Source organism: Aquarana catesbeiana, linkage group LG05 (genome assembly GCF_042186555.1).
Source record: "Aquarana catesbeiana isolate 2022-GZ linkage group LG05, ASM4218655v1, whole genome shotgun sequence".
NCBI classification, from domain to species: Eukaryota; Metazoa; Chordata; class Amphibia; order Anura; family Ranidae; genus Aquarana; species Aquarana catesbeiana.
Genome location: NC_133328.1, coordinates 573,971,476 through 574,259,833, shown reverse-complemented (window position 1 = coordinate 574,259,833; position 288,358 = coordinate 573,971,476). Strand labels below are relative to the sequence as shown.

At 42.5% G+C, this 288,358-nt stretch overlaps 1 protein-coding gene and 1 long non-coding RNA gene across 4 annotated transcripts; one reads left to right on the top strand and one right to left on the bottom strand.

Annotated features, from left to right (window-relative positions):
• Positions 1 to 69,805: 69,805 nt before the first annotated feature.
• On the bottom strand, positions 69,806 to 257,766 carry LAPTM4B (lysosomal protein transmembrane 4 beta). Of its 2 annotated transcripts, XR_012244551.1 has the most exons (8): positions 257,410 to 257,766; positions 148,267 to 148,378; positions 140,465 to 140,538; positions 136,541 to 136,663; positions 102,175 to 102,273; positions 93,652 to 93,747; positions 73,459 to 74,936; positions 69,806 to 73,264 (listed from the first exon to the last, which is right to left on the bottom strand). XR_012244551.1 is itself a non-coding variant. In XM_073632017.1 (7 exons), exons 1-7 carry the CDS (start codon positions 257,506 to 257,508, stop codon positions 74,862 to 74,864), a joined length of 678 nt encoding a protein of 225 aa, XP_073488118.1. In that variant the 5' UTR covers positions 257,509 to 257,766; the 3' UTR covers positions 69,806 to 74,861. The 2 variants fall into 2 exon arrangements, 1 of the variants encoding a protein (XP_073488118.1); XM_073632017.1 differs by having other exon boundaries at positions 69,806 to 74,936.
• LOC141145390 (uncharacterized) lies at positions 234,351 to 257,942 on the top strand. 2 transcript variants are annotated; one of them, XR_012244553.1, is made up of 5 exons: positions 234,351 to 234,523; positions 243,317 to 243,479; positions 252,598 to 252,737; positions 253,091 to 253,150; positions 253,748 to 257,942. It is a non-coding gene; the product is annotated as an uncharacterized lncRNA (long non-coding RNA). The 2 variants fall into 2 exon arrangements; XR_012244552.1 differs by lacking the exon at positions 253,748 to 257,942 and having other exon boundaries at positions 253,091 to 253,706.
• Positions 257,943 to 288,358: the final 30,416 nt, after the last annotated feature.

Sequence of the window (288,358 nt, the reverse complement as noted above, 5' to 3'; positions counted from 1 at the left end):
TTTCAAACCGGAATGCAGTCCGACTTCGGGGGCGATTTGACAGGTATCTGTGCGGGTTCATGCACAGATGTCTATTCAAATTGCCCCGGAAGTCGCCAAAAGTAGTACAGGAACTAACTTTGGGAATCGGTGCAGTGCCGCACCGATTTGCATGGTGTTATTGCTGGCAATAGGCGCCGACATGTCAAATCGTATGCCAAATTGGCCTGATGTGAATGTGGGCTTAACCACTTTAGCCCCGGAAGGATTTACTCCCTTCCTGACCAGAGCACGTTTTGCGATTCGGCACTGCGTCGCTTTAACTGACAATTGCGCGGTCGTGCGGCGTTGCACCCAATCAAAATAGACGCCCTTTTTTCCCCACAAATAAAGCTTTCCTTTGGTGGCATTTGATCACCTCTGCGGTTTTTATTTTTTGCGCTATAAACAAAAAAAAAAGCGACAATTTTTTAAAAAACGCATTCTTTTTTACTTTTTGCTATAATAAATATCCCCAACAAAATATTTAAAAAAAACATTTTTTTTCCTCAGTTTAGGCTGATACGTATTCTTCTACATATTTTTGGTAAAAAAATCGCAATAAGCATTTATTGATTGGTTTGCGCAAAAGTTATAGTTACAAAATAGTTTTATGGCATTTTTATTGATATTTTTTTTTTACTAGTAATGGCGGCGATCAGAGATTTTTATCATGACTATGACATTGTGGCGGACACATCGGACACTTTTGGAGCGATTTTGGGACCATTCACATTTATACAGCGATCAGTGCAATTAGAAATGCACTGATTACTGTGTAAATGTGACTGGCAGTGAAGGGGTTAAACACTTGGTGGCGCTGTAGGGGTTAAGTGTGTCCTAGGGAGTGATTCCAACTGTGGGGGGGAGGGGCTGTGTGTGACACATCACTGATCACCGCTCCCCAATTACAGGGAGCTATGATCAGTGACAGTATCATTAGGCAGAACAGGGAGATGCTCACATTAACATCTCCCCGTTCTTCCTCACCGTGAGACGATCACGGGTATCTCCGCAGACATCGGGCCCGCAGGACCCGCGATCACGCTCACGGAGCTCCTGGCGGGCGCGTGCCCGCAAGCTGCCTCTTAAAGGGCAACGTACAGGTACGTTAATCTGCCTGTACATGCCCTTCTGCCGCAGTGTATCTGCGTGAGGCGGTCGGGAAGCGGTTATTGTAGTAAAAAGTAAGTACCAATCAAATTAGCATAAACATAAAGTTTATCAGAAAGCCACAACCTCTATACAGTATTTATATTATAAATCATAAAATAAAAAGAAAAAATATTGCATCCAGTAGAAAGCGCAATAAAGATATTTTAGTGCCTATACATATACTATATTGTCAAAAGTATTGGAACACCTGCCTTTACACACACATGAACTTTAATAGCATCCCAGTCTTAGTCTGTAGGGTTCAATATTGAGTTGGCCCTCCCTTCACAGCTATAAGAGCTTCAACTCTTCTGGGAAGGCTGTCCACAAGGTTTAGGAGTGTGTCTATGGGAATGTCTGAATGTCTAATGCCCCGTACACACGGTCGGACTTTGTTCGGACATTCCGACAACAAAATCCTAGGATTTTTTCCGACGGATTTGTGTACACACGATCGGAATTTCCGACAACGGATTTTGTTGTCGGAAAATTTTATCTCCTGCTCTCCAACTTTGTGTGTCGGAAAATCCGATGGAAAATGTCCGATGGAGCCCACACACAGTCGGAATTTCCGACAACATGCTCCGATCGGACATTTTCCATCGGAAAATCCGACCGTGTGTATGGGGCATAAGACTGGGATGCCATTAAAGTTCATGTGCGTGTAAAGGTAGGTGTCCCAATACTTTTGACAATGTAGTGTATATGTTCAGAAAAAAGGGTCTTAAAATTCACCCACATGCGTACAAAAAATGAATCCTCCACCAAAATCAAAACTGATACTGAATCTTCCAGTGTATGGGCATACACCCCACTCAGTGCATTGAACCCTTGCCACAAGTCAATGCTATAGCCAGCGTAGTAGCTTATAACGTCACACATGTAGACCACACCACCCCTCAGTTACCTCCTTTCCCCAGTTATGGATGCCAATATGGGCTGTAGCAACAAAGCTTGCAAAAGGAGTGGACTGGATGTAGCAATAATGTAGTATTTTATTTGGATAAATTGAATAAAATCCACTACATTAAGAATCTTCCATGTAACAAATGAAAAAGAGCCACTGAACACCTACATCTAAAGCCACTGCCGCCAGGGTTGTGCACATCAGCACATAGACTATGATCCAGCGTGTTTTGTCCAATGGGACGTCTTCAGGGGACTCTCGCAGTAATGAGTAAGCACGTATGTGTGAAACGCATCCACTGAGCACCTTTTTTGGATTGATGTTTGTCATGTTTGCTTGACTTTATGGACTTTCAATAAATTCTTTTGATTTTACTTCTGGATGTGCCGCCATTCTTCTTTGTTTCCACTAGTCTAGGGGATGTCCTAGTGCTGCACCCCCCAAAAGGTATAGTATGATAGTATGTAATGTGCCTACTATCATATACACATATATAAAATATCAGTTTTGGGTTGGGTTACCTAATAACGTAATTTTTTTTTGTGCCTACAGTGTACACATTACGGTTCAACACTCTAGGGAAAGATCCTGCACGAGGTGCTAGTCCTTGGACAAAGCAATTACAAATATGCACGCAGCTCGATAAAACCACACATAGCAATGTAAAAGTCCCACTAATGATTTTCAGCCATAACAGCCCATTACAGCTCTTTATATAGGACGTGATAAAGGGCATGCTTTTGTGTTGGAGTTTATCCAAGCAGAGAGGACAGATTGGAATCGGCATGATGACAGTAGAACTCTGCACCCAGTAAAGTGCCGGCAGGATAAACTCAGCACTGAAACAATTTGTTAAACAAAGTGAGCATTACAGATGAATGTGATAATTATATAGACAAGGACAACATATAGGTCTGGTGCTGAATATGCAACGTTTAAATGATGCAGATTTCATTAAAGATCTTTTTTTTTATTTTTCAATGTATTGCTTTTTGCACATGCAAGCTTAACCGCTTCCGGACCAGCCGCCGCAGTTTTACTGTGGCAGGTTGGCTCCCCCGCGCGAAACCACGTAACTATACGTTGGCTTGCAGGGTCCGGATAGCAGGTGCGCGCGCACCCGATGCACAGCCGATGTTCGTGGCATACGGTTGCGATGACCTCCGGCCAAACGATCGTGAGCTGGAGACACAGAACAGGGACAAGTGTGTGTAAACACACACTTCCCTGTTCTGTTCTGACAGGAGTGACAGATCGTGTGTTCCTATTAGCTAGGATCCACGATCTGTCACTTCCTCTAGTTAGTCCCCTCCCCCTTCAGATAGAATCACCTCCCAGGGAACGCAGTTAACCCCTTCACCACCCCCAAGTGTTAACCCCTTCACTACCAGTGACATTTTTACAGTAATCAGTGCATTTTTAATCGCACTGATCGCTGTATTCATGACAACGGTTCCAAAAATGTGTCAAAATTGTCCGATGTGTCCGCCATAATGTCGCAGTCACGGTAAAAATCGCAGATCGCCGCCATTACTAGTAATAAAAAAAAAAAAATAATAATAAAAATGCTATAAATCTATCCCCTATTTTGTAGACGGCATAACTTTTGTGCAAGCCAATCAATATACGCTTATAGCGATTTTTTTTTATCAAGAATATGTAGAAGAATACATATAGGTCTAAACTGTGGAAAAAAATTGTTTTTTTTATATATTTTTGGGGGATATTTATTATAGCAAAAAGTAAAAAATAATGTGTTTTTTTCAAAATTGTCGCCCTTTTTTGTTTATAGCACAAAAAATAAAAACCGCAAAGGGCGATCAAATACCACCAAATGAAAGCTCTACTTGTGGGAAAAAAAGGATGTCAATTTTGTTTGGGTACAACGTCGCACGACCGCGCAATTGTCAGTTAAATTGACGCAGTGCCGAATCGCAAAAAGTGCTCTGGTCAGGAAGGGGGTAAATTCTTCCAGGGCTGAAGTGGTTAAAGCATAGCTAAGGCAGACCATACATGATGCGAATTTCGAACGATCAATCGATCAATAAACAAAAGTTGCGATCACATACAGCATGCGAGTGTACCATCATTGGGGTTCGAAAATTGTATTTCCAAACACTTTTTTTTTATGCCATGGTAAATGACACAATGTTGTTTGACCTTTAACCACACCCCTACTGGACACACCCCTACTGTACAAATTCTGTTTGCGCCATTTCCGAACAGAGCATTCTTTATTCATTATTATCATTATCATTGAATGGCTTGCCTTTTTTTTCATGTTTTCCTTCCAGTTTGTACTTACCAGGAATCATGCAAAGTTGTGTTCATTATGTCAAATCATACAATTCCCCCATTACTGATACGAAATTTGGCTGGTTTACCCAAAAAAACAACATGTTGGATCAGTCAATTTCGACTGTCATATGAAAATGGTGTGTCGCACCTATCACAATACCGATACGAAAAACGAAGGATTTTACTCTTGATTTGTATTTTCGTTAAAAATTTGCATCGTGTATGGCCTGCCTAAGGCAAGGGAGGAAGGTGTTACATGCAAACAATACACTTCAGCTTTAAAGTGAATTCTAAACAGAAGCAGGTGAATCCTGAAAAACAAAGTGTGGCGTCCCAAGCTCCAATATATATTAACAAAGTAACTCAGGTGCTACAGGGTGCCGGCATCCAAGATATAGGGAGCCAACAAATACTCCAGCCATGATGTACAGAGATCAGCTTCAGCTTATCCTCTCCTAAAGCCACAACCACTGACGCGTTTCACCCTCCCACAGGTTTAGTCATAGAGATGGATACTTACCTTTCTTGCCTCCAGAATGCCGCTTTATTTACAAAAAATCCCCGGCTAAAGTGTGCTGGGAAACCAAGCACCATTCTGCAGGCTCCTAAGTGATTGGTGGTTCCTCCTGTTGACCTCCACACCATTACCTGGCACAACAATGTTGGTTTGCTAAAGGAGTGGGTTCGCTTTGCAAAGCAACTTTTCCCTGAGCTTAGTGATGGAGGCGAAGCTATGTGAAAATTCACTTTGAAAAGAATACCCAATCACGTGCAAGGAAATTAAAAAAAAAATAGGTTTTGTGCTCGCACATGATTGGGTGATTGAAGTCAGCACAGCTTCATTCCCCTCTTCAAGATGCTCTATTCCTTTAGTAAATCAATCCCAGTATGTCTTCAGTCTTCTATGCTGAATGATGCTGGGACTAAGGACAGCTTGTGGCTGAGAAAAGGACAACACCAGAGAGAAGGTAAGTATTGCAGCTGCTGTCAGCATGTATAAAATGTACGCAGCATCAGCTAAATACAGTATACAGAGTAGTGCTCTGGTAGCGTTACAGAAACTTCCTGTCCCATTCCTGGAACAAAATTGAGTCGGGCTGAGCACTCCTTAGCCATTTACCCCCCTTCCTGACCATGCCATTTTTTGCTATACAGCACTGTGTTACTTTAACTGACAATTGTGCAATCGTGCGATGCTGTACCCAAATAACATTTTTGTTCTTTTTGGTGGTATTTGATCACCTCTGCGTTTTTTTTTTTCATTTTTTTCCCCACTATAAACAAAAAAAAGACCATTTTGAAAAAAAAACAATATTTTTAACTTTCTGCTATAAAACATATCCATTAAAAAATTAAAAAATCAAATTTCTTCATCAATTTAGGCTAATATGTAGATATTTTTGGTGATAAAACCCCAAAAAGCGTATATTGGTTCGTTCGCGCAAAAGTTATAGCGTCTGCAAACTATGGGATATATTTATCGCATTTTTATTTATTTATTTATTTACTAGTAATGGTGACGATCACCGACTTATAGCGGGACTGCGATATTGCGGCAGAAAAATTGGACACTAAGGGTTTTTTACTATAGTTGGAGAGGGCAAAATTAGTCAAATTTCTGCATTCAAACCAATCCGCTTCTAACCTCAGCTTACATAGTTATATAGTTACATAATAGGTGCGGTTGAAAAAAGTCCATCAAGTCCAACCTATGTGTGTGATTATATGTCAGTATTACATTGTATATCCCTGTATGTTGTGGTCGTTCAGGTGCTTAGGTGCTCCCCGCTGATACCACCGCCTGTGGAATGGAATTCCAAATCCTTGCCACTCTTATGCCCCGTACACACGGTCGGACATTGATCGGACATTCTGACAACAAAATCCTGGGATTTTTTCCTACGGATGTTGGCTCAAACTTGTTTTGCCTACACACGGTCGCACAAAGTTGTCGGAATTTCCGATCGCCAAGAACGCGGTGACGTCAAGCACGTACGACGAGACTAGAAAAGGCCGGTTCAGAACCAAGCGCGGCACCCTTTGGGCTCCTTTTGCTAATCTCGTGTTAGTAAAAGTTTGGTGAGAGACGATTCGCGCTTTTTCAGACTCCTGGCTTTCAGATCGTTTTCTGCCGTTCAGTTTGTGCTTGTGGGTTTGTATCTGCTCTTCAGTGCGTGGCGTCAGTTCGTATCGGAGTTTTCTGTGCGATCTTGTCCGCTCGTTGCTGTTTTTCAGGTCGCTCTTCACAGGCCTTGCTGTTCTTCAGTGCGTTCTGTTACTTCGTTCTGAGCAGCCGACCGTTTTCTAGCCATGTTTCGTATGCGTACTCCTCGTAGAGTTCTTGCTGTGCGGGGGCTTGGTGTTGGGGTCCTGACCTTGACACAAGTCCAGTCCATGAACAGGGTGGGGAGGAGTTCATGGACCAAGAATTGGTTGCTTCAGCGTGACCAGTTCTGTCATATGCCTTTGCTCCGTGAGATCCGTGAGAATAATCCTGATGATTTCAGGAACTTTCTCAGGATGACGGACCCCGTATTTCACCGTTTGTTGGCTTCGCTAACCCCCTATATCAGCAGGCAGGATACCTGCATGAGGCAAGCCATCACTCCGGAGCAGAGGTTGGTCGCTACCTTGCGGTATTTGGCCACAGGGAGAAGCCTGCAGGACCTCAAGTTCTCGACAGGCATCTCCCCCCAGGCTCTTCTTTGTGGACATTTACTGCTTGTGTTTGTTTTAGCTGACCCTGACAGAAATGTGTTGAGTGCAGAAAATGGCGTGATTGTGTAACCTTATACAAAGCACTGTTGGCTGTTATTTACTAAATGCAAAGACACTTTTCACTACAAGTGCACTTGCAACTGCACTGAAACTGCACTTGTAGTGCAAAGAGGATTTGCCCTTAGGAAATTACCCCCATTTTCTCATAAAACAACAATTACATCACCCCAAAAGTGTTGTAGCGTTGAGACAATAATCCACACATTCTTGATGAACAATCTTTTTAATACCAGCACAATCACGTGTGCATTTACCAAAGGTTTTTCTGACAAACCGACATGTTTGTTGTATAACATATTTTGTGGTGTCATTATCCAAAATCAAAATGTGCATTTTATAGAAAACAGGCCCGTGTAAAACCCACAAGAAAGACACAAATCTTGATCTTACAAAGTTCACATTTGGTAGAACTGGAAGGCAATATCAGACATGAGAATTTAGGAACTGGGTTTGATATTGCGTTCAGATGGGGGGAAATCACCCCTGGAAAAGCCAAATTTGGAAGATGCACACCAATTTCACAATGTCAACATGTGCTATCTGCCATCAACTTTATAATTGAGGAAGGGGTTGCACCCCCAAAACGCGTCCATTGATCTCCCGTGATGGCAGATAGCACATGTTGGCACACTGTGTGCATCCTCCAAATTTGGCTTTGGGAAAAATCACAAAAACATTTCGCACATTGTAGCAGACAAAAGAAGAAAGTGATTTGGAGGGGCTTTAAACTCGCCCCAAAACATCAATGATGTTTTTATATTTTGGAATAACATCATTGATGTTTTGCTTGATGTTTTCCAATTGTAAATTACACCTCATGATCTCCCCGATCAGGATCTGGGCACTTTCGGATGTGAAAGGATCTTCATCCACAACCTCACGATCACCTAAAAAGAAAGGAAACCCCAAATAAATTAGGTCTAAAAAAAATGCCGCCATCCATCTCTTATCTGAGCCTGTGGTTGCAGACACTCACCTGTTGTGGTGACTAGTTCCACCACGTCTTCCTCCTCCTGCTCATCTTGTGTTGGTATTTCCCCTTCTTCCAGAGGGGGGGGGGGGCTCTGGTCTCCTTGGATGAGGGGTGTCCGTGTCCTCTGAGTCTTTTCTCCCCTATGTAAAACAAAAATGGTATAATTAGCACACAGATATTTGATGTCAGAACTATAAAGATGAAACATTGCTTGGAAGTGGGGTACAATGATCTATTTTAGCAGAGTTCCAAGATGTCGCTTTTTTAATGCCCTTTGTCAAGCTGCAATACTTTACTTGTTTTGTACAAGCTTCACAGATGGAGACCTCCCTATAGTATACACTGGAGCACCTGTGTGGCCCCCCTAATAAAAAGGGTGTTCTGGGGTCGCACACTAGTGCTCCAGTGTCCAGATGTGAAAACAGCTGCTGAGTGTCCTCTCCTTACACACAATCTAGTTTGCATTTCATTCTAGTAACAAAGCCATCTACACAACCCAATTCTTTGAAGACAAGTATAGGGCCTCAAAATGGTGGCCAAATGCATATGGGCTAAACAATGGTATTTTATAGTCCGAAAAAAAAAATGTGTGATCCGAACGAATAATGTGCCCATGAACATGAAAGTTGCCATTTTAAACTGTACAACAGTTCCTAAAAGCACATGGAGCAGCACGAACGTAATAAACATAAAGAATAGGAACACAGCACAACTACTTACTTTTTTGCAGCACTCTCCGGATCTTTCTGTACTGCTCATGTTCTCGTAATTTCAGGTCCGACCACCGCTTCCTGAGCTGATCTTTCGATCGTCGTACCCCGAATTTCCGGTGCAGACTCCTGACCACATTCGCCATGATCTTGGCCTTTCGGACATTGTGGTTGGGGTAAGGCCCATACTTTCCATCATAGTCGGCCTTCTTCAGGATGTCCACCATTTCCAACATCTCCCCAAAGGACATATTTGAGTCCTTCAATCTCCTTCTGGATCGGGACGTTTCAGGCTCCAGCCTTTCCTCCTCCTCCTCGTTGCTGTACTTAGCACTATCCTGCTGTCTCTCCGCCATGTGCTCTTCCTCCACTGCGCCGAACGAAAAGGGGTGGGGAATAGAATAGAAAGAATGTCAGGGGCGGGCGGAGTTATACGCATGCGCAGTGTGTATAAATCGTAACGCGCGCGTCTTACGTACGATCTGTGAGCGGAGGAAGGAGCATCGGAGACGCCGATCGTGCTAACGAAGGTAGGATCTAAACTTGGGCCTATACTGCTTCGAAATTGAAGCCTATATTGTAACAAGATTAGGGGAGTTTGGCCTGACCTTAGGGTTTGTCATGTGTTGTGTCTTGCAGAGAAAATGGATGGGTTCAACGACCACAATTTCCTGCCCCTGTTCATAGACAAGTACAGGGAGCTGCCCTGTCTGTGGCAGGTGAGACACCCCCACTATAATCACAAACAGAAGAGGCAGGCAGCGCTGGAGAAACTGCTGGAGTTGGTGAAGCCGGTGGTCCCCACAGCAACCATCCCTTATTTAAAAGCTAAAATTGGGGGCCTGAGGAGCACTTATCTTAGGGAGCGCAAGAAGGTCACAGATTCCCAGAGGTCCGGAGCTGCAGCAGATGACGTTTATGTCCCCAGGCTGTGGTACTATGAGAGACTGCGATTTCTGTCAGACCACACTGAAGTCAGGGAATCCCTCTCTACTCTTCCTTCCACGCTTCCTTCCATCCCAGCTGAGGCTTCCGATGTCCAACCTGGGCCTTCCAGCCAGGAAGAAGTGGAGGAGCCCAGCTGGAGTCAGGTATAGCATTCTTCTACAGATTTCTGGGCAATAAATAAATGATGTTTACTAGATGTTATTATTGATCACTAATTGCTGATTAAAAAAAGTGTTTTACATATCAATAGACAGTAGTGGGCAAAAATAATTGGGACAAGAATGAAAAATGCTGGGCTCAGAAGGATAGTCTGTTATATTTGTTAACATTGAATTTGCAGCAGTCAGGAGGTGAAAATTGTGTGTGATTGATGAAAACAATACTAAAACTATGTCCCTTTTTCATACACAGGAAGACCTCAGCCAGGAGGAGGCTGTGGAATGTGGCAGTCAGGAGGAGGCGGGGATTAGTGGCAGCCAGGAGGAGGCGGGGATTAGTGGCAGCCAGGAGGAGGCGGGGCTAAGTGTCAGCCAAGAGAAGCCTGGGACAAGTCGCAGCATGACTGAGTCTCAGGTCCCTCCCCTCCGCCTGCCATATAAAAGGGCCAGGAAGGCCACTCCCAGTCCTGTGCAGGATTCAGCATACAGGCTGATCCAGGAGGCTTCGGCGTCCCTCAGAGCCTTCCCCAGTCCTGCAGAGGCCTTTGCCTGCATGGCTGCCACCAAATTGCTGGGCATGCAGGAGGGCCAACGCAAGATCTCTGAGGACCTGATTTATAAAGTCCTTCGGAAGGGGGAGAGTGGGGAACTGACACACAAGACGGATGTCATGGAGAGGGACGATCCTCCTCCTCCTCCTCCTCCTGCTGCCACAACTCCACCACCACAGCCACAGCGTGGAAGGAAGCGTGGAAAGAAGACCACAGAGTGATGACCCTGGGTTCAGTCTGGTCTGACAGAAGCTGCAGTCTCTCGTATGACCACAGCCTGGGGACACAGATGTCATCTGCTGCTTTCCGGATCTCTGGGACTTCTGGACCAGACTGCCCTCCCTTAGATAAGGACTCCTCAGGCCACCAATTTTGCTTTTAAATAATTGATGTCTGCCCTGGGGGTCCAAGGCTTCGCCCACTTCTGCAGTTTCTCCAGCGTTGCCTCCCTCTTTGTTTATAGTTGTGACCCCTTAATAAAATATTTTTAGGTAAATTCTACTCTCCTGTGTGTGTTTTCATCCAAAAAGGACAGTTTGTTGGTGAGTATTCAGGTACATTTCTAAAGTACAATGTGAAATTAACAAGGGACAACAACACCAAACAATCTCCTCCTACAGATTAAATAGAACAACATATCAATGGTGTTGTGGGAACTTGTCACAAAAAACACACAAACATTTTCGGGAGTACAAATCAAAATCACCAAAAAAAAAAAAAAAGAGAAACACAAAAAAAGATTCTACATTAAAGTAAAAAAAAAAAAAAAAAACAAATATGTTGTCAGATGTGAGAAATCAAAATATATTGAGGGAATCCCGATAAATAGTAACGAAAGAAGTTTGTGAGAAGTGTGTGTGAATATGAGCATCAAAACGACTTAATTCTTGTCACATTATAAAGAAGAGAGTGCGCTGTATTAAACCATTTTGAACATTGCAGCGTGACGAAAGTGCTTTATCCATTACGAACGCTAAGTTTACCAGAACGAGCTGTCCCGTGTCGGAATTTCTTCTGAGCATGCGTGGCACTTTGTGCGTCGGAACAGGCCACACACGGTCGGAATTGACGCGATTGGATTTTGTTGTCGGAAAATTTTATCTCCTGCTGTCCAACTTTGTGTGTCGGAAAATCAGATGGAAAATGTCCGATGGCGCCCACACACGGTCGGAATTTCCGACAACACGCTCCGATCGGACATTTTCCATTGGAAAATCCGACCGTGTGTACGGGGCATTACAGTAAAGAACCCTCTACGTAGTTTAATGTTAAACCTCTTTTCTTCCAATTTTTACGTGTCTTGTTAAACTCCCTTCCACGAAAAAGTTTTATCCCTATTGTGGGGTCCCCAGTAAATTTGTAAATTGAAATCAATGCCCTTCTTTGTACTCGCTCCATTTCCAGTACATCCTTCCTGAGGACTGGTGTCCAGAACTGGACAGCATACTCCAGGTGCGGCCGGACCAGAGTCTTGTAGAGCAGGAGAATTATCGTTTTGTCTTTGGAGCTAATCCCTTTTTTAACGCATGCCAATATTCTGTTTGCTTTGTTAACAGCAGCTTGGCATTGCATGCCATTGCTGAGCCTATTATCTACTAGCATCCCCAGGTCATTTTCCATCCTTGATTCTCCTAGAGTTTCTCCCCCTAGTGTTACATAGTTACATAATTAGTCAGGTTGAAAAAAGACACAAGTCCATCTAGTTCAACCTTAAAAAATAAATAAATAAAAAATATCATACAATCCCATATACCGAATCCTATACCCACAGTTGATTCAGAGGAAGGCGAAAACCCCCCCAGAAAAGCAGGATGCACTTTGCTACAGCAGGGGAAAAAAAATCCTTCCTGATCCCAGAGAGGCAATCGGATTTTCCCTGGATCAACTTTATCTATAAATGTTAGTACCCAGTAATATTATGTACATTTAGGAAAGTATCCAGACCTTTCTTAAAGCAATCTACTGAGCTGGCCAGAACCACCTGTGGAGGGAGTCTATTCCACATTTTCACAGCTCTTACTGTGAAGAAACCTTTCCGTATTTGGAGATGAAATCTCTTTTCCTCTAGGCGTAAAGAGTGCCCCCTTGTCCTCTGTGTTTTGAGAACTGGTGCCTAAAACTGAACTGCATATTCCATATGAGGTCTTACTAATGATTTGTACAGGGGGGCATAATTATATATCTCTCTCTGGAGTCCACGTCTCTCTTAATACAAGAAAGGACTTTGCTTGCTTTGGAAACCGCAGCTTGGAATTGCATGTTATTAATAAGCTTATGATCTACCAAAACCCCCAGATCTTTCTCCACCATTGATTCCCCCAGTTGTACTCCCCCTAGTATGTATGATGCATGCATATTCTTAGCCCCCAAGTGCATAACTTTACATTCATCAACATTAAACCTCATCTGCCACATAGTCACCCAATTAGACTTAGTGCATTGACTTTGGCTTGTAAATTGGACATCCTGTAAGGATGTTATTCCACTGCATAGCTTGGTGTCATCTGCAAAGACAGAAATGTTACTTTTAATCCCAGACCCAATATCATTTATAAAGATATTAAAAGTAAGGGTCCCAACACTGAACCTTGGGGTACACCACTGATAACCTTAGACCATTCAGAATAAGAATCATTAACCACTACTCTCTGAATTCTGTCTTTTAGCCAGTTTTCTATCCATCTACAAACTGATATTTCCAAGCCTGTAGACTTTACCTTACACATGAGCCGTGTGTGGGGAACTGTGTCAAACGCTTTTGCGAAATCCAGGTATACCACGTCCACCGCCACCCCTCTGTCCAAGGTTTTACTTACTTCCTCATAAAAAGAAATCAGGTTTGTTTGACAACTTCTGTCTTTCATGAATCCATGAATTCTGTCTGTCACTTAAAATATTTTTTTCCAGCAAGAACTCATTTATGTGGTCTTTTATTAAACTTTCCAGTATCTTCCCAACTATAGAAGTTAAACAGGTCTTTAGTTACTTGGTAAAGACTTTGTTCCCTTTTTAAATATAGGCACCACATTGGCCCTACGCCAATCCAGTGGTATTATTCCCGTCATTAATGAGTCCCTAAAAATTTGATACAATGGCTTTGAATTACAGAGCTCAATTCTTTTAGGATCCGTGGGTGGATGCCATCTGGCCAGGTGCTTTATACACCTTTATTCTGTCTAAATATTTCTGGACCATATCCCTTTTGAGCCATGTGGATCATTTGGGGCTGTGTCACTACCACCCCCATTATGGACATGAGCTCCCCCATGCTCCTTTGTATACACAGAGCTAAAGAAAGTATTTAATAAATTTGCCTTCTCTTTGTCCCCAGTCACCCACTCAAGCTTATTTTGTAAAGGGCCTACATACTCAGATCTGACCTTTTTACTATTAATATATTTGAAGATTTTTTGGGGGTTTGTCCTACTATCTTTTGCAATCTGTCGTTCGTTTTGAGTTTTTGCATCCTTGATTTCCTTTTTACATATTCTGTTATATTCTTTGTAACATTTAAGTGTATAGATTGCATTCATATTTTTGCCACCCAAATGCATTATTTTGAATTGTTCTACATTAAACCTAATTTGCCATGTAGTTGCCCACCCCATTCATTTGTTCAGATCTTCTTGCAAGGTTTCCACATCCTGCGGAGAAGTTATTGCCCTGCTTAGCTTAGAATCGTCCACAAATACAGAGGTGGAACTGTTTAACCCATCCTCCATGTCGTTTATGAACAAATTAAATAGGATTGGTTCCAGCACAGAACCCTGTGGGACCCCACTACCCACCCCTCACCATTCCGAGTATTCCCCATTTATCGCCACCCTCTGATTTCACCCTTCTAGCCAGTTTTCAATCCATGTACTCACCCTATGGTCCGTGCCAATGGACCTTATTTTGTACAGTAAAATGTTTATGGGGAACTGTGTCAAATGCTTTTGCAAGCCAGATACACCACCGCTATGGGCCTTCCTTTATCTAGATGGCAACTCACCTCCTCATAGAAGGTTAATAGATTGGTTTGGCAAGAACGATTCTTCATGAATCCATGCTGATTACTGCTAATGATACCGTTTTCATTACTAAGATCTTGTATATAGTCCATTATCATCCCCTCCCTTGCACACTATTGATGCTAGGCTAACTGGTCTGTAATTCCCAGGGATGTATTTTGGGCCCTTTTAAAATATTGATGCTACAATGGCTTTTCTCCAATCAGCTGGTACCATTCCAGTCAGTAGACTGTCAGTAAAAATTAGGAACAATGGTCTGGCAATTACTCAACTGAGTTCCCTAAGTGCCCTTATGTGCAAGTCATCCGGTCCCGGTGATTTATTAATGTTAAGTTTCCAAAGTCTAATTCTAATTCTGACCTCTGTTAGCCATATATATAAGGCTTCCTCTGATTGGCTGAGGTGGAGAGGCAGTCAGATGGTATCATGATCTCCACCTCAGCCTGTCAGAGGAAGCTATGTATTCATTGACAAAATGTTGTTTTGATTTTTTTCTGGGAAAAGTACAGGAAGTTCCTGTGGCTTTGCCGGAACACAGTGCTGTATACTGTATGTAGCGGATGTTACATACATTTGATACAGCGCTGAAAGTAATCACATCTATTAGTAAAGGAAATAGTTTGTTCCCCAGTTTGGCCCAAACAAACTATTTAGTAACAGAAAACCTGGGGTTAGGCTTTAATTCTGTGTATATAATGTTACTTTTATAACAACATCCAATTAATCTGTGGATATCACAAAAGCTGCCTGGAGTTCGTCAGCTCCTCTGATGGCACATCTCCATGTTCAGTCTTCGCTTGAGGAATCTCCATGTTCAGTCTTATAGGACGTAAACTTCTGTGGTTTGGCTTCCTTTTTGTATTTTGCTGACTTTACACAACTCGTAAAATGTTCACGATAACGGAGTCCAGTTTTTAATGAACATTTGTCCTTATTTATGTTATGTGATTCAAAGAAAGCCGAGCAGATCTTTTGCAGGCCGCGCCAGGACCAAATATTCCCTGCTCGCTGTTCCAAAGTCCAGAATAATGCAGAGGATTCGCCATGACAACAAAACTGTTGATTTTAAATTTTCGAGGAAATCTAAACACTATGAGAAAAGTATTTGCTCATTAAATCAGCATAACCTAATGTGTAAATCCTAAGAGTCATTTACTAGCCTCAAAGTATTTGGAGGCTTATAGAAGGAAGGCTCTCTCATTAACAGGAATGTAGTGGTTTTATAAAAATAATATTTTCATTTTTTCGTTTCTTCTTTTTTTTAAGACTGCTAAATATGAAATCATATTTAATGATATATTTTTAGCCAGTAAGTTGAGCTTTTGGCTCCTATGCACATATTTTCTTTTATCTCTTTACAGTCTGTTGCAAAAAAAAAAATGCCTGTTGTTTACAGGCCACAATAATTCAAGCTGAAATTTACATGCACAAGTGAATGAGTCTTTTAAGTGACACACTCCCTATCAGAGGGTTGATTAAAGCTTGGTTCGCACTGATCCGACATAGGATCCGACTTGTGAGACCCCAAGTCGGATGACGTGTGAAATTCAATGTTTCCCTATTAGAGCCGACTTAACTGATACTCCACAAGTCTATCCGACTTATTGCTTCCCGACCTTTTGGCTGCGATCTTGAATCGGAGTTGAAGGATTGATGGAAGGCACCAGTCCCACTCGGCCTGTTTCGGTGTTTCCTTTATTCATGCACCCCCTGCTGCTATTGGGTGGGACACTGCTGAAAGTCTACGGGAAGGCAATTGTGGGTCGTGGTTTGCCGATCCATGCAGATGGCACGGCAGGAGATCCGGAACACATTGAGAATTCTGGTTGAGCCAGTATACCGACAAGAAGTTGTTTTAAGGACAATCGTTGTGGAAGTTTTAGACGAAATTCTGAATGTTCTGGTGAGTTTAATCTACTCTTTGCAGGATTTTCCAAATACTGGTACATATGATGTTTCTTTTGTTTTGGAGAGGGATTGTCTGGATGCGTATGAAAATGCCAGATTGAAGAGACTAAACAGGAATCCTTTATTGGAGAAGTTATCTTTTGAGTTACTTCTTGACCCTGAAAGTAAGTACGTGACTGTACATCTATTTAATCCCTTTCTGGAAACTAAGTTGGTATGCGCTATTGTTGGGAGGTAGATGCAGGGGAGAAGCTACGAAATCCTTTTGGCATATAACGTAGCAGGATTGAGTTTAAAGTTAAATTTAGAGCTGACCCAGGGGCTTATGGTGGAATGTCACATCCGCCCGCCTTTTTCACCATTGCCGCAACATTGGTATGTGCTATCTCTCAAATTCTCTCAAATTTATTTTGAAACTAACAGGGTTTATGGCAATAGAGACCAGTACTAGAATTAATTATGGTAGGGGCATTTAGAAACTGAATGTTAAGTTATTGGAAGAGGAGAGGGTGGTAAAGCAATTTGAGCCTTTTCTGACTCCTTGGTAAGGCAGGGGGAGATTTCCAGGATCATTTTGAATGGTGGGACTGGGTGAAATTCAGGATTAAAGAGTACTTCACTAAATGGGGGACCTGGCTGGCAAGGGAGGTGAGGAGGAAGAATGAAGAATTAGTTAAAAGGTTACATACCCTATACAAACTAAAAGCCGTGGGGGTGGAAGTATGTGCAAAAGTGGCTAAAGAAAAGGAGGAATGCAAGAAGTATTTCAGTGAGTGTGGTAGGAAAGTAATATATCAGTCCAGAGTGGAACATCTTGAAGAAAATGAAAAATGTACCTGCTTCTTTTTTAAAAAGGCCATAGGGTAAAAAGAGGTTTTGTTTTAGGTATGGCTGTAAATAAAACTCCAGGAAAGGACGATTTACCTGCCGAATTCTACACCAGAATGTGGCATGTAGTTGGTCAACATGTTTGCGCAATAGAAAGGCAGATGAGCAAGTCCATGAGGTAGGGGGTGATAACCCTCATCCCTAAAGCAGGTGACAAGAGGGACATGAAGAACTGGAGACCAATTTCACTTTTAAATGTGGATTATAAAATCTTGTCCAAACTGATAGCAAACCACATAAAGGAGGTAGCAAACAAAATGATTGGGGATTACAAATTGTAAAAGGGAGTCTGGTGGAGGAAGATAGGGATTTACTTGGAGCTAATGTGGAGGATGGGAAATTGTAAAGGGGAGTCTGGTGGAGGAAGATAGGGATTTACTTGGAGCTAATGTGGAGGACGGGAAATTGTAAAGGGGAGTCTGGTGGGATAGGGATTTACTTGGAGCTAATGTGGAGGACGGGAAAATCCTTTGTGCATTAAAAGGTATGGCTGTAAATAAAACTCCAGGAAAGGAGGATTTACCTGCCGAATTCTACACCAGAATGTGGCATGTAGTTGGCCAACATGTTTGCGCAATAGAAAGGCAGGCTTATATTGTAAATTGTAAAAGGGAGTCTGGTGGAGGAAGCTAAGGATTTATTTGGACCTAATGTGGAGGATGGGAAAATCCTTTGTGCATTAAAAGGTATGGCTGTAAATAAAACTCCAGGAAAGGACGATTTACCTGACGAATTCTACACCAGAATGTGGCATGTAGTTGGTCAACATGTTTACGCAATAGAAAGGCAGGCTTATACTGAAGGGAAGATGAGCAAGTCCATGAGGTAGGGGGTGATAATCCTCATCCCTAAAGCAGGTGACAAGAGGGACATGAAGAACTGGAGACCAATTTCACTTTTAAATGTGGATTATAAAATCTTGTCTAAACTGATAGCAAACCACATAAAGGAGGTAGCAAACAAAATGATTGGGGATTACCAGGTGTGCGCTGTCCCTGAAAGACGGATAGCGGACAACCTGGTTCTCCTAAGAGATATGATCTTTTACATGAACTCTCATAATAGTCCTCTCATAGTGGAGCGTATTGATTTAGAGAAGGCATTTGATAGAGTGTCACACGATTTCTTGTTCCCGGTTCTAGAAAGTATGGGTCTCCCGACCGGATTATTGAAGACAGTGAAGGGTCTGTACAGTGGAATTATGAGCCAAGTTCTAGTGAGTGGACACTTAAGCGAGACCTTTTTCATTAAATCTGCAGTGCGACAAGGTTGTCCGCTTTCTCCGTTGGCATTCATTTCGGTGGTCGAGCAACTACTGAGAAATATTCAGGGAGACAAGGTCTGTAAAGGCTTTGTTATCCCAGGTAGTAGTGAGCAAAGGGTTAAAACCCTAGATTATATGGATGATATAGCTATTGTAGCAACTTCTCAGCGGGATTTGGATCGAGCTGCCCTTCATTTAAAAATTTTCTGCAGTATGTCCAGCATGTCAATAAATTGGAAGAAAACTCAGCTTTGTCAACTAGGCCGGGAGATTCCTGTAAAAGTGGAAGCAATCCAGGTGGTGGAGGAGGTTAAAATCCTAGGAGTTTATTTTGAGGGTAAGCTGAACGGGTCAACTAGCCATGGGCAGTTATCAGAGAAGGTCATTAAAAAGTTGAACTTTTGGAGGTTACGGGACCTATCCTTAAGGGATAGGGTCCTAATTATTAAAGCTGTTATTTTGCCACTGCTGCTATATACCTGCATTATTCTGCCACCAGGTAAACAATGGGTGCAAAAAGTTACGAGGGAGCTTTTTGTTTTCTTTTGGGAAACAAGAGTGTAAAAAGTCTCACGGAAGGTGGTAATGAAAAAAGAAGTGAAAGGGGGCTTAGGCTTCCCTAATGTAGACCTCTTTGTAAAACTACATTACTTACTGCTTGTAAACAGAATCCTTCACAGTGGCAGTAAAGACGCTTTTTTGGCAAGATATCTAGGTGGGTGGAAATTTGTGAGGTGGAGATGGATAGAGAAGGATTTGACAAGACCATGGGAGTTGGTGGTGGCCCCCTTCTATTTGTTTCTGGAAGTAGTAAGGAAACAGCTGAAAGTGGAGGATTTAGATCCGGATGAATTAGTGAAAAAAAAGAATAGTAAATAGATTAAGAAATGAAGAGATAGTGAGTCTAATTACTTACCTGAGTTCGGTCCAAGACACGATAACATGGAAGAGGATGAGGATGACAGAAATCTGTAATAAACAAAGAGATGTTACATGGATGACTCTGTTGGGATGTCTACCAACTAGGGTATTCCAAAATAGAAGAGACTTATGTAACGCCGAGAGGTGCCCAGGAGAGGGATGTGGAAGTGCAGAGCATTTATGTCACCTGTTCTTTTATTGTCTTTTCGTAGTTCAGGTTCGAAGAATATTCCGCGGTTTCTTCCCGGCTGTTTTAGGGCAAACGCATCCTGACGTCCGACAATTCGTATCTGCATAGGTGGAAGGTGGGGGAAGTAAGAGTTAAATGGATATTTTTTGTGATTTTCAGAGATGCAATTTGGGATGCTAGGAGCCTCTTGATATACAAGAAGGAGGAGTTGACACCTGAGATGGTGGCAAAGTTGATTTTGGCTAGGTTATACACAGCCTACATGTTTGATGTCTATAAGATGGGGAGGAAGGAGGCTAATGATTTATGGAAAGTGGAGGAATAGAGTCGATTAGTTGTCCTGTCATGATATGATTTAATGAATGTTCAAAGTGGCATGATTTGCTTTCTATGTATGGTTTTACCTGTGATGCGATACTGCTATCCTGAGCCTTTGTTTGATGAAGGTACTTAAGTTGGATTTGTTGCATTAATAACTGAGGTAAAAAAAAATCTGTTCTTATCAGTGATTCAGTATGGGTGCTGTGCTGTCATTCTGGCCTGACCAAGGCTGGAGTGGTGGCTATGTACTTCTGATGGTGTGATGGGGGCTTGGAAGGTTAGTAGCGGCTGGGACAGAAATCAGGGTGCCCACAGGCAGTTGGGGCACGAGTGTAATCCCCCTGGGAAAACTGGATATACCTTGTCTGGCCATGAACTGGGAAGGCAGAGAGTCCGCCGTGTCTGTGTCCCCTGGAAGTGGTCGCCCTAGAGAGTGCGCTTAGCATCACTTGGGTGTGGGACCCTACAGTGTGAACCGGCGCTTGGTTACAGTCACCAAATGCTTATTTTCTGCACTTGCCTTTTGGCAAAGTCCGGGGCAGTTTTTGTCTTCCAGGCCTCAGGGCCCAGCCAGTGCACTATTGCATGGACACTATTTATTTTATTTATTTTTGTCCCACTGTTTTGTCACTTTCACTCTTGTGTGTGTTTTCTCACAGGATGAAGGGTGTGAGTCCTCGGGCTTGCCCTGATATCTAGGGGGAGGATGTGTGGCCCTCAGGTTCCTTCCTCCCCTGCCCCTGGGGGGGTCTCCCTTTGGGAGAGTCCCTCAACCAAGTATTCAATAGTTGGTTGCAGCTAACCTAGAAGGATGGGGTCTGCCAGGCCTTCTGGCTAGTCAGACCATGGAAACACTTTGTCCCTGTCAGGAGCCTTGCACCCCAGGGGATCAGGGTAAAGGTTTTACCCCTTTGGGGGATGAACTAAAGCACACCCTTAAGTGCACATTTTAGTGTGTGTTTCACATTGCCGTTTTCACGTTTCAGGTTTTTGCACCACCACGGACTTAAAGTGGAAGTAAACCCTCCTATCATTTTCAGCCAAGGATGCTGCCATCTTGGTGTCTGTTTGATCTTCAACTGCCATGATGCTGCACATGTGATCATTTATGACACCAGCCATTGGATGGTTTGACAGTTTGGTTGAGAGCACAACCAATAGGACAGTTACATTCCTGGCATGTGCCGGAAATGTAACTGTTTTTTGAAACTGGTAAATCGATGGGTTTACTTCTGCTTTAAAAAAACAAAAAGAAAAAAAACAAAAAAAACAACCAGGTCTGTCTGTCTTTAGATACTTTGATATGACTTCAATGCCACAGAGTGTAAAAAAGTATCATCAAGATCATATTGAAATTTGACTCCAAAGTTGCAGTGAAAGTCACGCAACTTTGCAGTCCGGCTAGTGTGAACCTAGCTTAAAGCAGAGTTCCACTTCCGCTTTAAGGGAAGGTGCCCCCCTTTTTTGGGAGGGGGGGGGAGCGGAAATCCTCTTTTTAGAGGCACTGGAAGGGAGATCACCTCTTCCCCCTCCCTCTCAGCAATCATCTGGGACACGTCACAGGTCCCAGATAATTGCCCGGCCAGTCACACCTCGCAGCACGGCTCATGCATGCGCAGTGCGTGCCCGGCTGTGAAGCCACAGCCAGTTGCCCACAGTGACAATGTCGGTGCTGCAGAGAGGAGGGGGAGACGAGCGGGGCTTTGTTCCCCCGCATCGCTGGACCCTGGACAGGTTAGTGTCCGATTATTAAAAGTCAGCAGCTGCAGTATTTGTAGCTGCTGACTTTTAATTTTTTTTTTTTTTTTTTTAATTGGAACTCCGCTTTAAGTGCACAGGTTTTTCTAACCCAAAGTGCTGTAGGAATCAGTTTCAAGTATTAAGGACATATTTACACTATAATGTAGTTAAAGTACAAGTAAAGACAAAACCTTTTTTTTCGTTTTGGATAGAGTGGAGAGGGATTAGAACACTTGTCAATTATTAATGCTGTCTGTGCCCCCGTTAGGGAGATTCACCTCTCTATTTGTCCTGTTTATCATTATCATTGAAAGTAAAAGAAAAATCCCAAATTTTTGGTTGTCCCCCAAAAAGTAATAGAGGGGAAATCTTCCAATAGGGACATTAGAGTCCCCAAGTCCTTTAATTTGCAGGGATTTCTTCTCACTTCCTGTTTGGCTATGGGGCAGGAAGTGAAGGGAAATCTATTGTTTTACTTTAAAGTGTCATGAAACCAATACTATGCAAAACTGTCATTACATGTTATATAACAGTGTGCACACTCATGAAGCCACTAAAGCATTCATTTTGTGTAGAGTGAAATATACCTGGTTGATCCTCCCTTCAGCTGTCCCTCCCATCTTCTCTGTGTCCCCATTGCAGCCTGACATTGTGGAGACCAGCTTTTGATATAGTATGTTGATTGCTGATTAATTACATTCATTAAGAAATCACAAAAAAGCTTAGTTTTAATATAAAATAGATTCAGTCATCGCAAAACCACAATGCAAATCCTAATCTAAGCAGCTGAACACTTAAGGCCAATATATTGCGATCCTAAAATAGACATAAAATACTAAAAATGTATAAAGATGATAAATAACTGCTACAAAAATGCATAAAAGTCCAAAATATGAGAAATGCTAAAAAAACCAAAGGATGATGAAAACACCAGCAGCCAAGAAGAGAACTCCTCAATGTTGACCAGGGTGCTCAAGACGATTGTAAACCGTGTATATTCTTAGCTGTGCTTCCACCACCATAAGTACAGGCTGCTCACCTTAGTCTATGGACCTCTGATTTAACAGAAAAGCAATACAAGCAGTCCCCTCTGGGGTAATCATAAGGTGCAAATCTGTTTAACGGCTGATCCAACGATCGAAATCCAGCTTCAGTAATGCAGCAGCAATATGGCAAACGAAAATGTTTAGAAACGTTATGCGTTTTAAGACCCTTTTTTACCTTGTGCACGTGTTCTCCAATCCTCGCGTGTAAGGGTCTAGAGGTCCTTCCTATGTAAAGTTACCAAATTAAAGAGTTAATAACATGCAATACGGTGAGGATCGTATACATGTTATGCCCTGTACACACGGTCAGACATTGATGGGACATTCCGACAACAAAATCCATGGATTTTTTCCGACGGATGTTGGCTCAAACTTGTCTTGCACACACAAACATCACACAAAGTTGTCGGAAAATCCGATCGTTCTGAATGCGGTGACGTAAAACTCGTATGTCGGGACTATAAACAGGGCAGTACCCAATTGCTTTAGTCTTTTAATTCATTCTGAGCATGCGTGGCACTTTGTGCGTCGGATTTGTGTACACACGATCGGAATTTCCAACAACGGATTTTGTTGTCGGAAAATTTTATAGCAAGCTGGATGGTGGGGCTTGAACCTGGACCCAGGGCGCAGGCGCCATGTACAGCTGATCGAAGGTTTTCAGCTTCGGCTATTTTTGGCGGCTCCTTAGTCGTTGGTACTGCGCAAGCGCTGCGCCTGTGCAGTACAGAGGGGTCCTTATCCGCCGGGGGAACTTTCTCGGCAAGACACCGGCCAAATCATTGTGGAAGGGGGATCTTCAGACGCTAGCCACGCCCCCCGCATGTCACCGTTGTTGCAGACATGGTGAGGAGTGGGTGTGTGTCCGGAAGTTAACCATGCCCCCTGAGCATCTGTAATACCCTTTCAATGTATACAGGGCGGGCGGGGGTATGGTTGTAGCCACGCCCCCCTGTACATCCTGATGTTGAGGTGGTGCACGCTGTAGGGGCTGGTTCATCAATTTTACACAGTAAGGTGGACTATATAAATGTAAGTAGAGTCATGAGCCCTCATAGTTCGCTGATGAAGTCCCACCCACAGGACGATACGCGTGCGACAAAGGGTACCGTGATGTCACTACAGCCACCTTCCTTGATTCATGCATGTTATGCTGTATGCCTCACATCCTAGCACTGGGTTTGCAGTGCTATGTTTGTAAGTAACATTTTTATCCTTATTAAAAGCTGGTTTTAGTTAGAACAGAGAGCATTGATTTTACATGAACCATGACTGTATAAGAGACTTGCCATATTGCTGCTGCATTACTGAAGCTGGATTTCGATTGTTGGATCAGCTGTTAAACAGATTTGCACCTTATGATTACCCCGGTGAGGACTGCTTGTATGACCTTTCTGTTAAATCAGAGGTCCATAGACTAAGGTGAGCAGCCTGTACTTATGGTGGTGGAAGCACAGATAAGAATATACACGGTTTACAATCGTCTTGAGCACCCTGGTCACCATTGAGGAGTTCTCTTCTTGGCTGCTTTGGCTTTTTAGCATTTCTCATATTTGGGACTTTTATGCGTTTTTGTAGCAGTTATTTATCATCTTTATGCATTTTTAGTAAATTTTTTAGTGCTGCACTATTTTTGTATTTTAGTTTTAATATAAATCAGTATTACATAAATAAAATGTAATTGCCAATACCTGTAAAGTAAAAAAAAGATACTTGGATGCAGATGCCATCTGAACAAAATGAAAGCTAGTGTCAATCATCTTTGACTCAATTTACACCATATTAATGCAGAAAACATACACATTTGATTTTGTATAAATATTTAATGGGAGCTATAAAACAGTTTTTAATAATTATACTTTTATTTGAGTTGCTCTTCTGAAAATGAAATTATTATTTTTTTTTTTAGTCATGTGACTGACAAAGCACCAATCAGGGCTGGCCAGACACAGACCCATACATCAGCAGAGTAATAGAAGCCCCTCCAAAGGAACTTTCCCTGCAGATTCCAAAGATCAGGGAAAGATCATGTGACCACAAAACAGCACTGCAGGAATAAATGGCATGATATATGTATGTGATTTATGTGAATGAATTGTACAAGAGGCCACCCTTGTCATCTTGGGCTCCATAGTTACATATGTGACATATATGCTGATGTCATTATATTGCTCCGCTGCAGAGACATGGATCAGGCGCCCAATGTGGGGATAAAAGGTGGTTCCAGGCTTCACCACACCCACTGTTTCATGGATGCATGAGGCTTGTAGGATGGCTGCTACTGAGTGACTTACTTACAAATTAAGGGTGAGCAACTTGCTTCCCTGTTCAAATATACAATTACTCCATACGCATTTTCAGTTATTTATCCATTGGCACATGTTTGTTTTCATAGAATATTCATGGGCTTCTAAACTTATATGACTTTATTATTGGCCCTTGATACATAACGTCTTGGTCAGATTCTGGGCACTGCCTTCTATCACATACTTTATCAACTCTAGATGGACTTTGTGACGGACCCATGTACTCAATAGGAATATGCCTGTCGTATACGCTTCCCTTGCACATAGGAGGATCCGGAGGAGCTGGACATGGAGTTTCCAGAGCTTTCTAAGGTAAGCTGAGTTCCATAAGCCCAAAGTAACTCCCGCTACAGACTTTTTTACTCACATAAAATTGTCTGTGGGTAAGTGGATATCAATTTATTCAACTTTTACTGTTATTTTTTTACCTTTGAACTACTATTGAATATTATTACAACTAAATTAGGATTCATTTTGTGACCACTTGCAGTCCCCTACCCGATGCTTGAGTGATATACTGTATGTTGTTATACTATTTTGTGTTATATTTACACACAGAAAATATGTTTCTTGTGGAAATAATAGAGATTAATACCTAAAGGCAATGTAAAATGTGGTATAAGCAAATTGTAATGCATATTTCAGATCTCTTTACCTCCCTTCCTCCTGATGAAGCAGACTTTTTGTCTGATGCAGCGCACACACGAGCAGACTTTTCGACCGGACTGGTCTGACGGACCGAGTCCGGTGGACAATCCGATCCTGTGTGGGCTTCATCGGACCTTCTGTGGACTTTTCCAGCTGAAAATCTGACAGACTTTAGATTTGAAACATGCTTCAAATCTTTCCGACGGACTCGAGTCCAGTCGAAAAATCAGCTCGTCTGTATGCTAGTCCGACGGACGAAAACCGACGCTAGGGCAGCTATTGGCTTCTGGCTATGAACTTCCTTATTCTAGTCCGGTCCTACGTCATCACGTACGAATCCGTCGGACTTTGGTGTGATCGTGTGTAGGCAAGTCCGTTCGTTTAAAAGTCCGTCGGAAAGTCTGTCGGACCAGTCCAGTTGAAAAGTCCGCCTGTGTGTACGCGGCCTGAGAAATACATATAAAATTGGATACCTTACCATTTGAACTTTGAATACACCATTATTGAATGTAGTACATATTTGCAAACATTATTGTGCATGTATTTGAAATTACCCTAATACTAGATATAACTTATATTAGGAGGTTGTTCAGATACTGTGATGTACATCATTCTTTCATAACTAACTTTAATTGATATTTTAAAATAAATTTTTTTGTTTTTTAATCAAAACCAATTACTGTAACTGATTTTCGATAATAGGTATTGCAAAAGTCCCATCATTCCTTATAAATGATTTATAGTCTCCTTGGGATGTTGGTACAATTAATATAGCGATTTGTTAATTCCATATACTATTACTTACATTTTAAAGGTAACAGAGAAGGCAAAAAATAAGCCATTCAGCTGTAAAGCCCACTCCAAGCAAGATAAAGGAGCCAAGGCCAGTGTTTAATCCCTTCCTAACCCCCTCAACCTTATTGTAAATGAACGTCCCCCTGGTCAGTACCCCACGATGGGAGGATGGTAACTTAATTTAAAGAAAAAATACATGCTGCGCTAGAGTAAACTATATCAAATGATATCTCTTGAGTATAAGATATGTGCAAATTATTAATTTGCACTTATCTTATACTCAAGAGATATAATTTGGTATAGTTTACTCTAGCGCAGCGTGTATTTTCTCTTTAAATTATTTTGCGCGATATATGAAATGTGATCTGCGCCTGCAGCTAAGTATTGTTACATATTTGGCATTGGATCGTTGTGGCTCGCAAGATTTTTTCCTCATTAGGATGGTAACTTAAGTCAGAAGATATTCAACTCAAGAGAATCAGTGTTAAAAAGGAAGAAAAAAATTCATAAATGAGTACCCACTTCCTCCTATCTCGGCGCTATAGAGTCCAAGTTTCAACAACACTCACAAATATAAATATAGATATAAAATCTTATGTGTACTATGTATTCGTCAGCTGCCACTTAAAAACTTTATAAAACTTCTCATAAAACAAATAATTCAAACTGGCCAACATTATAAAATATTCATTAAAGCGGCGCTCCTGTCACAAAATCAAATGACTGGCTAACATATGTAAATCCACATACCGTATATATGAAATAGCAATAGCAGATGGTGATGAGAGAAGTCTGTAGTAGACACAGTAGGTGGTCCTATTGCTGTCTGTGATAAGTTTACATTTCACCAGAATCCTCCAAACAGTGTCTCACACATCCTCCTGGGGTTTAAACTCACGAACACGAAGTAATAATCGGGCCTCAATCCGCCATGATATTGCTATCCACGATCCGATATCATTCAGAGCCACAAGCACAATCCACAGGGGTCCTGAGATATAGGAAGAAAAAACTCCACATAGTCTAGTTCCATTTCACCAATTATTGTGTTCCTCCAAACGTTTAAAAAATTATCGTTATATGACAATCTGACAAGCTCTGGTTCCCAATAGGTGGTTTAACGTAGTGTCAACGTTAAAACAATCTTAGTTTGGTAAATGGATTGTGCTAACTTCTGTAAAAAATATATTACCACTCTTAAAACACATATATAAAATATATATATATATATCTTATGCTTTTCTGTGCCAACTATTAATCTATATGAGTATCCAAGCTTCCTGATGACGCAAACTGTATTTCGAAATGCGTAGAGGCTGCTGGGAAATTTTCTCGTCTCTTCAGGCCTAATGAAAGTGAGGCTTGGAACGCACGCCGCTGTGAGGAGATACAGGGATAGAGTGGGAGATAGATCGAGACTCCCCTCCCCATATACACGGCTGGATCAGCTTGGTGCCGGCTTAGAGGCACTATAACATGCGGCTGCTGGATCCATCAAAAACTGAGTGGTTATCCTAAACAAATGAACCAAAGGCGCATATTTTGATATATCTGGTGAATGGCCATTGCACTAGGTGGTGGTGAAGTCACGTTAAGTGGTGGAAGTTGAAGCACTTATTATTGAGACGGAACATCATTATTGCATGTTGCCTATGGAGATTTATAAGGGTAAAAGTTTGTCACCATTCCACGAGTGGGCGCAAATTTGAAGCGTGACATGTTGGGTATCAATTTACTCGGCGTAACATTATCTTTCACAATATAAAAAAAAATTGGGCTAACTTCACTGTTGTCTTATTTTTTTAATTCAAAAATTGTATTTTTTCCAAAAAAAATGCGCTTGTAAGACCGCTGCGCAAATATGGTGTGACGGAAAGTATTGCAACGACCGCCATTTTATTCTCTAGGGTGTTAGAAAAAAAATGTATAATGTTTGGGGGTTCTAAGTAATTTTCTATAAAAAAAAAACACTGTTTTTAACTTGTAAACAACAAATCTAAGAGGCTCGGTCCTTAAGTGGTTAAATCCCCATAGTTTGGAGGCTTTCTAAAAAATACTTTTTAAATAAGAATTCAAATCCTGTGAGTGCAAGTAGTAATGCAACCATAGCAGTTGATAGCGGTTTAAAAAAACGGTCACTGTTCAATCCACCCAATGTAGCTACACAACACCTTGAAGTCTTTTAAAACCTTGTTTTGCGAGACTTGAACCAATTAGTGCCGAAAAAGAATGTAAATCCCAGATACATCAAAGAAGGCATTGAGTCACTAGAAACCAGGAAAGACATAATAATTAGGCCTGCAGATAAAGAAAGAAAAGAGTACTATAATAATCAACTAATAGAATTATTATCAGACACAGATACATATGGGAAATTGGACAGGGGTCCACCCCCCAATACAGATTAGAACTAGAGGCATTGGTTGAATTTGGATATTAGTCACATGTACTCAATGCAAAGGAAAAAAGATATCTTATACCTGGTAGTAGTCGTATCCCTACGATCTACACCCTCCCCAAAATGCTCAAGGATGCAGAAAACCCCCCACCGAGACCTATTGTAAATGGGATAGGTTCTGTGACATCAAGGTTGGGCCAATACCTGGACACGTTCTTACAGTAAAGTGTCGTTGTTATGAAAGCCTATCTCAGAGACACAAAGAACTTGTTGCAGGCATTACAAGAAGTCACTCTAACCGGGAGATATGAAGTCTTCCTGGTTACATCTGATGTAACATCTCTATATACTGTGATTCAACATGAGGATGCTCTGTTGGCCCTTAACTGGGCCCTCACTAAACGAAATGATTTACCACATACACAGAGGATCTTTTTACAAAATGTTTTAGATTTCTGCCTTTTCCATAATTATTTTTGGTTTGGTAACAATTTCTTTATCCAAAAGAGGGAAGTAGCTATGGGCGCAAAATTTGCACCCAGTTTAGCTAACCTCTTCATGGGGGAATGGGAAGATAAGGCCGTGTTTCATGAGAGGAGGGCGGAGTTTAGCTAACCTCTCCATGGGGGAATGGGAAGATAAGGCCGTGTTTCATGAGAGGAGGGCGGAGCTTCTATTTTATAGGCGTTATATAGAAGATCTCCTCCTGATATGGGCAGGACCAGAATCCTCCTTGAAAGCTTTTTTAGATCACTTAAATAACAATACAAACAATATAAAATTGACAAGCCAGTGGAGTAAAGAACAAATTAGTTTCCTTGACGTTAACATTTATCGTTTAAATGATAGCTTGCAGACTAAGGTCTTTTTTGAGCCAACGGACAAGAACAGCTTCTTGCCCACACATAGTGGTCATCACCCTCTATGGTTGAGGAATGTGCCAAAAAGCCAGATGATGAGGGTAAGGAGGAACTGTTCCACGTCTGAGGATTATAATGCACACTCTTTGGTGTTGAAAAATAGATTTTTGGAGAAAGGTTATAAAACTCAGCACCTTGATACTGTAGTGGAAGAGATTAGATCTATACCCCAAGAAGAATGTCTGAGGGATAAAGTCTTGGAGACAGAGAACAAAAGCCATGAATGGAGTTTCATATCATCTTTTCACTCACAGTTTAAAGAAGTGGAGAATATTTTTAATACCCACTGGCATGTGCTCTGTCTTGATAAAACTTTAAGTAAAGAACTACCAACTAAGCCTAAATTTATCTATAGAAAGGCCCCAAACTATGGTGATTTAATAGTAAAAAAGGTGGTTGATCTCCCAAGTCGAATTCCATCTTTCTGGGACAGAGATGTTTTTTTCCCTTGTAGAAAGTGTAAGGCATGTAAAGAAGTCTCTAGACCCATGAGAGGGGTAGATAAGTTTACATCAACCTGTAATAATAAGGAGTTTTCGATTAAGCAGTTTATCACTTGTAATACTACATATGTAGTTTAAGCCTTGGAGTGCCCCTGTGGGTTGATGTATATAGGGAGAACTAAGAGACTTCTGAGGGTTAGAATAATAGAGCATGTTCATAACATTGCAATTGGTTTTAAAGACCATAACGTGTCCCTCCATTTTAAACTTTATCATGGTCAGGACCCCTTTGGTCTAAAATTTTGGGGTATAGACCATATTAAACCTGCATGGAGGGGTTCAAATCTAGTCAGAGAGCTGTCCAAAAGAGAAACCCAATGGATTTTTTTGGTAGATACTCTCGCCCCAAAGGGGTCAAACATAGACCTGGACATAAACTGTTTTATAAGTGATTATTAAATATAGGAAGATACAGGTACCCAATTTTGGTAATATGGTTCTTGTGTAGTTTTAGCTATACTGGTTTGTTATATACCCTATATACATGCTTGTGATGACACAGAATAGGGACAAGAAGTCTTTCTGTTTTTTTAGAGTGACTGCCCTATTGGCCTTTTTTTTGGGTTGTTTATTGATATTTTTAATATTTTTATTAATGCTTGTGTAAAGATTTGTATATCTGTTTGAGATTATGCAGAATGGGGATTAGATGTCCACTTGTTTTTTCTAGAATGGCTTCCCGACTGATGTTTTGGGTTTTTTAGAATGACTGCCCTATTGACTTTTTGTTTTTTTTTTTAAATTATGATTGAGCTTCGCATCAATGTTTTTTAGCTTAAAATACATTTCTAGATTTTTAATTTTGATATTAGCTATGTTAGTTTAATGAATTATATAATTAAAATAGATTTAAGTATATTCCTAATTTGGATCATATCAGATATCCGTATATATTGTTTGCATGGGTAAAAATGATTTATTGTGAATAATAGATATTGATGAATTTATGTATACATGTTAAGTTATGATATAAACTGTGATTGTAAAGGTCTATAGTTTAGTGTCGGCAGTAACCAATTGGGCATTAAGAGATTGATATCCTATGGTTGGTAATTTAGTACCGCTATAGTGCACCTATTAATATAGTGGTGCAAGTATACAGAGAGTTAAATTCAATCAGTCAAATTCTAGATAATTTCCGAGTGCCGCTCGGCACCACGTCCTCAGACGAAGTCGTAATGACAAAACGTGTCAGGGCGTGATCTTACGGCGACCAGAAGTGACGTAGTGGAGCTTTGCATTCCACAGGCTGAGAGCGGAAACCGGAAGGAGTAAGTATAGGCTGACGAGCCTTTTGAGAACTTTTCCGCTGTACCTCCGGCCCCTCAGCAAGATTGTTTTAACATTGACACTAAGTTAAACGACCTATTGGGAACCAGAGCTTGTCAGAGTGTCATATAATGATCATTTTTTAAACGTTTGGAGGAACACAATACATGGTGAAATGGAACTAGACTATGTGGTTTTTTCTTCCTATATTTCCGGGCCCCTGTGGATTGTGCTTGTGGCTTTGAATGATATCGAATCGTGGATGGCAATATTATGGCGGATTGAGGCCCGATTATTACTTTGTGTTGGTGAGTTTAAACCCCAGCGGGGTGTGTGAGACACTGCTTGGAGGAATCTGGTGAAAGGTGCACTTATCACAGACAGCATTAGGACCACCTACTGTGTCTACTACGGACCTCTCTCATCACCATCTGCTATTGCTATTTCGTATAAGCGGATGTTCATATATTAGCCAGTCATTTGATTTTGGAGCGCCGCTTTAATGAATATATTATACCGTTGGCAAGTTTGATTTATTTGTTTTATGTCAAGAGAATCAGTGCAGATTGTCAAAAAACACACAGGGTGTCACGGACCCAAACCCTGCCTTCACAGTATAATTATGTTGAGATTGCCAATGCCACTCTCTGTATCATTGAGGAGGACCAACCTCTGGAATTAGATCCCAAGTGGATGCTTTGCTTCATGTAATAAGGCTGAAGATTTTAGAACAAGGTAAGTTTAAAAAAAAGAAGCAAAAAATACAGCAGGGGCTTCTAGGGGAAGCAGTGGGGGTGGGGCGGCTAAGTCCAGCCAGAATCCAGTCCAGATTCATAGTAAAATGGCAATAACTTTGCCATCCTTATTACCAGAAGCATTGTTTTAGTGTCAACATAAATGGTACAAATTACTGAATAAAATAAACACTTGAGATCTATGAGAAAAACAATCTGTATTCCCCCCTATTTTATACAATTATATGGAGGGTTGTGGTCAGATTTCTGAGCTCTCTACTTAATGACTTTTTGAGAGGTGCATACTAATTTAGATGACTCAAAGTTTACATTGGGCACTGGAAACTTTTTCCAGCTCTAATGAAATAATATGAGATACAGAGTAAAGAGAGTGCCAGCTTTTTCCCACATTAGCCTATTCTACTAACACTGCATTAAAACAAATATCAAAATGCATTTTTTAGAAATAGTTATTGTTTTGAGATACTTGCATGGAAAGAGTCTGTAGGTTGACACAAAATCAAGGATATATAACTCTTCTCATGTCACTTAGATCCACCTCCTCGTTCCCTCAGGGCCATCCATATTTGATGTAAACTTTGAGATTTCCATTGACGTCGGCCCCCTAAATATGTTTTAGATGAGGATGGTCATCGTATGTCCTCCCCACATCCACAAGCTAAGTACGGCATCCCATCCTCATCTAGTTCTAACACAGTTGGATTATGTCTGTGCAGAGGTTATGTATACATATGTGCCCTTCTTTAGTACTCATCGGTGTTTATATAGATTTTTATAATCATCTTTCTTTATTTTGTTTTGTTTCTTGCACATTTTATAATTTCATTATTTTTTTATTATTTTTTTGATGTTAGTCTGTCCTTTGTTGGTCTGGTCAAATTGTCAGTTTCAACTATGCATTAGTTAGTGATGTAAGTTTAGCATCCTTAGAAAGTTTTAAAAGAACATGGCTGAGACACAGAGATAGTTTCGCTGACCTCACTCACACCTGTGCTTTCCATAGTGGGAGGTCCTATTTAAGGAAGATCAGTGTTACATTTCTGGGTAATGATTAAGCACATGTAACCATGTGAAACGCGGTCTACCCTGATGCACCTTGATGCATTGCTTCTGTCCTGTGGTGTAATTTGCTTTTATGGAACAAGATTAAAGGACTTCTTTTTGCTACCTCGGTGTGCAGCCATTCCTTCTTTTTTGTGCCATTTTTGGAAAGCCTAGGTCTAGATTGGACTTCCAGATAGATTTTTGTGGCCATCTTTGGATGCAGAGATGATCTGCATCATAAGGGGCCCTGTAATGGGGAGCATAGTTAAGGACAGGATCCCATCTGGTCAGGGAGAGTTAATCTCTAAAGACATCCTTGCCCCTACATTGGGGATGGGCAAAGATAGAAAGGCTGTAGACCTGAGAAGAGAGCGACCCATTGGGAGTCCTGTTTTGTAGCAACCAGCCTGAGGAGAAGCGTCTGTTCGCCACTGTGGTCTCCTATCTTGGAAAACTGTGAGATAGATCAAGAGAAATTAATTAGCGGTGGAAGAATGTGGCCCTAAAAAGAGGGTTGTGGTAGTAGCAGAGGTGCCCATAAAGAAAGGGATGCCCAAGTTTTTCTTATATAAGAGTTAAGAAGAGAAATGACATGCAAAAAGAAAGTTAGGAGGATAGGAACATTGGTGCTTCACTGGAGTCTTCTCCATTCAGTGCTTGTAGGAAGATTATGGGTTTCTCTGAACCCATACTCGAAAACATTCTTCTTGTTGGTTAATCTGTTGGATCGTTAATTTATTTGAGACCCATAAAAAGGGACTGCACCAAAAAGGCAAAGTATTGTTTTTCACCTCTGGTGCCTACCTGTTAAACAGTCACCATAAAAAAAGAAGTAAAAAGGTCATGGTCACATTACTGAGGCACATATCACATTATGAAATCTATGGAAACTGTAATGGTTTGTTACAAAACAAACATGTAACAACAATAATGACATTGGGGTTTTTCAAAGTCTGGAAAAGAGTTGGGACCAATGAGAGCAAAGACGCAAACAGTCAGAACAATACAATACAGTCATGACATAAATGATTGTGAAAGGGAAAAGAATCAGGCTCACTCCAACAGCTGAAAAGGAACACGAATAGGTAATTTAGATTTATCCAAATCAAAGGAAAATATCTAATCTGTTCCTCTAATGTCCCAGTATGTTCCAGTGTTTTGTTTGCTTGGTGTCTGGAGACAGGACACAGGATACATATGTATTACATCAAACTGTATAATCAACATCTAACAAGATCTTAGAATGCTCCAGCCATATCCTTAAAGAGATTGTACAGATTTTTCAGTGTTTTACAAGATATACGGAGAGATAAAGTTGTGTAGTGCTTATGCCAGAAGGAGTTGCTGTTTTCTCGGTGCCCGCGACTCTCTAAGTAGTACCATGCTCTCTGACACACCAGTGCTAAAAGGTGGATATTATTGCAACAATGCACAATCATTCAACAACCAAAGAATAGAAAATTGCCATAAACACTTTACCAAGTATGTGAAACAGTTGCAAAATAACATATACAGTTGGAAAACAAGGGGACCAGTAGCTGACACTATCAGAGTGCTCAATCTTAAAGTGTTACTATACTTTTTTGGATAGCATAAAGGAGGATTATTCAGACAGCAATCAAAACTTGGCAGGGTTCTAATCCCTCTCCACTCTATCCAAAACTAAAAAAAAAAAATTTTTCCTATAGTTACACATTAAGTCCCTCCAAACTCAGGTCCAGGTGCCTGAACTGTGTCCCCAGTGAGCATTACTGCTCCTTTAAAAGGGTGTAGTAGGGTATGGCCAGTGTCGACCATGTTATCTGCACAAAAACTTCACAGATTTGAATGGGCCCAAGTGCTACATGTACTTTATCCACTGGCATATACATTTTTGGTAATACTTCTCCTTTAACTCCTTCCCATTCTTTTATCTGGGCCTTTATGCTGAGGGTGGGGGTGGGAAGGTCAGACTGGCTGTCACAGTAGTCTCTCCAGCTTCTGACCATTACTAGAGCTTGAAGCTGTCCATAACAGCTCGGTCAGTATGCTCTCAGGACAGAAGCCACAGCTCTCCATGGACGCATATGTGCGAGATCTGGATGTTTAACACCTGTCAAATTGTCAAACCTGACCGCGTCAATGGGTCTGTGCCACAACCCAAAGCAAAATACTGTAGTACTGTATAGTGCAGTCCGTGTAGTATATATAATACAGTTCAGAGTATATAGTGCAGTTCAGAGTATATAGTGCAGGCCGTGTAGTATATATAATACAGTTCAGAGTATATAGTGCGATCTGTGTAGTATATATAATACATTTCAGAGTATATAGTGCAGTCCGTGTAATATATATATATATATATATATATATATATATATATATATATATATATATATATATATATATATATATATATATATATATATATATATATATAATACATACGGGTCCCCATACACTTTTTATGGCAATAACTTGCATATAAGCCTTTAAAATTAGCACTTTTGATTTTTCATGTTCGTGTCCCATAGATTTTAATAGGGTTCGCTCAAACTTTTTGCCTGTTCGCATGTTCTGGTGGGAACTGAATCGGGGGATGTCCGACTCATCCCTAGTCAAGACTCATCAGTTTTCCTTCACCCTGGGGGAAAGGGACATTCTTTAAGTACCGTCAGGTGCAGATTTTGGACAGAAAGGACAACTGGTTTACAGAAGACGTGAAAGAGACCATCTACGTCAAACTGGAATAATCATCATTGAACAGGGATGGGGGCCTTTAACATCATCTGTTTTCACATATAATGTCATATTAACATCTTCAATGCAGTGTTAGTGTTTTGACATCATTTCACACCTTCAGCCATGTAAATCTAAGAATTAACACCTATTAAGTCTTCCTAACACCATTATCTAACTGGGACAGGTGGCTCCATAGTTTTTACAACTCCCATCCTGTTCTGGGACAATAACATCTACACATTCCATGGTGATTGGATTAAGGTGTCAAAAAACGGATACCTCACAAGAATACCTTGTGTGGTCAAAGGTGAATTTTAAAGGCAACAATCATTTTATATAAAAGATACATTTTAATTAACACATGTTAAAAACTAGTCTATTAAAAGGCTTAAAACATAGCCAGCAAAACAGGGAACATCCCCTGCATATTACTCTCTCAAAGAAAAAACGGGACATAAATGACCATAAACATCAGATAGTATATTGTTAGTTTGGATCATCCAAGTGCTCTTCTCCAGTTCTGAGCGGTCAACGCATTTCGCTTAATTTGTAGCTTCTTCAGGACTGTGTATTTTGAGGAAACAACACTATTATCATCAAACAAATAAACCAAAATTGAGTATGTCTTTTTCTTAACATTATCATCTATTGCTAAGTATAGGAAAACTGCACAGCTTACATTGATGGCGGTGGTTGGTAAAATTTGAAAAACCCAATGGGATAGTGTATTGGATGTGGCACTTTCTAGAAATCTAGAAAGCTTCATCAGTGCCCATTGGTGCCACCTATCAGTACCCATTAGTGCAGCCTATCAATGGTCATCAGTACAGCCTCATGAGCGCCCATCAGTGAAGGAGAAAAATTTCCTTTTTTGCAAAATTGCAATTTTTTGAAAAAATTGCAAAATTCCTTCTTTGCAAAAACAAACTATGAAATTTTATTTTTTTTTTCAAAATGTTTGGTCTTTTTTTGTTTGTTTAGCAAAAAAATAAAAAAAACAGTGGTGATCAACCACTTGCCGACCACGAACCACAGTTAAACTCATTGCCCAGTGAGCTCTTCCCCCATATGCCCCGTACACACGGTCGGATTTTCCGACGGAAAATGTGTGATAGGACCTTGTTGTCGGAAATTCCGACCGTGTGTAGGCTCCATCACACATTTTCCATCGGAATTTCCGACACACAAAGATTGAGAGCTTGCTATAAAATTTTCCGACAACAAAATCCGTTGTCGGAATTTCCGATCGTGTGTACACAAATCCGACGGACAAAGTGCCACGCATGCTCAGAATAAATTAAGTGATGAAAGCTATTGGCTACTGCCCCATTTATAGTCCCGACGTACGTGTTTTACGTCACCACGTTCAGAATGATCGGATTTTCCGACAACTTTGTGTGACCGTGTGTATGCAAGACAAGTTTGAACCAACATCCGTCGGAAAAAATCCATGGATTTTGTTGTCGGAATGTCCGTTCAATGTCCGACCGTGTGTACAGGGCATTACAGTTAGGACACACGGTGAGGGAACACAGTTAACCCCTTATTCGCCCCTGATGTTAACCCCTTCCCTGCCAGTGTCATAGTACAATAACAGTGCATATTTTTAGCATTGACTACTGTAGTAATGTCACTGGTTCCCAAAAAAGTGTCAAAAATGTCTGTAAGTTGTCCAAACTGTCCGCCACAATACCGCAATGTTGTGTGAAAAAAATATTTCATATGGGTACAGTGTTGCATGACCACGCAATTGTTATTCAAAGTGTGAAAGCGCTGAAAGCTGAAAATTGGCCTGATCAGGAAGGGGTTAAAAGTGCCCAGTATTGAAGTGGTTAGGTAACTTAAGACCAGGCATGGAAACATTTCAAAAACTTTACGGAAATGGTGCAGCATGATGAGAAACATAAGATAACAGTTCAACATTAAAGCGATTGTAAAGGTTTTTTTTTTTTTAAATAACAAACATGTCATACTTACCTCCTCTCTGCAAGGGTTTTGCACAGAGTCACCCCGGTCCTCCTCTTCTGGAGTCCCCCCATGGCTCTCCTGGCCCCTCCTGGCCCCTCCTCTTCTTGAGTGCCCCCACGGAGAGACGCTCTGGAGAGGCACTTGTGCGGGAGCACTCCAGAATCCTGCTACTGTGTCCATTGACACAGACAGCAGTACTTGGCTCCACCCCCCAGCTCTTGTGTCATTTGATTGACAGCAGCAGGAGCCAATGGCTCCTGCTGCTATCAATCTACCCAGTGAGGACCCGAGACAGCGGCTAGAGCTGCTGTGCTCACCCCCGTCGATGGAATGATCGGGTTCAGGTAAGTAAAAAGGGAGCTCTGGGGGGCTGCTGCACTACAGAAGGTTTTTTACCTTAATGCATAGGATGCATTATGGTGAAAAACCAAGAGGGTTTACAACCCCTTTACGTGCAGTGTTTTCCTAACATCCCTAACCACAGGCTTGTGTCTGCCCTCAGTATACCTGCTTAGGAAAGAGTCCATTGCTCACATCTTCTGGGAGGACTACAGGTCCCAGCAATCCCCCTATATGTGGAAGGCTCCAGGACACAGGTCTGTAGCTGCTTTGCTGGAATCAGAAGCTCTCTCCCACATCTCACTTTCCGTCCGTGTCTTTCCTTCTCATACAGCAGACGTGTGTATTGTGGGACTACAGGTCTCAGCAGCCCCAGGCATAGCAGGCTGCTCACAGTAGGCAGTGCTGACAGATAGAAAAGGTAGCTGAAGCCGAGCAGAGCCCCTCTGGGCAGATGGTGTGCTGTAGGATCGGGGGACATTGCAGCTGTCAGCCTCTCTTCTCCCATAAGGCTAGTCTCTGTCTGGGCAAAACTCCTTCCTAATTTATACGCACAGGACAGGGGTAGAACCCAGCAGAAGGACACCAAGAAAGACCTGGGAAATAGGTTAACCCTTTCCCTCCCTGCCAGGCAGCAGTTGTCTCACTAACCAGCATTTCAACCTGCTTAAAAGTGGTTTGGATAAGTTAAAAAACATCTTCAATATTACAGAATAGGTCCAGTTGAGTGTGACTACTACTAGATAATTCCATTGTCACTTAAAACATGTACAGTATTTGGCACAACACAGAGAGCTGAAAGATGATCTCCAACCCTGTGCCTATGACAGTGGCGGAACTTTCAGGGTCGCAGCAGTCACACTTGCGACTGGGCCCTGGCGTTCTGCTGCTATAGGGGGCCCCAAGATCCGGCATCTCCCTCTGCACCTCTGGCTGTCCGTTTTAGTATGCAGTGGGGGGAGGTGGGAGGCGGCGATTGGCAGCTGTATGGTGCCCGCGAGCCGCGAGATCTCCCTGGGGATTGTAGTTCTCTCTCCGAATGTATACAGTGGAGAGGGGTTTGGCCTCTGACCTGGGCATGTTTCGGCTTCACTCTTGAGTGAGTTGGCTCTGCTTCTACACTCTTGCTGATACATGCCTGGGTCAGAGGCCCCTCCCCTCTCCACTGTATACAATCAGGGAGAGAACTACAAGCCCCAGGGAGATCCCGCAGTCCGCGGACACCATACAGCTGTCGATCGCCACCTCCCACCTCCCCCCAGGTTGGGGGTACAGAAATGTGCTGGGGGTTGGAGGTGCACAGACAGTGGAGACCAGCTGTCACGTATCGGGTGTGACCAGAACTGTGTGGACTGCAACAGAGGAGACCCAAACGTGTATAAGTGAGATATAGGGATTTATTAAGATAAGTGAATAAATGCAACCACCTCCAATATAATACAATGTGCAACCAACCAACCACAAACAGAAACCCACAAACAATAATAAACAGACAGATATATACATATAATGGGGGATATCAGAATCATAAATGGAGCCAGGACAGGGTCGTCAACGCGAGGTCAGCAGCTGGGGTTGGGGAACAAACAGGACAAGGAGAGGAAGAATGGATCACAGGAGGGATGGGTACAGGTACAAGGCACAGGGTTCAGGTACAAGGCACAGGGTTCATGTACAGGAATCAGGTTCAGAGACGGGATCAGGATCAGGTTTTAGAGCTCTCAGGTTCAGGTCAGGGCACAAGAAAGATACCAAGGAAAAGTGTGTGTGTGCTTTGCCGGGTATTTATACACATCTCCTGCAATCAGGCTCAGGTGATGCCTGATCGCAGGAGATGATGTCGGCTCCACATTGGAACCACCCGCTGGTGGGCACCAGTACTGCGGCCCAAAGATCAAACAATATCACCAGCCGGAGAGACAGTTCCAGACTGTCAGGAGACACCCACTGGTGGACATCAGTACTGCATGCCAGATGTCTAACAATGCTACCAGCAGGTGGGACATTTCCTGACAGTACCCCCCATTAAAGGCTCAGCCTCTGAACGCCTCAACTAGCCGCTGCTGGGAAAAATCCAAGGCGTCAAGCCGGGTAATGGGCAGAGGCATGTTACACTGGGCAAGAAAAAAGTCCAAGGCATCAAGCCAGGCAGCGGGCAGAGTCACACCAAGTTGGGCATGAAGAAAGTTCAAAACATCAAGCCGGGCAGCGGGCATATGTAAGGTCCATGGCTTTAGCCTGGGCAACAGACAGAGGCACACCAGGCTGCGCAGCAGGCAGCGACACATCAAGCCTGGGCAGCAAGTAGTGGTACATCAGACTGGGCAGCAGGCACATCGAGCTGAGCAGCAGGCACGGGCACATCAAGCTGGGCAGCGGGCACATTGAGCTGGGCAGCAGGCACAGGCATTTCCAGCTGGGCAGCAGGCGCATCAAGGTGGGCAGCAGGCACATCAAGCTGGGCAGCAGGCACGGGCACATCAGGATGGGCAGCAGACAGGGAAACATCAGGCTGGGCAGCAGACAGGGGCACATCAGGCTGGGCAGCAGGCTCCGGGTCGTCTGGCAGGGCAGCAGGCTCCACAGACCAGGAAACGGCACCGGAACCTCAGACCAGGAAATGGTACCGGAACCTCAGACCGGGAAACGGGCACGGGAACCTCAGACCGGGAAACGGGCACCAGAACCTCAGACCAGGAAACAGGCACCGGAACCTCAGACCGGGACTTCAGGCTGGAAAACTGGCACCGGGACTTCAGGCTGTGATACTGACACCGTGACTTCAGGCTGGGACACTGGCACTGGGACTTCAGGCTGGGACACTGGCACCGGGGCTTCAGGCTGGGACACTGGCACCGGAACTTCAAGCTGGAGCAGGTTGGCTGGTATGGAGGGTTGGGTTACTGGCAGGATCAAATGGGTTGGAAAGAACTTCCGCCTCTTCTTTAATTTAGCTACTGAAGTCCTGTAGGTAACTGCAGGACTGTAGGTAAGGGATGAAGCAGACTGGAGAGGAGGGTTGGAATATGGCAGGGAAGAGGTAACAGTAGCTGGGGGAAGTTCTTGCGGAATTGTAGGCAGCCGAGAAGAGGCAGGTGGGTTAAAGGCAGGATAGGTGCAGGGAGTAGAAACTGGGTATTGGTATTTGGTGGGAAGCAGGGTATACTGAGCTGCGATTGGGGTTGCCATTGGTGATGGGGAAAAAGACATTTGGGCAGGCAGGTGTCTGATGGCAGAGGTGGTTTGTTGTGGGTTGGCTGGGGCTGACTGTAACATACCAGACCATGCTAAGAATAGTGGTTGCACAAACTGCAGTTTAATTTCTGCCTGTCTGACAAGGGCCTGTACAGAATCAACGCACTCTGTTATCACCTGTTGAGAACAGGCTGAGTAGTGTTCAAAAAAGTACGTGGGATCATCTTCCAAAAGCTATACTAGAGAAACAGCCTGATTAATATTGAAAGGGGGAGAAAAATCATCATGGCCCTTAGGAATATAGGGCAGGGCCAACTTTGAACATATTTGAACTAAAGGCTACACATCCCCAAACAGCACACAACCCTGATCAACCAGGGAGTGAGCCAAACGAATGATCTCTAGCAGCTGATCACTGGACCACTCTTTCAGTGTCTGGCGGAGATATTCACCGCTCTTTGATGCCAGCAGAGCATAGTAAACAATCACACCTGAATTCATCTAAAAAAAAGTGAACAGAACCGAGATGGTTCCTCTGTGCAGCCACTTCTGGTCAGGGATGGCCTTGGTATACTGTCACATATCTGGTGTGACCATAACTGTGTGGACAGCAACAGAGAAAATCCAAAATGTGTATAAGTGAGATATAGGGTTTTATTAGGATAAGTGAATAAACGCAACCACCTCCAATATACTGTAATACAATGTGCAACCAAAAACAGAAACCCACAAACAATAATAATAAACAGACAGATATATACATATAATGGGGGATACCGGAATCATAAACAGAGCCAGGCCAGGATTGTCAACAGGAGGTCAGCAGCTGGGGATAGGGAACAAACAGGACAAGGAGAGGAAGGATGGATCACAGGAGGGACGGGTTCAGGTACAAGGCACAGGGCTCAGGATCAGGTTTCACAGCTTTCAGGTCAGGGCACAAGGAAGATACCAAGGCAAAGTGTGTGTGTGCTTTGCCGGGTATTTATACACCTCTCCTGCAATCAGGCTCTGGTGATGCCTGATCACAGGAGATGACGTCGGCTCCACACTGGAACCACCCGCTGGTGGGTGCCAGTACTACGGCAGAAAGATCAAATAATATCACCAGCCGGGGAGAGCTCCCCTGACAGTTCCAGACTGTCAGGAGACACCCGCTGGTGGACATCAGTAGTGCACGCCAGATGTCTAACAATGCTACCAGCAGGTGGGACAATTCCTGACACCAGCCAGGTACACAGGGAACCTCTGGAAGGGGGGGGGGGGGGTGCGGCTGTCTGGGGACCCTGATATAAGGAAGGGGCTGTCTGGGGACCCTGAAGTAAGGGGGCCCTCTGGGGATCCTGATTTAAGGAGGAGGCTCTCTGGGGACCCTGATTTAAGGAAGGGGCTCTCTGGGGACCCTGATGTAAGGGGCTCTCTGGGGACCCTGATGTAAGGGGGGGCTCTCTAAGGACACTGATGTAAGGGGGGCTCTCTGTGGACACTGATGTAAGGAGGGGCTCTCTGGGGACCCTGATGTAAGGAGGGGCTCTCTGGGGACCCTGATGTAAGGGGGGGCTCTCTGGGGACACTGATGCAAGGGGAGCTCTCTGGGAACACTGATGTGAGGGGGGCTCTCTGGGGACACTGATGTAAGGGGGGGCTCTCTGGGGACCCTGATGTAAAGGGAAGGCTTTCTGGGGACCCTGATGTAAGGAGGGGCTCTCTGAGGACACTGATGTAAGGAAGGGGCTCTCTGGGGACCCTGATGTAAGGAAGGGGCTCTCTGGGGACCCAGATGTAAGGAAGGGGCTCTCGGGGGACCCTGATGTAAGGGGGAGGCTCTCTGGGGACCCTAAAGTAAGGGGGGCTCTTTTGGGACCCTGATGTAAGTGGGGGGTTCTCTGGTGACCCTGATGCAAGGGGGCCTCTCTGGGGACCCTGATGTAAGTGGGGGCTCTCTGGGGACCCTGATGCAAGGGGGCCTCTCTGGGGACTCTGATGTAAGGCGGGCCTCTCTGGGGACCCTGATATAAGGAAGGGGCTCTCTGGGGACTCTGATGCAAGGAGTGGCTCTCTGGGGACACTGATGTGAGGAGGGGCTCTCTGGGGACTCTGATGTAAGGGGGGCTGTCTGAGGACCCTGATGTAAAGGAGGGGCTCTCTGGGGACCCTGATGTAAGGAGGGGCTCTCTGGGGACCCTGATGTAAGGGGGACCTCTGGAGACCCTGATGTAAGGAAGGGGCTCTCTAGGGACCCTGATGTGAGGAGGGGCTCTTTGGGGACCCTTATGTGAGGAGGGGTTCTCTGGGGACTCTGATGTAAAGAGGGGCTGTCTGGGGACCCTGATGTAAAGGAGGGGCTCTCTGGGGACCCTGATGTAAGGAGGGGCTCTCTGGGGACCCTGATGTGAGGAGGGGCTCTCTGGGGAACCTGATGTGAGGAGGGACTCTCTGGGGACTCTGATATAAGGAGGGGCTCTCTGGGGACCCTGATATAAGGGGGGGCTTTCTGGGGACCTTGATGTAAGGAAGGGGCTCTCTGGGGACTATGATGTGAGGAGGGGCTCTCTGGGGACCCTGATGTAAGAAGGGGCTCTCTGGGGACCCTGATGTAAGGAGGGGCTCTCTGGGGACCCTGATGTGATGAGGGGCTCTTTGGGGACCCTGATGTAAGGGGGACTCTCTGAGGACCTTGATGTAAGGGGGGACTCTCTGGGGACCCTGATGTAATGAGGGGGGCTTTGGGGATTTTAATATAAGTAGGGAGGCTCTCTGAGGACCCTGATGTAATAAGGGGGCCCTGGGGACCCTGATGTAAGGGGGATCTGCACTCAGATATGTAACTATATATATATATATATATATATATATATATATATATTATAAATACATAAATACACACACATGTATATGTGTATGCCCGCCCAAGCGTATAACTTCCTTTACTTCGCTGCTATGGGCTCTAGCCCAAGATTTTTTGTAGACCTAGCAACGCCCCTGGTGGGGGCCCTTCATGGTTTCTTGCACCGGGGCCATGAAGATTCTAGTTACACCTCTGGCCTATGACTATGATAATATTAGTTCCTCATAGAGCAGAGATAGTAACAAAGTAGGATGATTCTTTGTTTTCAGTCCAGCATTCTGGGGTGATGACTTAAATCTGGGACAGAAAGAGAAATTCACTGAAAGTGTAATAATTCCGAAGTGAGCGCCAGCAGCCATTTTCTCCTTCAGGAAATTAAAAAGTCATATCGCCACATGTTTGATGGATACATTTCAGAGGAAGTTTTCTGGGTATAGCTAAAACTTGTCATCATCCTGCAAAAAAATATACTGTGTGCAAATGCCAACATAAATATGGACACACTTTTGAATGCTAAAATATTAGAAATATTGAAATCCTAAGTGAAAGCAGATCATATTGATGTGTAATGTGTATTAGTGATGCAGAAGTAACATAATAGTGAGAAGGGGGAAGGTGGAGAAGGTAGGTGTTGTATCTGGTTCGACTGCTAATGGCAATTTAAATATGTATGAGGGGTCATGTTTGCCTTTTAGAGCAAGGCGACCTAGTTTGCACAAAGCATTATCTAAACTGGACTGCATTGGTTCTTCCAAGTGAGATCTTTGCAAACTTTGACAGTTTGGATGACACAACCTAATTTTCTGTACCAGATGATCTTAGCTATTACTGTTTTGTATGGAGGGGCTGTGCCATAAGCCTTGCAAGAGAACAGTACATTCTGTCCCACTTACATATATCAGGTTATTATTGTTTTGTATTATGCAGCCATTTAGTGGTGATTTTGGGCCACTACAACTTTACTATGTGATTTGGTTTATCCCTCTGTCCTTCCCTCCTGTTTACTGCTAGTTAGTTCAGTCCTAGTCAGACCCTCCCTATTTCCTCCAGGTTCCTTCACTCAGTATTTGTACTTTGCAGAGACAGGGCTTAGGAAAGTAATTGTCTTCTTACACATCAAAGGATTGGTAAAACATCCTCTGTACTGAAATTAGCTGTATAAAAAAATTAAATTAGCGTATAAACGGTAAAGCTCCAATTCATCGAAGGCCGCCTTTGGAATCTACAACAAATAGCCACATCAATGTAAATATCCCTATGAACCAAGGAATAAACCAAGATGAATATTGCCCACAAGTTTGCTCAAATACCTGCCGTCAAAGGGTCACTATCCTCTCCCCCTCCTATGCTGAAACATGAATGCTGTTTGTGACTAAGCATCCTTTTATACCCCCCTCCGCCTTCAATGGTGCCAATTTGGTGTCGTATGGAGGTGTGGACGCCCATTAGAGCCAGTGCGCATGCGACGATAACGTCAGAAAACGCCGGACATCCAAGACGCCGGAAGTCCCGCGTAGGCCAAGGACGAAGGCGCCAATTGACATCCGATGTTCCACGCAAAGGGGGGATATCCGGCGCCAAGATAAGAACAATAGCCACAGGAAGGCTCAAAGACCTTAACCCTATGGCTACCCACACTGCGCTTTGATGGTAAGGTTCCAGAGTGTTAAGGGAGATCAAGGCACAAGCAAATGGGGAGTGGCGCCACCTAGTGTAGTCCAAGAAAGGGACTGACAACAAAGATGACGCCCTGGGCGTCCAGATGGTCACATAATCCAGGTTCTATCCCCCCCAATGTTAAATATGGCAACTAAACAACTGTGTGTAAAAACATCTTGAAAATGAGAAACATCCTAGGTAAATTTATACACAAGAGACTCTTAAGCCTAATAAAGTTGACCTTATTATAAACAATAACCAACATACAGAGGTATGATCCAAACAGGCATGGTGCTCAATCAAACTCTACCAACCCAGGTTACATATCAACTACAAACACACCTCTAAATTTAAAAAAATCCAACAAAATCAATTAACAAGAAGTTAATCTCAGAGATAATGGCTACGCTTAACCTATAGAAAAGGCTTAAAGCGGATTCATTCAAACCCGGATGGATGGTGGCAGCCAGGGAATGAATTCATTTGGTCTCACGTTGAAGGAGGATTTTGTCCATATCTTCCCCTCTTTCATGTGTGGCCACATGCTCAAGAGCAAAAAATGTCATCTTTGATACTTGAAAGGAGTGGTAGAGTCCCATATACCTACTTATTGGTGTCTCCATTTTTTTCTTCAAAACAAGCGACACATGGTCCCTTATTCAATGAAAATGGCGCCAAATTGGCGCCATTGAAGGCAGAGGGGGGTATAAAAGGATGCCTAGTCACAAACAGAATTCATGTTCCAGCATAGGAGGGGGAGAAGATACCTTGGTGACCCTTTGAAGGTAGGTATTTGAGCAACCTTGTAGGCAATATTCATCTCAGTTTATTCCTTGGTTCATAGAGATATTTTCATTGTTGTGGCTATTTCTTGTAGATTCCAAAGGCGGCCTTCGATGAGTTGGAACTTTACCGTTTATATGCCCCTTTTTTCCCTCCCCTACCCTTGGGGGTTTCTGTCATTCACCTGAGATGGATTTATAAACTGAGAGTCTGGTAGTTATACTATATCTGGAATTTGTCACCAAAGGTGCCAGCCTTAGGTAGGTATATCTGCCATATTGTTTTTAAGAGCTTGATCTGTATCCTACTGGTATTGATTATCCATTATCTTCCCCATAGATGGAACATTAACTGGCATTTATTCATATAAATCTCTCTCTATGGTATACCAATTTATCCAAATTGGTTCACCCCTATGTCTCTGGAGCCTTGGTAATCCTTTTAGTTTACTCATTGAACATACAGGTAATTAACTGACACAGGCTTGCTGTCCGATCTCTCTGCCTAATCCAGGAATTTACATTTTTTATGTATTTTTACATTTTATATTGCTGCTGTATGTAAAATCGTAGTGTTTCCTAAAAAATCTTTTCAATTTTTTGATTCTTTAGTGATCATATGTAGAGTGCCTGATAACAATTCTCCTGAAGAAGCCAATGGTTTGGCGAAACATGTAGAGATCTAATCAGTCTGCACCTGTCGATGTATTTTATGATCATATCGGACATGTTCTCATTGTCTTCAAATGTTTTTAATGTTTTTCAAATAAACTTGTATATTTTTCCTAGTTTTATTGTTGTACTTTTGCACCTTTAAAATCCCCCAAACTCCTGATCCTTATGCTATGTACAGGCATTTTTTCCCCCAAAGACTGCACCATTCACCAAGACCATAATCCTTTGATTCACACTGCCCGTGTTGTCAAATGTTGGTTTGACGAGCATGCATACGAAGTCTTGCTCCTTCCCTGGGCACTGCAGTCTCCGGACCTCAATATCATAGAGCCACTATGGTCAATTTTGGTTTGGAATAGTTTTTAGCCTCTGGCATCTCTGCGAGAACTGGAATGATGTGCATGAAGAGTGGTATCAGATTCCATTATCCACCATCCAAGACTTATATTTGTTATTTCCCAGGAGAATTCAAGCGTGGATGTTTGAATTAAAAGGGACCAAATCATGACTCAAATGCTCAGTAAACTTTAAATTCAAAATTGAAGGGGCGGAGACAATTCCCCAAATTAGTCTCCGCTAAGAAAGAAAGGACTATCTCGGTACCAATGGGACAATGTACACATTATAAGTAAAAATTGTATTTTATTATAGTTAAAAAAGAGACCAATCATCACTTTCTAATAATCAAGACAAAACAGTATATACAATCAAGGGGTGTCAATACAGTTGTGTAGATACTTAATGTACTCCAAAATTGCCAGTATAGTAGGTCCTCACGGGATATGTGGTCCTCTACATGTTTCACGGCCTATAACCGCTTCATCAGGAGGATGATATCTACAATACAAATATCAAATTATACAAAGCAATTCAAATTACAAAAAAGGAAAGTCATTCTATATACAGTATCTCACAAAAGTGAGTACCCCCTCACATTTTTGTAAATATTTTATTATATCTTTTCATGTGACAACACTGAAGAAATTACACTTTGAGTCCAATTTGGACATTTTCACTTATGCCGCGTACACACGATCGGACATTCCGACAACAAAATCCATGTTTTTTTTCCGACGGATGTTGGCTCAAACTTGTCTTGCATACACATGGTCACACAAATCTCATCGGAAATTCCGAACGTCAAGAACGCGGTGACGTACAACACGTACGACGAGTTGAGAAAAATTAAGTTCAATAGCCAGTGCGGCTCTTCTGCTTGATTTAGAGCATGTGTGGAACTTTGTGCATCGGAATTGTGTACACACAGTCGGAATTTAGGACAACGGATTTTGTTGCCGGAAAATTTGAGATCCAGATCTCAAATTTTGTGTGATGGAAATTCTGATGGAAAATGTCAGATGGAGCCTACACACGGTTGGAATTTCCAACAACTAGCTCCCATCAAACATTTTCCATTGGAAAATACGACCGTGTGTACAGGGCATTAGGGGTGTACTCACTTTTGTTGCCAGCGGTTTAGACATTATTGGCTGTGTGTTGAGTTATTTTGAGGGGACAGCAAATTGACACTATTATACAAGCTTTACACTCACTACTTTACATTGTAGAAAAGTGTAATTTCTTCAGTGTTGTCACATGAAAAGACATAATAAAATATATATAAAAATGTGAGGAATGTACTCAATTTTGTGAAATACTGTACATGTAGTCAACCACATACATATACATGTGGATGTGAAATACATTTAATACCATGGGGAGGGGAACAAGAGGGTGCATGCGCCACTGCTTACTCGGGGGTCCAATCTCAAACGCATAGCCAGAACACCACAGGGTAGGGGTAAAAGAATCTTGGGTTCAATGGTAGTCCAGTTATTACTATATAAAAAGGATAAACCCACCTGAAACGGCAGAACGAATAAAAATGTCCGAGGGGGGGGGGGGTAAGAGAGGCAGACTTATACAATTGGTTCAAGATATGAGCAGGCCCACTCAACATACCAAGGAGGAGAAATAGCTGGCTGAGATTGTCACTAGAAGGATACAAGGTGTGTAAGCATGGTTGCTGGACTGTCAATAGCGATCTAAAGATACAAATATAAAAGGGGTAAATGAGGATAGACAGGAATAATGTACTGTCATCCTTTTGTATGATAGCATATATGGTGCATTAAACCCTATGCAAATATGCAGACTCACCTAAAGTGACCGGGAGTCAAGTGTCCTTCCTCACAGCAAACACCCACTATATCTACAAGCAGGCAAATGCCTGCTTATATGCTTCCCAACCCGATGAATGTATCCCACGCCATGTGACGGCCGCATGTGATGTCATCGGGTCTGGCTCCCCACACTGCGCGAGGCATAGCACACACACACACGTGTGCAAAAATCATGCACGCGTGCGCGTGCCAGGCGCGGCCGAAGGGGGGGACAGCCCAATACGTGATCGGCGCAAGTGTTGGGCGGTCCCAAGCTTAGCTGTAAGGGTACGCCCACACCAGGAGAGTCACATATCTGCCGTAAAGGAACAAGACATCAATGGCTACGCAATCCACACATGGATGACCCCAGGGAGAGGAGCATGCATCCATCACTGTAAGAAATGTAAACATTGAAGAGTAATAGAGAAAACGTGATTTACAATTGAATCATTATAACATAAAAACGCAACATAACCATTATCAAGAATTGGTATCTCTAATGCAGTTATAATGGACAGGGTAACAGCACAAAGTTGGGCTGATAACATCTCATTGAGGCCCGGTGGGATGGTGGCATTAAGCCTCTCAATCCACATGGTCTCGAGCTGTAAAATAGCCCTATCCCAGTCCCCCCCTCTCAGGCTTTGAGGAACCACCTCCAAGACCAAAAGCTTCACTACATGTGGATCAAATTTGTGGTGTAGTCCAATATGGTGACCAATTGTGGTCAATTTACCATTTGTGGAATAGTAGAGATGATCACCTATCTGCTGGCGGAACTCCCGAATGGTTTTACCCACATAGAAGGTATTACAGTTAAAGATCATTAAGTATATAACTCCTGTCGTGCCACAATTGGCAGGGGTGTGAGGTGAAAATATTTCACCATTAGGTAGTTTATATGTAGTGCTTTTAAGCACCCCGGGAAGACCCGGATGAGGGTCGTGCTGTAGTATTGTAATGACTGCTGGTTAAGACCAGTTTCGGGGTGGTTCTAACATGTTTTCCAAGAATGTGATGATCAGTGAGCAGATGCCATTGGTCAGAAAGTATTTTCCGGAGTTGGTAATGATAAGCCGAATATTTGGTAATGACCCTAACCATATCAGTAGATTGTGGTTTAGATTGTGGTTTAGGGGGGTCATAGAGTAATGAGGTTCTCGTGCGAGACAAGGCTTGATTGAAAGCCTTCCTGAGATTGGTCCACGAATAGCCCCTAAGTAAGATGCGATCGAAAATCGTCCTCCATTGCACAGTTTTTGCGTAAACACGGGTACTGTGCATATGGATAATAATGGGCTTGGGGTGTGCGCTGGAGGTGTGCAGCAAGGTGTTACCAGCTGTAGGTTTATGGTACAGGTCTGTTCCGATAGTTCCATCCAGGTGTTTGATGATAGTTGAAGCTAATAATCTACCTTAATAGGGGATGTCCCACGCTGATGGTAAAAAAACATCTTCAATGATATTGGGTGCTGCCTCCACCGTGACACCTACCTGAATAGGGTCTAGATATAAATAAATGTTATGGGTGTGGTGGTAATAGCGCTGCTCTGTGGTATTGCAAAAATGAAATATTCCAACATGTAAAGTGACACGTGCTATTTACACTTGGTGAGTGGTATTTTCCAGTAATTAAAGTGCTTGGTGCTAATTGGATGTGAGATGAAAAATGTAATCATCATATGGGTGACTTATGTTATAGAACCTTAGTGATTGCTATTAAAAGCTTTAATAAACCATAAAGTGACTTGTGCTATTCAAAATCCGTGGTGTGATACCATAAACATTAATTGAGCTGTTAATCTAATCCATATACATTGCAAAATTGATAAATAAAAATGATTAAAAAAATGGTAAAGTATAAAATATAAAAATCATAAACCACAGAAGATGCTAAATACGGTAGATTAAATTGGATAAAATATAGTCCTTCAAAAACAAATCAAGTGACTGGTGACTTCTATTCCTCTCCGTGCCTGGTGAATTAATGAGCTTATAAGTGTAGGTTTTTTAATCCGTGCTCTTCTCATATATACTCTCACCAGAGAGCTCTCCCCACTAGGGGGTATTGTGCCTTTCACAGCCTCACTGCTGTATTACTGGAACAGACTTTCAATGTAATTACCTCTTTGCAGCACCTTCTCCTCGTTCAGTATATGTGGGAAGAAATGAAAACTTCCCTTCACTGGAACTAGAAGACCAAGCCCAACCCCTGAAAAACAACCCCACACCATAATCCCCCTCCACCAAATGATTTGGACCAGTGCACAAAGCAAGGTCCATAAAGACATGGATGAGCGAGTTTGGGGTGGAGGAACTTGGCTGGCCTGCACAGAGTCTTGACCTCAACCCGATAGAACATCTTTGGAATGAATTAGAGCGGATGTTGTGAGCCAGGCCTTTCCGTACAACATCAGCGCCTGACCTCACGAATGTGCTTCTGTAAGAAAGGTGATACACTCCTAAACCTTGTGGACAGCCTTCCCAGAAGAGTTGAAGCTGTTATAGCTGCAAAGGGTGGGCCAACTCAATATTGAACCCTACAGACTAAGACTGGGATGCCATTAAAGTTCATGTGCGTGTAAAGGCAGGAGTCCCAATACTTTTGGAAATATAGTGTATATGAATGTTTTACTTGATTGATTATTTATTTGCGTATGCGCACTGAAGAAAGGGCATGATCGTGCCGTTTCTAAAGGGCCCGTGCCGTGACCGTCGGCACATGTGCGAGTGACGTCAGGCAAGTCCATACAGTCACAGAGCCGAGGGTCCACGCCCCAGAAGAAAGAGGGGTGAAGATGGACGCGGCCACTAGCGGGGACATCGGGGACAGCGTGGGCTTCGTTTTCAGGTAAGTGCAACATTATGGGCTGGTATGCGATGCATACTAGCCCAATTAGGGTTTACTTCCTCTTTAAATACCCACTGGTTTAACCACTTCCAGACCGCCCACCGTCATTATACGTCAGTACTTTGAAGGAGGATATTGTTGTTATGGCAGCAGCTAGCTGCCATAACCCCGGTATCCTCCTCTTCAGCGGGCAGTCCGGTTTAAGATAAAAGTGGTCTCCGCGGCAGATTCTCCGTAAGGTCCCGCCGCGATCCGGTGCCCTCTGCCACTTACCGGAGCCGTCGGAGGCAATCGCGTATGTCCCCTGCCTGGGTATGGGGACGAGTGAGGGGAAGATGGCCCCCACCCATCTCCATATCACTGCAGGGCGGAAGCGACGTCAAAATGTCACTTTCGCCTATAGCTCTTAAAGGGCCATTTTTTTTTTCATTTTTTTACATGCCAATTTTTTTTTATTTATTTAAAAACAGTGGAAAAATGTAAAAAAAAAAGGGAAAAATAAATAAGGAAAAAAAAATTTTTTTAAATGCTCCCCGTCCCCACGAGCTTGCGTGCAGAAGCAAACACATATGTGACTTGCGCCTGCATATGAAAACGGTGTTCAAACCACACATGTGAGGTATCGCTGTGATTGGTAAAGCGAGAGCAATAATTCTAGCCCTAGACCTTCTCTGTAACTTAAAACATGCCACCTGTAGAATTTTTTAAACTTCGCCTATGGAGATTTTTAATTGTAAAATTTGTCGCCATTCCACGAGTGGGCGCAATTTTGAAGCGTGACATGTTGGGTATCAATTTACTCGGCGTAACATTATCTTTCACAATATAAAAAAATTGGGCTAACTTTACTGTTGTCTTATTTTTTAATTAAAAAAAGTGTATTTTTTCCAAAAAAAGTGTGCTTGTAAGACCGCTGCGCAAATACAGTGTGACAGAAAGTATTGCAATGACTGCCATTTTATTCTCTAGGGTGTTAGAAAAAAAAATGTATAATGTTTCGGGGTTCTAAGTAATTTTCTAGCAAAAAAAACTGTTTTTAACTTGTAAGCAACAAATCTCAGAAAAAGGCTTGGTCCTTAAGTGGTTAAGAAGGAAATGCTGTAAAATCGTATCCCTATTTTTGTAATGATGCTGTGTACAATATCTGTCCTCATTGCTTTAATGGTATTGTCTTAGATTAGATTGCCCCACACTTACCCTAATGCTGGGTGCCATGTTTCTCAAGCCCTTGTGCCATCTACAGGTATCTAAATCAGAGAATGGATATTAGTTGCAGATATCATTTCTACTTGAACCTGTGTACTTTCAGAAGTAGCCATTCAGTTTTATAATACTTCCCCATTAAAGGTTTTAATGCACTCTATGACCTTTGTTTGGATTGTGTGTATCATTTACCTGTATCTGTTACACGCCTCTGACTGGCTGGAGGTTGAGTTACATAAGACGCATGGTGCTATGTTTCATGGACCTCCACACTTTCACACTAAAACTAAACCTGAAACAGATGACACTGGCACATTGCAGTCAGATAAAGGATCCCTTAAATTTCATGTGTATATGGCATACCCTTCCTTTATTTTCCTACCACAAGTTCTCTTATTGGGTCTCTGGTCCTAAAGCAATTGACATCATCATAAAGGCTCTAACACATTCCTATCATACTATGTCATATTACTTGTTTTCAAACCCTCTGCATGTGATTTTCAAATGCCAAATAACCTCTGCTTATCGTAGGATCATTATACATGGCTACTTTATTGGGTACACCTGTTCAATTGTTTGGTAACACAAATTTCTAATCAGCCAATCACATGGCAGCAACTCAATGCATTTAGGCATCTAGACGTGGTGAAGGTGACTTGCTGAAGTTCAAACTGAGAATCAGAATGGGGAAGAAAGGGGATTTAAGTGACTTTGAACGTGGCATCGTCGTTGGTGCTGGAGGGGCCGGTCTGAGTATTTCAAAAATTGCTGATCTACTGGGATTTTCACACACAACCATCTCTCGGAGTTACAGAGAATGGTCAGAAAAAGAGAAAATATCCAGTAAGCGGAAGTTGTGTGGATGAAGATGCCTTATTGATGTCAGAAGTCAGAGGAGAATGGACAGACTGATTTGAGATGATAGAAAGGCAATAGTCACTCAAATAACCACTCGTTACAACCAAGGTATGCAGAAAACGTAAGGCCCCTTAGTACCAATTGAGCATCGTTTAAATGCCACAGCCTACCTGAGTATTGTTGCTGACCATGTCCATCCCTTTATGACAGTGTACCCATCTTCTGATGGCTCCTTCCAGCAGGATAATGCCCCATGTCACAAAGCTCAAATCATCTCACCACTGATTTCCTGAACATGACAATGAGGTCACTGTACTCCAATGGCCTCCACGGTCACCAGATCTCAGTCCAATAGAGCACCTTTGGGATGTGGTGGAACAAGAGATTCGCATCATGGATGTGCAGCCAACAAATCTGCAGCAACTGCGTGATGCTATCATGTCAATATGGACCAAAAACTCTGAGGAATGTTTCCAACACCTTGATGAATCTATGCCAAGAAGGATAAGGGCAGTTCTGAAGGCAAAAGGGGGCCAACCCGGTACTAACAAGGTGTACCTATTAAAGTGGAAAGTGTGTGTATATCTAAGTTTACTGCAGCCTTTTTCACCCAGGGAGCCCAGGCACCCTGGGGAGCCTCTAGGTTTCTTCAGAGGTGCCTTGGCAATATGCCTACAAATCGCCCAAATGTTGTATACAAGTCAGTAGGTGGATCACGCCTGCCTTTGAGTTACACAAAGCTACAGGTTTTCATTGTACATCATTACAATCTTTTAGCTGTCGTACTTCTAACAACAAACTACGTCATTGGTTGATGAGGAGGATGTTAGGTGCCTGCACAGCATCTTTGTTTGCCCCTCCCTTGCCCCTCTCCATCAGAACTGGGGTCATATTAGCTGATTAAGGGCTGTAAACTGGGGGAGAAGAGAAACACTGGAATACTAGTCAGTACCAGTGTGCAAAGGTGTATTTGCTTTGAAAGAATAAATCACCTCTAACTTTGAGTGTCCTAAGCATGTGAATGTTGCTACGTTATGCTAAACTATTATTTAAATGTTTTGAATTTTAGAATAGGATGCCTCGAGATTGTGCATAATTTTGTGCAAAAGGTTGCTTTGATGGAAAATGGTGGGAAACACTGGTTTACTGTACACATTAGTTGTCCAAAATTCCTACCATGGAAATAGTTGCCTGCTTGGATATAGGTGTATGCTTGGATGTCCCAAACACCACGTGATTAGTAACCTTTTTTTAAATCATGCTCTAGTTTTTACTATACCATGGGCAATGTCCTCTTATTTTGGGACACCAGCTGTCAATACTTTTTCTGCAAACTGCAGTATTTCATTGATCTTGGTAAGCCAGGTGCCAGTATTATGTCTTTGCATGTCAACCTGTTTATTTAAAATTCCCACAAAAGTTATCTCAGTATACCAGAACTGGCATAAATTTTAACTGAGACAAACAGACACATTACATCGTTACCAGCATAATCGCTCATTTTCACATTATTAACTTGCGCATCATAGCCATATCCATTTTCAAGGCACAAGAAAATACAGAAAAACTTGATCACATCAAATCTTAAATAGAAGAAATCCAGGACATGAGAAAACATGCCAGATTTTACTGTATAAAGAAGGCTTCAAGTAAAGGAAGCCATGAAAAGAAAAGGGGGAAAGGGGGGGGGGTGTACAGACGTTCCTTCTGAGATTTATCCTAGGGAAAAAGAATGAATCCACGGGTCTCAAGTTTTCCCAAATTTCTTTTGAATGTTTTGAAAGGTGAACGTGAGTTTGTCTTTAATCATTATCCAGTTTAATTTATGTTCCATCGTCGAACTGTGTTGTTGTTTTTTCCAACATTTTGCTATAGTTATTCTAGCTACCAGAAGAAGGTTCAAGATTAATTGTGTAGAGAATCTTGAAAGATCAGGGTTTTTTTTTGGAACAAGTCACTCTCTGGAGAGCTGGAAACACTTGTATGTGTAAATCATTTAAAAAATTCTGATCCAAAATGCCTTAACCTTGGGACATTGTCATCATACATGGCGCATATTTTGCAGCTGACCACAACCCCTGAAACGCAATGGAGAGGCATGTGGGGTCCACCTAAAAATTCAACTTGGGACCATGTACCATCTCACGAAAAAATCAGAGACTTACTGTATTTACAGAGGTCTTGGGCAAGTTATCTGCCATTCCCATCTGCCAAGACATTCCCATTGTAGCATATATTGACATTTGTGAGTTGGTGTGACTAATACCATAACAATAACAGATAACCAAGGTTTTACTGCCTTCTTGGAGCTACATATAGCTTCAAAGGAGGTCATAGAAACTGGGTGAGTGGTGGATGTGAGCTTGGTCCTCAGAAAAAGGCTATTTGCAAGTAAAAAAATATTGCCAAAAAGGGTATTTTATATTCTTTCTAAAGAAAGTTAAGTGTCAATATCTTGTCCCTCTTCTAAAAGGTCAACTATGCAAAGTAGACCTTTATTGGTTGCCAGTTTGTCTTAGATTTGAATTCCTAACTATAATGATGTCATCGTTATAACATTTTCCAATTGCTGTCATCGTTTTGCAAGTGCTAAAGATGCAATTCCCATTAGAGTGTATTCTGTATACAACAGCTAATGGATCCCATTACCAGATTCTGCAATGCTATGGATCCTGCAAACTTACAGCACAACTGACTGTTAAATGAATGAAGCATTCAGAACAACCTGATTCATAAAGCAGCTTGTAAAGTCATTCAAATGCTGTATGTGGGCGGAAGATAAGACCATCTTGGCTAAATAACAATTAGCACACAGTACACACAATATGAATACATCCATTGAGCCATGTTCTGAGTTCATTTTATTACCACTATGGAAAATATCCTCTTGGAAATAAAGATTTTCCCATCGTCTCAGTGCAGTGGAAGTTCACTATGATGCATTGCTGGACAACAGGCTTTCTGTGCTGAAGGTCTATATGCACTATGTTAATGCACATACATCTGTAAGTTTTTTTGTAAGGAATTTCCCAGAGGGCTTTATAACACAATTATTACTAGGCTTCTGGCTTGTCAACTTTAGTCTTAAATGCATTCCCACTACTTATACTTTTATATTATAATTTTATTATATTAATTTTATATTATAAAGTCCATATCCAGCCTGTACCTATTATAAAAATCCTTTATGCATACTTTGAAACTGAATTTTAATCTACTTAAATGTTCCTTTCCCTAAGGCTGCTTTCACACTGGGGCGGTAGGGGGCGTCGGCGGTAAAACAGCGCTATTTATAGCGTTGCTTTACCGTGGTATTCGGCCGCTAGCGGTGCAGTTTTAACCCCCCGCTGGCGGCCGAAAAAGGGTTAAAACCACTCGTATAGCGCGGCTATAGCCGCAGTATAGCCGCGCTGTCCTATTGATTTCAATGGGCAGGAGCGGTTTAGGAGCGGTGAATACACCGCTCCTTCACCGCTCCAAAGATGCGGCTGGCAGGAGTTTTTTACTTCTCCTGTCAGCGCACCGCTTCAGTGTGAAAGCCCTGGGGCAGCGGCTGTTTTGGGTCGGTTTGCAGGCGCTATTTTTAGCGCAATAACGCCTGCAAACCGCCCCAGTGTGAAAGGGGTCTAATGGTATTTTTTATTTTGCTGTGTTTCTCTAAGCAATGCAGGCAGATTGTGGCAGGTGGGAGGGGCCAGCAGCATGCTGTACATAGCTTCCTGTAAACATCACAGCATCCTGCCTCAGTACTCCTCTCAACAGTATACAAGAAAAAAGAACCGCTGCTCTAGGTATATGATGAGAGCCTGAAAGGGAGTATCTCATAGAGTGCCAGCCCTGGCCCGCCTCCATGGGAAACTTGTAAGAGAAGAAAGAAACCGCGGCACATCCATCCCGATTGCCTTTTATTGTTCACAGTGATAACACCAAAGACCCCAACATGAGATCACGTAGATGCGTTTCACACATACATCTTGTAAAAGGCAATCTGGATCTCTGGATGTGCAGCCATTTCTTTCTTCTATTACTCCTCTCAACAGCCCTTGGCCCTAATACAAGCAGTGGGCTGGTATTTGGGAGGAGGTACACAAATTTCAAAGTGCCTTAATGGGTGGATGTCAGTCTGGAGGAGTGAGAATTTCTAGGTAAACTGCCTTTGCTTGCAGACCTCTCCAGATAACGTTTACATGTGATGCTAAGCCTGAAATCAACTGAATGAAACAAGTTGGCCAGAGACAGTAAGGCTGGACAGAAAGGGTTGGATAATGCAGGGTGCCCTCCAGAAAGGCAATGAGGTGGGTGTACCTGACTTGTATTATAATTTTTTATTTTCAATAAGTTTTTCAACAAATATAAATCAGCATAACAAAAGGAATAAGGAAAAGTCATGACAGTTTACATAGAAACAATCAAAATAAAAGTAGTGCAAACATTGTAAAGAAGCATGGTGAGGATATCTGTATAGATAGAAGTCAGCTTCTTCCCGAATTGGGTCATATATTAAGAAAGAAATAATTCCATACAGTATCTATGTTGCTATCTCAATTACAAGTTCAAAACACAAGGATGCTCAAGAGAACATGTAAGTTGGAATCAAAAAGGAGCAGAAATGAAAGGTACAGAACAAAATTTTCAATCATCCCAAGGTTTCCAAATTTTTTCAAATTGGGGAATTTTACCTTCAATTTTTGCTGTTAAATGCTCCATTTTACGCATATCTGTAACAATAGAAAGGACGTGGTGTAAAGTGGGAGCGTTGGTAGAGAGCCAAAGTCTAGGGATGGCTCTTTTTGCTGCCAAAAGTACAAAAGACCCTAGTTTCTGTAGTGGTTTAGGGATACCCGGGAAGGGTAGATCTAACAGGAAATGTATGGGTTTTAATGGGATAGATGTGGCGAAAAGTGATTGCAATAGATTTTGTATCTCAATCCAATATGTACCTAAGACATGACAACCCCAGAAAATGTGAAGGTGTGTACCTACGGACCGTCCACATCTCCAGCACAAATCAGAAAGAGACGCATTTTGGGCATGTAGCAACTCAGGAGTTTTGTACCAAAGAAATATTATCTTAATAGCGGTCTCCTTTTGTGCCACGCATCTGGAAACTTTAAAAGCCGACTCCCAGATTTTACCCCAATCTATTAATGAAATTGATCTGTTTAGCATTTTGGACCATTTAGTCATGTATCTATGTATGGAGTCATTTAAAGGGGGTGTTGTCTGGAGTATTTTATATATGGATGAGATTAGGTTTGGTTCGTAAGGGCCATTTGTACATAATAATTCAAAAGCAGTGGGATTTTCTAAGGATAAGGAGGGGAAGCAGGTTTGGAAAAAATGTTTAATTTGTAGGTAGAAGTATTCTGTAGATTTCGGTAGGGTGTTTTTTTCTTTAAGGACTGAGAAAGGTAAAAGTTTGTGTGTTACTGGGTGAACTAAATGTCGCAGCTGAAACATCCCCGCGTGTGTCCACGAAATTGTTCGCAGGTATGATAATCCGTCCGGAATTTCTGGGTTGAAAAGGAAATTCTGGAGAGGGGAGCAAGGTAAGGAGAGATGAAATTTGTCTCTACACCTTTTCCAGATTGATAGCGTAAAAAGCATCGGGGAGAGACACAGAGACCGTAGTTGGGATATGAATTTCTGAGAGGAAGGCCATAATAGATAGCATGGATGTACAGGGGCAGTAATCCCCATTTCAATTTCGGCCCATCTATTTGCAGCCTTCCTTGAGGTCCATGTTGTCAATACTCTAAGATGAGAGGCATAGTAATATTTAATAAAGTCGGGGGAGGCTAGTCCACCTCTAGCTCTAGGAGAAAGGACTACCGATTGAGCAATTCTATGGGATGTATTGTTCCAAACAAAGTTAAGGCACTCTGGAGACTTTTCAACTGCGACATAGGGACCGGGACCGGAAGTGTTTCAAATAGGTACAGTAATTTGGGCAAAACCGACATTTTGAGAACGTTAATCCTACCAAGAAGGGAAATTGGGATGGAAGACCAATGTTGTAGGAGTTTAGCAATTTCTGCGAACATAGGAGGGAAATTGGCTTGATAAAGAGAGTGGTATGAAGGAGTAAGATGAATTCCTAAATATTTTAGTGAAGTCTGGCACCATCTGTATTTAAACCTGTTTTGTAAGGAGCTGAGTATATCTGAGGGTATATTGATGGGGAGAGCTTCTGTTTTAGTCTGATTAATACAAAATCCTGATAAGGACCCAAATGTGGAGAGGGTTTCGTGTAAGAAGGGTAATGAAATCTCGGGGTGTGTGATGGTTAGCAGAATGTCGTCTGCGAAAAGAGAGAGTTTGTAGTCCTGATGTCGTAGTGGGATTCCTCTGATATTAGGATGGGATCTGATAGCTGCTGCTAAAGGTTCTAGGCTTAATATAAATAATAGGGGCGACAAAGGGCAGCCTTGTCTCGTACCATTACTGAGAGTAAATCGTTGCAAGATATAGGAGGACAGCTGGACTTGAGACGTAGGGAGAGAGTATAGGGTATGTAGGGCTCGTGTAAAGGGGCCTGGGAATCCAAATCGGGTTAAGACTGCGAACATGAAGGGCCAGCTTAATCGATCGAAAGCTTTTTGAGCATCTAAGCTCAAGACTATGGTGGGACGTTTAGTTCTAGTTATTAGGTCTATCAGATCTATGGTTCTTCTTGTATTATCTCCAGCATGTCTCGAGGGAACAAATCCTACCTGGTCTCTGTGGATCAGGAACGTTAATAGTGGGGATAATCTATTGGCTAATATCTTAGTGAAAATTTTGTAGTCTGAGTTTAATAAAGCAATTGGGCGGTAGTTGTAGTGCAGGGTCCTTACCTGGCTTAGGGAGGTGTACCTGACTTGTGAAATCAAAGTAAGCCATTTCATTTCATGAGAGCAGCTTGTACAACTGTGCAAGACTGAAGGTAAGGCATGAGCTTAGCTTTAAATCCAGTTGTCTTCTGGGTGGTCACATGACAAGCAAGATCTCTATTCTTCAGCTTCGCTAATGAGCATTCCTAAATGCTGCAGAGATAGTTATGCGCAAAATTCAACTGTGAGCTCATGTAATGACACCCCCCACAAAGCCTGCCTAGGCTCACAGGAGGAACAGTGAATGAGGCTGGTGAGTATGCCGCATATTATATTTTAACAGAGGAAATACATTTTTTTTTATATCTCTTTTGTTATTTTTCAATTAAATTATATATTACAACATATACTTTTCACATCATCTATATTCCACTCTCGCAGGAGCTTCTACATAGGAGGAAATACATTTTTAAAAATATTTTAAAAAGCTGAGGTATAGAGATATATTAGAATATTAAAATTGTTGAAACATCCTACATGGAGATGACTTCCAGGATCGTAGACTATGGATTCACCCTCTTCCTTCTTTTTTTCCTTTTCCTACACTTTATTTTCTCACTCTTTCATTCTTCACTCTTCTTCCTTACCTTCCACTTTAGTCCTTTTTATGTGTCCCCCCCCCCCCCACCTCTTTTTCTCCCCCTCCTCATTTATGGTAATTTTGTGACCCCAACAAATGACTGAGAGGATGGTGGGTGTGATTTTGATATTTCGTATTTAAGTTAAATGTTTTATTATTCTACAGACCACCTTGTAGATGGTAAGTATTATTGGTGCCTTAGGCCTCATGGGCCTCATGCATTTAATTGGTGGACCTGTTAAGCTATCTTTCTGGATAACCCTCTTCTATTCATTACCATGGTATTGAACTATAATGTATAGTTTTCCATCATTTTTCTACATGTTTGGTCTTCCTGTTTGTATTCAGCCATACTGGACCTCCTGGATAGTTCATCCCTGTTGTTAGGATCCCTTTTATTCCCCTTTTGTGTGCCTACTTTATTGTGTATACAGAGCTATATACGAATTGTTTAATGCTCTGCTTTGTATTGTTCCTCCTTTTTCTCATTTGAACAAGAAAATTTTAATAAAAACGATAGAAACAGAAAAGTGTTGAAACAGCCTTCCTGGAGACTATGTTACTCCAAGCTCCCTCAACTGTTGGACCTGTGGAAAAAAGCGTTGGCATATTGTTCTGCAACTTTTGTTGAAGGTGAAGATCTCAAAACAGGTCTTATCTGGCAGGGCTTGGATACGTTTCAGGGCCACTTGACCACTGCTGAGTCCTGCATCTCTGGAGAACACTGCTTTCTCTCATACCCAGAGTAACGCTGATCTAAGCATTACTGTGAAGCTATTGATGACTAGATCCAAGGATGCTGAAAACAGACTCCATCATAACAATGTGAGCGTACTTGGCCTCCCGGAAGGGGCAGAGGGTTCCCATCATATCATCGTTGCGGAATCCATCTTTAGACAACTTCTGGATTTACAGCAGGTGTCTCCATCACCATGAACCTGGTTTCCCTTAGCTCCAGTTAATTTAAAAATTGTTTGAGACGTTTACATTTTGTTTCATTTTTTTCATGAGGGAGCTGGACACTGACTTACGGGCATACACACCAAGTGTATCCATTTTATTGCACAAAAAACTGCTATGTTCTGCTTGTCAGGCATTTTCTGATTATGAGGGGAAATACGTGGCAATTGAAACCAATTCACAGTTACTGGCTTTGCTTTATGTGTATTCCCCCACCCCACCCCTTTCATAATACCCTCCTATAAACTATTCTACGAAAGTTGGCTGCTCTTATGCCTACTTATGCCCAATCCCTTATTGCTGGGGACATTAATAATGTGTTAGACTGCTCTTTAGACACTTCTAGACCTTAAATCGTGGGTGGGCTCCACTATGCTTATGGAACTTTGAAGGTGAAAGCACCCCACTGCAAGAAGATATTCTTATCTGTCTCATGTCATTCTCTCCTCCTCTAGAATAGATATGGCGTTTGCTAATTCAGCCCTACTTCCTTTGGTAATGGACACCACATATCTCTCTGGGGGTATATCAGATCACACACCCCACCAAGTTATTCTGCAATTGACGAATACTAGGTGTCCCTGTCTTTGGCACCTAAATCCTGGCTTGGTGGCGGAGCCAACTATTAAACCTGTGGTGTTAACTCATTTCGACAACTTTTGGTCCTTTTTAACTCCTCTGCTCCCCAGGTTGTGTGGGATTCCTTTATGGAGGTTACAAGGGGAGAATATATTTCTGCCACTAAGGCAACACAATGGATTTGTGGGAGGGATTCCCCTATCAGCACAGTCAGTGTTGATAGGGGTAATGTAGTGATGCCCTTTCCTGCGACCCGTGGTTGCAGGAAAGAAAATCGCTCTGTCTATGGCTGCCTTAAGAGAGATCTCTCAATACAGTACCAAAACCTGATGCATTGTATTAGCAAATAAACTGCTGAGGACCTTTATGAAAAGAACGATAAGAATGGCAAGCTATTGGCTCTGTTAACAGCTGATTGTAGAACTCACACATCCCTTGTATTTACTCCTCTGATGGTACACTCCTGATCTCTAAAGAGGAGATTCACGAGACATTGTTTGGTTTTACAGTAAATTGTATTCTCCTATACCCCCATTTGCTGATTGCCACCTTCATTCCTTCTTAGACAGCCTTCCTATACCCACTTTGCCTGATAGTGCTAGGAGTCTTTTGAGGATCGATTACATAGATTACAGTTGCTCACTCTGGAGAAGAGGTGGTTAGGAGGGATATGATTACAATGTACAATTATATCAAATGTGACACCAATAACTGTAATAAAAGGGCCATGAAGAGGCCATGGTTTGGCCCCATTCACACATGCTGACTGTTCGTTTGATTAATTCAGTCACTTTTTTTCAAATCAAAAACAGATGACGTTTACATCAGTTTTTCACATCTGGTAGCTACTAGCTAAAGTCCCAGGACCTGCATTCACTATATCTGGTCTCCCACAGTACACAGAACATTGAAATGCAATTGTTTTAGTAAATATAAACTGCTAAATACCTTTTCTCGTCAGCAGTATATATCAGTGTCTGATTAAAGCTTGCAGGAAGCGTTTTCATTCTGCTCCGACTGTCCTATCAGGCTGCAGGACCCATGACCCTCAATCTGGACAATGCTGATTGGCCCTGTGCTGATCCACATGCAGTCTCCCAAGAAAAAAAAACCTCTCAAGCAATACACACCAAATTGTGCATGTGCAGCTTGTCCTCTAGCCTCTATTCTAGCAGCAGATGGTTTGGGGACCATGGAAGAAGGGGAGGAACAGAGAAGACGGGATCAAACGGTCTTTTAACACAATGCAGAGGATTAACCCCTTAGGTTCCACAGTGAGTATAACAAACATGCTTTACTGCATATACAGACTAATTTTAATGTTGTGGGTTTAGTAACACTTTAACCACTTGAGTCCTGGAGCCATTTTTTCATGCAAAAACAGACCGTTTGTCTGTTTACATCCGATTTTCATCCAATCTTTTCTTTTAACGGAAGAAAAATAGGGATTTGATCCATGTTGTGAGCAAGCACGATATACCCATGTGAAATGCGTCAACTGTGATTCCTGTACCTGTGTCTGGAATCCAACAATAAAGATTTTCCATCAAGCATTCGTTTGGCTCCAGTGTGCGACCATTTTGTTTTCTACTTCATATCTGCTGTGGATGGTGGTGAGCCAGCGTCTGCACCCGGGGCTTGTCTGCACCACCAGTTTGCCTGAAGCCGTGTGCTCTCTCCTTTTGGCTAGGGTTTTGATCCATTGCAAATAACGAATGTTGACGAATCAGATGTAAACGGATGTAAATAGATGATCATCCATTTACATCCGTTTTTCCATAGTGATGCAATGATGTCTGTTTTTCATCAGTCAACGAATGGATGAAAAACAGACAAAGGGACTTTTGAATTTAGGGGGTTTAACCTTAGATTGTGAAAACCTTTTATACTGATAGAGCAGAAAAATGTGGAGTTCATTTCCTCCAGGAAAAAATTACTAGATGAAAGTGTTGACAACTTCATAACCTCTTAGATGTCTCTCAGGAATTTAATATACAGGGCTATAGGGATTGTTAGAGAATAGAAATCACACACACATACAGTGCCTTGAAAAAGTATTCATACCCCTTGAAATGTTCCACATTTTGTCATGTAACAACCAAAAACCTAAATGTATTTTATTGGGATTTTATGTGATAGACCAACACAAAGTGCCACATAATTGTGAAGTTGAAGGAAAATGATAAATGGTTTTCAGCTAAAATCTAGCGGAACCAATTGCCTTCAGAAGTCACCTAATTAGTAAATAGAGTACACCTGTGTGTAATTCTATCTATAAAAAAAAATACTATAAATACAGCTGTTCTGTGAAGCCCTCAGAGGTTGGTTAGAAAGCCTTAGTGAACAAACAGCATTATGGAGGCCAAGGAACAAACCAAACAGGTCAAGGATAAAGTTGTGGAGAAGTTTAAAGCAGGGTTAGGTTATAAAAAAAAAATATCCCAAGCTTTGAACATCTCACGGAGCTCTGTTCAATCCATCATCCGAAAATGGAAAGAGTATGGCACAACTGCAAACCTACCAAGACATGGCCATCCACCTAAACTGACAGGCTGGGCAAGGAGAGCATTAATTAGCATTAATGAATTACCATTAATTAGAGACATAGCCAAGAGGTCCATGGTAACTCTGGAGGATCTGCAGAGATCCACGGCTCAGGTAGGAGAATCTGTCCACAGGATAACTATTAGTCATACACTCCACAAATCTGGCCTTTATGGAAGAGTGGCAAGAAGAAAACCATTGTTGAAAGAAAGCCATGTGGGGGACACAGCAAACATGTAGAAGAAGGTGCTCTGGTTAGATGAAATCAGAATTTAACTTTTTGGCCTAAAAGCAAAACGCTATGTGTGGCAGAAAACTAACACTGCACATCACCCTGAACACACCATCCCCACTGTGAAACATGGTGGTGGCAGCATCATGTTGTGGGGATGCTTTTCTTCAGCAGGGACAGGGAAGCTGGTCAGAGTTGATGAGAAGATGGATGCAGTCAAATACAGGACAATCTTAGAAGAAAACCTGTTAGAGTCTGCAAAAGACTTAAGACTGAGGTGGAGGGTCACGTTCCAGCAGGACAATCCCAAACATACAGCCAGAACTACAATGGAATGGTTTAGATCAAAGCATATTCATGTGTTAGAATGGCCCAGTCAAAGTCCAGACCTAAATCCAATTTAGAATCTGTGGCAAGACTGGAAAATTATTGTTCACAGATTCTCTCCATCAAACCTCTCAGAGCTTGAGCTATTTTTCAAGGAAGACTGGGCAAAAATGTCACTGTCTAGATGTGCAAAGCTGGTGGATACATACCCAAAAAGACTTGCAGCTGTAATTGCAGGGAAAGGTGGTTCTATAAAGTATTGACTCAGGGGGCTGAATACAAATTCACGCCACTTTGCATTTTCCTTCCACTTCACAATTATGTGCCACTTTGTGTTGGTCTATCACATAAAATCCCAATAAAATACATTTATGTTTTTGGTTGTAACATGACAAAATGTGGAATATGTCAAGGAGTATGAATACTTTTTCAAGGCACTGTACGCACATATGGTGAACTGGATGTACCTGTATCTTTTTTAACCTTATAAACTTTGTAACTACAGTAGCTCACAAAAGTGAGTGCACCCCTCTCATTTTTGGAAATATTTTATTTTATCTTTTCATGTGATAACTCTGAAGAAATTACACTTTGCTACAATGTAAAGTAGTGAGTGTACAGCTTGTATAATCGTGTAAATTTGCTGTCCACTCAAAATATCTCAACACTCAGCCATTAATGTTCAAACCGCTGGCAACAAAAGTGAGTACACCCGTAAGTGAAAATGTCCAAATTGGGCCCAATAAGCCCTTTTCCCTCCCCGGTGTCATGTGACTTGTTAGCATTACAAGGTCTCAGGTGTGAACGGGGAGCAGGTGTGTTAAATTTGGTGTTATTGCTCTCACTCTTTCATACTGGTCACTGGAAGTTCAACATGGCACCTCATGGCAAAGAACAACTCTCTGAGGATCTGAAAAAAAGAATTGTTTCTCTACATAAAAATGGCCTAGGCTATAAGAAGATTGCCAAGACCCTGAAACTGAGCTGCAGCACGGTGGCCAAGACCATACAGCTGTTTAACAGGACAGGTTCCACTCAGAACAGGCCTTGCCATGGTCGATCAAAGAAGTTGAGAACACATGCTCAGTAGTTGAGAGCACATGCTCATGCCTCATATCCAGAGGTTTTCTTTGGGAAAAAGACGTATGAGTGCTGCCAGCATTGCTGCAGAGATTGACAGGGTGGGGGAGTCAGCCTGTCAGTGCTCAGACCATCAAATTGATCAGCCATGCTTCAAATTGATCTGTATGGCTGACACCCCAGAAGGAAGTCTCTTCTAAAGATGATGCACAAGAAAGCCCGCAAACAGTTTGCTGAAGACAAGCAGACTAAAGACATGAATTACTGGAACCATGTCCTGTGGTCTGATGAGACCAAGATAAACGTATTTGGTTTAGATGGTGTCAAGCATGTGTGGTGGCAACCAGGTGAGGAGTACAAAGACAAGCGTGTCTTGCCTACAGTCAAGCATGGTGGTGTGAGTGTTGTGGTCTGGGGTTACATGAATGCTGCAGGCACTGGGGAGCTATAGTTCATTGAGGAAACCATGAATGCCAACATATGCTGTGCCATACTGAAGCAGAGCATGATCCCCTCCCTTTGGGGACTGGGCTGCAGGGCAGTATTCCAACATGATAACGACCCCAAACACACCTCCAAGATGATCACTGCCTTGCTAAAGAAGCTGAGGGTAAAGGTGATGGACTGGCCAAGCATGTCTCCAGACCTAAACCCTATTGAGCATCTGTGGGGCATCCTCAAACGGAAGGTGGAGGAGCGCAAGGTCTCTAACATCCACCAGCTTCGCGATGTCATCATGGAGGAGTGGAAGAGGACTCCAATGGCAACCTGTGAAGCTCTGGTTCACGAGGTTTAAGGCAGTGCTGGAAAAAAATGGTGGCCACACAAAATATTGACACTTTGGGCCCAATTTGGACATTTTCACAGGGGTGTACTCAATTTTGTAAGATACTGTATAATAATAGAGTTGTTAATGCTGCATACTGATGGCTCGTTGCTATAAAATTACAGGGTAAGTGCAGTTAATGTTTCCTATTTTTTCTTTTTCTCTTGATGCATGTTGTTTTTATTTGTCTACTTATAATATACAGCATACAGGTGTGTATTTGTAAGCTCTACCTGTGTTGGATATGGGAGTATTTAACTTCATTTAGATGGTCTGAAAGAAAGCTATGTTTCAGGCCTCACTGGCTGAAATGCGTCTTTGTCATGATTGGATTTTAGCCGTTTGATAATAAATTTTCGATGAAGGATCAGCTACCGGGTGCCAGCAGGAGTTAAGCTGTGCATCGGTGTTCTATCTCAGTTAGGTTGGGTGGAGGAGGGTTGGGCACTGTTCTGTGCTGTCTGCTTTAATGTTAACACAAGTAGAACATCATTCTTGTACACTGCATAGATGTTATGGCATCAGACAGGCAAAGTCAAGCACTTTCCAAGGTCACCCTAACTTCTGTCACCTGTAAATGTAAGCAGTTCAGATGCAAAAATAACTTATCAAGTTATACTGTGTGACTACAAATGCAAGAAGTGGCAGCACTTATACGAATGCAACAAAGCATATCAAGACCCGGAAAATTTCATAATGAGAAACCAGTGTCTACTTTATTAATATAGATTCGATGACAGATGCTTGAAATTACAAGAAACCTCAGTCACAACAGACAGCAACAATAGCAGGTACACAAGAAATGCTCAGATGTCTTGTTTTCATTACTATTAAAAGTTACGATTTTCGAGACATAAAGAATTTTGACTATCGGGTGTAAAACCCTTCCTCCCTTTCCCCTGCCTTTTTCTGTTTTAATCATTTTTTCTGTTATAAAATAATAGCTAGATCAAGCGAAAAAGTTATGTTTAACCAAGACTCCAGCCAATCATTCTTTGTGGAATAGTGAAAATGTCAGGTTGGGAATATGTGCTATGAAAAGTATTTTCTCCTACGATGAGACTGGTATCTGGTTATCTGCTCATGTTGACAATATAAGCAAGTTCAGGTGGTCTCTTGAAAGTGTGATCTAACAACAGTTGGACTATTCCTGGCTGTGGTAGAGCTAAGTGAGATCTGCCTCCACTTACAGGTCCACCACAGCCGGAGAGTCTAAAGTTACCAACCTTTGTAAAATACTTTTCCATCAAGATCAATGATGCAACTATCAATCCCTCCCCTCACGCCAGGGTACTAGGTGTAATCCTAGACTCTGACCTGTCTTTTCAGCCCCAAATCCAATTGCTATCAAAAGCTTGTAGACTTTACCTCTGTAACATCTCTAAAATGTTCCCCTTTTTACCTAATGAAACCACCAAGCTATTCATTCACTTTCTTGTTATCTCTCACCTAAACTATTGCAACTCCCTTCTCATAGGCCTACCTCTCCAAAGGCTATCCCCTCCTCAGTCCATCAGGAATACTGCTCCCAGACTCATTTACCGTACCAACTGCTCAGTCTCTGCCACATCTTTCTGCCAATCCTTCCACTGACTTCCAATCGCCCAGTGAATTAAATTCAAAATATTAACAAAAACATACACAACCATTTAGAGAACAAGGAAAGACTCCGCTTCAGGTGAGTAATCAATCAACTTACAGCTCCACATGTGGGTGCAAGCCCCGGCTCGCCACTGAAAACAGATGACACACACCAGATGACAGAGACAACAGGAGGTTGATGTGTTTCACACAAATATGATGTGCTTATTCAACTTATTTAATAAGCACATCATATTTGTGTGAAACACGTCAACCTTCTGTTTTCTCCGTCATCTGGTGTGTGCCATACAGTCACTTCAATAAATTGACAGACTCCAGCATGATGTGCAGCCATTCCTTTCTTGCACAGCCATTCACCACTCTTCCCCAAGTTACATCACCAATCTTGTCTCCAAATATCACCCAAACCATCCTCTCCGCTCCTCTCAAGACCTCCTGCTCTCAAGCCCCCTTGTCTCCTCCTCCCATGCTCGTCTCCAGGACTTCTCCAGAGCCTCTGGAACTCCCTACCTCTGTCTGTCCAGCTACCTCCTACTCTGGCTGACTATCGGCCATCCATGAAAACTCATCTCTTCAGTGAAGTATATCACCCCTCCAACTAAATCACCTTTTATCACTTCCATCACCTCATTCCCCAGTTAGAACCTTTTGTACCACTTGTCCCACCTTATTAGATTGTAAGCTCTTATGAACAGGGCCCTCTTAACCCTGTTGTATTTTATTGTATTGTAATTGTACTGTCTCCATTGATATTGTATAAATCCTGTATAATAATAACAATACTGTTGACCCATAGTGCCCCGCCTGGGGCCTTTTGGTACTTGTTTCTTAATTCCTGTGTTAAAGTCAGGCAATAATTCTATTAGCAGTATGATCTGGCTGTGCAGCTATTCTAGTAACACTATTTCTTATGCTGTCCGCTCTATATGGTTCTCTCCTCTCCCCTAAAATAACAATTTTCTGACTATCTCTGATAAATTGGGACTTATACCTGATTGGCTATCTTTGTTTCTCCGGTGCCCGCCCAGGGAGAATTTTTGTACAGGCATTTCCATGCATCTGGGCCAGTGAGACCTGTCTCTATACCCCCCTTACCTGTGTCCTGAAGAAGCAAACCAGCAAAATGCGTAGACGCACAGAGGCTCACGTATTTGTGATCAGTGAACGTCATCTGGGTATTTGTGACTCTTCATTGGGGGTCACTTTACACATACTGGCCGTGTTTTAGGTTAACTATGTATATATGCCTTTTTTAGCATTTAATATATTATGTACGTTTGCATATGTGTTGTTTTTTCTATTTTCACATGCAAATAAAATATGTACTTTTTAAACTAATTTTGCTGGTCCAATCTGCCTTCAAAGTCCAACCTAGTGGTTTTCTCTTTCTTTTGTTCAGGATGGATATAGTAACCTCAAATATTCACTTCCAATTCAGTAACATACACAATTTCAATATTATAAATTCCATTAAATAGTGCCTTTAAAGTGGCAAATAAAGTTTTGCTAGATCATGTCATGGTGGCTCCTTCTGCAGGTATATCTATGTAAAACATTATATATAAGTACCTATACCGTTTAAAATTCAGTAATACACTGTCTCACCCTGCTCTGCACATGCTTAATTGCTTTCTATTTTTTGGCACTATGCCAAACATCAGAGCCACTAGAGGCTGATCTGCTGAGCCTAAAGATTTACTGTTCCAGTGGCTCTGGGCTTCAGTACAATGGCTGCCTCCAGCAAGAAGAAACAGGAGCAATGCTGGAGGAAATTTACAAAACACACTCATTTTGGTAGCATAATTATTATGTTCAATGTATGTTCCTTGCTAAAGAACATTATTTTTTATCAAGTTGTTGTGGGTAAAGTTCCCCTTTAAGAGATCGTTTCTCTAAAGTGAAACATGGACAACTGGTGGGTCTCACCCTCACTGTAAGTAATACAATATAGGGCTCTGAGTTTTTTGTGTAAACATGCTTTGTTCAAGAATAGACTAATTTGCTAGCTATCAGTGCACAGGGGGAATATATGTTTTCCAGTGGACGTTTTGGAGAAGGCGATGTCCAAACTGGATGCTGGCAGTGGAGCTAGGTGAGACACATAGTCATCTTTTATTGTACAAGTGGCACTCAGACACTTTGAAGGTTGTCATGGTGGTGTAAAGTTTGGGAAACACTGCCTGAAAATAGTCTGGAGGTTTGGTCATCCATTGCAGAACCAGTGGCTATAATAAACTTAGAACCTTCTCAATGGAGCTTGACTAAGGTGCTGCCATAAATACTAGATTAGTGCAAATATGTGTAATAAAATGTATATTTTTGCTAATTTATAATAAGTTATTGTATGTAAATAATATCTATAAATAAATATGAAATACATTAGTGGCAAGCTTACATTATGATGTGACCTACTGCCCAAACGGAGTGCTTGAACAGTAACAGAAATGCACAATTCATTGCTAGTTTTATACTCTAAAAACATTCACATTTTGGGCATAAACAGCATTTTAAATAGCCACAACTGACTTTTTATAAAATAAATACATATAAACTTTTAAAACAGGACTCAGGACAGTATCAAAAAAGTACTTAAGATATGCATTAGGCTTAAACACTACATTTACATCTTTTGTAATGTTCAGAAAAAAAAAAATATATATAAGATTAAAAAGAAACACTCATTTTGGTTAAAGCCAAATTGAACTTTCAGTTTAAATTGGCTAAATACATTCAAGCAGCCCTCTCCTACCAGCACGTGGGTGGAAGCAGTGGTCTCTCTGCAGACATACCACTGCATCTACACTGAGAACAAAGATTTGGCAGGGGACAGGCTTTTCTAGTCAGGAGATAGCCGCTTTTAAAGAAAATCAATTGTAAGACTTTGAACACCTTTTGCTTTAATGAACCTGGAATGTACTGATTTAAACTAAAAGTTCATTGGGGCTGTAAAACCCTAGATCAGTGATGACAAACCTTGGCACCCCAGATGCTTTGGAACTACATTTCCCATGATGCTCATGCACTCTGCAATGTAGTTAAGCATCATGAGAAATAAAGTTCTAAAACATCTGGGGTGCCAAGGTTCGCCATCACTGCCCTAGATGATACAAATACCATTGTTCTATTGGCTTCTTAAAATGAGAACAAATAGCATTATTTATAAAGACCATGGGTGATATTTAGGTTTCATCATGCATCAGTGGCCTCAGACTGGCATGAGCATGCAAATATTAAATTACACTTTAAGTTTTAAACATTATTTATTATAACAAAAAAAATGGACAACACAAAAAAGTCAGTGAGTAAAAGAAACAACTAACAGATGTCTGCATATTTCAGCCAATATTGCATTTTCATTCAAAGGGTTAAAAGTTAGTAATGCTTAGCACTTGCATTCTGCCATTCAAAATGCCTAAATATATCGACTCCAAATGCTTTGCCACACTGTGTATCAAAATAAAATTCTTATTTAAGACAATTGAGTATTCATCAATCTGACTGAACGTAGCAAAGCAACGGCAAATTGCAAGCTATATCATCTTTGGAAGGGATAATGTCTTAACTCCTCAAAGTACACTAAAGTCAGCCTTTAACCCAAACAAAATATATATATATACAAATGTATAATTCTTTACATATGCATTTTCCATTTACAGAGAGCGTATATGATAACCTGCCCAAATTCACCCGCATTCATTCATGTTCCATAAAAAGTCATGAAGGTTTATACGAAATCATCAAAAAAAGGGAACACTTTTTATTTTTACTATTATATATTAAATTGGGTTCACCTTAATCTTTGGACATGCAAAAAGTTACTTAGGTTGGTCATGCAGTCTTAATTTCACTTTGTAATGAAATTACATAGCAAACGCCATATATTCTGTAAGCTTAAAAAAAAACTATTATTTGGACCAGAGTGTGTTAGGTTGGCAAAGACCAAAGTGAATTCATGCAGCCTAAATATTGGTTATGATTTTGATATACAATGTTCCATATCTAATCTACAATGTTCTACAGCTATACATTGTCTAAATGTTGTTTATTAGAAGACTTTGTTAAAGTAATACACAAAAAGTATGGAAAGAGCAAAAGTAAGGGAATGAAGATGGATAAGCAGTCCACGCAAATGTGCAAGTACCCTTAAAATCAGTATATACAATATCAACATGAATTCATTACATCGCTACTCTATTAAAAGCAATGGGACCAGGTAAGTGCGGTTTTTAGGATAAGGAAACAGTATGTATGCTGTACAGAACACTTTGCACATAGGTTTCAAAGATGTCACATTACAAAGCCAAAGGGAAACACCGTAGGGGATGCACTAAGGTCCTCTGTTCAGTCTTCCACAATGACTCGAAAATCCAAGTCATTGACATGACTAGGCTATTTTCTAGCTGTCATAGGAACATAGTGCATCTAATTCATGGTATGCTTATTGACAAGATATTTGGTAGTGCTGCTGTTCAGTAGAATATAACCAGTGGATGAAATGTATTATTGCCCCAATGCCTCGGACATTTATAAAGCTGCTGATTCTTTCTGATGTTGGGTTTTCAGCTTTTCTTCAGGCTGACATGTAGGGTGGAGGAGGTTCCTTAGATGTTCCACTTGCACTGTCTTCATATTGAGGTAAAAGGACCTGCAAAGTTAAAAAAAAGAGGAAGAAAAAGGTACTTTAATGGTAAATATTCAACATGACTTTACTTTTAGTTTTCAGGGAATAAAATGTAAAATGTACTAAGAATATACTATAATCTTTTTTTACAGTTTTGCAGGCATGTTCTGCTCTTCAGAATGAGGCCTTCAAGAGCATTCAGTCTTCAATACAAAGTAATAGTGATAAGGGTAAAAGAAAGTCAGCATTTCACTAACTGAAATCTATGGATGGCCATACTTGTGCAAGTAACACCTTCCCAGTAACAAGTAACTTAAGTGTTGGAAGTGCTAATTACTGCTTGCGTTTTCCAACGTCATAGATAATTTTTGTACACAGTTCAGGATTTTTTTTTTCTACAGCATGTGCATTCTATAGTGGAAGCACAGTCTTGGTCAGCATAGGCAGATCTCTCATAGCTGCTCAATTGGCAGCCTATCAATGATGAGTAACAAGCAAGCCAATAGTGTTTGAGGAGCAGGTGGAGCTCTGTTCTTAGGTTTCCAGTGTTCAGACATTCTGCTATTATTTGAGTTAGCAATACACTCTATATAAAAATAAATTACATAACATATTCTGTTCTTACGCAAGAAGCCATCTATACCATTTGATACAGTATTTATTATGATATTTCTTCTTTAACAGGGAAAGTCACCACAATTGTGAATGCTATTAGTGCTATTTAATGCTAAGGAACTCAAAAAGTAAAGATTTGCTATGTTATAGGGAACATCCAGAAATGTTAATTGTGCCTAAGTTGTACCCTGAAAAAAACACCCTTTGAAATTCCTCACGAAAAATAATAGTGCATTTCCCCATGTGTGAGTGTGCTTAGGCACTCCTGTGCCTACAGCCTCATAACTGTATATCTGTAGTGTGAGATATACGCCACTGCTGCCTGTGCTAGTGTCAGGAAATTTGGAATGAGATTTGGTGATGTCAGCACTGTGCTGCTCACTGTTTCCGTTGTTGGATGCCCTGACATGAGGAAACAAAGCCCTACCAAGGGTTGTTGCTAGACCCCTTCACCCAGAGCATATGCTCCAGGTCTTCTACTGAGTGCCCAGGGTCTCCTTTGAGATATGGAGATAATACATTCCATGCATTATAGGGTTTTTAAAACATATAGAGTTTTAAAACATTGTATAATGCAGGGGTAGGCAACCTTTTGAGCAGTGTGCCGAAAAGTGTTTTCAAAGAAATTGAGCGTGCCGATTTTATGACCAAAAATGTCAACTTCACACTCTCAATCACAAAAAGCATTTTTATAAAGTAAATGCTGTAGACTACTTTAGTAGTGAGAAATTAACATCCTGCACTCTCATGCCTCAGATCAGCCCCAATTCTTGCACCTTCACACCTCAGATCACTGTCCCCCCTGCAAATCTGTTTGACCACTGTACCCCCCTGCTCATCTGCCCCACCACTGTAGCACATCTGCCCCACTACTGTACTACCCTACAAATCTGCCCCACCACTTTACCCCCCTTTTCTTATCTGCCCCACCACTGTAACCCCCTGCACATCTGCCCTACCTCTGTACCCCCCTGCTCATCTGTCCTACCACTGTAATCCCCTGTACATCTGCCCCACCACTGTACCACCCTGTTCTTCTGTCCCAACACTGTAACCCCCTGCTCATCTGGCCTACCAATGTTCCCCCTTTCTCATCTGCTCCACTGCCATACCCCCATGCTTTTCTGTCTCACCGCTGAACCATCTTCTCATCTGTCCTAACGCTGAACTTATCTGCTCATCTGCCCCACCACTGTAACTCCCTTTCTCATCTGCCCCACCACTGTACCTCCTGCACATCTGTCCCACCACAGTACCCCCTGCTCTTCTGCCCCACCACTGTAACCCCATGCTCATCTGTCCCACCAATACACCTCTTTGCACATCTGCCCCACCACAGTACCCCCTGCTCTTCTGCCCCACCACTGTAACCCCCTGCTCATCTGTCATACCACTGTAACCCCCGCTTTTCTGTCCTACCGGTGAACCCCCTTCTCAGCCCTCCCACCACTGTACCTCCTGCACATCTGCCCCACCACTGTACCCTCTTACTCTTCTGTCCCACCACTGTAACCCCCCTGCTCATCTGCCCCACCAATGTACCCCTTTCTTTCATCTGCCCCACCTCTGTACCCCCCTGCACATCTGCTCCACTGCCGTACCCCCATGCTCTTCTGTCTCACTACTGAATCCCCTTCTCATCTGTCCTAACACTGAACCCATCTGCTCATCTGCCCCACCACTGTAACCCGCTTTCTCATCTGCCCCACCAATGTACCTCCTGCACATCTGTCTCACCTCTGTACCCCCCTGCTCTTCTGCCCCACCTCTGTCCCCCCTGCTCTCCTGCCCCACCATTGTTCCCCCTGCTCTCCTGCCCACCCACTGTAACCCCCTGATCATCTGTCCCACCAATACACCTCTTTGCACATCTGCCCCACTGCTCTACCCCCGCTTTTCTGTCCCACCACTGAACCCCCTTCTCATCTGCCCCAACACTGTACCCCCTGCTCTTCTGACCCACTTCTCATCTCTTCCACCACTGTACCTCCCTGCACATCTGCCCCACCGCTGTACCCTCCTGCTCTTCTGTCCCACCTCTGAACCCCTCCTGCTCATTTTCCCCACCGCTGTACCCTCTTCTAATCTATGATATGCGTGATATGCAGAGTGGTGACAGGAAGCAAAGATGAGACACATCTACCTGTCCTGGCACACTCATCCTGCTGATCCACCTCTCGCATCCAGCCCACGTGCTTGTGATGTATGTGATGTCACATACAAGCATCTTGAATGGATGCGCAATGATGAGCTCAGGTCGGGGGCATTTTCTGAAAGCAGTGGGCCCTGTGTGCAGGATTCTAAGTTGTGCCCCCGCAGCTGAGAGAAAAATCCAAAGTGCAGCGCTCTGCGCCACAGGAATAGTTGGGTGTGATTTTCATTGAATACTATACTGAATACTGAATACTGGGTGTAGCTTAAAGGGACAAAGCGTGCCGAGGTTCAGTAGTAAGTGACGCAACCTGATTGTGGTTTTCTCAATCACAGGTAAATCCCTTCTTTCTGAGATTGGTATAGGAGAGCAGATGCAGGCGTTTCCTGTGTCGTTTTCCGGGACACAGGAAACGCCTGCATCTGCTCTCCTTACACCAACAAGGACTCGTCCACCCCTTGCCACTGTCCAACCTCTCACCCCTACACAAATTTTGTGAATGCTGATTCTTGACATTCACATGCCTTACAAACAGCTTATTAGGACCTTTCCATTGTTTATCATTGCTTAATCCCTTACTATTAAGTCATGCGAATATTGGTCTGAGACAGTCACATGCCTTGCCAATAGCTCATTGGATTACAATTTAACACTTTTACCAGCCGTCCCTGTTGGTTTTCTAATTCATCTCCAGGCGTTTCCCCCTATCAATCAACCTGTTTTTAAAAAAAGTGTTTTCTATGCGCCCCCTGCAAGCATAAATACGGTGCAGCCTGTCCTTCCCCCGTCCGGGGGCCTTCTGCCTCGCCTCCCCTGGGTGTCTGTTGTTCAGATCCTTTTTATATTGCAAAAAAATCTTGTTCCCTGAGGAAGCCAATGCTTTGGCGAAACATGTAGGAAACTGAGCCCTCACTTCGAAGGCCGTCTCCATCTGGCCCATCTGGCCCACCTTACCGCATTAGGGTCATACGTATCATATATGCTTTTTGCTGCTAACTATTTTATTGTTTTTTCTATGTATTGAATATTGTGAAATAAAATATTTGTAATTTTATAATTTTTTTGCATTTTTCATATGTTGTACCCTAGCACCGCTATAATCCCCTGTCCCTCTATCTATCTACTATTCATTATTCTGTCATGATAATGTGACATTACAGTTTTTAGATCAATTCATTATCGTTCAGATCATAAGATGGTATTATGCCCTGTACACACGATCGGACATTGATCTGACATTCCGACAACAAAATCCATCAGATTTTTTTCTGTTGGGCCAAACTTGCCTTGCATACACACGGTCGCACAAAGTTGTCGGAAAATCCAATCGTTCTGAACACGGTGACGTAAAACACGTACGTCTGGACTATAAACGGGGCAGTAGCCAATAGCTTTCGTCTCTTAATTTATTCTGAGCATGCATGGCACTTTGTGCGTCGGATTTGTGTGCACACGATCGGAATTTAAACTATCGGATTGTGTTGTCGGAAAATTTTATATCCTGCTCTCAAACTTTGTGTGTCAGAAATTTCAACGGAAAAAGTCAGATGGAGCCCACACACGATCGGAATTTCCGACAACACAATCCAATCGCACTTTTTCCATCGGAAAATCCGACTGTGTGTACAGGGCATTAGTCTTATATTTGATCCAAAGTGACGATCATAGTATCCTACCAGCCCTCTATTAGAATGCTAGAAACGCCCTTGGCCTTGCCTGCACTGAGATGGAGACCTTCACATTGGGACACAGTGCAGAACAATTCATGGGGAAAAGATCAGCTAAATGAAGTCCACAGGCAATACTGGGGACTATAGTAATTAGCCCTCTACCCATTGTTTTTGGACACTGCTTTGAGAGTTCAGTTCCTTTTTAAGGAAAGTAAAGAGAGATGGATTTACCTCTCAGGTGCTCGGCCAGCCAATGCCAAAAATGCCTAGCTGGGGCACAAAGGGAAGAAGCTGCCTGCTAACACTGGGGACTCTAGACCTAGGCCTTCTGAGTCTTATGTTATTTCTGGTCCTGGTAATATAGAATCCATTCATGTTGGTTTTATTATGATGAAACAAATATTTCTTTCTATTTCACTGTTAGGACTACTAATGCTTGTTTGAAATGCAGACAAACCCATTCTAATGTGGAAAGTTCAAGGGAAGACACAGCTGCAGCGGCCACATTCAAAATCTTGTTACCATTGCTGAGATTTTCCAGAAATGTTTTCCCATTATCAGTTTAAATGAAGCCTCTGATGAGCAGGTTCATCTGCTACAAGCCAACAATGCGTCGAGAAATAGATGTAGGACTTATGTGGAGCATAAATCACTTCTATTACTCTGACTGTAGACTTGAATCACATTACTTTTTCCTGGGTCTCTGCAAGTGTGCTACAAAATGTGCAAATAGGAAAACTTTATTAGCTGCTTAATTAAAAGTCTGTGTAAGAAAACTCTCCCGAGATGCTGAGTCATTAACACTAAAAGTTTTCATCTTTGAAATAACTGGAAAATGTAGTTTTAATTGTTAGCTAAGGAAAAATGTCTTAGAGTATAAGATCTTAGCATTCTGAAACTAAAAACAGAGGGTATTTGCCCCTTAGTAGGGGGGTAACATCATCCCTTTATACTAAACATACAAAAAATAAAATGAGCTAGTTTTATTAGAAATATAAAACATAAAAATAAAGGGCTAGCATAGTACCTTGTTACATAAATCCCTTTATCACCCCTTAATACCATAGATTGTATTTTCAATATTCTACACACCAGATGTATTGAGTCAGCGCTAAAGTAGAATAAGGTAAAATAAGACAAACACCAAAAAACAATCTGTAAAACAACATAAAGTGCAGCACCTAGACATAAATAGGATCTCAAAGTGATATAACGTAAAAAAAAATACAATTGGTGATTACGATAGTGAAAAAAAGTGAGTAACAAAAATATACAGTATATCTCAAATAGATAACAGTCCATGCAAAAAAGTCCAATGAATCAATCCATGAATATTATCACCGTCTGAAATATCCACCACTTGTGAATGAGGACAATACCACACTCACCACATTTCCAGCTGCTAATGCAGCCTACAGTGTATTTTCATCAAACATGCACTCTCCTGTATGGACCTCCACATTCATGGGTTATCTTGATGGTAACAATACACATCCCTTAAGGATGCTGAACTACATCACCACCACTAAGTAGGAGAGAGTGCTCACTGCAAGGAGAAAGACATCAAAAGGGCCATATACAGTGTGGTATTTTTATTTTAAAATATGGACAAGTCTTAAAAATAAAAACATGCATCCAATGCCCAAGAAGTAAAAACAAATCACACTGCACTTACAGAAATGGTCGCCAGATCGCAGCTCCGCCCCGATGCATTGCGTACAATCGTACGTCTTTAGGTGACGCTAGTATCCCATGTTTTCAATATATAACATAGGTTTTCACTGTTGCCTGTTAATGGTATTGAGTACTTCTTCAGGAAATGAAGAGGGTGTTTAATCTACAGTTACAAATACTGTTAAGCATATCACATATTATCATCAATAATAAGACCCTTGCTATTTATAGTGATGCATATTAGGTTTAGAAATTGTGGGCCAGGTTATTTTGACTTTGTATTTATTTTTACAGACCATACCTAAGCAGTGAGATACTCTCGAGGTCTTTTGCAAATCCATCAGTCTCCTTAAACATAAAAGGCAATGAACTATATGGTTTTATCATTGGCTCGATTATTATCTGTTACTGAGTAAGTTTTAAGAGCTCAGTTACACTGGCAAGATGGTAGTTATTGATGGTAATCTGTGATATGCATAACAGCATTTGTATAATTGTAGATAAGACCCCCTCTGCCCCTCCCGAAGAAGTACTCATGAAACGTGTTGAGCTCAACCCCGTCACCAAGTAACAGTGAAAGCCTATGTTATATATTGTTGAAAACACGACCTATGGTGTTATGGTGATGGAGGGATGTATGTAACAAGGTGCTCGTCTGGAACTACGTCAGCCCATTATTTTTAGGGATGTTTTAATATGTATCTATCAAAACATGGATTATAATTGATATATATATACAGTAGTTGACCTTTATTTAGCACTTTAAAACTCACAAGTAGTCCAGTGATGGAATTTTAGCAACTTCCATTACAGATTGTTACCTGCATCTCTTTTGTTGATAATGTATGGACCCTTGAGCCTTGAAAGGTGAAAGGATCTCATGAGTGTTGGAGGCATGGAATATGTTTAGTTCTGCTGTGATATCTGTTTCCTAAATTGTGCGAGGGGGTAAATTCTAATCCCTACCTCCAGGCAAACCTACCCTTAATTTATCCACTGCTATATGTTCTCCAACTTGGAGACTCTCATAACTGTAAAGTTGGGACCGCACTAAACAGAGGAGCCTTGGCATAGGCACTGTGGCTTCCACATACTGTATATTTGCAAATGTGTACAAAGAAGTCCTCAGTTTTTAACATGAAGGCAGGATATCTGGTAAACATGCTTGGAATTTGTTGTCTGTTTATAAAAGCTAATTGGCTAGCTACACTGGAAGAGACAAGTCAAGAGATGGGAACCTGCACATTTAATCAAAATAAGTCACACTTACAGGATCTTCAGCCAGCTGTCAGATGTGTCTCTTCATTCCTGATAATTTCCCACCATCCCATCCCAACCTTTATGGTGCTTGTAACAGCTTAATTAGCAGGATTTACAGTACCATGCCAGTATTGAAATGGCCATAATTTTTGCCCTCAGTAGGTTATCTTATCCAATATCTGTCTTGAATTGATGTTTAGAGGGAGGCGAGTCCTGCTGTCTGTGTCAATGGACACAGTGCCCCCCTGGGAATCGGCTTTCCATGGGGGCACTGGACAGAGGGGAGGGGCCAGGAGCTCCGGCGTGGGACCTGAAAAGAGGATGTTCAGGGTCACTCTGTGCATTTCCATTGCACACAGCAACTAAGTATAGACATGTTTGTTATTTGTTTATTTTTTCCTTTATAATCACTTTAAATATAGATTTGAAGATTAGCCACTAGGCGGGGCACTTTATTCCACTGCACCTACTCAGGTTTATTTGAGATCAGGCACAAAGAGAGTGCATTGTCTTCTAAAGGGCAACCAACTCCCAGACTTACATTGTCAGATGGAGCAGTAAAGCACATCAACTTTGCAGCACTGTGGGAGACAGAGCCTGCGTATGTAGAAACTTTGGATGCCCCCATGTGCATGTAATTACAAATTACACATAGGAATATGCATTTGATCTCTTCTGCAATTTCTAAAGAGCATATGGAAAAACCTATACATCCCTTTTAACCACTTGCCGACCAGCCGCTGCAGTTTTACTGTGGCAGAATGGCACGGCTGGGCGAAATGCCCCCGGAGCCGATCCGAGTGCCCGGCAGTCGCGATGACCGGCAGGCTCCCACGATCGCTCATGATACACCGAGAACTGGGATCTCTGTGTGTTAACACACAGATCTCGGTCCTCTGAGGGGAAACATTTCAGCTTCTTTTTCTATATATCAGGGCCCCTTCCCTCTGACTCCATAAATGGAGTCTTCAAATATAGGGAGAAATACATATGTATGAGATGGCTATGATTATTTTAGGATATAGAACCCTATTTGGATTGCAGATCTCGGTTCTCTGAGGGGAGAAGAGACTGATCGTCTGTTCATACAAAGTATGAACAGTGATCTGTCATCTCCCCTAGACAGTCCCATCCCCCCTTCAGTTAGAATACAGAGAGGGAACACAGATAACCCCTTGATCGCCCCCTGGTGGCTAACTCCTTCCCTGCCAGTGACATTTTTACAGTAATCAGTGCATTTTTATAGCACTGATAGCTGTATAAATGCCAATGGTCCCAAAAATGTGTCAAAAGTGTCCAATGTGTCCACCATGATGTTGCAGTCCCGATAAAAATCGTCGATCGTCACCATTACTAGTAAAAATAATAATAATAAAAATGCTATAAATCTATCCCCTATTTTATAGACGCTATAACTTTTGCGCAAACCAATCAATATAAGCTTATTGCGATTTTTATAACCAAAAATATGTAGAAGAATACATATCAGCCTAAACTGAGGAAAAATTAATCCCCATTTTAAAAAAATGGGGATATTTATTATAGCAAAAAGTACAAAATATTGTGTTGTTTTTCAAAATTGTCGCTCTTTTTTTGTCTATAGCGCAAAAAATAAAAACCGCAGAGACGATCAAATACCACCGAAAGAAAGCTCTATTTGTGAGGAAAAAAAGAACTTCAATTTTGTTTGGGTGCAGCGTCGCACGACCGTGCACTTGTCAGTTAAAGCAACGCAGTGCCAAAAACGCAAAAAATGGCCTGGTCATTCAGCAGCCAAATCTTCCGGGGGGCTGAAGCGGTTAAGGAATTGTGTATAATTTTATCATCTATTTGTTTAAGGAACATATCAATATGACAGTGTGGATATCATTTTGGGACAGCGGGTTTGCCCTTTGGTGATGGGAAGGTATTAGTATAGCCGGAAGAATGGAAATAAGGTCTTCCCGCTAATGATGCTGTCTGCTGTCCTTGGTCAGTGTGGCGGGATCGGTAGCAGGAATGTCGGGCAGTAATTGAATCACAACTCTTGAAGTGCGGTGTGTTAATCAAGGGTGATATTTTCATAGGGAACCAGGGCCACACAGGTCACAGTGACTCACATGTCATGACTGCATTAGACTTCTCAACTAGTTACCAAACCTATTACTGTGCCTGACAGTCCCCTGATAATTAGACTCTGAAAGCTGGAAAGTTTACTTATTTATAGAAGTCATTTTCTGACAGAGCAAAAACTGCGCTGAGTGTCCTAATTGTTTTCAAACCTAACGTTTCATTAATTATTTAAGGAAGAACTCCACGTAACCTCAGTGTAATATCAGAAAACCAATCTTTTCTGGAGAGACTCTTCTTCCAAGTTTTCAATAGTTATTCACGTTCAGAATATTAATGGAGAGATGTAGATGTAAAAAAGTGGGAGTTTGACAAAATCTTTTTTATCGGCAAATCCCAGCTGTCAGGAGCGCAGATCAGCTCTCACCCCTCCATACACAAAGGTCTAATAACTCCAGAGTCCTCCTCCCTCAATAGTAGTGTCATCGATCCTTCTCCTGAATAATGCATCTGTGCTCAGTGGAAAATACGCACACTTTAATTCGCAGGTAAAGCATGACAAGTCAATTGATTAGATATGTTTGATTGGAGCTTTCTCACTGGAAACTTTCCTAGTGAGGTCATTTTCCTGTAAAATTAGACTTGTTTCTTCTACTCTCAACTCTCTCTACTGTCAATTACAAGTCCCCTCGGGGATGTAGCTTTAATCAGGTGGGCCCAAAAATGGGAACTTTCATCCCACAAGCCTCCTTTATTATTTATTACCATATTGCACATGTAAGAACATCGAAAGATATTGAAGTGGTATTATTAATATTATTTAAGGTACTTATATAGCGCCGTCAATTTACGCAGCGATTTACATATACATTGTACATTCTCATCGGTCCCTACCCTCAAGGAGCTTACAATCTAAGGTCCCTAACTCACATTCATATAATAGGGCCAACTTAGACAGAAGTCAATTAACCTACCAGCATGTCTTTGGAGAGTGGGAGGAACCCAGAGTACACGGAGGAAACCCACGCAGGCACAGGGAGAACATGTGAACTCCAGGCAGGTAGTGTCGTGGTACCCACTACACCACTGTATTGAAACCGAAAATCTAATATATTCCAGCTTACTAATCATTAAATGTGGTGGCTGTATTATTTTTTTTTTAGCCTTTTTTCCTTCTGTTTTTCCCCTGGAGATCTAGCCATATTATACACCAGTGTTTCTCAATTCCAGTCCTCAAGGCGCATCAACAGGTCATGTTTTCAGGATTTCCCTCAGATGACAGCTGTGGTAATTACTAAGGCAGTGAAACTGATCAAATCTTCTGTGCAAAATAATGGAAAGCCTGAAAACATGACCTGTTGGTGTGCCTTGAGGAATGGAGTTGAGAAACACTGTTATACACAGTGTTAATTTTAGTCTTAGGACTAAAATGGCATTTTAGTTTTAGCCCCATTTTAGTCTTTTGCAATTGTGTTACTTTTAGTCGTATTTAGTCGACTAAATCTCTAGTACATTTTAGTCGACTAAAATGTCCTACGTTTTAGTCGACTAAAATTCCCAGTACATTTCAGTAATTGCAATTTAGTTTTAGTTATAGTCTTTTGACTAAAATGGCATTTTAGTTTTAGTCTCATTTTAGTCTTTTGACTAAAATGGCTTTTAGTTTTAGTCGTATTTTAGTCATCTCAATTGTTTTAGTTTTAGTCGTATTTTAGTCGACTAAAATAGTATTCATTTAGTCAACTAAAATGTTTTAGTCATTTTAGTCGACTAAAACGTTTTAGTCGTTTTAGTCGACTAAATTTAACACTGATTATACAGACACCACTCTGGGTGAAGGAGCACAGGGGGCAGATTTAGATAGCAGCATTGTCAGTCTGGGGGGGGGAGTGTTAGATGTACTAGCAGATCTAAATACACTAACAAATTGAAGCCAAACTCCAGCTCACACTTTATAAGCAGTTACAGCTAACATTTTTTTCCCTTTTGGAATAAAGGTTTTACATAAATATATAAAAGCTGATCATTTTATGCACCATTGTCAGTGTTAAATGGTTTGTCTCATCCCTGTAACTGCTAGAGAGATTTTCTGTTGAAAAACAACTAGCTGAACAATTAGATGAAAATAGAAGAAATAAAGCCTAAAAAGAAAACGAATGCAGCCACCACATCTAAGAATTGGTAAGCTGCAATATAATAAATGCATGCACTGGGTTTAATACTGCTTTAAAGGAGAAGTACAACGGAAGCTTGTTTGGCTGTACTCCTCCTGTGGTTTGCAGGAGTGCCATTCGTTCTGCACTTCTATGACCCGTTTTCAGCAGACAGCGTCACTGACATCACTGAGCAGGTCCAGGCTCGGGAAGGATTGTGGCGATATGGTTGGGATGCGCCCACATACCTGAACTGGCACCCGCTCAGCCTCTCAGCGAGCTGCTGAGATCCTGAGCCTGCCCCCTCCACAGTCCAGCATTCCAGTGAGCGAGGAGGAGGCAGAACAGAGAGCTTCTGACTTACAGTCACCAGCTCTATGCTCAGGGAGCTCTGAGAACTTAGTAATCAGCGATGTCTGATCACTCAATTCTCAGTGTTAGAGCCGGCGGGGGACAGATGCAGCACCCACCCAGTTAAGTATAAATCTGAACAAAACCCAAACCCCATACTTCTCTTTTAAGCATGGAAGTCTCCTTCAGCTAATAATGAAGATTACAACTTTACTGCTTGTAGTACTGATTGATTTTAGTACAGCTGACTGATTTTGTTATTCAAACCTAAAATTATTTATTAATCCATCATTATATTTTGATTACTATATTTTCTTTTTTTGTCTCAAAAGTTTTATTGAAGTAAATATTAGTATACAATCCAACAGTACAGGTTCCATAAAAAGTGTTGGCAGGCATAATCCGACATATTATCACATTCCACAAATATGAATGAAAATGCGTATGCAGTACGATTACTATATTTTCACTATTATTATACCTGCAAATTATTCTTTCATCTTGATTTTATGCTTACAATAACACAGTTATAATTATAAACTGTCACTGTACTGTTTTTATTTATTACAATGAATTCTAAAAGAACATATACAGTAGCTGGCCTGTAAATCATTAAATGTATAGTTACATAAACCTTTTATAAATACTTGCTGCACAAAAGGCTTTAGATCTGGAGAAGGATCATCACTCTGAATCAATAAGACTTCGCTCAATGCTGTAATCTCCCATCAGCACAGGACATTGTGTGCTGATATGAGGATGGGCCAGGAAAGGAAAATTCCGGTAAGTATTTGATAACAATTTTCCGTTTTCTGGAAGGGTAGAGCAGACTGATGACCTCATGCGTCAGCTTCCTCTTTCTAAGTATCCAATCCAAGGCTGTGGTTGGTTGCTGATCCAGCAGTACTGCTTATAGCTGAACTCCAAGGAAAAAACTTTTTTCCTTGCAATGGACCATCCCCCATACTGCAAAGGTTAACTGCTTGGTTTGCCTACAGGATGCTTTGTTGCCAAGCGGTCGCAGCTCTCTGACTTTAATCCTGTATTTCCTGAAGTTGCCAGGGGTCCACTCACAAGACAGGAAACCGAAGTGCTGGCTGCCGGGAGTGGGCATAATAAGGTAGGTATATTTATTTATTTCAGGTACTTATATAGCACCGTCAATTTACGCAGCGCTTTACATATACATTGTACATTCACATCAGTCCCTAACCCTCAAGGAGCTTACAATCTAAGGTCCCTAACTCACATTCATACACACTAGGGACAATTTAGACAGGATCCAATTAACCTACCAGCATGTCTTTGGAGTGTGGGAGGAAACCGGAGTACCCAGAGGAAACCCACGCAGGCACAGGGAGAACATGCAAACTCCAGGCAGGTAGTGTCGTGGTTGGGATTCGAACCAGCGACCCTTCTTACTGCTACCCACTACACCACTGTGCCGCCCATATTACCTTATTCATCATCCCTTAGGAAAATATGTGCAGTTACGTTTTTTATTTTCAGGAATTTAGCTTTAACTGCAGTAAAGAAAAGTGAGGTCACCATACTAGCTGTGCTGTTTGGCGAAAATGCTTAGATCACAATATTGGCTAACTAGAATTACAAATCTGTCAATTTCCCTTTTAAAACTGTGGAGGGTTCCATCCAATAATTGTACTGTAGAGAGGCATTGTTTCTATAAAAGAATATGAACTGTATCTATTCTGTGCACTAAGCGTTATCTTGCACAATCTTGCTTTGTAATCATAACAGGATGTATATTTTGTAATTACATTCAAACCTTTCATTCTGACCTTATAGCTTGACTGTGCAAAATTCTAATGGAAAAGAGTGCTTATGATTTAAAATATGGACTGCTTTGCTCTGCTTCCCGCAGTAGAAATAATAAAACTGAAAATAACAGTGGAAGAGACATTAGAACGTGAAGTGCGTAGTGTAGAAAATGTAAATAGTGCTATATGTATATATTTGTATATATATACTGTATTTATTGGCGTATAACACTCACTTTTTCAACCTAAAAATTGGGTGCAAATAGCATGTGAGTGTTGTACGCCAATACTTCAATTTTAGATGCCTCGGAGAGGACAGGGACAGGGAGGGGGGGCGGGACGAGCGCTGTCAGATTACATACAGTGAAAATCTCCTGTTTACTTGGTGGCCTCTGTAAAAGGAAGTCCCGTCTCCTGGGCCGCCCCTCTCCCTGTCCCCTCCAGGCTGCAGATGGGCATCGATCAGGCTGCACTGATGGCAATGGTGAGTCTGCTGCATTGATGGCAATGGTGAGGCTGCTGCATTGATGTGGACTGATGAGGTTGCAGTAATGGCACTTGTGAGGCTGCAGATGGGCATTGATCAGGCTGTATTGATGGCAATGGTGAGAATGCAGATGGGCACTGACCTTTATTTTGCTTCAAAGTTCCTTATTTAAAATTAAATTTTTTTTCCTGAAACTTCCCTCTTAAAATTAATGTGCGTGTTATACACCTGTGCGTGTTATATGCTGATAAATACGGTATATATATATATATATATATATATATATATATATATATATATATATTTATATTATATTATATTATATTAATATATAATAATATTAATATATAACAAAAAAAATATATATATATATATATATATATATATATATATATATATATATATATATATTTATATATATTTCCCAGACTTCTCCTCTTGTTAGCTTCATGTTGGCCCATTGCTCAAAATCCACTGTCAGGGTCAATGACAGGCCAGGAGGAGTATAATCATTTAAGTACCAGGATTTCTTTAAACATCTAAAGCCAGTGACAGTTTCCTCAATGAACAGTGATATTTAACACCTGTATACCACTACAGTACCGTAAAATAAACAAATAAATTAAATGTAGTCTGCAGAATTGACTTTGTATGCAGTTGAAGCAACCCTGTCAGGTTTAAAAAAAACCTGCAAATTAAATTCTGAATCAGTGGCTATTTCCAGTTTCAGTTTCTTTTACATTGACCATGTCAGGCCCCTAAAGAATTCCCAATGGCAGGCCCCTGTAATATTGGAGATATTATACTCACCTCTCTGGGAGCCTCTATGATTTATCCAGCACTGCAGCCTCTGTAAGACTCGTCAGCATTCCACATGTTGGAGGTGTTGGATTCCTGTGTCCCCAACTATGCGCCATGTTTCAATCCTCAGACCCCCAACATCACTACAGGACACAGCGGTGACATAAGGATTTGGAGGATGGAACCACCAAATTCCGCTGTAAACACTTCTCTATTGCAGGGATCTTAACTTTGGATTGCTTTTAAACCTCGGAGGTTCACTTTAACCGCTTAACCCCCAGAAGATTTTACCCCCTTCCTGACCAGAGCACTCTTTACAATTTGATTATAGGGTACTAGAGCACTGACGTGGATAACTTCAGTGCGGATACTTAGTAGTTAACAAGAGATGACCAAATAATATAGCTGCAACTAAATAAGTGATTAGATCAGTGAATAATTTGAGTGATTAATTGCGCTGATACTATCCTCTTATTACTACACCAAAGTGAGTGCTTCAATCAGTGATTGGCTAAAGCAATCCTACTAATTAATAATATGCCATATATAAACGCCTCAAAGTAATCTGAGAAATCTTAAAAAACACTGGAAATAAATACAGTTATCAAAAATGAAAATTCCCCACCATCATGAACGTGAATAAATAAATACATAAATTGGGGCTGTTACCATAAAGTGCTCAAAAATACATCTGCTGAGTTACATAAAAATATGAATAAATTCAGTGCCAATTTTGCTGAAAGAAATATATCAAAACCGTAAACTTGAGTAAATAAATAAATAAATGACTAAATAGGTTAAAAACGTCAGAATATAGTGGTCAGAAATCCATCTAGTGTTTTGTGCATAAAATAAGTTCATTCAGTGCCGGTTTCAATGTGACAAAATATAAATCAATAAATAGTGTAGAAAAAAGTTTTACTGTCACTCCTTCGCTCGTTTCGTTTTAATCCGCTATTTCGCTCATATCCAAGACATGAAAGATAAAAAAATATGCATCCATTTCGCAGAGATCATACTAGTTGAATACTAAGTGTCAGCATACTCTGTTTTACTCACATTTCCAACTTCACACGATCGCATTTACACTGATCAGCTGCATGGAGCTCAGCGCTAGGGCTATTCATTCGTCGCCACTGCTCAAACACAGCAAGTGCTGGGAACGTCACAGGCTCCTCCTCCCTACGCCTCTTTACAATTTGGCACTGCGTCGCTTTAACTGACAATTGCGCGGTCATGCAATACTGTGCCCAAACAAAATTTGCGTCCTTTTTTCCCACAAATAGAGTTTTCTTTTGGTGGTATTTGATCACCTCTGCGGTTTTAATTTTTTGTGCTATAAACAAAAAAAGAGCGACAATTTTGAAAAAAAAAAAAACCCCAATATTTTTTACTTTTTGCTATAATAAATATCCCCAAAAATGTTTTTAAAAAACTAATTTCTTCATCAGTTTAGGCCAATATATATTCTTCTACATATTTTTGGTAAAAAAATAATCAAAAATAAGGGTATAATGATTGGTTTGCGTAAAAGTTATAGCGTCTACAAACTATGGGAAAGATTTATGGCATTTATTATTATTTATTTTTCTTTTTACTAGTAATGGCGGTGATCTGCGATTTTTATAAGTACTGCGATGTTGCGGCGGACAGATTGGACACTTTTGACAAATCTGCATTTTTGGGACCATTGACATTTATACAGCGATCAGAGATAAAAATAGCCACTGATTACTGTATAAATGTCACTGACAGGGAAGGAGTTAACACTAGGAGACGATCAAGGGGTTAACTGTGTTCCCCAGTTAGTGTTTCTAACTGTATGGGGATAGGACTGACTGGGGGAGGAGACATATCACTGTTCCTACTTACTAGGAACAAACGATATATCTCCTCTCCCCTGACAGAACAGGGATTTGTGTGTTTACACACACAAATCCCTGTGCTGGCGCTCGTGCCCGCCGGCCACGCGCATTGGGTCCCCCGCCATGCAGCAGGCGCACGTGCACCCCCTGGCGGTACAACATACCCATACGGGGTTTCGCCCAGCAGAGCCATTCTGCAGACGTATATCGGCGTGAGCCAGTCGGCAAGTGGTTAAAGAGGCCCTACCACCAACTTAAAAAAATGCAGGTAAAAACACAGATAAATCAAGTATTTAAATTGCTTACTTCCAGCATTTTATTTTTCCATAAATTATTTTAAAGGCTTGTATATATACGGCCGGAAGGTGGCTCTCCTGTGCAGAATCACAAACCTGTATGTAATCATGCATTTCCGGGTCTGGGGCGCATGCGCTGTCAGTGACCCACCCCTGCTGTAATTGGACACAGCAGGAGCCAATCAGTGGGTCTGGTGGACCTGATGTCCACTGGGACCCGACGATCATTCCAGAGAGAGACAGAACGGCGGTCTGTAAACAGGCAGATCAAGGCAGAAGGGCAGGTAGAACTCCTGTGTTTCTGTTATGCAGGAACACGGATCTCTGCATTCTCACAGTAAAAGCACATCCCCACAATTAATAATCACTCCCAAAGAACACATTTAACCATTTGCCCCTAATGTTAACCCCTTCCCTGCCAGTGTCATTAGTACAGCGACAGTGCATATTTTTAGCACTGATCACTGTATTAGTGTCACTGGTCCCCAAAAAAGTGTCAGTTAGTATCCAATATGTCCACCTCAATGTCGCAGTCCCAGTATAAGTCACTGATTGCCGTCATTACTAGTAAAAAAAAAAAAAAAGAAAAAGGATTCTGTAAATCTACCCAATAGTTTGTACAAATCAATATACGCTTATTGGGATTTTTTTTACCAAAAATATGTAGCAGAATACATATTGGCCTAAATTGATATAGAAATTCAATTTTGTTATATTTTTTTGGATGTGTTTTATAGCAGAAAGTAAAATATATTGTTTTTTTTTCAAAATTGTTGGTCTTTTTTTGCTTATAGTGCAAAAAATAAAAACCGCAGAGGTGATCAAAAGAAAGCTATAATTGTGGGGAAAAAAAGGACATACATTTTATTTGGGTACAACGTCGCACAACCGTGATTATCAGTTAAAGTAACGCAGTGCCGTATCGCAAAAAATGGTCTGATCATAAAGGGTGGGTGATCATAAACCTTCCGGAGCTCAAGTGGTTAATATAATTATAATTAATAATAATAAATTGAGTGGCTGACTACTACTACTACTACTACTACTACTACTACTACTACTACTTAGCAGATTCCCAGTTAGCAAGCAATTGTGCTTTAAGTTTGAAAATGATTTGCTAAGCTAATGCTAGACTTGCCAGGCTTCACAAGTTTGTTGCACAACTGCAGCAAGTCCGCATTGCATGACTCCCGATCAACTTTCTTTGCAAACATTCTGCAAGTCTGCTGCAAGTTCTGGTTCAGTTATGTTGTGCAATAGTCATCCCACCACAGGGGTCACTGTGGCTGAATGTTCATGCTGTAGACTTGTAAAGCTCTTGCTGTAGACTCACCACTGCAACTTTGCTCTTGCTAGAGACTTGCCATGCAAATTTGCTATAAATTGGAAAAGTGCCAACTAGAACTTGTGCTTCAAGTGCTCTGCAAGTGTACAACTTGCCCGCGAGTGTGCAGCAAGTTAACAGACTTACAATTCAACAGTGCCGCAAACTTGTGGCAAGGTATCCTTGCTATCTGGAATTGTTCTCTAGTATTCATATTCTTTCCCCCCTCATTTGCAAAAACATTGTTAAAAGTAACAAACTCACCGTTGTGTCATTGGTGGTTACATAGACCAACACATCTGACGAATTGCGGCTGTTGATGTATCGATAACAGTTCCACACGCAGCTGATTAAGTAAGCCTGAAAAAAACACAACGAATTCATTGAATTAAAATTGACACCACCTATAAATATTGATCATTTTAATATGATTAAATAACAGTTTCCAGAGCCACCATATGGTCTATATATAAGTGCATTTTTCTGTGTAAATTGCATTCTGGATATGCCATAAGTACATAACCATAGACTGTACAGCCAATGTGTCTTTCCTTACTGCCCTCACTGCCTCTGAAATCTTCAAACATATACAATATAACTTGTTGGGAGAGACAGAGGTTGCTGACATCACATGGCCAGCATACAGGTAATCGAGTTATCAGTTCAACATTGTTCACATACCACAGCGAAATAAGGTGTTTGGGGTCTGACTCAACACCATACATTAAAGTGGATGTAAACCCAATGTCATCCTTTCTAAACTACTGCCATAGGGGTTATCTATAAGGATATACATGCCTCCTGCATGTATCTTTACCTGTCAAATGTCTCCCCTCTGTCTGTTATTAGACCCGGAAAACTGCATATTCTGTGGGCGGGTCTGTTGTCTGGAGCTTGGTGGGTGGAGTCGTGATGTCAGTAGACTCCCCGCCCACCTCTACACTCCCCTTGTCAATATGCATTTTCTCCTGTGTATTTCTAACTGAACTTCTGGTATGATCTCTAACATCCAGTGAAAAGACAGGAAAGCGACCACATGACTTCAGCATGCCAAATCATGCTGAGGTGTGGAACAGCCAATCTTTGCAGAGCTGCTGAAGAAAGGAGTGGGGGAGGGAATTAAAAAATAATGCATGTCTTAGGCTAGTGCATGAGATGTAAATCACCTGTCACTCACAGCAAGGGGGAGGATTTGACAAAGTTTTTCTCTGTTTGTCAATATTTATCTCACTGAACAATAAAAGAGGATTGCTCAGAGCTGGAATAACTCTGTGTGGCAAGACTGGGCTCAAATGATAGGAAATCTTATACTCTACATTATGATATTAAAAAAAAAAAAAAAACATTTTTGGGTTTACATCCACTTTAACATAGACAATCTTCTTACACATTTTAATTACTCGACAAACCTGAACGAGCAATATAGATCATATCATTACAATAACAACTTTTCATGAAAGAGCAGTTTAACCACTTGTCTTCAGGGGCAATTTTTATTTCTTCGCACGCATTAAAATCAGCATTTTTTGTTAGAAATTACTTTAAACCTCCAAAAAATTATATATTTTTTTTTAGCAGAGATCCTGGAGAATAAAATAGTGGCAGTTGCAATGTTTAATATAGTACAATGTTTGTGCAGCTATTTATCAAGGGCATATTATTAACATAAAATGCACTAAAATGAGTTTTAGCACACACAAATTATAACCAATTTTCTAATAAAATATAAGAGAAGTGGTTGCACTGAGTAAATCGATACCAAACATGTAAATCTTAAAATTGCATGCGCTCATGAAACCCAAAAAAACCCCAAAAACATTGGTACACAAAATTCTCCATAATCGATGCTTTAAAAGACTTTATCAGTTTAGAGTTAACCATGAATGTTGGTCCTAGAATTGTTGCTCTCACTCCATTGGTCATGGAGGTACCTCCCAGGTGTCACAATTCATGTTTGCATACACTTGCGTGCCCTACGCTGTGAATTTGCATTGAGGTGTATAAGGGGGATGCTCTTAATTTTGTATATTTATTTTATCACAATTTATTTTTTTACACTTTTTTAAAAAAAATTTCATTATTCAACTTTACTGCTATCACAAGCCATCCCTGTGATAGCACTGGGCAGGTGTGACATGTCCCCCTTCTGGAGTGATCAGATGTCTATTAGATCCCCAATGTGTCCCATGCGCTCCACTGCAGCTAATCAAGCCCACATTGTGCTTAGTAGCTACAGTGGCCAGGGAAAAACAACTGTGAATCTGGAAGTAATCTAATACATGTTACTTCCAGGTGTATTAGTCATGGCAGGGGGACAGATGTTCCCTGTTCTCCTCCTGCTCACAAAGCTTTGGCAGTGTACTGCAGTCCTAGGCTCTCCACAGGAGTGGGAGAACTTGGAAACCACTGTGGGTGCAACTGGCCTCAAGTGGGGGGGGTTGTGGCTGCAGCTTTGGAGAAAAGTGATGGGATAGCTCAGAAAAGTGATGGGATGGCTCTAGGTCAGTGATGGCGAACCTTGGCACCCCAGATGTTTTGGAACTACATTTCCCATGATGCTCATGCACTCTGCAGTGTAGTTGAGCATCATGGGAAATGTAGTTCCAAAACATTTGGGGTGCCAAGGTTCACCATCACTGCTCTAGAGCTACCTGGATCACTGTTACCTGAAAGCCAATACCAATTTTATGTCAAGGGGTTAAAGTACTTTATTTTTCCAAACCTTTTTTAGACTTTTGATCACTTTCACCTCCAGTGACAACGGTCACCAGGACAAATTACAAAGAGGGCATCTCGGGCTGTAATAAAAAACCTGGCAGAGGCTTTACTCTATCCAAAACTAAGAAAAACTTCTGTCTTCAGATACTCTTTAATTAAACTTTATCATTACAATTTATTATGGCTAGTGCAATCTTAAAAATCTGGCAAAAACTATAAAAACAACTATATAAATAATCTGCATCCTTTTCTATGTTTATTTACAAATGCAGACTGATGGCCCTGAGTATGCATAAAGTTAGTGAAGAATAAGCAATGTTAAGGCTTGTGGCGTAAGGACCAGATGTAAGCGATTATTTGGAGTAGAGAACTACAGATGTTAAATTTATATGGATTTATAATAATCTGGGCCAAATTCCTGGACTCATGCATTGTGCAATTACTTTTTTGAAAACATTTTTAGGTACATGTACAGTATTAACTCTATGTACATTCTACTGATTTAATGTATACGTTCATAGTTTTCTCACTTTGCCCTCTGATTGACTTTCCAAACCACTAGGTTTTTGCCTACGATATATCAACTTTGCAAACACAGGTATCTTCCACATTTTTTTCTCTAATGCCCTGTACACACGGTCGGACTTTGTTCGGACATTCCGACAACAAAATTCTAGGATTTTTTCCGACAGATGTTGGGTCAAACTTGTCTTGCATACACACGGTCACACAAAGTTGTCGGAAAATCCGATCGTTCTGAACGCGGTGACGTAAAACACGTACGTCGGGACTATAAACGGGGCAGTAGCCAATAGCTTTCGTCTCTTTATTTATTCTGAGCATGCGTGGCACTTTGTCTGTCGGATTTGTGTACACACGATCGGAATTTCCGACAACGGATTTTGTTGTCGGAAAATTTTATAGCCTGCGCGTGTCGGAAAATCCAATGGAAAATGTGTGATGGAGCCCACACATGGTCGGAATTTCCAACAACAAGGTCCTATCACACATTTTTCGTCGGAAAATCCGACCGTGTGTACGGGGCATTAGTTTGGATACATTTGCTCATCTCTAACTGTCACAGAGCACAAGCACACTTGACAGTTACTTTGTTTTGCATATAAACACTAATTACATGCCAAAGATTCCCATAGCACTATGGATTATCTAAATAGAGCTTAGCAGTAGCTGCCTGATTTCAGGTTTGCTTTGTCTGCCTGAAACCCAGATGAAGCCATCAGATAAGGTATGAGTCGCTGCTTTGATTCACTTGTACATTTCAGCTTGAGCTATAGAGTTTTGTAAACAATTGGCTTATTATAGCAGATGGAAAGGAGACATTGTACATTGATGTTGTTTCATGACATCATTTGCTGCCCTGTAATCACAGCCTATACCGTAGTAGAGTAAAGCTTCACATTTCCGTGTCAGCAGTTCCTGTTTGTGTTGAGGCATGCGGCATGGTACTGTACAGGTTAACACATGACCTTTGCAGTGTGAGACCTGACATTTCCTGTGAATGAACTTCATATCCCGCAATCCCTGGTCTAGTGATAATTTGGTGTAACTACAACTGGTTATTACTGTATTTCTGAAATGGCATATTCTAGTTTACCTGCATGTTGGGCCTGCTTGGTTAAGTTCTTAGATAGACCCCTCTCTTCTTCCTCATGCTTCCTAAGTTAGTTACCAGCCTTCGTAGTGGCAAAAGGCTTAGAAGATCATTGTCTCTTTACACTTTAATTTTGTATTGCATTTTAACAAGCAAAACTACATTGGATTAAGCTGCCATGTCTTACTGGACAGTTGAGCTGTCTATGGAGAGTATTTATTCAGCAGGTGACCATACTGAGGTTTAAAGGAGATACAGTAAAACCTTGGTTTGAGAGTAACTTGGTTTGAGAGCGTTTTGCAAGACAAGCAAAATTTTGTAATAAATTTTGACTTGATATACAAGCGATGTCTTGATATACAAGTAGCGTCATGTCACAACTGAGTATAAAAGACAAGAGAGGCACCTCTAACTGTAGCAATATGGTTACATTTAATGAAGGTACAACATTTAACAACTCACATGGTTGATGATTAAAGCAGGCACATCTAAGTATGCAGGCATCCGGGGTAAAGCTGTCCACGTAGACCATCCTTCGCACCACCATCGACGGCATCTCTTCTACGCTGCACTCCACAATCGCTCTACTGCAGGGTAGTCTTCTCGGTCACGATTGCAGACTGACAGCAGTGAGAGCCGGCGGTGAGGAGGACAGTCTATGTGGACAGCTTTACCCCGGATGCCTGCATACTTAGATGTGCCTCTTTTAACCATCAACCATAGGAGTTGCTAAAAGTTGTACCTTCATTAAATGTAACCATATTGCTACACTTATGCCCCGTACACACGGTCGGATTTTCCGACGGAAAATGTGTGATAGGACCTTGTTGTCGGAAATTCCGACCGTGTGTAGGCTCCATCACACATTTTCCATCGGATTTTCCGACACACAAAGTCTGAGAGCAGGCTATAAAATTTTCCGACAACAAAATCCGTTGTCGGAATTTCCGATCGTGTGTACACAAATCCGAAGCACAAAGTGCCACGCATGCTCAGAATAAATAAAGAGATGAAAGCTATTGGCTACTGCCCCGTTTATAGTCCCGACGTACGCGTTTTACGTCACCGCGTACAGAATGATTGGATTTTCCGACAACTTTGTGTGACCGTGTGTATGCAAGACAAGTTTGAGCCAACATCCGTCGGAAAAAATCCATGGATTTTGTTGTTGGAATGTCCGATCAATGTCCGACCGTGTGTACGGGGCATTAGAGGCGCCTCTCTTCTCTCTTATACTCTGTAGCTCCTGCGGGATTTTGCTTCTGATCTTCTTGTGAAGGCTGCCATTTGTGGATGGACATTTTATGGTTACACAACCTAAATGGTCGTGGAACGAAACATTTGAATTTCCATTATTCCTTATGGGGAAATTCACTTTGATATAAAAGTGCTTTGGATTACAAGCATGTTTCTGGAACGAATTATGCTCGTAATCCAAGGTTTTACTGTATATCAATGCATAAAGCAGTGCATGAAACAGAACAAATTATATTTCACACAGATACAAGCAGGCAGAGCATTCATAGACATGCATTTGTAATGCAACACAGAAGGGATGACGAGGCATGCATTGGATGCTGTGTGACCAGGAACAGGAAGTTGTCTTGTTCCATTGGTGCATAGAGACAAGGATGCTAAAACAATACAGGGATCAATCAGCCATGACACTACAAATTGCAGCCACAATATGTGAACCAATTACAAGATAAGGCAAACAAACGACAGAGTGACTATAGTTACATAAATAGCTAGTTAAAACAGTGAAAACCTTTGAATGTGTACAATACCTTTAAAATGCTGAATTTACAAATTTTATTTATAATAATAGGTAAAAAAAACAGAAAATTGAACCACTATATGGTCCCTTTAAATGAGTGCTTTATATAGTGTTTCATTTTTATTTTTTATTTTTTTGATAGACCTGCTGTAAATATTCTCTTATGGGGCCACACAAGTGGGCAGGCTCCCGAGCAGGGCTGTGTGCATCTATAGACTGCTAGTTCCTGCTGCTGTCTCTGTGTTCTGTGAGGGGATGAGCAACACAACTACTGGGACATTTTTTACCTTATTGGATTGAATGCAATAAAGTAAAAAATATTTTGATTTAAGAACCACTTTAATGTATATCCATTTAGATATAAAAGCATGAGGAATGTACACTCGGAGTTGAATAAAGACGACCCTGTGGAAAATGGGAAAACAATGCATTGTGATTCCACTGCATAAATTTTATTACTTCACGTACACTGTGAACCTTTCTTTGAATTGCAGAATTATCATGGGAATTGCTTTTCCAAAGATACATGATATAATAACTATTAGAGCAATAATGCAGTGAGATGAGTGTGAGAGTCCCATAGTGACAAAGCCAAGCCGAGAACTCTGCCATGACTATGTTTATTCAAGTGTTTAAGTTTCCTGAACAGATGTATAACTTCAGGGCTGCTTCCAAGCTTTCTTATAAAATCAGCAAACATTGAAATGTACTGCATTTGGGAACAGCGATTGTACAAATAGGTGAACATGTCTTCCACACTCTAGCTATTGCAGCATTATCATGGGATTGATCATGCTGCCATTGCTTTTCAGTTTATGGGCCAAGATTCAAAATAATGCCCCACAATAATTTATTGGGGTCCCCAGAAGACAATGATATTCAGCTGATGCTTGGGGCCTTAGCATTAAAGCCACTTTTGGGTTAAACTATGTAAAAAAGTGCACCCTGCAATAGAGCTGGGTTTACACTCACCTGTCCTGCCACCCCTTCCATTGATTTTCACTCTCTCTGGAGAACAATGGCCTCTTCACATCCAATACACTTCCAGGTATGTCAGATGCCTGGTTCTACTCTGTGCTTCCTTCCGCTGCCCCCTGTGTCACTACAGGAGGAAGGAACCATAGCGGATGGCAGGGGAAACAAGCATCTGAGTTCTCCGTAAGTTTCAAATGTGAATTTATTTGTTGTGGGTAAGTGGCAGCAACACCGTTCATAAATAAATGGTGTTTTTATTGCAGCATATTTTTCTGTAAGTTTACAAATGCATATAATTTCTTAAATATTGGTACCAAAATAATTATGTAAAACAGGGTCCAATTCACAGCTAGCCAGGCGGGGAGACACCTGACCAGAAACACTCACAGGATATAACAGCAATGTGTAGCAGAGCAGGTCTCAAGTGTGCCGACAGCATCTGTCTTGGGGGCAGAATGTGGACTGGCTGGTCCGTGCCCAAATGGGAAGACTTCCAGGAAGGATGGTGCCTATCCCTATGTCCCTATCATTTCCCTACTCCTCTGAAACAGCTCCCTACTGCTGTTCACTGTCCCTGACAGACAGGTGACCTGTCCCTACACTACCAACATGTTAAAGCTCACCAAGCATGGGAGCCAGGGTCTTAAATAGACTCAGTCTTACCCAAGATGGCCATTAGAGTCACATGGGGTGGCAGCTTCCAACTGGATAGTTTGACCCTGGAAACCATAGAGGAACCATATTCCTCTTGACTTCCTCTCCCTCTTCTATAATGCTGCGGTTGAGTTCCACCTGCCATGAAAACAATAGACTACATCTGCCTACACACTGATGATAATGAATTTTCAAAGCATACCGGGGTTCCTGAATACAAAGACCTACTTGTTTGCTTACTAGCAGCCTGAGTATCACTGATGATCTCTGCAAGCAGTAAGAAATATAAGGTGTGTCCCTCATCTAAAACTGCCCAACCATGAACCAAAATTAGGCCAATTCAGCAGGGACCAGCCGAATTTCCATCCATGTATGGCCACTGTGGATCTACCAATCAACTTCTGTTCAACTGCTCTGTTCAGCGCTGTAGGCTATTGACTGTAGCACTGATCAGTGTATTCTGACTGCAGGGAAGTCTCCCCTCTGTCATGATACAAAGACACAGCCAGGAGGTCTCCACCATCCACATCAAATGTGTGTGTGTGTGGGGTAATTGGGTCAGTTTTTTCATCTAACTTGCTGGCTGAATGAAAAAAATTGACTAACGTAGGAGCAGTTTAAGACTTGTAGCGTGTGTAATCTGATCTCCCTCCTATTCAGACCTATTTTATAGAACAACTTTTATCTGGATCCTGCAGGAAGCTCGTAATCTAAAGCTTTGGACCTGCTGACTTCATATATACCAGACAGGCAAGAGCTTTTGTTTTTTTTTACCTTGAACATATGTATTAAATATTGAAAAAAAAAAGAAATATACAAAACTTCCTGCAACGGCAGGAGGTATAAACAGAAAAAATAACTTTTAATTTATTCCTTTAACTTTCCTACAGCATTTCACCCCTTCATTAAAGAACAGAATTTTACAATTATAGATGTTCTTTATACTGATAGATGGTTTTGTCTCGATAAAACAAAAAAAAAAATACCTCCACCATTATAAGAACCTTATTTTCTCATCTAGAAGACGAAGCATAGCCATCACAGCACTTACCTTAAAAGCCAGGATGATACTGATGAAAAATAGAATAATCACAACAAGACATGTGGGATTCACAGACAGAATCTCTTCCTTGTATGGGAAACTGGACGGCTGCAAGAGAGATAGATTGTTGTTATAATGGATTCTATTAGAAAACACAGGATAATAAATTACTGGTGTCATTTCTGCTGGATGGAAAGAGGCTCCAGCTGTGATCCCACTCTGGGCATATGTAATGCTGTGAAGGGCTATTACTGCCTGGCGTTATGTCAGGGAAACAAACACAATTAGGTGACATGACAGATTTAATCTCTTATTCTTATTATTCTTTTTTACTCTTATTAGAAATAAAAGCTTTCCGAGCACATTGGGACAGCTTTATGGAGATATGTGGACCTCAAAGAAATGTTGTAACACCTGTGGACTTAATTAAGCAGCATGAAGAACATTATTATTATTACTCTGAGTTTCTGAACTTTGTGTGTCTAGGGCAGAAACTTTTTTTTAAAGTTTTTAAATAGAGTAGGTAATGGTTAGCAATACTGTGAAGATTTTACCATTGTCTGTGTCCTTAATGGGGAGATTCACTCTCTCTATTTGCCCTGATGAGCATTGTCAGCAGGTATGAAAGTAGATGAAAAGTCTTCCAATGAGGACACGTTGTGGTGAAACCAAGAGTAGAGTTTCCCCACTATTCATGTCTATGGGACATGATGTGAAGTAAAATCTCTCCAATGGAAAAGAGATAGCTGAAAAAAACCTGATGGATTTTTATCGTTCCCTACTCTATCCAAAACTAAACAAAATCTTGGGCTTTAGTTACACTTTATCTGATCTGAAGGAGACCCTCAAACTTCCAGGAACATCTGGCAGTCCGGGAAGAATGGAGATGATTGTGCCAGCAGGCTGGTCCATGGGTGCCTGTGCTGCCATCTCTTACTATCTTTGGGTTGGGGGGCTCGCATGTGTAAAACCAGAAGTGGTCTTTTTCCTGGCTGAACAGCTCTCAGCTGATTGTGGAGTTTCCTTACCAGGAACAAAGAGCCTCTTCCATAATCAGGCTCATAGCTAGAATAGTGACAATAGAACATTTTGCAGAGAAGTTTTTGAAAATTTAAATGAGGACTAATGATAGGCCAAAACCCCCAAAATGGGTGCTTCCACCAACACCATATAAAAGTCTCATTGACAGTTATTAACTGCTACTGAATACCTTTTTGCTCTTGGGGTTCCTAAAAGTAAACCATTACTAAAAGAAATCTGAGGTCACCCATTGCTGACCCTTTTTCTGAAAATGTTAGTTGATTTGCTGCACTGCTGATCTTATTTTTATACTTTCTGAGTCGCTGGTGTGGAACAAACATGCAGTTTGGGAAAGTCACAGTGGAATCATAACTGATATACATATTGACCTGTTCTCAGTCAGGCATTCAAGTCATTTATTCAGCATAAAGATACAAGGAGAAGAGAACCAGAATTATATAGAATAGGTTTGATTTTTTTTTTAATGTGATAAGCAAGGAGACAATGCATTTAGGGAGTTCCAAGGTGCTCCCTTCATCAAAACATTGAAAATGCTGGATGGGGCTGTTGCAAAATGGAGAAAACTTATTGGGTGTTTTAGACTGTTCTCAGATAAAGCATCCCTTGGAAAAATTCATCCATACCATCCAGATCATGCTGCATCCAGCATTTCTAGGTAAGTGGGCCTCATGGAACCTCCATAACGCTGTTTTTTTTTCTGAACAGTTTTTTTCTTTTTTTAATAAAATTTATACTGGACACAAGCAATCATTCTGTTGCTCCCTCCTTATATCGTTATGCTGATCAAATTATCTTAATTCTTACCAAGTCACTCACTTTTAGCTGGGTTCCTCTAGTTCCCTGCACAGAGCAGTTAAAACCAGCCTTTTCCAAAGTTTTTTTATTATGGAGAAACCCATGAAATAACTCTGCTAATAAGTACTATAGCTATTGATATAAATAAACAGAATAATGTAAACAAGCCCCCTTACATTGACGGTCAGAGGGAGAAGGGCCCTTTGCACTGGTGGACAGTGGAAAATGTGCCTGTTCCAATGGTGGTCTGTAGAAGAACGGCCCATTACATTGGTGGTCAGTGGGAAAATGTTTCCCACATTGGTGGTGAGCAGGAAAAATGCTCCTTACATTAGTGGTCATTGGGAAGGCTGCCCCCTGTCCTTTACAAATAGCTAAAAAGATCCTTAATATCAGTGGAAGAACTCCTAGCAACTTGTGAAACAATCCTAGCATTTTATGGAACCCTGGTTGAGGAAGGCTGAGCTCAACTAAGAGAAGATGAGGACACTCTGGAAGCCAATCAAGTTGCACCACATTGCGCAGAGAGCTGGTTTATAGTGTAGGAGGGCTGGAGGTTGACCTGAGCAGTGTGTTACTAATATTTCACTATCCAATAACCAGGCTGGGGCAGTCTTTGACCAACCTACTTTGCTTTAAGTGTAGTAGAGGAAAGTGAGGTCAGAACCTGGCTATGCTGCCTGAGAGGGATCTATAAATTAAAACATTGGCTGAAATTAATTACAACTTTTTTTGATAGGTAAGATAGTTCATGCTTACACCTCCACAATCAATTAATTACAATTAGATGGGTACATGTGCACTTACCTAATCCAATAGTGCAAATGACACATGGCTGTTTTAGTATCTCAGCAGATAGGTACAATGTCCACGTGCTACAAAATACCTTTCTAGAAATGGACTTTGTTAAGCGGTATTAAAAACTAAAACCAAAATGTAATATTTTGCAGCTTACCAATCATTAGATGTGGTCGCTGAATTTGTTTTCTTTTTTTTTAGGCTTTTCCCCTCTGTTTTCACCTGGTGATCTGGCCAGTAACACCCCCCATTATGGATGAAGGAGTGCATTGGGGCACCTTTGGACAGCAGCATTGTCAGTCTGGGGGGAGGGGGTTGTTATATGGACTAAAGTGATATTAAGCCTTTGTTTTTTCTTAAACTAAAATAACAAGCGTTATACTTATCTATTCTGTGCAATGGTTTCGCACAGAGCAGCCCCGAGGGGGGCCCCCTCTTTTCTGGAGTCCCCCCTGCCGCCACTCCAGGCCCCTCCTCTTCAGCGAGTGTCCCCAAGGAAAGTGGCTTTCCCTTGCAGGTCTGCCTTGACCTCTAGTCAAACCTTTCATTGTAATGGATGCCAAAGAGACTGAGACAGACAATATGTGGAACACAGAAGAGATATTTCTTTGCAATAGAAGCAGACGGGAGGTTCACTCCCAAGCACCCAGTCTATGTCTATTGTGACTGTGATTCTGTGACTACCCCCCCCCCCCTCGTCACAGCATTTGGTTAATATGCATCAGGAGCCAATGACTGTGGTGAGAGCTGGTGCATTGAGGTAAATGCATTAAGGTAAAAAAATCTTGAGGCTTTAGAATCACTTTAAATACACTAACAAATGGTAGCCAAACTCCAGCTAATAATTTATACACAGTTACAGCATACAGTTTTTTCCTTCTGGGATAAAGATTTTACAAAAATAAATAAAGGCTGATCTTTGTAAGCACCCCTGCTAGTGTTAAATGGTTTGTTTAATCTCTGTCACTGATACATTCTGCTGGAGAGCTTGTTCTTTTGAAAAGCAACAGATTTAGTGGCTGGATCCCCAGGTGAAAATAAAGTAAAGAAAGCCTAAACCAGAAAATGAACATGGCCATCACATCTATGAATTGTTAAGCTGCAATATAATAAATGCTTGCTTTTGGGTTTAATACTGCTTTTATTCGTAATGAAAATCCCAGTGCAGAATACAGTGTTGTGATAACTACAACGCGGGAGTGATTTCATTGTGTACCGCACTCCCACAGGAAATGATGTCATCCCACTGGCCTACGTTCAAGGCAAACCAAGCCAAACAGACCCTGAATGAAATGTCTCATACAAATACACATCTCAGTTTTCGAACAGACAAGCTCTATGATATCATTCAGCAATTAAAGTCTACAATTGCTTAAATGGCAAAATACATGCCAAGTACAGAAATTATAACAATAAAACTGACAACAGGAAAACACAAAACTGCTTATTATCTCGATTTATTATTTTTCTTGCTACATGACTGCATGGCTGCTGGCTTTGTGTCAACTTTCGGATATTGGATCATGAAAAAAATGACAGTAAATAGATATTTTGAGTTACTATAAGCAAAAGGTTTAGCAAAAAAAAAAATCTTTTACAATTTACATGTTACATATGGCAATTATATTTTTATACAGACTTGTTGCTTGCCTCTCAAGCGCTTATCTGAATATCAGATAGTACAATCTGCTACAATCTGCTAATTTGCTAAACATCTGCTTATAAACAGTACATATACACAGAGAATGCATTGTTTATAAGCAGATCCAGCTTACCTACAGACTTGCACTGAGATCAGTAAATCAAAAACACTGTTTAAGCTACTGAGCTCCGTTGACAATGGGTTATGTCTTAACAGGCGGTAATGAGAGACAGAAAAACACATGAAATGAGCCAACAGCTGAAGCCATTGACTGCCTGTGAAGATCTAAAACAGGGGTAGGCAACCTGGGGCACTCCGGCTGTTGCAGAACTACAAGTCCCATCATGACTCTGGGAGTAATTGTAACTGTCAGCCTTGCAATGCCTCCTGGGAAATGTATTTCCACAACAGCTGGAGGGCCCCAGGTTACCTACCCCTGATCTAAAATGTTAAAGCGGATCTTTACTTATAACAGTTTGATAACAATTAGGGGTTGATTTACTAAAACTGGAGAGTGCAAAATCTGGTGCAGCTCTGCATAGTAGCCAATCGGCTTCTAACTTGTTCAATTAAGCTTTGGCAATAAAACCTGTAAGCTGATTGGTTTCTATGCAGAGCTGCACTAGATTTAGCACACTCCAGTTTTAGTAAATCAACCCCTTAATGTTCTTAAAAGAACATACATTCTACATTAACAATTATGCTGCCAAAATTAATGTGTGCAGTAAATTGCATCCATCATTGTTCCTGTTTCTTCTTGCTGGAGGCCACCATTTTGTTGAAGCCTAGAGCATAGTTACATAGTTGGTAAGGTTGAATAAAGACAATAGTCCATCCAGTTCAACCTATGTAGGTGTGGGTGTGTCAGTGTCTATAATTATTTCCCATATCCCTGTATGTTGTGTTCTTTAAGTTGCACATCCAAGAGTCTTTTTAAAATATCCATACTCCCCACTGCTACCACCAATTGTGGAAGAGAGTTCCACTCCCTTATTGGAAACTCACCCCCTCTCCTTGGTCTCAAAAACTATATGTCACTTTCTGTAAGTAAAATATGTACATTTCCAGCCTTGATTGTACGGTCTTGGCTTAGTTAGACAGAAAGACTGACAGAAGCTTCAGGACTTAATTTTCTGACTAAAGTGCCACTATTTTTATATATCTGACAAAAAAGGAGAAAATATTTTTAAAACAATTGGGCTGACTTACTAAAGGTTTGCAATGTACTATGCAAAGTTAATTTTTTCTTAGCTTTGTGCATGAGGTGAAGCTATATTCACCTTGAAAATCCCATCAAGTATAAAGAACAATAAAAAACAGAAACAAGAGAGATGTACACTCCCCTATACATTGCCTTAAAGCCCAACTCCAATAAATTTGAAAATCATCCCCTGCAGTGGGGCAGTACCTCTATTGCAAGTCTGGGGGAAAGGAGAAGCACATTAACTTAGGTGATCCTCTGCTCCCTAGGTAAATAGCACTACCCTTCCAGCGGTGGACTGTCTCTTGGTATCATCAAGTCCAATAGACCTAGGGTATATGAAGCATGTATTAGTCTTGATGTCAGTACCTTAGACCAGTGTTTCTCAACTCCAGTCCTCAAGGCACCCCAACAGGTCATGTTTCCCTCAGATGAAACAGCTGTGGTAATTACTAAGGCAGTGAAACTGATCAAATCACCTGTGCAAAATAATGGCGAGCCTAAAAACATGACCTGTTGGGGTGCCTTGAGGACTAGAGGAGGAGTTGAGAACACTGCCTTAGACTGCTGGAGCATAGGGGAGAAGATGCTGCGGTCTGCCAGTCTAGCAAATCAAAGGAGCGGTGGATCAGGTAATTTACAGTGCTGAGAACTAAAAATAAGGATCCCTCAAGGTGCAAAACCCTGCTAATGCCAGTTATGAATTCATCTATAAATATATAAAAATAAACCCCTATACGTTTGAAACTGCAAAAAGGGGAGATATGGGGAAAAGGATTGGAGTGGGAGCTCTCGGTATCATATCATCAAAAACTCATAATAAAAACCCTGTTTGGGCTCAACCAACTCCAATGACATAAAAGAGTAGGGAAAAGGGAAAAGGAAATACACAGCCCATTGTGCAGGTGCAAAAAGTCAAAATTTATTGTATCAAAAACACATAAATGGAAGTGGTGAGTGTTGTTAATACCTTGATGTATCCAGAAGGGGGGAATTGCTGAGATATGAAAAGGGGAAGGGATGACACCCTGGGTCAACAGTGGTCTAGAGGAGGTATATGGAATTGAAAGATACAGTACAGTATGTATGTGGCATGAAACGCCAGAGATTTGAATGCAATACAATGTCCTGTAACCTCCCTCTCACTGTTGAAAACCATAATTTGATATCCAGAGTGTGCATGCAGGTTGACAGTCCTGGTCCATGGGAGACCATACATGGATCAAAGCATATAGTCCCAAGTAGAAAGAGAGTAAATGGATACTTATCAGGTGCTGATGGAAAAACAAATCTTCAGTGCCAGTACCATTGCCGATTTCCAATGAGGCCCATCAGGCTTAAGCAAGTGTTCATATCCTCCAGTCACAGGGGCAAGGTGGACATCGACGTAAATCACTGCATCACTTCCGTCTGTAAGACTACATCTGTAATATATCCCTGCAGTGTCAACATGCAATTCAAGCTGTCATCTGCCCAACTTTTGCTTGAATTGCATGTGGACATGCAATCATGTGGACATTGCATCTCCCTCTTGTGGAGATCAATGAGATTGCGATATATATTTGTGCCTGAACTGTCCACTATACCCAGTGTCTACTTCCTGGTGTGCAGCATGATAAAGCACCGGCAGTTGTTGATACACTCCCGGGTTCACCCGGAAGTGATGACGTGATGATACACCCGGAAGTGATGACGTGATTTACGTTGATGCTGCACACCTGGAGACACTTGAGGTTTTGCTATTTAAAAGCTCAGTTGGCTTTTATGCATAGACGGGACCACACTGCCTCTGACGCAGCTGGCGAAACCGGTTAGGCTCTCTTGTTTCCTTGTCCACCTTGCCCCTGTGACTGGAGGATATGAACACTCGCTTATACTTGACGGGCCTCATTGAAAATCGGCAATGGTACTGGCACTGAAGATTTGTTTTTCCATCAGCACCTGATAAGTATCCATTTACTCTCTTTCTACTTGGGACTATATGCTTTGATCCCTGAATGGTCTCCCATGGACCAGGACTGTCAACCTGCATGCAAACTCAGGACATCAAATTATGGTTTTCAACAGTGAGAGGGAGGATACAGGACATTGTTTTGCATTCAAATCTCTGGCGTTTTATGCCACATACATACTGTACTGTGACTGTGACTCTTTCAATTCCATATACCTCCTCTAGACCACTGTTGACCCAGGGTGTCATTCCTTCCCCTTTTCATATCTCAGCAATTTCCCCCCTTCTGGATACATCAAGGTATTAACAACACTCACCACAATATGTCAGCGTGTCTCTTTCCCAGGATCCAGGCCTGATCTTCCTAGGATCCATTTCCCGTTGGAAGCCAACTTAGCTCCACATCCTATTCACATGCATGCAATTTCTATGTTTCAAGTTATTATTGCTGCTCAGGATTGAAGATATTGTACTTTCACTTGCCGATAGATAGATAGATAGATAGATAGATAGATAGATAGATAGATAGATAGATAGATAGATAGATAGATAGATAGATAGATAGATAGATAGATATTACTGTCAGTGGATAGGGGCAAAAATGGTGGACATTAAGTTTTTATCACAGTATGATTGACACGTTGTGAACGATTCCGTTTTATTCATTGGCTATTCCATTTATGTGTTTTTAATATAATAAATTTTGACTTTTTGCACCTGCACAGTGGGCTGTGTATTTCCTTTTTCCCTACCCCCCTTATGTCATTGGAGTTGGTTGAGACTAAATAGGGTTTTTATTTTGAGTTTTTAATTTACAGTGCTTCTCCTCTCCTCTAGATGCAAATGAGCAGTTAACCCTTGCAGTGTGGGAGCATCCCTATAGAGATAATATTTACGTTTTCTGGAGTTGGGCTTTAAAATGTTTTTATTATCATAAACATAAATTATGGTGCTAATTAGTAACAAAATTGCTTGAGGCACTTATTAGTTTTATAGAGGCATCCTATCTAGTTTTGACATCTATATTTATTGATAGGGATAGATTCACCCTTGTAGGTTCTGGTATTCAAAATTATATACACAGTGCCCCTTGTGGAGAAATGTGGTACTGTCACTCTTGTGGTCCAAAATGTATATTTCTTTAATAGGGACCTTCTTTTTTAAGTATTCAGTGTTGCTTATTTGTAACACCTTTGTAGCTCTCACTTAATGCAAAGAAATATGTCTTCTGTGCTCCACATATTGCCTGTCTCAGTCTCTTTGGCATCCATTACAATGAAAGGTTTGACTAGAGGTCAGGGCAGACCTGCAAGGGAGACTGAAATAGAAAATAAAAATATACAGAAGGTGGATTTGTGACACCCTGATCCAAACTCTTCAGTGCTTTCTAAAGCCAGCCATAGATGGTGCGACTTTCTTTCCTGCAATGGCTTGCAGGAAAAAAAATCACTTACTTCCCCATCAACACAGTCAGCGATGGGGAAATGCCAGATGGGGAGCTATTGTGTTCTCCCAGGGATAGGGGTGCAGGGAGCAGTCCATTCTGGGAGAACACACAGTGATTATTGATGGTGGCTACAGCATGCAAAATCTGACAGGCTGATTGTATCCAAGTTGATCGATCAACTTGGGTACAATCAGCCTGCCCATACATACTTCTAATCTCGGCCGGTACTTGTGGTCTATGGCCGGCTTAAGGACTGACCTGGCAAAAGGCTGCTGATCAGGACTTCTGACTTTAATCTGCATGCTTGTTCCAGGTCAGTGACACAGAAAGTACTGAATCCAGAGACAGCCAGGCAAATAGTATTTTTAGAAGGAGATTAGCAATTGTAGGCTTTGTATTTTTCTCAGTACAAAAGTTTTTGTGTATGTATAGCCAAAAAAATTTTTATTTTTGTATTTTTTTTTTTTTTTTTTGAATAAAGTAGGAAAGGATTAAAACTTCTGTTCTTTTTTCTTTTCTATGTGTGTCCCATTGGTGAGATTTCCCTTAACTTCCTGCCCCAGAGACACAACAGGAAGTGAGAGGAAATCTCTACAGAGTGAGGAGAATTCCATTCTCAGACACTAGAACATGTGTCCCCATTTTAAGATGTACCCACTCATCGAGGACTCAAGCCAACAACAAAAAATAAAAAAATCTAAAAAAAGTTGGCGATACATAATTATTAAGGTCCTTTAATGCCTTAAAATTGTGGCGCTAAATGATAACCCCACACATTCTATAAATGTGATACAAACCAAATAGCAACTTCTCTAGAAATAAAAGATATGGCCTCACTATGGTAGTAAAACATGCAAAATCAGTAGTAAGAGAGTCTTAAAACCTTGTCAGTTTCTTTTTTGCCACCTGTTTTGGGGACATTTCCCTTCACTTCCTGTCCTATAGCCACAACAGGAAGTGAGAGGAAATCCCTCCAAAATAAAGAAATCACCAGGGTCAGCAGACCTATAGTCCCTATTGGAAGATTTTCCGTCTTTTCCTGTTCTGGTGACAACCCAAAATCTGTGTCTTTCTATTACTTTCACTCTTTGAGAAAACATTAAATAGTACAAATAGAGAGGGCGAATCTCACTAATAGGGGCAGAGACACACTGGAGTTTAGGCAGGGTTGCTCCTCACAAATTTACTTGCCAGGAATAGTTATCCTGGTTGATTGATAGAGATCTATTGATTTCTCCCTAAGTTTGGCCTTGTTGCACTTTTCTCTTCTACCACTAGGTGGCCGGGTACTTGGTGGTACTAGATATGAGAAGGGCAACGCAAGGTCGGGTTATGGGTATATGGGGTATCTCAGCCAATGGGCAGGGGTTTTCATAAGTCCCTTGGCCTGCTGGGAGAAACTATATATTCGGGTGGAGTCAGGTGATAGATGTTCTGTGCCACCTGGACGGCTGTCTGGGTGGACGTGTGTTGTACCGTCCGGGCTGCTAGGCCGAAGATTGGGCCTATCCAAGGGGCATCTGGCTGCTAGGCTGTCTGAGGGCCTATCCAGAAGCAAGAGAGCAGCACAGGGTTGGGACTGCGGCTTGCAGTCCAACCAGGAGTGCCGGTTCTGCCGGCCAGAGAACCTGTCGTGGTCGGAGGTATAGGGGAAGCTGTCGCCAGTAAGGGACCATCCGCCTTATTACCAGGGACCGCAGTGAGTAACTGAAGCAAGTACGGGAGCAGCATTCTCACCAACCGGGGATGGTAAAGAATCGTGAAACTTCAGTGGGTATCAAGCCAGGGACCCAGCCAGTGGAGGTGACGCTTGCAGAGCAGCCTTGTGTGTCAAGCCAGGGACTGAGCAGGCCAGTGGGATGAAGCTTGAGAAGTATCTTGAGTGCCAAGCTAGGGACGCAGCAGAGAGCCAGAGGTGATGCTTGAGGAAGATACTACCGTGAAGATTGGAGGAGCTCAAGGGGTTCATTGGCAGTGAATCAGAGGGTCTAGTGAGAGACCGGGAGCTCAGTGGGCTGAAGAACTACAAGGAGTGATTGTAGTGGAAGTGAAGAGGAACCATTAAGCTTTGTGTTAGGAACTGTTAAAGATTGTTGCCATAGGAGACAACATTCCTGCACATGCAGATGTGGCGTCTTGCTGGATGCCTTTCCCTGCATGGCTGTCCTCCTGTTGAAGTCTTGAGTCTGCCAATGAATCTACCTAAGGGTGTCCTGGCCCTAACCCTCTCTCCCCCCAAAAAGTTTAAGAGAAGTAAACTTTCTTTTGACTTCAAGAAGTGTCTGGCTCCCAAAAACTTGAACTACCTTGTACCCATCATGCCTCACAACCCACCATATACAAAAGGATGTCAGCTATCTCTGGCCCTGGAGGTTCTCATTAGACCGAAGGAGGCCTGGGACCTTGCTACACTTTAAAACAACATCAAATAATAGAAGTCCGTATGGCTAACGGTTCAGTACTTTCTATGATACTGCTAAGTTTATTCCTACGCATACCACAGACGTCTCAGTAACCTTACTCATATAAGGTGCTACCAAGAAGGCCACAGAATAGCTGAAGCCATGCTAGTGATTTAATGTAGAAGGCATTTCTCAAAAAATACATTTCCACAAATTAAAGTTGACGGGCCAAACTGAAACCCACAAACTCAAAGAACTTGGAAACGAGAGAACTGCATGTCTACAACAGAATGAGAAGGAACATCGGAAACGATTGCAAATCATTTTTATGGTAAAGAAAATGATGTGCCCGTGTATTATTTCTGGTTTAAAAAGATCAGTGCTGGCCAAGCAGTTGGATAATACAAGCCTGTGGGCAGGGCCTACTCACCCTGCACGTGGGATACCTTTTCACATGGAGCTCACTCATGAATGCTTAGAACCAGGCAGGGACCGCATTCATGTGACAATCAAACATTTTGGCGTTTAGCCGGGTTAGAGATGAGCCATACATGGTGTGCAGTAGAACATGTACAGAGTCCCTTCGTAAAGTGCTTTCCATGTCAATGCACACATTTCTCTTGCTATATACTACATTTTGGAGGGACACTGCAGAGCCCATGCCCTCTCCACTAGTTCAGCGTACCTCTGCCACCTCACTCCCAGTGACAGAATGGTGTCCCGCTGTGCACTAGCACGGACCTTATGCGTGCACTTGTTAACACCTTCTTTCCCATGCCTCGCGCAGAAGGTCTCCATATCATGGGATGGGCCCCAGTTGCTTTGGGAAACTTACCACTAGGGGGAGCCAGATCAACGACCCCTCCGCTACCGGAGGACCTGCCACCTACACCAGGCTTCACGACTGGCTGCAATGTACCTTGCGCTAGTTCTGGTTACCCATAGCAACTGCTTTCCTCCTCTGACTAGTCCTTGCCGGGTTAACCTTCCATATTGACTTACTCCATTCCCAAAATGTGCTTTACTGACCGTGTTCTCTCATACACCAGAAATCATCATGCTCCCCTTTGAATGACTTCAGGCCAGGCTTTAAATAGTTGATGCAACTGTACTTGAACATTTGTGAGAAAGTCCAACAGGTACATTTCCAGTGCAACATGTTCCTCTCTAATTGAACTAGACTGCCCAGGCGTACCTCAACAAGGTGGTAGTCCATTGCTGGAATTCCCCCAGACTTTGGAAATTCTCCAGACTCCAGGTGTCTTCTGCTGGACTGTTGGGCGCAGCAGTCTCCCTTAATGTTGCATAGGGATCATGTCATCTCCTAGAGTGGGTCAAACCGACCGACGTGACTCCCGGAACCCGCACTTCTCCCTATATTTATGTCACAGGGCAGAAAGGCAGGGCCCAAAAAGCCCGGGAACTGAGGTGCAAAATGTTAACTCCTTCCCCAGCCTGGACCAGCCTTCCCCATTCTGCACAGAATACCTTTGGGATGAATTAGAGTGGAGACTGCGAGCCAGGCCTTCTCATCCACATCAGTGCCTAACCTCGCAAATGCGCTTCTGGAAGAATGTTCAAACAATCCCATAGACACACTCCTAAACCCTGTGGACAGCCTTCCTAAAAGTGTTGAAGCTGTTATAACTGCAAAGGGTGGGCCAACTCAAAACCGCACCCTATGGACTAAGACTGGGATGCCATTAAAGTTCACGTGTGTGTAAAGGCAGGTGTCCTAATACTTTTGGCAATATAGTGTATATGGATTCCTTGCATAGTTTTTTTTCACATTTATATAAAGGTATGCATGTATAGTCTATTTTTATTTTGAGGACAATTTTTTAGCACTTCCTTTAGTGATTAAGTTAAAAAACAAAAGCTGGCAGAAGAGATTATTGTGCTTTTTAGCATTGATGGAGGAATCAAGTGATTTTTGTCTGTTTGGGCTGAATAAAAGAAATCCAAAGGGGTCTATGTATTAAATATTTGCTGTGTGATTGTCCTAAGCATTCACACAAGGCACCACAAATGTTTGTTTATTAGTGTGATATGATTATCAGCTTCAATCTAGTGGCCATTTTGTGGTATTTTTCATTTCCATTACATATATATATATATATATATATATATATATATATATATATATATATATATATATATATATTACTTAATAAGTATTTCAAAGAATTACAAAAAGCCAACTAGAAAACATATGGCAGAAAAGGTTGGATAACAGTCTCTGGATACATGACTATTGTATACCAGATGTATCTAGTTTCCCTTTAATATCACACCCTTTAAACCTGCTACGTACCCCCATCCCTATTTACCCCAAATAATTGAGACCACACCCATCTGGAGTAAAATATTGGCCGTAGCAGCCAATTATCTTTATTAATAATAACCAATAAAATTAATTTCAATATCAACTTAACGTAACTGTATAAAAACACCTGACATATCAGTTAAATACTCCCGTTGGTCTTTGCAGGGAAAAACCCACCAATCTTAAACTCGATCCAATCAGGCACTGCGGTACCTTAACTAAAATAGGCCTCCAGCTGACATGCTAGCTCGGAGACAACAAACCAATTGACCGCAGTGCACCCAATAACCAATTCCAGCTAAAACCTCCGTTAGCTGGAATACCACCAACGGGCCTCATACTACTGATGGGTCCCAAACTTTACCATAACTCGGGTTTAATCCTTCACCCGCAAAGACCAACATCACGCCACTGCCACGACATTCCAACATTTGAAATTGTACCAACAAAATCCATATAGACCATACTTACCAATTTTAGGGAGGGAGGGTGGGAAGCTCTCTCTTCCAGACCAACTGAGCTGGGAAGGGACCTTGCCCCCTGTTCAGTTAATTTTTGCTCCACCCCTTCCTAATAACCTACCAATCCCAATTGTTCTAACATAAACATCCCTCAAACTATGTTCCACTGTTAACTCTGTCATGCCCGCCCTTTGCTTATTATTTTTATTTCTTTGCTCCGGGCTTTCTTGACTATTGTATACCAGATGTATCTAGTTTCCCTTTAATATCACACCCTTTAAACCTGCTACGTACCCCCATCCCTATTTACCCCAAATAATTGAGACCACACCCATCTGGAGTAAAATATTGGCCGTAGCAGCCAATTATCTTTATTAATAATAACCAATAAAATTAATTTCAATATCAACTTAACGTAACTGTATAAAAACACCTGACATATCAGTTAAATACTCCCGTTGGTCTTTGCAGGGAAAAACCCACCAATCTTAAACTCGATCCAATCAGGCACTGCAGTACCTTAACTAAAATAGGCCTCCAGCTGACATGCTAGCTCGGAGACAACAAACCAATTGACCGCAGTGCACCCAATAACCAATTCCAGCTAAAACCTCCGTTAGCTGGAATACCACCAACGGGCCTCATACTACTGATGGGTCCCAAACTTTACCATAACTCGGGTTTAATCCTTCACCCGCAAAGACCAACATCACGCCACAGCACACACCAGGGTAAAGCCTTACCCTTGTGTGCCCTGCCAAACCCTCAATGTTCGCTTTATCCCATCCTGTATTCCCAAAGCCCACATCGTTCAGGTGTACCCCATCTCTCCGCAAGTAACGCCATGTATCCACCTCTAACACCATGTGCCTGATAGCCAACCCACCATTCCTGACCACGAAACCACTGACTTCCTTGTTAACCATCTTACGGGCCCCGTTAACCTTGTCCACCGACCTCGCCAACCTCCATGTAGTACGTGCCACTATGTCCGACCACACAATCAACATGTGTGGAAAAGCCATCCTAAGTTGCCAAAATCAAACTTGATGTCTCGCACCAAATCTAACATTGACCTGAGCCCCAGATCATTGCTGCCAACATGTAACACCCACCCGTCAAGAGGCCTATCCATACGTGCAAATCTACACACCTACGACACCGTTCTACCCCATAGCATACCAGGCCCCCCAACCACCGGAGACAGGCTTCCTGTCTGGAAAAACCCCAACTGTCTCCCATCCCTTCTGGCATCACCTCTCCTCGCCCCCCAACACATATAGGGGTGGCCCACTGTCCAGACCAGGCACTGCATTTGACCTGAAAGAAAAGAACAAAAAAAAAAAAACAAACCCCCCAATAAATCAGATAGACACCCCAACACATATAATCTTTTCAATGTACTCGTAGCCACCCTTATCCTAAAGGAATGGGATGAAAATTTTTTTTTTTTTTTTTGATCCCCCAAACCAAGTGCCTTAAACATTTATTGAAAATTTCAATGAATTGAAAAATGCGATAACGACAACCCATCCTGATGTACCAAAAGGGGGGACCACCCCACCCCCCCGGGCGTATGGCAAGAAACCCCCCGCACCAATTGTACTGGGCACAAGGGAGAACCTGGCAGTGAAAAAAAAAAACCTGCACCGTTATTCCCTTGCCCCGCTGATTCGTTTTAGATTTTGTAACCAATATGGACAATCTGTCCTCCCCACAACTGACATCCATTACACCCAATCCCCCATTTTTCTTTTTAGAGGGGCTGACTAATTCGCTAATTCGAAACGCCCCGAAAAACGCCAAGGCGAATGCCACCTTAAACAAAACTACCTCATAACCTGACGAACAAGTAACGTCTAACTGCGCCACTGTCCTACCTAATAGCTCGAACGAAACCGGGCGCCTAGCGTCCCTCCCCAACTTAGAACGCCAGTAAACCTTCAATGCCTGCCCAACCCAAAATTCCTTAGTAAAGTCAGATAAACCTTGAAGTTTTAACCAAAACGCCAGGCCTGCCAACTTCTTTTTCAACCCAGACACCGACACCCCCTCCTCCAGATTCCGGGAAACAAAATACAAAAAACCAACAACCAGAAATCTTGTTCCTCATGGCCTTCCACCACCTGTTGCAGCATTGATACCCAATCCTGCCATACACTGTTGTAAGCTGACCACGTCGCCTCGCTCACTGACTGTCTAATCCATTCCGCTACTCTTCCAAGGCCATCCTCCACAGCCGCTCGGGACAAGGGACCCCGTTCTGCTCCGCCCCTGGTACCAACTCCCGCAATCTGTCGCACTGAAAGCGAGATAGTGCATCAGCAATGACATTTTCCACACCAGAGAGGTGCACAGCATAGATGCACCCATTCCGCTGCCAGACAGCGCAATACAAGGTGTCTGAGCAACCTTACCACCGGCGGTGATGCAGCTGAAACCTTGTTAATTACTTGTACCACCCCCAGGTTGTCCCCGTGAAATCTAACTTTCAAATTCCTGAAAGATTCCCCCCACAACTCCACTGCTAATACCACAGGGAACCGTTCAAACAGTAACATGTTCTTTACTAAACCTGCCTCCTTCCACGACTGAGGCCAAGGCCCTGCACTCCACTTACCTTGGAAGAAGGCTCCAAAAAAACGCAGAAACCACCGCATCTGTGTACAGCTCCCGATCCAAATTGCTAACTGGCCCTGACATCCACAACGCACTGCCATTAAAATTAGCCAGGAGCGTGTGCCGTACCTACAGGTCTTCTCTATGAGCCTTCACCAAGCGCACATAGTGCTTGGGGGACGTAACCCCTGCCGTACTTGCCGACAGCCGCCTGCAAAATACCCTTGCCATGGGCAAAATGCGACACGCCAAATGTAACTTACCAAATAAGGATTGCAGGGTGCGCAGCCGTACTTTGCGAAATCCCATTATTCCCTGAATCTCTGCTTGCAAAGCCGTCAGCTTATCTTCCGGCAGCCTGCACTCCATGTCTAACATGATGCCTAAGAAACTCGACACCGTCCGTGGACCTTCAGTCTTCTCTGGGGCCAATGGAATACCAAACTTATCTGCAACATGTTCCAGCGTAGCCAACAGGACCGCACAAAACTTCTGACTTGGGAGGGCCCACGCAAAGGAAATCGTCCAAATAGTGAATGATTGAATTTATTCCCGCGACGTCACTCACCACCTACTCTAGGAAGGAACTAAACTGTTCAAACAACGCGCAGGATATAGAACACCCCATAGGTAGCCAGCAATCTACGTAGTGTTCCTACTGCCAACAACAAACGAAAAACTCTCCGGGTGAACCGGTAGCAAACGAAAAGCCGATGCTATGTCAGCTATCGCCCTAAGTGCCCCCCGCCCATACACCCAAACTACCGCTGCATCAAACGACGTATATGAGACCACGCAGACCTCTGGGTCGATGGCATCATTCCCCGAACCCCCTTTAGGGTAGGAAAAATTCTGAATAAGCCTAAATTTGTTAGGCTCTTTCTTCGGCACAACGCCTAGCGGTGCCATTACCAAATCCGATATTGGCAACGAAGGAAGGCCTAACAAAATTTTCTTCCCCAGTTTCTCCTAAACCATGTCAGCATGTTGTAAGGCTGACCGCAAATTGCATGACAGCGGGGGAGTATCCATTAAACGTGAAGGGATTCTAAAACCCTCCGCAAATCCCCGACCAAGTAACCGCGCTGCCTCCCTGTCTGGGTATCTATCTAGGAAAGGTTGCATCTTTGCCACTTTCACCGGCGTTCTCCCCTTTTTCCCCCAGGGTCGCCGGTACGGCCCTTTCCTTGTTTAAAAACCCCGGGACACCGTGTGTCCCCCTCCACAACCTGAACCTTCGTGCTTGTACTTGCACGACCCCCCAAATCTACAGGAACCCTTATTAAACTGCCACCCCTTGAAACAACAGAGCCGTCGGCCTAGCCGAGGTCATAAGGCGCATCCATAAGCTGATGTCCTTATGATCCCACTTCAAGGACAGGTGTATAGCCCTCCGCTGCCTAAAAACTGCTCGTCATACCGCAGCCAAGCTGTTCCCCTGTAACTCTGAATGCCACACCTATAGCGTCCAAATAGCCCAAACAATGACGAGCATTGCTCTGGGTTCTTTTCCCCAATAACACTTGCCAATACTGCAACGGCCTGCAGCCAATTCGCAAAAGTCCTGGGGATAAGCCTCTACCTCCTTTTCTCCTTGTCCTCCTTCTTGTTATCCTCCGGCTTAACCCTATCTAAGTTACATTTTACCAGCGGTAGGAGCGCCAAAATCTCCACGTATTCCCCTTTCCTAATTTTTCTCGAACTTCAGGTTTTAGGTGCGCTCCGATGGGCCCCTCAAAACCCACCTAAACCTCACATTTTTCTGCATCTGCCAGTCTCACCAAATCTTGTTTTTTCGCCCCTTCCCCTGTCCCCCCCCCCCCCGGCGGCTTAGGCACCACCTCCTGCACTGCCACCCCAGCGACCTCCGTCGCGGGCGCCGCTTGTTCCGTAGCAGGCACGGGGGGAGTCCCCGAGCCCGTTGACCACCCGACCCTTGCCCCCCGACCCCAGGATCCACCCACCGCCGCAGGAAACTGAATCCCAATTGTCCCCAGCTCAAATTTTTTACTAAATCCTTCAAACCTGCTCAGAATTCCTGCAACCCCAATTCCGCCGTAGCGCGGCCAACCGCCCACGCGGCCGGAGTGGGAGGCACAGTCGCATCCGACTGCCCCGCTGCTCCCTGACCCCCACTGTTAATCTCGCCCCCCTCCCCCACAAGATTACCAACAACACGTGAAGGAATAAACATGGACTTACCGAGATGCCTGGGAAGGGTCCCACCAGCCGAAAGTCCCGTCTCCACTGCAGCATGACGTCCCTGCTGCCCATCGTCATCCGACTGCGACAGCTCTCCTTCTGACCGGTCTTCTCCTATCTCCGCTTCAGTGGCCGACAGTCCTCCAGCAGACACCTCCCTGGCCGCCGGGGATCCGCGGTCCTACAGAGCTCCTCCTCCGAGCGCCGGATTCACCCACTGATTTGTGGGTCGCTTTTTTATGGGCCCAATGACATCTATCCCACAGTGCCGCACCAGGCCACTGCCCGCTTCTGTCCTCTCTCCCTCCCCTCTTACGTGCCCCCCAGCCCCAGCTTTGGGGTGCCTGGGTGCCGTTGCTGCCATTCTCCCATGCTGAAGCCCCGCCCCTGCTGTGGAAACGCCAGGGGCCTGTCTCCCTGCTCCATCTTCGCTAGGCCCAGCATCCGCCTTGGAACTGCTGGCACTACTCCTGGATGCTCCACGGACTGATGGCCTCTGCCCCCCCTTCTCCCCACCTCATGTGCCGCCGCGCGCTTCGCGGGAGGCCCAGAAACCGGCCTCCCTGCCCGAACCTGCTGTCTCTGCTCTCTGGGAGGGAGGGGGATAGAGGGATCTGGCTGGGAGCGAACCCCCCCCTTTCCTGCGCCACCGCGCGCTTCGCGGGCGGCCCAGAAACCGGCCGACCCGCACGGAGCTTCTGACTCTGCACCCTGGGAGGGAGGAGTAGAGGGGGATCCGGGGAGAAACGAGCCTGGCGGCCTGGACCGCCGCGCTCGCACCGACTCACCCACCGCTGAAATGGCCGCTGAGGCACTGTCACCCAGCGCCGCATCCAGGCTGCTCTCAAGCCATCCAGGTCCCCTGGACGCAGTCCCGGCCTTCAATCTTGCAAACAGGGATTCACAGCGGCCATGCTGCAAGCTCTCTCTTCCAGACCAACTGAGCTGGGAAGGGACCTTGCCCCCTGTTCAGTTAATTTTTGCTCCACCCCTTCCTAATAACCTACCAATCCCAATTGTTCTAACATAAACATCCCTCAAACTATGTTCCACTGTTAACTCTGTCATGCCCGCCCTTTGCTTATTATTTTTATTTCTTTGCTCCGGGCTTTCTTTCATGCTTACAATGGTACAGTAATCAAAGTCAAGACAGTATCCATTAATCCTAAGGTTATCTGTAGTGCAATATGTTTAGCTTCAAGAAATAACTATATAACAGAAGAGAATCCCTTTTAAGTAGCTCACCTGTCTCTCTCCATTAGAAGTTAGACAATGAAGTATATGGCTACATCAATAGATAATAACCATGACGTAAACCTGATCTCCCCCATCCAGGAGGGGCAAATCCACTTCCCCTGCTGTTGTGTGCATCAAGCCAGCTTTATAGAACAAATTTTCTGCTACATCACACTACGCAACACCTGTCAGCTTATGTACGATGTAGTACATGCAATGGAGAAAACCAACAAAAGAAAAGCGAACAGTTGGAGACTGGAAAGAAGAAGTAGAAAAACTGGTAAAGAAAAGAGGAAAATAAGTGCACCCTCTACTGCCAGAACACAGGTTTCGCTCTCTCTCAAGAAGAATCCGAAAGATATTTTATCCAGGGATCTTTTTCGAAGAAGGCCAATCTGTCATGTAGAATCGCCGAGCACGATCCATGTCAACTTGGCCTTCAAGAGATCAAACGCATTATGTGATATTTTTCTGAAAGAACTCATTAAAAAAATACTGCTTATGGCCACTAGATGACGCTGGCGATCATAGGAAATAATCATATTACAAACAATATGGTATATACAGTATGCCTAAGTTATCGGCACAGTGAATGTTTCATACATAGAACCCTAAGTGAATATGGGCAGCTTAAGACACTTCCCCTGACATTAACTGGGCACTACAGTCTGAAAATCCCTACACAGCTTTCACTGTGTGCTTGACTACAAATCAGAGAACCTACGCTGTGTGAATTGGTGTTTATTTAGTCTATAGTGTTTCCTCTTGTGACTGCATGCTAAGCAGTAATATTCCCCCTCCAATTATGTTATTAGAGCACGGAATGGTGCCAGCATTTGTGTAGAGGGACAGCCAACACTATCCAGTTGCTTCATCGGCATAAACCGTCTAATGAAACCATTACTTCATATTGGCCAACAAAGTGCAAGCTGCAGATGCTCTTTCTAAGATTTTGGAGAACAATTCATTAGCAAAGTGGGAACGGGATCAGACAGGGACAGCTGGTGAGACAAAATCAGGTTCATCTAGAATTTCTAAACTTCTCTGAGGCACATAAAAAAACACTCAGTTCAATGTTTGCAAGAGGAAAAAAATGGCTATGTTTTTTTGGTTTTTTTTTATAGTGTAAAGGGGCCCAAAAAAATATCTTATTCTGCCAAAGTACAGTATGTCTGAGACACACCCTGGAACTCCCTGTGTAGTCATGTGACCCTATTATGTCACTGCGCTATAAATTGAAGCAATAATGGGACACTCAAGTCAAAAATAAAAAATGTACTAAGCCTATTTTTTTTTTTTTTAATCAGCACAAGGATTGGTAGTTACATTTAATATGGTGCCCCCTGTGCTGGCTCTCTTCTGCCCCCCCCCCCCCCCCCCACCCCCCAGCGGTAATGCATTGGTGCTGCGGGCCTAAAACAGCCGCTGGATCTCTCATGGGCACTCATCAATATGCCCGCCCTTTACGCCCTGCCCCCCTCCATTTACAGAAGCTGTACTATTGCTTCCATCAATAAAAAATGCTCTATAAATGGAGAAGGTGGATCTTTCAACCATAAGCCTGTCCTCCATTCATATGATCAATGTCAATGATGGTAACTATAATACAGCTTCTATGAGGAGGGCAGAAGGGTGGGCAAAATTGCCACTATTTAGGAATGCCTATGATAGGCCCAGAGGCTGCATTAAGCCTCGCATCACCAGAAGAGAACCCCCCCAAACAACAGAAGATTCAAGACAGCATTCATATACAAAGGATACAAAGGATACCCATGGGACTTTAGAATTGATGTCCTTTTTTCCCCCACAAATAGAGCTTTCTTTTGGTGGTATTTGATCACTTCTGTGGTTTTAATTTTTTGTGCTATAAACAAAAAAATAGCGACAATTTTTTAAAAATGTTTAGGCCGATACGTATTCTTCTACATATTTTTGGTAAAAAAAAAAAAATCACAATAAGCGTGTGATTGGTTTGCGCCCCCAAAAACGAAACTACTACTTAAAAGTCCACATTTTTTTTCTTGACGTGTTTTGTGCAGCAATGTTCACTTCTTCAGGAGATAATAATATTTATAAGGATATCTAGAGGGAAACCATGTCATTAATATAATATAATCAACAGCAAGCACCCAAAGGAGGATATATGCAAGGATATATCTCCTGAAGAATTGAACGTTGCTTCATGAAACAAGTCCAGAGCTAAAATATTACCTGTTTATCCTTATATGTACATATGTTGTTACATCAGATCTTCTGTATACGAAGTGTACATCAATTATTTCTGGATATACTTTTTACATTTCAGCTGTTTTTAATTTTAAATGTGAATAAAAAAATTGGACTTTTTAATACTGTAGTAGTAGAGACTGTGTAAAAAAAAGTTTTAGATAAAAATATTTTTTTAAAAGTGCCTTCGTTCCCCCGTGCTTATGCGCAAATGTAAACACATACATAAGTTCCCTACGCATATGTAAACAGTGATCGAACCACACGTGAGGTATCGTTGCAAACGTCAGAGCAAGGGCAATAATTCTAGTGCCAGACCTCCTCTTTAAGTCTAAACTGGTAACCTGTAAAAATGTTTAACCACTTCAGGCCCAGGCCATTTGGCTGGCAAAAGACCAGAGCACTTTTTGCGATTCGGAACTGCGTCGATTTAACTGACAATAGTGCGGTCGTGCGACGTGGCTCCTAAACGAAATTGATGTCCTTTTTTCCCCCACAAATAGAGCTTTCTTTTGGTGGTATTTGATCACTTCTGTGGTTTTAATTTTTTGTGCTATAAACAAAAAAATAGCGACAATTTTTTAAAAATGTTTAGGCCGATATGTATTCTTCTACATATTTTTGGTAAAAAAAAAAAAATCACAATAAGCGTGTGATTGGTTTGCGCAAAAGTTATAGCATCTACAAAATAGGGAATAGTTTTATGGCATTTTTATAATTTTTTTTTTTTTTTTACTAGTAATGGCGGTGATCAGTGATTTTTATCGTGCCTGCGACTATTGGCGCTATTTTGGGACCATTCACATTTATATAGCGATCAGTGCGATTAAAAATGCATTGATTACTGTGTAAATGTGACTGGCAGTAAAGGGGTTAACCACTAGGGGGAGCTGTAGGGGTTAAGTGTGTCCTAGGGAGTGATTCTAACTGTGGGGGGGGGGGGGTGGGCTATGTGTGACAAGACACTGATCACCGCTCCTGATTACAGGGAGCGGTAATCAGTGTCAGTGTCACTAGGCAGAACGGGGAAATGCTTGTTTACATCAGCATCCCCGCGGACATCGAGTCCGCGGGACCCATGATCACACTCACGGAGCTTGCGGCGTGCATGCCCGCAAGCTGCTTCTTAAAGGGCAACGTACAAGTACATTAATATGCCTGTACGTGTCCTTCTGCCGACGTATATCGGCATGAGCTGGTCGGCAAGCGGTTAAAATGTCACCAATGGAGAATTTTAAGTACCGTAGTTTGGCGTCATTCCACGGCATACGCAATTTTAAAACGTGACATTTTAGGTATCTATTTACTCAGCGTAGCATCATCTTTTACATTTTACAAAAAAATTGGGTACAGGGGGTCCCCGGGTTACAAACAAGTTAGGGATTGTAGGTTTGTTCTTAAGTTGAATCGGAACAGTTGTAAGTCGGAACAGGTACATTTTTTAAGTGTAGCTCCAGGCAAAAAAAAATATTTTTAAGCTTTTTGGATAGCATAGGGAAGGGTTAACACCCCTGTAACATTTGTTTTACTGTGTGTGCCCCAGTTCAGAAGATTTCACCTCACTTTCTGTCCCAATGGCAATTGGGAGGTACCTTTTCCCCTTAATAGCTCTTACAGGAGTGAATTTCCCTTCCTAGGGGTATATATCCTCTTACTTCCTGTTGTCTCCCTCCGTTTGTAAGTCGGATGTTTGTAACTAGGGGACCCCCTGTATTATATTCTATTTTTGTGCAATAAAATTCATTTAAATGGATCTTTCAAAAAAATTGCGTTTGAAAAACCCCTGCGCAAATACCGTGTGACATAAAAAATTGCAAAACCCATCATTTTATTATTCTCTAGAGCTTCTGCTAAGAGTCTAAGTGTGTGTGTGTGTGTGTGTGTGTGTATATATATATATATATATGTATGTATGTATGTATGTATGTATGTATGTGTGTATATGTAGCGCTGGTAGATTTGTGATCTACCAACTGATAGGTAAATTTAGTAAATTGCTCGTTAGGGGAGTTAGATTTGCCTCTGTTCCAGCTTGGCTGACATTGCATGTGGTTCCACACTGAGCCTGTGGGTGTCGCTGTTACCATTGGCTAGTGTTGGAAAGGCAACATGTCGAAGCGTACGAGTGCTCCTCTGTCTCGGAGACAACTCGGTGGTGGTGGTCCTCCGAGTTGCATTCTGGGAGAGGGTATTTATGGGACAGATGCCATGTTTTGGGGTTTGTTTTCAGCCACCTGCTGGCCCTCCTGGCCGACAGGTATGCGTTAGAGTGCTACCTCGTGGTCCTCCGTTCCGGAGGCCCACGTCGCTGCAGCGTGTGGGTGGGCCCAGAAGCTTGTCTGGGGCCTACCACAGCAGCAGAGGAATGGTCCTGAGCTGTCTATCCAGAGTGATGAAGCTGGACAACCGGGGAGATCCCAGGTGAGGACCCGTCATGGAAGGATCATGCAGAGTGCTGGTCTGGAGAGGGGCCTGGTGACTTGGTTGGAGGACATATCCTAAAGTAACTTTACAGCATAGTGTTGCCGGGTTTGGCTTAAAGGTTCAAGCACTGTGTCCCAAAGAGTGTGTCAAAGAGTGTGTCCCTCAAGGGGATTGCATCCGATTACAATAAGGACGTTCTCAAGAATCCTAAAGAAAGGTATTTGAGCTTCCCTGTAACGTCCCTCCTGCCTCTTTCCTGCTACTTCCTTTGTTACTTGGTTCAATAAGCATTGAAAATGTATTCAAGTGTTGGAGCTTTTATCGTCCAGAGGTAAACTCAACGGAACCCTAGACCCGGTGCCGGTGAAGCAGGGGTGTCGAGAGTGAAGGTAACAAGCCCGCTTAAACCAGCAGCTCCACCGAGAGTTATTGCTACATATATATATATTATATTACACACTGGAGATCAAAATGAGAGCACCACCCACAATTTCCTAAATTTTAAGGTCACTGCTTAGTGCTATTTGAAATGACCTAAACAGGAGTGAAAGAGGAGTTTTTTTTAAGCATATTTCATGCTTTCATTTTTGTTTAATTATCTGACAAACCCTATTTAACTGGCAGCCTAACTTTCCAAGTCTCACTGACTTTGCAAGGTGGTGAACCGTTCTAAAGTGACTGAACCCCTCCAGCAGCAGGTTATCCAGATGAAGGCCAAAGGGATGACCCTTCAGCCATAACAAGAGAAGTTTGTCGTTCAAAACCTGTGATTTCTAGAATATTGCATCTTTACAATGTCATAAACTCATTCAAGTCCCCCAAGGCGGCTGGTCATCCATGAAATACAAATGCAAGAGAGGACAGGATAATTTGGAGAATTTCAATCGCAATCAGTTCAACACTGCAGCTGGGATTGCTCACTAGTTCATTGCTGAGCAGAGTAAGGATCTGTCTTATGATACAGTGTCTCACCGTTTAAAAGAATTTGGAATGAAAGCCCACCCTGCAGTAACCAAACCTTTCATTAGCAGAAAGAATCAAAAGGCTAGACTAACCTTTGCTAAGGAGCATGTTGTGTGGACAGAGGAGAACTGGGCCAAAGTTCTCTTTAGTAGGGATGAGCCAAACACCCCCCCCCGGTTTGGTTCGCACCAGAACCTGCGAACGGACCAAAAGTTTGCGCAAACTTTAGAACCCCATTAAAGTCTAAGGGACTAGAATATTTTAAATCAAAAGTGTTAATTTTAAAGGCTAATATGCATGATATTGTCCTAAAAAGGGTTTGGGGACCCGGGTCCTGCCCAAGGGGACATGTATCAATGCAAAAAAAAGTCCAATACCAGTCCATGGAAGAAACTGGAAGAAGAGTGGAACAAAATCACACCAGAGCAGTGTGAGAGATTAGTGTACTAGTGTTGTCCTGTGGCCGCAGATCTGCTAAGGTCATTCAAAGCAAAGGCCTGTACACTAATTGTTAATTGATGTAACCTTCAGAAATTGTAGTTAATCTTTCTCTGTGCTACAGTCATTGCTGTTCTCTAATTTTGATCACTGTGTTTTCTACAAAATAACATTTTTTTTTTTTTCCTTTTGTTGAAGTGCCTTGGTTATTTTAAAAAACACTGTTCTATTAGCATGGTATCGCCACAACAAAAATGTAATCAAATGTTGAGCAATGAAGATTACATTATTTCTGAAAAAATCAGGTGTTCATAAATTATCCTCTAGTTTTGATCTCCAGTGTATATATAAAATGTTTGGGGGTTCTAAGTAATTTTCTAGCTACAAAATGTACTGTAGATTTTTACATGTATGTAAGAAGTTTCAGAATTGGCCCGGTTGGCAAGTGGTTAAAGTGTATTTAAATGTCGAAACATTTCTTGTTTTGGACAGCTAATGCATGGTTAAAAACCGAACAGTGGTTTTAACTCTTCCACACTCCATCCATTAAAAAAATGGGTTTTAGATATACTCAGGACACATCATTTCTTCTGAATATCATGTTTAATTTGGTAAACCAGCTAAAGCCCTACATTTGCTATTGTTTCTGAATGCCCATTAATCTGAATCCCAAATGGTAAAAACGTAGGGTGGGTGTTCTATGGTTTAGATGCCACCCTCTCTGGCCCCCCTTACAGATGATGTTGGTTTGGATGTTTATAGAACTCTGATTATGGTAAACAGTTAGCATAGTTGCTGTGGCTTTCCAGACAAAATTAGCAGTTTGCTGACTTACTTTACTTTGCTGATTGGAGTTGATTTTAGAATCGATCAAATGACTGCTGCTGAAATAGAGAAACTATGTTCTGGCATTCTCTTATTAGCCACATATGTCCATAAGTTCCTTCACCGTACCACTAATACCTAGGTACTTGTTCCATGTTGGTACCAAAGGGTGGAACAATTCAAGGATATGTTTTTGATGTACCTGTAGCATTTTGAATGATTTAAAGTTTTATACAGCCAACATAGGTCTGCTTTATTCCTCGCTTTACTAAACTTCAGCAACCAATCCTTAAACTGTTTCCTTTGCTTGCAAATTTTGAAGCATGTATGGCCACTTAGTTGGTCATAACCGAAAAACAGAGACATTTGATATATAGTCAAAACATTTTTTTTTAAATGTTCTGAAACTATGACAGCATACAGCATTATTAATTATCTTAGTCAGTTTGTTGTCATTTTTATTGTATAGGGGCACTATACTGACCACCAAAGTAGGAGAGCACTAAATTGACCTGCAATGTAATGTGGCACTAGACCACCAATGTAATGGGGTGATTCTCTAATGATCACGTCATGTAAGGGTACATTTCTCCACTGACTCCCACTGTAAGGGTCAACTTCTCCATTTTACTACCATCATAATGGGGCAATTCTCCACTGATCACCAATATAAGGGTATACTTCTCCACTGACCACCAGTGTTAGGGTACACTTCCCAATGGACCACCGGTGTATAGGTGTACTCACACCAATGTAATAAGGCGAGTCTCCACTGACAGCTAATGAAAGAGTACACCTCTTCACTGACCACCAATGTAATGGGACACCTCTCTATTTGTTACCAATGTAATGGGGCAATTCTCTACTGGTCACCAATGTAATGGGGCAATTCTCTACTGGCCATCAATGCAAGGGGGTGATTTTCTACTGACCACCAAGGGCAATGCCACTTTATTGACCAATCTAAGAAGACATTTCCCCACTGACAAACAATGTAAGGAACACTTCTCCCATGACTACCAATGTAAGTGAGCATTATACTGGCCACCATTGTAAGAGGAGACGTTCTCCACTGTCTGCCAATGTAATGGTATTCTCCACTTACCACTAATGTAAGGATACACTTCTTCACTTGCCACTAATGTGAGGGTTCACTTCTTCTCTGACCACCAAAACAAAGGGACACTTCTCTAAGTAAACAACAATGCAATGGGGTGACTCTCTACTGACCATCGATGTAAGAGGACGCTCCTCTACTGACAATCAATATAAGGGACAATTTTCCATGACCACCAATGTAACGGAGCAACTCTTTACTAACCAACAATAAATTGGGGTATTTCTTTACCGACCCCTGAAGTAAGGGGCACTTCTTCTTCAATGACTACCAATGTAGGGAAGCACTATTCACATACCTGTAAAGTAAATTCTCAACATTCTCATTAAGTTAAGGGAAAGTGAAAATTTCCTTGCACAGTAAACAGATGTAGGCGCAGACCCCTTTAATTCCATTTGTTCCTGGACATGCCCAGAAAGAATAAATAGCTCAGTTTTCCTCACTCATGCAGGTCAGAAAGGTCACAACTGATGAGGCAAAGGTACAGTAGCTGGATAATTGATCTTCAGTTGTGTGAGAGGCCCTCAACTGTCAGAATCAGCGTGTGTGCAACTAGGTTGGAGCCTAATGGCACAAAGCTTCTCCAGAAGATCCAGCCACTGTGACGAAACCCTTCCCAATTTCTACTAAAATACTTATGTTGTCCTTGTATCGCTCTGGCTATTCACTTATGTTACCAGTACTACCATGGACTTCATTTTGAGGGACGTTGTTTAATTGCAAGTAGCTGTTTAAATTCTGAATTGTTTTACTGAAGAAGTGATTTTCAGCTTGACTCTCCTTTGTTATAAAGTTTATAGAGATTATTCTATGCAGCCATGTCAATGTTTGTGCAGCTTTTATTATTTTGCAGTGTATGCATGTTTTTTGCCATCCTAAACTATTGGCCAAATACCTATTTTGCTTCTTTCCAATGCAAGTATATGAATGAGGGACTCTTTCTCCAAATCTTCTGCTCAGCCCAAGAATGTGATGAGAGAGCTGTGGACTGATCGTACCCAGGGCTGGACTGGGACAAAAATTTGGCCCTGGACTTCCTCATGACTGGCCTACTTTAATTTTGAGTGTCCCCAACAGCGTCCCCCTTACATCAGAGTGTCCCCAACAGCGCCCCCTTACATCAGAGTGTCACCAACAGAATCCCCCTTACATCAGAGTGTCCCCAACAGCGTCCCCCTTACATCAGAGTGTCCCCAACAGCGTCCCCCTTACATCAGAGTGTCCCCAACAGCGTCCCCCTTACATCAGAGTGTCCCCAACAGCGTCCCCCTTACATCAGAGTGTCCCCAACAGCGTCCCCCTTACATCAGAGTGTCCTCAACAGCGTCCCCCTTACATCAGAGTGTCTCCAACAGAATCCCCCTTACATCAGAGTGTCCCCAACAGAATCCCCCTTACAGCAGAGTGTCCCCAACAGCGTCCCCCTTACATCAGAGTGTCCCCAACAGCGTCCCCCTTACATCGGAGTGTCCCCAACAGCGTCCCCCTTACATCGGAGTGTCCCCAACAGCGTCCCCCTTACATCGGAGTGTCCCCAACAGTGTCCCCCTTACATCGGAGTGTCCCCAACAGAGTCCCCCTTACATCAGAGTGTCCCCAACAGAATCCCCCTTACATCAGAGTGTCCCCAACAGCGTCCCCCTTACATCAGAGTGTCCCCAACAGCGTCCCCCTTACATCAGAGTGTCCCCAACAGCGTCCCCCTTACATCAGAGTGTCCCCAACAGAATCCCCCTTACATTAAAAAGTCCCAATCAGCAGCTCCCTTCACAGAGAGTCCCCACCAGCAGCCCATTTCACATCAGAGTCCCCACCAGCAGCCCACTTCACATCAGAGTCCCCACCAGCAGCTCACTTCACATCAGAGTCCCCACCAGCAGCCCTTCACATCAGAGCCCCCACCAGCAGCCCACTTCACATCAGAGCCCCCACCAGCAGCCCACTTCACATCAGATTCCCCATCAGAGAGTCCCCACCAGCAGCTCCCTTCACATCAGTGTGTCCCCATCAGAAGCCCTTCACATCAGAGAGCCCCCATTAGCAGCCCCCTTCACATCAGTGTGTCCTCCCTCTCCTCCCCCTCCCACATGTACTCACAGTTTTGAAGGCAGCTTTTCGTTCCTCTCTCCAGTCATGTGATAACAAGCGATAGGGGAGAGAGGAAGGAAAGTCTGCCGGCTGTCTATCTCCCCCTGCAGGCTGGAGGGAGCAGAAAGCCTAATGCTCTCTCCAGCATATGACGGAAGCTGCTCCTCCTGACAGGAGTGAAATTGCGATCACTCACTGTCAGAGAGAAGCGGCTCCAGGACCGCACCTGACTAGCCCACTGAGCCATCGGCCCACCGGGAATCTCCCGGTAGTCCCGATGGCCAGTACATGCCTGATCGTACCTTAAGATAACATTTATTGGCTTGTTCTGGATTTCTGTGTAAGAACAGTATCCTGCCTTTCATAGGTACGTTTTAATGAAGTTTTCAACTTGTACAGTCAGAGCTAGATCCTTCCTCTCAGCAAAGCTCACACTCCCTATTTAGTGGAGGGTTCTAGCTCTAAGCCTTCATTCAAACCTGATCAAAATGTATTCCTAGTAATTGTGAAGCCTTTTTGGGGGCATTTTACAAGTTTTGTGCAAGTGTTTTTGCACATGTATCAAGCTTCAGGTGTTTTTTTTTTTTTTTTTTCCTGGGCTGGGCAAGGGGGGGAGAGCAATTCTATAGGAGGAGATTGGTATCGGGTGTAAAACCGTGCACAAACACATGTGTTGTACATTTACAGATGTACCCATTGAAGTCTATGGGGCAAAAATGCTTGAATACACTCAAAAGGAAAGCCTAGAGCATAGGAGGTAAAGCGTAAGACAATTGTGTGTAAATTGCTGCAGTGAATTTGATTCATGGTCTCAATAAATCTCATCTGATATACTGGGCCAATAATTGGATTTCATTCATGACAACAAGCACAGGAACATAGACATACCTACATTTTAGATGGTTTGAGCACAGAGTATATATTTGTACCTAAGCTCAACCCAAACTTATTTGATTATATACATTGTTCTAAAGTAAATAGAATTGTTGCAATTTATATATTTTCAGAGATTCTTATCACATGTTCTTATTTATCCAGAATGTCTACCTAAGCTCCTGAGGAAGCAAATGTTTGCGAAACATGTTGAGCTGTAGCAGACTACTCTGACCAAAGCCAATATCCCCTGAACTACACTACTCTTCAAGCAAATGTTTGCTGGTTTTGCATCTTTGCCACGGGATTGGTCTGGGTCATTCGGGTATACTATAAGATTTGATCTGATCATCTATTGGTGTATAAATAATAATAAAAAGTTCTTTTTTTTGCTTCAAAGTTCTTTATTTAAAATGTAAGTTTTTTTCCTGAAACTTCCCTCTTAAAATTAAGGTGTGTTATATGCCGATAAATACAGGTACTTATTTTAATCACCTGGTGACGATAAAGTCCATGTGTTCCACATATTTTTTCTCTATGAACCAATAGTCAGACTATGAATTTACAAGGAATGAAGGATGGTGGCAAAGCAAAAAGGCATGGTAACCTAAAGACATAGCTCAAGGTAAGAATCCTGTCTCAAGAAGGCACCCATAAGGCAACCTTTGTCAATTTAGTTAACCTATATTTGGGCAAACTAAGTCCATTGGTGTAGAAAATTAAGAGGAACCTTAATAAAAAGAGACGCTGAGCAAAAACAACTACCTTGAAATAAGGTTTGGAATAAATAGATGTAAAGGAAACAAAGACAGCATTTTTTAAATAAAACGCAGTTCTTTCTTTTTTTAGCATCCATTTTTGCATCTCAGTGTTGCTGGTCTCTGATAGGGACAATGTTGAAATATGCCTCCGCAATGTGTATCCGCATGGCTGGGTGCATGGGACAGGGTGACACTACAGGAGCACAATTTAGAGACAAGGACAGAGCGTTCTCACCTTGTACCAAACATGACTTTTAAAACAGGATTACAATGTATTCTAGATATTTAAAGCTTCATATTTTAAATGTTTGGGTAAAAAACATTTTGTCCAGAATTGGGTTTAAAAGAAAAATATGGTCACTGGGTCACAGGGGTGCGCCTGGGACTCAGAATCAACCGAGAGCGGGCTAAACCCCACTGTCAGCTGACTTTACAGAGTTGCCCCAGACTCTGGATGCATCCCGACAATAATGTCAGGATCCACCCAGATGACTTGCAAGCAGCTGGCTCAGCCTCTCGGCGTTTTGCTGACAGTCTGACCCAGATGCTCCCACCCCCTCTGCTGTCTGGTGCTCCAATGAGCACTGGAGAGGCAGAGCACAGAGAGGTGACAGACAGTCATAGCTCTCTGCTCGCAGCGGACCCCAGAACTGAAGATCAGTGGTCACGTGATCATTCAGTTCTTGGGTTTAAATCTGGCGGAGTACAGCTTGCAGCATCGAACCAATGCTGCAGCAGGTAGGTAAGTTTGTATGTTTCTTTTCTATATTCCCACACTTAAAACTGCCAAAAGTGTGCCTGTTTGCTTACTGGCCTGAATACAGAAGGATGTGTTACTGCACAGATGGAGAGCACAGGAGAGCACAGAAGTGCACATCGGTAGAGTGGCTGCGAGCACTGCGGCATGCATTGGTGCTGTGGCAGTGAGCGCAGAAGCAGGTATTGATGCAGTGGCAAGTACAGTAGGAGCAAGTGGATGGAGTAGTGAACCGGGGGGGGAGAAGAGAGTTGGGAACAGTGGTGGGAGTAGAGATGGTGTGCAGGTGTGGTGTGGGGAGAAGAATAGGGGTCAGCTGCAGTGGTGAGGGTGCTGGTAAGTGGTCCCTTCGCAAGTAGCTGTCAGATGTAACTCCAGATGCACTCGAGATGTGTGTAGTGGCAGCTACTGGATTAGGTCTCATTTACGCAGGCATATTTAAGGGGAAATATATGCAGAGTGCTGTGTTTGCCTGCATGGAATGCACAGGTGTTCCATGCATCCACATGCAGGCAGTCCCATTCGTGTCTACTGGAATACAGGGGCTGCATGGATACAGCCAGTGCTTCTGATTTGGCATCCATGTAGGTGCGTTTCACCAAAATCAGACTGCGTTTGGGGACACGCACCCACACCCGCATGGATGTCAAACTGGGAGCAGCGGCTGTGTCTGTGCAGCCGCTGCGTCCCAATAGACATGGATGGGACTGCCTGCATGTAGATGCATAGAACACCTGTGCATTCCATGTAGGCAAACATGTATGCTTAAATCGGTAGTGAACCACACCAAAAAAATCCCAAAATGGGCCCCCAGGTGGTTTAAGTGCATCGCATACTAGCACATTATGACAGACTTACCTGAAAACCCTCCAGCGCCACACTGTCACGGGTCCAGGCGCTTCTATCTTCACTCGGTCTTTCTTCTGGGTTCGCACTATTTGACCTTATGTTTGGCCCAGCCACGATGACGTCACTCCTGAGCATGCGTGCGGGAGTCACAGCCATGGCACAGAGTTCAGAATGAACGGCACAGTCAATTCAAAGCTCAGTGTGCATGTGCCGGTGACGCCACTAGCTGCTGCTAAAGTAAATATCTCCTAAATGGTACACATTTAGGAGATATTTTACTGTAACTATAGGTGAGCCTTATTATAGGCTTACCTATAGGAAAAACAATCAACATTGTGACTTTACTATCACTTTAAGTATGCCCGTGTGAACGAGGCCTTATACTGCATTCACATTCTTGTGTGTTGCATATTTTAGGTGTTTGGTTACAATTTAGGTCAGTTGGTGGTTGGCCGCAGTGTGGCCACAAGACAGCAAACAAAGCTTTAAGGCATCTATGTAAAGGAGTTTTGTATCAGGGTGGGTTTGTGACAAGACTGGATGGGTAGCATACTGGTCTAGACCAGTGTTTCTCAACTCCAGTCCTCAAGGCGCCCCAACAGGTCATGTTTTCAGGATTTCCCTCAGATGAAATGGCTGTGATAATTACTAAGGCAGTGAAACTAATCAAATCACCTGTGCAAAATAATGTAAGGCCTGAAAACATGACCTGTTGGGGCGCCTTGAGGACTGGAGTTGAGAAACACTGGTCTAGACCACAGGAAATTCCACCATTGGCAGTTGGCACCAAGACAGGTGTTCTCATTGGAACATTTCCCCTCACCCCCCTGTACAATATTTGCTCACTCACTAGTACCCCACAGATCACCCCAACAGTATGTAATATATGGAACTATGAACAAAGTGTTTTTTTGTTTTTTGTTTTTTGCTTACCAGCTGCTGCAGATAGTCCTGAATTGTGTTGGGATAGACAAGCACACTGACAGCAACCAGGGAGTTCAGAGCAAAGTCAAAAATCTGGTAGCAAAAAAATGGGATAATCCAAGCAGCATGTTGCTAAGAAGAGAGAAACAAAAGAAAGTTAAAAAGATACAAAAAGTGTAAAATAAAGGAACTATTCTGCATCTAATGGCAGTTTGTATTATCAAGTGCAAAACTGCAGATGACTAAGCAATATTAGAAATCAAATATACTGTAACATAAACTCCAGGCAAGCATCTAAATACAAAAATGGAATACATACTGTATATGAGAGCCGTTTTACCTGCCACGGTCTTTTTTTTTTTTTTTTTTTCTTCATCTATTCCTTAGATTTACACAGCACAGCTGAGTGCATGACACCACTTTCTTTTTTACAGGATTAGACTGTAAGCCAAATTCAGTGGTGTCCACAGTTCACACCAAACCTACTAACTGGACAGTGAAAAAACAGCAAGTGACTGATGAGGTCATCTCTCTGTTCACTTTGCTTTCTCCCCCTATTAGTATGTACCTTGTCGGCACATGTATATCTGCTTGGAATTCAGATTTACCTTTACCCAGCATAAAAGAAACCAATACTGAGAAAACAAGTAAACCACTTGACCTCCGGAAGATTTACCCAACTTCATAACCAGGCCATTTTTTGCGATACGGCGCTGCGTTACTTTAACTGACAATTGCACGGTCGTACAACGCTGTACCCAAACAAAATTGATGTCCTTTTTTTTCCCCACAAATATTTTGGTGGTATTTGATCACCTCTGCGGTTTTTAATTTTTGCACTATAAACAAAAATATTTTTTTGCTTTCTGCTAAAAAACACATCCAATAAAAAAATTAAAAATCAGATTTCTTCATAAGTTTAGGCCAATATCTATTCTGCTACATATTTTTGGCAAAAAAATCCCAAAAAGTGTATATTGATTGGTTTTCGCAAAATGAGCTAAAAATTGAGTCAAAATTTAAAAATGCATGGGGGTCCCCTCCCAAGATCATACCAGACCAAAGGGTCTGAGTATGGATTTTGAAGAGAAATCCCACGCCAAAAAAAAAAAACCCAAATAAAATGGTGTGGGGTCCCCCCCCCAAAATCCATACCTTAAATAAAAGACTTGTCAAAAACCGTCTCTTGTTTTTTTTGTAACATGACACTGCTTTTTTTGGGGGTAAATGGGTAGGGGTACAATGTACCCCATACTCATTCACAAAAGGGGGGGGTGCCAGCGGGGGGCTTCCGGATTCCGATAAGCCCCCTACCTGCAAACCCCCACAACCACCACCCCGGGTTGTCGGGAAGAGGCCCTTGTCCCTATCAACATGGGGACAAGGTGCTTTGGGGCGGGGGGGCAGAGCCCCCTCTGCCCCAAACCACCCACCCCCCTATGTTGAGGGCCTGTGGCCTGGTATGGTCCAGGAGGAGGGGGGGCGCTTGCTCGTCTGCCCCCTTTCTTGACTTGTGGGGCTGCATGCTCTGATAAGGGTCTGGTATGGATTTTGAGGGGGACCCCACTCAGTTTTTTTGGCGTGGGGTTTACCCTCAAAATCCATACCTGACCAAAGGGTCTGGTATAGTCTTTGGGGGGGACCCCATGCCATTGGGGTTTCCTTTCAAGATCCATACCAGACTCAAAAGACCCGGTATGGATTTGGTGGGGACTCCACGCCGTTTTTTTTACATTTTGGGCTGGGGTTCCCCTTCAAGATCCTCAGAGCACAAGTCACATGCCACAAGTCAGATCATGATGATTCAACTTGGATGCAACTTCCTTACAACTCAATGGGCTGAAAGTCGGATGAGTTTAGACGGCTCTCATAGGGAACCATTGATTTTGACATGTCATGTGACTTGCTCTGTAGTAATTGGATTTGGGAGTGGAAATAGAAGAGGCAGAGAAACGCTGCCAAAACGCGCATTGACAGCAATGCATAAAGCTTATAAAAGCGCATTTTTACAGAAACGTTTTCCTTGCGTCAGTACTGGATTTGCAGCTCGTTTTTTTAGCGCCCTGTGTGCATGAGGCCTAATGGCGACGATCAGAGACTTATAGCAGGACTGAGATATTGCGGTGGACAATTTGGACACTAACTGACACTTTTGACACTTTTAGGGGACCAGTGACATTATTACATTGATCAGTGCTAAAAATATGCACTGTTACTGTACTAATGATACTGGCTGGGAAGGGGTTAACATCAGGGGCAATCAAAGGGTTAAACGTGTGCCTAGCCAGTGCTTGTGTAAGGTTGGTGCTTTTACTAAGGGAAGGCAAAGATCCGTGTCCTTGCTTTGCTGCTTTGGAGGAACACAGGATAAATGCCTTCCCTACTGACAGAACGGCGATCTGCCTTGTTTACATAGTCATATCGCTGTTCTGCCTATGTACCAAACAATTGCCGGGTGCTGGCGGACATCGAGTCTGTGGTACCGACCATTTGACTCCCGCCGTGTGTGATCACGTCAGCGGTTGCAAAAAAAAAAATTGAAACAAAAATTTAACGTGTGCGTCGGTCATGCATGCACAGAAACAGTGATTGTCCTACACATGTGAGATATCGGCGCGAACATCAGATCATGGGCAGTAATTCTAGCACGAGTACATCTAAAGTGGTAGTCTGTAAAGGCTTTTAAAGCAACATCTATGCATAGTAAAATTTATGTCATTTGTCGCCGTTGTACGGGTGTGCACAAGTTTAAAGCGTGACATGTTTGGTATCTATTTACTCGGTATAACATCTTCTTTCATGTTTTACAAAAACTTAGGGTTATGTATTGTGTTTTTTTTTTTTGCATTAAAATTCAAAATATTCAATATTTTTTCCCAAAAATTGTGTTTGAAAAACCGCTGCACTAATACCATGTGACATAAAAAATTGCAAATCCCACCACTTTATTCTCTAGGGCATCTGCTTTAAAAAAAAAAAAAAAAAAAATATATATATATATATATATATATATATATATATATATATATATATATATATATTATGTTTAAGGGTTCTAAGTAATTTCTAGCAAAAAACAAACAAATTGATTGTTACATGGTTTTCAAGTGGTTATGGAAGATAGCTAGAAAGGAAGATATTATTTGGTGCAGCTAACAGGAAGTGATAAGGAGATTGCATTTCCGGTGTCTTGCCGAGAAAGTTCCCTCGGCGGATAAGTTCCCCCCCTGTACTGCGCAGGCGCAGCGCCTGCGCAGTATGAACTACTGTCATCCACCGGAGATAGCCGAAGCTCTAACTTTTAAATCAGCTGTACACGGCACCTGCGCCCTAGGTCCAGGTTCCTTCCCCACCATCCAAGTGGACCTAGAGGGGGAATCAAAAAGAGCCGAGCGAAGCGAGCCCGCGAGGGGCCCTCTTACAGGCGCCGTGTACAGCGGATTTTCAGCTATTCTGCTTCAGCTATTTCCGCCGGATCCTACTGCGCAGGCGCAGCGCAGTACAGGGGGGTCCTTATCCGCCGAGCAGAACTTTCTCGGCAGAACACCGGCAAGATCAACAGGTATTTTCTATATTTGCTGAGAACATTTATATTTAAAAGACAAAAACAAATGCAGCCATTGCACCTCAGTACTGTACAGTGCAATATACAGTGAAAAGAAAAAGTTTACACATCCCTGCAAAAATGGTAGATTTTTGAGATGTAAAAAAAATCAGTCAAAGATAAATCATTTCGGTATTTTTTCCATAAACACAAAAGATTCATATTAAAAGCCAAATCAAAATTGTTTCCGAAATATTTAACTCATTATATGTAAATATCAAGCTGAGTTGTAATAACATGGATCAAAGTATAAAAACGTAAAATAAGCCATTCGCTTATAGCAGATTTTGCATTCCCTCAAACTAGTATGAAAAATTAGCAATGCTTACCTTGTAGGCACCGTATGTCGCCATTGCGCAGATTAAAATCATTAGGAGTGATACTGAAGTAGCAATGCACATGTCTAAATAAAAAAATGAAAAAAAATCTAAGTTAGACAGATGATTACAGCACACAGTGCGGATTAAAAAACACAACTGCCTAGATGACTATATTTGTATGAAAGTCAAGTTTTCTGGCATTAAAAAAAATTAGGCATTGGGTAAGTCATGCCATACCTTGCCCCTCTGCATATCTCTTCTACTAGGAGATGATAGGAAAAAAGATTATTATTATAATACAAAATTTATATAGTACCAACAGTTTATGCAGTGCTTTATAATGTAAAGCAGGGGTAGGCAACCTTAAAGAGATGGAGATCTACTTGAACAATATGAGAGAAGTCAAAGATCACGGGGTACACCTCCTCTCACCTGATTTAAGCCTCCAATTGCCAAACTACCTGGTCGCAATCGAATGTGTAGCACCCTCCTAGGTAGGTGGTAGAAGATTAGTTCTTGATCTTTCTGCTTACAGGTAGATGATCGGGTAAAACTTAGAGTGCTCTCTGCCTACCAGGGAGCAGAATCTATTGGTTAGGTCTGCTCATTGTGCTCAGGTGCAGCTCATCTTGTTCTGACTGTCCCTCACTGGTCCAATAGGGAGGCATATTGGACAGTGGGAGGGGACCTGACAAGTGAGTGCACAGACTTTGTTACAGTCCTGGCAATACTGTATATAAAGCCAGAGTACATGTGCTCAGAATTAGTTGAGCCAGGGAACAGAGTCCAGAAGGGAGGGGGCGGCTGCCCTCTCCTCCGCGGAGGTGATCGTGCAGCCCTGGGTGGTTGACCCAGGGGCCTAGAGAGAGAGAAGCTAAACCCAGAGGTCCTGCAGAGCTGACTGTAATGGAGATACCAGGAAGGATCTGATTCTGCCTACTGTGAGTACAGATCTGTGTCTTTGGGGCCTCTGTTTGATGCTCTGGAATGGTGGGTCAGCAATGTCCTTGGCAGGGAACACAGTCTGCATTACAGTACATTCATGGAAGCTGAGCAGCGTGACAGCAGCAGTGAAGGGGTCACTGTACCGCGTGCTAAAGAGATCTGCTTAGCAGGAGGAGCTAGTCTGGGCCCTGGGTGGTCGACCCAGGGACTTAGAGAGAGAGAGAGAGAGAGAGAGAGAGAGAGAGAGAGAGAGAGAGAGAGAAGCTGAACCCAGAGGTCCTGCAGAGCTGACTGGAAGGGAGATACCATTAAGATTTTGATTCTGCCTATTGTGAGTACAAATCTGTGTCTTTGGGGCCCGTCGAGTGAGGGCCGCCCTTTCAGCTAGAAGAGTCAGTGGACGGGTGTCAGTAAAGGGGATGCTAGAGAGTGTCCCAAAGATAACATAGTGCATCAAGTCTGCTGCTAGTGAGAGCAAAAAGACTTGCAAGCGGAAGAAGGGTGGGGCAAGTGGGGACCCTCAGCAACCAAGCGGGAACCCCTAGCAACCAAGTGGGAACCCTCAGCAACCAAGTGGGAACTATTAGCACCCAGCTGCTGGTATCCAGAGAGAGGCCTAAGAAGTCAATACTCAGCAAGCCCTACGGGGATAGTACTACACATGCATTGTACAACAATCATGGGTTTAAATCAAGTGTAATGAGGCAATATATCACCAGCACTACAGAGGAGGCATTATGTGGCTCTTGCTCCCTACTACAGCTCCAACTTTACAAGTAGTCTCTCTGCATTGCACTCTGTTTGATGCTTTGGAATGGTGGGTCAGCCAGCCCAGACCATGATCTACCAGTTGGCTGGATGTGATCTACTGGTAGATCATGACCCACTGGTTGCTGACCCCCGATTACAATACAGTTCAATACAAAAAGAATAGAAGGACCCTGCTCATAGATTTAAATACTAAGGATAGTTTATTGTTTTAAGGCATATAAAAACCCCATCACTTGGTTCAACATTCTGTAGCGGTGAAGTTGCCACTAGTAACAATCATCCACCAAATCACCCCGCTGCCAGACTCCCATACATCACTTGCAGAGATAATGAACAATCTTTTGCTGGTTTTGTTTTTGTTTATTGGGGGGTACAACTTGGTTGGGGAAAAGGGTATATGGGATGCCCATAGCATAGTACATTTGCCATCATACTTTAAAGATTTCACACGCTAGCACATAGTTGGAGCCAGAAGAGATGATGTGCATATATTAATTGCTATGATCTTCCTCCTGCATCATGCAGACTGTTGCTCCTCCTCTGCTTAACTCCCGCAGACTATTGCTACCAGGCATTCCTCATCCATTACCCTGTCAGGAATGAGGACATCACTCTTGACCGTGTAAGAGTGATATTCCCAGAAATCCTGCACAAAGCTTATCCTGAAGTAAAGTAATGTCACATCTTCTTCTGTAAGCAAGAAGGAATCACTCAGAATAAATCCTTAAGCTGGCTTTGGTTGCTCGCTGCTACTAGGCCAGAGGCCTGCAGTACCTCTCCCCGGAGGCCTAGTAATTTAAAAGCACATGTTGGATGGTGGACTACTGTTCCCAGCCAGCCCAGATTGCAAATCCTGTGCCCTCAGGCCACATCCATTTGACACATATCCCCACAGTCTCTCCTCTGATCCAGGACTCCCCATCATTGACCGTGGTGTATGTGCCCTTGGAGTCCAGGGGTGCCGTAATTACTCACTGTGAATAGGGGTGTCACTGAGTTTTATCGGCACCTTGGCCACTGCACCACACACCCTTTTTTACACCTGCCTCTTAGGCTGGGCCTTTTGGCTAGGACCAGAGGAATTTTTTTATTCCTGGCCAGAAGGCCGGCCATTGTACTGCACAATGGCACCTGCACTTTCTCCACTTCCCTTTCCCCACCTTTATGTTGTTTGTTACTTTATGTATTTTTTTTTGGTTGTTGGGTTTATACACATTTCACACTTGATTAGTAGGGTGTAGAGCTCCCAGAGAACGGGGTCTGTCTGGTTTTGGCCAGATGAACCATATGAAAGTACCTAGTCCCTGTCTGGAGCCTAATGCCCCGGGGGACCAGGGCAAAGGTCTCTTCTCTTCGGAGGAGGACCATATGTACATCCTGTGCACTTTTTATGTCTCACTTTTTGGAGTGCACTTTTTTTTGCACCAGGTGGAGTTTTTGGAGTGTGAAAAAAAAATCTGTGTCCTGCCAAGCACTGGTTAAAGCTTGTAGGAGTTTCCATTTTCCTCTGACTGTCCTATAAGTCTGCAGGACCCCTGACCCTCTGGAAAGTGCTGATTGGCCCTGTGCTGATTACATGCACCCTCCTAAGTAAAAAAAAAAAAAACTCTAGCAATACACACAAAACTGATCATGGGCAGAGTGCCCCCAAGGCTCTGTTCTATTAAGAGATGGATTGGGGACAGTGGAAGAAGGAGAGGATCAGAGAAGACAGGATCAGCCTTTTTACACAATGTGCAAGATTAACCCCTTAGGTTCCACTGTGAGTATAACAGCATGTTTTACTGCATATACAGACTGATTTTACTGTTGTGGATATTAGTTATGCCACGTCGGACTTGCCAACGGGACAAGCTCCGTCTGCATTTCCGACGGAAAAATTTAGAGCATGTTCTCTATCTAAGTCTGTCGGAAATGCCAACAGAAATAAGTCTGATGGGGCATACACACGGTCGTATTATCTGACCAAAAGCTCCCATCGGACTTTTTCTGTCGGAAATTCCGACCGTGTGTACGCGGCATAACACTTTAACGTGATTGTAAAGTCTTGTTTTTTTTAAATAACAAACATGTTATACTTCCTGCCTGGATCCTCCTCTTCTCTGGTCCATCTTCACTGCACCTGGCCCCTCCCTCCTCTTGAGTGCCCCTACAACAAGCAGATGGCTATGAGGGCACCCGAGCCGAGCTGCAGCTCCGCGTGTCCATTCAGACATGGAGCTGTGGTTTGGCCCCACCCACTCTCTCTCCTGATTGGCTAACTGACTTTGACAGCAGTGGGAGCCTATGGCAATCAGGAGGAAGAATCCCGGACGGCTGAGGGACTCGTGGACGTCGGTGGACAGAGATGGGGCTCAGGTAAGCATTAGGGGGGCTGAGGGGGGCTGCTGCACACAGGAGGTTTTTTTTTATCTTAATGCATAGAATGCATTAAGATAAAAAAACCTTCTGCCTTTACAACCCCTTTAAGGTGGGTGACTATAGGGCAGATATCACAGATATTAGGTCTTAATTAAAGCCTGCCATACACTGTTTACATTTCTGCTGAATAATGCTGAATTGGCTGAAATCTGAGGCATGGTTGGCGCTGTTAGCTTGACAAACCTCAATTGAAAAATTGGAAATGTTCCTTGGAAAACTGTAGGGCCAGACAGTGACTGTATCCAATACAACACTGCTGGGTATACAGTAAGTGGCAGGGGAGATTTCTTCATCCATGCAGTTTAGAGTAGATGGAGGACTCAATTAGATTTCTCTTGTTCAGCCCTCAGGCTATACAAGAGAAATCTATGCAGGTTTAGATAGATAGTGACACCAATGAACAGATTAGGGGAAGAAGGTGGCACAATAAACTACAAACCTTTTGCAGAGTAACAAATCAGTATTAAATTGACAGTTTTATTGTCTTTCTCCTGACTGACTTGAGTAACTAACCAGTGTCATGAGATGTTTTATATGTAGGATTTGGGCCCTTGGTTACAACAAAACAATGAGAAAACTAAATGAAGATGTTTCCTATGGCAAACATCTGTAGCTGCCATTCTTCACCCTCTGGTTCCAAAACAAAAACTGACAGAGGATTTGGTTGATGTCGACAATTTCAAAGGGGGCGACTTATCAGGTGTGTATGATCTTATGCGTCAAATATTTCAGACAATATATTGTATCCAAATGTTGGGGATGTTGTAACACATTTGGTATTGCTTTTCTTTTTTTTTTGTATGGTTAGTCATACAAGCTGTATTTATTTTTAGGCTTGATTGACACTTTCTCTTGTGAAAATGCCTATAATGCCCCGTACACACGGTCAGACTTTGTTCGGACATTCCGACAACAAAATCCTAGGATTTTTTCCGACGGATGCTGGCTCAAACTTGTCTTGCATACACACGGTCACACAAAGTTGTCGGAAAATCCGATCGTTCTAAACGCGGTGACGTAAAACACGTACGTCGGGACTATAAACGGGGCAGTGGCCAATAGCTTTCATCTCTTTATTTATTCTGAGCATGCGTGGCACTTTGTCCGTCGGATTTGTGCACACGATCGGAATTTCCGACAACGGATTTTGTTGTCGGAAAATTTTATATCCTGCTCTCTAACTTTGTGTGTCGGAAAATCCGATGGAAAATGTCCGATGGAGCCCACACACGGTCGGAATTTCCGACAACACGCTCCGATCGGACATTTTTCATCGGAAAATCCGACTGTGTGTACGGGGCATTATTCTGTGTGTTTTTAATGTGTGTTGTGGCATGTAGTTTACCAATTTTAGCATGAATGTTTTTACAGCTTTTGCCAGCATTTGCTACACATACTCTTGGAAAAATGAAATACAAATTTGTTGGTCAAATGGTATACAATAAAATACGCTATAATGTTTGCTTTAGTGCATTACCATTAAGGGACAGATTCACTTTAGAATAAAAATACCGCCCCCCCCCCCCACCCCCAGCCATCTAGTCTATTACAAGCTGAACCCCCACCACCAAGGTGCCTACTTAACAAGCATGGGCAATGTTAGAAAAGATTTCTGCACTGAAGCTGTAAGCACCACTGAAAGGCACTGCCATCCTAAAGAGTAGGCATTTGGTGGGAATTAATGCAGATTAGGGTGGTGTGACAGACCCAACTAGAGCAGGGGCTTTTGGAGGGGACTGCAGGGTGGCCTCTTGCCTACTGACTATGGGCCTTGGCTTTTGCGGGGGCTCTATTCCACTACTCCACCATATAAAATTCAAAATACTAACCACAACATACAAGGCCATCCACAACACTGCCCCCTGCTACATCACCAACCTCATCTGCAGATATCGCCCAAATCGTCTTCTGCGTTCCTCCCAAGACCTCCTGCTCTTTAGCTCCCTTGTCACCTCCTCCCATGCTCTCCTCCAGGACTTCTCCAGAGCCTCTCCCATCCTCTGGAACTCCCTGTCCCAGTATGTCTGGTCAGCCCCTGCACTGTCCGCCTTTAGGCGATCCCTGAAAATGCATTTATTCAGGGAAGCCTATCCTGCACCCACCTAAGAACTGTACCCAAGCCACCTCCATCAGACCATCCCCCGCACCTATAACCTTTTGTACCATCTCCCCCTCCCTTTAGATTGTAAGCTCCTAGAGCAGGGCCCCCCTGTCCCTTATGTATTGAACTGTATTGTAATTGTGCTGTCTCCCTCCTTACATTGTAAAGCGCTGCACAAACTGTTAGCGCTATATAAATCCTGTATAATAATACAAAAATAAGGCGTGTGCCTGGTGGACCTGTGGATTAATTTTACTTCAAATTCAAGTCCATGTCTTCTTGAAACACACAGACTGATCACTGAAGGACCCGGATACAGATTTCGGGCCTCTATGACCAAATCAGCATTGACTACTTCATCTCCTCTCCTAGACACAGAGCGGATGTTAAAATCAGCTCAAAACAATGTGATGCTGGGGTCTCCTGCTATATTCTGTTTACTGAGGTGTCTTTCTCCTATGGTATCATTTCCCCATTGTGTGCCTGCTAGGTGTGAATTTCCCATTGTTAATTGAGTCACTTACTGTTTCTGTCTGTCTGCTCATCTCTTGGAGATATCATTATTATTGTGTCCACTTTACCTTCTTACCGAACCATTATGGGATGTTTATGCATTTATGTTAGCTGTTCATTAGAAAATGCTGTTTACCATTATGTGATCAAACTCTTACCTGATCTTGCATGGTATATATTCTGTGTGAATTTACAATAAAGTCAGTTCCAGTTTGCACCTAAGCTAGTGTCATCTAGTTCTTGGGTGCTCAGCTATAATACCTGGTTTCTAGTTCCAGAGTGGAGAAAGCTGTATACTGACGGAAGCACCTAAGAGTGCCAAGTGGTTCATCACAGGGGGATGGAGACTTTTTATATCAAAGTGAACCTATCCTTTAAAGCCTATTGCCTGCCTACTTTTTTCATAAGATGTGGAAGGGTTAGAACCTCTGTCAATGATTTATTGCTGTTTGTCCCCATTTGGGAGTCATCTCCTGATTTTCTGTCTATTTGGTTGGTGTCAAACAGAACAAGAAGCATGGTAAAATCTCCAAACGTACTGTCTAGTTAACGGGTATCAGAGCAGGAAATGATGGGAAGATCTCAAAATGGCAACACTGGTAGCTAATGTTTTTTTTTTTAAATCATTGATTTCATTTTTGGTGCATTGTCAAGAAATCCAACCAATTAACTTGGTTTTAAAATTGGCGATGTAGGAAAAATGCAACACACTGAACTTACTACTGGCCTCGATGCAACACCCATGACAGCCACGCACATGTTGGGGTCTATTTGTAAAACATTTGTTGCATGAATATCAGAAGCATTTGTGCAAGCTAATTGAAATGTGACCGTAATTTTTAAGATTAATGCTTGTATCGCCAGTTCCATCTAGTGACCAATATGTGGTAATGTTTTCTGAAATGCAATGAGAAAACTATACCGCATTCTGCCCACTAGATGGAGCTGTTGACACCAGAATTACTCTCTTGGAAAAATTGTGCAAAACAAAAGTGATATTTAGTTGTCTAAGTACAGAAGTGGCAAGCTGTTATTGTTAAAATAATCTTTATATACTTACTGGCCTCATCCATATAATAAAATTCATTCCTTAAATCATTGCTTGAAAGGTGATAGAGGTCTGGATCAGCGAGGGCACTCAGCAGTATAAGAAGGACCAATGAATTTATTATCTGTAAAAAAAAAAAAAAAAAAAAAAAAAAGAATAACGGTAATATCAAGCTGTGTTCTATGGAGATGGACTTCAACATACACATTAGGTTTAACAGGCTATAATAGTGGTTCTAAAGGAAAGGCCAGTTAATGGTCTTTCAAGCATTGGGGGGGTAGACTATGGCCAGTGGGAGTATAAAAAGGCCCTGGTGTCAGTGGCCAGTGGGAGTAAACAATCATCATTGGAGTCAGTAGGAGCAATAGTGTTTCATTGTTGGTGTCACTGGAAGGAAAAGTACCCTATCATTGGTGTCAGCAGGAATAGTGTCCCATTATTGTTGTCAGTGAGAGGAATAGTGCCCCATCATTCGTGTCAGTGGAAGGAACAGTGTTGGCAACCGTCAGTAATTTTACTGGCAGCCAGTAAAAAACAGGCAATTTTCTCCTGCCAGTAAAAAATATGGCTGTGATGTTTGGCTCGGTCCATCCGAGTCCCTGCTACAGTGTGTTCGGGCAGCTCTGGTGGAGGCGGTGCCCAAGCATGTCATGTGATGTCATGGTGCAAGGTAGCCAAGCAGAGCGGCCAGAGCCTTGTGTGTGGATCTGCAGGATGGGAGCAGGGCAGGACGGGAGTGGGACTGTCAGTGCTGTTTAGACTGGAGTGGACTGAAGGGGCCAAGAGTCAACTTCATGTGCGTGTGTGTGTGTGCCTTCCTATTCTAATATCTTGCCCTCCTGAGTCCTCTCCCTGAGCTAATTACTATATCGAAAATAAAATAAGAAATATGTTTTTTGCCCTAATATCTATCTTAAATCACATTGCTAATTGCATATTGTACTTGTTTGTAGCCTAAATACTAAAATTTAACCTTAAAACTGTAATTTTGTAACTTTTGGAAATGCCAGTAAAAACTTGGCTGTGCCAGGAAATTTTGGGTGACGTGTCAGTAAATTTCAATCTGGTAGGTTGGCAACACTGGGGAGGAATAGTGCCCCATCATTGATGTCAGTGTAATAGAGTCCAATCTTTGGCTTCAGTAGGAAGAATAGTGTCATATTATTGGTGTCAAAGGGAGCAATTGTGCCAAATCATTGGTGTCAGTGGATGAAACATAGCCTCATTTGTGTCAGTGGGAAGTGAGAAGAGGAAAAGTGCCCAGCATTGGTGTTGATGAGGAATGGTTTCAGCCATCAATGGTGTCAGTGGGAGGAACAATGCCCCATCATTGGTGTCAGTGGGAGAAATAGTGTCCCATCATTGGTGTCAGTGGGAGAAATAGTGTCCCATCATTGGTGTCAGTGGGAGAAATAGTGTCCCATCATTGGTGTCAGTGGGAGGAATAGTGCCCCATCATAGATGTCAGTGGGCAGAGCAATGCCCCATCGTTGGTGTCAGTGGGATGCATAGTGCCCCATGGTTGGTGCCATTGAGAGGAATATTGCCCTAGGGGCCAGCTCAGGGCAAGCAATAAGCCACACATGGCTCCAGGGCGACAGTTTGGGGACCACTGTTATAGAAATGTTTTCCCGAAGGTGATGTTCTTGACACTTGTAATTTATTGCAAAATGTACAATTTTGATGACATCAGAAACGCACATAATCCAAACTAGAAAAATCAAACCTCCCTCTCTCTCCTTAGTGGTACTCCTATAATCACACTAAGCATCAACTATAATACACTACAGGTGAGTTGTAGTTGTAGATACACTTTACATCATCTGGAGAACTGGACCAAGAACCCATCAATGCTATGTTTATGCATACAAAAGAGCCCTTAGCTTAGAAAGTGCATAATGAGCTTACATATACAAGCACTAAACAAGCACAGTAATAGAGCACCAGCTTTGAATCTGCAGGCGCCTTTAAGTGAACCTGTACTTTGTTCATGCACTCACCTTCTTTTTGCTCCCCAACTGTTCTATTGGTTTGAAAAACAAAGTGACATACCTGATGTTTTTGATTATTCCTCCTACAATAAAGCTCTGGTGCTCCACACATGCACCCAGCTCTGTCGCACGGGGCAGGTAGAGGCCTTGTGTTGATCTGAAAGTCTTGACCTCCTTAACTTAACTACTTTGTATTTAGGGATCCCATATTCCACACAACTCCACATTGGTGTAACTACAGATCATGGGGCCCTATAGCAAATTTTGATGAAGCCTCCTAGCAACTTTCCCACTGCCATTGATTTTAACATAAAGTAGGTTTAAATCAAGGACATGTTGCGGGAGTGCTGTCAGCATAGCCAGTACACTATTGGGGACCAGAGTTGTGGATAGAAATTGTTAGGGGATTAACTTTTGACATTTTCCAGCTAAAAGCTCTGACCTCAGTAGCTTCCAAGGCTTTTTCGGCATCTCAAAACTCAGGCCTGAGTGTAAATTCATCCCACCCCTTCCACCATCATAACAAGCAAGTGCTTAAAGATGTGGGGTAGTAGTCAGTAAAATGAGTTGTAGTAGTAATAATGACAACCTTTACAACATTTTCATATGACAAAATTGTTAGCGTGGAAGTCGATGCCTCACTGGATATGTGATATACTGTATATCTCAAGAGGCTTTAGGAGCAGAAACATCACACCTAGAATGGAGGGATAGAGGAAGAGGACAGGCTGGATCGAAAAGAAAGTGACTAAAACTTCTCTGAAGGGAAGTTTAAATAGAAAACGTTCCCCAATTGTATTTACCCCCCGCCTACCGTAAATACAACTTGGGAATATTTCCTATTTGAGTAAGGGGCCTTTTAATATTACAGTGATGGATTTGTGTTATCCTCACAAATTTTCTATGTTTGAATTACATTAACAGCTCCCAATAGGGCCACCTTCAACCCCAAGGCCCCATAGAAGCCACAGGGACCCTGATGGCTACTGTTAGGACACTGTAGCTCTAGGTTCTCTAGAATATATGACTGCAGATTTCAAATGTGGGTCCCTTTGCTTCTGAAATTGGATATGGCATTTCCTACATTCAGGGCCAGCACTACCGTTAGGTGAACTAGGCAGCCACCTAGGCTGCACTGCCGCCTTGGGCGCAGCCATGGCCGCTGGTTTCCCCAGGACTGGGACAAGGGTGGAGGGGGGGTGGAAAGTTGCCCTGGGCGCAACATTTTCATAGGGAGCAAGGAGCGCAGTGTGGCTATCACTCATACTGCTACTGAATTCTATTCTGGCACCTTGCACAGTGTCAATGGGATGGCAGCTGCTAGGACGCTATCTCTGTTCCCACGCCCAGCACTAGTAAGAAGAACAGAACTGTCAGACAGAGTCCATCCTCATAGCACACACATTAATGAAGTGTAGAGATGGGATTATACATGGACAGAATGGCTCTGTTTCCAGCAAGTAGTACTGAGTGGTGCAGACAGGGGAAGCTGTACAGCGCACACAGTGGTAACTTTTCCAGCTCTCCATGCATAGATCTGTATTATCAGCTCTGGTCCACTGAGCCAGCTCGTCTGCCTGGATTGAGGGGATCATGTCCCAGCACAGCATCACTTTGGTCCAGATTACCGCCAAAAGCAGCAGTGGCCAGTAGAGCAGCCTGGGACTGGTGAACAGAGAATACCCCAGCTCTATCTTAGCCATACTGAAGCTGTGCCGGGGGGTAAGAATCCTTTCTCCTCTGCTGCATTTGTGAAATCCAGAAACTTTGTCATCAGGGTGCTGGAAATAACCAATAGTTGTGCTGATGTTTGCAGCCATTGTGGTGCCGCGCAAGCCATGCTGCGCGCAACATCACTTCCTCCCAGCTCCCCAGTCTTCTCACAGAGCTAACTTTGGCAAGGAGATGAGAAAGGATACCTACACAGGCTGCATTTGCCAATATGTTACCAAATTTATCAGTAGTTGGACTTGGACTGCAAATCATATGCTTTTTTAATATAATACTGTTTTTAACCACTTCAGCCCCGGAAGATTTGGCTGCTCAATGACCAGAGCACTTTTTGAGATACGGCACTACATCGCTTTAACTGACAATTGCACGGTTGTGCGATGCTGTACCCAAACAAAATTGACGTCCTTTTTTTCCCACAAATAGAGCTTTCTTTTGGTGGTATTCGATCATCATTCGCGGTTTTTATTTTTTGTGCTATAAACAAAAAAAGAGCGACAATTTTGAAAAAAACACAATATTTTGTACTTTTTGCTATAATAAATATCCCCAATTTTTTTTTTATAAAAAAGCAAATTTTTTTCTCAGTTTAGGCCGATATGTATTCTTCTACATATTTTTGGTAATAAAAATCGCAATAAGCGTATATTGATTGGTTTGCGCAAAAATTATAGCGTCTACAAAATAGGGGGTAGATTTATGGCATTTTTAATATGGGTTTTTTTACTAGTAATGGGGGCAATCTGCTATTTTCATCATGACTGCGACATTATGGCGGGCACATCGGACATTTTTGACACATTTTTGGGACGATTGACAATTGTACAGCGATCAGCGCTATAAAAATGCACTGATTACTGTATAAATGTCACTGGCAGGGAAGGGGTTAACACTAGGGGGCGATCAAGGGGTTAACTGTGTTCCCTGACTGTGTGTTCTAACTGTAGGGGGAGGGGACTGACTATAGGAGATGACAGATCGTGGTTCCTAGCTATTAGGAACTCACGATCTGCATCTCCTCTCAGAACAGAACAGGGATTTGTGTGTTTACACACACAGGTCCCTATTCTGCCTCTCGTCGGTCACAAGCATCGGCACCCCTGCAGTGCGTGTGCGCGCCTGCTATCCCACTTAAAGGAGCCGACGTACAGCTCGCGGGATTGTGCCAACCTGCCGCAGTATAATGAGGGTGGCTGGTAAGTGGTTAAAAATTGTTGAAGTTTTATTTTATTTTTTTCGGGGGGGGGGGGATGCAAGTCTTGCCTAGGTTGCAAAATAGTCTAGCAGGCACTGGCCCTGCATTCATCTATACCTATAGCTGACTGTAGGAACAAACAATTAGTGGGATGAGGGTCTTCACACTGTCTACATGTGGATGGGGCTGAAGGGGACCATATCATATTCCTGCACAGGATTGTCAAAGGGGCTGAGGAAGACCATATTATTTTCCTGCACAGGATTGTCAAAGGGGCTGAGGAAGACCATATCATCTTTCTGCATAGGATTGTTAAAGGGGCTAAGGAAGACCCTATCATATTCCTGCAAAGGATTTCCAAGGGGCGGAGGAAGACCCTATCATATTCCTGCACTGGTTTGTCCAAGGGGCTAAGGAAGACCCTAACATATTCCTGCAAAGGATTTCCAAGGGGCGGAGGAAGACCATATCATATTCCTGCACAGGATTGTCCAAGGGGCGGAGGAAGACCCTACCGTATTCCTGCACAGGATTGTCCAAGGGGCTGAGGAAGACCCTATCATATTCCTGCACAGGATTGTCCAAGGGGCTGAGAAAGACCATATCAGATTGTCAAAGAGCAGCATTTAAAAGAAATAGACGTGAAGTTTAACCAAATGTTCTGGAGTCTACCAAAAGTAAACCCACCACCATAAAATGGATGTTTTAGTATGATGGCCTAACATGGTCCAAGAAAACTTTCCTTGCAAATATTTTCAAAATGCATACAGCACTAATGACATTTTACAACTCTGCCCCATCATGAGAATTCCTTCATATAGACAGCATATACCCCAAAGATGTCGTATATCTTCATTTCTGCCAATGCATCACATACAAAATACTAAGCTTGGGCAGACATCCAAAAAAATACATGTAACCAACCCTTGAAAGGTCACCTTTCCAATCCCTGTTATTAATCCTCTTTCAGATTATAAAACAAGATAAACATCTTCTTGGTTTGGACATTTCTGAGAATTAAGCTATAAATACATTCAGGGTTGAATTTTAAAGAAGGCATTGTAAATTTAATAGGGACAGTAATCAGACTGACTCACCTAATTTATGGAATGCTGGAGCCACCTCAAGAAAGTGATTGTTCTTAGCAGTAACAAAGTGCAGATACATTTTACATTCAAATAAATAGGTTCTTTATTGAGACTTATTGCGCTCATGGAAATAAAATAAATGTTGCACAATATAACAAACAGGATGTGATTTATATCAGTGTAAATGAAGGCAGTGGTACTGGAGAGTACAGGACCATTCAGATAATATTTATGTACAAAAAGAACAGACCAAATTCGAACACCAGGACATATGTGTTGCATACAGAGCAAGTCGTTTTTGGAATTTATATATTAAAAAATACATCCACGCTAGGTCCCCAAAAATATATACAAAATAAACAAATTAAATTAAAAAAATAGAAAATCAATGATAAAATAAAGCAGCTTATGTGCAATTGTGAAACCAATAACAGAAAAGCAGCACTAAATGTAAAAAAACAAACAAACAAAATCATAAACAAACATCCGCAAGACCTCATGCTCACAGGACGTTTTTGCAGCTGCTTTTAGGGGTGTTTGGCTTTTTTTTTTACTGCCTCTAAACTCTCATCCATGTTAACCTATGTGTCCATGCACACATAAACTTTTAGAGGAGTTTGGAGGCATAAGCGTTTAGAGGCAGTAAAAAACAACGACTGCCTGTGCATCCTGAAGCAGAGGCTGTAAAAACACCTAAACACGGCTAAAAGCTTGTTACGGCGTTAAGGCGCGTTTGGCGTTTATAGGCGTTTTTACATCACAAAATAGCAAGGGGAGTGCTTTTATGGTAAAAACTCTTAAAAACGCTAATGCCCAAAAATGCGTATAAAAACTCATAAACGTTATTCAAAAGGCGTGGCTAAAAGTGCGTATTTAGCGCTGCTTTTTCCTGACAGCACTGCTGGTGTTTTTTTTAAACGTCCTATGTGCATGAAACCTAACAGTCCATATGTGAGCTGCGCTTTCAGGTATTCGCATCAAAGAGAAGAATACACCTCCATAGTGAAGTACATTTAAAACTTGTACATTTTATTTAAATCCAGTGACGTCTTTGGGGGACAACCCGTCCCCCAAAAATGTCACTTCTGACAAAACATGTAGGGTGTGGCCTGTATGTGAAGTCATCACGCATAAAGTGGCGGTCGGAGCCAGTGTTTGCTGTAAGCTATCAGCCTGCTATTAGACCCCTTTCACATTGGGGCGGTTTGCAGGCGTTATTGCGCTAAAAATACCGCCTGCAAACCGCCCCAAAACAGCCTCCGCTGTTTGTTCAGTGTGAAAGCCCGAGGGCTTTCACACTGAAGCAGTGTGCTGGCAGGAGAAGAAAAAATCTCCTGCCAGCCGCATCTTTGGAACGGTGAAGGAGCGGTGTATTCACCGCCCCTAAACCGCTCCTGCCCATTGAAATCAATGGGACAGCGCGGCTATACCGCGGCAATACCGCGGCTATAGCCGCGCTATACGAGTGGTTTTAACCCTTTTTCGGCCGCCAGCGGGGGGTTAAAACCGCACCGATAGCGGCCGAATACCGCGGTAAAACAGCGCTAAAAATAGCGCTGTTTTACCGCCGACGCCCCCTACCGCCCCAGTGTGAAAGCAGCCTTATTGTTTGGAGCGCAAATTGCATACCACAAAGCTATATGATGTATTTGCAATATACTATTGAAAAACCTTTGGATTTAAGTAAAAGGACGTTTTAAAGGAACTTCACTATGGAACTATATTCTTCTCTCCATAGCTCCCAACTGTCCCTGATTTGGAGCAATGTCCCTCTGTCCCTCTTTCCCCCTCATTTGTCACCCATTTTGGTGTGATCCATATAGTTGTATATAAAATGCACTTTTTATCTTTCAAAAAGTGTTTCCCAGTGCTAAACCTTTCATCCAAATTCTAAATTGCTGCATTTGTAAATTTGAAAACCCAATATAAAGGAATAGTAGTGGTAAAAAAAAGCTCTTGTGGATTTAATTAACCTTTTGTTATGGTTAATTATCCTTTAAAAGGGTGTGACAGGGGGTGTGTCCTATGCCTACATACGTTTTCTAGTAGATGTCCCTCAATCCCATCTCAAAATGTTGGGAGGTATGTTCTCTCTGGTGCTAATACTGGAAAGCGGAGGTACGGTGTTTGATCCTATGGTGGGAGCCATTGGAGTATTATACAACCAAAGCGCGTTTGACCATTTATAATTTTATGGTCCATCTTATCTGGTAAGAGGCTTCTGCTAATGGTGTCACATGGTGGTGGAATCCTTTTCAGGTTTGATATTTGCACATTTAGCCAACAGATGAACTGTGGCCTTCAATATGCACTTTCTAATCACAAAAGTGTTTATTTGCACATCCACGTGTGGCTAAGCTTTTTGGAATAGAGGATTTGCTCACATATGGACTGTTATGGATGCTTGTTTTATGATTTTATGTTTGTGTGTTTTTTTTCAATTGAGCGCTGCTTTTCTGTTATTTTAGCATTTGGAATTGTAGAGGCAAAAAGTGACACAGTTGAGAGAGGTGAGGTATCAGTGATGAAGAGATTCATGGACAGTTTACCGATATGGGTGGGCAATGTTTGGGTGGAGGGAGAACCACCCCAGGGGCCTTTGTACAATCCCTCCAAACCAGGGGTCTCCAAATTTTCTACGCAAAGGGCCAGTTTATTGTCCTTCAAACTTTAGAGGGTTCGGACTATTACCAGTGGGAGAAAAAAAAAGTCCTGGTGTCAGTGGGAGTGTCCCTTCGTTGGTATCAGTGGATGGAACAGTGACCCGTTATTGGTATCAGTGGGAGTAATAAAGCCCCACCATTGGTGTCAATGGAAGGAATAGTGCCCCACCATTGGTGTCAGTGGAAGAAATAGTGCGCCACCATTGGTGTAAGTGGGAGAAATAGTGCCCCACCGTTGGTGTCACTGCGATGCATAGTACCCCATCATTGGTGTTAGTGCAGGCAGTTACACATACATTTGATGCCCCTGTTGATTACTTTGCAGTCGAAACACGTAGGGCTGGCGTTTTCAGCTTCCCACATTGCCATTTTTATTCGCTTTTGATCACTTTTATCTTGTAAAGGTTTTTATCCATTAAAACTCCTCATTTTGACCTACACCATGTGGAGTCCCTTTTTTCTTTTTCTCCATGGTTCCATCTCCAACTAGTTCCTCCTGACCCTTCTGTTCTGGAACTGGAGAGCGTGCGTGACAGCGGTTCAACTTCCACCCAGGATAACTATTCCGCACCGGTGTTCGTGATCTACAGGACATCATTCGGGTGGATATTACGGGAGGTTACCTCCTCATGCCTAATAGACGTACTGCTATACGGCAGATACATCCTACGGATCCGGTAAGAGTACCCAACCTCTTTCATTTGCAGATGTTTGTGGCTTGTTACCTGTGGTTGCCTTCCATTTGAGTGCCAGTTCACCTTCCAGGGTTCCAGCACCTTCCCCTTTGAGAAGAATTACACTGATCCTATTTTTATGGACTCTGGTACCTTGTTATTTCACACTTCACCACAGACATTTTGTTTTTACCTGACTAGTTAATTTCACTTTGTTATTTTATTTGACTTTTTCACAGATTTATACATGTTTCACCCATGTTTCTAGTTTATGCTGGGGGATCTTAGCGCTGCACTTAATTATTTGCATATTGAGTTGACTTGGTTTGTTTGTGTGTCAGCTGCTTTCTATTTAATTTTTTTCACTTGTTTTGAGAGCCAGCGCAGCACTTCCCATACCACACATGCATTTGAAACAAGAAGGGAACGGCGCCAACTGTAAACTAATACAATGGTCATGTGCCAGTGCTACTCCTAAAATTAGTGAGTAATTAATAAAATGTGAAAAAAAGATCAAAAGGGCGCTGGTCAAGCAAGTGAAAATACATAATTGCCGAGATGAATGAATAAATGAATAAATCAATGAATAATAATAAGTAATCAAAATTACTGTGAATGTGAAATATATATATATATATATATATATATATATATATATATATATATATATATATATATAATGTGCACAATATAAAATAAAACCATTAAAATATACAATTTTTTAAAGAATAATCATAAAAATATAATGAAATAAAGTTCATAATTTCTGTATTTCATCAATCCAAAATATATTCTCCAACAAAGTGATTCTGTGAGTAAAAAGTGCTTCCGTGTTCCAAATAGACAGTGCTCCACCCAAAGTGAGATATAAATTGCGTTCACCAGATAAATTCGGCCAGCAAGTGACCATCAAGCATGGATAATAAAGATGCAAATTCCTTCAATTCATGGGTAAATCTCCACCATATTCAACATCTATCTCTTCTCCTCATTAGATACTCAGACGGATACAGCCAACCAATAACCATAAAGCGTGAGTATATGGTTACTTTCACACTGAGGCATGCGGGCGCTGGTGGTACAGCTGCACTATATATAGCACCACTTTACCTCGTTTTAGCGGCGCTAGCAGGGGGGTTTTAACCCCCCGTTAGAGCCCGAAAAAGGGTTAAAACCGCTCGCAAAGCGCCGCTGCGCTGCCCTATTGTTTTCAATGGGAAGGGGCGCTTTAGGAGTGGTAAATACACCGCTCCTACAGCGCTCCAAAGATGCGGCTTGCAGGACTTTTTTGACCGCCCTGCAAGCGCACCGCTCCAGTGTGAAAGCCCTCAGGTCTTTCATACTGGAGTGCATTGAGCGGCTCTTTCGGTGCACTTTGCAGGTGCTATTTTTAGCACTTTAGCGCCTGCAAAGCGCCTCAGTGTGAAAGGAGCCTATGGGTTAAACTCTTCAATCAATGGATACGACCTCCACAATAATCAGCTCCTGTCTCCTTTCCCCAACAAAGGCTATGTGTACAATCTAGTAAATGTTTGGCACATTAGCAGCTCTGGGGTCTGTGAAACCAATCCCGTACCGCTTTCTGACTAGCGCAATATGGCATGTGTTTCAGCACGCTGTATGTCACTAGTCAGACAGCGGTACGGGATTGAGTATGCCGAAGCTGGAGGTATCAAGATAGTACAGAGAGATAATTCATCTCTTAGTGCTTGAAAGGTTCTTGGCCTATTGCTGGACAATACATGCTGTAAGTAAATGATCCCCCTAGAGGCCCAGAGGTTTGGATTTGGCAGGGAGAAAAGTTCATATAAGTGGTTGTTAAACCAGAGAGGTATATGGGAATGAATTGTGGGAATGTTCAATTTGGTCATGCAGATGCATGCTAAAAGAGAAGTATGTTTGTTTGTTTGTTTGTTTTTTTTTTAAAAGATTCATACTTATCTAGGTGGGTGCAGCATCAGTCTCCCGGTGCCTCTAACACTGAGAACAGAGTGACCGAACACCAATGATCGCTCAGTTCTCACAGCTCCCTAAACAGAGAGCTGCTGACTATCAAGTCAGCAGCTCTCTGCTCTGCCCCCCACCCTCACTGGCTTGCTGAGAGGCTGAGCTGGGTGCCAGTCTAGGCATGGGGGCGGATCCTGACTTAATTGTCGCGATCTTGCCTGGACCGGCTCTGTGACGTCAGCCAACAGCAGGCTTCAGCTCGCTATTTGCTGAAAATGGGTCACAGGAGTGCAGAATGAACTGCACTCCTGTGATCCACAGGAAAAGTTCAGCCAAACGAGCTTTAATTGTTAGACATGTGCATTCGTTTTCGTCCGAATTTCAGGTATTTTCATTATCGTTTTAACAAACGATAACGAAAGTGCAGAATCCGAAAAACGAAAGATCCGACATAAACAAGTGCTTTATTTTCGTTTTCGTTGCTACAACAGTTCGATATAGATAGGAGATTCGACATGATGATAATAACAATCTGTGTCCATCAAACCTGTGGTCGAATGTGCCTAACCTTAACTCTATTAGTCCAAGATTATTCTACATAGAGAGAAAAGATTCGACGTAGGGGAGAAAAGATTCGACGTAGGGGAGAAAAGATTCGACGTAGGGGAGAAAGGATTCGACGTAGGGGAGAAAAGATAAATAAAAATAATGATGATGATGAATGTTATTGGCTGATTGTAACCAAAGAGGAGGAGCAGTAAAATAGCTAGAACTAAGTACACACGTACTTTGGCTTATGGTGTCTGTTGAAAGTTCTAAGAAGATTCGACGGAGCAGGTAAACTATACGGCGTCGTACAGTTTAGCTGCTCCGTCGAATCTTCTTTGAACATTTGACAGACACCATAAGCCTTCAATGACAGATTCAACCTTAATTAATTTGGATTTTCGTACGAATGCAATTTTTAACGAAAAACGAAATTAAAAAAACGAATTTCGGGAGTAACTAAATAAATTTATTTTTCGGATGAAAACGAAATTCCGAAACGAAATATTTCAGTGTGCACATGTCTATTAACTGTACTTCTCCTTTAAAGAGAATTTTCATATAGCAGCTGGAATTGGAGGAGTGGGCATACTAAGTATTTTGGGTAAACTAAATTCATATTTGTGTATCTGATCTGTGATCTTTAACCAACTTCATTACCGGCGTATAGTAAAATGACGTCCACAGATGGGATCTCCCATCCTGGGTGGACGTCATATGACGGCCTGGGCTTCCCGGCCGTCTAGGGGGCGCGTGCGCTCGTGCGACATTGCTCGGGACCCAGTGCGTGTGCCCGGCGGCCGCAATGTCTGCCGGGCACCCGCGATTGCCGGTTAACCGTCCTGTCAGTTGAGAGGAGACCGATCTGTGTTCCCAGTACAGAGGAACACCGATCGGTCTCCTCTTCGTGCGTCCCCTCCCCCTACAGTTATAATCACTCCCCTAGGAAACATTTAACCCCTCATCTCCCCCTAGTGGTTAACCCCTTCCCTGCCTGTCACATTTATACAGTAATCAATGCAATTTTATAGAATTGATCGCTGTATAAATGTGAATGGTGGCAAAAATGTGTCAAAAGTGTCCGATGTGTCCGCCATAATGTCGCAGTCACGAAAAAAATCGCGATTGCCGCTATTACTAGTAAAAAAAAATAAATAAATTTTTTTAAAAATGCCATAAATCTATCCCGTATTTTGTAGACGCTATAACTTTTGCGCAAACCAATCAATATATGCTTATTGCGATTTTTTAACCAAAAATATGTATCGGCCGAAACTGAGGAAAAAAATTGTTTGTTTTTTTTTAAATTGGGATATTTATTATAGCAAAAAGTAAAAAATATTGTGTTTTTTATTAAATTGTCGCTCTTCTTTTGTTTATAGCGCAAAAAATAAAAACCGCAGAGGTGATCAAATACCACCAAAAGAAAGCTCTATTTGTGGGGAAAAAAGGACGTCAATTTTGTTTGGGTACAACATCGCACGACCGTGCAATAGTCTTTTTAAAGTGCGACAGTGCTGAAAACTAAAAATTGGTCTGGGAAGGAAGGGGGTGAAAATGCCCTGTATTGTACCGGTTAAATGTTGACAATTAGAGTGCACATTTCCTTTTTCTCCATAGGAAAAAGCAACTCATATGTTGTCAGATAAAATTGGAAAAAAAAAAAACTGTGGCTGGACCCAGAAATACAACACTTTGGTAAGGGATGGGCACATCTCCCACTGCTTAATTTTTGGGTGTCAAAACCATCACCATCTTCTGCTGGTTGGGTTATTTATTAATGAGGAGATTGAACACCTTTTTTTTCTCTTTAGCACCAGCACAGCTGCGTAAACTGTACATACGGTAAGTACGTATCGGAAAATGACATATTATTTTAAAATGTTTTCTTCATTAGGTATAAATGCCTGACTCTTACAACCATGCTCTTTGTCAGCAGAACATAAGTCAAGAAAAATTTGAACAGCATTAACTTTGGTTAATTAAGCCAAAAATGTGTTTACATGCAGAACAGACAAAGCTGGTCTGCTCTGAATCTAAAGAAAAGCTGAATTGCCACCTTTCCAATGACTCGGTGGCATTAATCAATGTCCCTGAGCTTGGAAACAAATTGCTCATCACAAAGCAGAAACACAGCTGTACAGGTATTATTGATATTAGTTAAAGAACAAGTTTAAGTTGTTTAAGTTTATCCTGACATTCTAGCACAACTCTGACCCACTGTAAGTTCCCCTATATAAAAGATGATGACCAGAAAGCAGCACATCTGATCAATCAACGAATAGGCATGAATGATCATCGCTGAAAGTAGATCAGCCTGGAGCCTTTGCCATCTGCTGGTCTTTATTCAGTACTGCAGCTCAGCTCTCTACTCTGCACACCTGCCCTCAATATCGGACTTTAAAGAAAGGATGCCTGACCAACAGCCAGAGGTGTTCCTGGGACAGTTGATATAGGATACCTCCACTTAGACGTTGCTCAGGTGCGACTTGCAGGATTGCAGCAGTGTGGTGGGTGTTGAAATGTTCTCTGTCTTTCAGCATTTGGCACTGAAAGTCTTGCCACCTACCAACATTACCAACAATCTCCACCAATGAAGGGGAGTTATTGTGGCCACCTACAGAAATACTGGGGCTTACTATTACCGCCACTGAAACCAAAAAAGGGGGTTAGTTTACTCTCACACTACAAGCCAAACCCATCAAACTGACACCCTCTTTATTGGTCATGCCTCAAGGTGATTGGATTTCTGGTGAGCTATTTAGACTGCATTTGCACTTGAGACTGTGCTTATCTGGACCATTGACCCAGATATCTGGACTAATTAGCCGCTAGGATTACTTTCACAAGAAAGCCGACTGTTGGCTCTAAAAAAACATTACTGGGGTGATGACTGCAGCTGCAGGCATCATTCCGGTATAACCACTTGAAGTCCAGTGACGTACCAGGTACGTGAGTGGTCAGCAAGTGGCTAGACAGAGTCTTCAAAAAAGACCCTAATGCAGCTCTGTCACAAAAGGTCAAGTCATAAACAGTCTCGTGAGCAGCTTAAAGGGGTTGTAAACCCTTGCCGTTTTTCACCTTAATGCATTCTATGCATTAAAGGGGTTGTAAAGGTATACATTTTTTCACCTTAATGCATTCTATGCATTAAGGTGAAAAAACTTCTGACAATACCGCCGCCCCCAGCCTCCCCGTTTTACTTACCTGACCCCTCAAAAAACAGCTGCTCGCTCCCGACATCTATTCCTCCGCTCAGGCTGGCCGCTGATTGGCTACAGTGGATGGATTGGAAGCAGCGCAGCCATTGGCTCGCGCTGCTGTCAATCACATCCAATGACGCGGCGCGCTGGGCGGCGGGGCAGAGTGATACAGTGAGCGGCTATAGCCGCCGGCTGTATCACGGGAGCGCGCCCGCAATAACTAACTAGGAGCTGAAACAGCCGCCGAGGGACCCCAGAAGACCAGGTTCGGGGCCACTCTGTGCAGAACGAGCTGCACAGTGAAGGTAAATATAACATGTTTGTTATTTATTTTTTTTTTTTAAATTACCTTTACAACCCCTTTAAGGTGAAAAACCTTCTTTAGTGCAGCAGCGCCCCCGAGCCCCCCTTATACTTACCTGAGCCCCGTAATTCCCGCAACGGGAATTAGAACACTGGCTCCGGCCGGTGTCTTGTGTCCTGATTGGATAGATTGATAGCAGCGCAGGCATTGGCTCCCGCTGCTGTCAATCAAATCCAATGACGCGGAGCAGAGTCCTGCTGTCTGTGTCAACAGACACAGCAGCAGGACACGGGAGCGCGCCCGCACGGGTGTTCCCTCAGAGATCGCTTTTCCGGCGGGACACTGAAAAAGGGGAGGAGCCAGGAGCACCGCGGCGGGACCCCAGAAGAGGAGGATCGGGGCCACTCTGTGCATAACCAACTCCACAGCGGAGGTGAGTATGACGTGTTTTTTTTTTTTTTCTAAAACTGAACCTTTACAATCACTTGAAGGATTGCACATCTGTTAGTCTTGGATTTTTAAACTAATACTAAACTCCCAAGCCAAACTTTATACATTTTCCACAATTTTTGCTGTAATGGAGTTGCCACTCGGCTAGCTGCAACCCGGCTGTGTCACTCATTCACAGTGCTCTGTGAATGGAAAACTACGAAGTCCAGCAGCCTTTGTGGCTGTCGGCTTATGGTTTTCAATAAACTACCATGGCACTGTGAGCTCTGTGGTAGTTCATTTATTGTTCCTGTCAGCATGTATCGGCCTCCTGGTACGAGGTACGAGCAAGCCTATACACTGACAGGTCTGCAGGAGATCTGCTGATTGCTGGTGCAGTGCTTTACCAGCTCCAGAAACAAAAAATAATAAATTCACATTGTTTTACCTGCAAAAAAATGTGCGTTTATTATTTTTTCCGAAAAGGTGATTGTATCCTTTAATACCACTTTAAATCATCACTGTGCAGTTATGCCCCGTACACACGGTCAGACATTGATCGGACATTCCGACAACGAAATCCTAGGATTTTTTCCGATGGATGTTGGCTCAAACTTGTCTTGCATACACACGGTCACACAAAGTTGTCGGAAAATCCGATCATTCTGAACGCGGTGACATAAAAAAATGCTTTCATCTCTATTTATTCTGAGCATGCGTGGCACTTTGTGCGTCGGATTTGTGTACACACGATCGGAATTTCCGACAACGGATTTTGTTGTCGGAAAATTTTATAGCAAGCTCTCAAACTTTGTGTGTCGGAAAATCCGATGGAAAATGTGTGATGGAGCCCACACACGGTCGGAATTTCCGACAACAAGGTCCTATCACACATTTTCCGTCAGAAAATACGACCGTGTGTACGGGGCATTACTCTTTCAGTGTTCAGTCAGCAGGCTGGGGTTGAGAAGGTGGCAAAAAAGCAAAACATTACCAGCTGCTTATTCCAAACTTTTTTTTTCGGTGGGGGGGGGGCATAAAACCACAATCTTGAGGCGTTGATTTTGTGAGAACGTTTTTCAGGTATCACTGTGCAAATGGAGAACAACAGAAAGGTTCCCTAGAAGCCCATCAGATGTGTACACAAAGGTTTTTGGCCTCAACGTGATAACTTTCACAAGTTGGATCTAATCATTATGCACAGTGCCCGGGGCATGTTCAGCTCAGAGATTCAAGGTGAACAAAGGATGTCCATAAAAAAAGAAAGAGGTTTTAAATTGTTAAACCTTTCTGATACACTTGCCGCCGCAAGGTAAGGTGTAAATAATTCATTTTGGAAAAAGTGTATCTGTACAGCCCTTATAAAGCTGACATCGAGTATTGAGTGTCTTAAAGGGAAACCTCTAGAGGCTGCCAATGCTGACCTCTCCTGAAAACACCAGTCCTCTGGCTGTAATACTGATCCAAATCCTGATTACCTTTCAAGTCCCTGACTTGAAACTGGTTTGCACATTTTAAAGGGGTTGTAATCCCTCGAGGTTTCATGCATCCTAAGCATGAGAGTTTAATAAGACTCGTGGCCACTCATTACAATTAGAAGAAAAGAAGTTTAACCTTAAACTACGTAGAGGGTTCTTTACTGTAAGAGCGGCAAGGATGTGGAATTCCCTTCCACAGGCGGTGGTCTCAGCGGGGAGCATTGATAGCTTCAAGAAACTATTAGATAATCACCTGAATGACCGAAACATACAGGGATATACAATGTAATACTGACACATAATCACACACATAGGTTGGACTTGATGGACTTGTGTCTTTTTTCAACCTCACCTACTATGTAACTATGAAGGTGAAAAACCTCCTGTAGTGCAGCAGCCCCCCAGAGACCCCCTTTTACTTTACCTGAACCCGGTCTTTCTAGCGACGGGGACGTGCATACCAGCTCCAGCCGGTGTCTCGGGTCCTGATTGGATAGATTGATAGCAGTGCAGCCATTGGCTCCTGCTGCTGTCAATCAAATCCAAGGACGCAGAAGCCGGGGGTGGGGCCAAGTCCTGCTATCTGTGTCAACAGACGCAGAAGCTGGACATGGGAGCGTGCCCGCACGAATGCCCTGAGGGAGAGCGTCTTTCCAACTCTCCAATGGGGCACTCGAGAAGAGGAGGAGCCAGAAGAGCCGCTCAGGGACCCCAGATGAGGAGGATCAGGGCCACTCTGTGCAAAGCCAACTGCACAGAGGAGGTAAGTCTATAAAATGCTTTTTTTTTCTTTTCACCTTTAAAAGAAAAATCTGTAAGGTAAACTTACACAGGTCCCCCTTCTCGCCCCCCCCGGTCCCGCTGACCTGGACCGCTGCAAAATCCTCTCTGCAGCCATGTGTCTTCTCCATAACTGACAGGATGGGCTATGCGGCTGCTGATTGGTCGGCGCTGCCCATGTGACAGCGCTGACCAATTAGAATGCTTCAAAACGTCCCTCCTGATGAGGGACGTTTTGAACATTCAGCTCAGGGGATCTATAAGTCCCGTACACCTGGCGTGGATATACCGGGGCGGGACCGGAGGGGGGGGGCACCTGTGTAAGTTCAACTTACAGAGTTTTCTGTAAAGGTGAACTTACCCTTTAAAGCGGACCTTCAGTCATTTTTTCAGCTTTTCATCTATTAAATCTTTGTCCCTTGTTATTTTAACTTTGGATAGTAAAACACTTTTTTCTGCCAGTAAATACCTTATACAGCCCACTTCCTGTTTCTTGTCTGTTCATTAGTCTAGGCTTATGACATCATGCACAGCTCTCTCTCTCACTCTCGTGAGAGTTTGCCAGGAAGGGAGGGGGGGGGGTTGAGTCATAAGAGGGCCAATGCGAGCTGCAGGGCTGCAGAACTGGAGGTGTGCCTCTGTGTGTCTGTGTAAATCCATGAAGTGAACTGGCAGCAGCTTCAGCTGCCCACAGTTAAAATGGTTGCAGTCAGTGGAGGGAGATTTCTGCAGCATATTTGGCAAGTACAGGATCAGAGTATCTATAAGATAAAATGCAAAGTGGTTGGGGGGAAGCTTCCGAATGGCAAAGATGTTTTTATTACAGACTATGTGAGCAGACTGCTCTTTAACTTTCTTAGTCTACATCTTTATGCTGGGTCACAATATTTGAAGTCAGACTCGAGTCAACCAGGCAGCCAGGCAATCATGTTCAGGAGGTTGGTCTCTTAATTTTTCTCATTACAGAATTTTCTTTATAGTAATGTATAGTGTTTCTTTAAGCATTTTATATATAAAATGCTTAAATATATATATATATATTAAGGACAGAAAAAAATATTTCTTACTTTTTTTTTGCTGAAGTAAATGTGAAATATTCCAGATTTACTACTTGCATCCATCAGTTGGCCAGGCTAGTTTGAACAAGTTATCAGAAAGATGGCTTACTACTTGGCTGTAAGTTTAATACTTCAGATTAAAAATACACTATATTGGCAAAACTACTGAGACACCTGCCACTACATGCACATGAAATTTAATGGCACATTTGGGATGAATTAGAGTGGAGACTGCGAGCCAGGCCTTCTTGTCCAACATCAGTGCCTGACCTCACAATGCACTTCTAGAAGAATGGTCAAACATTCCCATAGACACACTCCTAAACCTTGCGGACAGCCTTCCCAGAAGAGTTGAAGCTGTTATAGCTGCAAAAGGGTGGGCCAACTCAATATTAAACCCCACAGACTAATGCCTCGTACACACGGTCGGACTTTCCGACAACAAGCTTACATCCAACATTTCCCGTCGGAAAAACCAACCACGTGTACGCGGCATAAGACTGGGATTCCATTAAAGTTCATGTGCGTGTAAAGGCAGGCATCCCAATACTTTTGACAATATAGTGTACAAGCAGCTAAATGTGTTAATGAAGGGAAATGCCCCATGCTCTTCTCCTGGTACAGCTGATGCTACCAAAATCTTCAGTCCACAAATGCAGAGCTAGTGTTGGGCTTTCATATTAGACAGCCCTGCAGGCATTGCTCACACTGTATAATAGACATACCTTGGCGTTGATTTACTAAAACTGGAGTGTGCAAAATCTGGTGCAGCTCTGCATAGAAACCAATCAGTTTCCAGCTTTTTTGTCAAAGTTTTATTAAACAAGCTGAAGTTCAAAGCTGACTGGCTACCTTGCTGCAGAGCTGCACCAGATTTTGCATAAATCCCTTGCATTTAAAGGCAAAGTTCAAAACGGTCAATGCAAGTAGAGGGCGCTCTGTGCAGCTTTCACCAAAGTTGGATAATGCCCTTGCTATATGTGTAGGCCATGTAGGTAACTCCCAAAGCCTGAGAGTGGAAAACTCCCAGAGTTGGCATCATACCATCCTACGTTGTTGCTAGGATCTTGCTAAGACACTCCCAGCCATAGGTGTGCACAGCTTATTGCATTAGGGTGCGCACCTCAAAGCTCCAACACACATTTACTGGCCTTTAACCTCCGATCTCCATTCTGAAACAATGGGGGGAGCATACAGGGGGATCCGGACAGCAGAAGGAAGAGGTACAGGAGGGGAGGCAGGGGGTGGTATATAATGGTATCAATCCACTGCATTTTTCTCCTGTGGCAGCTGAATGTCGGCAAGAGGGAGAGGAGGAGAAGCCTACTTTCAGCTGCTGCAGGAGGAAAATGCAGATCGGTTCCACTAAACTCCACCCCTGCCGCCCCTCCTGTTCAGGTTCTGGGGTTCGGCAAGGAAGGATCACGGTTTACCTGTCACCTGCCCACGATCACTGGGTAGATCGTGTTTGATGGGTTGCTAACCCCAGGATTAGGGTGTGCCCAGGCACACCTGGCACACCCCTTGTGCATGCCTATGCTCCCAAGTGTTACTGTTCACCTCCATCATCACAGTGAGCTTTCAAACACTAAGCTCAGAGCTACTGCATCAAGGGAGAGAAAGAGCATGCAAGGGGGTATGAGCTCACTCCAGTTACAGTGGAGTTGAACAGTAATCATTATGAGTTTTTTAGTAAAAGTCAACTATGCCTTTAAAGGCCACTTTAGTGGCCTTTTAATTTTTCTCCTACCCCCTTGCATGAAGCCCACATACCTAATGATTTACCTTCAGCCCCAAGCCATATTTTTCCTAAGACAGTTGGTCAACAAGTTGAAGTACTCAATAAAACTTCTACTTAAAAAAAAAACAATAAAACTGTTCCAAACTGTGGACGGTATCAAACTGCATGAGTTAACTGCTTGTTTTTCCTAGGGGTGAACTCAGAGCCTATACTCACCCGATCCTTCAATCCTCCAGAAAATATGCTCCCCCACGCCCAGCAGTGCACTGTTCCTGATGTCTTCCCGTCTAGAGCCAGTCTATGGGCGTGATGATGTCTGGAATATTCCACCGCACAAGACCGCGGTGGGGCAGGAGCCACAGGGACCAGTCTTGCGTTGGAAGGATCAGAGAATTAAGTGAGTATATCTCCACTCTCCAATAGCCTTAGACAAAATGAGCAGTTAATCCCTGCTGTATAGGCACAGCCACACTGCATGGGAAAAAAAGTTCATCTTTAAATAAACCCTGTCACCAAATGTCCTAATCAATTGGAAGTAAAAGCACAGAAAAATCAAGTATTTTTCATGCTTAAATGAAGTGCTGTTTCCAAAAATTATTTTTAATTAATTTGCAATGTGCCTTTGAATTGCTAGAAAATTTGACTACACCAAGAAGAGTCAAATCCCTAGCATGTCTGCTCCTTGCATGTTGTAGCCCTCTTCTCATCTGGGAGTGTCTATGTATACTCTGTGTGCTCTCACATTGGCTCCTCTCCTCTTCCCCCTACATAACTTTCTATATAGCTGCTGGAGGAAGAGGTAAAGGTAATATTATAGGGTGTCACGTGTGATCTGTATAACAATCACTAGTGTGTTCTGTGAAAAAGTGGTGCGATGTGCACTTTTTTTATTTTGTTTTGTAACTTTTTTTTTTAATTTTATAAAATGACATTTCATTCCTTGACAATGGTGTGAAATGAACTGAACTATCAGGGCATAAGGCAAATTGCCTTATCTATGTGTAGCAGCCTCTAGTGTGCTGCTAGTATAAGTGCAGGCAAATGTATGTTTTTGGCTCATGGTAAAATAAGTCTCTGTATGTGGGTAAAAAATGTACTGCAGTTCAGGGCTGGGTGACTCATACAGGCAGGTCTCTGGTGTCTTCCCCTGGTTCTGGAAGGTTGGAGAACTATCTGGGAACTGGAGGGCGGAGGCCAGGAGGGTTGATCGGCATACTTGGAGGAACTCTGCCAATCCCCAGGCAGTGGGCCTGGCATGGTGTCTGAGCCAGCCCTTAAATATGGATGAGTCATGTTTGCAGGGAGTTGGGTGGAAGATGGAGTGCTGAGGAGACTGTCGTGGCCCTTGATGGACCCCTGCTGGGGAGGGGTTTTACTTTGTGCTGGAACTTGAGAGGCTGGCCTGGAAGGATCCTACCACAGGAGCTAGTTGGGATCCTATCCGGAAAGATAGCAGGAGCAAGAAGAACCCCTGCTGGGGGGGGGGGGGGTGGCGCTCTGCCTCGGGCTGGCCCGAGAGGATTCTGGCAGCATCACAGTTTGAACGGAATCTTTCCTGAGTGGCAGCAAGAGCAAGGAGGACAGTGTGAGTACATCAGCATGGTCAGGAACTTGCAAAGGGAAGGCCTATCACATGGAGCAAGCCTTTCTGGAAGACAGCGTTGGGCTTAAGTCTTTCATTTACCTTGGCCCTGGGAGATCTTCAGTAGCAGCCAGGTTAGCTAGTGAAGAAGCAGCCAGGTGGGCTGATAGTTCCTGCAGTCAGTAGAACTGGGATCAGTGTCTATGGTGGAGTTGGAGTCACTCCTGTATGCAACCTACATTTGTGCCACCTTCCAAAGGGACTGAGAGTTCCTAGTCCTTAAGGGGCTTTTACTTTTTCTTATCAGAGACGCAGTTGGGAGGGAGATCTGATTTATTTGGTTGAACTGGATGGACTTGTGTCTTTTTTCAACCTGACTAAGTATGTAACTATGTAAAGATCAATCTGGGAGTTGTGCAAAGAGTAGAAGAGGCAACAAATCAGAGTTATACATAGGGAGGAAATTGTCCCTGGTTTTGTTGCCCCATCCAAGTTATTACCCCTGAAAAACATAAAAACCAAGCTCAAAGACTGTTCCTTATGTCCAGGAAAGTGTGCAGAATACTTGTTGCCTGGCTGTGCAGGAGTGGGGAACCCAATCACCAGCGGCTCCTTAGGGTTGAGCGCTACAATTGTGTTGAGTTTGCATTGGGTTAGAGCAGCCCAACGTATATGGTGTAAATAGGCCCTACATCTGCTAGGGCTGCTGACATCATATCCAAGATCGTGGCGCCTAGGAGCAGTCTCGGGGCTTTTGGATGTCTAGAAAAGAGAGGCTTTAACTGGTAGATAACATATACAGTATAAACTAGGGTAAATGCACATACCCTGGCAGAATTTATGATTTCTTGGCCATTTTCAGAGAATATGAATGATAACACAAAAACTTTACTTTCACTCATGGTTAGTGTTTGGCTGAAGCCATTCATTATCAATCAACTGTGTTTACTCTTTTTAAATCATAATGGTAACAGAAACTACCCAAATGACCCTGATCAAAAGTTTACATACCCTGGTGATTTTGGCCTGATAACATGCACACAAGCTGACAAAAAGGGGATTTGAATGGCTATTAAAGTTAACCATCCTCACCTGTGATCTGTTTGCTTGTAATTAGTGTGTGTGTGTATAAAAGGTCAATGCATTTCTGGACACCTGACAGACCCTTGCATCTTTCATTCAGTGCTGCACTGACGTTTCTGGGTTCTGAATCATGGGAAAAGCAAAAGAATTGTCAAAGGATCTGCAGGAAAAGGTAGTTGAACTGTATAAAACAGGAAAGGGATATAAAAAGAAGAAGTGGAAAATTAGGGATTCTTTTGAAACCAAACCACGGTCAGGTAGATCAACTAAAATTTCAGGCATAACTGCCAGGAAAATTGTTAGGGAATGCAAAGAAAAACCCACAAATAACTTCAGGTGAAATAGAGGACTTTCTGAAAACATGTGGTGTGGCTGTTTCAAGATGCACAATAAGTAGAAAGATGGGTTGCATAGTCCAGTCGCCAGAAGAAAGCCATTACTATGCAAATGCCATAAAATATCCCCTTACAACATGCCAAACAGCACAGAGACAAGCCTCAAACCTTCTGGCACAAAGTCATTTGGAGTGATGAGACCAAATTTTTTCTTTTTGGCCACAACCATAAACACTACATTTAGAGAGTAGTCAACAAGGCCTATGATGAAAGGTACGGAGGTGGATCACTGATATTTTGGGATGTATCAGCTACAAAGGCACAGAAAATTTGGTCAAAATTGTTGGCAAGATGAATGCAGTATGTTATCAAAAAATACTGGAGGAACATTTGCATTCATCAGCCAGGAAGCTGCGCATGGGACGTACTTGGACATTTCAACATGACAATGATCCAAAACACAAGGCCAAGTCAACCTGTCATTGGCTACAGCAGAATAAAGTGAAGGTTCTGGAGTGGCCATCTCAGTCTCAATATCAATATCATTATGCCACTCTGGGGAGATCTCAAATGTGCAGTTCACACAAGACAGCCCAAGAATTTACAGGAACTGGAGGCTTTTTGCCAAGAGGAATGGGCAGCTTTACCATTTTAGAAGATAAAGAGTCTCACCCACAAATACCACAAAAGACTTCAAGCTGTCATTGATGTTAAAGGGGGCAATACACGGTATTAAAGTTATTGTAATGCCCTGTACACACGACCAGTTTTGCCGTCGGAATAAACTCTGAAGGTTTTTCCGACGGAATTCCGATGGAATTCTGCTCAAGCTGTCTTGCAAACACATGGTCACACCAAATTCTGACCGTCAAGAACGCGGTGACGTACAACACGTATGACGGGACAACACGTACGACGCCTCGTACTTGCTACAGAGCATGCATTATTTTTGGTACGTCGGAAAAGCATACAGACGAGTGGTTTTCCTGATAGGAATTTGTTCCATCGGAAAAATATAGAACATGTTCTCTATCTAAGTCCGTCTGAATTTTCGACGTAAAAAGTCCGATGGGGCATACACACGGTCGGAATATACGATGAAAAGCTCCCATCGGACATTTTCTGACGGAAATTCCGACCGTGTGTACGGGGCACAAGGGTTTGTTTTTTGTTTTTTTTAAATAACAAACATATCATACTTACCTCCACTGTGCAGCTCGTTTTGCACAGAGTGGCCCCGAACAGCCTCTTCTGGGGTCCCTCGGCGGCTCTCGCGGCTCCTCCCCACATCAGATAACCCCCTAGGAGAAGCGCTTTCCCGAGGGGGTTACCTTGTGGGCGCGCTCCCGAGTCCAGCATTCGGCGGCCATAGCCGCCGAATGTATGACTCGGCCCCACCCCCCGGTGCCCGCGTTATTGGATTTGATTGACAGCAGCGGGAGCCAATGGCTGTGCTGCTATCAATCTATCCAATCAAGAGCCGAGAACCCTGGGCAGAGAGACAATGTGTCCCCATCGGGTTAAGTTCCAGGGCTCAGGTAAGTAAAATGGGGGGGCTGGGGGGCCGGTCACAGCCAGGTGTTTTTTCACCTTAATGGATAGTATTCATTAAGGTGAAAAAACACGAAGGTTTACAACCCCTTTAAGAACTGGGGTATGTAAACTTTTGATTGGGGTCATATGGGTCGTTTCTGTTGTCATTATGATTTATAAAGAGTAAACACAGTTGATTGATAATAAATGGCTTCAGCCAAACACTAACCATGAGTGAAAAATGTTTTTGTGTTATTATTCATATTCTCTGAAAAATGGCCAAGAAGTCATAAATTCTGTAAATGTAAATGTAAATGAATGAGCACAAATGTACATTCTTATGGGAAGAACAGGGTCTCTTTAAGTGTCACTTTTGCAGTATCAGTGTTTTAGTAACATAATGCAATAAAACCAGTGTGGGCAGTCTAATGCTGTTACAATTCCAAGTCCAATTCTTTACGAGGACCTACTATAGGGCATATAAGTCACTGTCCATATTTTCAATACAAAAAGTAGATTTCAACCACAGGACTAAAAAAATACAGTATTCCAATATCAGAAAGCACCTGACCCCTTAAAGTATATCGACTTATTATTACAATAAAAATACTGGAAACAGCTCCTAGACTCCTGTCCTGACCCCACTGGTCCACACACGCCTTCATTGTCACAGAGGTCCTATTGAATTTTAATGACCATAAAGTGTCTCCCTTTGCCAGACAAAATTATTGGGGCTGGTTTAATAGCTCCAGTCTCATTCACATTCAGGAAAATTTATCGTCCTCTACTCTCTATTATGAATTCTGCTTTCAGGAATTTGCAGTAAGCGAGATTTACAGTTCTCCCACTTTCTTAATGAGTGCTGCGCATTAAATCGTGTTAGGCTACACTAATGGAGCTGCACTGACAGCCAATATCTACTTACAGCTAATGAAAAGCTGTCTTGAGGTGCGTGTAGAACAAGGACAGCACAAAATGATATCTGCGGTATATTTATTACCGTTTCTCCTTTTTATAGGAAATTACCTACAAGGTACAGGATTTTATAAATAGTCATATTTGAAATTAGACAGCGAGACTCACTGAATATAACATACAGACTAAAAACCTTGCAAAGGTTATATCACCCAAAACTGATATTTCAGCAATGGCTGAATTCTAGTGGCCTCAATCACTTGTGATTGCCTCCAGTAGTGATAAAGCAGTGGAATGTGGTTTCGATAAATGCATCTGTGGGCACTCTATGACATCCAAAGGCTCTCACTGGCAAACCAATTTAGAAAGCCAATTGTCCAAGCTGATTGCTTTTGTTTTCCTGAGATTGTGCTCTGAACCAGGCTGAACGAAAATCAATAGATTCCTTCCTCTACACTAAACAGCATGGATGGAGGACTCTGCATTGCTGGCTATTGCATTCAAGTATTCATCTGATTGGGTGTAGTCACTGTTTGCCTGACAATTTTCCACCTGGCTTCTTTAACTTTTGTATTGTGTTTTGTTGCCCTAGGTGGTAATGGAGCCTCCCACTGTTCAAATTTCACTGGATTCAGCAGGAGCTGACTAAAATTCAAGCTGTGTATGGCCAGCATAAGGGTATGGCCTTGGCCAATTTGCACAGCTCCCAACTGTCCCTGATTTCGAGGGACTGTCACTAATTTGGAACAAAATCCCTCTGTCCCTCTTTCCTCCATTTTAGTCTAGTCTATATAGTTCTATATAAAATGCACTATTTATCTTTAAAGTGATAAATCTATCATCCAATTTCTAAATTGCTGCATTTGTCAATTTTAAAAGCCAATATAAAGGAATAGCAATGGTAAAGAAAAGCACTTGTGGGTTTAACTAATCTGTTTATTTTTTGGTATAATTCTCCTGGCATGGTAGGGGGTGTGTCCTATGCCTACATCATTTTGCCAATAGGCATCCCTCAATCTCATCTCAAAAAGTTGGGAGGTATGCAATTTGTACTGCCTACATGCCCTAGAGAAATTTAAGGGCATCAACCTGGGTTGAGTGCCTGGATCAAATGACCAGCTGAACAGAATTTTAAAACCTTTGGCAGGTAAAGCAGTTTCCATATACAATGTGTGAGAATTCTATGTTTGCCTGGTATTCGGCTTAAAAATATTTGTGTGGCCCATAGAATTCACTTTCTATCGTTTTCCTAAAGTTTAAAAATTAGAATATTTGGAAGCTGGGAAACCTTTGGGAAAGGGAAAGATGACGGATGAGATCCATGTATGGGTCTCCTCTTCATTATTTGCTAAGAGAACACATTACTTGCTTCTGCTAGACCACCCTGCTTCAAAGGATATAAATATCATGTCAGCTATTTGCAGTTTGGGTTAGTACAGGGATTTCTGAGTATAAAAGCTACCTACAGTATATATTTGTATTTCTTAACAGATTAAACATAGTTAAAGTGAACCTTCACCCTGCCCACACACATTCCATTATTGCACTCTTACCCCCTTCTTTTACACAATCTCATATCTATAATTTATTTTCACACATCCCAGGAGGCCTCGGGGTACTCTATAGCACATGCAATGCTCTCATCAGGGAGTAGGTGTCTCTTCCTGTATTTTTGCAGCTGATCCCCTGTTGATGCTCTGTGATGCATGCCCTGCAGAGTACCACAAGGCCTCCTAGGATGTGTAATGTCAGTATCCTAGGAGGCTGTGAGTGACTGCATGCATCAGGAGGCAGTTGCAAGAACCCAGAAGAGTCAGCCAGCCCCCTGATGACATAAGTAAAGAAGATGGCTGCAGGTGACCCAACATGCAGAAGTGGATCATGGGTTGCAACACTGGATTTATGGGACGTGTGAATGTGTATTTTGAGAATAACCCAGTGAACATGGTAAGAGCTGATAAAAAAAAATAATACAGAAGGGGTGAAGTTGAAGGACTGCATTTTAGATAAAAGTACACTCCTTTAAACAGAATCTAAAAATTCCCAGTAGCTGAGTAGTACATTCTGCACATTAGAACACAGCTGCACATTAGAACTAAAATAAAATTACAGAAGAACTTGATTAAAAAAGAAAGTAAAGCAGTAGGTGTAGATCAGGAGATGCAGATCAGTGCAGGGCACCATGCTTACATCTTTTGGTCATTGTCTATTCTTCAGCTGTTTTGGGCACAGGTCCATACAATCATTCAGAAGTTCACTTATTGCTCAGTACCAAAAACTGTTTTTATTTTTTATTTTACACCAAAGTACTGTCTCTATCAAAGCTAACAAAAATGTGGTTGTGAGACATTTAATTAGCGCAGGGAGTTTGTGCAACCTGTGAAAGTATGCTTCTTCCCCATCCAAAAAGCAATGGATCCGCCGTGCGGAGAAAATTTTATGTATGAAGGACCCAATGAGCTCTTTAAAATGAACTGATGACAAGTTCTGGTCTACCTAGTATTACGGGAATAAATATTCCTTCATGGAGAGTTGAACAGATTATGCCTGGCTGAACCCCTAATCCATTTGTCTCTTAAAATGCTCTTCCCTGGCCTGTTCCACCTCAAACATTTTCCTTAGCCATATGTCTTCCTCTCATTCTCTCTTCTGACTTCCTTCAAGTAGGGGTCCCACAGCCCTCTACTGTCTAATGCACCCTCCTATCATCTCTTTTTTCCTCTGGCTGCCTTCCCACCTATCCCAACATACCTTTTTTCTCCCTTTTGTTTGTTCTCCCTACTTGTTGTTAGTCCTTCTTCCCATATGACCTTGTACGATGGGAAGATGGTGACAGTTTCCTCCACTTCTATTACCTTGACATCCCACTCTTGACATAAGTTCCTATTCAGCCTTTTGGTTGCCTACAGTTTTTTTGATATGAGGTACTACTACAGTGTTTGATGGTGGTATTCTACATGTCAATTATACTTTGTTATGTTCTATTATAATTTCTTGCTTTACATGTATGGTGATACCCTTCTGCTTACTACAGTCATGATCATTGTGATTTCCATCATCCTTGCCTCCTACTGTGGAACTGTCTGTAATAATTCTACCACAGTATTCACAGAAGCCTACCAAACCTCCACCTAAAAACTGTACCGGAGTCACCTCCATCAGATCATCTCCTGCAGCTATTACCTTTTGTACCACCTCCCCCTCTCTTTAGAATGTAAGCTCTATGAGCAGGGTCCTCCTATTCTATTCTTTCTGTATCGGACTGTGTTCTAATTGTACTGTCCCCCTTTATATTGTAAAGCTCTGCGCAAACTGTTGGCGCTACATGAATCTGTATTATGATAATAATATTGTTGAAAAAGAGCTTTTTCTACATGCATCTCTTTCCTCCCGAGATTCTCAATTATTCCCAGTATAGGGAAACCTGCAATTCTCCCCATGTGACTTTTCAAGCCTTACATGACCCTGACCGCTACCAGGCTTCTCATTTTCTGTAAGCAGATTTTTGTCCTTCCTTACAGTTGTTAGTGAGCCCTATGGGTCCATTTTGTTTAGACTTTTGGAGGGCCCTTCAACAACATCACTTTTTGCACTTTTTACCGTCTCCACGTAACTTTAGTCGCCGTCTCACCACATTTGAAGAATATTGTTCTGACCAAGTGTAGTCTAAAAATCCTATATTCTATTGATCATCCTCCTCCCCCGAGGACTGCCGACTACCCTGTAAAACAAAATGGAAAACTGACCTTGACCGTAGGTTTACTCAAGACCATCAGAACAATATTATCAGGTTCACCCTTAAATCCTCAAATTGCACGAGGATCCAGAAAACCAATTTTAAAATTCTGATGCATGGGTATCATACACTGTCTCTTTTACATCAATTTTTTTTTCAAACACTACCGATCGTTGCTGGAGATGCCAGGAGGAACTGGGAATAATGATGCACATCTTTTGGTCCTGCCCCAAAGTTGATCACTATTGGAGAGAGGTCCGGAGAATTGTTCAAAAATTTACAGATCATGAGGTTTCGGGAGACCCAGTCTTTTTTCTCCTCCATGTTTCAAACAACTCAGCTAAAATGTAAAAACAATCTATAGTTCGTTACCTCCTTAAAGCCGCCAAGTTGTGCATTCCTCTTACTTGAAAATGCCTGTAGCCACTGACCATTTGTCTCTGGCTTAACAGGGTGGAAGAAATAAACAAGATGGAGGATCTAGTGCTCATAGCACAGCATAAACATTAATGGTACTCCAAAACTTGGACGCAGTGTGTGGAACAAGTTTGTCTACTTTGAAGAGGGGAAAGCCCTTTTTGACGTATAGACTGCTGATTAAAAGGATGTTCTGTGGCACCCCCCACCCCCGCTTGGACACAACCCATTAGTTTATCTGTTTATTTAACCGCTTTTTTTTCTTTTTGCTTCACCCCCTATCTCTTCCCTTCCTCCCTTTCTAGGCCTCTTCTTCTCTCCTTTCTTGTCCTTTTTTTCTATCTTCCTTTTTAAAACAAAAAAAAAAAGTTGTTTTTTTTTAGTTCTACACTATCTTCAGCTTACCACAAGGGAACCAATAGTCCACTGATCCCTTCTTGTGTCTACAACTTACTAACTATATTTGTTTTGTTGACATGGAAACTGCCTTTTTGGTTAACCATTTTAAGATTGCCCCATAGTACAATCACGTATATATGCAGGAAAAGCTGATCTGTGGGTGTCGGCCACCAGATGTCCTCCGGCACCCGCCAATCATTGTTAATACACACAGAAGTGAGCTCTGCCTATGTACACAAGGCAGATCTCAGTTCTGACGGGGGGGGGGGGGGGGGTTCTTTCTGTGTTCTAGTCCCTTTGCAGGGACTAGAATCCATTTCTTCCCTTAGTGAAAGCAACACATACAGTACATTAAAAACACTGGCTAGGCACACAGTTAACCCTTTGATCACCCTAGATGTATAACCCCTTTCCGGCCAGTGTCATTAGTACAGTGACAGTGTCAAAAGTGTCAGTGTCCGATTATCCGCCGCAATTTCGCTAATCGCCGTCATTACTGGTATGAAAAAAAAAAAGTCCGTAAATACATCCCATAGTTTGTAGACGCAATAACAATCGTGGAAACCAATCAATATACGCTTATTGGGATTTCTTTCTTACCAAAAATTTGTAGCAGAATACATCTTGGCCAAAATTTTGGAAGAAATCAGATTTTTTACATTTTTTTATTGGATATGTTTTTATATAGCAGAAAGTAAAAATTATTGTTTTGTTTTTTCAAAATTGTCAGTCTTTTTTTTGTTTATAGCACAAAAAATAAAAAATGCAGCGGTGATCAAATGCCGCCAAAAGAAAGCCCTATTTGTGGGGAAAAAAATTACATAAATGTTATTATGGTACAGTGATGATGACCGCACAATTAACGCAGTGCCATATCGCAAAAAATGGCCTGGGTACATAAAGTATTTGAAAAAAAAGAACTGGTGAAAAAGTCTACTCAAAGTCTACACAAAGAATGTATAAAATAAAAAAGTGGAGCTTCCCTTAAAAATCACTGCACACAAAGTTCTTGAACAGCAGCAATGTACCTTGCAAGAAACTATTAAATGAGCACCTGAATGACCACAAAATACAGGGATATACAATGAAATACTGACAAATAATCACACACATAGGTTGGACTTGATGGACTTGTGTCCTTGTTCGACCTCACCTACTATGTAACTATGTAAGCCTGCTAGTGAAATTCAGGTTGCCCCTACTAACTATGCTAACATTTTATTTGTACACACAAAAGATCCTGTTCTATTTTAGAATACACCTGCGTCCTCCCATTTTGCGTACATGGCTACAAGTCCTAAGTTGATAAATGCAAAATTCATTTTACAGTCCCAAAAATGCAACAATTTCATAGGAGAAGTCACACAAGCCCCAGGTCGGGGACTCCACTCCAGTGTTGAACAAGCAGTAGGAGGCGAAGAACAAACGCTCTGCAAAATATTTTAAAAAAATACAATTTCTCTTGTGAATATGAATTAAAAAAAAAAAAAAGTGACTTTGCTGTTTTATGGAATGTGACATTGTCAGGAAGATAAGGACACAGGAAAATGTTCAGTACGATTCTCTTTTTTTAATAAATGACACAGATAAAGCACAAAATGCAGAAAAGACAAAGAGATCCCTTAGGGGTCTTTGCTGTGTCTGTGCTTTGATGTAAGGATACATGAAAAGGTGGAAGAGGCATCCAGAGGACAAAGCAAGCCCCGCAGCTGACACAGCACTCCATTAGGCACTGTATGAACAGTAATACACACACTGAATCACAAGTGATTAACTCGCGTCAGAAAACAGAATGATAATGATCCCATCTACACAAAGCAGTACAAAATCAATGCAGAACCTAACATACTTCTGATGCCTTGGAAAGATAATAGAGAATCTTATCATAAATTAACCTCAGTAGAGAGCAATTCCAGGAAAAAAATGTGAACTGCTAACAAAGTTCAGGAAACTGCAATTACTAAAGTTAGAAAATTCAACTCAATCTACTAGTAATCTGTACACTGTATTATCCGCTGCAGCTAGATCCAGCAAGCTTTCAACAGTGTTCTTGGAAGGACTGTAACCTCTTGTCACATGATACCTTCCTTCCAGAACTTAGAACTTGAGAATACACCTGCCTGCATATTTGTAACCTTTTCCCTCATACACACTGGACGTTTTGCTAGCTCTTCTAGATGCCTTTCCTCCTGGCAGAGGCATTTTAGAAGAAAAAACACTTGTAAATATGTGTACGGAGTTTAGGCACGTCAAGTGCATGGGGTTTTTTCATTTCATTGGCCAGAATAATAATTTATTCTGGCCATTAAAATGAAATACTACTCAAGCCTTAAACACGCCTGGTGTTAAAACGCGTTTAGATGCATTTATACACGTCAAGCTTTTTTCCTGTAAAAATGCAGTTGCTCCTTGATGCACTCATTGTGTTTTTTTTTTTTGGGGGGGGGGTTCTGCCTCTAAACGCCCCTGCTTTTAAACTCCTCTAAACACCTACACTTTGCAAAAAAAAAAAAAATTCTACTAATAATGGCGGTGATTGGTGACTTATAGCGAGACTGGGATATTGCGGCGGACAAATTGGACACCTAACTGGCACTTTTGACACTTTTTGGGGACCAGCGACACTAATACAGTGATCAGTGCTAAAAAAAAAAAAATCCACTGTCACTGTACTAATGACACTGGCTGGGAAGGGGTTAACACCATTATGGGGTTGATTTACTAAAGGCAAATAGACTGTGCACTTTGCAAAGCGCAGTTGCACTCTGCAAGAGCAGTTGCTTCAGAGCTTATTAAATGAGCAGAAGCTCTGCTGACTTCCATCATCCAATCATGTGCAAGCAAAAAATGCATTTTTATTTTTATTTTCCTTGCACGTGATTGGATACTCTTTGCAAAGTGAAGAGTATCCAATCAGGGCTGGTTCACACCTATGCATTTTTTTAGTGCACACACTATAGTCCATTTAACATGGTTTCCTGTGAGTCACATTCACATCTGTGCATTTTATGGAAAGGGTCAGGGACTTTTTTCTGGTTTTTGGTTCCATAGACTTCAATGAATCAAAAACATGTATTGAAAAACGCACCTGGAATATGCAAACTGCAACCTGCATAGGTGTGAACCAGGCCTTGATCACTGTATTAGTGTCACTGGTCCCCAAAAAGTGTCAAAAGTGCCAGTTAGGTGTCCGATTTGTCCGCAATATCTCAGTCCCGCTATAAGGCTCGATTCACACCTATGCATGTTGCTTTTGAGCGTTTTTGGAGGTTTTTTTTTCATGCTTGGCACGTTTTTGAGCCGCGTTTTTGCCGCGTTTTTGCCGCGATTTGCGTTTTGCGTTTTTTTTTCATTTTTTTTTACAGTCTTAAAAAAAAATTACAAAAAAAAAAAACGGCAAAAACGCACCAAAAACGCACCAAAAACGCTGCAAAAACGGTGCACTTGCGTTTTTGATGCTTGTCCATTGAAAACCATTACATGCAAAACGCTGCTTTTTGCATGAAAAAAAGTCCCCGACCCTTTCCAAAAACGCAGAGATACAAAAAAGCATTGATGTGAACATGTTCCATAGGAACCCATGTTAAAAAATTCCCGTGCATTTCTGCAAAATGCAAAATGCATCAAAAAACGCTCTAGTGTGAATGGAGCCTAAGTCACTTATCACCACCATTATTAGTAAAAAAAAATAAATGTAAAAAAAAATCTCATAGTTTGTAGAAAAGATAATTTTTGCGCAAACCAATCAATAAATGCTTATTGGGAATTTTTTTACCAAAAATATGTAGCAGAATACATATTGGCCTAAATTGATTAAGAAGTTAGATTTTTTCAATTTTATTGGATGTGTTTTATAGCAGAAAGTAAAAAATATTGTTTTTACAAATTGTCAGTATTTTTTGTTTATAGAGCAAAAAAGAGGTGATCAATTACCACCAAAAGAAAGCCCTATTTGTGGGAAACATTTTATTTGGGTACAGCGTCGCACAACTGCACAAATATCAGCTCAAATAATGCAGTGCTGCAAAAAATGGCCTGGTCATGAGGGGGGGGGTTAAATCTTCCAGGGGTCAAGTGGTTAATATTTCCACCCGCCCGGCCGCGTCATCCATTTAGTTCTCTGTGAATGGGAAAACGACAAGGTCTGACAGCCTTTGCGGCTGTTGGCTTGTAGTTCTCAATGAACTACCATGATGCATTTGAATGCTGTGGTAGTTCATTCAGGCTTCCTGTCAAAGTGGAACTGCCTGGCTGTATCGGAGGTATGGCTGAGAGATACACAGGCAGTCTGCAGGACCGTGGCATCCCACTTACAATCTACTGATCGTGGGTGCAACGCTTTACAGGTCCATTACAAAAAAATTAAAAATAAATGCATATTTTTTCCATGCAAAAAAATGTGCATTCATTATTTTTTTGTAAAGGTGAACTTATCTTTTAAAATGTTGGGGTACCTTTAATAAACATACTGAAACCACAGCGACCCTCACCATTCTGGCTATGCCCCAATGTGGAGCAACATTAGTTTAAATGGTGAATAGAGGCGAGCGGGATTTGGAGCATTATAATAAGATTTATTTTATATAAACTATGCTGCTTGGTTAAAAGCGTTACCTATTTTGCAAGATGTTATTATGATTAAGAAAAATCTTACTTACTAGGTCAATGTGTGCAGGTGGACATGTAAGCAGATGGCACACAATCCTCAGGCAGTCTGGATTTAAGGCCAGCATCCACAATTCAGCATCCCTCCTCCAGATGTGATGATGTTTCGTTGTTGTTGTCACTAATTCTTTGAATATGCTTAAGTTATATTACCAAATTTATTTGGCCAGTCCTAAAGCTACAGTCTCCTGCTCTCATGATGGTTTCTTATGCTACTTCAGTTCCACTTGTGCCGCGTACACACGATCGGACTTCTCGTCGGAAAAAGATATGACGCCTTTTCCAACGGGATTCCGCTCAAGTTTGCCTTGCATACACACGGTCATGCAAAAGTTCACTGAACTTATGACCGTCAAGAACGCGGTTAGGTACAACACTACGACGAGCTGAGAAAATGACGTTCAATGCTTCCGAGCATGCGTCGAATTGTTTCCGAGCATGCGTAGGAATTTTGTGCGTTGGAATTGCCACAGACGATCACATTTTCGGATAGGAACATTTCCCAACCGAAAAATTAAGAACATGCTCTCAATCTTTTGCTGGCTGGAATTCGGCCAGCAAAAGTCCGATGGAGCATACATACGGTCACATTTTACGATGAAAAACTCTCATCGGTCTTTTGCAGGACGAAATTCCGATCGTGTGTACGCGGCATAAGAGTTAGCCAAGCCTCATAAGAGTATCCTCAATGCCAGACTCTCAGTCCTCATCTGTTTACCCCACTGAATCAACCTAGTTGGGTTGCTGAAGCTTTCATCTATAGCTGGGCCTCCATGCTTGTAATTACTTTGTCCCAATGTGTATATGCCTTGCAGGCATACTCTTTGTGCTTGGGCACTGCTGACTTAAGCTGGCTATACACTTTATGAATTTTGATCAGTGGGTGGCCCAGTTTGCCTCCTCCTGCCCATTATCCTTCAAATGAAAAATCAAAGGAGCTGGGAAGAAACTTGTTAAACAGCAGCTGCATCCAATCAGGTGGGGCCAGCTGTCAAAATACAGTACCCGTAGCGGAAGGTTCATCCATCAGCCCCGTATATCGAGGATAGAGGAATCTGTTAGACCACAGGCTGAATGAGAAAAATCTATATGTGTATGGCCAGCTTTAGCCAGACCACAGCCAACTGGCTCCCAAAAAACTATCATCAACTCTTCAGATATGAGAAGTGTCCATGATTAGTGTCAGGGAAGGGTTCTCCTTAAAGTGTATTTTCACTTTTACAGCCAAACACTAGAAGGAAAAGTGTCTGTGCTGCCTGCAGGTACAAAATAAGGTCCGTTGGCATGGACCATAGGGTGAGTACATGGATTGAAAACTGGCTACAAGGGCGAGTTCAGAGGGTGGTGATAAATGGGGAGTACTCAGAATGGTCAGGGGTGGGTAGTGGGGTCCCCCGGGGTTCTGTGCTGGGATCAATCCTGTTTAATTTGTTCATAAACGACCTGGAGGATGGGATAAACAGTTCAATCTCTGTATTTGCAGAGGATACTGAGCTAAGCAGGGTAATAACTTCTCCGTAGGATGTGGAAACCTTGCAAAAAGATCTGAACAAATTAATGGGGTAGGTAACTACATGGCAAATGAGGTTCAATGTAGAAAAATGTAAAATAAAAAAACCTCTGGGGGAATCTAGAATGGAAAAGGACCTGGAGGCATGGGCGTCCGCAGGTAGGGGCAAGGGTGGTCAAGTGCCCCCCCGGAATCAGATCTTAAATTCAGCACAGTTGCGTCGCTATCGGGGTGTGGGCAGCCCACACCCGGGTGCCACCCACCAGTGGGGTGACACTATCAAGGTTCTGTCAAGCCCCCCCATCAGTGTAGTATGACTTCGGCTCTTTTTCCCTGCTCAGTCCAGCAGAGAACTCGGCAGAGCTGTGACAGGAGAAAGGCGAGCTGCAGGCTGGCAGAGGTTTCCCCTGCTCTCCCCACCATTCTCTAGTCAGGGAGAAGAGACGGCGGCTCTCACCAGATTCCCTTCCCAGATTCCTGCCCGCTCTGTACCTTACCTATTGGCCATAACTGAGGGCCAATCAAAGGAGACTAGGAGAGGTTAGGGACTGTACTACGTCTGCAGTCTCTGACCATGAAAATGTGATAATGACATTGTCGAAAAGGGGCATGGGTGACCCTAAAATGATGCCCCCCCCTGAAAAAAGTTCTGCGGACGCCCATGCCTGGGGGTCCTAGTAGATGATAGGCTCAGCAATGGTATGCAATGCCAAGCTGCTGCTAACAAAGCAAACAGAATATTGGCATGCATTAAAAAGGGGATCAACTCCAGAGATAAAATGATAATTCTCCCGATCTACAAGACTCTGGTCCGGCCGCAGTTGGAGTATGCTGTCCAGTTCTGGGCACCAGTCCTCAGGAAGGATGTACTGGAAATGGAGCGAGTACAAAGAAGGGCAAAAAAGCTAATAAAGGGTCTGGAGGATATTCATTATGAGGAAAGGTTGCAAGCACTGAACTTATTCTCTCTGGAGAAGAGACGCTTGAGAGGGGATATGATTTCAATATACAAATACCATACTGGTGACCCCACAATAGGGATAAAACTTTTTGCAGAAGGGAGTTCAACAAAACTCATTAAAATTAGAAGAAAAGAGGTTTAACCTTAAACTGCGTAGTGGGTTCTTTACTGTAAGAGCGGCAAGGATGTGGAATTCCCTTTCACAGGCGGTGGTCTCAGCAGGGGGCATCGATAATTTCAAGAAACTATTAAATAAGCACCTGAATGACCGCAACATACAGGGATATATAATGTAATACTGACATATAATCACACACATAGGTTGGACTTGATGGACTTTTTTCAACTTTACCTACTATGTAATTATGTAACAACATTCCAGATCGCTTTTCTTCTAGTTTTGTTTAAAGGAATAGATTGATGATCTGCTGCAATGTGCTTTGTTTGTTACATAAGAATTGTTGATCAACATAATTAATTTAATTAATGCAATGTCACGAGTGCTGATTGATAGTCTTATGCACCCAAACCTCTATAAGTAGCAACAATAATCTTCTTATGGCAGTGAGCTTGAATTACTCATGTGTTAGAGAAGGGATCTTGAAAGGTCAACTCGAGAATTGCATCACTTCACATCAAGTGCTTAAGTGCTGCTAGCAGAAAATGTAATGGGGAAATATTACAGACAATTCCTTAATGAAACTTTAAGCAAGTAAACAGAAAAAAAAATTAGGATCTTCAATTTGTTTGATATACTGTATATACTTAAAAAACAGTTGCTAAATTTATTGTTAAAGAAGATCGTCAATTTCCCTCACAAAAAATGAGTCAAATACTGTAGGTGTTGACTTTTAATAAAAGGACACTTACCTATCCAGGGATCCAGCACTGTCCTCACCCAGGCCGGTTCTTCACTGGTCTTCGGGTACCCAGTCCCCCCCCCCCAAAAAAAAATAAAAGTATCCAAAAGTGGGAGGGAGGGAAAAGGGGGGAAAAGTGCAACTTCCCCTTTTGGGTAAATTCCCGCTTTAAGTTGTGTGTTGTGTGCAATTACCTATAATGTGTATTATTCAAGAGGAACAAGTTGTCCTCCAGTTATATTTGGCCTTTGTATAGTTGTAAAATTTCGGCAGCCCATAGATTAGTCAATTTTTTTAGTTAAATCGATGTGGATGGGGGAATCTTTTTTGCTGAACTATTGTATTCTGAAGGCAGGGGAGACTTCCTTGCCATTAGAATAGAAAGATTAGCATTGCAGGCTATAGCCTGCAGAGATAATTGAGAGGGGAAAATCCAATATGGTGGTTGTACAGAAGTTGATCAGTAGATCAACCTCTGTACAACCTCATAGCTCATATATGGGTCAAATTTGTCTGTTCATTGCTGAACTGGCCACATTTTGATCTATGTGTGGCAGCTTTAGCCTCTTTCTGCAGATCATACCTCCCTCCTAATCCTAGAATTATATCTCTAGGAAATCCCAACTCTGCCTCACCTTCTGTGTTCTGTCCTAAATCATCCCACTCATGTCTAATATATAGGTATGGCACCAATATAGTTGCAGGTAAGAGAAGCTGGAGATAAGATTTGTATCAATCACCCCAGCTCTGCCCCTTAGTTCCATTTTCAGACATCAGTTCATGGTCTTCTGTTCTTGACTCAAATTGGAAATGCAGCTCCTTCGATAAAAATTTGGTAATTTAATATATAGAAGGATGCAATATGATTTGATAGCTGGAGGAAAACTGCCCCAACAATATGGGTATGGGATTGTCTTCTACATTCAGCACCAGTGTGAACAGAGCTTAAAAGGAAACTATACTGTAAGTGACCATCAATTTCAGGGTATCGTCATATTGTTTACATTAAATAATTTTTGATATAAGTATAATAGTTTTACTATTCCTGTCCATCAGTATTTTGATCATTGCTCTTCATAAGGGATGAGTGAATCTGTCCGAGTTCGATTTGCCAAGGGTTCAGCAAATCCTGTTTAAAATTCTGAACCTGAACTTGCAATGACTCCCATTGAAGTTAAAGGGGGTGAATCCTCCAAGTAAATTCTATCCATTTGTACGGCTAATAGGCAACTATTACTACTGTAAAAAAAAGTCATAGGGCGGTGGGTACTGCCATGGGGGACATAAACAGTTGCAAACATCAAAAAAAATTAAAAAATACTGTACAGCCAGGAAAGGGGGTTTTCATGCATCTTTGAAGGCAACTTAAAAAAAAAATCCTTTAAATAGCATTTTTTTGTCACATCATTTTAACAGCAAAGCATGTTTTTTCATCAAATGGTAATAGAAATCTGTGTTTACTGCAGCTGTCCTTGTTCTTGTGGATGCGAAACAGTTATGTTGCTGGCCAATTTATAGCAAATTCTCATTAAGAATAGGGAGAATACAGATGATAAAAAAGCAGTGCAAAGCTGGCCATACATGGACCGAAATTCATCCTGCCAAATTTCGATCCATGTATGGGCACTGTGGTTGTACAGATGTCGATCTACCGTTTGGCTTCTGTACAACCACTCTGTCAGATTTTCCCCTCTTGATCAGCGCCGCAGGCTATAGACTGTAGCGCCGATCAGTATATTCTGATGGAAGGGAAATCTCCCCGCTGTCAGGATACCATAGCTCAGCAAGGAGGATTCCCACATCCACCCCAAATGTGTGGATGGGGGATTCAGGCCAGTCAGGTCAAACTAACCACCTATGGACTATGGGCTACCTAAAACTGGCCATCGTAAGGACATTTATCATAAGGGAGAATTGTCCAAAATGTAACAAAGAAAAAGTGAGTATAAGCAGGTGTATTGCTTCGAGAATTAAAGCCTAAGTTAAAGTGACATTGTCATGAATCTGTAGTAATACTTCCATGCCCTGTCTGTCTGCTTACCTCTGGTCTGTGTATCTGTCTTAGGGCCTGCACTCTCACACCTGCATGGTTAAGTAATCCATACTTGAGGGTGTGCAGCAGGTGGCAAATTAGAGGACACACACTAGAGGTTGCAAAATTGATGTATCCATTGTGTCTGGTGTGAACACTCTATAAGCTAGCAAGATATCAGCATTTCATCTGATATTAGTGTGTGTGATCCTGCTGACAATATCCCAAGTGGGAACTGCTGTTTTAGACCTAACTGATTCACTCAGGGGTCCATCTGTTGAGGTGAGCGGCCTATATTGTCGATTGTGGAGGGTGTCACATCAGTCATCAAGTTTTCTGTGAACATCACCTAAGTCACTGGATTTATACCGATTTGATGCTGATTTTCCTTTGTCATATCATGAAGAACATGGACTGTTTTTTTATATTCTATTTCAGTTTCATTGTATTTTACCTTTTAGTATGTCTTTTTATTTTATGCGCTGTACTGCCTTTTACATAGATTATTTGGGGATTTGATTTGATTTGCGCTGGTTGATTTTTTTCTATTTTGTGTCCTGTAATAGTCAAGCTGATGCACTCTCTAGGTCATTTGACACTCTGGATGAGGAGCCCACCTGCGAACCTGGGCCGATCATTAACTCCAGTTTGCATAACCATTTACCTTTGCCTGTCCCTAAACTCCCTTGGAGGCACAACCAGGCTAGCTTGTCCGCAAGTTCCACAGCCTCTATGCCTTGTGATTCGATTCAGTCGGCCTCTGCACCAGTTATGCCAGTCCAGCCCATGCCCATTGAGCCTCCTGCTTTTTTTTATTCAGGACCTTCTATAACCTGGCCTCACCCTACTATTATTACATCCATTCAAACTTATCTAAGAAGTTCAAAGCATCCTTTGGATAGACTGCCTCATTCTGCCAGGTGGGGTGTTCAACCTTTTGTTCAGGGCTCTCTGCATTCTGCTTGTGTTTCATCTATCCGGCTGTGACACGTCACCTGCTAACCAACCTGACCTCACGGATCCACTGACCTCTGCCCAGTCTGATGTGCTGGATGTCCAGCTCATCTTTAAGGGTCTGGGGGCCCCTCCTCAGGCTCCTGCTGGTCTTCTCATGCCCTTGCCCATTCCTAAGAAGCCTTTAGTCCTCAATAAGTCCTCTTGCCCTCTTCCTACCTTGGTTCCGATCTCTGAGGATAAAATAAAGTACGAGGTCAGTCAAGTTCTGGATTGCCAGCTCTGTAAAGGCATTCTTCAGTACCTCGTGCATTGGAAAGGGTTTGGTCCTAAGGAGAGCTCTTGGATCACTGCATATGAAATCTTCGCACCTCGTCTTCTGAGGAAGTTCCATTTGAAGTTCCCCTCCAAGCCTAGTCCCAAGCGGGTGAGGGAGAGGCCTCATAAGAGGGGGGTACTGTCATTAATCTGTAGTAATACTTTCATGCCCTGTCTGTCTGCTTACCTCTGGTCTATGTATCTGCCATAGGGACTGCACTCTCACACCTGCATGGTTAAGTAATCTTCCCTCAGCATGGCTCCACCCTGGCCTCTACAGGATACATTATTTAACACCGTGCCTGCCTGCCTTGCTGATCAAGCCTGCCTTGCTGATCAATATTGTGTGTTTGGCTTCCTGTGTGTGTGTCTTGCAGTGTGCTCTACATCTGATTCTGTTTACCGTCCTTGGCTTGTTCTCGACTATACTTGTCTGCTTCATACCCTGACCTTTGGCGTGTTCTTTGACTACCCCTGTCTGCTCGTTGCCCTGACCTTGCTAAGGTTGCTAACCTTCAGTGAGATATGTCCTTTTTGGTGCTGTAACCTTGGTTCATAGAAATATACCTCCTTCATTGCCCCCCAACTCCACTACCGCTGTACTCTTCCATTGTGGGGGGGGGGGGGAGAGAACTAGGGGGCTGTCACAGGTTCTTATCAAGAGAACCCAGCTATGTGCTTTCTACCCTGCTGCTCCATTCATTGAAACCGTGCTACAGCTTCTATGAATGAAACATGATCTATGAATGGATAACATGGATAACTTTTATTTTATTTATGGGTATAGAAAGGGTGCGGTGAATGTCAGGGATTTAATATGACGTGGTTTAGGTGCACTCCCTGAAACAGAAGCCCAATCTTGTTTCTAAATCTGAAATCTTAAAAAAAAACAGATAAAAGTGACCACTGACCTCAAATCAACCACAAAATAAAATGGAATCCAAAAAAGCCCCTCAATTAATAAGAACAAGAAAAGGCAGCAAACAGGTTGATTTCCCAAAGATTTGGGAATCAGAATTAAAGTACAGGTTCCTAATGTGATCTCTCCTTATGTAGTTTATCAGCTTTCCCTATAGCAGCTTCTCACAACGTGCATTAGAAGCTGCAGGAAGTCAGATGGAGTCCGCCTCATTTTCTCACTGGGAAATGTATAACATCATCTAGCACTTCCCTTCCCAGCCTGACTATCCCTGGCCTTCCCTTTCACCTATTGGACTTTAAGTGATATTAAAGGCTGATTTGTTTTGTTTTTTTAAACAACAAGCATGTCATACTTACCTGCTCTGTGCAGTGGTTTTGCACAGAGCAGCCCTGATCCTCCTGTTCTCTGGTCCCCCGCCGGCGATCCTGGCTCCTCCCTCCTGTCAAGTGCCCCCACACCTAGCAGGCTCTTTCTCAAGCCGCTGCTCTGTCTGTCCATTCAGACAAAGAGCGCAGCTTGGCCCCACCCTCTCTCTCTCCTCATTGGCTCACTGGCTGTGATTGACAACAGCGAGAGCCATTGGCTCCCGCTGCTGTCAATCACAGCCAGTGAGCCAATGAGGAGGCAGAGACCACGGAGAGCTACTGTTCTCTCGCGCACCGCTGGATTGAGATGGAGCACAATTGAGTTTTGGGGGGGGGGGGGGGCTGCTGCACACAGAAGGTTTTTTTATTTCCATGTATAGAAGGCATGAAGGTAAAAAACCTTAAGCCTTTACAACCCCTTTAAGTTCTTTCAATTATGGCGGCTCAGCGTCACATGTGGAAGCAAAATGCAGTCTGCCTAGGAAGGCTTGCTTCATATAGACTATCATCCACTCATCAAGGCATTTCCATAATTCCTATATAAAAACGGAGAACAATCAGCAGAAACAAATACAAGAGTACAGAAAAATGCAGGCTGAACACTATAGGTAATCACAAAAGCTTATTATAGATCTATTAAAAATGGTTAGTGCAGCGCAATAATTAAAAGAAGAAAAAAAAGTCCAATCCAAATGGATAGGGGCTCCTACGTCCAGACAGATGGAGAAAGGCAAGATCCCTCATGAAGGAAGGTGAATGAATTCTTCCACTAATAAATAAGTGACAATATCCTCCACCACATAAGCCAAATTGCGCTTACCAGATAAGGTGGACCTCCATATTACAAAAGGTCAAAAACGCATGTATCCCCACAGGGATGATGATAAGTTCCAGCACGGCTTGAAAGGTCCTCAATCCAGCAGGGTAGGACTCCAATACAGCAGTGAAGTTCAGCAGTATTAGCCTCCAAACTGGCAATGGTATATGGAGTGATAAAACAACCATCCCAATAGAGTATGAAAAGATAGAAGGACACGCTCTAAGTGTACTCCATAAAATTTATTGGTAATAAAAAAAGGGCATATAAAATCTGGCGCTTATTAGCGCAAAAGATTGCCAATAAAGAGGAAAAAAGCACGATCCGTGGATCTAATGCATAGCACCTAGAGATGGCAGCGGGTGACATCCGTGCAACAAGCTCCTCCCCCGTACATGGCGTTACGTCCCCACAGCACTTCGTCAGCGAGGTGGATAAAGTCCACCCTCGCTGTCGAAGTCCTGTTGGGACGTACGCCGCGTACGGGGGAGGAGCTTGTTGCACAGACATCACCCGCTGCCAACTCTAGGTGCTATGCATTAGATCCATGGATCGTGCTGTTTTATCTTTATTTTATTTTATATGCCCTTTTTTACGAGAGATCTTGCCTTTCTCCATCTGTCTGGACGTAGGAGCCCCTATCCATTTGGACTGGACTTTTTTCTTCTTTTAATTATTGTGCTGCACCAACCATTTTTAATATTTCCATAATTTCTACTGAGAGCCAGCCCACTGCTTGCATCAGGGACGAGGGCTCTTGAAAGGAGTGCTCAGACAGGGTGTTTCATTTTTCAGGAAGCTTTGTACAGCACCCTGCTGGCCCCTCCAACTAGGCATGACCTGCCTGGATTACATAGAGACCACAGAGACCCAGCATTGACATCACTGGCTCTAAAATAAGATATATTGTTAGCACGTTGATTGAGGGAGATGGGAGAACCAAGAAAAGACAAACTCAAAAATATAAGTTAATTAAACTTCAGTTTTAAAAGAGATTCTTGTTTTCAGGCTATAGACTTGCAGCGAGAGAAAGGAACCGTGAAGTACTTTAACTGTGCAGCAGCGCTAAGTAGGAAGCAGATCCTGCAAATGTAATTACCAGAAACAAGGTTATAAAAGCATTAACACTCATTGACAAAATTGTGTATACACTCAGCTACTTCAAACTACACTCAACAAATTCACGTGTATCTAAAAATGTAACAGAATGTAACTTCCCTTTAAAGAAACTTGAAGGCTGCCATTGCTGATTTCTCCGTCTGCAAATGCTAGTTGACCGGTTGTCTTGTTGACCCTCTTGCTTCAATACTTTGCTTCAAAACTGACCGAGAACAATTATGAAGATATGGACTTTTAAATTCACTCTGACTTTTATCATCTTCAGAAGTATGGCTGCATGTTCTTGCTGACAATTGCATAGGAACTGGCTGCTGCACATTCTTAAAATATATTGTCCACTGCTGCTATATGGTTCCTATAGAGACCGGACTTCTCCTCTAGCTCACTGGCAATGCTGTATCCACACCTCCCACAGTGGTGAAGAAGAAAAATCATAACAAAGACAACTCTTATGCTGCGTACACACGACTGGATTTTCCGACGGGAAATGTTGGCGGTAAGTCCGACCGTGTGTATGCTCCATCGGACTTTCCACCAACAAATTTTTGTTGTCGGACTTTCTGATCGTGTGTACACAAGTCCTTCGCATAAAAGTCCACGCATGCTCGGAATCAAGTACGAGCCGGAAGCGCTCGGTCTTGTAAAATCAGCTTACGTAATGGAGATATCACGTACGTCTTGTACGTCACTATGTTCGTAATTGTTGGCCTACATTTGTGTGACCGTGTGTATGCAAGACAAGTTGGAGCCAACACCTTCGAACAAAAATCTGCGGTTTTGTCGGAAAGTCCGATCGTGTGTATGGGCTATAAGGCTCAGTGTTCTAAGATGACTCCGGCTCCTGCCTTACCTGGAACTGCAAGTTTATGCCAAACTGGCACAATTCACCCACACTCCAGCTATAGAGGCAGAGGGCAAAACTACAAGTACTATAAATAATGTGCACCCTCAGATCACTTTGAACATATGAATGGGGATCCCTGAGCTTGCTCACTTTACTTGTTCTAAGACTGTGAATCCAAGATTGGGAGCCAGGGGGCAAAAGGTAACTAGCATTTTCATAAGAGGAGCAAAAATGGCAATCCGTTACTTCCTTTAGAAAAATTTTACTTTAAAGACTAAAGCAAGAGAAGAATGTTCGTGTTACATACAGTATAACTCTACGTAGGACAGCGCCATTTGAAATAATGATGTCTTTGAAAAAAAATAACACTACCAGAGACATGGCAGTAACTTATTGAATATCCTGACACATTTTATGTGCTTTTATGACCTAGAAAATTTCAAATATTATTTCTTAAGGGCAGGATGTTCAATTTACAAACGGGGGAAATATTCACTTTTGAAAACGTTGCGGCCCTAAAAAGATTTAATGTCTGTTTTCACGGGGTGAGAGAATGAAGCAATTGTGCAAAGCAGCAGTTTTATAAAAAGCCAAGGAAGGAAACAGGATAATATTTTTGTACAAGTGAGGATGCAGATCAAAAAGAGATTTGATTCTTTTTGCAGCTGCACCACAGGAGCGGCGCGCAATTCCAATGACTACCTAGCAAGCAAAGGTCTTAAACATTAAAGGCACAATTTAGGAAATTGTTTGAGTATGAACAAATGTAAAGGGCAAAGAAAGGAAATATTTGACGTTTACTCTGTTGGAGAAGCTAAAATGAACAGCGTAGAGTGTTGAAGTGCTAAAAGGCAAGGCACGATTTTTAACAACAGATAAAATGGTAAAAAGTTAGAAAAATATATTTATCTGCCTTCAGCTATGGGGGTACAAGGTAGGGTCATGTCATCATCCATTTGGCGGGATCCTGGAAATGAGCTTCCCAAGTCTTGCAAGACAGAACACTCATTGTTCTCAAAAAAGTTTTCAAACCTTTTTCTTCATTTTTTTTTTCCTGGGTATGAGAAAGGGGGCCCTGATGTAATAAGCAGACCTTGCCTTTTAAGTGCCTTTTACAGGAAACCTGCCACAAGAGTAGTATGGGAGATGGAGGTAGGAGGCACTGGATCCAAATTTAGACTCAGGATATAAACTATAATGAAGTGCAGAATGGCTCTTGTTGGCAGCTCCTGGACATGAATGAACCTCTAGGGCGGGATGCTTTGAGTGACATCCAAGACAGAAAAAGTAGGAGTCCCAAGCCAAATGTTGACAGATTATGACAATTTCTTTTTGTTTTGTTTTTTATCTTAAAACATCAAAAGAAATAGCCAAGATGTAGCACCCTGATGTTTAGGCAGGGTTATTAGTAAATTAACCTGCTGGGTATAGTCGTCTTGGCCAATTGATAGGAGATCATTTGATTATACCCTAATTCTGGATTTGCTGCACTTCTCTCTTCTGTCACTAGATGGCTGGGTACCTGGTGGCAATAGATTTATTTATTTATTATTTATTTCAGGTACTTATATAGCGCCGTCAATTTATGCAGCGCTTTAATAGATAAGACAAGGGCATTGCAAGGACAGATTAGGAATAGATGGGGTATCTCAGCCAATGGGCAGGGATCTTCTTTGGTCCCTTGGCCTGCTGGGAGAACCTATTTATTTGGGTGAGGTCAGGTTAACGGGGTTCTGTGCCACCTTGGCGGCTGTCTGGGTGAACATGTGTTGTGCTTCCCCGGGCTGTTAGGTCAGAGCCTGAGGTCTATCCCGTGGACATCTGGCTGCTAGGCTGTCTGAAGGCCTATCCAGAAGCAAGAGAGCAGCGTAGGGTTGGGATTGTGGCTTGCAGTCCAACCAGAAGTGATCATACTGCCGGGCCAGAGAGCCTGATGTGGTCGGAGGTAGAGGGGAAGCTGTCACCACTAAGGGTCCCTCCACCTTACTACCAGGGACCACTGTGAGTAGCTGAAGCAAGTACCGGAGCAGTATTCTCACCAACCGGGGACAGAGAAGAATTGGGAAACTATAGCAGATGTCAATCCAGGGACCCAGCCAGTTGAGGTGACGCTTGCAGAGCACCCTTGTGTGCCAAGCCAGGGACCGAGCAGGCCAGTGGGGTGACGCTTGAAGAGTATCTTGGATGCCAGTATAAGGACCCAGCAGGGAAGCGGGGGTGCGGGGAAGCGGGGGTGGCGCTTGAGGAAGATACTGAGAGAGAAAGTTGGAAAAGCTCAGGAGATCCCGTGGCAGTGGATCAGCAAGTCTAATGAGAGAGAGAGACTGGGAGCTCAGTTGAGTGAAGATCTACAATAGGAGATTGTAGAGGAAGTGAAAGAGATCATTGTAACCTTTGTTAGAAACTGTTCAAGATTGTTGCCATAGGAGACAGCGTGTTTACACATGCAGATGTGGTGCCCGGCTGGGTGCCTATCCCTGCATGGCTGTCTACCTATAGAAGTCTCGGAGTCTGCCAACTAACATTGCAACTACTAAAGGGTGTCCTGGCCCTAAACCCTCTCTCCCACAGTTCTGTTTAAGAGACAATAAATCTCTTTGCATTCAAGAAGTGTCTGGCGCCCATGAATCTTCTTTGCATTACACCCACCATGCCTTGTAACCCACTCTACATAGAAGGATGTCAGCTGTCCCTAACTCTGGAGGTTCTCATTAGACCAAAAGGGCCCGAAACTTGGCTACAAACATATTATGAGGGGCCTTTATCTTGGCTTGAAATTGCTGACTGGAATCTAGATAATCCAATTACAGAATGATTGGATTAAAATTTAGTTCAAAGTGGTTCCAAAGCCAGCAAATGTTTTACCTTAATGCATTCCCTGGATTAAGGTAAAAAATGCCCCAGTATTTGTATCGCTCCCAACCCCCCTTATACTTACCTGAGTTGTTGATCCAGTTCTGAAACAGTTATCGATTCAGTGCTGTACTGAATCGATAACTGGATCAGTTATCTAATTTCTCCCTTTCTAGGACAGAGAGGCATTGGCTCCTGCTGCTGTCACTCAAAGCCTGTGAGCAGAGAACAGGGGGCGGGGGCGATCCATGCTGTGTGAGTCTATGGACACACACCTCCCAGCTCTGCACATTCACTCCAATAGGAAGTGGTGGACGAAGAAGAGGAGGAGCCAAGAGTGCCTGAGGGGGACCACCGAAGAGGAAGTTCAGGGTTGCTCTGTGCAAGACTATTGCACAGAGCAGATAAGTATTACATGTTTGTTTTTTAAAGAAAAAATAACTTTTTCTTAGGCTTTACAATCACTTTAATCCGACGGAACAAATTACTATCGGAAAAACTGCTCGTCTATATGCTGTTCCGACGCACCAAAAACGACTCATGCTCTGAAGCAAGTACGAGATGGAAGCTATTGGCTACTGGCTATGGAACTTCCATTTTCTAGTCCCGTTGTACGTGTTGTACGTCACCGCGTTCTGGACGGTCGGAATTTGGTGTGACCGTGTGTATGCAAGACAGCTTGAGCGGAATTCTGTCGGAACTCCATTGTAAAAACCTTCAAAGTTTATTTGGATGGCAAAACTGGTTGTGTGTACAGGGCATTAGGCTGGGTTCACACTGATGTGGTGTACCGCATCGCATGTTATTTGTACAGGAATCGCACCAGATTCCTGTATAAATGACATGCAAATTCAGTGTGGTGCGAATTGAGCCATACTTTATGTATGGCTCAATTTGCACTGGATCCGCACCAAAATGGTGCAGGACCCTTTTTTTTCCACACTGGAATTGGATTGCATGGGTTTTCAGACCCATGCAATCCGATTCCACAGTTCGCACTGTGTTCTGCGAACCAAAGTCATTCATTTTATATTGAAATGAAAGAATCAACATTAGGGATGAACTCAGGTTTGGGTTGAAGAAAAGTATGACCCTGAATATGGAGACAAGGTGCCTTGCCATGGTGACCCTACACCATTTTTTACACACAAAAAGCCAGCTGAGAAATGTAATTTAGTGCAATTTTTTTTCTTTCTAAAAGTCAATTTTGTAACATCATACAGGTGTACCAATTCATATGCAGATGTAAAGGCATCTTCCAAGCATATTATTTAAAGGAATTGTACTGTATATTTTTATTGTTGCCCTTTAAGTCCCTGTAAACACTATGAATTGCACAGGAATTCCTGTTCAATTCACATACAATTCATTGTAGTGCAATTTGAGCCCATTCATTTTGACCTTGAAAAAGACCAGAAAAGCATCTCCCATTGACTTCAGTGGGGTTCAGATGCTATGCCCAGGGTTTGCTGATTTTTTAATTTATTCGGTGACTGTCCAGCAAATAGAACTTTGCTTAATTCACTCATCACTAGTTAACCTGATGAGAAGTCAGCTAGCATTTTCAAATTTTTTTTTTTCAATTTTAAAATGATTTAATTAAAATTTACTGCTGGAATTGTATAGAATGTTACAATCCTCTTAGATTGGCAAATGTTTTTTTTTTTTACAATTCCCCTTCTTCATTTACACATATTTGTTCCATTATAAATTATAAAAACAAAAAAAAGCAACAAACACTCAATACACAAAAAAAAGAAGAAGAAGGAGGGAAAACACAGAGTCCGTGGAATGACCGGAGGCGAACATCCAACACAACTGAGCGTGTTTTCCCTAGTGTTGGGTAGACACTATGGACACTATGCTCATGTGAGGGGAATGTTTATATATGTTACCTAAAGCCTGTTGTTCACACTTATGCTAATTGGATGTGGGTTTACTCACATGCAATTCGCTTGACAGGAGGTTGTGACCGGCTCTCAATGGAGCCGGTTCACACATCTCCGGAGCAGCTGCGGATTGCACAGGAGTCCTGTGCACCTTTGGTTCCGTTTCAGGTCTGAATTCAGGCAAAAATTTGGGCCATATTCGTTCCCGAAATGGAGAACAGGGACGCACCAGACCCCCTGCTGCGAGCTGCATCCGTCTACAGTGTGAACCCAGCCTAACACCATTGAAACCTCCTTCCTTCTTTTTATCTCTCGCATTGGATGTCATGATATGTGAGACAAAATTCTAAATGATTCGTTATTAAGAGAGGAGCGCACTCAGAGGCCACTTGGAGAGATTGAGCTTGTATGCTGGTCTATAATTTGACTAGCCGATCAATCTGGTGAGTCCGATCTAGTGAGAGTGGTGAAGGGTTCACTTTTTGGTGGAGTGCTTGGATTTTTCAATGTGAAGAGGATTCTTTTTATTTTTTTATTATATTTTTTAATTTTGAGATTGCAATTCGGTGGATACTGTCTTCATAGTTAAACATTTTTTTGGAACTCTGTGGGCTATCACTTTAGCACTTATAGGATGTCATTAGGTTAAATATATTTGCACATAATAGCACTTTATAAGCACTTTAATTTATGTAATTTTTTGATTTTTTTTACAATATTGTATTTTTTGCACATATTTATGCATTTGCACTTTCCTTAATAATTGCACATTGTGTATGTGATACGATTAATGAATATTGTGGATAGGAGGTGGTATATTATTGCATAGAGTCCTGACCTCAACCCGATAGAACACCTTTGGGATGAATTAGAGCGGAGACTGTGAGCCAGGCCTTCTCTTCCACATCAGTGCCTGACCTCACAAATGCGCTTCTGGAAGAATAGTCAAACGTTCCCATAGACAAAAGCCTAAACCTTGTGGACAGCCTTCCCAGAAGAGTTGAAGCTGTTATAGCTGCAAAGAACGGGCCAACGGACTAAGACTGGGATGCCATTAAAGTTCATGTGTGTGTATAGGTAATATAGTGTATTACATATTTTGGAGGTTTAATACCAGTGGAGGTACACTTTTGCAATACAATTAGAAAAATAACTGCTAGTCTGTTTCTCATTCTTGAACAATTCCAAACATAGGGTTGACTCAGGGAGCTGTCGGGTTGAACAAGGACACAAGGTCTAAATGAGATTAATTGTATTAAAAAGTTACCCCTGGCAGATGTATTCAGACCTCCTTAACAAAGTAAACCTTTTAGTAACTTTAAATGTCTGCATGAATAAATCTCATGTCACAAAATACTTCAGCAGTATAATCTTTTAGAAAAGCTCTAACTTTTATCATTAAAAAGCCCTCCTCAACACCTCTCAAACTCCTCTGAAAAGCTATCCAGCGCAGATTACTTTATTGAGGGGCGGCAATGATAGCCGGACATGTGAATGAGCCCTTAGAGGATCAAAGATGCTGCTGATTCATCTCTGGGAATGCAGGTCCTTATGGTAAATGATTACAGCGTTACAATATAAGCTATGAGCGGTTAAAGACATATTGTGTCTTGAGGTTTGTAAAGAAGGTAAAATGGCCATGTGTAATGTGACATAACCCATAATAACTAACAACATTTTAGCTTTCTTTAGATTAGCACAATTAAAGCTAATTAATGACTGGATGCCATGGTTACTGTACTGTAAATTATCTAAAGTAGAACTAAAAGAAAAAAAATGTTGTCCCCATTTTGGATAAGGGATAAGGGAGGGTTATACCCCCTACTAGTTTTTATCTGTCATCTGTGTTTCATTGGAGGGGGATTTACCTTCACTTCCTGTCCAAAACAGGAAATGAGAGGGGAAATCCCTTTAACGTGAGGGAATCCTTGGTTGTCACCAGAACAAATGTCTTCACTTGAAGAGTCTTCCTCTACTCCTCTACTCCTGTTCTAGTCAGCCCAAAAGTTGTGATTTTCTTTCACTTTTACTCTCGGTGATGGTACACAGGACAAATAGAGAGGGTGAACCTCCTATAGACAGCAAATAAAACCCGAGAGGGGCTTTAATCCCACTCCACTCTATCAAAAAAACAAAAAAAGTTTGCCTTTAGGGCTCTTTCAGATAGGTAGCAGTGCTTGCCACCTTTTAATATGCAAACTGCAGTGGATCGTTTTTCAGAGAGTAGTAGAGCTGGCTGGAAGAATCGGCTGCCGCCTTTTTTTTTTTTCTCAATCCCAAGGGGATTTTTGGATTAAAATACTGAACCTTAAAGCAGAGCTCCACCCAAAAGGGGAAGCTCTGCTTGATTGCACCCTCCCCCCCCCCACACCTCTACCTCCACTGCCACATTTGGCACTTTTTGAGGAGGAGTTGGTACCTGGTTTGGACAGGTACCTGCTCCCAATTCAGGGTAAGATCGCCGATCGGTGATCTACAACTTTTTTTGCCCTTTCTCCTCCCCCCCCCCCACTGCCTTCTGGGACACACACACACAGGTCCCAGAAGACAGTTGGACCATTCAGAAAGAGCATCATGACTCACGCATGCGCAATAGGAAACCGGTTGTGAAGCATAAAGGCTTTCCCTTACTTACAATGCCAGCGCCTGCTCCCGAAGCCCACTGACAAATTGGCTTGGGGTGCCAACATCGCGGGATCCCTGGACAGGTATGTGCCCTTATAACTAGTCAGCAGCACTATTTTTTTTCACAGACTGGAGCTCCTCTTTAACTGCGAGCCAGACGTTTGGCTCACAGTCTTGCTGCACTCTAATCGACCCTAATGGACGCATTTGGCAAGTGGCGCCGCCTGTCAAACTCTGCAAGCCAAGTTAAAATTGCAGCAGCCGCGAATCAAGCAATGTGGCTGCAGCATTTATACAACACCTGCAATAACAGAATTTAGCTAGGCAGTCAGGGGCTGGTAAAACCATGTGAATGGACCCTTATTTATGCTTTAATAAACAATGTGTCTCCTGCAGTAAAAGACATCACTGCTTGGAAGTCTTATTGCTGTGTATCACACAATCTACATGCGGCCAGGAAAGTTCAAGCAGCCAAAATACAATTCTGATCCCTAAAACAATCATTAAGTTAATTGCCTCCAGCCTGCTTATTTTTCTCCTGGATGTCACTGAATCAATTGAAGTATTAACAAATTATACAGACAACTATTCCTGGAAATGAGTGCTTTGCTCTGTAAGGAGAGAACAGCGAGTCAGGGCAGAAAGGAGTAATAATGTAGGAAATACGGTAAATTATTCTGCACGGTGACACAGGAGAAACCTGGACTATCAGCAAATTGGTAAAGTGGAATTTAAATCTTATTAAGTGGAAAGAAACTAGTAAGAATGATCTCATTAATTGAAATTGCCTATCACACGGTGAGAAACTATGTGCTATCTGCTGCAGTATTGCATGTCTGTAGATGAAGCAGAAAAAAGTTCCTGTAGGCAAATAAAACTCTAATTAAAAAAGCAAGAAATTGGTTTCAGACAAAGAGCCATTACAATCACTGGTATAACCAATTAACACTCGCTTACTTTTATTATGCCCTCTCATACGCTGAGTTGTTGAGTCTGCGCCCACCACCCCCTCACAATATCACTCCAACTAATGGCATGGTTCACAGCATTTCAGAACAGGGAAAGCACTGCATTATGGGAACTGAGGTTTTATTTTGGTCCAAACTTGTCTACTTGTCTGCAGAGTTTACAACAGGTCGAGACAGGGAAAGCATTGCATCATGGGAGCTGAGGTTCTCCTGCCTAATCCAAGGATCACATGCTGGTACTTCCACCCATCGATTCCTCATCCTGACAGGGGTGGATGGTGTTCTTGGTTGTTGTGTAACATTCCGATGCAATAGACTGGGTTGCCAAGTCTAGTGGTAACAAACAAATAGCCCCTGCCCCCACCCTATAACTGGTCTTCACAGCAAGGAGGACATGGAAGGGCAAGCGCATGCAAAACAAAACCAAAGAAAATTCCCAGCGCAACTCACCAACCAATCTGCTACCAACCGACAACAACCGGTTGTTGAGTTGTGCTGGGAATTTACTTTGGTTTTGTTTTGCATGAGTTTCCAAGTCTAGTGGTAGGCTGGTCTTCTTCCTTTTGTACAGTGCAGGAGAAATGGTTCTTGATGCCCCATGTATGAGAGCTGAATGTGTGGAGCAACAAATTCACAAACTCCGGGCGGTCACTGGTAGTTCTCTGGTGGTGGCACAAAATGATGGTGAAGCTCTCCACAACTGAAAATGTGTGACACTGAACTGGTTTAAAAAATTATACTCAAGTATGTATTCCTAACTCAAAAAGTTCCTTTTATTACTCTCAGCCTCCTCCAAATCTCCAAACTCCTTTTTTTTACTGCAGTCATTTGATTTCCTGCTAGAGGGTGGCTATGTTCTTTCTCCATGGTTCCACTGTATGTAAGAATGTAACCACTCTTTCTTTCTTGCTGAATGAATGAGTGACTTGTATAGTGCTACCTATGCGAACTGAATCGCCTCAGGGTGCTTTTTGCTGCTGGTGTCCATCTGCGGTATAGCGTGGTCCTTTGCCCCATGGGGTCCTGACACACTTACAAACACATACACATATTTTGGCCAATTTTTCGACAGGATCTAATTAACCTACCAGCATGTCTTTGGAGTGTGGGAGGAAACCGGAGTACCCGGAGGAAACCCATGCAGGCACAGGGAGAACATGCAAACTCCAGGCAGATGGTGTCGTGGTTGGGATTTGAACCAACGACCCTACTGATGCTAGGTGAAAGTGCTACCCACTACACCACTGTGCTTGCTCCAGAGATGGCATATGACTATGGGATTTGCAGTGTGTATAGAACAGTCCACGTGATTGTAACTAACATGCATTTAAAACCAAATATTCTTATGCGCTTAGTGCAATAAGTGGATGCTGCACCCAGCAGTTTGTCGGACACGGAGATGCACTGATGGGCTGAAAATTGGCCAGTTCCAGACAATTTTGGCCTGTGTGTACCCTGCATAAGGATCACTTTGGCATATCAAGGAAACAGGAAAACATTTTGGGCACCAGTTCACGAAAAGGATATCGGGGGAACTAGAGAAAGTGCAGAGAAGGGCAACCAAACTGATAAGAGGCATGGAGGAGCTCAGCTATGAGGAAAGATTAGAGGAACTGAATTTATTCTCTCTTGAGAAGAGGAGATTAAGGGGGGATATGATCAACATGTACAAATACATAAGTGGTCCATATAGTGAACTTGGTGTTGAGTTATTCACTTTAAGATCATCACAGATGAAAAGGGGGCACTCTTACGTCTGGGGGTTTAATTTCATCTCCAAATATGGAAAGGCTTCTTCACAGTAAGAGATGTGAAAATGTGGAATAGATTCCCTCATAAACTGGTTTTGGCTAGCTCAGTAGATTGTTTGAAAAAAAGGCCTGGATTCTTTCCTAGATACATTTAATATAGCTGGATACTAAAGTAAAGTTGATCCAGGGAATATCCAATTGCCTCTCAGGGGATCAGGAAGGATTTTTCCCCTTGCTACAGCAAATTGGATCATGCTTTATTGGGGGGGTTTTGCCTTCCGCTGGATCAACTGTGAGTATAGGATTGTGTATATAGGATTGTATCACCTTTTTTTCCCCTCCTATTGGTTTAACTGGATAGACTTGTTTCTTTTTCAAACAGACTTACTATGTAACTATATAACACCTGAGTAGCAACAGAAACACGGATTTCCAATCTTCTGAATAAAATGTAATGTAATAGCAGATAAAAGTACAGTACAGTCTGCACTCATCTAAATAGCATATATTAAAGGCTGTCAAAGGTGTCATGTTCTATCACAGTCAGAGTCAGAAGATCAGTGGAAATCTTCTATTGTACATATATCATAAGAGGCTCTTAAATTTAAGTTGATAGCTGGATCAGGTGAAACGTTATCCAATGTAGGTAATGTCAACCATGAAACAATAGTAGGGGTGTAATCCTAGATTTTCAATATGACTGACCGAGGTTAAGAGGTCTAAAAAGTACTATAAACAGTGATAAATCATGTATATTTCTCTTCACTATTTCTATAGTTATCGTTTCCTATACTTCCCTGCTTGTGAATATGAATTAAATGGATATTCCAGTTAAAATGGAAACCTAAGCCTTGAGATGACTACAAGGGACACCACCTACATAGAACTTCTGTGTTTTAGCCATGCACTGCTATAACATACTATTCCTCTCCACTCCTCTTTCTTAATAGTGGGGTGATCTGAGAACTCCTGCTGTAGATGTGGGAGAGATATTCCTGAACACACCCTCGAAGATTCTTGGTTGTCTCACAGGAAGAATTTTATATACAGTATAAAATGGCAATTGTTTAGCAAGCAGTCTCTGTGGTTTCCACATACTATTAGGATCATGAAAGTTTGTGGGAAAACTGAGCATGCTGCACTCAACTTTCCCAATCCTAACTACACATTTGTATCACACTAATATCACAGTTTATTGCGAGTAAAGCATTGAAGCCGTGAACTGCATTATGGTAGATGAGTTTTTCTCCTGCTTCAGACCTAACCAGTAATGAAGTAGAAGAGAGTCCAAATATCAGGACAAAGGTAACATTTCACCATAATTATCTTTCGCTTGTTTTCTTTTTTACAAACATTTTTATTTACGGTAGTTGTTTTCCCATTTACACAATTTAAAACATCTGTAACAAGTAGTTATGTCTATGAGTATAGTAAAAATTGGTAATTCATGATTCAAGGTTATCAGTGGTGTACCCCAAGGTTCAGTGTTGGTACCCTTACTTTTAAACGTATTTATAAATGATATAGGGTCTGGGAATGAAAGTACCATTTCACTGTTTGCAGATGACACCAAGCTATGCAGTGGAATAACGTCCTTACAGGATGTCTCCAATTTACAAACCAACCTCAATGCACTGTCTAATTGGGCAACTGTGTGGCAAATGAGGTTTAAGGTTGAAAAATGTAAAGTTGTGCACTTGGAGGTAAAGAATATGCATATAACATACATACTAGGGGGAGTACACCTAGGGGAGTCAGTAGTGGAGAAGGATCTGGGTGTTCTAGTAGATCATACGCCTAAAGGAGTTCTAAACCCTCGTTTTTTTTAAATAGCAAACATGTCATACTTACCTCCACTGTTAAGTTTCGTTTTGCACAGAGTGGCCCCCGATCTCTGGTAGCTCCTCCCCACATCGGGTGTTCACGTTGGAGAAGCGATCTCCTTGGTGGACACCCGTGCGGGCGTGCTCCCGAGTGCTGCTTTTGCGTGTATTCACACAGAAAGCAGGACTCGGCCCCGCCCCCCTGGCACCCGCGTCATTGGATTTGATTGACAGCAGCGGGAGCCAATGTATGCGCTGCTTTCAATCTATCCAATCAGGATATGAGACCCTGGCTAGAGCTGATGTGCTCCTTCCTGGCCGGAGAAAGAAAGCGTTCAGGTAAGTAAAACGGGGGGGCTGCAGCACTACAGGAGGTTTTTTACCTTAATGCATAGAATGCAATAAGGTAAAAAACAATGAGGGTTTGAAACCCCTTTAATAGCATGCAATGCCAAGCTGCCGTTTCCAAAGCGACCAAAGTCCTTTCTTGTATTAGGAGAGGTATGGACTCCAGAGAGAGAAATATAATTTTGCCCCTGTACAAATCATTAGTAAGATCTCATCTGGAATATGCAGTTCAGTTTTGGGCTCCAGTTCCCAAAAAGAATATGGGGGAACTGGAGGAAGTGCACAGAAGGGCAACCAAACCGATAAGAGGCATGGGGGAGCTCAGCTATGAGGAAAGATTAGAGCAACTGAATTTATTCTCTCTTGAGAAGAGATTAAGAGGGAGTATGATCAACATTATTATTATTATTATTATACAGGATTTATATAGCGCCAACAGTTTGCGCAGCGCTTTACAACATGGGGGCAGACAGTACACTTATAATACAAATCAATACAGGAGGGATCAGAGGGCCCTGCTCGTTAGAGCTTACAATCTAGAAACATGTATAAATACATAAGTGGGCCATATAGTGAACTTGATGTTGCGTTATTGACTTTAGGGTCATCACAGAGGATAATGGAACACTCATTACGTCTGGAGGAAAAGAGATATAATCTTCAAATATGGAAAGGTTTCTTCACAGTAAGAGCTGTGAAAATGTGGAATATACTCCCTTAAAGTGGTTGTAAACGCTTACAGACCACTTTTGACTACAGGTAAGCCTTTAATAAGGCTTACCTGTAAATACCTTGGATATCTCCTAAACCTGCACGGTTTAGGAGATATCCACTGTATTAGCATGTGCCGACATCATCAGCACATGCACACTGAAGAAATGCACCGAGCGTGCCATTTCTTCAGCTGATGTGCGGTTACTGGACGTCATAGCAGCTCCGGCCAATCACAGTGCCCAGAGCAGTGTGCCAGGACCACTGCAGGGGCTTCGATCTAAGGTAAGTATTTCATAATGAGCTAGTATGCTGTGCATACTAGCTCATTATGCCTTTGTCTTGGTTTACAACCACTTTAAGAGCTGGTTCTGGCCAGCTTAGTAGAATGCTTTAAAAAAGGCCTGGATTCTGTACTAAATGTACATAATATAACAGGATACTAACATTTATAGGTAAAGTTGATCCAGGGAATATCCGATTGCCTCCGGGGGATCAGGAAGGAATTTTTTCCTCTGCCAGAGCAAATTGCTTCATGCTTTGCTGGGAATTTTTGCCTTCCTCTGGATCAACCATGGGTATAGGATTGTGTATATAGGATTGTATGATTTATTTTCCCTTTTATTGATTGAATTAGATGGACTTGTGTCTTTTTTCAACCAGACTAACTATGTAACTATAGGTAATGATTTGTATAGTAAGCAGACAATTGGCAGATACATGTATGCATACATTTATCTAGCTAGACTTTTATGATCGAAAGAAGTACATACAAATGAACAAAAAAGAAAGAGAAGTAGCTAGATATTCTTGATGGCAAAACAAAAAAAAAACAAATGTCTCATAAAGTCATGGATTGAGTGAAAAATGTCTTCCAAGACCACTAAGAAGTTTATTTTAGTTAGGACTTGAACATACAGAGTGGACTAAGAAAACAAGTTTAGCGTTATTACCCATTGTATTGTAAGATATAGGGTGGATAGGTGCAAATAAGGTACATATGGGCAATGATAGGGTAAAAGGTTCATTAAACAGGTCACAGGTCCAAAATATATGCTCAAATGTCCCTATAATGGGGAAACCCCTAAAACATTTATTTGAGACATCAGGGAAAATAGAGTGGAGCCTCTAGAGAGTGGAAGGGTTAGATACCACCCATTATATAGCTTACTAGCGGTTTCTCGTACTGTGAGAGAATGTGTGCATACTAGTAAGCATGGTTTTCTGTTGTTGGGGGGGAGAAGAGTTCCTTGCATTCAATTTCCTACTGAGTCATTATTTAAGATTTTTCTTGGAGATACCAGTGGTTCAAATAAGAGTAGCGTGTAGATATGGTACCTTTTGAAGGGTGTGAATAATTATTGATAAGTATAAAAGTGTTTAATTTGTTGGTATCTATTCTATATCTCTCTATGTCTGGGATCTTATGTAGTGTTTAGGTAGTATAAATAGAATAGAATTTGTACCAATTTGGAGATCTTTTTGACATGTCACAGAGTTATTAGGATCTCCTATATAGGAACACAGGTGAGAGATATAGGAATCAATGTCATATTTTCTCTTATATAGAAGCCCCAAAGGGAAAAGATTGCACTACTATTTTGTTCAAAGTGTTAATATCTTTATAGTATATTGATAATGTCTGTAATAACCTTGGCAGGTGGTGAGGAAGAAAGGAGCAGCTCTCAAACTGTATCCATGGTTGCACATTTACATTCCTTTGGTGGAGAAGAAAAGCACGAATATTCTTTGGTGTTATGATTTATTCATTTTGGATTAATTCTGCAAATATACATTAATCTTTGCATGGTTTATGTGGATATATTATTATGGGGATGTGAGAGCACAGTTACTAATTTATTCTATTCTGGCTTTTTTTAGACTGTATTAGTCTTATAATGAGCAGCTCTCAACACAATGTACACATTAATTTCAATTAAAATATTTCTGATTTTTTTTTAGCTTACTTTATTCCCTTAGTTGTCACTTAACATTTCTTCGCATGAAGTATTTATTGTTCTATTTGCACAGGTGTGGGATACCACATACTAATTATATGTATCCATGGTGTGTCAGGCTTCCCTTGGAAGATGTCTTTTGGTACAAAACACGTTAGTGTGGAGCCAATTGATGACATCATCACGCTGGCTCAGATGACTGGCGGTATTGTATGGCAGTATTGTAGTGAGCTGTCCATTATCTTTTCCACATTTGTGATTACATATGTGTAATTTAATAAATATTGAGGCAGGAAATACTAAACTATGTGGTTTCCGTTGTTCCTCTCTGCATTCAAGATCTTTTGTGGTTGTCATAAATATTGATGTACACAGGGGAGAGAGAGCCATCTATCCTGCCCAAGGCCAGCATAAGGAGGTTGGGCATTGTTTGTGGCCATTACCATCTTAAGGGAGGGAGTCAATCATCCAGCCTGGGATCAGTTGAAATCTCTGTAGGACCTCCTTTGCAATGAGGTCTTACTTTCTAGTAAGGAGAAACAGGTGGTGGTACGAGCACTGGAAGCGGTGAAAAGTTTTTGTAGCACTAGCACCTTCTTAGGTGGGTTGCTAGGATGTATATAGTTAGAATAGTGTGGTCTTCTGCTTAACATAAAATATAGTAGCTTCCCTGCCTAATAGGAAGGCTACATTGGTTCAGCTAGGGAGTCCTGTTTGTTTCACAAGTACTGCTGCATCTGTATAGACTGATCTGTATCCAAGCAGTTTTGGACATTTCTGGATTGGATGGACAGGAGTGACTCATGCAGATCAGTAGCATGAATATGAATGCAATCCCATAAAATTACAGGAATAGGGGCCCTATGCACGCTGGGGAGGATATTTTTGCCCAGAGAGGAGAGTCCAGCTGGGGGGGGGGGGGGCACTTTGCCCTCCTCAGCACCTCCTGCCAGGTGGTCTCAGGTTGGAGGCCTGTAAGTTGAAGAGCTGACCCAAGTGTTCTGAAGAATAGCCTGAGGGGAGCCATGCCAAAGAGGATCTGCTTGAGACTTCTGTAAGTACAGACTAAAAATCTTGGGGCCTGGTTCGTCTGTGCTAGGAGAGTCAGCTACTGGGTACAGCAGAAAGGGAATACTGGCTAGTGTCCTGAAGAGCAACCGTCCATACTTCTCACAGAGGACTTGCTCAAGAGTGCATGTTGCATTGAGTAGGAATTCCACAGTCACGTTAAAGAAGTTGTCCTCCATGTAATTAGTTAAATCTGGAGTATCCCACCACATTCCCTTCCCTATCCAAGTTCTCAATAAAACATCAAAAACAACTGAAACCCCTAAACTAATTATTCACAAAACGAGCCTAAGTGTGTGCCTGGCTGTGGAAAATACTGTGTGTCTGGCTGAAGAGTGGAAATAAGAGAGGATTCTACCCTCCTACGTGGGTGACGCTACATTGGCAAAAGTGTATTTCATCAAAGTGGACTTTATTAAGTGATTACTTTGTGTTTTTTTATTATTGCTTTACACTGATACTTTATATTTTATTTTAACCAGCACAGCACATTTTTTGCATATGTTATTTTGGTATTGAGTATTCAAATATCTGTAAGCGCTGCTGTTTTGTTGATCACGTTTTGAATGATTTAATTGTATTTGTTTAGCACTAAGTGCAGTTTTTTGTATATAGGCTTCACAGTGTGCCACTGTGTCATTTGAGCTAGCCTTACTGCTAGATAATGAGCCAATAATTAGGGAGACCAAGGCCGCCAGATTTTTGCAGTCTGTAGAATTTTTTATTAAATTTGGGTCTCTTATTTAACTACTGATCTGACTGGGTCTCTTATTTAACTACTTAACTTACTGATTTGTATTTGAAGTTGGCGTACAGAAGGTTTAGTTATAAAGATCATTAAGGCTCTAAAGAAAAACAGTAATTTTGTAAGTATGGGCATTTTTAAATCCATGACTGTGTAAGAGCTATATTTTTATACTATCAGAATATAGTTATGGTTTTTGGCTATTTTATTATTTTCTATAAATTGTTTAAGACAGGAGAGAGGCCCAGGAGGATCATAACATAAGTTTATTTGCAGAATATAAAGGAAACTATGCTTTAAAGGAGAGCACAAATGTAACAAGCCATTATATGGGTTAGAGGTGATAAATGGTCACAAAGAACTCTAGCAAGGCTTTCCAGGTCAGAGTGAGACAACTATAAAGTTTTCTCATGGGCTCCATGTGTCTCTTTAATTAATATAAGTTGGGAATAACAGGAAACGGGAAAGAATTTAGAGTCACCATGTGATGAACAGAAGAGAAATGAGGGAACAAAAGAGAGAGAAAGGTGTAAAAAAAGGGAAAAGAAAAAAGTGAAGGGGGGGGGGGATGATGGGATGTGTAGGAAAGAGAACCTAAAGGGCCAGGCCTATTGTTCATTGTTCAGTTGAATGTAAGGATCAGGGGACCTGCACCCTTCTTGTCCATGTTTCACTTACAACAAGTGAAATCATTACAGAAGCACCAAGTGCTCCAAAAGTTTTCAAAGTAGAGGTCCGATCTTCACAAAGTGCACTATCATTATTTTCTGGAGCATTTGGTCATTTTAAATATGGATGGTGCTTACAGTAGGTGAACTCTGGAGAAAAAAAAATGACACTTTCAGCCCCAGAGCATAGAAGAGAAGAGAACTACTGTAGATGCCTGGGAAGCGAGGAGTAATGTAAGCATAACTGCTTCTTATGTTCCACTTAGACAAAGACAACAACGTAACAATAAAAGATATTTCTTCAATAAGTTTCTTTACCAATACAGTGGAACCTTGGATTACGAGCATAATCCGTTCCAGGAGAATGCTTGTAATCCAAAGCACTCACATATCAAAGCACATTTCCCCATAGAAGTCAATGGAAACGAAGATCATTTGTTCTGCATTGACTTCTATTGCATGCAATACCACATGTGGCCAGAGGTGGGGGGCGCTGGAGAACCTCAGAAATACTCGGGGACAGCTCGGCTGAACTCAGAAAGGCTCGGAAACACTTGGGAACGGAGTATTTCCGAGTGTTTCCGAGTATTTCCAAGTGATCCCGAGTATTTCCGAATGGCTACAAACCGTTCCGAGTGTCACCCCCCCCCCCGCACCTCTGGTCAAATGTGGTACTGCACGTCCCATTAGCTTGAATTCCGCTTGATTTGTGAAACAACACTCGCAAACCGAGTCAGAATTTAAAAAAAAAAAGTTGCTCCTCTTTCAAATCGCTTGTTAACCGTGTTACTCATTAACCAAGGTTCCACTGTACTAAACAAGTTATTTCCTGTTATAAACTCACTAGTATCTTTAGTAAATAAATGGAAGATTTTGGGCTTACTTTACACCTTAGCACTTAGGTTTTAGACAGTAAAGGATGAAATAAAATGCCAGAATACTGAAAAGTTGTTGGCATTAATGCAACTATAGCACAACAGCACGTCTCTTACAGAGTTTACATTACTCAGCAATCCGATACTGGTCAAGAGACCAGTCCACATCCAATCCAGCTGTATCTAACTAAAGAGTTTTACATGTATTCATGACAGTCATAAACTAGATCACATTACACATAATGTCATACTAGATCACATAGCCTCAATGAACCATCCAGCACTTGCTAAAAAAAAAAGGATGGCCTGATCTGTGATCTGACAAGTACATAATAAAGTGCATAGAAGCGAAGGTGATTTGTGTGGCGCCACCAATTTGCCTATCAGGAAAAATGATAAAGAGGCTGGCCTTTATTTGCTACAAAACCAACTTACCCCGGCCACCTCCTTAGATCATTTATTTCCAGATTTGTTTCCATGTGTTCAGCTGGAGATATCTCATATCTGGATGTGTTTCTAAGAGATCAAAATATAAATGGATACTAATATTAGTAGGAAATATTATTGTAGAATGTTGATCTGGGTAATTATCTGATTGCTGCAGGCACCAATCAGTATATTCTAAAGGGGGTCCTCGCTGTCAGAATACAATGTCTCAGTGGGAGAGAGTTGGATTAACGCGGGGATCTTTGAGTTTTTTGTTTTAACCTGGTGGTTGAACGAAACACCAAAACATGTGTGTATACCAAGCTCAAGGATTTAAGATTTATTTTACTGTTTAAAACCGCCTCACTCCCGCCCGCCGTCATATGACGTGACGGATTCTGAGCGGGTATATCTGAATGATGCCTGTAGCTACAGACATCATTCAGATATTGCCGTTTTCAGACGGCGATTGCCTACACCATAAGAATGATCATAGCAGCTGTTTCACCACTTGATCATTCTTACGGGAGGCAAGAGGGGACTCCCCCCCCTCCCGCCGCCCTCCGGTGCTTCTACTGACTCACCGATACGATCGGTGAGTTGGACAGAGGATCCGCCGGCCCCGGATGTTGATCATAGGGATTTCTGGCGGACCAGATGGTCGCCGGAGTCTCTATGATCGTCGGAGGCCGGGCGCAATGTTATGATGTCACGCCCGGCCTCTGCATTAAAAAAAACAGCGCCGCTTCAGCTGGGAAGCGGTGATCAGTTTTTGTTTTTTTTTTAATTTCAGGCTTCCCAGCCTGGTGAAGAGATGTGGGGTCTTATTGACCCCATATCTCACTATAAAGAGGACCTGTCATGTCATATTGCTATTACAAGGGATGTTTACATTCCTTGTAATAGGAATAAAAGTGATCAATTTTTTTTTTTTTCAAAAAAGTGTCAAAATAAAAAAAAAAGAAAGTATAATTAACAATAAAAAAATTTTTTTTTTAAAGCACCCCGTCCCTGTGTGCTTGCACGCAGAAGCGTACGCATATGTAAGTCCCGCCCACATATGAAAATGGTGTTCAAACCATACATGTGAGGTATCGACGCAAACGTTGGAACGAGAGCAATAATTTTGTTCCTAGACCTCCTCTGTAATTTAAAACATGTAACCAGTAAAAAAATTTAAAGCGTCGCCTATGGGAATTTTTAAGTACCGAACTTTGGCGCCATTCCATGAGCGTGTGCAATTTTAAAGCGTGACATGTTAGGTATCTATTTACTCGGCATAACTTCATCTTTCACAATATGCAAACACATTGGGCTAACTTTACTGTTTTGTTTTTTTTTTAAAGCACAAACTGTTTCTTTCCCCAAAAAAACGCGTTCAAAAATTGCTGCGCAAATACCATACGAGATAAAAAGTTGCAACAACCGCCATTGTATTCTCTAGAGTCTTTGCAAAAAAAACATATATAATTTTTGGGGGTTCTATGTAATCTTCTAGCAAAAAAATGATGATTTTTACATGTAGGAGAGAAATGTCAGAATTGGCCTGGGTGGCAAGTGGCTAAAGTGGACTTTCACTCTCTTTTTATTTTTTAAACAATGGTGCTTATTCCTCTTCTTCATGACTTTGTATATATGTATGTGTGTATATATTTATTTTATTACAGGTATTTATATAGTGTTGACAATTTTACATTACATAATGTACATTCACATCAGTCCCTGCCTCAGGGAGCTTACAATCTGTGTCCTTACATCACATGCATACATACACATACTAGGGCTAATTTAGACAGGATCCAATAAACCTACCAGCATGTCTTTGGAGTGTTGGAAAAGAGTGGAACACTCAGAGGAAATCCCTGCAGGCAGAGGAACAACATGCAATCTCCATGCAGTTAGTGTCCTTACCGGGGTACTAACCAGAGTCTGGCAGAATAGCACTGCCAGTTAGGTATGGGCCGAACGGACCCCTGTTTGGTTCGCACCAGAACTTTCGAACGCCGCGAAAGTTCGGACCCAAATAACAAACCCCATTAAAGTCAATGGGAACCAAACATCAAAAATTAAAAGTGCCCATTTTGAAGGCGTATATGCAAGTAATTGGGCATACAATGGTTATAGGGGTCCGGGTCCTGCCCTGAAGAACATGTATCAATAAAAAAAAGTTTTTGAAAAGCTTCATTTTTAAATGAGCAGTGATTTTTTTGATCTTTAAAGTGAAAGCATATAAATGAAAAATTCCTTCCAATATAGTGCCTGGGGGTCCCCTTAGTATACTTGTAAAGTGGCAGATCTGTACTATGTCTAGAATCTGCTGCAGCAATAATTGCATTAATAAAGCCCAACAAAAATGACATTTTCCCTGCAAGCTGCCTTTATTTTGCTCAGCAACAGCTAGGGAGCCAGTGTGTATGATGAGGCCACAATGTAGTGCACTGGGAACAAGATTAGAGATTTTTTGGATACATTCTGGTGTCACTTTGACTTTGGATAGAAGTAACAGGTGCGTAAAAATTGGTCTTTGGGTGTAGGTGGCGCCTTCCCACCGTAACCCTATAGAGGTCATCTTGATGAAAGCAAGAATTGGCCTTGCTGTAAAAAATTGCAATGATATGCACCTGTCAGACAGGTGCAGAAAAATTGGTCTTTGGGTCTCGGTGGCGCCTTCCCACCGTAACCTTATATAGGTAATCTTGATGAAAGCAAGAATTGGCCTTGCTGTAAAAAAATTGCAATGATATGCACCTGTCGAACAGGTGCAGAAAAATTTCTCTTTGGATGTCGGTTCCCACCGTAACCCTATAGAGGTGCTCTTGATGAAGGCAAAAAAAATTGCAATGATATGCACCTGTCAAACAGGTGCTGAAAAATTGGTCTTTGGGTGTTAATTGTGCCCATGAAACCTTTACCAAAAACATTCTTCCAGATGAAATGATTGAACACCCTCAAAGCTAGGAAGCCTCAAAGTCCTGCAGAGATTCCACATCCCAAAAAGACTTAATCAGTGACATTGGCATCAGGGGCTTCATAGCTGGTAATCCAGGACTGATTCATTTTTATAAAAGTCAAACAGTCCACGGAGTCTGTGAACAGACGCGTTCTATGATCTGTGATGAAACCTCCTGCAGCACTGAATGCCCGTTCTGGAAGCAGGCTGGATGAAGGGCAGCCCAACAACTCAATAGAATACTGGGCAAGTTCTGGCCAGTGGTCTATTCTCATGACCTAGTAAGTCAATGGATCGTCAGCTGGGAAGCTCTCCATCTCTGTTTTGGCCCCGAGGTAATCGTCCACCATGTGATGCAGAAGCTGTCGATGGGATGTGGAAGCTGAAAGCCCTGGACGGCTAGGACTAAAAAAATTCCGAAATGCCCCACTTAGACGGATGACTTCTCCAACACGCTCCTCTCTTGACCAACAGAAGACTCAAAACTATGTTTTCCACGACACTGTATTGGAATCAGGAAAAACGTTCAATAAAATCCTCTTTAACGTGTCCTCAATAGGAATGAGCCCGATGTTCGAGTTGAACGTAAGTTCGACTCGAACATCGGGTGTTCGCCTGTTTGCCGAATAGCGAACAATTTGGGGTGTTCGCAGCAAATTCGAAAGCCGAGGAACACAAATTTTGCTAATTTTAAAAGGCTTATATGCTTGTTATTGTCATAAAAAGTGTTTGGGGACCCGGGTCCTGCCCCAGGGGACATGTATCAATGCAAAAAAAAGTTTTAAAAACGGCCATTTTTTCGGGAGCAGTGATTTTAATAATGCTTAAAGTGAAACAATAAAAGTAAAATATTCCTTTAAATTTCGTACCTGGGGGGGTGACTATAGTATGCCTGTAAAGTGGCGCATTTTTCCCCAGTTTAGAACAGTCCCTGCACAAAATGACATTTCTAAAGGAAAAAAAGTCATTTAAAAGTACTCGCAGCTATAATGAATTGTCGGGTCCGGCAATACAGATAAAAGTCATTGAATAAAATGGCATGGGATCCCCTCAGTCTATTACCAGGCCCTTTGGGTCTGGTATGAATATTAAGGGGAACCCTGCGCCAATTTTTTTTTTTTAAATGGCGTGGGGGTCCCCCCAAAAATCGGCGTCAGCGGAGCGAAAGAAGAAGATGAATGGACTTTGTGGGACATTTTTATTTTTTTATTTTTTAATAAAGGACTTGTCCCAAGATGTGTCTTGTGGTTTTTTAACATTTTGACATTTTTTTGTGAAATGGTAGGGGTACAATGTACCTGTTACCATTTCAAACAGGGGGGTCCGGGATCTGGTAGTCCCCTTGTTAAAGGGGGCTTCCAGATTTTGATAAGCCCTCTGCCCGCAGACCCCCACAACCACCAGGTAAAGGTTGTGGGAATGAGGCCCTTGTCCCCATCAACATGGGGACAAGGTGCTTTGGGGGGCTACCCCAAAGCACCCTCCCCATGTTGAGGGCATGTGGCCTGGTACAGTTCAGGAGGGGAGGGACGCTCTCTCATCCACCCCTCTTTTCCTGCGGCCAGCCAGGTTGCGTGCTCGGATAAGGGTCTTGTATGGATTTTTGGGGGGACCTCACGCCATTTTTTTAAAATTTTGGTGCAGGGTTCCCCTTAAAATCCATACCAGACCTGAAGCGTCTGGCATGGATTTTGAGGGGGACCCCTACACCATTTAAAAAAAAAAATTGGCGCAGGGTTCCCCTTAATATCCATACCAGACCTGAAGAGCCTGGTATGGAATTTGGGGGGACCCCCACGCAACTTCTTTTTTAAAATTTTGGTTCGGGGTTCCCCTTAATATTCATACCAGACCCAAAGGGCCTGGTATGGATTTTTGGGGGGACCCCATGCCGTTTTTTTCAATGACTTTTATCTGTACTGCTGAGACCCGACAATTCATTATAGCCGCGAGTAGTTTTAAATGACTTTTTTTCCTTTAGGAATGTCATTTTGTGCAGGGACTGTTCTAAACACAGGAAAAATGCGCCACTTTACAGGCATACTATAGACACCCCCCAGGTATGAAATTTAAGGGAATATTTCACTTTTATTGTTTCACTTTAAGCATTATTAAAATCACTGCTCCTGAAAAAACATGTCCCCTGGGGCAGGACCCAGGTCCACAAACACTTTTTATGAAAATAACTTGCATATTAACCCTTAAAATTAGCACTTTTGATTTTTCACGTTTGTGTCCCCTAGACTTTAACGGTGTTTGCGTGTTCGAACAAATTTTTTGCCTGTTCGCATGTTCTGCTGCGAACCGGGGGGTGTTCAGCTCATCCCTAGTCCTCAAGAGATTTTATATTCTGCACTCTCTGTGGGGACGGGATCAGTTCTGAGACCTTCCCCTTATAACGGTGGTTAAGGAGGGTTGCCAACCAGTAATCATCCTTCTCCTTTATGCCACGTATTCTTGGGTTCTTTCACAGGCTTTGAAGCATGAGGTTGCCCATGCGCCTCAAATTTGCAGAGACTTGAGAAGTAGACTCCTCGGGGTCCCTCAGGATGACAGCATCTGGAACTTCCTCCTCCCAGCCACGTACTACTCCCAAGGGTCCTGGGGTTGGAAAGCCATTGCTTACAGATTTGACGCATGTCTTCCTTTTCTTCGGCCTATGAAAGTGCCAGAAACCTCCTCTTCATCCTCCTCTCTCTTCTCCTGTGTGTTCTGTGACATAGGAATGATGGTGTCTGGATAAAGTGGGCCTTGAGAGGAAAGGAAGTCCACCTCTTCCTCCTGCTGCGCTGCCTCCAGTGCAATGTCCAAAATTGCCACGCAGAGTCTGCTCCAGCAGGAACACAACAGGGATTGTGTCACTGATGCATGCACTGTCATGGCTCACCATCCTTGTGGCCTCCTCAAATGGTGACAATACAGTGCATACATCCTTAATGATCAGCCATTGGTGTGGGGGAAAAAAAGCTAAGGCGGCCTGAACATGTCATCATGCCATATTCGCACAGGTACTCGTTGACAGCCCTCTGCTGCATGTATAGCCGCTGCAGCATTCCACCTGGTGGGCTTGTCACAAATCAGGCGGTTTGTGGGCAGGTGGATTTCCCGCTGAATTTCAGCCAACCAAGCACTGGCTGTGGATGACCGCCCAAAATGGCTACAGACTCTTCTGGCCAGATTTAGCACATTTTGCAACCCTGGGTATGTATTTAGGAAACGCTGCACCACCAAATTGAGGACATGTGCCAGGCATGGCACATGTGTCAACTTTCCCTGTCTAATGGCGGACAGGAGGTTTGAGCCATTATCGCACACCACCATTCCTGGCTCCAGCTGGCGTGGTGTGAACCACCTCTGGGCTTGTCCCTGCAGAGCTGCAAGAATCTCTGCTCCCTTGTGGTTCCTGTCCCCTAAACACACCAACTGAATCTCTGCATAGCACCTTTTAGATTGACTCTGGGAATAGCCCTTTGAAAGCTTAGGGGGTACGTGATGTTCATAGGACAATTCTGCAGAAGAGGGTATAGAGGTGGCGGAGGAGGAGGAGGAGGGGGTAGAGCTCACAGGTCTGGCATCATCACCACCAGCTGTATGGAGACAAGCTGCAGCATCGGGCCCAGTCCAGCATCCTTTCGAGTTGCAAGCAGCGTTACCCAGTGTGCTGTGAACTAAATATATTGTCCCTGCCCATGCTTGCTGGACCACGTGTCAGCAGTAAGGTGGATTTTACGGCTGACTGCCTTGCCCAAAGATGCCAGAACATTCCCTTCCACTTGATGGTAGAGAGATGGAATGGCCTTACGTGAAAAGTAGTAGCGACTGGGAACCTGCCATTGTTGTGGTACAGCACATTGTGGGAATTCACGGAAGGGGCAGAATCCACCAGGCTGAAAGGCAGAAGTTGGAGAGCCAACAGCTTTGACTAGCTTGCATTTAGATCCTGGGCATGTGGGTGGCAGGGACTGTATCTTTTTTCCGCTGCAGAAGATGGGGCAGAGAAATTTGCTGGCTACAGTCTACAGCTGGTGGTGTGCTGCTGGCAGATGTGCTACTAGGATCTAGGACACCCTGTGCTATACCATCATCCCTGTCAGTGGAGGCTGCTGAGAGGTAATCACTCAGTATAGCAGGGGCAGACTGAAGTGGGTAAGGAGGAGGAGGGGGGACAGATTTGTGCCCCTTTTGTGTGGCTTTTATATGCTCTTGCCAATTGGCTGAGTGGTTGGACGTTAAATGCCATGTTAAGCATGTGGTACCCAAATGGCTGGTGTTTTTGCCACGTTTGATGTGCCTGAGACACAGTTTGCAGATAGCAACAGTGCGATCTGCTGCAGATATGCTGAAAAAGGCCCAGACACCTGAGCTTTGGGGAGTGGGCTGGGAGATAACAGCTGCAGAATGTGATGGAATAGGGTGGCTGCTCCCTACTCTTTCTTGATGTCTGCCTCCTTGGGGTTGTGACCCCTCACCTTCAGTTTCCTCCTCTGCTCTATCTAGCACCTAAGTCGCATCAGTGACCTCATCATCATCATCCTCATCTCCATCTCCTCCGTCATCATCATTACCACTGAAGACAACTTGGCAATAGGCTGCGGCTGGGGGAACATGAATGTCAATTTGTCTACCAGTGTTCTCCCCTCTCTCTAGGCTCATATTCCTGTCATGCTCAACCTCAGAACCAACATCCGAATCCAGTAATGGCTGGGCATCATCAAGGTGCAAGTGGCTGACACTGTGGTCAAATAACTCAGCTGACTAATACATGGCTGATGTTGGGACTAAGGCAGGAATAGATGTGAACAAGGAGGCAGGTTTAACCACTCTGGCAACTGCAGGGGACTGCACACTTGTCTCTGCTTGGGTGATAGAGGATGAGGAAGGTTTAGTAAGCCAGTCCACCATCTCCTCTGCATGCTGTGGCTGGATAGCACGGGCAAACTCTCTAAACAGAGGAAATTATGCCCTGCCTGAGGACTGACCACAACATCCACCTTTGCCTGTGGACACATTTGTTGCTGGCGCCCTTATAGTGCCAAGGGAACATAAGCTTCTCCTTGTTGTCTTCCCAGACATTATTGGGAGGGAGGAGGTGGTGCTTATAAACAAATGTAAAGAAGAAGTGGAAATCTGTATGTAGATGCACTTTAATCAATGTAAAGTGGTGTTTGCTGCACTTTAATTTGAGTACTCACACTACACAGACACACTCCACGGATACACTATAATATTCTGAAATATAATGCGCCAAACGTACAGTGACGCACAAAACTAAACAGCATTAAACTTGCAGTAACGCACACAGAAGTAAATGGTGTTAAATTCTCAGTAACGCACAAAACTATATGGCGTTAAACTGGCAGTAACGCACACAGAACTATAGGGCATTAAACTGGCAGTAACACACACAGAACTATATGGCGTTAAACTGGCAGTAACGCACACAAAACTATATGATGTTAAACTGGCAGTAAAGCACAGAGAAGTAAATGGAGTTAAACTGGCAGTAACGTACACAGAAGTAAATGGCGTTAAACTGGCAGTAATGCAATCAAATAGACAGTGTCAACTGTCACTACACTGACGGTGTCAACTGTCACTACAACCATCATCTCACTACAACTTACTAATAGCACTGAACAGAGCCCTGTTCTATCTCTCTCCACGCTGAAATTACACTGAAAATGGCTGCCATTGAAAGAATACTTTTATACTGTGGGGCGGGAATGAGCCATGATTGGATAAAGTCATGATGACAGTGTCCAATCATGACTCTGACAGTGCTCTGTGCCCTGTTTGGCTGAAGCTTTCACTGCTTCAGCCAATCAGGGCTTGCAATGCCTGTTCAGCTTTGCAATGCATTGTGGTTGGTTCAGGGGCCAAACAAACGGTCGAACGACCCATTTGTTCGGCTGTTCGCCGAATGTCAAAACTTATGCTAGGGCTGAACCGTTCATTGAAAACAATGGGGCAGCGTCGCCAAACTGCCTGCAAAATGGCGCTGCAGCGGCACTTTGCGGGCGGTTTTAACCCCTTTATGGGCGCTAGCGGGGGTTAAAACCACCGCCGAATAGCGCCGCTAAAATGGCGCTAAAAATAGTACCGCTTTACCGCTGGTGTCCGCTCGCCCCAGTGTGAAAGTAGCCTTAAGGGAGCAACACCTCACTGTCTGTCTGCACAGCAAGGGGGGAATTTCCAAAAATGGAATTGAAGCTCCACACCACTGCTAATGGGTCCAGATACAACTTTATCCAAAACAAAACTCGGTCGGACAATCCAAAGCTTGACTATCTTTGGATTGTCCCCCTGACTTTTATTAGACTAAAGTTGTATCTAGACCTCGTAGCAGTGATGTGGAGCTTCAATTTCCATTTTTGCTACATTACACTACAAGCCAAAGAGACCATGGATATTCCCTGGGGTGTAGAAGCCACCTGCCCAGGAACCAGCTTACTAACATCAACATCAATATTTTATGATAGCAATACCACTTTTTTCCACTTTTTCAGCAAGGGTGCAATGTCATAGAAACAGGTGCATTTTTTTCCCCTTCCATCATAGGCCTTACTGAGGCCCATTTCACACAGGCTTTCCAATAGAGTCCACCTGGCATTTTTTTCAGGTGGACCTGATCAGAAGCCTTATGCAGGCCATGTAAATGAACTTCTGTTGTTTGCATCCGCCTACCTCCACGTCTGTCCAGTGTATCCTTTTCCATTTTTTTGGGCCTAAACATTATGGATAGGAGGTGATGTAAATGGACACAAGTCGAATATGGGTCCTTCACAGTTCAGTGTTGAAATGCACACAAAAAAATGAATGGCAATCGATATCACAATGTCACAAAGGTGCCTGTCCTGTCCTGTTCTGCTCTGATTCAGCAGGGAATCTGTTCACAGATACGCTACTGTAGAGAGCAGAGTGCACCTGTGTGAAATACTAGACTGTCTGAAGACAGCTCTTCAATCATTAAAACATCATTAAAAGAAACATATAGGATAAAAAAAAATAAACAATTCTGCTGCCTTTAAGACCAGGAACAAAGCAATCAATCACTGCTGATCGCTCAGCTCTTGGTCTTCAGCCTGCAGAGAGCCGATGACTGTCAGTCACTGGCTCTCTGCTCTGCCCCCCAGTGCTCACTGGAGTGCAGGGGCAGTGGAGGGGTGGGAGCAGCTGGCTCAGGCTCTTAATTTTCTTTATTGTTTTTACTGGTAATGGTGGCGATCTGCGATTTATACCGGGACTGCGACATTGTGGCGGACAAATCTGACCCCAAATGACACTTTTTGGGGACCAGTGACATTATTACATTGATCAGTGCTATAAAAATGTCACTGGCTAGGAAGGGGTTAACACTAGGGAGCGATCAAGGGGTTAAGTGTGTTCCCTGGGTGTGTTCTAACTGTAGGGGGATGGGCTTACTAGAACATGACAGAGATCACTGTTCCCGATCACTGGAAACAGCAGATCTTTGTCATGTCATCTGGCAGAACGGGGAATCGCCTTGTTTACATAGGCAGTTCCCCGTTCTACCGCTCCTCACCACGATCATGGGTCACCGGCGGACATCGAGTCCGCGGGACCCACGGGCATGCTCCGGCGGAGCGTACGCGCCCGCTATCCTCCTTGACGGACCGACGTACAGGTACGTTGGTTCGCGCAGGAGAGCCGACTTGCCGCAGTACATCTGCGTGAGCTGGTTGGCAAGTGGTTAAAGTATTTTTTTGTAAATGCATCTGATTTTGAACTGGTATCAGCTTCTCACACTCCCTGTACAGTATGACTGAAGTGTTAAAAGAAGAAATCGGATAAGGACCCAACCAGTTTATGTGTTGACAAGAACCAATCTGATAGGAGGAGAAAGGAAAGTGAAAGAGAGATGGACTCATAACTGTGCAGCTTCTCCTGGGCTCAGTGAAAGTGGGTTGAATGATGCTGGCCATCAGACTAAGGACATCCAGTAGCAGAGAAAAAATACTGTGGAGGAAATCTCCGGATTGAAGGTGAATATAGCAATTAACTTGCAATTTTTGGCTTGAGTTATGCTTTAAAGTATAGGTAAACCCTAACTTTGTGAAACAACCCATTCAGTTTAAAATAGAAATGAAAGACAAAACATTTGTGTATACATATAAACAACATTAGAAATACTTTTATTTGCCCTGATATACCTTCTGTCCAGACCTCACTTGACCCCTTTATAGCATTTCCCGGCATTATATTTAGTTATTATTTTTTTTTTTTAGTGAGAAACTTCATACAGGGGCAGCTGCTGGGAGCTAAGTTATTATTCATGTAGACACACCTCCAGAACTACATCTCCCAAGATCCCTAGTGTGCAAATGGGCTGTTGGAAGTCAAGGCAATGGCATTGTTTTGCTAGAAAAGAATGTATGCATGAAAAGGGACCAAGAGGGGTTGGAGTCTGAAGTCCAGTAGACAGGGCTGACAACACTGATTGGGATTTCACTGCAACAAAGGCACTGTGTTGTCAGGTGAAACAGGAAGTTGGGAGCACATTGGATTTCTGGCAGAGGTATTTTTCTGTAGTTGTGGTGTCTTTAAAAAAAAAAAACATAAGGAAATGATAAGACAGGATGTAATGGAGATATGTACATGGAGAACATGTTATTTTTTATTCTGTCCTAACATACACTTTAAAAGAAATAATAGAATTGTAAATGTTGTGCTTTATTGCTGCCTTCACTTAGCCTTCCTTCCAGATACCAGGCCTCAGGTGCCTTATGGTAAATACTTGTTCTTGTCTTATAGTGTAAAAACTTGAACTCAAGCTACTTTTTCTGCAGTATGCAATAAATAATAAAATAATAATATGAAATTCTTCTTTATCTCAGCAGCAGCTTTTCTTGGCTGCAGTCTAGTACAGGTTGCCGGTGCTATTACTATGGAACATGTCTTGGAAATTGTAGCAGCCTGAGGGGAATGCATGTCACTACCTAGTAACTATGTTTTCTCCTCTGTTTCCTGCCTGGGTTGGCTGACTGAAACATGCCAGTGATGTCATTACCCTGTTTTTCCCTTGTTTTTGTCCTTTAGTCAGCAACCAGTCAAGCTGCAGACTCCAGTACAAAGTCAGCAGTTGCTTAGAGACTACGGCAGCCAGCAGCTTGTATTTCTGTTTATGCCATTCTTCTCGACTGGATTATTTGTCATCTGTCAGCAGCAGATGAACCAACCACTAAGCAGCACCATTTGGGTAAAGCAGAAAGCAGCAACGATTTGGCTCTCGATTAACACCCTTCTTAAATCAAGGACTGTTATATATTATAAAAAGGTACAATAAAGAAACAGAGCAATTACACACTTATTCTCTATGATTAAAAAAAATCTGCTGATACTATAAAGCACAGGAACTTTGTGTTGCTTGCACATATCAGCAGCAACTTCTAATATCTTACTTTTACAGTCCAATCCCTGGCCATTCTGAGAGGCCATAGCTTTAACGCTTCTGGATGGTGTCAAAGCTTGCCATTACCTCCCACCCACCGCACATTCCTACAGGCCCATCACCACAGTGGGCTCCCTTACTAGCAGGGTGTTTTTTTAAGTATGAACATGACATTGCAAAGACTGAAGGCTGTGTCTGAGCTCAAACGTCTTCAGGTCCTGGTCCAAACCCATCTGAGCAAGCACATCAGGAAGCCATCACTGTATTGGCCAATCATAATGGGGTGAGGCATTCCCTGCCCCACAGGTGCATGTATAAAAGCCCCTTGGTGTGGCACAGCTTCTTGGCAGGCTTGCTCAGATGGGTTTGGATTAGGATCAAAAAACACCTGAGCTAATCCCTACTGAAGACCCAAATAGAAGATAAAGCATTCTGGAGAAACTCTATCCATGTGAAATTAGGTGGACATATTCGCCTGCACACCACGGATCACTGAACAGCGTCCAAAATCTTTATTGAAGAATGTTTACATCACAAGGGACATCAGGCGAAGGGGGTCCTGCGTGGCTCAGAAACGTTGCAGTATGTCTCTTATGATGTGATCATTCTTCAATAAAGATTTTGGACGCTATTTGATAATCCGTGGTGTGCTGGCGAATGTGTGCACATAATCTGTGATGTCTCCATTTCCAGCTGTTTTTTGCTTCAGCACCCGACATTTCTAATCCCTATTCAGAAAAGTATGCAATGGAAATATTGACAATACTCTATCCATGTGGTCGCCATCAGCTTGGTGGCACTTCGTAAATAAATGCAGGTATGTGGAGGTGCTTCTATGTACCTGCACTTTATACTTCCAAATTTCAGAGTCCCTTTAAGCACCTGACCTTTTTTGTTGTGGAGATCAGTTCTCCATCGAAACCATGTTGTATTTAAAGTATACACTAACATACGGGTTTGGGGATATATAGGGATTTCAATTTCTAGCAGCTTTGGATGCCTATGTTCTTGTTTCATTGAGGGAATAAATAACATTGACATATTTTGTGTTGTTTCATAATGCAACTTTTTATCATTAGCTTTAATTACCCCAAAAATATAATAAAATTATGAATACAAGGTTACCACATAAGGTCCATTTTGACATCAAACTCAAGCACCATGTTCCACCTTCAGTTTAGGAGATTTTTTTCTTTTTGACATTACACTGCAATTCACTCAAGAAATCTGTTTGCATAACTTGTTAGCATTATAAAACAAGATAACAGCAAGTTGTATTTGTGGAGTCAGTAATTATTACCATAGTGTTTCACAGGTAGACAAGATTCCAAATTGCGGGTGAGCAAATTTCTTTCCTGCAGCTACAGGAAATCAGTGTTGATGGGGGAATCCCTCCCGCTTAGCCATTGTGTTCTACCAGTGGGGGGGTGGGAGGGGGAGCTTCCCCCGCCAGGAGCACATAGTGATTATTGCTAGAGGCTATAAACAGCCACTAGTGATAATCACATGTAAAATCCATCAGGCTGCTTATACCCAAGTTGATCAAGTTCAGCCTGCCCATACATGGTTCCAATCTCGGATGGTATAGCAGTGCAAGAAAATTCAAACTGTCTATGGCTGGCCTTAGTATTTTTTATTTTGGTTCATCTGTACTCATAGATTTTAAAGTGTATTTAAAGCCCAAACTGTATTTTTGGATAGAGTAGGAAATGATTAAGACACCTGTCAGTTTTCTTCTGGGTCCAATTTGGGAATTTCATTTTTTCCAAGTGGTCACATGACCACAAGCTTCTATTGTGTGTCTGTCTGTTTGGTTAGCATTAATTCTTTATGACCAACAAAACCTTAGAGCTATAGGTGCCAGTGGGATGATGTCACTGCACTAAATATTCATTGTATTAGCCAGCATCTGTGTCAGTACTTTGAAATGGACACACTTGAATGAGCTTTGTGGTCATGTGACCGCTTGGAAAAAATTAATTAAATAGCATTTGCGTTAAGATTAATTAGAAAATGTATGCAAGAAATATAAGATCAGTGGGAGGCGACATTCAAAGGGTGGTTGACTACAATGCCCTTCCTTGTACATCCTGTCCCAAAGACACAGCAAAATGTAAGAGATCTCTCCAAAGCAAGAGGATATCTTTCCCCACGAGAATAAGTTTCCCCATTAGAAGATTTCCCCTCACCTCTTGTTCCTGGGACAAATAAATGTTGGATTTCCCATTAGGAAGACAAGGGTCACCAGGACTAATAGGGATTTGGTTCTCCCCAGCAGAGTCAGAGACAGCAATAAAATAATGAGAAGGCTTCTAAAACTTTCACATTGTATCCAAAACTGAAATAAAGTGTTGACTATACACTTCAAAGAAGTCCATGTATCTGGTCTCCTGGTATTTCCCAATGGACAAGAGTTTATAAGACATAGAAGCTGCAGAACTCCCCAGAACACGAGTAATGATCGCATCCAACAGAGGTTCAATCAACTACAACATTCTTTCTATGTTACATCACGGTGTCCAGGACTTACAATGATAGGCACAGCAAAGCAGATAAAGATTAGACTTGGCAAATAGCAACCCTTGTGATGTAAACCAGGAGACATGCAGTTACATCAGCAGCTTAGCTGAACGATATATGAGGGAGTATAAAGTAGAGAGCACAGTAACGTATAGCTTATTTAGAGAGGTATAACAGAATAACATTAAAACTAGTCATAGACATGGTAGGCAACAATGATTAACCAGGGCCTTCTCTAATATTGATTGGACCCTGGACAAAACTTTTCTTGGGCCCCCCCCATGTAGTTTCGCTCTCCACCTGCTCTGAGACATACAATAAATAGCAGCTAGACTCAAAATCAGTTTACTGAATCAGATCAGGCAGCAATTGCGATTGGTTGCCAGAGATTACAGTGTATCATTACCGCTCACTGACTGGTTGTTAGAGGTTACAGCACACATTACGGCTCACTGATTAGTTGCTAGAGGTTACAGCACATGACTTCTGCTTGTTGATTGGCTGCTTGAGATTACTGTGGATATGACCTCAGGGGGCATGATATACATATGAATGCCGTCGGCCGCCGCTATTCACATATGAATGCCGCCACTATTTACATATGAATGCCGGTAATTTACATGTAAACACAGGGTCTGCAGGTGAGTCATCTGTACACAACAAAAGGGCAGAGCTGGACAGCATTAGTAGCAGCACTTCACACTGAGATATTGGGACACAGCACGGGACTAAAACCTCAAGGGACGAGGGAATTTAAACCAGAATAGTTGGCAAGTATGAGGCAGCTGTTTTGGGCCCCACAACAATAACAGGGCCCAGGGCAGCTGCCCCTTTTGCCCTGCCTTAAAAACGGCCCTGTGATTAACACCCTCTATCATCTTAGTTGATGCTGTGCTAAACTGGCCGTACTCTAGTAGATTTCTGAGTGAACATTTGTATGAATATTCTTACCAGTGCACTGATGACTTGAAAAATGTAATTTAAAAAGTACTTGTGCTGAGACCAATCCTGTTTAATTTGTTCATAAACGACCTGGAGGATGGGGTAAACAGCTAAATCTTTGCATTTGCGGATGACACTAAGCTAAGCAGGGCAATAACTTCTCCGCAGGATGTGGAAACCTTGCAAGAAGATCTGAACAATTTAATGGGATGGACAACTACATGGCAAATGAGGTTTAATGTAGAAAATTGTAAAATAATGCATTTGGGTGGCAAAAATATGAATGCAATCTACTCACTAGGGGTGAACCTCTGGGGGAATCTAGGATGGAAAAGGACCTGGGGATCCTAGTAGATGATAGGCTCAGCAATAGCATGTAATGCCAAGCTGCTACAAGCAAAGTAAACAGAACATTGACATGCATTAAAAAGGGGATCAACTCAAGAGATAAAACGATAATTCTCCCGCTCTACAAGACTCTGGTCCGGCCGCACCTGGAGTATGCTGTCCAGTTCTGAGCACTAGTCCTCAGGAAGGAAGGAAGGATGTACTGGAAATGGAGCGAGTACAAAGAAGGGTAACAAAGCTAATAAAGGGTTTGGAGGATATTAGTTATGAGGAAAGGTTGCGAGCACTGAACTTATTCTCTCTGGAGAAGAGACGTTTAAGAGGGGAAAGGGAAATGATTTCAATTACAAATACCATACTAGTGACCCCACAATAGGGATAAAACTTTTTCACGGAAGGGAGTTTAATAAGACATGCAGCCATTCACTACAATTAGAAGAAAAGAGGTTTACCCTTAAACTACGTAGAGGTTCCTTTATGGTAAGAGCGGCAAGGATGTGGAATTCCCTTCCACAGGCGGTTGGTTCAGCGGGGGGCATCGATAGTTTCAAAAAGCTATTAGATAAGCATCTGAACGACCGCAACATACAGGGATATACAATGTAATACTGACCTATTATCACACACATAGGTTGGACTTGATAGACTTGTGTCTTTTTTTCAACCTCATTTACTATGTAACTATGTACTATGTAACTTAAAGTCGATGTAAACCCTCACATATACCCAGGGAAGTGAACAGCCTCAGATGATACACAGAGATGAAACAAATCTCCCTACATAAGTTTTACATGTATATCTGCTATATATCATATCACGTATATCACCCCCATCAAATCATTCCCCCCATCTCTTACCTTTTGTACCACCACCCCCTCCCTTTAGAATGTAAGCTCTATAAGCAGGGCCCTCCTGTCCGTTCTGTATTGAACTGTACTGTAATAATAATAATAATAATATCTGCTGTCTTCATCTGCATATATACTTTGGAAAGTGCTCTTTGTGTTAAAGTTTTTCTCTTCTTAGTTAGCAATGGGAGTGGATTATTAGCATACAGCTAAGACAGCTAATTGGAGGAAAGGCACACACCCCCTCTCCTCATTGGCAAATGAAGAAAGAAATATGCATTTGCTTCCTCTTAGACAGGAAGCTGACTGCTAATCTATTTATAGCATCCTCCCCCAACACACACTTCTATCTCCCGTCTTGGAGAATGTGTGAAAAGGTATCAGGCTGATAACAGAGCTACAGAGCAAGAGACAGCTACAGGACACAGTGCTTTGAGGAGAGATAAGAAAACACTGCAGATATATTTGCCCAGCTCAAATTTCATGAATCGGGTTTACATCCAATTTAAATATGTTTCTTGCTTTTAACCACTTAACAACCGGCCCATAGCCAAATGACGGCTACAGGGCGGTTGTTTAACTCTGGGAGGACGTCCAGGGACGTCCTCCCAGAATTCTGCTCTCGCGCGCCCCCTAGGGCGCGCACTCGAGAGCATCCGTGATCGCCGGGTCCACAGGACCCGGCGCATCACAGATCCCGGTAAATGGCCGCTGATCGCGGCCGTTTACCATGTGATCGCTCCGTCAAATGACGGAGCGATCACATGTAAACAAACCGGCGTCATCTGATGACGCCGGTTCCTCTCCTCCCCCTCTCCTCCCCTCCTGTGTACCGATCGGTACACAGTGACCGAAGAGGCGGATGGATGGATGGCTGCAGCGTTGTGGGCTGCATCTGTAGTGCCCACAGCGCTGCACAGAGACATCCAGCCATCCATCCATCCATGCTCAGCCATCCCTACTACTCTGCATGCCCTGCAATGCTGTGCAATACTCTGCAATTCCCTCTGCAATACCCCGCAATACTCTGCCATACCCTGCAATACCCCGCAATACTCTGCCATACCCTGCAATACCCCGCAATACTCTGCCATACCCTGCAATACCCCGCAATACTCTGCCATACCCTGCAATACCCCGCAATACTCTGCCATACCCCGCAATACTCTGCCATACCCTGCAATACCCCGCAATACTCTGCCATACCCCGCAATACTCTGCCATACCCTGCAATACCCCAAAATACTCTGCCATACCCCGCAATACTCTGCCATACCCTGGAATACCCCGCAATACTCTGCCATACCCTGGAATACCCCGCAATACTCTGCCATACCCCGCAATACTCTGCCATACCCTGGAATACCCCACAATACTCTGCCATACCCTGCAATACCCCGAAATACTCTGCCATACCCTGCAATACCCTGAAATACCCCGCAATACTCTGCCATACCCCGCAATACTCTGCCATACCCCGCAATACTCTGCCAATACCCTGCAATACTCTGCCATACCCTGCAATACTCTGCCATACCCTGCAATACCCCGCAATACTCTGCCATACCCTGGAATACCCCGCAATACTCTGCCATACCCTGCAATACCCCGCAATACTCTGCCATACCCTGGAATACCCCGCAATACTCTGCCATACCCTGCAATACCCTGACATATCCCGCAATACCCAGCCATACTCTGCAATACTCAGTGATACCCAGCCATACTCTGCCATACCCAGCCATGCTCTGCAATACCCCACAAAAATCTGCAATACTCTGCCATAACCCGCAATACTCTGCCATACCCAGCCATACTCTGCAATACCCAGCCATACTCTGCAATACTCGTTGATACCCAGCCATACTCTGCCATACCCAGTCATACTCGGCGATACTCTGCAATACCCAGCCATGCTCAGCCGTACCCAGCCTCTGTATGTGGCCAGGCTGTGGAAGTCTCACACATGTGGTATCGCCGTACTCAGGAATAGTAGGAGAATCTATTTTGGGGGGTCATTTTTGGTATATACATGCTATGTGTTAGAAATATTGTATAAATGGACAACTTTGTGTTAAAAAAAAAAAAAGCGTTTTAACCACTTCCCGCCTTCCGTCATACGACGTCCTTGACTTTGTGCGGGGATATCTGAATGATGGGTGCAGCTACAGGCATCATTCAGATATCATCTTTTTCAGCCAGCGATTCCCTACACCATAAGAATGATCGTAGCGGCTGTTACACTGCTTGATCGTTCTTACGGGAGGCGAGAGGGGACGCCCCCCCTCCCGCCGCCCTCCGGTGCTTCTACCGACTCACCGCTATGATCGAAGCCAGGATCTTTTTTTTTTTTTTTTTTTTTTAATTTCAGGAACAGCCTAGAGGTGAGATGTGGGGTCTTATTGACCCATATCTCACTGTAAAGAGGACCTGTCATGCCATATTCCTATTACAAGGGATGTTTACATTCCTTGTAATAGGAATAAAAGTGATCAAAAAATTTTTTTTTTTTGGAAAAAAGTGTCAAACTAAAATAAATAAAGTAAAATGAACAATAAAAAAAAATAAAAAATTTTTAAAGCGCCCCTGTCCGTGTGCTCGCATGCAGAAGCGAACGCATACGTAAGTCCCGCCCACATATAAAAACGGTGTTCAAACCACTCATGTGAGGTATCGCTGCGATCGGTAGAGCGAGAGCAATAATTTTGGCCCTAGACCACCTCTGTAACTCAAAATTTGTAACCAGTAAAAAATTTTAAAGCGTCGCCTATGGGGATTTTTAAGTGGTGAAGTTTGGCGCCATTCCACAAGCGTGTGCAATTTTGAAAGGTGACATGTTAGGTATCTATTAACTCGGCGTAACTTCATCTTTCATATTATGCAAAAACATTGGGCTAACCTTACTGTTTTGTTTTTTTTTAAAGCAAAAAACATTTTTTTTTCCAAAAAAAACGCGTTCCAAAAATTGCTGCGCAAATATCGTGCGAGATAAAAAGTTGCAATGACCGCTATTGTATTCTCTAGGGTCTTTGCTAAAAAAACATATATAATGTTTTGGGGTTCTATGTAATTTTCTAGCAAATAAATGATGATTTTTACATGTAGGAGAGAAATGTCAGAATTGGCCTGGGTGCTCCAGAACGCCTGAAGGTGCTCCCCTGCATGTTGGGCCTCTGTATGTGGCCACGCTGTGTAAAAGTCTCACACATGTGGTATCACCGTACTCGGGAGTAATAGCAGAATGTGTTTTGGGGTGTAATTTGTGGTATGCATATGCTGTGTGTGAGAAATAACCTGCTAATATGACAATTTTGTGAAAAAAAAAAAAAGAAAAAAAAAAAACTTGATTTTGCAAAGAATTGTGGGAAAAAATGACAACTTCAAAAAACTCATCATGCATCTTTCTAAATACCTTGGAATGTCTTCTTTCCAAAAAGGGGTCATTTGGGGGGTATTTGTACTTTTCTGGCATGTTAGGGTCTCAAGAAATGAGATAGGCCGTCAGTACTTCAGGTGTGATCAATTTTCAGATATTGGTACCATAGCTTGTGGACGCTATAACTTTCACAAAGACCAAATAATATACACTAATTTGGGTTATTTTTACCAAAGATATGTAGCGGTATAAATTTTGGCCAAAATATATGAAGAAAAATTACTAATTTTCAAAATTTTATAACAGAAACGAAGAAAAATTAATTTTTTTACAGATTTTTCAGTCTTTTTTCTTTTATAGCGCAAAAAATAAAGAACCCAGCGGTGATTAAATACCACCAAAAGAAAGCTCTATTTGTGTGAAAAAAAGGACAAAAAATTCATATAGATACAGTGTTGCATGACTGAGTAATTGTCATTCAAAATGTGAGAGCACCAAAAGCTGAAAATTGGTCTGGTTATTAAGGGGGTTTAAGTGCCCAGTGGTCAAGTGGTTAAAATTCACTTTTGGAACTGATGGACTTTCTTGAACGAAAACCACATACACTGTTAGAAATTGTTTTGTTTGAGAAAAATTTTTCTTCCTGCTCCTTTGAATTTTCTTGTCACAGCAGTCAAATAAAATGTCAGTTTGACCCTACTAACCATTGGAAAATCAAATGAATGTCCTGAAAATTAAAACTTTGCAAAGAAATTCTATGCATGTATGGCTAACTTTACATTGCTAACCGAAACACTGCTTGCAGCACCACCCATATAGCATGGCTCCATACCACTCAATGAATGGAAGAGGACCGTTCATTCATCCGCTCATCCTCAATTCATAGATTGCTTTCCTTTGATGGAAGCTACAGTACAACTTGGAGGACAACTATGACAGCCAGCCCTAGCACAAGGGACACTTTTCATTAAACGTAAGTAATGTCCATTGTTATGATTTTTAGGCTTTACGCTCTACAGAAAGCTATTGAATACTTGTTGTGTGTAGAAAAAAGTTAACATGCTCTAGTCTAGATGGTCATTACATATACAGAATGGGACATTTACATAAACACACTTGCCCCCTATACACATTTTGGGTCAGACTAGATGACAGTCCTATGTATATGGTGGCATAGAACATGACAGCCAACCACTCCGGTGTATGATGGTGCAAGGTAAGCATACAATACAGTACATTTCAACTGGCCTTCATTTGGAAGAACTATCCGTCATTTGGAACCAAATCCCTTTGTACCTTTTTTCTCCTCTGTTGTTTCTTTTTTTTTTTGATCTGAGGTATTGATCTCTATAAAAATGTATAATTTAACATACTAAAAGTGTTATATTACACTAAATCTTTTATCTGCTTTCCAAATAATTGCATTTGTCACTTGTATAAAGGAAGGGGACAGGGCTGTGTATTCTGCCTACATACTTTGTGCTAAACGTTGTCCCTCTTTCTCTTCTCAGATAACTGGGAGGAATGCATTCATTTGTTTTTTTTGGCAATAGTGCAATAGACATGCCCTCAGGTGCTGCAAGTGTCCCTGCACATTGACAGCTTTAGAGGGGAAGCTATTGTATACAGTGCCTTGAAAAAATATTCATAGCCCTTGAAATTTTCCACATTTTGTCATGTTACAACCAAAAACATAATTGTATTCTATTGGGATTTTATGTAATAGACCAACACAAAGTGGCACATAATTGTGAAGTGTAAAGGAAATGATAAATGGTTTTCAAATTTTTTTACAAATAAATATCTGAAATGTGTGGCGTGCATTTGTAGCCCTCTTTACTCTGATACCCCTAACTAAAATCTAGTGGAACCAATTGCCTTCAGAAGTCACCTAATTAGTAAATAGAGTCCACCTGTGTGTAATTTAATCTTATGCCGTGTACACACGAGCAGAATGTCCCACAGTAAAAGTCCGACGGGAGCTTTTCATCGTATATTCTGTTCGTGTGTATGCTCCATCGGACTGGAACAAGATAGAAGCTATTGGCTACTGGCTATTGAACTTCCATTTTCTAGTTCCGTTGTACGTGTTGTACGAAACCGCGTTCTGAAAGGTCGGAATTTGGTGTGACCGTGTGTACGCAAGACAGCTTGAGCGGAATTCCGTCAGAACTCCGTCGGAAAAACCTTCAGAGTTTATTCAGGAAAAGCGGTCATGTGTACAGGGCATTTGTGAAAATACAGATATTCTGTGAAGCCCTCAGAGATTTGTGAGAGAACCTTAGTGAACAAACAGCCTCATGAAGGCCAAGGAACACACCAAACAGGTCAGGGGTGAGGTTGTGGAGAAGTTTAAAGCAGTGTTAAGTTATAAAAAAATATTGCAGGCTTTAAACATCTCACGGAGCACTATTCAATCCATCATCTGAAAATGGAAAGAGTATGGCACAACTGCAAACCTACCAAGACATGGCCGTCCACCTAAACAGGCCGGGCAAGAAGAGCATTAATCAGAGAAGCAGCCAAGAGGCCCATGGTAACTATGGAGGAGCTGCAGAGATCCACAACTCAGGTGGGAAAATCTGTCCACAGGACAACTATTAGTCATGCATTCCACAAATCTGCCCTTTATGGAAAAGTGGCAAGAAGAAAGCCATTGTTGAAAGAAATCCATAAGAAGTCCCGTTTGCAGTTTGCAAGACGCCATGTGGGGGGACACAGCAAACATGTGGAAGAGTGCGCTCTGGTCAGATGAGACCAAAATATAACGTTTTGGCCTAAAAGCAAAACGCTATGTGTGACGGAGAACTAACACTGCACATCTCCCTGAACACACCATCCCCACCGTGAAACATGGTGGTGGCAGCATCATGTTGGGGATGCTTTTTTTTAGCAGGGACAGGGAAGCTGGTCAGAGTTGATGGAAAGGTGGATGGAGCCAAATACAGGGCAATCTCAGAAGAAAACCTGTTAGAGTCTGCAAAAGACTTGAGACTGGGAAGGAGGTTCATCTTCCAGCAGGACAACCACCCTAAACATACAGCCAGAGCTACAATGGAATGGTTTAGATCAAAGCATATTCATGTGTTAGAATGGCCCAGTCAAGGGGGACAGGACGGTTTGTCTCAAGACGGAGGGACACCGTATTTCGGTCATTCGACTTTCTGTAGAGTGGTGCACTGAAGCACCCGGTAAATGTGAGTACCCTGGAGGGGGGCTATTGTTCATTAATAAATATATATTTTTTTTAAAACGGTATCACACTATCAAGTCCTTTATATGTTTTATATGGATGTGGAGACAGCGCTACTGAGCAGCCCAGGATCCCATCACTAACACTGAACCCAGGGGTGGTTCATATGTGTGCACTGACTGAACTTAATTGTTAGGTCACACGCTCTGAGGTGAGCGTATACGCATAAGGGGGGTGCACCTGTGTGGACACGAGAACACATTTGAATCACCATTACAAGATTTGACTATTTTTGGAATACATGTTATTTTTGATTCACAAGATTTTCCAATTATGTTATTTTTGATTCACAAGATTTTCTTTCTCTATTGTATCAATTTTTGCACATAGCACTTTTAGTTCACTGGGTCACTTTATACATTCATGCATGTGCTTGGATTAATAAGATAAGATGTTTGATTATATGCTTTATGTTAATTTGATTCATGGTACCTATTCAGTGTATATATGCACTAAAACACTTTATTTTTTGTCACTTTAATATGGCACATATGCCATTATTAAGATAGCGCAGCATTTTCTTTTCATATAAGCTGGTCAGAGTTGATGGGAAGATGGATGGAGCCAAATACAGGGCAATCTTAGAAGAAAACCTGTTAGAGTCTGCAAAAGACTTGAGACTGGGGTGGAGGTTCACCTTCCAGCCGGAGAATGACCCTAAACATACAAACAGAGCTACAATTAATTTGTTTAGATCAAAGCATATTAATGTGTTAGAATGGCCAAGTCAAAGTCCAGACCTAAATCTAATTGAGAATCTGTGGCAAGACTTGAAAATTGCTGTACACAGACACTCTCCATGCAATCTGACAGAGCTTGAGCTATTTTGCAAAGAAGAATGGGCAAAAATTCCACTCTCTAGATGTGAAAAGCTGGTAGAGACATCCCCAAAAAGACTTGCAGCTGTAATTGCAGCAAAAGGAGGTTCTACAAAGTATTGACTCAAGGGGGCTGAATACAAACGTACGCCACACTTTTCACATATTTATTTGTAGAAAAAAATGTAAAAAACCATTGATCATTTTCCTTCCACTTCACAGTTATGTGCCACCTTGTGTTGGTATATCACATAAAATACCAATAAAAATACATTTACATTTTTGGTTGTAACATGACAAAATGTGGACATTTTCAAAGGGTATGAATACTTTTTTAAGGCACTGTAATTACCTTATAAAACACAGAGACTTTTTATATGAACAGAAAAAAGTGTCTGTGTAGCAATGTCACCTCTAAGAATTGGCGGCTTTCCCAAGCTGAAAAAAAAAAAGGAAGCATAAACTAAATTACATTTAAAATAACTAAAAATAAATCACCAGGCATGAAAAGGCATATCATGATTAAAGTGGTTGTAAACCTCAGACATGAAATACGTAAAGCACATCCCTCTATAGTGTGTACTTGTCTCAATTAAAAGCACTAAGTGTCATCTCTGTCTGCTGCCTCCTTCCTCTGCTATGAGCATGAGAGACTTCTGACAAATTTTCCTAACACCAAGAGAAAAATGGTGACAGGGGAGTGATCCCCAGCTGATTGACAGCCTCAGTTCTGTTCCTGTGTGCTGTGTGAAGGGGAGTGTGTCCCTTCCCTCCAATCAGCTCTCAGAGATCTCCTCACTGAGCTCTGTAGAGTGTGACTTCAGCTTTCCGCCCCCTTTTTTCTGAACTCTCAGACCAACTTATGAATTCAGCATTTTGAAAGGATGTAGAGAAGAGAAGACTGCAGATAGATGGGTAAGACTTATGTAGGAGGATTTGTTTCATCAATGTGTATCACCTGAGGATAGTCCATTCACTAGGTATATGTAAGGGTTTACAACCACTTTAAAGAAATAGGGTTTGCTCACTTAATCCAGGCTCCGTATGCAGATAAAACCTCTCCCATCACTTGTTTGAATGACACCTGCTGAATGACACTACTAGTAGTTACCAAATGGGACAGTTCCTATGTTCAATGCAAAGTGTCCCTTGTGCTGCTGGTTGCTTTTTATTTGAAATCCAAAGTCCCCCCACCTCCCCCATAATCCCTCCAGCTTTAATCTTATGATGCTGCGGGGGTTAATACAAGCCCTGTGCCTGTCACAAGCACTTGTCAAGAGTGCTATGTCCACCATTTTCACCCTCCCCTCTATTCATAGAAGCTATGCACCATGGTTTCCATCAATGAAAAGTGATCTATGAATGGAGGGGGTGGACCATTCAGTCATTCATCTGCCTGTCCTTTTAATGCTGCCTTTGCCCCAGCCAGGGAGAATCACTCTCTCTACTTTCCCTTTTTTATCTTTATCATTAAGAGTAAAAGGGAAAGAAAATTCCACAAGTTGAGTAGTCACCAGAACAGGGTAAAAGGGAAAATCTTCCAATAGGCATAAAAGTTCTGATGATCCCAGTGACAACAAGGGATTCCCTCACTTTGGAAGGATTTCCTCTCACTTCCTGTTTCGGTTATGGGACAGGAAGGGAAGGGAAATCTCCCCAATGGTACATAGATGGCAAAAAAAACCTGACAAAATATGGACCCAAATGAATTCCTCCAAAACCTTATCCCCACTAAAAGGACCCATGACGCCTCTGTTTGGGACTCCGGCTTTTCCACCACCACTACAGGGGGGAGCGTTTTAGACCTTAGAGTAAGGAGGACCACAGACCACTTGCCCAAGTCCTTTGGTCAGACTCTTCTCTGATGACAGACGGTCCCTCCGGCCCATCTCCACATACCTTGATGCATTGGCTGCAGAGGCAACAAGTGATATCCTACCTTCATACCTTCCCATCCTTGCCTGATATACTTACTGATTTAACGGTATTGGAGAACATGCTGCTTCAGGCTGAACCCCCCACACATGTGGGCTCTAAACTCTACTCTCTCATACATATGGTTTCTAATCCCGACCTCCCCCCATACACGCATGCCTGGAAGGAAGACTTGGGCCACTGCATTTCACCTGTTGAATGGCAAAAGTGCTTCATTCTGACTCACAAATATCCTTAGTCTCCAAAGCTCAAGAAAAAGGGTTCAAGTTGTTGACCCGCTGGCACAGATGCCCCTCGACTTTACACTGGATAAACCCGGCGCTTGCGGATACCTGCTGGTGTTGCATGTCAGCCAAGGGAACTTTGCTCCACATTTGGTGGGAATGCCCCCCTGTGTGGAGGTTCTGACAAAAGATCCTCGACCTGTACTGCAGACTCATGGCGACCTCTCTTACACCCTCTCCTGAGGTAGTTCTGCTATCTATGCTCCCTGGACCGCTCAAATCTGTCAAAAAGACGTTCTGCGCCACTTTCTGGCAGCAGCTAGAACGGTTCTGCCTAGACACTGGAGGTTGATGGACATGCCTTCCCTGGGGGAATGGGCAATTGAAGTGGACCGAATCAATAGCTTGGAATGAATGTTGGCGCAGGAATCGTGTAAAGAGGAGCAATTCTCCAAGACCTGGACCTCATGGTCTATATTTCGATACTCCTCAGAATTTATCTCATGGGCAACAGAGGACCCTAACATTACATCTGTCTGACCTAAGTGGAATGTCTCCTTCTCAATATCTACTTACCCTACTGCATTGACCCCTCTATTTTCACCATCATTCCCCCTCCTCTCATGATGCAATGGTACACGAACACCTAAACCATAATCTCTAGTCTTGACAGATGGGAACTATGTGACCCACATAGAGTTCCCCCTACGAGAAATTGCGTAGTGGTGCTCACCAACCCTCAATATGTCATAATAGATGCTATGGCTACACAGGCTTATATACTAAATTAATCCCATTGAAGCTAACAAATTCTTTATACAATGTGACGTTATGGTAGCAAAACTGAAATGTATGTTTCTATCTATGTGTTAATGTATGATATACTTGTGTATTGTATACCTCTCCTTTCTTAATAAAATAAGATTGAACTAAATAAACCTGACAAAGTTGCTTTCACACTGACAGGAAGTCCAAAAGTCAAGTGCCACTCTTCACACAATCGCCTGGGCTAAGGTGCAGGGTGGCATTGGCCTACCCTACCAGGCTACTACTCATAATATGTGTAGGGGTGATAGTCCAGAGTGGAGATACCTCACCATTTAGACATCAATGAAATCAGGACTAGCAGTCATTAACCTAGACTAGATATTACATACCTACCCTATATTTACAGCATTTGGCAGAGAAACTCTTCCAGAACCAACTTACTTTGCAGTTCCCAGCTTTTATGTGAATGAATGATTAGGGCTGCAAAGAAAGCTGATACTGGAAGATGTTAAAAGGTATCCTTTCACCATGCCTTTCACCATGCCCACCTATCAATATAGCACCATGGTGCATTTGATATGGTATACTTTCCTTAGTCCTAGGAAATCTGTTCCTACAATGAAAGGGTCAGTTGCTTGTCTTTGGCCCCTAATCTTCTCCTGCGTGCATCTATTAACACACAGCACATGGAATCTTCAGAGAATCAGTCAGAGCACAAGACCACGAAAGTCTCCACTCCTAACTTCTAAGTATGGGAATATGAGGCCACACAAGGAAAAGGGTCAACAAAACTGGAAGATTGGGAAAACATTTCATCCTGGTCTTATGAATCTCAATGTATGCTGCTTTTCAGTTCTGGGCCAACTTTATAATAGAATTCTGATTTTATAAACATTTCATTCATTCTACCCGCTGCACACTGAACATCATAAGGAAATATTTATAGTTCAAATTCTTAATGAATAAAGTTAATTTCTTCATTTATACTTAATTTAAACTCCACAGAGGACATTTCATAATTTGGCTCAGCCAACTCCTCCAAATGTATCCTGATGTCTCTCCTCCAGTCCTACAGATGCACAGACAGTCAATTAATGGGGTTGTTTCAAGCTAAAATGGTTGTTTCCAACAATGATTGGCAGTAATCGGTAATACATGGTAGCCATAGAATGGAAAGCATATTGTGTTTTTAATGGTGTTCCCTACCCAGGTTGTGGTCAATTTTTGTTATTATTGTTGGTGGTATGGGAAATAGGTATTTTTATTGACAGGCAGATGTTTAGAGCTGTGTACACCAAAAAAAAGCACAAATACCAACTCATAAAAACCTACATTGCTTCAAGCTGTTTCTTTGTTTTCTAAAGTTTAAGTAAACCCAATCAATAAATATTCATATAAGCTTTAACAAGGCCTCCCTAAATGACCAGCACCGTCTTTGTGCAGACACCATCCAATGTCAAGAGTACTTTCTAGCCCTAGTTATTGCAGAAATTCACTCCATGGGTGGACATGTGGCCCCCGTCCTACCAAACAATCTACAACTGAAACAGCCTGACAGAACATTTTTGGGCGAAAAGCAGCTGCATCAAATGCAGTCACTGCTCAGGTATTCTGACAGCCGCTGCTGCCGAATCGCAGAATAAAATAGCTGCAGTAGGAGATTCGTCAATCCACACTTTATATTGTGGATGGAGGAATCTGTTAGATTTAGCTGAAGGCTGAAGGAAAACAATCTAACTACCGTATGTATGGCCAGCTTTACTATATGACTTGCCAGAGAGCTCTTCTCATATAACAGCAACAGTTAGTGATCATTGGGGGAGGGAAGACTGCAAAAAATTCACTTTAGCACATACTGCTACAATTATTTATATGTCAGGGCTGGGCTCCTGCTATTTGCCAGCAGCTCTTCTCTTTCAGTGCACAGATGCTGCTTAGCTGCCGGTTAATTACCAGCCACTCGTTGTTTCCACAGTGACTCACCTGGTTACTATTACCTACCTCATTAGTCCAGCCTACAGTCAGCCCCTTTTGGCTATTTAAACAGCTTTGCTCATTTCCTCCTTGCCCTTGTGTGAGCTATGATTTCCAGTGTGTTCCCGTGTATGACTTTGCCTGGCTGACTTCTCTTCCAATACCTGTCCCTGTGTTTGCTCCTGACTACGCTGACTTCTGGCTTCCTGACCCAGGCTCGTCTGATTACCCACTCTGGCATCCAAAACGTGGCTTCTGTTTTTGACTACATTCCTGAACTGTGTTATTTTTTGCTATTTAATTAAAGGTGTAATTTTAACTGCATTTTCTGTCTCCGTCTGGTTTATGGTTCCTGACATTAAAGGATATCTAAAATGTTAACTTTTTTGTTTTGTATAAAGTATCAAATGGTTTAATCTCCAGTCAAGTTTTATTTACTTTCATTTGCTGTCAGTTTCCTGTTGGGGAGATTTTCTTTCACTTCCTGTCTGGTAGAGCATGAAACTGTAACTTGTACCAGGAAGTGAGATGAAATTTCTCCAACATACGGGAAACCAGTCAAGTGTCCCGACTGGAAGATTTTCTCTACTCCTGTTTTAAGGACAGCTCAATATTTTGGATTCTCCGTCACTATAATTCTGGTTGCAATGGTCATCAGGATGACTAGAGGAAGTGAATCTCCCCAGCAGGATGACAAACAGCAATAGAATTCTCATAAGGGCTCTAACTCCTCCCCTAAAGCTAAACCCCAGACTGATAGGAAAGATTAATGTGGCTTTGTAATTATTAAACAGGAACTTCAGTCTGCTTCTCAAGTGGCCCTACCTCCCCTGGCACCCCATGTGCAGATGCACCAGATACCCCCAGATGATGATCAGATGATGATCAAAACGCATCGGAAGAACATGATGAGACCACTGTCATCTTTTATATAAGCGCTTGTTTTTACTGCTAAACGTGAGTGTATTTCCATTGCTTTTTTATATATTAAACATGCTCCATACGGAATTACGCTATATGCCTTCCTTCTTCTTTTAATGGTGGGGCTGATTGCCTATATCTACTGACCCCACTCACATCCCATATTCATCTGGAGGTCCATCTGGAGGTCATACCTGGATTGTGAACCTGATCCCCTTGGTATATTATACCACAAAGTTTGATTGACTCACTTGGTGTACACCTATTTAAGTTCAATCCCTCTGGTAAGCAGCTTCTGGTGTCTCTGATGGTGGATCTACTATCAATTGTTATCACACCCTATGCATACATTTGAAGTTAAAGACTGTCACCATATCATATGCACATATATGTGGTTGAGGATTATCATCATAATTTAGTATATATGAAGTTGAGGATCGTCACTGACCTTTTTTTTTTAATATTGCACGTTGAAGTTTTCTTTTTTATAGACATCATATGTTCTATTATTGGACTCTTTGGACTCACTTGTGCACATTATTAATTTTATTCATGTTGCTTGTTACGGTTTATATGATTGTTTAGGCGCTGCACATTTCACCCATTTTCCAGATGCACCAACAGGCCCAGCCTTTGGGCCCTGGAAGAGCCTGTCTGAACATATGCCTAGGCAGCACAAATAATATAAAAAATGTAAAATAATGACCAATTGTAAAAGCTGAAGGGGGGGGGGGGCAAGGCAGCATAATACATGACCTTTAGGATGAAGATCCACTTTAATACATCATTAAATGTATTTTTAAAAGCAAGCAGTGTAAGGCCCTGAATATGACCCGATATCAGCCTTCTGCAGTCTGTCTACAGCAGAGCTTAGAGTGCAAGCGGAAGAAGCAGTATAAGGACCCAACCAGTTTGTGTACTAACAAGAAGCATGCTGATAGAAAGAGAAAGCTGAGTGACAGAGAGATGAGCTTATCACTGTGTTCCTCCTCTTTGCACTGTCCAATCACAGGCTGGGGGTGCAAGACAACCCAGGCTTAGAGAAAGTGGGTAAATGATGCTGACCATCAGACTGGGGACAGAAAAAGTACTGCAGGGGATATTTCTAGATTGAGTAAAAGCTGGTTATTGTTATTTTAAATGTTATAAACTATTCTTTAAAATCTTGTTATTTTTGAAGTTCTGCTTAGTATTGTGCAGTATGTAAAGTCGGCCATACATGGATCGAAATTCGGCAGGATCAGTAGGGAATGGGCGAACTATGATCTATGTAAGTGTAGTGCCCCAGTAGGCTACTACTGTTAAATTTTGTTTTTGGCCTCCCTGTAGCCAGGGAGAGCAACAATCAATTAGTAGTATCTGTTCTGGGTTCTGCTGGTGCTGACTCAGTTACTTTTACCTGCATCACACTGAGTTATGGGCTATAGTGGGTTGAACAACACAGACCCTGGCCTGCGTATTAATGCCTCTTCAGCCAATCCCTGGTCAGGTAAGTGAGTGACCAGCAGGGGGCTGAAATGGGTATAAACTGGCTGGGACCCTGCACAGAAGTCTTTTGTTCCTTGGGGAGTAAGACCCAGCCTGAGGGCTGTGGCATCCCTAGGAGACTACCTGCAAGAATCCTTTTTGGGGTCCCAGCTTGTGCTTTGGCTGGGGGACCTCTGGCCTAGCCTCCTGAAAATTTCCAGAACTCACAATGCAGAACACAGGCATTTCAAATTCAAAAACTGACTGACACTGTATGCGGCAACACAGTACTCAGTGAGTACCAGCTTATTGGACTTGGAGACTTCCTTTAGCTTAATTTGGGCGAGTTTATACTTTGATACATCCAGGTCTATACTCCTGTTGAGGGGACCCTGTTTAGTACCAGTTTACCTTCACTTTAAAGGAGGTGACCTCACCCTGAAGGAATAGATCAGTTCTAGGGCTCATGTACACACAAACTAGGTTGTCAAAAGGTTCTTATCCTGAGCGCGGTTCTTCCACGTTCAGGAGAGGGAGGTTGAGGGAGGTTAAGGGAGGTTGAGGGTGGTTGAACCTACCCTAACCGCAGCAGCTTCTAAACTCTTGTAAAAGCCTATATGTAAATGGACACATAGGCTTTTATGGAATTGAGTTTAAGAGCTTTGGCAAAAAAAAGTTTAGAAGCTGTAGTGTACATAGGCCCCTAGGCCCCTTTCACACTACAGCGCATGTAGTTTCACACTGCAGCACATATGTGGTTTTTAAAACACTATGCGGTTTTTAAAACGCATTGCGCGTTCTTATCGCATTTTTTGCATGCCTGTGCTTTTAATGCATTCCATGAATATTCATCATGTCACTTATTGTCGCCGTTTTGTGGATAGTACATAAACAAGTCCAAATCACATCAATAACGCAGTGCGGTGCGGTTTTGATGCATTTTAACTGCATGTTTAGTATATTGCAATTCATTTCTATGGTACCCGCGTTTTTGGTGCGTTTGAAAATCAGCACACAAAAGATGCTGCTTGCAGAACTTTTTACAACGCACTGATGTGAATGGGTACATAGGCTTTCATGGGAAATATCTTCTATTGTGCTACTGTCGCTTTGACAATGTGCGTTACAGCGCAGCTAAACCGTGGTAGTGTGAAAGGGGCCTTAGTGTCCTCTACTACAGTTTGTTGAAGTACAGTATATTGTAGGCTCACCCTCACCCTATCCCAGTTATCTAATAAAATAGAAAACACAAAAAAGACATGTGCAGCCTGTTGTATAAAAAGAAGCAAAAATACTCTTGCGCACAGGTGTATTGGCTAGAAAGTCCCAAGGGTTCAAGAAGGACTATGGATTTCGGCCTTGCTGCTCTCAAGGATGGGATTGTCCTAGTATTAAATGAAGAAAAAGAGCGCACCAGCCTAGTGCATTATCCTTGACAGATTTATTAATTAAAACCAAGATAAAAACTACTCACAAAGGTCGAAGAAAAAATCGCATAGTATATGGCACAGAGGCAAATATTCCAGTGGTAGCAGTTTTCCAGGTCCCAGGAAGGAGGCATACGGACTACTGCTGGCTAACGCGTTTCGAAGGTTACCCTTCTTCATCAGAGCCTCAGGCTGCTGTGTGCCTGGCTGCTGTGTACCTATCAGGGAATAGAACCTGGAACCAAACAGCCAGACCAGTCCTGGGTCTACGCTACATATGGAGAAGCTGGTTGTACAGAAGTCTACCCCCGGCAGCACCGATCAGTATATTCTGATGGCGGGGACGTCTCCCAGCTGTCAGCATACAGCTCAGTGGGGAGGGTTTCTCCATCCACATTTAGTGTGTGGATGGGAGAAATTGAGTCATTTTTTTCGTTCAACCTGTTATTTGAACAAAAGAAAAAAAATGACTCATCTATGGGCTGCTTCAGAACTGGATTGTTTGTATGCTACAAATGCAATAACCTTCCCTTGTACCTGTCGCTGTCTGCTGTGCAGAGACTGAGCATTGTTCTACAGTATATCGGGGTAAAGCCAAGCAAGCTGTTTATTTCTACTGATGTCATCTGGAGTTGAAAGGTGAAACATCCACATTGGATTTACCCCTCCCATGGCGGCTAAGACCTTTTGGCAAGTGTATGTAAACAATGCACATCTGTCATTGTCTGCCTCTAGCACTCCAACATGCCTGATTGTCAGAGTACACAAGTAGCAGACACTCAAGCTGTTGCTAGGAGGGGGATGCCAAGAATCCATACATATTATAATAGATCAAATCTCTTGCTTTTGTCTTTCTTTTGTAATTAAAATGGACAATTGCCAAGAAAAAACAAAAACAAATTTCTACTGATAATGAGCAACTACATTATTGTGAAAGGAGGTTTTCTGCTCAGTGATCATTCTGTTAGATAAACCTGCTTGTCGGTTCAAAAATAAAAGAAAAGAATCACAAGACTGCAATACTTTATACAGTAGGGAAAATAATTATTTGATCCCCTGCAGATTTTGTAAGTTTGCCCACCTACAAAGAAACAAAGGTTTTATAAATTTTTATCATAGGTGTATTTTAAATGATAGAGACAGAATATCAACCACAAATCTAGAAAAAACACGATACAAATGTTATGAATTGAGTTGCAGTTCAGAGAGTAAAATAAGTATTTGATCCCCAAGCAAAACATGATTTAGTACTTGGTGGAGAAACCCTTGTTGGCAAGCACAGAGGTAAGACGTTTCTTGTAGTTGGTTGCCAGGTTTGCACACATCTGAGGAGGGATTTTCATCCACTCTTTACAGATCTTCTCTAAATCCATAATGTTTCTTGGCAACTCGAAATTTCAGCTCCCTCCATACATTTTCTAAAGGATTAAGGTCTGGAGACTGGCTAGGCCACTCTATGACCTTAATGTGCTTCTTTTGAGCCACTTCTTTGTTGCATTGGCGGAATGTTTTGGGTAATTGTCATGCTGAAAGACCCATCCATGACCCATCTTCAGTGTGAGGGAAGAAGGTTTTCTACCAAGATTTTACAATACATGGCTCCATCTATTGGCCCCTCAATGTGGCAAAGTCGATCTGTACCTTTAGCAGAGAAACAGCCCTAAAGCATCATGTTTCCACCTCCATGCTTGACTGTAGGAATGGTGTTCTTAGGGTCATAGTCAGCTTTTTTCTTCCTCCAAACACAAGTCCCCCTCCTCAAGAAGGCACAGTCATGCCAATGAACATCTAAATGATTCAGAGAAGGATTTGGAGAAAGTGCTGTGGTCAGATGAGACCAAAATTGAGCTTGGCATTAACTTGACTCGCTGTGTTTGGAGGAAGAAAAATGCTGACTATGACCCTAAGAACACCATCCCTACAGTCAAGCAAGAAAGTGGAAACATTATGCTTTGGGGCTGTTTCTCTGCTAAAGGTACAGGCCGACTTTGCTGCATTGAGGGTCCAGTGGACGGAGCAATGTATTGTGAAATCTTGGATGAGAGCCTTCTTCCCTCAGCCAGAACACTGAAGATAGGTCATGGATGGGTCTAGCCAGTCTCCAGACCTTAATCCTATAGAAAATTTATGGAGGGAGCTGAAACTTTGAGTTGCCAAGAGACAGCCAAGAAACCTTAAGGATTAAGAGAAGATCTGTAAAGAACAGTGGACCAGAATCCCTCCTGAGATGTGTGCAAACCTGGTCACGAACTACAAGAAACATCTTACCTCTGTGCTTGCCAACAAGAGTTTCTCCACCAAGTACTAAGTCATGTTTTGCTTGGGGATCAAATACTTATTTTATTTACTGAACTGCAACTCAATTTATAACATTTGTATCGTGTGTTTTTTCTGGATTTTTGGTTGATATTCTGTCTCAATTATTTAAAATACACCTATGATAAAAATTATAGACCCTTCACTTCTTTGTAAGTGGGCAAACTTACAAAAATCTGCAGGGGATCAAATAATTATTCTCCCGACTGTATATAAAGCAGGAATAGGTTCAATAGGTTTATTTATTTTTTTTTTTTTTAGAACAGTGAAGATGTGTGATTTAAATGAACATTTTATTAAATGAATTAAATGAACATTTTACAAAGTCGCACAAGTTTTTTTATATAATTGGGGCATCTTGACTGTATAAGTTATTTTCCAGAAAAGGTGAACTTAGCCTTTAAGCAACATCGGAATCATTGTTGGCACCAAATATGGTGGTTGCAAAAACCGCTGACTGCTTAAGATTTGCATGTGCAACAATCTCTGGAGATTATAAACAATGGCATAAAAAATAGAGAGCAGCAGTTCTGCACAAGAAGAAAACACCTTGGACTGCTTGCATAAATGGATGTGACCTAAATTAGTATTTAGTTGAAAGAGAAAGTGTAGGAAATTTGATAAATTCAATGACTAAAATATTTACAGTCATTCACACCTCTTGAAATGTTCCACATTTTGTCATGTTACAAACAAAAATGTAAATGTATTTTATTGGGATTTTATGTGATAGGCCAACACAAAGTGGCACATAATTGTGACGTGGAAGGAAAATGATAAATGGTTTTCAACATTTTTTACAAATAAATATGTGAAAAGTGTGGCGTGCATTTGTATTCAGCCCCCTTTACTCTGATACCCCTAACTAAAATCTAGTGGAACCCATTGCCTTCAGAAGTCACCTAATTAGTAAATAGAGTCCACCTGTGTGTAATTTAATCTCAGTATAAATACAGCTGTTCTGTGGACCCCTCAGAGGTTTGTTAGAGAACCTTAGTGAATAAACAACATCATTAAGGCCAAGGACAGGTCAGGGATAAAGTTGTGGAGAAGTTTAAAGCAGGGATAAGTTATAAAAAAAAATCCCAAGCTTTGAAAATGGAAAGAGTATGGCACAACTATTGAACTTTTTTGGCCTAAAAGCAAAATGCTATGTGTGGCTGAAAACTAACACTGCACATCACCCTGAACACACCATCTCCACCATGAAACATTGTGTTGGCAGAATCATGTTGTGGGGATGCTTTTCTTCAGCAGGGACAGGGAAGCTGATCAGAGTTGATGGGAAGATGGATGGAGCCAAATACAGGGCAATCTTAGAAGAAAACCTCTTAGAGTCTACAAAAGACTTGAGACTGGGGTGGAGGTTCACCTCCCAGCAGGACAACCATCCTAAACATACAGTTACACAGGGCTGGTGCAAGGATTTTTGACACCCTAGGGGAAACGTAATTTTGTCCCCCCCCCCGGCTCCACCCCTGATTACACCCCCTTTGCCCTGCCTATGTATTCCCCACCTTTTTAATGAAGCGCCCATCAAATGCAGCCTCACCAGTGCCCATCAAATGCAGCCTACCAGCGCCCATGAAATGTAGCCTCACCAGTGCCCATCAAATGCAGCCTACCAGCGCCCATCAAATGCAGCCTCACTAGTGCCCATCAAATGCAGCCTACCAGTGCGCATCAAATACAGTCTCACCAGTGCCCATCAAATACAGTCTCACCAGTGCCCATCAAACGCAGCCTCACCAGCGCCCATCAAATGCAGCCTCACCAGCGCCCATCAAATGCAGCCTCACCAGTGCCCATCAATGAATGTTTGCTTGCTTTCATTCATTCGGGAGTCGGGACACAGACATAGTCCTCCGCCGCTGCTGCGCCTCTGACACTATGTGCGAATGGAGCAGCGGTTGCCTGCTGATGCTGGGACCCAGTTGCTTTCTGCAGAGAAAAGAGAGTAGGAACACTAGTGGCTGGGCACCCTAGGCAGCTGCCTAGTTTGTCTAGTGGTAGCACCGGCCCTGTAGTTACATAGTAGGTGAGGTTGAAAAAAGACACAAGTCCATCAAGTCCAACCTATGTGTGTGATTATATGTCATTATTACATTGTATATCCCTGTATGTTGTGGTCGTTCAGGTGCTTATCTAATTGTTTTTTGAAACTATCGATACTCCCCGCTGAGCTACAATGGAATGGTTTAGATTAAAGGGTATTCATGTGTTAGAATGGCCCAGTCAAAGTCCAGAACTAAATCCAATTGAGAATCTGTGGCATGACGCTCTCCATCCAATCTAACAGAGCTTCAGCTATTTTGTAAAAAAAAAACAATTGGCAAAAATGTCACTCTCCTAGATGTGCAAAGCTGGTAGAGACACCCCCAAAAAGACTTGCAACTGTATTTCCAGAGAAAGTATTGATTGATGGGGCTGAATACAAATGCACCCCACACTTTTCAGATATTTATTTGTAAAAAAATTGAAAATCATTTATCATTTTCCTTCCACTTCCATCATTTTCCTGCCACTTTGTGTTGGTCTATCACATAAAATCCCAATAAAATACCCCCACATTTAACATTTATGGTTTTGGTTGTAACATAAAATGTGGGAAATTTCAAGGTGTATCAATACTTTTTCAAGGCACTGAAAGTGCAATTTTGGTAGGGTTTCATGTTTAACAACCAGTCTGTAGGCAGGTTGAGCTTAATTTTGCCACGGCCAGGAGGGTAAAGTGATTGTAAAGCTACTTTTTTTTTTTTTTTTAAATACCAAGCATGTGATACTTACCTCCACTTCGTAGTTCGTATTGCACAGAGTGGCCCAGATCCTCGACTTCTGGGGTCCCCCGACGTCGCTGGTAGCCAGGGCTGGACTGGACACAAAATGTGGAAAATTTTAAGGGGTATGAATCATTTTTCAAGGCACTGTACATGGGGACTGTCTTACCTGCTAACAAAAAGGTATTACTACTCAGTCATTATACTAATCCAGACATCTATACTGATTAATCATAACATTATGAACACTGACAGGTAAAGTGAATAACATTTATTATCTCGAGACAATGGCACTTGAAAGTAGGTAGGATATATTAGGCATCAAGTGAACATGTTGTCCCTGAACTTGATGTGTTGAAAGTAGAAAAATGGACAAGCGTAAGGATTGATTGACTTTGACAAAGGCCCATTTGTAATGGCCAGACGACTATTTCAGAGCAACTCCAAAACGACAACTCTTGTGGGATATTTCAGCTCTGTAGTGGCTAGGACCTACCAATAGTGGACCAAAGAAGGAAAACTGGAGAACCAGCAATGCACGTGGGGAGCCAAGGCTGGTCTGTGTAGTTCGATCCAATAGAAGAGCTACTGTCACTCAATTTGCTGAAAAAGTTAATGCTGGTTCTGATAGAAAATGCATTGCAATTTGTTGTGTATGGGGCTGCTTAGTCAGGGGCAGGGTGGATAAAAATCAATAATTTTTTTTTTTTTAAATCATATTTTTTTAAATTTTAATACATTTATTTTAAGAAAATGCTTTTAGAGTAAAAATGTATCTAAAGATAGTTTTCTATTTAAGTTACATTAATAATTTAGCTTATTCAGCATGAAATGCAGCTTAGTAATGTAGCATGAGGCTATATATTCTGCAATATTTACGTTTTTGGTAAACTCATCCAATGAATCCAAGCTGAGATAACATGCACTGCATTGATGCAATTACACAATTTCACAGTAACCAAGTTCAGGAATATTGCTCTATCCCATTGTTTTGCAAATCTATGTACACTACAAACTGTATGATTGAATCTGTTCTAATATCGCTGTTTTACTAACCTGACAGCTTATTATAATAAATAGGAAACCTTCATTTTGTTTACAAATATTAAAGATTCTAACCACCAGTAAGAATAAGTCCTTACATTTAAAGAGCACCTGTCATTTCAGATCCATCATGGCAGGCTTGATTTAAACCAAATCCACCCTGGTCAGGGGGCCCATGCTGACCCGTGTCAAAAGCCAAAGCATCTACAATGGGCACGTGAGCATCACAACTGGACCTCAGAGCAATGGAAGAAGGCAGCCTGGTAGGATAATCATGTTTTATTTTACATTATGTGGATGGCTGGGTGTGTGTTACCTGGTGAAAGAGATAACCCCAGGATGCACTATGAGAAGCCCAGTCCATGGAGGCTCCACCTCGCAACTTACAGGACTTAAAGGATCTGCTACTGACGGCTTGGTGCCACATACCACAGCATACCTTCAGAGGTCTAGTGGAGTCCATGCCCTGGGTCAGGGAGGTTTTGGCAGCAAAAGAGGGACCTATTCAATATTAGGTGGATAGCTATAATGTTATGGTGGGTGGTCATAATGGTATGGCTGATTAAGGTATGTCAGACAACACATCTAGATTCTGACCTCATTTCCTCTACTTCAGGTAAAGCAATCCAGCTTGGTCAAGGTTCCTCCTTTACTGCGAATATAAAGACAGACTGAGGTAATACTTATAAGCACATTTAAAGCTAACCTCAACCTTTCGAACTTCACTCTCTCAATCAACATTGACTATTTTTAAACTTTATGCTGCTAGCATTAGTCAATAGATAGGAACGTATATCATATCAAAATACCAACCAAGCAGCTCTCTTCGGTCATCCCAAGACCTCCTTCTCTCTAGCTCCCTTGTCACCTCTTCCCATGCTCGCCTCCAGGATTTCTCCAGAGCTTCTCCCATCCTTTGGAACTCCCTACCCCAATCTGTCCGACTGTCCCCTAATCTATCCATCTTTAGACGATCCCTGAAAACCCTTCTCTTCAAAGAAGCTTATCCTGCTTCTAACTAACACTCTTTTACTTCCTCCATCAGCTCATCCCCCCCACAGCTATTACCTTTTGTATCAATTCACCCTTCCTTTTTAGATTGTAAGCTCTAAGGAGCAGGGCCCTCTGATTCCTCTTGTACCAAATTGTAATGTAACTGTAATGTCTGCCCTTATGTTGTAAAGCGCTGCGCAAACTGTTGGCGCTATATAAAACCTGTATAATAATAATAATATTTGCTTGTTTTAAACTTTTTTTTTTTACATTTATTCAGTTACTTCCAGGTTTCCTAGGCAAATGATGTCTTACATCCCAGGAATCTTCAGTAGGGGAGGAAGGGCTTTCTCATCTAAGCACACCCACTTTTTCTTGCATGCCTGAGCTAAGGGCACTTGGATTCCAGGAAGTAAATGCTACATTAATCATCTGCCCTTACTCAAGATGGCCGCAGCTAGAAATGTTAGGGGGTGTTTTTAAAATGTATATCTCAACAAAATAGAGTTTGCTTTGAATATTATAAATGAACTAAATAACATTTTTGGTTCGTGGTGCTCAGATGAAGTGTAATTCCACTTTAGTGGCAAGGCCCACTTAATCAGGGTGCTGCCTCACCTACCTAAAATGCTGTATGAAAGTACCTGTGCAGGAAAAAATAGATAAGATACTTGTCTTTTCCCAACTTCTGTAGTGCAAGGGTTGACGTCATCCCTCTACTGACAAGATGCTGAGTACCAGAAGAGGCTCTTCTTCTCACAGGATATGGGCGACTCAACATTCTCTGAGATCTGGCCAAAAGGAGGATGTCTCACCCTTGCATAGACATCATGGGAGGAAGTCAGGGAGAGGTAAGCATATTATCTACCTTTCACCCCACAGGTAATTTTTATGCAGTATTTTATAGAGATGAAAAAGGGGCAACTTGAATAAGCAGCCTTGCCACTGAGTTAGGGTTTTCCTAGTTAATACACGAATGTTAAATAGGATATTTAAATATGCTTTAAACAATATTGTCTTAGGCACATTTCTTGTTTCCTTACATGACACATAAAGCATTGTAGATAATTAGTTGTGGCTATTAACATAATACTGAAGCCTAAAGCTGAACCCCAAGAAACTTAAACATTTCCCCCTGCAGAAGGGCTGAGTAAACTGATAGTTTAGGTCTAGGGTGCATGGTAAAGTAGAATTACTTATCTGATTCCTGTCTCCTCCTCATGGCTAGACTGGTCACTGCAGCATTTTCTTCCCCATGTTCCGCCATCTAAGGTCCTGATGTCATCCAGACCAATGACAGCGCACCACTGGAGCATGGGGGACCACCGTCTGCCGGGGCAGCGGAGGATGGGGTAAGTAAAAGTGCTTTTCCGTTCCCTGGACTGCAACCCCACTGCAAGGGTGTATTTTCAGGTTTCCTAGAGTTCAGATTTAAATTAGATGGCAAGGCTACATATCCTAAATGTCAAAATGGCGCCTCCTACATTGCACTGTGGTACCTGTTTGGATATAAATGCTGGAGTATTTTCCTGACATTCATTACAGTGGCTTAGGTAAAGTGACTTGGGTAAGCTACCAAACACCTTCAAAATTAAAGAACAAGTTAGACCTAACTGTGGTGTCAGTGGGAGGAATAGTGCCTTATTTGTAGTGTCATTTGCAGGAATCAGACCTCACTGTTGGTATCAGTGGGAGGAATAGTGCCCCATCACTGGTGTCAGTGGGAGGAATAGTGCCCCATTGCTGATGTCAGTGAGAGGAATGTTGTCCCATTGTTGGTGTGAATGGGAGGAATATTACCCCATTATTGGTGTCAGTGGGAGGAATAGTGCCCCATTGTTGGTGTCAGTGGGAGGAATAATGTCCCATCCCTGGTGTCAGTGGGAGGAATAATGCCCCATTGCTGGTGTCAGTGGGAGGAATATTGTCCCATCATTGGTGTCAATGGGAGGAATATTACCCCATTGTTGGTGTCAGTGGGGGAAATAGTGCCCCATTGTTGGTGTCAGTGGGAGGAATATTACCCCATTGTTGGTGTCAGTGGGAGAAATAGTGCCCCATCCCTGGTGTCAGTGGGAGGAATAGTGCCCCATCCCTGGTGTCAGTGGGAGGAATAGTGCCCCATCCCTGGTGTCAGTGGGAGGAATAGTGCCCAATTGCTGGTGTCAGTGGGAGGACTATTGTCCCATCATTGGTGTCAGTGGGAGGAATATTACCCCATTGTTGGTGTCAGTGAGGGAAATAGTGCCCCATTGTTGGGGTCAGTGGGAGGAATAGTGCCCCAATGTTGGTGTCAGTGGGAGGAATAGTGCCCCATCATTGGTTTCAGTGGGAAGAATAGTGTCTCATTTGTGGTGTCATTGTCAGGAATTAGACCTCACGGTTGGTGTCAGTGGGAGGAATAGTGCCCCATCATTGGTGTCAGCAGGAAGTATAGTGCCCCATCATTGGTGTCATTCGGGAGAATGGTGCCCCAAGGGCTGGATAAAGGCAAGCAAAAGTCCACATCCAGCCCCCAGGTTGCAGTTTGGAGACCACTGAACACCTGGATAATTGAGAACCTTCACAGACAACCTTAGAGAGTCTTTGTTGTGATCTTTGAGGGTGAATTACTTCACCCAGCATGTAGCTAGAGAGGTTAGGAATGGCTTATTTTAAAACTCTTCTACTGCTTTATTTTAAGATGTCAGTTCATCTGTGCATGTCTGTATATCTTCTCAATAAATCTTATGGTCAAGCAAGACAAAGAAGTGAATGAAGCGGTTTCATTCTACTGGTTGTTAAAATATGTAAAAGCCTGGGTATAGGTGAATCTTGAAGACAAATTATAGGACCACAGAATTTCTGTGATGGGGTGAGGGGTTACATAGTTAGGTTGAAAAAAAACACATAAGTCTGTCTGATTCAACCAATAGAAATAAATAAATCAACTCCATATATGGAACTCTATGCCCACCAGTGATCCAAAGAAAGGCAAAAAACCCCTATGAAGCATGGTCAAATTTGATCCAGTAGGGAAAAAAAATTCTTGTCTGATTCCCTGAAGGCAATTCCCTGGATCAACGATCTCCGGTCCTATTACCTATCCAGTTATATTTTGAGCGTTTAGGTGAACGATAGCTCTTGCCTTCTAAACTTGATCTAGAAAAGTTCCAGCTCTTTACATGCTTCCATCTTCTTCATTCTAGTCAGGGGGCTTTCACATAGAGATCTACGGAGGTCACAAGTCACTCTGGCCAGCCGTGGACTGGCATTGAAAAGACAGAAGAGTGTCAAGACACAAAATTTGCACTTGAAGATCCCCCATTGGAGGGCACAGAACGTAAAGCACATCATATTATTTATCCCCCCCCCAGATTGAGGGATATTGCGATTCCTCAAGTGTGCTGTATGTCATACATTAAACTGTTAATGGAAGAAGAGATCAATATTAACTTTTGTGCAAAGAAATGCAATATTTTAGAGAAGAAAGGAATAACATCCACCATACAAAACGGCAAACTAATCCACCATGACCTTAGTTTTGAAAGACCGTAGCACCAACCCTTACTGTATTAAGTTATTAGGAAGACTTAATATTAAAACCCTAAGAAGCACATCAGGAATATTCAATTAATACATGGTACAATCCAGCTTAAAAATAGAAGAGAGGAACATGACAAAACACAGCCAACTGAATACAACATCTAAAAAATAAATTAAAAAAAATAGAAAAATATGGATAATTAAAAGAAGGTAACATGGCCACATAACGGAGTTCAATTTTATCTCCCATATAAATAAAATACTGCAGGCTTTTTCCATCAGAGCTGAAATTAGTGACAAACTATAATGCTAAAATTGATTTTCAGAAGCTAGATGCCTAAGTATTATGTGTCGTCATGGTGCAAGCTTGTCCAAAATAGCGATGCAGAAAAGAGGTGAATGGTAAAGGATGCTTACCAGGTACCACACGCCAAGGATTATTGTCCCAGTGCGGACATGACAACACAGGCAACAGCTGTTAGAGTAGAATCGAGCCCATGGTGAATACATCTTCATGTCTTGGTAATGATTACAAATAAACTCTCTCCTTGGAATGGTGGCCTTTAATGCAGCAGATAAGACTTTAGCTGTTCTTGCAGCAATGGAGTTTGCTTCAGTGCATGGGAAATATGAGCAGAGCTTCAGCACCACCACAGCAAAGGACAACACAGGCAGGCAGCATCACTGCTCACAACTGCAGATTCTCCTATACAGCACTAAAGACAACCACTGAGCAAATAAGAATAGATTAGCTGGAGATAACCAGGATCCACCAAAAAGCTGAGCACCAATACCCTCTAGTGGGAAGGAGGATGCATTACAATCTACCAAGCTTGCTTCTTTTTATAGTATCTATTTTACGTTCAGTATTATGTGAAAGCGTTATGCTTTAGGGTTCTTGCGGAAAGATCTGTACGGTGTATAGTCGTTTTTTTGTTTTTTTTTACAGATTTGAATGCAGCAGTAGTGTATATTATGAGAAGATGTGTTGTGCTCAGTAAATCTTGCACTGCATTCAGCTGCATAAAACCACAATAGAAAATTCTTGTACACAGTCATTATTGCTGCGTCATTTATGCAGAGAGATACATGTACGTGTGCTTCTTTATGTGTTTTTTTGGTGCATTTTTGTAGTGTGTTTTGCATATTTTCATGTGGTTTCATGCTTCATGCGCATTTATTCAGAGGAGGAGACTTATAGGGTAGGGGTCAGGCAGTACCGGGACAGGGTTGGATCCAGAATTATGCCCCCCTAATCCACTATTAATACATGTCGTAGAATGGGTGTAGCATTCTGCGTCCTTTTTTTGCCCCTTTGCTTCGCTGAGCCCAGGGCAACTGTCCCTCCTGCCCACCCCTTGTCCTGGCCCTGGGGGCAGGCTGGTGGTACCTCCTCCATGTTCCCCTCCTCATTGAGTGCCGAATGTGGGTCACATGAGAAGCCTACCCCGGGGTGGGTTCTTCTGGGCTCCCTAGGCACTTAGGATAAGGACACTGCATCTGCTTTACTTGAACAGGTGACTGAATGCTAGTTTACTCTCCTGACGTTAATTTACACCACCATGATCACTGTTGCATTCAGGAGGGACACGCAGAGCGAATGTCCTTTGCACCCGTCCAACGTATCACTGCTATCTCACTCCAAGTAACGGTATGTGGTACCACCGTGCACCTAGCGCAGACTCCAGGTGTGCACTTCATTAACTCTTCTGTACCTGTGTACAGAATGGGGACCTCTGCAGTGCTGATCTGGTCCCGTTGCTATGGGAGACGGACCTGGTCACAGAGAGAGTGCCTACAACTCAAGAAGCAAGAAGCTATCCCACCTCTGGCACATGTACTGTACACACTTAGGACAAGCTGCTAGAGCAGGGGTCTCAAACTGGTGCCCTCCAGCTGTTGCCAAACTACAAGTCTCATGAGGCATTGCAAGGCTGACAGTTACAAGCATGACTCCCACAGGCAGAGGCATGATGGGACTTGTAGTTTCGCAACAGCTTGAGGGCCGTCAGTTTGAGACCCCTGTGCTAGAGAGACCTTTGTTACCCTTGGCAACCACCTGTGTCTTCACACTGTATTAACTCTAATACTGATGCCTTCATACCCCAATGTGCATGGCTAACCCAAGCTGTAGAATATGTGTGCCAGTTACTTGCATTACACCCCATGAGTAACTTCAAACCAGGCAAGGACAAAGTTCCAAAAGTTTCTCTTAAAGTGGTGGCAAAGGCTGAAGGTTTTTTAACTTCATGCATTCAATGCATGAAGGTAAAAAACCTTCTGTGTGCTGCTTCCACAGTGAACCAAGGACACATGTATGTGTGTGAGGCACTCAGGCTGTATGGGAATGAAGTCCTGTGCCCACCGCTGTGAATGTTGGCCGGGAAGGGAGCTCATCTATGCTCCAGGCAATGGTAGAGTGATTGGTGTCCCGGGAGCCTCACATCAAGTCAATGAAAGTGAATGGCAGTCACAACCTGGACCCCTGCCAGGCCATGCCCCCACTCCCCCACCCACCCCTCATCCCCCAGTGGCCTGGTGGGGGTCCAGGCTGAGGCTGCCATTCACTATCATACACAGGTCTTGACTTGATGTGCGGCTCCCGGAATACCTAGTCGCTCCCCCCACAGTCCTCCTAATACTCACCTGAGCTCCCTTTTCATCCAACTATATGCACAAGAGCCTCAGCTGTCCTGGGACTCCCCCTCCTCATTGGCTGAGACAACAGCGAGAGTCATTGGCTCCCACTGCTGTAAATCACAGCCAGTGAGCGAATGAGGAGAGAGGAGGGGCAGGGCTCTATTTGTCTTATGGATGCATCGATCAGGGCCCGGGAGTGAGCACACACCAGGGCCCCCAATTTTTTTTTTTTAAAGCTATACCTTTAATACCACTTTAAATAATGTGGCATGACAGTAAACAAAGGCAACAGTCTTTCCCTAAACGAATCCTTAACTCAGGCTTGTGGCTGCCCCAGCATACCTGTACAGGATGGAGTCCATTAACTTGTGGAGTCCATGATGGTAGTGTCCAGGATTGGCATCTTCAGGGTAGACTGCAGGTCCCAGCCATCCCCCAATGCTACGGAAGACTCTGGAACCCTGATGTTCACTAGCAAGCACTCTGGACTTGGCATAATTCAGCAGGCTAGCTGGACGGGCTCCGGCAATGGTACCGCAAACCAAAGTAATGAACAGCCAGTAGCAGCAACCACACGCTCTCCCTCTCGGGTCTGGACCCCTGTCCCTTTTATAATACACAGAACCAGTGGGTTGAATCAAAAAAGCCTGCCAAAAAAGAACCAGGAAATAGGTAAAATTAAAGAGGTTGTAAACCCTCATATTTTTTCACCTTAATGCATCCTATGCATTAAGGTGAAAAAACTTCTGGCAGTGACCAGCCTCCCAGCCCCCCCCCCCCCATTTTACTCACCTGACCCCCCATATTTCCCTCTCCGGAGACATGCTCTTCATCTCTGTCCGTTGTCTCGGCTCTTGCCTCTATGGATGCAAATACTGGACTCGGGAGCGCGCCCGCAAGGTAACTCCCCCGGGAGAGCACTTCTCCTAGGGGGTTATACGATGCGGGGAGGAGCTACCAGCAGGCACGGACTGGCCATCGGGACTACCGGGAGTTTCCCGGTGGGCCGATGGCTCAGTGGGCCGGTTTCAGCGGCCGCCTAATTTGCCTGTTGTATTGGAGGTCCACAGGGATCTACCCGTCAATCACCGACAGCTGGTGCCTGACGGGTAGATCGAGATGCATGCAGAGTAGCGCAGGAAGTGTGTGTAATAAGTTGTCTTTCCGCTGCTCCCCGGTGGCCCCTCCTCTCTTCTTGTCTATCCCCATTTGCTTAAGTCATCTATCCCCATTTGCTTATGACATGTTCCCCAATGTGCCCTGATGTTCCCCAGTGCGCTCCAATATGCCCTGATGTGCCCCAATGTGCCCTGATGTGCCCCGATGTGCCCCAATGTGCTCCAATATGCCCTGATGTGCCCCAATATGCTCCAATATGCCCTGATGTGATCCAATGTGCTTTAATGTGTCCCAATGTGCCCCAATATGCCCTGATGTGCTATGTGCCCTGATGTGCTATGTGCCCTGATGTGCCCCAATGTGCCCTGATGTGCTTTAATGTGCCCCAAAATGCCCTGATGTGCTATGTTCCCTGATGTGCCCCTTGCCCTGATGTGCCCCATGCCCTGATGTGCTATGTGGCCTGTGCCCTGATGTGCCCCGTGTCCTGATGTGTCATGTGCCCCGTGTCCTGATGTGTCATGTGCCCCGATGTGCTATGTGCCCTGATGTGCCCCATGCCCTGATGTGCTATGTGCCCTGATGTGCCCCATGCCCTGATGTCCCGTGCCCTGATGTCCCATGCCCCGGTGTGCTGTGCTTCAATGTCATGTGCCCTGCTGTGCCCTGTACGCTGATGTGCTGTGCTCTGTGAACTGATGTGCTGTGCCCTGATGTGCCATGCTCTGTGCCCTGATGTGCTGGGCTCTGTACTGTGCCTTGATGTGCTGTGCCCTGATGTGCTGTGCCCTGTGCCCTGATGTGCCATGCTCTGTGCCCTGATGTGCTGGGCTCTGTACCGTGCCTTGATGTACACTCTACCCTAATGTGTTGTGCCCTGGGCCGGTCTGGATGAAGTCCAGGGCCACATTTTGTCCCAGTCCAGCCCTGGCTACCAGCGACGCCGGGGGACCCCAGAAGTCGAGGATCTGAGCCACTCTGTGCAATACGAACTACGAAGTGGAGGTAAGTATCACATGCTTGGTATTTAAAAAAAAAAAAGTAGCTTTACAATCACTTTACCCTCCTGGCCGTGGCAAAAGTAAGCTCAACCTGCCTACAGACTGGTTGTTAAACATGAAACCCTACCAAAATTGCACTTTCAGTGCCTTGAAAAAGTATTGATACACCTTGAAATTTTCCACATTTTGTTATGTTACAGCCAAAAATGTAAATGTATTTTATTGGGATTTTATGTGATAGACCAACACAAAGTGGCACATAATTGTGAAGTGGAAGGAAAATGATAAATGCTTTTCAAAATTTTTTACAAATAAAATATGTGAAAAGTGTGGGTGTATTAGTATTCAGCCCCCGAGTCTTTACTTTATAGAACCACCTTTTGCTGCAATTACAGCTGCAAGTCTTTTTGGGTATGTCTCTACCAGCTTTGCACATCTAAAGAGTTCATTTTTTTGCCCAGTCTTCTTTAAAAAATAGTTCAAGCTGAGTCAGATTGGACGGAGAGCATCTGTGAACAGCAATTTTCAAGTCTTGTTACAGATTCTGAATTAGATATAGTCCGGTCTTTGACTGGGCCATTCTAACACATGAATATTCTTTGATCTAAACCATTCCATTGTAGCTCTGGCTGTATGTTTAGGGTGGTTGTTCTGCTGGACCTCCTTCCCAGTCTCAAGTCTTTCTGCAAACTCTAACAGGCTTTCTTCTAAGATTGCCCTGTATTTGGCTCCATCTACCTTTCCATCAACTCTGACCAGCTTCCCTGTCCCTGCTGAAAAAAGCATCCCCACAACATGATGCTGCCACCACCATGTTTCACGGTGGGAATGGTGTGTTCAGGGTCATGTGCAGTGTTAGTTTTCTGCCACACATAGCATTTTGCTATTTAGACCAAAAAGTTCAATTTTGGTCTCATCTGAGCACCTTCTTCCATATGTTTGCTGTGTCCCCCACATGGCTTCTCCCAAACTGCAAACAGGACTTCTTATGGCTTTCTTTTAAGAATGGCTTTCTTCTTGCCACTCTTCCATAAAGGTCAGATTTGTGGAGTCCACGACTAATGGGGCGTACACACGGTCGGACTTTTCGTCTACAAAAGTCCAACGGACGCCAACGGACTAAAGCTGGCTGGTAATCCGATCGTGTGTGGGCTTCTCCGAACTTTCAGCAGACTTTTTCAGCCTCAAATCCGACGGACTTTAGATTTGAAACATGCTTCAAATCTTTACGTCGTAACTACGACGGACCCCGAAATCTGCTCGTCTGTGTGCTAGTCCGACGGACAAAAACCCACGCTAGGGCAGCTATTGGCTACTGGCTATGAACTTCCTTATTTTAGTCCGGTGTACGTCATCACGTACAAATCCGTCGGACTTTTGTGTGGTCGTGTGTAGGCAAGTCCGTTCGTTAGAAAGTCTGCTGCAAGTCCGCCGAAAGTCCGCAGGAAGTCTGTCGGACCGGCTGTCGGACTTTTGTAGATGAAAAGTCCGACCGTGTGTACGCCCCATAACAGTTGTCCTGTGGACAGATTCTCTCACCTAAGCTGCGGATCTCTGCAGATCCTCCAGAGTTTCCATGGGCCTCTTGGCTGCTTCTCTGATTAATGCTCTCCTTGCCCGGCCTGTCAGTTTAGGTGGACGGCCATGTCTTGGTAGGTTTGCATTTGTGCCATACTCTTTCTATTTTCGGATGATGGATTGAACAGTGCTCCGTGAGATGTTCAAAGCTTGGGATATTATTTTATAACCTAACCCTGCTTTAAACTGACCTGTTTGTTGTGTTCCTTGGCCTTCATAATGCCGTTTGTTCACTAAGGTTCTCTAACAAACCTCTGAGGGCTTCACAGAACAGCTGTATTTATACTGAGATTAAATTACACAGAGCTGGACTCTATTTACTAATTAGGCTTCTGAAGGCAATTGGTTCCACTAGATTTTAGTTAGGGTTATCAGAGTAAAGGGGGCTGAATACAAATGCACGCCACACTTTTCACATATTTATTTGTAAAAAAAAATTAAACCATTTAGCATTTTTCTTCCTCTTCACAATTATATGCCACTTTGTGTTGGTCTATCACATAAAATGCCAATAAAAAACATTTAGGTTTTTAGGTGTAACATAACAAAATGTGGAAAATTTCAAGGGGGTATGAATACTTTTTCAAGGCACTGTACATGTGTTTTTCTTCACTTTCATTGAAGTCTACGGGGCCAAAATCGCAGCTTCCTGCACCAAAATAAGTGTCTGCACCTTTACCAAAACAGCACTGAAGGAAAATGCATAGATGTGAACAGGCCCTATACAAAACAATGTTAAATGGTTTGCCGTGCATTGCAATGCTTCAGAAAATGCACTACAAAATGCACAGGTGTGCACCAAGCCTACACCTGACAATGGTTGATTGCCATATCTTTTTTTTATACAAAATTATATGAGGCAGCATTTTGCATAGTAAATGCACATTGTGGCCTAGGGTGGCAGGGTTGCCAGGGGTGGCATAGCTATCCATGCATCATGTTGCTGTCAGCAATGAATTTCTGATTATAATAAATATTTCCAGATTTTCCCCTGTCTATCTATTTTTAGGGGTACACTATAGTACCTGGCCTGGTGGACATGGCTCCATTGTCCCCATTATCATAAATAAATGTTGAGGTTTTTCAGCACTGGGCTGGCTTGCTTCTTTCTCTGTCTGGTGGTTTCATTTGTGATGACAATCTTGTGTGAAACTACATGGCCCCTGAAAATTGATATTTGCTATAAAATTTGGGAAAAAACCTGACCTCACCCTATTCAACACCTGCAGTTTCCCTGCTGCTTAGTGAACACAAGGGATCACTCACTCTGCACTGGCACTATTCAGGGTACACTTGGCATTCACGCAATGAATGCAAAACATTCTCTGATTGGACAAGGTTGAGATTATGACATCACAGCCCCACCTCTCCAATTAACTGTTCTTGATTAGGGCAGGCGTGTGCTGCAGAGACATGGGTTGCAATGCTGAGTATTGATCACCAGCAGACAAAGGCTCAGAGCTGAATGCTCAGTGATCATGATCATATACAGTTGCAATAAAAAGTATGTGAACCCTTTTGGAATGATATGGATTTCTGCACAAATTGGTCATAAAATGTGATCTGATCGTCATCTAAGTCACAACAATAGACAATCACAGTCTGCTTAAACTAATAACACACAAATAATTAAATGTTACCATGTTTTTATTGAACACACCATGTAAACATTCACAGTGCAGGTGGAAAAAGTATGTGAACCCCTAGACTAATGAGATCTCCAAGAGCTAATTGGAGTGAGGTGTCAGCCAACTGGAGTCCAATCAATGAAATGAGATTGGAGGTGTTGGTTACAGCTGCCCTGCGCTATAAAAAACACACACCAGTTCTGGGTTTGCCTTTCACAAGAAGCATTGCTTGATGTGAATGATGCCTCACACAAAAGAGCTCTCTGAAGACCTATGATTAAGAATTGTTGACTTGCATAAAGCTGGAAAGGGTTATAAAAGTATTTCCAAAAGCCTCGCTGTTCATCAGTCCACGGTAAGACAAATTGCCTATTAATGGAGAAAGTTCAGCACTGCTGCTACACTCCCTAGGAGTGGGCGTCCTGTAAAGATGACTGCAAGAGCACAGTGCAGACTGCTCAATGAGGTGAAGAAGAATCCTAGAGTGTCAGCATATGCTAACATCCCTGTTAGCGAATCTACAATACGTAAAACACTAAACAAGAATGGATTTCATGGGAGGATATCACAGAGGAAGCCACTGCTGTCCAAAAAAACATTGCTGCACGTTTATAGTTTGCACAAGAGCACCTGGATGTTCCACAGCAGTACTGGCAAAATATTCTGTGGACAGATGAAACCAAAGTTGAGTTGTTTGGAAGAAACACACAACACTATGTGTGGAGAAAAAGAGGCACAGCACACCAACATCAAAACCTCATCCCAACTGTGAAGTATGGTGATGGGGGCATCATGGTTTGGGGCTGCTTTGCTGCGTCAGGGTCTGGACGGATTGCTATCATCGAAGGAAAAATGAATTCCAAAGTTTTTCAAGACATTTTGCAGGAGAACTTAAGGCCATCTGTCCACCAGCTGATGCTCAACAGAAGATGGGGGTTGCAACAGGACAACGACCCAAAGCAGAGAAGTAAATCAACAACAGAATGGCTTAAACAGAAGAAAATACGCCTTCTGGAGTGGCCCAGTCAGAGTCCTGACCTCAACCCGATTGAGATGCTGTGGCATGACCTCAAGAAAGCGATTCACACCAGACATCCCAAGAATATTGCTGAACTGAAACAGTTCTGTAAAGAGGAATGGTCAAGAATTAGTCCTGACTGTTGTGCAATTCTGATCTGCAACTACAGGAAACGTTTGGTTGAAGTTATTGTTGCCAAAGGAGGTTCAACCAATTATTAAATCCAAAGGTTCACATACTTTTTCCGCCTGCACTGTGAATGTTTACATGGTGTGTTCAATAAAAACATGGTAACATTTAATTCTTTGTGTGTTATTAGTTTAAGCAGACTGTGATTGTCTATTGTTGTGACTTAACTGAAGATCAGATCACATTTTATGATCAATTTGTGCAGAAATCCATATCATTCCAAAAGGGTTCATATACTTTTTATTGCAACTGTATGATGCAATAAAAACATTCTAACATAAAAATACTAAAAAAAAAAAAAAAGTTTTGTTCTTTTCTAGTCCTCCTATCTACATATCTTCTTTAGGCTGGGTTCACGCTAGTGCGAATTGGATGTGGGTTTCTCCGCATCCAATTTGCATGACAGGAGATTGTGACCGGCTCTCTATGAAGCCGGTTCATACATCTCCGGAGCAGCTGCGGAGTGCATTGTACAGGAGTCCTGTGCATCTTTGGCTCCGTTTCAGGTCTGATTTCAGGCAAAAATTCCGGACCCCTGCTGTCAGCTGCATCCCTCTGCAGTGTGAGGCCTGATTCACAACTATGCATTTTTAGTGCTTTTTGCATTTTGCAGGTTTGCACGACAGTCCATTTAACATTGTTTCCTATGGAACACGTTCTGTAGTTCAAATCTGCAAAATGCAAAAAGCACAAAAAATGCATAGGTGTGAATCAAGCCTTAAACCAGCCTAAGGGTCCTTTCACACGGGACAGATCCAAGATGATCCGCCCGTGAACATCTGCCTCCTCAGCGGTGATCGCTCCGTGGATCCCCGCTGAGCAGGCAGATGACAGGTCCGTCGCTGCACACTGTGCAGTGACGGACCTGTCACAGTGCTGCTCTTCCCTATGGGGGATCGGATGACGACGGACCGTAGAGTCCGTCGTCACCCGATCCGAAAACGGATGGAAAAGTAGGTTTTTCCTCCGTTACACTTTTTCGGATCGGAGCGGGTCTGATATCAGCGGACATGTCACCGCTGACATCCGACGCTCCATAGATGTCTATGGAGGGTCCGCTCAGGTCCGCCTAAAAAACTGACAGGCGGACCTGAACGGATCGTTCGTCTGAAAGAGGCCTTAGTGTTCTGTTAAAGCAATCTATCAAATGAATACTAGATAACTAGATACCAATCAGAAGGCCGGTGTGAACTGAAAGTATTTTAGTCATGGATAGAGCCTGGTGAACCGAGTCACTCTCTGGTTTCTTATATGTTTTGGATACTACAACCGTGAGACCATTCTCTATGTATTCTATTCTAGAGAAAATCTAGAATGAATGGTGGGAGCCCCTCATAATGGGCACAGCAGGTGTACAGACTCAGGAACTCAATTCAGGGATGATGGGAGCCCCTCCTAATGGGCACAACAGGTATACAGACCTGGGAACTCAGTACAGGGATGGTAAAAAAAAAAACTAATAATTGGCACAGCAGGTGCACAAACCCTGGAGCTCAGTACAGAAATGGAGAAGGTCCCCCATAATTGGCACAGCAGGTATACAGTACAGACCCGGGAACTCAGTGCAAGGATGGTGGAAACATCTCATAATGGGGACAGCAGGTATACAGACCCAGAGACTGAATGCAGGGATGTTGGAAACACCTCATAATGGGTACAGCAGGTGTACAGACACAGGAACTCAGTTCAGGGATGGTGGGAACCCCTCATAATGGGTACAGCAGGTATACAGACCTGGGAACTCAGTTCAGGGATGATAGGCGCAGAATCAGAGATTTTGTGGACATGCTAGCAAAATTCTAATTTCCTCTTGACTGGTCTGAAGTTTGGTGTTCCACTTGTTGGCTCATGTTTGCCATTACTCATTTCCAGCATTTTTGGACTTTTAAATGTGAAAGTTTAGGAACAGAACTCAGTGAAACTTGAAGGTGCACACAAATTGGGGCTTACCATTATGATTTCCCTCATGATCCCATTCCGAAAATGTGTGTAGTTACAAACAGCAATTTTTTAGATTTCCCCAAATCACACAGTGTGAAAATATGTGCTATCTCCCATCACGGGGTATCAATGGATGCGTTTTGGGGGTGCAACCCCTTTATAAGAGCTACTTTAGTTCTGAGGAAGGGGTTGCAACTCCGAAACTCGTCCGTTGATAGGAGATAGCACATGTTTACACACTGTGTGATTTGGCGGATTGGAAAAAATTGCTGTTTGTAACTACACACATTTTAGGAATGGGATCACGGGGGAAATTTAATAAGTAAGCCACTACGTGTACGTGGCTTCAAATTTTGGCTTTTCGGGGGATGAGATCACCCCATCTGCGGAAAGCAACATCCACACAGTCTTGGGATACTAATGTGTCAGTTGCCCTTCACTTTACCAAACTAAAACTTTGGAAGTTACTGAGTTTTGGATGTGTATCTAATGGTTTTGAACATGCCTGTTTACCCCCAAAAAAGTAAAAATAAATAATATACATGTTATGTTATGTTAAATAATCTTTGTGTATAACATGCAAAACATACATGTTATACACAAATATGTTGGTTTGTTTAAGCACCTTAAAAAGCACCTTAAAAAGCACATGTGAATGTGCTTTGAGTAAAACGATTTATACTAAACAAAGTGTGTATTTCATTGCTCAATACCAGTGAATTTCGAAAGTTGTTATAGTTACAGTTACAATGTGCTCTTACATGTTGTAAACTCCTGCAAATTTGAGGCCCACAAAATTAAAGGAGTTGTAAAGGCATAATGTTTTTGTTCTTCATGCATTAGATCCATTAAAAACAAAAACGTTGTGTGTGTGTAGCAGTCCCCCAGCACACCATAATAGTTAGCTGAAGAAGATATTGTCACCTCATGTAGAAATTAAGGTACGTTTTCACTATTGGAGCAAGTGTCTAAACAAAATCCCATTTGGGAATATATTATACGTATAAGAAGGACAGACAACATTAGTTCAACTGAATTATGAGTTTATGAGCTCCAAAAAAGTTTAGACAGGATCAGCTAGAAATGGCTGCCAAGACACTGCCCCTCTACCCACAAAATAATCCATGTATTTCTAGCATAAATCCCGGGTAATTTGGGAGGGAAAGCCAGCACGTCATTTTCGATAGTCATCATCACTCCCACAGACTGACGACCTGCAGCCTCTCCAGCTGGGCCTGGCACTGCAGGGTCCATGTCACTTGGCAGGGAGGCAAGGTAGCTCGTAGCATTCCTGCTTAAAAAATTGTGGAGGATGCAGCACCATAGGACCACATGATTAATTTTGTAGCGTGCCAGGTTGATGGGACTCAAAAACAGCCAGAAACAGTTGGATAAGAAGCCAAAGGCATTTTTCAACCACCCTTCTGGCACATGAGAATTGGTAATTAAATATTCTCTGCTCGGGGATGAGGTTCATCAGATGTTTCCCCAAAGCAAACACCTCATCTGCCACAAAATTGAGGCCCTCCACATTCTGATCAGCAGGTGGCAAGTTTAAGGTACCATTCTGGAGCTGCCTGTAGAACTCTGTCTGCATGATGACTCCTCCATAATTCCAAATAAAGAAATTCATAATTGCCCGACACAACAGCTAGCATCACTATGCTGCAAAAGCCCTTATAATTAAAATAATAATTACAATAATATGAGCCAGAGTTGGCTGGTGGTACAACTAGGACATGCTTCCCATCAATAGCACCACCACAGTTGGGAAAATCCCATTGGTGAAGAAACTGGGCTGCAACGTCCTGCCATTGCTCTGGGTTGGATGAAAACGGTGGATTAAAAAAAGAGAAAGTACATTACTTCTTCTGCACATAACATTGCAATCAGATTTGACACAAACATGCTTAGCCAACATAAGGATACACTTAAAAGAGTATTTAAAGACAAACGTGGAAGGTCAACTTATCTAATTCCTCCCCCCTCTGGTAGCCCATTAGACAACTTTTGGGGGGGGGGGGGGGGTTAATGGGTAGTTGTTTTGGACAGGTAAAAAACAAAAAAGCAGCACTCTATGGGTAAAGTCATAAGTTGCATGTTTTAAAAAAAAAAAAAAAAAACATTTTAAACATTTCACTCGTTTTGATGCTTTTATGCTACATGACTGTTTGCTGCATATGTTTCAACATCCCACAGTCCCACACAGAACTGTGCAGAGACTGTTTATCTTCTTAGTTCAATAAACTATATAATTTTTTTTCATCTACTTACTAGTCTAGATGTAATTCATGCAACGTATGACTTTACCCATAGAGCGCTGCTTTTTTGTTTTTTTATCTTTAGTCTTCCATTCTCCAGTGGTTAGGCAGCTGCACTGGGTTATTGATCTTTATATCTGGGTACTATATTTACACATTGGGCTGACAGCTTTTAGCGCTTGAGAACTTGGTGTGTACTTTGCTATTTGTTTTGGACAGGTAACCCTCTCCACTTCCATGCGGGCTGGTTGCAGAAATAATCAGTGATACTTTGGCCAGCTCCTCCTTACCTACATTATTGCCAGCACAGTGGACAGGTAAGAAATGTCATAATCTGAAGCTGGATACACACTGTCCAAATTGCAGCACATTTTTACATTATGATTTAACCAATCAATATAATAGGAGAGAAAACTAAGTTTCAATTTATAGGTAATTAAGCAGGCCCTTGCACTACATGGTTTGGGTAATGTATAATGAAATTTGACCACAAAAGAGAGATAGTGTGTATGCATACCTCTCAACTTATTGCGTTAGGAACGAGGGACACCTATTAGCAAAAGTATGTAGGCATAGGACACACCTCCTGCGACGCCCCCTTAAAGGAGAATTGTACAAAAAAAAGATTAGTTATACCCACATGTTTTATCTTTTACAACTATTATTCGTTTATATTGGCTTTTGAAATTTACAAATGCAGCAATGTAGAAATTGGATAAAAGGTTTAGCACTGGTAAACACTTTTTTAAAAGATAAAAAGTGCATTTTATATACAACTATATAGATCAGACCAAAATGAGGGACAAATGAGGAGGAAGGAGGGACAGAGGGACATTGTCCCAAATAAGGGACAGTCCCTCGAAATCAGGGACAGCTGGGAGCTATGTGTGTATGGGTTTTTAAAAGTCAGCAGAGTATTTGGATCTGTTGACTTACCATTTTTTTTGGGGGGGTTTAAAATGAGTTTGGCCGTAATAATAAGGCCTCTTGCGCTCTGCCCGATTTGGAGCACACAAATAACATTTGAACACATTTTAGGTGTTGTTTGGGTTAAGCCACAAAATGTAGCTGACAAAAAAACATTAAGTTACCAGGCTAGGTGCGTATGGGCCTAGGATAGTATGCCGGGGATGTTATTGTAGGAAAATATGCATGTAGCCCAAAAAAGGAACTGGAAAAGCTTACAGCATGCATGAGGACAAAGAGGACATTCACAGCATATTACAATATTGATAATTATGTAATCAGAAAATAAAATAAAAACATTAGCAAACAGAAATACATAGAATGTGATCTTAAATAAACAAACCTACCCTAATATAGTCGTTCTGCAGCACTTGAATGATGGCTGAGCAGGTCTCTGGAATAATGACTCCCAGAGCCTGGGGGGAGATACCAGTAGTAAACTTCAGATCCTGAAGGCTTCTCCCCGTCGCCAAGTACCGCATGGTGGCTATGAGCGTTTGTTCAGGAGTGATGGAAAGCCGCATACATGTGTCCTGCGTCTGGATATGGGGGGTCACCAATGCCAAGAGGTGGTGAAAGCAGGGATCGGCCATCTGGAGATAATTCTGAAAATCATCCAGATTATTTTCCTGGAGCTCCCACAGCAAAGGCATATGACATAATTGCTCACGATTGAGCAACCAATTTTTGAACTCCTCTTCCTTCTGTTCCTGGAAAGGACTTGATTCAAAGCAATGACTCCTAGCCCAATAATAGCACTTTCTCTTCTGTTATTTCGTAACATGGCTGGTTGACGAACAATGGATCAGGAACGATCTGAAAATTGTGAATCAACGTTCACCAAACTTCTACTAACACGAAATTAGCGGAAGGAGCCCAAGGGGTGGCGCTCGAGAAATTAACTTCCTCTTCATACTCTCGTAGTACGTCACATGTTTGTTGAACGACAATTTGCGGATAGATAGTATGCTAGACAAAATCCTGCACACGCACTTTTGCCAAAAATGTAGACGCTCAGTCATATGACAATCGAACCGTGTGTACGACGAGGCTTTAGATGTGATGGCTGCAGTAGTTTTCTTTCTTAGCCTTTCTTACCTTTATTTTCACCCTGTGATGGGGCCAGAAAATCTTTTGTTTTTTTAAAAGAACAAGCTCTTTTGTAGATTCATCAGTTACAGGGATAAGACAAACTATTTAACACTGACAGGAGTGCTTACAAAGATCAGATGTTATCTCTTCATGAAAAACCTTTATCCCAAAAACAAAACAAAAAAACTGTTGCTGTAACTGAAGTGTGAGCTGGAATTTGGCTTCAGTTGTTAGTGTATTTAATCTGCTAGGACAGCTAACATTCCCTCCCCCCAGACTGACAATGCTGCTGTCTGCTGTGCCCACTGTGCTCCTTCATCCAGAGTGGAGGCCCTCTAACACAGGAGGTATGTTACTGACCAGATCACCAGGTGAAAACAGAGGGGAAAAAAGCCTAAATAAAATAAAAACGAATGCAGCCACCACATCTAATGATTGGTAAGCTGCAATATATTACATTTTTGGTTTGAGCTTAATACCGCTTTAAAGTGATGGGAGATTACATGTACACTATTACTTTGACTATCAATTTTGTTTCTGCACCAGATCAATATTCAGGATCAGTAGGGAACGGCGGTGGAAATCTAATTACATCACACACTGACTACAAGATTAAGTGCACACCATCTGCAAAGGTGCTGTGTAGCCACTGCTGGAGGGGAGCTGCCTTGTACAATGATGATTGGATTGGAGGAAGGACAGAAGGTTTAACCTTTGTGGCTAGTGAGTCATTTCTTATTACAGGTATTTATATAGTCCTGATAGTTTACTCAGTACTTTACATTCAAACCAATCCCTGCCCACAAGAAGCTTGCAATCTATGGTCTCGACCTTACATAAATAAATACACATACGAGGTCAATATGGAAAGAATCCAATGAATCTATCACGTCTCTGGAGTGGGAGGAAAGTGCTAATCACTAAGCCAATGTGAAATATGCAGATGTGAGCAGACTGTCATACCTCAAAACCAAAAATAACACGATATGCGTAAAGTGAGAGCGGGATAGTCATTAACATTCGCAGCGATTCTAGGATGGGAGAAAAGCTAGAAAATAGGAATCTTATAGGTGAAGCAAGAGGTATTGGTGCAAGAAGGTGGGCATTTGATGGCAAGCAGCTCATTGTAAGAGAGGTGAGTGTGCGAACAAAGGGACAAACTCACTAAAACTGGAGCACTCAGAATCTGTTGCAGCTGTCCATGGTAGCCAATTAGCTTTTAACTTCAGCTTGTTCGATTAAGCTTCCAAATACTAGTCAATATTGCCAATATTGGCACAAAATACCAGATGCACCAGATTTTGCACTCTCCAGTTTTAGTAAATAACCCCCAAGTTGTTCACATAAGTGAGGGCTAGGGTGTTAGATAATGAATGTACAGGGAGGTTAGTGTGACAATTACAGGAAAGGTTAGTGTAAGGGTTACAGGGAGGGTTAGTATTAGGTTTACAGGAAGAGTTGTTGTTAGGTTTACAGGTGGGGTTAATGTAATGGTTACAGGGAAGGTTAGTGTTGGGTTACGGGGGGGGGGGGGGGGGGTAGTGTAATGGTTACAGGGGGGTAAGAGTAATGCCGTGTACATACGATCGGAATTTCCAACAACCAAACCGTGGATTTTTTTCCAACGGATGTTGGCTCAAACTTGTCTTGCATACACACGGTCGCACAAATGTTGTCGGAAATTCCGAACGCGGTGACGTACAACACGTATGACGGCACTATAAAGAGGAAATTCAATAGCCAGTGCGCCACCCTTTGGGCTCCTTCTGCTAATCTCGTGTTAGTAGAAGTTTGGTGAGAGACAATTCGCGCTTTTCAGCCTTGTGCTTTTTAGATCGTTACTGCTCTTCAGTTTGTCCTTGTGGGTTCATATCCATTTTTCAGTGCGTGTTGTCAGTTCGTTTCTGTCTTTCAGTGTGTTCTATTTAATAGTTCGTATCTGTTTTTCAGTGCGTTCTTGTCCGCTCTTTTCTGATTTTCAGATCATTCTTCTCAGGTTCTTTCTGATTTTCAGTGCGTTCTGTTAATTCGTTCTGACCAGCCGACCGTTTTGAAGCCATGTTGCGGGTACGTACTCGTCGTAGAGTTCATGCTGTGCAGGGGCTTGGTGTTGGGGTTCTTACTTTGACCCAAGCCCAGTCCATTAACAGGGGAAGGAGGAGTTCATGGACGAAGAATTGGTTGCTCCAGCGTTTACAATTCCCTCACATGCCTTTGTTGCAGGAGATTCAGGAGAATAATCCTGATGATTTCAGGAATTATCTCTAGATGACGGACCCGTTTTTTACCGTCTGTTGGCTTTGCTGTTCCCTTATATTATGGACACCTGCATGTGGCAAGCCATCACTCCCAAGCAGAGGCTCGTCGCCACCTTGCGGTACTTGGCGACGGGGAGAAGTCTGCAGGACATCAAGTTCTCAGGCATCTCCCCCCAGGCTCTGGGGATCATTATTCCAGAGACCTGTTCTGCCATCATTCAGGTCCTGCAGAAGGAGTATATGAAGGTAAGTTTTATCCTTTAACATCACATTCTATGTATTTAATGTTTGCTAATGTATTGTATTTATTTCATCATTCCATAATTACCATGATTGTAATATGCTGTGAATGTCCCCTTTGTCCTCATGCATGCTGGAAGCTTTTAATGCTCCTTTTTTGTTCTTCATCTATATTTGCCTTCACTAACCTCCCCAGCATGCTACCCTGGGCCCATACACACCTAGCCTAGTCACTTAACAATGTTTTTTCTCAGCTCCATTGTAGTGCTTACTCTAAACACCCCCTAAAATGTGTACAAATGTTATTTTTGTCCTTAAATTCAGACAAGAGTGCAATTTTTTTTTAGGGGCCCAAACTCATTTGGAACCCCCCCCCCCCCCAACTGCTAAGTCAACCAATTCCAATCCTCTATCTGCTGACTTTGCCAAACCCATACACACTATACCTACCTCTTTTTTGGTTAGATTTATGGATGAATTCACCAAAGCATGTAGTGCAAGGGCCTGCCTGAATACTTTCAAATGGTACTGTGTAAAGTTTTGTTCTCCTATTATCTTGATAGGTAATTGCAGAATGTAAAAATGTGCTTCAATTAGGACAGTGTGTGTTCAGATTTGTGTATTATGACACTTCTTACCTGTCCAGTGGGCTGCCAATAGTGTAAGTAAAGGAGGGGCTGGCCAAAGTAACAAACATTATTTATGCATTCAGCTCTCAATAAAGTGGAGAGGGTTACCTGTCCAAAACATCCCCCCCCCCTAAAATTTCTACAATGGGCCATCAGAGGGGGTGAGGAATCTAATAAGTGGACCTTATACTTTTGTCTTTAAATACTCATTTCAATAAATGTTATAATTTTGTTGGCCTAGAATGTTTGTGTCTAATCTGCTTGCAATGTTATGGGCAAAAGTACTATTTTTTTTTTCTTGTTTGACTCCACAGTTTCCCTCAAACCCACAGGAATGACAGACTGTGGCATCCCACTTTGCCCAGCTGTGGGACTTTCCTAACTGCGGAGGGGCAATAGATGGGAAACACGTCCACATCGTCCCACCCCCAAACTCAGGGTCATACTATTATAATTATAAGGGGTTTAATAATATTGTGCTGTTGGCGGTGGTGTCGGCGACATACGATTTTTTGTATGTGGACGTAGGGAAGAGTGGCTGGATGTCGGATGGTGGAGTCATCGTCATCAATTTTAGAGCACTGTGTGGGTTATTTACTAAAGGCAAATCCACATTGCATGGCAAATGCACTTGAAAGTGCACTGAAACTGCACTGAAAGTGCACTTGTAGTGCAAAGTGGATTTGCCTTTAGTAAATACCCCCATTGTCACTGTCAACTACAACAACTTACTCCAAAAACTGGTATTGAGCATTGAAATAAGAAGCCACACATTGTTGAGTATAAAACATTTTACTCCGTGCACATTCACATGTGCGTTAGAAAAGGGTTTTTTAACAAACCAACATCTTTGGTGTATAACATTTTTATGGCTGACATTAGAAATAGCCTTTTTTGGTTAAACAGGCATGCCTAAAACCATAATAACATACACAACTCAGAAACTTACAAAGTTCAACTTTGTGAAGGCAATATCAGACATAAGTATGTTAAAACTGTGTTGATCTTGCCTTCATCACCCCTGTCAAAGCCAAATTTTGAGGATGCACACAAATTGGGAGTCAAATGTGGATTTCACTTCTGATCCCATGCCTTATGTCAACATGTGCTAGCTCCCATCATGGGGGATCAATGGACGTGTTTTGGGGGTGCAACCCCTTCCTCTCACCTACTTGAGTTGGGAGGAAGGGGTTGCACCCCCAAAACGCGTACATTGATATCCTGTGATGGCAGATAGCACATGTTGACACACTGAATGCATCTCCTCCCTCCACATCTTTAGGTTGTGGTGTGGTGACTTCCCCTTCTTTAGGAGGTTGGGGGTCCCTGGTGTCCTCAGATGTCCTGAGTCTTTTCTCCCCTATGTGAATTAAAAAAAAGGTATACTTAGCAGACAGATATTTGAGGCAAGAAATAGGAATATGAAACATTGCTTGGAAGTGTCATACAATTGTCTGTTTTGGCAGAGTTCCAAGCTGAATACATGATTTTTTCCCTTTCTTCAAGCTGGATACTTACCTTTTTTGGTAAAGTATCACACATGTAGAGACCCCTAGTATCCACTGGAGCACCTGTGTGGGACACCCTAAAAAGGGTGTTCTGGTGTCCCACACTAGTGCTCCTGCGTCCAGATGTGTAAACAGCTGCTGAGTGTCCTCTCCTTACACTGAATCAAGTTTGAATTTCATTCTAGATACAAACACATCTAGACAACAAACTTATTTTAATACAAATAGGCATGAACAAATGTAGTTAACCTGCATCTGCCAAAAACATCATATTAGTGGGCGAACGAACGATGTTTACTACAAACGATTACTGTGCCCACAAACTTGAAACTTGCCATTTTAAACTCCATTTTAAAATGTACAACAGTAAAAAAAGCACATGGAGCAGCATGCAAGTAATAATAATAGGAACACACGACAAAATACTTACTTTTTTGCGGCACTCTCTTGATCCTTCTGTACAATTTGAGGTCTGACCATCGTTTCCTCAGTTGATCCTTGGATCGTCGTACCCCAAAATTCTTCTGCAGACTTTTCACAACTTTAGTCATGATTTTGGCCTTTCTCACATTTGGGTTTCTGTACGATCCATATTTTCTGTCATAGTTGGCTCTCTTCAAGATGTCCACCATCTCCACCATCTCAACAAAGGACATATTTGAGGCCTTAAATCTCCTGGATTGGGACGTTTGTGGCTCCGGGCTTTTGTCGTTGCTGCTACTCTCATGCACCTGCTCTGTCTCCACCATGTGCTCTCCCACTGCACCGAAAGAGAAAGGGCGGGGAATATACTAGAAAGAAGGTCAGGGGCGGAGTTTCACGCATGCGCAGTGTATATAAAGCATAACATGTGTGCATCATACGTATGATCTGTGAGCTGAGGACAGAGTAGCGTAAGCGCCGATCGTGCTAATGAAGGTAACATTTTAACTTGGGGCATCAGTGGCCTATACTGCTTATAGATTGAGGCCTATATTGGGACAAGTTTATGAGATTTTAGCCTGACATTAGGGTTTGTCTTGTGTTGTGTCTTGCAGAGAATATGTATAAATTCAATGACCATGACTTCCTCCACAACTTCATTGATAAACAGAGAGCTGCCCTGTTTGTGGCAGGTGAAACACCAATTTTATAATAAACTAAAGAAGAAGGCAGCGCTTGATCAACTGTTGGAATTAGTCAAGCCGATGATCCCCACGGCAAACATCACCTATCTGAAGGCCAAAATTGGTGACCTGAGGAGCACATATAATAGGGAGAGCAAAAAGGTCCAGGATTCCATGAGATCAGGAGCAGCAGCAGATGATGTTTATGTCCCCAGGCTTTGGTACTACAACAGACTGCAGTTTTTTTTGTCAGACCAGACGGAAATCAGGCCATCACTCCCAACCCTTCCTTTTACAATTCCTTCTACTCTTCCTTCTACCTCAGATGAGGCTTCAGACGTACAACCTGGGCCTCCCACCCAGGAAGATGTGGAGGAGCCCAGCATTGTTCAACATATTTCTTGTCAAAAATGTAATTATGTAAACTAGATATTATTGATCATTAATTTCAGATTTAACAAAGTGGTTTACATATCAATAGACAGTAGTAGCCAAAAATGATTGGGACAAGAATGAAAAATGCTGGGGTCAGAAAAATAGACTTTTCTATTTGTTAACACTGAATTTGCAACAGTCATGAGCTCAAAATTGTGTGTGATTGATGATCAAAAATATAAAACTATGTACCATTTTCATACACGGGAAAATCTCAGCCAGGAGGCCGTGGAAATTCTCAGCCAGGAGGTGGCAGGGGAAAGTGGCAGCCAGGAGGTGGCAGAGGAAAGTGGCAGCTAGGAGGTGGCCTTGGAAAGTTGCAGCCAGAAGGTGGCCGTGCCCTGTAGCCTGACCGAATCCCAGGTTCCTCCCCTCCGCCTTCCAACAAAAAGGCCCAGGAAGGGGAGGAACGTGGAGGAGTTAGTGCTTGTTTTGAGTCGGCAGGCTACTGCAGTCCTCACAACAACCCTCAGTGTTCAAGAGGCCTTTGCCTGTATGACGGCCAGTAAGATGCAGGAAATGGAGGTGGGCCAATGCATCATCAGTGAGGAGCTCATATTTAAGGTCCTAAATAAGGGGGTGATGGGCAAACTCACAAAAAAAAGTCACGTATGTGAGTTGGACCATACTCCTCCTCCACCCCTTGCCACAACTCCAACACCACAACCACAGCCTGGAAGGAAGCGTGGAAGGAAGACAAGAGTGTGATGGCCTGGGTTCGGTCTGGTCTGGCAAAAGACGCAGGCTGTTGTAAGACCCCAGCCTCGGGACATATATATGTCATCTACTGCTGCTCCCGATCTCTTGGAGTCTTGGGCCGTATTGTGCTCCCTATTAAATGGACTCCTCGGGCTACCAATTTTGCCTGTCAAATAATTGATGTCTGTCCTGGGGTACAAAGGCTTCACCAATTTCAACAGTTTCTCCAGCATTGCCTTCCTCTTTATTTTGTTATGCCCCCTAATAAATTTCTATTTTTTAATAAAAAAAATCCTTGGCTATGTGTTTTACTTCAAAAAGGACAGTTTGTTTGTGAGTAGGCAGGTACATTTCAAAAATATAATGTCAAATTAACAAGGGATACCAACACCAACCAACACCAACCAACCTCTTTGAGGTTAAAAAATACAAGATAATAATGGTGTTGTGGTAACTTGACACACAAAACAAAAAAAAATATTATGGCGATCGCTAGAAAAAAAAAATAATTCAGAAGATCTTGCTAAAAAAAAAGTAGATCACTATTAAAAAAAAAATAAACATTATTCAGGAGATCTGGTGAAAAATAAAATAAAAGATTATTCAGGAGATCACGAGAAATAATAAATAAATCAGTTTGTCAGAACTCTGTGTAAAAATCAGCAGCAAAACAACTTCATTATTCTAGCATTATAAAGAAGAAGAGAATGTGCTGCATTAAAAGATGAAAAACTTTGCAGTGTGAGGAATGTGCTATCTCCATACGAACGCTAGTTTTAACAGACCGAGCGCTTCCGTCTCGTACTTGATTCAGAGCATGCGTGGAATTTTGTGTGCCTCAGAATTGTGTACACACGCTCGGAATTTCCGTCAATAAGTTTTTTTGTCGGAAAATTTGAGAACCAGCTCTCAAATAGTTGTTGTCAGAAATTCCGACAGCAAATGTCCGATGGAGCACACACACGGTCGGAATTTCCGACAACAAGCTCACATCGAACATTTGTTGTCAGAAATTCCGATCGTCTGTACGCGGCATTAGGGTTACAGGAAAGGTTAGTGTAATAGCTACAGGAAGGGTTGGTGGTAGGGTTACAGGGAGTGTTAGTGTAATGCCGCGTACACACGGTCGGACATTGATCGGACATTCCGACAACAAAATCCATGGATTTTTTCCGACGGATGTTGGCTCAAACTTGTCTTGCATACACACGGTCACACAAAGTTGTTGGAAAATCCGATCGTTCCGAACGCGGTGACGTAATACACGTACGCCGGGACTATAAACGGGGCAGTAACCAATAGCTTTCGTCTCTTAATTTATTCTCAGCATGCATGGCACTTTGTGCGTCGGATTTGTATACACACGATCAGAATTTCCGACAACGGATTTTGTTGTCGGAAAATTTTATAGCAAGCTCTCAAACTTTGTGTGAAAATGTGTGATGGAGCCTACACACGGTCAGAATTTCCGACAACAAGGTCCTATCACACATTTTCCGTCGGAAAATCCGACCGTGTGTACAGGGCATGAGAGTTACAGGGGGGTTAAAGCTGAGTTCCAACGACAATGAATATATATTTTTTTAAAAACAATTCATAAGTTTATAACATTGCAATGTAACACTCACTTCTTTTGTTAAATTCATCCCCTGATGTCCGGTTTCATATAAATAATGAAGTTATAAAATTCGTTCCTGAACATTTTCATCTTGATTGTGGGCATGTGAAGCCCACAAGCATACAGTTCCGGGACACGGTACTGCTGAGCTACCAGCATGCACTGCCCCGTTCTGGCGCATGTGCAGTAATGCGCTGTAAAGTATACAGGTGCCATGACAATGGCCAGCGGCATCGGAAGTGCCCGCCCCGTTGTTATGGCAACCTAGCCCTCGGCGCAGCCCACTGACGCCTGGGAAATGATGACACACATCTCCCAGGAGCAGTAGCGAGCGGAGGCGCTGAGGGAAGTGATGTCAGGAGCTCTAAAGGAGGCAGATTTCGAGGGACCACATAGCAACAGGCATAAAAAGGTAAGTAAAAAAAAAATTTCTCCAAATGTTTTTTTTTTAATTTATTTCATGGACAGTCATTTTTTGGGGGGGGGGGGCTCCACTTTAAGGTTAGATTTACAGGGAGGGTTAGTATAAGGGTTACAGGAGAGGTTAGTGTAAGAGTTACACGAAGGGTTTTAAGGTGTTAGGGTTACAGGGAGGGTTAGTGTTATTCCCGAAATGTTCGATGGGAGCTTGTTGTCGGAATTTCCAACCGTGTGTGGGCTCCATTGGACATTTTCCATCGGAATTTCCGACAAACAAAATTTGACATCTGGATCTCAAACTTTCCGACAACAAAATCTGTTGTCGTAAATTCCGATTGTGTGTACACATTTCAACGCACAAAGTTCCACGCACGCTCGGAATCAAGCAGAAGAGCCGCACTGGCTATTGAACTTCATTTTTCTCGGCTCGTCGTACGTGTTGTACGTCACTGTGTTCTTGGCGATCGGAATTTCCGACAAGATTTGTGTGACCGTGTGTATGCAAGACCAGTTTGAGCCAACATCCATCGGAAAAAAAACATGGATTTTGTTGTCGGAATGTGCGACTGTGTGTACGCGGCATTAGAGTTACGGGGGGGTAATGTTAGGCTTACAGGAAGGTTTAGTATAAGGGTTACAGAGAGGATTAATCTGATTAGTTCTAATGTCAAGTTTAGAAAGAGGGGTGGGGGGGTAGTGTAGGGGTTACAGAAAGTATTAGCATTAGGAATACATGAAGGATTGTGATGGGGATATACTTAATGTTACAGTGAAGGTTAGTGTTAAAGATTCATTTTAAGGAGAATGTTAGTGTTACAGGGAGGGTTATTACTAGGATTAGAGTTACAGAGAAGAGTGACCGGGAGAGTTAGTTCACCTTTACCAAAAAAACTGCCTATGCAGATATGGGGCGTCTGTAGATAATAAACTGTACAGCTTTGACCAAAGTTGAATGATGCACAGCCTACATTTATCTAGAGATGCCCTTCATCTTACATGGATGAATAGTGTGGGTGTTAGAAGGAGTTATGCCCCCTACACACGGTCGGATTTTCCGACGGAAAATGTGTGATAGGACCTTGTTGTCGGAAATTCCGACCGTGCGTAGGCTCCATCACACATTTTCCATCGGATTTTTCGACACACAAAGTTTGAGAGCAGGCTATAAAATTTTCCGACAACAAAATCCGTTGTCGGAATTTCCGATTGTGTGTACACAAATCCGACGCACAAAGTGCCACGCATGCTCAGAATAAATAAAGAGATGAAAGCTATTGGCTACTGCCCCGTTTATAGTCCCGACGTACGTGTTTTATGTCACCGCGTTCAGAATGATCGGATTTTCCGACAACTTTGTGTGACCGTGTGTATGCAAGACAAGTTTGAGCCAACATCCGTCGGAAAAAATCCTAGGATTTTGTTGTCGGAATGTCCGATCAATGTCTGACCGTGTGTACGGGGCATTAGTGTGAGAGCTACAGAGAGAGCTAATGTAAGGATTGGTGTTAGGTGTAGGTTTACATGAAGGGGTTACAGGGACTATTAGTTTTATGGATTATTATTATTATTATTATTATTATTATTATTATACAGGATTTATATAGATTTATGGATACAGGGACATTTAGTGGTGGGTTACAGGGAGGGTTAGCATTAGTGTTAAGGGGGGATAGTATGTCCTCTGTTTGAAGAACTACCAGCACAAATCTTCCGTCTCTGAAACCTAATGTATCATCTTTTAGGGATCATCAATATAAAAGTTTACCTTCTAGTATGCTTTAACATTTAGAATTGACTGGCGGGTACAATTTTTAGTCACGCGTATTCCCTACTATTTCATATTTAATGTGATAATAAATAATAAATGAGATCAAAAGCAGACACACAAGCCTTCTATTATTTTAAAATCAGGCAGCTATCCAGAATCATTCGATTTTCCCATTACAGGTGCTGGGTGGCTTACAAGTAATGAATGAATATGATTAGTACCTTACAAGGTTAATTAAGACAAATTCTTTCCGGTGAAAATGTCTGTCCCTACACCCATGGAACTTAAGCAGGTGTTTATGGGAACTGATGGTTGGTGCTGTCAGTGTCAATAAAATAGTCCAAAGATTCAAGGTATCAACAGCACACCATTCTAGCATTATCAAACATTTATTCGCCACTGCATAGTTTTATATGGGAAAAATACATTTTTGATATTAATAGTGTGTCGGTGATACCTTGAAACTTAAAGTGATACTAAACACACACACTGTTTAATTTACATTTTCCCTTCTCTTTCTGTACATGGATGATGACTGTAATTATTTTAATAAAAAAAATTCTAAGTACCTTTTTCCCTAATCGATATGCAGCTGTCACATGACCAAGATCTTTCCGAGCCTGTCTGCAGGGAAACAGTGGCAGTCCTTCTAGTCCTCTGCTAGAAACTCACTGAAAACTGAGCATGTGCAGAGTTGCCACCACAGCTAGGTGGAGAAGAGCAGCAGGATTAACCAGGTTTTTTACAGAATACAGGAGACAGGGTTGGAGTTGAGTGCTCAAGCCTAGGTCAATAACACCTAGGCAGAAATGGTACCAATTCATAAGACATGATTCCAATATAGTGATCAAGCCAAGGCACGGGCAGAATTTTTCCACCTTTAATGTGACCTATAAACTGTACAACTCAATTGAAAAACAAACTGAAATTTTTAAGGTGGAGGGAAGTAAAAATAAAAAAATAAAATAATATGGTTGCATAAGTGTCACACCCTTAAACTAATACTTTGTTGAAGCACCTTTTGTTTTGTTTTTTTACAGCATTTAGTCTTTTTGGGTATGAGTCTATCAGCATGGCACATCTTGACTTGGCAATCTTTGCCCACCCACACTCAGGCCATCTCCTGTGCACAGCCCTCTTCAGATCACCCCACGTATTTTCAATCAGATTTTGGTCTGGGCTTGGGGCTGGGCCATTCCAAAACTTTAATCTTCTTCTGGTGAAGCCATTCCTTTGTTGATTTGGATGTAGGCTTTGGGTCGTAGTCATGCTGAAAGATGAAGTTGTGCCCATCAAATGCTAACACTGTGCCCATCAAATGCTGCCACTGCCAGTGCCCATAACACTGATATAATTTATTCAATCATTGTACCTGCTGTCCTGGGGGTTTCCCTCGTGCTCCTCTCTCTCCTCCTCCTGACGTCACAGTCAGATCCTGCCCCAGGGCCGAGAAGATTCACTGCAGGAAAGCAGTGCAGGGGAGGGTAGGCGGAGCTTAAGGCTCCACCTGTCACCTGCTGCTTAAGGGGGCGCGAGTGACACACGCCGCCCCCCCGCATGAGAAAAAGCCCCCCCCACCCATCTTGCTGATTCCCGGCTCCCGCTGCCGCCTCCCGCACACATGCAGCCCACGTCTGCAAGATGGGCGGGGGGGCTCTCTCTCATGCGGGGGGGGCGGCCCTTTTTGCCGCCCCCCGCAAAGTGCCGCCCAAGGCACAGCCCTGATATATATATATAAATATATATATATATATATATATATATATATATATATATATACAGTGGGGACGGAAAGTATTCAGACCCCCTTAAATTTGTCACTCTTTGTTATATTGCAGCCATTTGCTAAAATCATTTAAGGTCATTTTTTTTCCTCATTAATGTACACACAGCACCCCATATTGACAGAAAAACACAGAATTGTTGACATTTTTGCAGATTTATTAAAAAAGAAAAACTGAAATATCACATGGTCCTAAGTATTCAGACCCTTTGCTCAGTATTTAGTAGAAGCACCCTTTTGATCTAATACAGCCATGAGTCTTTTTGGAAAAGATGCAACAAGTTTTTCACACCTGGATTTGGGGATCCTCTGCCATTCCTCCTTGCAGATCCTCTCCAGTTCTGTCAGGTTGGATGGTAAACATTGGCGGACAGCCATTTTAAGGTCCATCCAGAGATGCTCAATTGGGTTTAAGTCAGGGCTCTGGCTGGGCCATTCAAGAACAGTCACAGAGTTGTTGTGAAGCCACTCCTTCGTTATTCATAGCTGTGTGCTTAGGGTCATTGTTTTGTTGGAATGTAAACCATCGGCCAAGTCTGAGGTCCTGAGCACTCTAGAGAAGGTTTTCATCCAGGATATCCCTGTACTTGGCCGCATTCATCTTTTCCTCGATTGCATCCTGTCCCTGCAGCTGAAAAACACCCCCACAGCATGATGCTGCCACCACCATGCTTCACTGTTGGGACTGTATTGGACAGTTGATGAGCAGTGCCTGGTTTTCTCCACACATACCGCTTAGAATTGAGGCCAAAAAGTTCTATCTTGGTCTCATCAGACCAGAGAATCTTATTTCTCACCATCTTGGAGTCCTTCAGGTGTTTTTTTTAGCAAACTCCACGCGGGCTTTCATGTGTCTTGCACTGGGGAGAGGCTTCCGTCGGGCCACTCTGCCATAAAGGCCCTGATTGGTGGAGGGCTGCAGTGATGGTTGACTTTCTACAACTTTCTCCCATCTCCTGACTGCATCTCTGGAGCTCAGCCACAGTGATCATTGGGTTCTTCTTTACCTCTCTCACCAAGGCTCTTCTCCCCCGATAGCTCAGTTTGGCCGGACGGCCAGCTCTAGGAAGGGTTCTGGTCGTCCCAAACATCTTCCATTTAAGGATTATGGAGGCCACTGTGCTCTTAGGAACCTTAAGTGCAGCAGAAATATTTTGGTAACCTTGGCTAGATCTGTGCCTTGCCACAATTCTGTCTCTGAGCTCTTCAGGCAGTTCCTTTGACCTCATGATTCTCATTTGCTCTCACATGCACTGTGAGCTGTAAGGTCTTATATAGACAGGTGTGTGGTTTTCCTAATCAAGTCCAATCAGTATAATCGAACACAGCTGAACTCAAATGAAGGTGTAGAACCACCTCAAGGATGATCAGAAGAAATGGACAGCACCTGAGTTAAATATATGAGTGTCACAGCAATGTTTACATCCCTTGTAATAGGAATAAAAGTGATCAAAAAAAAAATTGTAAAAAAAAAAAGTGCAAAAATAATAAAAATTAAGTAAAATAAAAAAAATATAAAAAATTTAAAATGCCTCTGTCCCCGGTAGCTCGCGTTCAGAAGCGAACGCACATATAAGTCCCGCCCACATATGTAAACGCTGTTCAAACCACGTGAGGTATCGCCGCGTGCATTAGAGCATGTGCAAGAATTCTAGCACTAGACCTCCTCTGTAACTCTAAACTGGTAACCTGTAAAAATTTTCAAACACGTCGCCTATGGAGATTTTTAAGTACCAGAGTTTCACGCCTTTCCATGAGTGTTTGCAATTTTAAAGCATGACATGTTGGGTATCTATTTACTCAGCATAACATCATCTTTCACATTATACAAAAAATTGGGCTAACTTTATTGTTTTGTTATTTTTTAATTCATGAAACCGTTTTTTTTTTTAAAAAAAGGCATTTGAAAAATTATTGCGCAAATACCATGCAAGATAAAAAGTTGCAATGATCGCCATATTATTCCCTAGGGTGTTTGCTAAAAAACATATATAAAGTTTGGGGGTTCTGAGTGATTTTCTAGCAAAAAAATTATGATTTTTACATGTAGGAGGGAAGTGCCAGAATGGGCCCGGTATTGAAGTGGTTAAAGTGAAACAATAAAAATGAAATATTACTTTAAATATCATGCCTCGGGGGTGTCCTTAGTATGCCTGTAAAGTAGCACATCTTTCCCATGTTTATAACAGTGCCACAGCAAAATGACATTTCTAAAGGAAAAAATGTCATTTAAAACTGCTCGCGGCTGTAATGTATTGTCGGATCCTGGCAATATAGATAAAAATAACAAAAATATTTTTAAAAATGGCGTGGATGTACCCCCCCCCCCCCCCCCCAAAATGCATACCAGGCCCTTCAAGTCTGGTATGGATATTAAGGGGAACCCCACACCAAAATTAAAAAAAAAATGGTGTGGGGATCCCCCAGGCACTATATACTCTGAACAGCAGTATATATACTATATGGCCTGCCCTATATACTCTGCAGAAAATTGGGCCTTAGGTGTTGATGGTACCACAACACTGTAACCCCTCACAGATACTCTTGTTGGGCGCAGGAACAGGCCCTGCTGTGAAATATTATATCAAAAATTGTAATTACATGCCCTTGTTATACAGGGGCAGAAAAATTGGGCCTTGGGTGGTGGTGGTAGCATAACACTGTAACCCCTCACGGATACTCTTGTTGGGTGCAGGAATGGGCCCTGCTGTGAAATATTAGATCAAAAATTGTATGTACATGCCCCTGTTAAACGGGGCCAGTGGTCCATCCTCAAGACCCAGTAATCCAGTGGATTCTCTGTTGGAAAGTTTCCAAGTCTGCTCTTGCCCCCAGATAATCCTGCACCATATAATGCAGATGCTGGTGATGGTTGCTTGAACTGATCAGACCTTGGCGCTGAGAACTGAAAAATTGTTTAAAGGCATCAGTCAGATGGCCACCTTCTCCACCGCTCTTCCTCTGACTGAGCGAAGCCTCAGCAACACATTGTCCAGCACCAGGAAATGGTAACCGCCCAGGGTCTGGAAATGTGTTGCACAAACTTTTCTTCAAGGCCTCCTGAAGATGTTTCATCCTCTGCTCCCTCTGCAAAGGCAGGATGAGTTCTGCAACCTTACCCTTGTAACGTGGATCAAGAAGGGTTGCCAGCCAGTAATGATCCCTCTCCTTGATGCCACGAATCCTAGGGTCCTTTCGCAGGCTTTGCAGAATCAGGGAGGCCATGCAGTGTAAGTTTGCAGAGGCATTCGATTCTGAGTCCTCTGGGTCACTAAGGATCACATGATCCGTAACTACATCCTCCCAGCCACGTACAACTGCTTGGGTTTCTGGGGACTGAAAACCATCCCTTGAAGACTGCTGTTATCCTATACATCCATGCTGACACAATCCTCCTCCTCCTCCTCTTCTTCCTGTGTGTTTGGTGGGCCTGCAGGAATGCTATATGGATAAAGGGGGCCTTGAGAGG

What these genes read in the sequence shown, in the direction of transcription:
- LAPTM4B (XM_073632017.1), bottom strand. Translation starts at nt 257,508, where the DNA reads ATGAAGATGTATTCACCATGGGCTCGATTCTACTCTAACAGCTGTTGC. An exon ending in GTATCATCCTGGCTTTTAAG is followed by an intron (nt 93,748 to 102,174) that starts GTAAGTGCTGTG and finishes TGTTTTTTTCAG; the next exon opens with GCTTACTTAATCAGCTGCGT. An exon ending in TAACCACCAATGACACAACG is followed by an intron (nt 74,937 to 93,651) that starts GTGAGTTTGTTA and finishes TTAACTTTGCAG; the next exon opens with GTCCTTTTACCTCAATATGA.